Source organism: Pinus tabuliformis, chromosome 8, assembly GCF_031772625.1.
Source record: "Pinus tabuliformis cultivar Carrire ecotype Pingquan chromosome 8, CPIR1, whole genome shotgun sequence".
Classification (NCBI taxonomy): domain Eukaryota; kingdom Viridiplantae; phylum Streptophyta; class Pinopsida; order Pinales; family Pinaceae; genus Pinus; species Pinus tabuliformis.
In genome coordinates this window covers 1261543254-1261831611 of record NC_142294.1, presented here as the reverse complement: position 1 = coordinate 1261831611, position 288358 = coordinate 1261543254, and the positions used below count along the sequence as shown (strand labels likewise).

The 288358-nt window shown below is 37.0% G+C and overlaps 1 protein-coding gene across 1 annotated transcript; it reads left to right on the top strand.

Annotated features, from left to right (window-relative positions):
- Positions 1 to 263456: 263456 nt before the first annotated feature.
- On the top strand, positions 263457 to 269812 carry LOC149239973 (asparagine--tRNA ligase, cytoplasmic 1-like). Its single transcript, XM_089373595.1, has 8 exons — positions 263457 to 264192; positions 265541 to 265777; positions 266231 to 266827; positions 267681 to 267866; positions 267989 to 268053; positions 268176 to 268305; positions 268495 to 268553; positions 269354 to 269812. Exons 1-8 carry the CDS (start codon positions 263593 to 263595, stop codon positions 269535 to 269537), a joined length of 2058 nt encoding a protein of 685 aa, XP_089229721.1. The 5' UTR covers positions 263457 to 263592; the 3' UTR covers positions 269538 to 269812.
- Positions 269813 to 288358: the final 18546 nt, after the last annotated feature.

The window sequence follows — 288358 nt, the reverse complement described above, 5'->3', positions numbered from 1 at the left end:
AGCATGTCTGGGTGCATTTTGGGTTACCCACTTCTATAGTATCTGATCGAGACTCCCGATCTGTTGGGAAGTTTTGGTCAAGTCTATGGGAATTAATGGACACCAGACTGAAGAAAAGCACAACCTTTCATCCACAGACAGATGGCCAAATAGAGGTAGTCAATCGGACAGTTATCCAGTTGCTCAAGGGTTATTGCAGCAAGCATCCCAAGCTTTGGGATGAACATTTATGTTATGTGCAACATGCTTACAACCGTGCTGAACATTCATCTACACAGAGATCTCCTTTTGAGACCTGTTTTGGTTTTATACCAAGGTCTCCCTTGGATTTTGTTTTTGAAAAAGATATAGCAGTTGCTGGACACAGTGATGTGAATAAAGCAACCAGATTCATTGAACAAAGCCAAGAGATTCACCAGGCAGTGCAAGAACAGTTGGAAAAGAGCCAAGCCAAATACAAGGCAAGGTATGATAAACATCGGGTGGAGCACAGCGTCCAGGTTGGCGATCAAGTCTGGCTGTATATCAGCAAGGACATAATGCAAGGTGAAGGAAAGAAGCTGAAGCCAATAAGGTATGGGCCTTTTAAGGTACTTGAGAAAATTGGTGAGAATGATTTCTGCCTTGATTTTCCAGCATACATGCATATCTATTCAGTGGTAAATGCATAAAATTTAAGATTGTTTGAACCTTCATTAATTGAAGATCTTGAAGAGCAAAGTCAATTGCCTTCCATTAATGATCTATTGCCTGAATACCTCAATGAGCTGCAGGAAGATACAGTTCTGGACAGGAAGGTGAGGACAACGTGCAGAGGAGATGTTGAGTACCTAAGGATTGGACTCAAAGGTTCAAAACCCAACAATGCAAAATGGATAGAGATTGGGCAAGTGAGGCAGCTGTATCTTCACTTAAACAATGCTTGAAACCCAACTTTTGGTGGTCCAAAAGCCTTTTTCAGTGGGGAGGCGTGATCTAAATGGATCCGAGAGAACTCTCTAAGTCTTCATGAATCTATTAAAAATCATGCCAAAGCCAAAATTCCCTTAAAAGATCGAAAACAACGAAAGAGGGACACCCTTAGCAGGGTGGAGAAACACTATCGAGAGGCCCAAAACCCGTGAAATCAATAAAAAGACAGGCAGAATAAGTGAGGCACAATAACCGTTCGATCTGGCCGATCAATGGTCCAGATTGGATCGGTAATCGCAATCGGCGGTGACCTTCAACAGAGATCGGCGGGATCCACATGAGTCTTGCGACTGTGATCAGCAGAGACTATCGGTGGGGATCGACGCTTTATATATATAAATTGCGATGAGCGAATGGCAGAGTGAATCTGGACCGTCGATCAAGCGCGTAGATCAACGACCCATATTAAATCGGTGGATCGTTGTCAGAGTATGCAGAGGAGCGCTTTATAATGGCTCGAGGGTTATTGCGATGAGCGATTGCGATATATCGCATCGCCACATTGCATCGGAACTATGCAGTGGAGCGGGGCCGATACCCATAAGGGCAGCGATATTACGGACCCGATAATCCGATAGGTGGAATTGCATATATATTGAAGTTTGGAAAACTATGTTTTCCTTTGTAAATCGCATTTTCGTGAACAAATGAAAAACCAAAGGGAAAGGCGCTGATGCGATGTTGCGAACCCGAGAGGGTTCATTAACAATATTAGACAAAATTTCAAGTCCGGAATGCAGGGACTTACAACGTTTTAGTGTATTTTCGTATTAAACGAAATACATAAAGACAGAGCCATCTCTATATGTGATATGCGACCAGTGGGCGGACTCGATAGGGGATTGAACCATATTTAAAGGTCTTTGAAGTCCGACATATCATGTTTTGGCGATTTTTCCTGTTTTAGGCATATTTCTCTGTGTTGATGAAAAATGACCATGTTTGGGAATCCGATGGAGTTCAAGGGACTCGGGCATTATTACGTTACGGAATCGGTGGCCACCTCCCCTTCAGGTGTTATGCCATACCTGGGAAACGCTGGAAGAGGGATTCGAACAGACAGAGGCCCGAGAGACTGAAGGACAAGGAGATGAAACGAACAGGCAATTTATAATGGCTTTAAAAGCCACAGACATAGCGCAAATAGGCAGGCAGTGTTGCAAGCAAATGCGAGACAGAGATTGAGAGCTGTGAGGGAGTCTGTGTACTCAGAGGAAGCTTGAGGGATTCAAGTGAAGCTCTTGTAATTGCATCTGTTGTGTGTGAGGCTCAAACTGAGCTCATTATTGTAAAAACTCTGTTTGAAGACTTAATAGAGAGGCCACACTGAAGGCTGGACTAGGAGATGTAGCCCAGGAGTATTGGGTGAACTCCTTATTAAATCTGTTGTGTTTTTATGTGTTTATCTATTATAGTCTTTAACTGCTTCAAAGTCTATGTATTTCACAATCTGATCGATCCATTGCATATAATGACATAGACTAATCCAAGTACATAAGTCTGTAATACCTTATTAATTATCTTAGATCTCATTTACAGAGCAAATGTGCTACATGTGACATTCATGAGATGTGCATGTAAGAAAAGCTAAATTTATGAATTGTACTTGAGTTAAAATAGAGAAAGCTAAATATAGTATAGTTAACTAAAGTAAAATCACTTATTTGCAGTTAATTTGGCGAGCTGATTTTGGCTTTCAATCTTAGCTTAGGAAAATAATAAATTGAGCCTAAAGTAAGGAGTTAAGACACAAAAACAACACAAGATTGAGAGAGGCTTCTTAGTGAACGTGTGTTGGGTCCAAGAGTGCAGAGAGGTTGACGATCAGTTTTGTAATTTATATTTTCTTAGTTGGACCATTATGTCAGGATGGGAGTAAGTTTTGTGATTAATTTATTAATTAAGCACTGTTGATTGCACAAAAATTTGTATATGTGTGTGATTCAGATTGAGTAATTTTGCTTTTGCTAAATATTTTGTGTAGGAATCTGACCGTGTATTCGTTCAGTAATTAATTGTTGTGAACCGAATATTAGGTGTTGGGCTCGAGAAAGTCTAACAATTTTAGGGATTTGTCAAATGCAACAAATTGTTTTATACTTTGTATTTGTACTATGTAAAAGCAACTACATCTTTGAAATAGACAAAGAAAATTTGGATTTGCAAAATGTTGGACAAAATCAATGATTCAATAATATATGTATATCTAAAAAAATCATGTACAAAATTTTACTTTGGTGACAATAGAGCAGATGGTTCCAACCAGTTGGGTTTGGTTATCCTTCCAACAATTTATGGAATATGGAAACTTGTCATTTACTATACAAGAATCTTGCTATATATGATGTAATGAACAAAGTAAGACGTAAACATCCATTCTAGGATAAGTAATGTATATTGAATAATGTATAAGAATTGATGTGACGATTACAAATGAGGGTGAGGGTCTACTTATATACCCTAGGCAGGTGCCCCTTCACTAACAGACATGTCCTTAGACATGTCTCTTCAATGCTAACTATTAGTTAGTGAGTTAATCATTAATTATGATTATTATTATTTACATTATTTTTATTATATTTATATAAATTTTATTCATAACATATGATAAATTGTTTGAATGAATTCAACAAATCTTATGAAGTCTTTAATTTTTAATTTTGAAAACATGGTAAGTAAATTTTAAATGAAAGGATTTCATACATCAATTTAATATTTGTAAGTGATTTCAAAATTAAATTATTATTATTATTTTGTAATTGAAGGAAATGGCAACTGGGCCAGGTTCATATTCGCGTGACACAGGGTCGATTTCGACTGCTACCACTATATTTCTAGGGCCTATTATCTGCCCTCCTCTCCATAGGCCATGTTATTTTTGGGGATTTGAACCTTGGATCTTTGCGTTACACATGGTTGATTCTGGCTGCTACCACTATATTTCTGGGGTCTATGATCTGCCCTCCTCTCCACAGGCTAGGTTATTTCCTGAGGATTTGAACCCGGGATCTCTTAATTTATACAATATTTCATATCATGGCGATCACCAGCTAAACTGCACTCTAGGAACAAAATTAATGTAAATAATCTATTTTAATATTTCGATGTTATAGATTTACAATATAAAAGTACAATATATTTCAATCTTAATAAGTTTTCCAAATATCTGATATAATAAAATCATCAGTTGAGAATTCTTTAAATTTGGAAGGTCATGTACCTTTGGATATGGCACTCTGAACAACGAGTCAATGCGTTTATGAATTGAAGCTCATCGTGGACATAGGTAGGTAAGTTTATCAACGCATTAGGGGTGTGCATCAACTATTGGAAGATACATTGTAGAAGAATGAACTTTACAATGGAAAATACTAAATCAATTACGTAATTGAAGTTTTTGAATATGGTTTCTTAAATTAATATAAGAAATTATTTAGTATAAGAAGGGGTTATATATATATATATTTTGGGTTGTAATGGTTGAAATTTGGTTAGGGAAATTTTATCAAAATTGTAATTTTGGAGTAATAAAATTATTATTTTTATGTAAAAATGGATTCAACATTCTCGAATATTCTTATTAGAACCAAATGTGCAATGTTAATTTTGACATTTTGATTAATCTAAAATGATTCTTATTGAATTTCAAGTGAAAGATATTGATTTGCCTATCCATTATTTTGAATAGCTAAAATAGAATGAATTCATAGAACTTTAAGATTGTGGAATTATTATATTAGTAAATAACTTATTTACAATTGTGTCTATATGGTAGAATGAGGAAAACCTCAAGATAAAGTGAAGACCAAAATTTTGATTTATTTTAAAGATTTTGATATTTTTATATGGTTGTTAGAGTTCAAAAAATTGCAATTTTCATAAGTATTATTGAATTTTTATTTCAATTTTATTTATACACTTTTTTCTAAGGAAAATATTGTGGGAAAAATTAAGGGATTCTCTCTTACATTTGTGAATGACATTCTTAGTAAAGTTGTCCACATAGACTAGCATGCCTAACCTAGGTTGGTTTAAACCACAAAATTACTTGTAAGGAGGCATTAGCATGTCAACCTTCCCTTCAAATTAGTGGGATGCTTACACTACAATATAATGACATGGTTTGTTCACCCTTTTTTCAAGGAAAACCTTGTGAGGAAACCCAAGGGATGCTTCTCCATATTTGTGGATGACATTCTTAGTGAGCACATCTATGTAGACTAGTGTAGCTAACACAAGGAGATTCAAATCTGATACTTGTTGGCATAGAAATAGTAAAATGTTTTGCAACATTCGTGATGATCATTTGAGCTAATCCCTTGTGTTATCTTTTCAAGGAAAATCTCATGATGAAACTCGACAAAGGCTTGCCCACATATTCATGGTTGACATTCCTAGAGAACTCATCAATGTATAATACAATGCCTTACCTAAGGGGATTTGAACCATATCCATTTTGGCATAGAACTAGTGATATTCCTAATGCCATTGGACACAATTGGTTGGCCCAACCCCTTGGGATTTATAATTTTATACCATTCATTATATAGAATTTCAACATTTTTAAACAAAAATTTAACTACATTGAAAAGGTTCAAAATAAAATTTGTTTTACATTTGGAAAGAAATTGCAAATCCAAGGAAAATTTCATGGGGAGACCCTAGGTTGCTTCCTTGCATTTGTGGATTACGACCATGAGACTTGTCAACATAAACTTTTTGCGCATAATTTAGGGGAATATAGACTGGACATTTGTAGGCATGAAACTAGCTAAATACCTAACAAGATTCACCATAACCAATTGGGCTAGCCCGCTTCTAATATTTTTTTTTGAATTTGTATTTTCACTTTTTTATTTTATTTTATTTATTATTATTATTAGTATTTTTGTGATGAAAGAAATCACCATCTCTCTCATGTCAAGGGCTAGAGTGAGGTTGCTGGTACTAAACCAACCCATAAGTACACTCACTTGAGTTCACAAGGATCAAATCCAATACAACAATATTCATAAGCATGAAGCCATTACAACAATATTTATCAAGGCATTATAACTCATCATGTCACTCACAGGGATTTGAACCTGGGTGTGGAAGACAACAACCATTCTGTCCAACCGCCTGAGATAACTCCAATTGACAAACATATTCACATTCTTATAATTATTACTTTTATATTTTTAAAATCTCTTCATTTTTTTTCTTCATATTTTGCATTATTTTAATAAATTTTCCTTTTATTTTAAAAATATTTTATAATTAATTTTCATATTTAGAAAAATATAGGAAGTTTTTGGCCTTAAAAAAATCAATCTCTCACTGGTTAAGAGATGCCGCCCACAATAAAATATGAGCTCCAATGTACTATCATCCTTCTGCCAATGGGAACAACCCTAAGGTATTGGTGCCTCATATTAACATAATGGTTGGTTGATTACATCATGAATATTCCTGTTGCTTGACCTCCCTCCCTCCCTTTTTGCAAAAATACCAAAAACATATCACTTAAAATATTCCATGATACCCTTTTCACATGTTATATTTAGAAATGCCCCTTACTAAATCATATAAGCCTAAAATTTGTGTATTTTGGAATTGTTTGTATGAGACAAACATATGTATGCAGAAAATTAATTCCACAGTAATTGAGAAATGTGGCCCGCAACAACATATAATCTCTAGTATAACATACATAATGGTTGATTCGTTGCATTGTGAATATGTTGTTGCTTGGACTCCCCTCCTATGTAAAAATACCAAAAAATCTCGTTGGTATTACTCCACAATACTTCTTTCACATGCCTTATTTAAAAATTCCCTTATTAACTCAGGTATACCTAAATTTGAGCATGATTTGGAATTGTTTCTACAACGTAAATGCCTCTCTTTACAAAAAGTTAATTGCAGATTGGTTGAAAGATGTGGCCTACAACAATATGTAAGCTCCAATTTACCATTTTTCTTATGCCAATGGGGACAATTACAAGAGAGTGGTGCCCCCTACTAACATAATGGTTGATTAGTTATAGTGTGAATGTGCTTTTTTTGGTCATGTTAGGCATATATTTATATTAATTGATATAAAATATTACTTTTGCGAATACTAGCTTGCCATTAGGGAAGCCATATTAGTAGCACTGAAAGGTTTCTTTTGGCAATATAAATGGAGCATATGATGTCATACTTTCATATACACAAAAAAGTGTGATATAGTCTGGAAGTTTACTATAAAATTGGGTTTTATCATTCCTATGGTTGGTAGCCTTGCTACCTCTAATATAATAAACAAAAATTATCAGAGTAAACATTTAACTCGATGAAGAAACCATTTGCATAGTATGAGGTACCCCCATATCCTCCTAAGCGCTAGGAAATTCCAAGTTAGCCACTTTCTTTGCCAAAAGAGACTTTGTCATTGAGTTTCCTCAGTTGCAATTGCACATCATCAATACTAGGTAAGATTTCCTATTGAGCTTTTGATCGTTTCACAAGCACCTTACCCATGATGTTTATTTTTTTAATTTCACAATACAAGTCTATGGTCCTAATGCATTTAGTTTGTTTAGTGCATGTGTTCCCTGTTTCAGGGATCCAACTGTTAACCTCTTCCTCAACATTAGTTTCTAAGAGAAATCTACATTCCACCCTTGTTTCCAACTCTATTCGATTGATTTCTCTATGAATCAAGTGGGATGTTTTTCACAAATATTGTTGCAAATTGCTTCACAACTAATTGAAATCTCAAAGAGGGGGGCAATTGAGAGCCTTGTTGGCCCCTGTGACAAAAATGGATACTTACCTGGGGTATCAAGGAATAAGGGAGGTGAAGTGATGCAGAGAAAACAATTAAGGGAACAACTTGGAACAACGACACCTACGAGTTAAGGTGGACTTGATTAATAATGAGGGCCACAGAAGAGGTTCAGAGATGAGCCAAGAGTCCATAGTTGAAAGACCAAGTCCAAAAAAAATATAGAGACATAGAGACCTCCCAAAGTGAGCAAAGAGTGAATTGAAGGAGTCCCTACCCACTGAGGAGGAGGCTATGAACATGCACTAGAGGGGCAGTGATAATGCCATAGAGCATGATAACATTGTTGCATAATGTGGCAGTGCCACAAAACATGGCAATGCTACATAATGGGATAGTGAATATTGTGTAAGAAAAAAATGTAATGGTCAAGAGGAAATTTCTCTGTATGTGTAGAAGGAGATTGGAGTGTTGAAGGAGTACATTGTTGAGTGGCAATGGGAAGGTCATGTTGTAGGAAGTGAATCGCTATAGAAGATGGTGAATCTTAAGATACAAATGAAAAGACAATAGTTAAAAAAAAGATTGTGATTAAGACCTTTTGAAAGTTGAAGGTGAATAGTTTTCCGAAGAAAACACATAATGAATAAGTTGAGAAGGGAGTTAGTAGAAAGAATATAAGTTTGCTCGAAGAAGAAGAGATGATATCTTACAAGTGATATGAGGTAATGATTGAGGTTGCCATGGCATTTAGCATGAAAACGCAATGAACTTTGTAAGTTGATATGTTAATGTCAAGCCATTGCAACTATTATGCACATAAATGAGAGAGAGAGGGGGGGCGGGGGGTGGGAGGTGCAATGTAATAGCCCAAACTTAAAAAGATAATTAAGTACAAACTATATACATAAATTCAAACCATAAGTTAATAAACATAAAGAAGATTTAATCAATAATTACATAATCCATCGTTATAGTGGGTGATGAGAACATACATGTGAGATGAATGATTCAGTTACAACTTTGTAGAGATTGAATTGTCGTGCACTGTCCTCTGATCCGACAAACCACAACAAATGTGTTGGGAAAAATCTCCAACCAACCATAAGCATAATTGCAATTTGGTCTTTATATTGTTAGCCATCCTGAAGTCCTTAGTCGACTATTGTTGCCAATGAATCCCTCTTATTCCATAATTATCCATTGGAAAAAATGCCTCACATCCTCATTCTCATTCAATAAATAAAACAATTTGTAGCAAAAACCGAATGAAAATCTTTATGCACATAATCCATGTGTCATCATGCAATATATTTATATATATATATATATGATTTTGTAGATCGAAAATTTCTATTAATTCTGAAAATAGTTACATCTTGAGGAGCTTATCTTCAAAATTTCATCGACTGCATTCCTACCGAACTTGTTGGCCAAGTGGTAATGACAAAAGGCTACTGATAAAACATAAGAAAATTGGAGGGCCGTACGCAAATTGCCCAAAGTAACCAAAAGCACCCAAATATCAAAATGCAATCAATTGTCATCCTCAATAAACTATATTCTGTGGTTCCAGGTCACCTAGACCATTGCCATGCTGTTGATGAAATGCCTCATGGACATGTTCTTCTATGTGTTCCATCTTGCCTTCAAGGCGATCCAACCTATCTTGAAGCCTCTTTTGACCTCAATGAAGGGAAACTAAGCGATCCAACGTATGGAACTGATTGTGTTGGAGTTCATTCATAAAAGCTATGAACTCATTTCGATCATCATGGCGATCTCGGGCCAACTGCTCCACCAATGTTATAATCTAGTTTAGCTGTGCTTCTAAGGAATCAAAAGGTGGAGGTAAGACCACTCTCCCTAGCGAGAGGGCACGCTGCTATTCCACCTCTTCTCCATAATTCTGCTGCTCCACTCGATGAGCTATACCTTGGCCGTGAGGAATATCTCCTCTCCTAGCTCCTTCATGTTAATGTAGCATGATCCTCCTATAGGCCCCCTCACATAACCCACTCCACAGACACGACCCAAATACCCCACAATCAAAAGGACAAAACTTCCAGAATACCCAAGACTCCTTGACGACTATCAAGCCAACTTCAACAAAGCACTGCCAATCTTTGAACTTACACTTGGAAAGAGGGCAACCACATCCTGACCACCCAACTGAGTTGGGCTTGCAACCCCTCTCACCAAAGCCAACCCACCACCCACAACACCACAAGCCCAAACTACTGTAGACACCCCATTAAGAACAAGATTCCCTGGCCAAACCCCTGGGAATGAAGACCCAAGACCTCCAAACACTACTAACCTGCAATCCTTTCAGACTACTAAAAGCAAAGGACTATAGAAAGCGAGGGCACAAGCTGGAATTGGGAGGAAACCAACCACAAAAGCCACCCCCGCCAACCCCAACCAAACACCATTCACCGCTACAGAGACATAAGCAGGCCAATGTGGACTAGAAAAATGAAAAAAACAAGAAAGCAATACTTGAACCCAGAGAAGAGAGAAAGCCTCACTAGCCAACGTAGAAGCGGCATGACCCACAAGGTGTTTCCCGTCCCCTCACTCTAGAAGTTCGCCCATGACTAGGATTACCCAACACAGACCAGGGTCCCAAATGATTATGCCCAAAATCAATTCTTTGGCCAAATTGAACAAATTATCGCCTGCATTAATGTTTGTTGTTGCACTCTCAGAGTGGATGGAAGGATTTCGCTGTGAAAAATAGCCACCCTACACACCAAGGAAGGAAATCCCCACCAATGATGCTCTACCCATTCCCTGAAACCCATTGTCACAGCCTAGAGTAGACTAAACTATCCAAATAACCATCGTTTGTTCACGAACCTACTCATTCCTTGCGCCTCGACTAGCTTCTTCAACACACATCCGCATTCAATCGCCGGGTGGGAGGGGATTTAATACCCCTTTGAGAACCCTTGTCTTGTCTTTCATCACCCCCATTGGGGACACACTTTTTATTTTTGTCTTAAGTTTTCCCTTGACTTTTTCCATATTTTTTTCGTATTTTAATCTTTTATTTTTTATGAACTTGTTGTTTTCCATAAATTTACTCTTATTTTTTAACAAAATAGTTTCTTTTATTTATTTATTATGAATTTCAATTTATTTATTATTATTTTCAATTTTCAATCTATTATTATTATTATTTTTTCACTTTTGTTATCATTTATTGATTAATTATTATTATTAATTTATTATATGGACATTACACACTCTCCCTCATCAATGAACTTTGTTTCAGAGTTAAGTTTAATCATATAACATAAGTTTTATTTATTTTTTTCTCTTCTACACAACATTCTCTATTGTAACTAGTATAAGGGCCATCAAGTGGCCACAACATGCATTGAAATTTACATCATAGCATCAGGGTAAAGCACAAGTACTCTCAAGATCTTCTTTCCCAATTTTCAAAATCATGCTTAAAGCTCCATCAGTGTATACTAGAGCTCCAAGGCTCAAACCTTATTTGCACCAAGGCACACATCTAGTTTGGTACGCACGTACACCATATGTCTCAAAAGGCTAACCCAAACTCCCTCCACAACTTCTATTAGGTATAGCCCTTGGCATCGAAGTCCCACACACAACTCCATCCACTTTTGGACTTCAACATCACAACTAAATAACAAGCACTTGGCCTTCTCAAGATGGTCCCATATCCCATCGAGAATTATAAAACACAACAGAAACAATGGCATAAGTCGTCGATTGAGTTTGTCCACAACCCATAAGGTGTTACCCATTCTCCCTTGTAGGTATGGGCTCCCACAAGATCATCAAACAAACTAACCCTTTGATCTTACTGGTAGATTTTCTATCAATCACCAACTCATAACATGTAATCGGTGCATTAGTTATAATCATAACATCACCATCTCATAGAAAATAATCCACATGCTAACTCTTGCATGTCATAATGCAAATATGGCATCATTGTTATCACAATATTCTAAATAGTAAGGCACTACATGCTCATGCATGACATCATTTTACATCTCATCGTAAAATTTGCATGCAATTACCACATGCTTCACATCATGAAATACCATTATAAATTATAACATCAACATATCTATATCAAAGATATATCATTACATCACATCATAAATGGAACCACATGCCAATCTAATAACATAGTTTAACATCATAAATATGATAATATATCTCAATGCATATCACACCACAAGCATCATTGGTGTTTTTATCAACAAAATCAAATTCATTATCCTGTATAACCAACAAATACCAACTATCATATTTAATGCAATAATATCATTGAACATCCCTTCGGAATCTATATTTGTTAGTGTGGGCGATCATCATACTATGAGTGCCAAAATCTCATCAAGATACTAAATATTTTCCAGTTATCATTTCTACTTATATTAGAAGAGGTAGAAAACTTATGAATTCGGTATAATCACAATATGAATATGCTCAATTTTCATATATTTTCACCATTAAACATTCAAGTAAGCCTCATCATCTTGAGCATTACTCTCTAGTCATGTATTTTTTCCTACCTATGGAAATTTAGTGAAATTCACACTAAGCTGTTATTGGCATTATTATCATTCCTGAAATCATCAATATCAAACCTAAATTCCATGATTTTTTTTCATTAGTTAACATCCCTTATTTACCCTTTCCAAGGCTATTACATCCAATAACATGTAATCATTAGGTCGTCATTGTTTATTATCTTTTGTCATTCTCAATCTGCTCATACAAGGGGATGTTTAAGCCCCAATGATTTATCTATCATTTAGTAATTATCACTAATATTGACTCATCTCATCATGTTTACAATTCACTACCACTTTATCTCTTTTATGTTAGATGCACCCTTCTTCAAGTTGTACTAGGGATTTTTCCCTTTCACTTTTGGCTTCAAACACTATCTTTGGTTTGGAATTTGAAGGACTTTGGAATTACTATTACCATTATCATCACAAAAAGATTTTATATTCTTGTTGTGTTTTAGCAATAACTTCTTTCAGTGCCAATGGCACAAACTTGATAAGTTGCTCTATATGAAGTCTCATTATATCATCCAAACACTCATGAAAAATGAGCGCTTACTAGTCATGTACACCATCTATTAGTCAATTCTTACTTTTTTTTTTTAAAGTCAATTTGTGCATAAACTTTCTCAAGGCCTCATTATAGAATTTATACTAACATTCCTTCTTACATTGTAGTTGTCATCTCTGACCATTTAAACCTTTAAACATTGCTTTGTCTATCACTTATCATCATATACCAATTATGAGTGTTTTGGTTCATAATTGTATATCTTGACATCTTAAAATTATACGAGTCATAACCATGACCATTCGAGTGATTCTTAATCATCATTCATGGTGCCTCAATCCCCTTAAACCATATTCTTAAGAGATCTTTCCATTAAGAGAGAGATACTCCACCATCATCACATAAGTTGGTCATAAGCTTTATTACATTTTCATAGTTCAACCTAGCACTTCAATGTTATTCACAAGGTGTACATCTCAAGAAAGTTGTTTGAGGGTGAATGCATTAAGATGACTTACATTTTTGGGCCAAAAGTGGCGATGAAATTTCAAGTTTTACCTCTTTTATCGAATTGAAGCTCTCAAAATTCATATAAGCACTGTGAATTTTGATTCAGAAAGAAGTTTTGGAATAAGTGATTGTTACAACATAGAACATCAAAATTTTAACATAAGTTGTTATTGGAAATATTGTTTCCATATACCCAAGATAATCGCAATTGTTGATAACATTTATGGTTCAAGTGTTCTTTGGTTCCCTTTGGACCGTTGTCCATTTTGTTCATCTTGGCTTTAGATTAGTATATCATCAAAAAATACTAACACAAATTAAGGAAGAGTTTGAAAATGGAATTCATCAAACCTTGAAATGTATAAGGTGCATTGGTAAGGCCAAAAGACATGACCAAAAATTCATAATGACCCTCGTGAGTTCTGAACGCTGTTTTCGGAGAGTAAAAAGACAAATTGTGGAGAATTATGTTGTTCTCCTAATGATATGTTTTGCAATTTTATTTTATTTTATTTTTTATTTATTTTTTTATCAATGTCGTATAATATGTCAATTTTATATCAAATGAAATGTTTGTCCTTGCAATTTTTCACACATCTTAAGTGGTATGTATATGTTCACATAGCATAACTTAGTCTAAAATGTGTAATTTAATATATATATATATATATATATATATATATATATATATATGAACATGATCTACACGGAGAGAGCTAAGTTTTTCATATTAATTTTTTTTTTTTTTTTATGCAAAATTATATATTTTATTATTTTTCAAAGTTGGGAAAGTAATCTTTGAATTGCATTTTGCAGACACATGTTCACGTAAGGTTTTTTTCAACTAGTTAAATAAATTGAAAAACCAAGAGTACCATTTTGAAGAGGACTCGTAAACAAAGTTAGTGGTATTTTTTGAAATTTTCTATAGTGTATATCTTATGAAATTGATTTTTTATTCAACTTCTTTAAAACCGTTCAAAAAAATTTCAAACATTATGTTTAAAAGAATTTAGATGAAAAATATCATATGAATTTGAAAATGTCAAACTCATTTGCCATTGGATAGAGGATTCCTTCATGAATCCAACATGATTAACTCTGACATCTAAGGACAATTTTTTCCCTAAGTCCTTTAGGGTGCAAAATGGTGTTGCAGGAAATTTTGCAGAAGGGGGGCTGAAATTGTGGATTTTAGGACTTTAGAGGTTTAATTGAGTGTTTAAATTTCAAATTCAAATAGCTCGATCGAGGGTTTTGTAAAGCCTCGATTAAGCCATTTACATGGTTAATAGGGGTTCGATCAAGTGCTATGGGTCGATCAAGCCTCTATAATTTTTTTTTCAATCTCATAATTTAGATTTTAGAATTAATAAAGATCTAAAATTTAGGTTTTTACCACATTTTAAAATTCCAAATTTTATTATAATTTTTGTTGTCATGTAGAAACCTTATTAAGTTGAATATTAATGTTAAAAATATATTATTATTATTATTATTATTAAATTAAATTATGAAATTTGATATTAATATATTTTAATGTTAATATTAAATTTATTAATTTTGTATTAATATAATATTATTTACTTTAATATAACATAAATTTTTTTATATTGTAATATATATTAGCACAACCACATTAATAAATGTGGTTGATATACGTAGTAGGTGTAAAATAAAGAATCATTAACACAAAAAAAGTCATATAAGTTGACTCAATATGTTAATTTTATTTAACCTATTTTTTATAATAAATTTAACATAATAAATATATAATATTTTTAAAATTATGAAGTAATCATAACCTAAAGCTACCTAAAGAAATAAAACTTAAACAGTTTCAATTGGAAGACATAAACCACTATATGTATCTCTGATGGAGGTAGTTGGAACATTAATATTTTGGAAAATTTTAGATAATATTTATCTGGAAAATTATCATTTTCCCTCGAGGTGAATGTACAACACACATTTGAAATCTTGCATTTTAAATATGTATTATATAAAAAATTAAATTGTTGTACGATATAAAATAAAAATAAAAATTTGGACATAATATTTTAATTGTCAACGTATTTAAAATTTTTGAAATATAGAGGAGAGAGTGGGAGAGAAGGGTAAGAGAGAGGGGGACACAAAGATGGAGAGAGGGAGAGGAGGAGAGAGTCTCTGAGAAAGAGAGGGAGCTCGAGAGATGGAGTTGGAGGAAAAGATAGGGAAGGAAGAAGTACAAGACGTATAGAGGGAGAAAGGTGGAAAGAGAGGGAGAGAGATAAAGAGAGTGAGTGACTAGGGGGAGAGACAAAGGGAGGTGGGAGAGAAAGGAAGAGAGAGAGGAATTGAAAGGGAGGGAGAGAGAGAGATGGAGTTGGAGGGGAAGATAAAGGGATATAAGAAGAAAGACAAAGAGAGAAAGGTGGAGAGAGAGAGAGGGAGTGACAAGGGAGATGGAGAGAGAGGGAGAGAGGAGAGTAGGAGGGAAGAGAGATAGAAGGGGAGACATGGGAGAGAAGGGGAAAAGAGGGAGAGAGGGAGAGAGGAGAGTAGGAGGGAAGAGAGCTAGAAGGGGAGACAGAGGGAGAGAAGGGGAAAAGAGGGAGAGAGGAGAGTAGGAGGGAAGAGAGATAGAAGGGGAGACAAAGGGAGAGAAGGGGAAAAGAGAGGGAGAGGGAGAGAGAGATATAGATAGATATGGAGAAACAATGTGTCTGTTTGCGAGGTGATATAGAGAGATAAAGAAGGAGAGATAGGGGAGATATAGATATATATGGATGGAAAGGGGAGAGAGGAAAGAAGAGGGAGATAGAGGGAGGGAGGGAGAGATAGATAAAGATGGAGAGAGAGAGAGAGTGTGTGTTTGGGGGGGTGAGATAGAGAGACAAAGAAGGCGAGACAGAGGGAGATATCAATATAGATGGAGGGGCGAGAGAAGGGACAAAAATTTCTTACACTAGATGCATTGATTTCCATGTACATATGCTGCTTTCTAATCATATTTGATTTCTTGCATTAGATGCGTTGATTTCTGTGTAGATGTTGATTTTTAATTCTATTTCATTGCTTGCATTTGATGCATTGATTTCAGTAAAGATGTTAATTTCTAATTTCTTTTGATTGAGCTTGCATTAGATGCATTGATTTAAATAACATAGTTATCGATCAAACTATTACCTCAAAATGGGTAATCGAGCCAAAAAATCCCAAAAAAACATGAAAAAACACCTTGAAATCGAAAAGTGTTGATGTCAGAATAAGGTTTTTTTTTGTTTGTTTGCAGAGTAAATTTTCAATATTTTTTAAAAATAACAATGAAAAACAATAAAATCCACTTTGTTTGGTGCAAAAAACACCTTGAAATCAAAAAATGTTGATGCCAGAATAACGCTTTTCTTTTTCTTTTCAAGGTACATTTTCAACATTTTTTAGTAATGATGTTAAAAGCAAAATATCGTGACTTTGAGAAACTTTAAGTTTCCAATGATTTTCAAGCATGACATTAACAATAAAATATCACGTCTTTGAAAACTCTTAAAATTCCAACGATTTTTAAGCATGACATTAAATTTAAAATATCACTTCTTTGAAAAACCTTAAAATTCCAACAATTTTCAAGCATGGTGCTAAGAAAATATATTTATAATTGGTTTCAACCATAACATTAAAGATAAAATATCACAAATTAGAGAAACATTAAAAATCTTGACAATTTTTCAACTATGGAATTAAAACCAAAGATTATGACTACAAAACAATCTTAAATTTTCAAATATTTTAAGCATGACATTATGGAAAAAAATTTCTGACTAAAAAAACTTAAAAAATAAATACCTAAATGAAAGAGTTATTATACCAAGAGTAATTCTTTTTAAATGCTAAATGTATAGTGATTTTGAAATCTTAGCCTAAGACAACTTGATATATTGCGGACAAAATTTAAAAATCAACTATCAAATTGACACGCAGTGTAGGTGAGTTCAACCCATTGTAATGAAAACTTAAAGACCAACCATGAAATTAACACATTGTGGGGTAGACTCGATTCATTGTAATGAAAAAGTTAAAATCAACTATCAAATTGCACATAATGAGATCGGGTTGTTAGACAAGCATCCACACATACCCTACAAATATATATATATATATATATATATATATAGAAATAAAAAATTTAAATATTGAAAAAAAAATAAAAAATAAAAGTAATAAAACATTAAAAAAATGACAAAAAAATCAAATATAAAAAAATATATAGAAATGCAAAAATGAAAATATTGTAAAAAAAAGAAAAGAAGAAAAAAAAGGAAAAAAAAGAGAGTAAAATAAAATAAAAACCAAATAAAAAAAAAGAAAAAAAAAAAAAAAATACAACATTAAAAAAAATAAAAAACAAAAAAAAAATCCGCGGCGACACCAAGGTCCAACTGCTAGGGGTGAGAAGGGGACGATTCATGACAAAAAGTAAAGTAAATTTTATGATAAAAATGAAAAAAAAGAAAAAAGAAAAAAGAAAAAAAGAGTTTGTAAAAATGAAAAATTTAAATAAGAAAGAACGAAATAAATAATATATAAAAAAATAAACAGAATAAAAATAAATAAATATATATAATATAAGAAAAATGAATAAAAATTAAAAGAAAAACCATTTTTTAAGTTAAAGAAAAAATTTAAAAATAAAAACATCATTTAAAAAAATGAAAAATAATTATAAAAAAATAAAAATAAAAATAAAAATAAAAATAAAAACAAAAAAATTCAAAAGGGAGTTGTCTTTAGTGTGACTGTTTGGAAGATTTTACGTTGGGTTTTTCCAGTGAAATTTCTCTAAAATCTGGCAGGAATTTATTGAAATCACAAGCTTGATGGGTAATCTTGTGCAATCTAAGTGCCCTAGGGGATTTTCAGGGTGCTGAATCCATATATACAGTTAAAAAACTAGTTTAAATAACACAAATCAAGATTTCGTCTCAAATTTTTCCACTGGATTCCAACACTGGAAAGTCCAAAAAGTCGCATTAAGACAACTCCATTCAAAACAATTAAAAAATAAATTTAAAAATATTTTAATTATTATTATTATTATTTTTTAAATATTTTTAAATTTAAATTATAAAAAATTTAAAATATAAAATATTTAAATTTAAAAATTAAAATAAAAAATATTTAAATTTAAAAATTAAAATAAAACATATTTAAATTAAAAAATTAAAAAAAAGGTTTATTAAAAAAAAAAACGAAATTAAAAAATTTAAAATTTAAAATAAAAATTAAAAAATTAAAAAAAACAATTAAAAATAAAAATAAACCATTAAAAAAAATAAAAAATAAAAACAATTTAAAACGCTATGGATGGAAAGGATCTGCCATATATGTGAGAATAGGAACATCGAGGATGAAAACAACTTCCTCTTAGAGTGCCCCGCGTACAACCACATTAGATCTCAGTTTCACAATCTTTGTTACAATACTGACCTTCCTAGCCTTTTACAATGTCAAAATTATAGTGAGCTTGGGAGGCTTCTCTCTAAGCTTTTTAAGCATAGGAATAAAATCTTAAATCAAAATAAATAATTTGTTTCTTTAGGTCCGATAGACCAATCTTTGATCTCAGCGGACGTTAACCATCATCATCATCATCAAAAATAATTAAATAAAAAAACAATTATATATATATATATATATATATATATATATATATATATATATATACATAAACAATGAAAAAACAAAAAAAAAAACAATTAAAACATAACCCCACTCACCCCCGTCTCTTCCCACCCATTCCCTACTCGAGCCAACCCCCTTCCCTCACCCCCATCCCCTCTCTCACCCTCGTCCCTCCTCTCTTCCCTCTTGCACCCGACCCACACTCCACCCCCGTCCCTCACCCGCCTGCCCCCCTTACCCCTCCGTCCCCTCTTTGCCCCTCCACCACCCGACACCAAACCCACTCCATCCATGTCCGCTCCCTCACCCGCCTCTTCGCCCCGTCCCCCCCTCTCCGCTCCCCCATCTGACCCACACCCCAACCCCTTCCCTCACCCGCATCGGCCTTCCCCCTCTCCCCCCTCACCTCTCCCTTACACCCCCCTTAACCCCCCTCGCCTCCCTACCCGGGCCCCCAGTGAGTGGCCAAGAGGCCGCAGGATGGGGGCCTCGGGCGGGCGGGGGAGAGCCCCTAGCTAGCGGCCAAGAGGCTGCAGGCCGATTCCTGAGCGGGGAGGGGAGGTGGGTAATGGTGGGAGAGAGAGGCCAGAGGGGGGTGAGGGAGGGTACGACGATGGGGTGCAGTAGGGATCAAGTGGCGGAGGGGCAGAGAGGGGATGGGGGTAAGGAGGGTAGGGGGGTGAGGAATAGGGGTTGGGTGTGGGTCGGGTGGAGGAGAGGAGAGGGGAGGGATGGGGGTGAGGGAGGAGACGACGATGAGGGAGGAGGGTTCGATCGGGTGGTGGAGGGGCAAGAGGGACTAGGGGTGAGGGGGGTTATGTTTTAATTGTAGTTTTTTTTCATGTCTTTATATATATATATATAATTGTTTTTATTTTTTATTTTTTTAATTGTTTTTATTTTTTAATTTGGGTTTTTTTAATTGTTTTTATTTTTATTTTTTAATTGTTTTTTTTTTTTTTATATTATTTTTTTAATTGTTTTTTGTTATTTCTTTATTTTTATAATTTTGATTTAAAAGAATTATTCTTAAATTTTTATTTTATTATATTTTGTTTATATATATATATATATATATATATATTAATTTTAATTAATTAATTTATTATTATTATTATTTTTTAATTATTTTAAGTTTTTTTGTTTTTTGTTTTTGTTTTTTTTTTTTGTTTTTTTTTTTTGTTTTTTTTTTTTTCTTCGTAATGAGGTTTTTATTATTAGTATTATTATTTTTTAACTTGAAAAAAATGTTTTTAGATTTTTTTTGGTGGATCCATTTGTTTTTCTTTAAATTTTATATATATTTTTTTTGAAAAAAAATCATTTATTATTTGATTTATTTTTCATTAATTTTTTATTCAAATTAATTTTTTATTTTTTAATTTTATTTTGTTATTATTATTATTATTATTATTTCACATTTTTATAGGTTTTTTTATTTTATTTTTTTATATAGATTTTTTTGTATTTGATTGTTTTTGTCATGCTTTTTTATTTTTATGTTTTATGTTTATTACTAACATGTTTTATGTTTTTATTTTTGTTATGTTTTTTTTAATTTTTTTATATATATATATATTTTTTATGTTTTATTGCTAACATGCTTATTATTTAAATTTAGGCTTCTGTGATCCATGTTAAGATTAAGATAATTCTTCGGCTAAAATCACATGATAGAATATTTGTCGACGCGTTTCAAACCACCACACTGGTTGGTTCGAAATGCGTCGATAAATATTCTATCATGTGATTTTAGCCGAAAAATTATCTTAATACTAACATGGTTTTATTATTTTTACTTTTATTTATTTTTATGTTTATGTTTATTTTTACATTTTTATAGGTTTTTTGTTTTTTGTTTTTATATATTTTTTGTATTTAATATTTTTTGTCATGTTTTTATTATTATTTTTTTATTGTTTATTACTAACATGAAAATCACCAATTTATAAAAAAATTATCCACACTTAATTCATTAGAAAATTTAAAGTGTAAAAACTAAGCCTTCTAAACAAAAAGAATTGATGCTCATTAACCATTTTCAAAATTAAGATGAAAATCACTAACAAAAAAAATGTTCACACTTGATACATAAAAAAATTTAAAGTGTAAAAAACAAGCCCTCTAAAAAAATGTGTTGATGCTGCATCAACACTTTTCAAAATCAGCATGAAAATCACTAACATCGAAAAAAAATGTTCATACTTGATATATTACAAAATTTGAAGTGCCAAAAATATGCTAAAAATAAGTGTATTTTGGCATCACCACTTTTCAAAATCGGGTGATTTTTTGCTACGTCAAAAAAACGGGTATCAGTTTGCTTTCTCGTTTGATCAGTAACTATGTTAAGTGTAGATATTGATTCCTAATTCTGTTTGATTGTTTGCACTACATGCATTGATTTCAATGTAGATGTTGATTTCTAATCCTATTTGATTGCTTGCAGCGTTAGGTGCATTGATTTCAGTGTAGATGTTGATTTATAATCCTATTTGATTGTTTGCATTAGATGCTTTGATTTTAATGTAGATGTTAATTTCTCATCCTATTTGAATGTTTGCATTAGATGCATTGATTTAAGTGAAGATGTTGATTTCTGATTTGATGTAACTAGATATATGGTGTACATTAATTTCAAGGTAATTAGTTTAACATTGTGCATTGATTTCAGTGTGAGCACAATAAAATTATTGACAGCGTGCATTATGACTAAGCTTTTGTAGATAACCTCAAACAAAATAAATCGAATAAAACTTGTATTTGTAACTTTTACATCCCCACATCTTTTAAAATTGAATATAACTTATTTCAATCATATTTGATTTTTTAAAAACTGAATAAAACTTATTTCAATCATAAAGAATTAATTGAAATACTTGGATAATTACTTCTAAATTTAGGAAAGTCGATAACATTATAAAATTATAGAAATGTTGCCATATATTGTTTTTTGACCTATATATTAAATTTCAATACAATTAACTTATATCATGTTATGGCAAAGCTATTGTAGATAATCTCAAAACAAATAACGCTGAATAAAACCTATTTGTTGTTTACATGCCATCTTTTAAAATTGAATAAAACTTATTTCAATCCTATTTGTGTTTTTTAATTGAACTTTGAGATAAGAAATTGATTGAAATACTTAAAAAAGTTGTCCATGCAATGGTATATGGGCGGGTCACAATTTATTCACACACACACACATATAGAATTGTAATAACATACATGTTGATTGCACTAAAAGACATTTTCTATAAGCCATTATGAAGCATCATTTTAATTATTTCCATGTTCAATATTAAATTGATTCATGATATATTTTAGTTCATTTTAAGTATCAAAGTGACTTGCATCATAACTTCAAATTGTACTTATTTTCTTAGTCTATGAAATTGGAAATCAAAATTGTTATATTTTACTAATAAAAGTTAATATATATATATATATATATATATATATATATATATATATATATATATATTAAATTAACGAAATAATTTTAACAGATCCATAAAATTCAAAAATTAATGAGCATCCATAAACAAGATTAATACAAATCCTTAAACTAAAATAGTGAATACATGTATCAATAAACTATCCATGTGAAAATATATATACAAATTACAAATATTACATGAACATTCGTAAATTGAAATAATAATTACCCATAAATTAAAATAATGTCCATGTATAGCCATAAACTGTCCATGTATAAAAATACACAAAGTTTGTATCACATGTCAATGTGCCCTATGAATAAAAATATACAAACTATCCACTCTAAGTACCACCAAAACTCTTCTATGAGTTCTGTCGCACAAAGTAATTGTCCATAAGCTAGTACTGCAATATAACACATTCAAATTCAAACTAATTAGATCATTATTTGTACAAAATAAATAAGATGGAAATAAATGATTTTGAAACATAGAGTCATGTAAGTTGGAAAGTCATGGAAGTCAAACGGTCATGAGGGTAGTCGAACAACTACAAGGGTCAGTTTCACCCTTGGCTATAAATACCCCCCTCATTTGTACATGAAAGGACTTTTCACCTCAGCGCCTCCCACATAGCCAAGAGAGTCTGTAATCTTTTCTTTGAGGAGTAAGTAGTGGCTCCAACACCCCACTAACGAGGTTAGTGATGTATGGTGTAACGATGTGTCATGGAACTTTCACTTAATTCAAAAGCCTATTAACAGGCCAACACTTTTTCATACATGTATTGTATTTGTTGTAAGACTGATCTTTAACACTTGTAATGCATGTTTCTTTAACCATGTGTTCTACATCTGAACTGATTCATTTGTTGTAATGCATCATCTATTAATGGAAATGTGTTGTATATGTTGTCCCATTCGTGTCGACTTCTCTGCCGGACATCAGATAGACCTTTCACATGAACCTTACTGCAACAACTGCCACACTCGTCTTAGATTGATATGTGAGTGTTGTACTTGTTATCTTACCTTATATGTTGTGATAGCCACATCCAAGTGGACTTCTCTACCAGAAGCTGTGCATGTCCTTTGTGTTGTGTGTTCCTAGCCAAGTTGGAACAAATCCCTTTCAACTTGGAACTCACCTTCACCTTTTCCCCCTCACAGTTAAAGAACCATTGACACAAGTACACTTACACTCATCAGGTATGTGAACCTCACTTCTCGAAGACAAAGTGAACCACTCTCTTATGCTGACAAGCAAGAGTTGAGGAATATCCTTAAGACAATGGCAACCAGGCCATCATACCGGATGGGACTCCCACACCAAACGATGTGAGGTCTAGTTGGGACTTCATACCGGGGTGATCCCCTGAATATTGGTGGGTCCAGCATTGTCAACAAGTTCTTAGGAGGGTTAACACCCATTTGTGCCTTAGCAAACCCCTGCGGGCTAGGAAATGTGTTGGCACATATTCAGACGTCAGCACAACCACCGCTACAGAGCTATGGTGGAATGGATCGATGGAAGGATGTAAATGCAGAAAGGAGGTGAGTTCATTGGGTGACCATTGAGACTAAGGCCAAGTAGAAAGCACAAGTTCCGAAGAGGTCTCTCTCATATATCCATGGCAGAAATCGAATGTAGGCAAGTGTTGCAGAGATGGAGGCGAAGTTTTATACTTATAGAGGGAGATGATCAACCTTATCTTTCATCCAGGTAGAACTTTAGTCATGGAAGCTTGTGATTGGCACACTGAGATTTCCCTTCAAGTGATTGGATGAAGGACGATGATGTGGCTTGAAGCCTTTAGCCTATAAGAGTTAGATTGCATCACAAAATGATTCATGGGATGATGTTATCCAGAATGAGTGGGTTGAAATATCATCCCAGTAGTTATGCCATTAGCCGAGGTGGTGCCCAACGAATCATGCATCCTGAAAATCCTTGTTTGGAATTTCTAATGACAAGCAGGATGACATTAGATGTCATGTGAGCCTGATGAATATGTTATTGGCTAAGAGGAGGCCTTACTCGTTAGTTCCGCCCAACGATCCCCACACGGGGGTGATAGAGGGGCACCTAAGGAAAGTGTCATTATGAAATGGGTGGGGTGACATAGGTGCAGCCTTGTGGTAGGCATGCCAGCTCGACTTCTCCACCATTGGTCGGAGGTGACCCCATTATCCATGTAAGCCTGATGGAGGAGCCCAACAAATAACAAAGCTTAATTGTAGTAATCTTTGGATGGTGTGACAACTTAGGTCTTGGACCGATCCCTCAGTTTAGTGTGGTAGTGAATTATTTGCCTTTTTGTTATAGTTTGGATTTCACTTCCTTTTATGTGTGTAGATTGATTGAGTTATGGTTTTTAGGGGTGCTGTGAGAGTGGTTGAATGAAAGATTGCATAAATATTTCTCAGTTATGTGACTGCTGTTATTGTTGTTGTTATTTTCAGCTGTGGTTCACATTCACTAAGTGGCTGCTACATCCACAGGTAATAATCCAGGTAGATCCACTCAAAGGGATCTACCCGTTGGCTTATCTGGTCGGGACTAACCCAAGGGTGTCAAGGAAAGGTACTTAGCAACGAGAACTCGACCAATTGAGTTATCCCTTGGGGATTTTTTGTGATTGTTGTTCTTACAATTAATTTTGTGTGTAATTTAATTAGTTGCAATGAGATTTGAATGGTGTGAAAACTTAAGTCCTGAACTAGTCCCTCAGTTTAGTGTGGTAGTGAATTATTTGCTTTAATGTTACAATTTGGATTGCACTTCATTTTATGTGTGCAAATTGAATGAGTGATGGTTTTCAGTAGTGTTATGAGAGTGATTGAATGACATTGCATAAATATTTTTCATTTATGTGATTGTTGTTATTGTTGCTATTATAGTTAATTCTGTGTGTAATTTAATTGATTGCAGTAAAATTTGGATGGTGTGACAACTAAAGTCCTAGATCGGTCCCTCAATTTTGTGTGGAAGTGAATTATTTTCTTTGTTGTTATAGTTTGGATTTCTCTTCCTTTTATGTGTGTATATTGAATGAGTGATGGTTTTCAGGAGTGCTGTGAGAGTAGCTGAATGATATAGTAGCTTATTCTGCAATATTTCTTCTCATTTAATATGTGTGGAGTGTGTAACAACTTTTTTGAATTAAGAGAGTGTGTGTGCAACAAATTTGGGTTGAGATTATTTTATATTAGTCATCGTGTGCCTTAGCATAGACTTTGCGTGATAGTCTTGTAAAAATTAAAGCCTACTTGGCTCAATAATTAAATGTAAGAGCGGGTTGACCAACATTAAAATGCAAACAATATAAAAATAATGAAGTTAACAAAGTTTCTTATTCAAATCATTGTGAGATACATACATTAATATTTTATTAACTTTTATGTCTTCATGAACATATGTTGATACAAATCAATGGAAGAAGCATTCAAGTAATCCTAATTTTTTATGCCAACAATTCATACCATATCTTGAAAACTTTAATGATATTGCAATAGGTAATTTGTATTGACACAAATAACGTTGAAGCATTTCAAATTTTAGGCTATAAGAATCATCATTTTTTAAACATGGATTACAAATAATTCTAAAAATTTAGAAGTCTTGTTCATTAACATCATTGCCTGAAACAATGCCATCCATTGTATCATTGTCAATTTTCATATGACATTTCAAGTAGTTGATATTATCATCATCCTCATCTTTAATTGTATCATCTTCATCATAATTGCAATCTGATTGTAGACCATCCATATTGTTGTCTTCCATAACATCATGTAACTCTGTATTGTTTTCTTCTTGTGCCCGAACATAACCATCTTCAACATCATCATGGATGTCAATATCTTCAATGTTCTCTAATCCCTCTCTCATTTTGTTGGCCATCATTGTTTTTCTTAGTATCCACTAATGCATGATCAAATACATGCCTTAATATTGGATCATAATGTATGGAAAATATCCATTTCGGTTCCAGAATATCTTCATAGAAAAATACTTGCACATGAACGAGTATATACATATATTATATGTATGTTATAATGATTTTATTGATTAATAAACACATGTATATATTCACAATAAAAAATGCATTAATATATTATTGATCACTACGACTTCTAATTCTTTGAGCTAAAGAAGTACCTGCTCACAATGAATTGGTAGAACATAAGGCTCCTTATCCTCCAGTAGGAACTTTGAGGAATGTCTAGAAATAAATCCACTATGGGTATCATGTCTTTGTGTCCTCTCAAATGCTTCATACCATCTACACATAAAAATACAACATTTAAAAGAACAATAATCCAACTTAATAATTTCTTGTATTTTCCCAACATATTGTAGATTCCCTTCAATAATATTCTTATCTTTTGAGCTTGATCGAATAGATTTCTTGAAGTCAACCATGATGCCACAATCGAAGGATTGTATCTTTACATCTACACATTCTACACAATAATGTCGACCATATGCCCACATTGTTGGATATTTTCTTACCTGTGAAAGACCATTTATTTCGATTAAAACAAATAATAATAATGACGAATATTAAAATAGTTAATACTGTCAAAACTGTAAGGAAACAAAATTTTGTATCATTCCAACTGTACCTTTCTTTCACATCCTCTAGACATGTTGATTTCCTCTTCTATTATATTTGAATCTATACTTGCATCTTCTATTTGATTTTTAATTTGTTCAATAACCAATTCTAGTGTGCAATCTTTGCCCCATTCCCCTTCCAAATCAATAGGAAATGGGGTATTCCTTGGGTTCGATCTCTTAAATTGTCTCCTTGCTTCTAACACTTCTTCTCTCTTTTTATCGTACAATCAATTCATTTGTTCATAAAGGTCATGTGGTACACGATGAACTTGTCAAGTATAGAACTTTCGTATACACATATTACATGTCAACATGCTTTCAAATTCCAAAGGACATGTTGTTAATTTGAAAAATAAATTATAGTGTAAATTAATGATCACAATAAAAACAAGCATAATGATCATGAGTTTACTTACTAATTTCTACTTGAACACAATTATATTGTGGGTTTTCTCCATCAATAATATCTACTGCTCATTCTTCATCCTAGAAGAGTGGCCCATATTCAAAATCCTTACCAAGGAATACATATAGGAAGAAAAATACTTCATTCAAAACATACCATTTAGCCATGCAACCCTCTGGATGTGCCTTTTATCGAACATATCTTTTTATAGTTTTCATATACATGTCAAGGAAAAACATCCACCTCGTCGATACGACACCCACCAATTCAATGTCATCAAATAGGTGTATAATTAAATGGACTTGTAGGTCCACAAAACTTGTAAGGAGCTCCTTCTCAAATACACATACATTTTTTACAATTTTCTTCTTCCATTTTGGCACTTCACATTTGTGGATCTCCTTGGATGTCACCCACCTAATATAATAATATTAAATTAGTATGAACCTTTAGGAAAAGTTAAAACGCAATACAATATATCTAAGCCTCTCACACATGAAAATTCCATACCACGTACCTTGCTAATGCTAACAAATGACTTATGGCGTTCCTCAAGTCAACAGTAAGACATGGATCCCCCCTAATTTCCAATGGCATGACATATTGTCAAACACATTTATCAAATATCATCATTACTTATTTTTGTCACAAAATAGAATATCAAAATATATTTAGTACCTAATAAATTTTACCAATAAATGTTAAATATTGATCATATATAATACCTTCATAAAATTATGAAAATGATGTGTTTTAAATCTTGTGATATGTACATCAATTGTAAAAGCTTTATTTAATGATGACCCATAGCCAATATGTGTCCTTATTGAACATATGACATTTTTTTAGTTGGACTATTCTTTTTCAAAATCCATGGAGCTTCTGCATATTTTAATTTTCCATGTTTGGCCACAAAGAGTTTCTATCAAATTTGGTTCACAAAGGAGCAATTCTCTCCTCGAAGACAAGGTGTCCTTCTCTTTGCTTGTTATAAGTATAAAAATTGAATCTGGGAAATTTTTGAAGATGTGCATGGGATCTAATAGGTGAGATATAAATAGATCCTTCTAATATGGGATCTCATAAAATATGGATTTCCTTTTCATCCCTTCTGGCATCTTAATTACAACTTGTTCTAGCTCTTCAATAGAATCACTCCCATCAAAAAATCTTGCCAAGCTTTCAATTCAGCATCTTCATACTTCTTAAGCCCATCAACTGGACCCATAATCATGGGAGGGCCTCTATTTTAAACTTTTCCATCAATTTGATTCTTGTGGAGGTTTCTAAACCTATGATTTGTTGGTAAAAAAACCTTGTTGTTTGCATAAATAAATTTATGAAGATCTTTAGAGTATTTCCCTTTAAATTGTTCTACACATCTTGGACATGAAAATATCCCCTTCGTTTGAAGCCCTAAAATTCAATAAGGTTAATAACATCGAAGTAATAATATAAAACTAAGTATGAAAGTTGGGATGACAATAAACTATGAGTGTAAATAGGCAAAATTACTTTATCTTATTGGAACAAAAATCAAGTCCTGGGAAATCATGAATAGTCCAACATAGCACGCCATACAACATGAAGGACCTATTTGATGAAGGAAGTGATATATCATACATTCTTATGCCTTTCCATAGCTGTTTCATCTCATCAATAAAAGGCGCAAGATAAACATCCATGTTTTTAACTTGATGTTTTCTTGGAACAATCAGAGTTAGCATAAGGTGCTCCTTTCTAACACTCATCCATGGGGGAATATTGTATACTATCAGTCCGATTGGCCAAAAAGTATAATTTGAGCTCATGAAAGAGAATGGGTACACTCCATCAATTGTAAGACCAAACCTAATACTACAGGGTTCATCTTTGAATTTTTTTGGCCATTTTTCCTCTATGTATTTCAATTCTGTAGAGTCATCTAGAATTCACATGAATTCGTCTTTACTCCCATTCTTTGCATGATAGTCCTAAATTTTGCAAGTGACTTGCAATGAAACATTCGTTTAAGTCTATGTATAATTAGCATGTGTCGTAAAAATTTCTTTGGAATTGTAGGACCTTTTACATTTGTATGATATCTCTTCTCTTTGCATACAGGGCATTCTACCTTGTCTTGATATTCATCTCTGTGTAAAATTAAATCATTTTTACATGAATTAATTTTCTTATATTCAATCCCCAACTCAACCAACAACTGGCGCTCCTCTTCACAAGTTGATGGCTACACATTCTCTTCAGGAAATATTTTAGTTTTTAATGCCTTGTAAGACTTCCAAAGGTTAGATCAATTGAATGGTTGACTTATGATGAACATGGTTTATATGTCACTCTATATTATGACTATTCATATACAATATATGGTTTTAAAATCTCCTTAAAGAAATATAAAAAAAGTTGATGAATGCTTACTAATTACGTACACCAATTGACAATGTATTGTAAGAAATAGATTTCAACTCACTTCAGAAGGGTGGTGAATCATTTTTCTTACCAACCAAATAATGAATTGATTTATAATAACATTAATGTGCATGTCATTTTTAAGGTTCTACTTTCACCCGATTTGAACGTGGGTGTCTTTGTTGCTTGCTTGATGGAGTCTTTGAGTAAGTTTTTATCATCAACATTACATTGGTGGTAATTACCCCTGTTGTTATTGTTACTATAAACCATATGATCATTATTGTCATCATTATTTCCATCCCCCAAAAAACCTGTAATCATTTCATTCAATTGTTCTTCATGCACTACATTTTCACTGTTATGATCATCATCATTAACGTCGCTAAATAGCATGTCATGAGTGTATGTGAATCTCACCAGCTGTTCAAATTTCTCAGGTGGTAGAGTCCTCATTAAATATGCTCTTTTCACCTTATAATGGTTTATAGTATGGTTTAGATCATCCCGTCCAAATCTGAATAGCCCAGTTGGATCAACTTGGGTATTAGTAGTCATTCTTTCATAATCATCTTCTACCTATTGACAAATGAAACCATTATTTAATGTTTTGAAAGAATTGGATAATCATAATTACTGTATCAATTTCAAAGAAATATAATCAAATATCGCTTAACAAATCATGTTATCACTTAGAAAAAGCCCCGAATGTAGAGGGAAAAAATAAGTTAACCTCTAACCGCTTTAGATTGAAGGTTGGCCCTTCAATCTGTAGAGGGATCTCTCCTTAAAACTTTACTACACACTGTCACTTTAGTAGTAGGAAATTTAGCTCATTGGCCAGATTTAGTTGGTAACACATGAAATTTGTTTGGAAGGAAGATGGACAGGGACCATTGGGCATGGAGTCTTTGACATAAAATTTCTAGCTACATGTTATATGAATAAGTTTAATAGAGGCAATATAGCTTTAGGTTTCTTAGACAAATCATCATCAAGTTATGGTAGAAGACAATAGGGAGTAAACATCAAAAATAGAGAAACCATATGATTTTTGTGAGTGACATTTAAGTTGAAAAACATATGAGCAATTTGGAAAATGTAAATATGGGCTTACAAAAAGAGTTCGAATTTAACTTATTTCCAAATGCAAAAAAACTTATGAATCATATTTATGGCTTAGAAGAAAACGAATACACTAGAAACACAAACAAGTAACTTATCACACAAAAATCTTTGCAAATTGTACAAGTATCATTGTTCACAACAAATTATATTAATATCAGAGGTATACACAATACACACGGTTTGTGCAAAAATTTCCAACCCCCACTTATTACACACTATTGGAATTTAAAGGCAAATTATAAGGCCTTTTTTCTAGGTGTAAAATGTTTTTTTGAAGTAAACAAAAATAATAATAAAAAGTTTTCAAACGGATAACAAAATAAAAAATCATAAAAAATAAAACTAAATCTATGATTGGTTGCAAATATATTTTGAATTCTTGATGTTGTTAAAGTCAAATAATTCCTTCATAATCTAGAATAAATCTTCAATGTGCCATTTGTCTCCAACTAGCCCTTGATATACCTGTTTTCATGTTTGAAACACCTTGCCACTTATGTCTACCATCGATGTTCCATTAACGGCCTGCTTGTCATGAAATATTTTTCCATTTGGTCGAATCTCCATAGCTTTGATGAATCAGGGTTTGGGCATTTTCCTACAATTCTTTCTCAACATTATTCACATAAAGCACCTTTAATTTTATCATTCTTTGTAAGGTGTGTTTAGAGACCTCTAGCTATGCCTTTATGAATTTCAAAGATCTCTTTAACTGATAGATACACTCTACATATTTTCTTAGTAGATTTCGATATTAGTTTATGTGTGCTGGGCTTAGTGTCAAAGCTTGACTGTTGAGTCAACAAAATATGCAATACACCTCAATTTTTGACCATAAATTTCCCATCTTGAAATTCTATGTATCCACGATTAATGTCAACGGAAAATAAAATTTATCTAGTGATCTTTAACAACTTGATTCAACACTTCGCACCATCCATTTCACAACTGATTTAATAATTTGAGCCTTAATAGATTGCACATGGCGTAGAGCGTTTGGACTCGTTCAACACTGGAATGGAATTCGATACTTGGATTTCGTTTGGAAATTTCAATATTGGATAGATGTAAACATTGTTGTGCACAAACTTTATACTCCTTAATGGCCTGGCACTTGGTCTTTGGGCGTTGGTATTTGACTTGGCATGTGGGTTGGTTGTTTCGACTTGGTGGACTTCTCGGTGGCATATGGAAATCAGGCTTGTGGGGCCCTTAACATACCTTTTTCTTGAATAAACAATAAACTGTCAAATAGTCACATAAACCAAATACATGTCTATTTTTTTTGAAATAAAACCCCATATATATATATATATATATATATATATATATATATATATATATATATTAATGTTGTAACCATTTGAACCAACAAGCCTTCATTTTGTGACCATTTGAACCAATAATTTGAATTTTGAAACTCAATCAAAGCTATAGAGGTGAGTGTTTCCATATGAAATGGCAGTTCTCACTACTATATGCTAAATTACATGTTTTAGTTGTGCCGTTGTTCGATTGGTTAGTGCCTCTCTTTCAAATTTTCAAGAAAAACACTGACAATTTAACTGTCAACGCGTCAGGAATTTTTAATAAAAATTAAAACCACTGGCTCTTTAACTTTGAAACTAGACTATGATAACAACTGGCTCCAGTGGGGATGATGTCCTTTGTGTGAGTCAACAATTAACTCGTAGACCAAGTGGATGGACCATTGGGATGATCCCAACTCAACAACTACAACCTGCACACTGTGACATGCTCTTTAACTAAGTTCAATTCTTATTGAAAAGGTTGATTGAACACTGAAAACCAAAATTGCTGAAAGGATTCTCTAATTATGAGCCTATTTAAAAACATCCTACTCTAATCTCAATAACTGTATTGTCAGGTGAACTCAAAACTCTAATGTAACCAATTATCATGCAAATGACTTTTCTTGCCTTTTTCTTTTACTTTCCTCAAAGAAAAAGTAAAGTATTTATAATGACAACTCATCATTGAGCTAAAAATGATGTGCATAATCAATAAACAACACAAATTTCACCTCCATTGTTGATTCCAACAGGTTTGCCAATAGATCTTGAAAAACATGGAGGATCTGCTTTTGTTGTTGAGAAAAAGTTAAAAGACCACCTTCATCCTTTAATGCTCTTCGTTTAATGTCTTTAAACTTTAAATAAGAAACCTCATGATCATTTTCAAAAGGAAAAACAACATTTTGCTTGTTCTCCCTCTTATCGACACCAGACACAAAATTCATGTCTTTTTGATAATCCTCAAATAGAATAGGTAAAACTTATATATTCAGTTTTTCATGTAGCTCAGGTTTACCTAAAAATGAACTTTCATATGCTTCAATAGGAACAATGTCATTCTGACTTTCAAAAGAATCAAGGAAAACAACTTCTTGCTCATCATTTCATTGCAAAAATAGATGAGCATCATCATGAATAGTTCACTGCCTAGTGTAATTTCAAAATTCTATTTTTGACAAGTTTCTTCATGATACAAAATCTCAGAAACTGAATGAGATGAAAAACAATTTGAATGTTTCTCCTCATACTTTTAACTGCATAATGATCGACATGGTTGTAAACCTTCATTAATCTCATGGGGTGTGACCTGACTATCAAGATGCAGGTATGTTTCATCTTCAAGCAAATAAGAATATATTGTGTGTTGGGAATGATCTTGTGTACCAAGGCATCTAGTCTCTACTAGTTATTCCTAATAATAAAGTTCATAAAAACCTTCTTCAATTTTATCATACATTAAGTCTTCGTCATCAATATCAATTCCCATGTGTTGAATAAGATTGTCAAAATTCCCATAAAAAATTTCAACCAACACTAAAGATGGGTAACTTTCCTTATAACTCACACAAAATACTCAATATAAATCTTGAAGGGAATATAGACTAGTAGATGACAATCCTTCATACGAGGATCGTGCCTCTTTTTCTAAAGTTACCATAAACATCTTCATCAAGTAGTCTTCATGCAATTTAACCCCTATCCTATGTATGTGCATGTGAAATTTGACCAAATGAAAGGAATTATCATCTACTCCTTGATGATTGAAGTTTGGCAGATGAGTTTGCAAATATGTAGGAGGAATGTGGGTTGGAAAACCAAGAATATGTGCTCTATTCATAGGAGCATACCTTGTCATCTTGGTTGATTTGGAAACTGGATAAGAATTTTAATCTATGAGTTCTTTATTTGATGGAATCACCATGAATGTTCTTCTTTCTGGATTCTTGAACATGGAGTTGCCAATGGTAAATTGAATTATGGATCCTGCTGACAATGGAGTTGCCAGGTGAATGATGCAAAACTACTATGTGTCTATACTATGTTCACCATCAGAAGTCAGATATGATCTTTGTCATTCTCCTAGGTATGATTTGACATGAAATTTCACCTCCCCGACAACAGTAGAAAAATGTTATCACTTAGAAAAAAACCCCGGTTGTAGAGGGAAAAAACTAAGGTAACCTCTGACTGCTTTAAATTGAAAGTTGGTCCTTCAATCTGGAGAGGGATATCTCCTTAAAACCCTACTACACACTGACACTTTAGTAGTTGGTATTTTAGCTCACTGGCTAGATTTAGGGACCATTGGGCATGGAGTCTATGACATAAAATTGCTAGCTATAGGATATATGAACAAGTTTAACAAAGGCAATATAGATTTAGGTTTATTAGACAAATCATCATCAAGTTATGGTAGAAGATAGTAGGGAGTAAACATAAAAACCAGAGCAGCCATATGACTTTTGTGAGTAAAATTTAAGTTAAAAAGCATATGAGAAGTTTGGAAAATGTAAATATGATATTACAGAAAGAGTTCAAATTTAATCACTTATTTCCAAATGCAGAAGACTTATGAAACTTATCACACAGGAATATTTTCAAATTGTACAAGTAACATTGTTTACAACAAATTATATTAATATCAAAGGTATGCACAATACACATGGTTTCTAGCCCCAAGGGATATCTTAGTTGGTCAAGTTCTTGTTCCTAAGGACCTTGCTTATCGGGAGGTCACGGGTCAAATCTCCTCGACACCCTTGGGATTAGGCCTTGCTAGTTTGGCCGATAGGTAGATCCCTTCAGGTTGATCTACTTGGATTTTCCCATGGATGTAGTAGCCACTCAGTGTCCATGAACCACTCTTAAAAAAAATCCCACGGTTTCTGCAAAAATTTCCAACCCCTGCTTATTACACACTGTTGGAATTTAAAGGAAAATTACAAGGCCTTTTTTCCAAGTGTAAAATGTTTTTTTCCATAAATAAAAATAAAAATAAGTTTTCAAATTGATAGCAAAATAAAAAATCATAAATAGTAAAACTAAATCTATGATTGGTTGCAAAAAGATCTTGAATTCTTGACGTTGTTAGAGTCAAATAATTCCTTCATAATTTGGAATAAATATTCAATGTGCCATTTGTCTCCAACTAGCCCTTGATATGTTGATTTTCATGTTTGAAACACCTTGCCACTTACATTTGCCATCAGTGTTCCATTAATGGTTTGCTTGTCATGAAATCTTCAGCCAATAGATGATTTATCACCAAATCTGGAACTAGTCTTTATCCAATTGACTCTAGCTCAAAACACTGAAAGCAATACCTGAAATTCTAGATCTAATTGCTAGTTGTATCCCTTTGAATTTGATATTGAGCTTATGTCCTTAAAATCCACAATTGCCAATTAGAATGCCAAGTGTCGATTATTGGTTGCCTTCATATCTTAAAGTGTTCAAAATCTTTAATTGCAAGATAATTTATCACCCAAGTGATGATCTTTTGAAAGAGGTTCCATTTTAGACTGCAACCAAACTAATGAAAATTGAGGTTAATATATCACTATTCATCTTCAAATCTTTCAGAAAATGTAGAAACTTTCAACTAGCCACAACTCAAGACAAATTCATCCCCAATGTCAAAACTCACATACAAGATAGAACCAAGAAACAACCCCATTGCAATTATTCAATCTTAAATCTTCCAAAATATTGTTCCAAAACAAAACACAAACACTATCAAAAGAACAACTAGTTAACAAAACACTTTGACTTTCATCTTACATATACAAAACTTTGCCATATATTTTTGGGGTTGGGTGTTTTCTCAATGGCTTTGATGAATTAGGGGTTGGGCGTTTTCCTAAAAATCTTCCTCAACAATCTTCACGTAAAAGCACCTTTAATTGTATCTTTCTTTGTAAGGCGTGTTTAGAGACCTCTAGCTCTTCCTTTATGAATTCTTCAACAGATTTCAAAGATCTCTTTAACTAATAGACACACTATGCATATTTTCTTGGTAGATTGGGATATTAGTTTGTGTGTTGGGCGTAGTGTCAAAGATTCACTGTTGAGTCAACAAAATATGCAATGCCCCTCAATTTTTTACCATAAATTTCTCGTCTTGAAATGCTTTGTATCCACCATTAATGTCGAGGAGAGATATAACATTTATCTAGTGATCTTTGACAACTTGATTCAGCACTTTGCACCATCCATTTTACTACTAGTTTAATAATTGGAACCTTTACAGATCAACACATGGCTTAGAGGGTTTGGACTCGTTGAAAGCTGAAATGGAATTCGATACTTGGATTTGCTTTGGGAATTTCAATTTTGGATAGATGTCAACCTTCTTGTTCACAAACTTTATACTCCTTGATGGCCTGGCGCTTGCTCTTTGGGCACTGGTCATTGACTTTGGCATTTGGATTGATGGTTTCGACTTGGTGGAATTCTCGGTGGCATATGGAAATCAGGCCTGTGGGGCCCTTAACATACCTTTTATTTGAATAAACAATAAATTCTCAAATAGTGACATAAACCAAATATATGTATTTTAATTTTAGTTTTTTGTTTTTGTTTGTTTGTTTTTTTTTAACCATTTGAACCCATGGTCATAGGCCTTCATTTTACCAAACCTGTACCAATAATTCGAATTTTGAAACTCAACCAAGGTTATAATGGTGAGTGTTTCTAGATGAAATGGTGGTGCTCACTACTATATGCTAAATTCTATGTTTTAGTTGTGTTGGCATTTTATTGGTTAGTGCCTATGTTTCAAATTCTCTGGAACAACGCTGACAATTTAATTATCAGCATGCCTGAAATTTTTAATAAAAAATAAAACCACTCACCCTTTTAATTTGAAACTAGATTGTGATAACAACTCCCATCCCATTTATTATAGCCTTGACCAACCTCTTCTTTAGTGTAATTATTTGTTGTGTCTGAAGTATCCATTTCCATATCCGTCAATGCCCATGTACATATGTTTTTTTTCTTTTGCTAGTTGAATGCTTACGTTGTGCACTCGTTCCAATATCCATCTGAAATATCAATAACATGCATTAATTTATTTCAAGGTTGAATAATTCACTATAAATATATCGTGAAAAAGGATGGGTGTATCACAAAATGCTTCCTAAGTTAAATCAAATTTTGATTAATTGATGTCTTGCAACATCCGTTGTGTCCTTATTTGATATGACACAATATGTTTCTATGGCCTCGTCTTTCCCCTATAATACAAAACATAGTAAATGATGTTTATTAAATCAATTATATCATTTCAACCAATATGCTATCCAACGCAAAACCTCACTTTACTCATATTTTGGATTTGAAAAAAAACAACAACATATTTCATATAACTTTATCTCATTAATGTTGTAGCATTTGTGAATTCATAAACACCATCCTCCTTTGGTTGAGTTTTCTTTGTCTTCTTACCTTTATTGTATCTGCAATTTCCATATATGATTCTATTGTTAGCCTCACTCTCATGTGTTTAAAACAATTATAAGTCTAAAATAATTAAATTAATTAAAATAAAGAAAATTGGATTTAATCCTACCTTTCTATATTGAGTTTGTTCCTCATGGTTAGGAGTCAATTTAGGCCTAGTTAGTTGAGAGATTCTCTCCAACTAGTTAGGTTCCTAGATTAGTGTTTGGTTGAGAGATTTTCTCAACCATAGTGTCCAAGATAGAAGTACTATATTGAGACAAACTTCCTCATGTATTTATTTGTACTATTATCATTATTTGTATATTGCATTATGAGAGGGATACAGTAAGGCGGAGGCCTTTTCTGCGATTTCTATGTCTCTGGTATTTTTTCATGTGTATTAATTTTGTTTAATATTCTACATGTGGAATGAGAGCATACGGGCCTGAGACTTGGCCCCTACCAAGCTGAGGGAAAAGAAGAATATATGTATTTTTTTGAGTTATGCATGGCGGATTGTGTGGAGCTGAGGGCTTGGTTCCCATGAATGAAGTTATATTATGCTAATATGATTGGTTCCCATGAATGAAGTTATATTATGCTAATATGATTTCCGAGGATGGTGGCATTCTATAGGAGCTTGAAAAAGGAGCATTGTTTAATTAACCGAGAGCGTTTTTTGTTTTCTTATCGAGCTGGAACATTAAACAAGCCATCGGAGGCCGAGTTAAATCTGAAGAGCCATGGCATGAGATCGTATAGTGGTGGTGTTTGACGCTGACCTTTTGTATGTGGCATTGGCAACATCGAGTATTTGTTCCCTCGACGGCTGCAAGCTTCCCATGTCGGCCCATTTGCTCCGAGCATAATCAGAAATTCTTGAATTGAATTCTTGGACGAATTTTGCGACTTCGAAGTTGGCCGCTGTGTGGAGACATCTGTGTGTGAAGTTGTTGAACGAGCTACATAAAATAGAGTTTCACAATGAAATGATTGTCAACTTCTGAGTTATCAACCAATGAAATTTCCAGCATCATGTTACAAGGAGTAACGAAGCAGAAAACCCCTCTTCTAGAAATTTGATTAAAAGGAGTGTCATCAGCTTTAGTATCATGAAATCGTATCAAGTCTCTAGCATACGGGGTAGCTGATTTTCTTTAACACTATATTGTTGAAGAATTCTTCTCTGCCAACGTGAGAATTTGATGTGCAGTAGATTTTACACAGCAATTATTGCTCGATTCGCGTCATGAATACTCATGGGGTGGACATATCCTTTGAGTTCATTTATTTTGATTTTCTCACCAACAAAAAAAATACATAAAGCTCGTGTCTTTTGATTTGGTTCGGCTTTTGGTAGAAAATTTGAGCTGATCAGATCCTCGAGGTAGAAACCAAGAAAATCGAGTTGCAAATGAAATCAAGATGTCGAGTGCTCTTTCTTGGTGTCAAAGGAGAAAAACGTATATTGAGGCCGAATATCTAGCTTCTTCTCAGTCCTGAAGAATGAATCTAGCAGTCGTGACATCCTCAACAGTGGATTTAGAGCCAAAGCTGTTAGGCCCTGTTGGCCAATCAGTTTCTGGTGCATAGGCGAAATAGTGAATATCTGTTGTGTTTGTTGTGTGGTATGTGTTGCTGCATTCTAGAATTGATGTGTGTGAATAAAAGATCTGCATGGTTAATATTGATATTCTTGGCAACCAAGCGACTGCAAAAAAATCCAAGCCAATATTATCAGATGCAGAGGTCACTCAATTCTGCCCTTGAGGTCTCAAAACCAGATTTTTCAATATTTATGTAGATCTCCCTTTTCGCTGATAGTGGATCACACAAATCGTGGGCCTGCTTTGCTGATTTTTATGAACAACACATCCAGTATCATTATTGTTTGGATTGTTGAATCCTGTCTTTAAATACCTTACATTTGTGTAGTATTGTTAGCTGCAAATACTATGCTTCTCTTATAACTTTTGCAGTGTTGATTTTAAATTTTGGAGTCTGATTTGGACTCATTCCACCTGGCGAAGACATGGATTTCTGCTGTGGTGAAAATATCCAGTGTGGAAAAGCTGCTAAAGGTATGCGCCCAGAAAAATACAAACTTTTTGATACATATGGTGAATATTATTCAAATGCATTTCCCCATTACGTATGGTGAATGTTTAAAAGCAAAAAACTTAATTCACTTTTTTCAAAGTGATTTAAAAAATCAAGGAGAGATAAGTAGTGTTTGTAATTTTTTATGTAACTTATATTTTGAAGTGATGGAGAGATAAGGTGTAATAGTTTTAAACTAAAGTTTTTTGGAGGTGTAATAAGGTGTAGTATTTTGTATGAGATGACTCCTAAGTTTAGGGAATGGAGTTGAAATTTATGAAAGTGAAAATTATTATTTTTTATTTTGGAGAGATAAGGTGTGATTTTGTGGAGTGATAAGGTGAAATTATTTTTTGTAATTTTGGAGCGATAAGTGTTTTGTATTTGGAGTGATAAGTGATTTTTTTTTAGAGAAAGTCATTGTTGTAATCCAAAGTAATATTTTACTTTGAGAGAGATTGAGTTAGTGAACATCTAGTTTTTGAAGACAATTTGCCTCCAAGGAGTTCTCAAACTTTGTGCTTGAGAAGTTTCAATAAAGATGTTGTAAAGATGAAAGATTGATGTACTCAAATACTTAATAAAGACATATTTTTTGTGGTGTTGAAGTGTCCTAGATCCGCCCGAAATTGAATAAGGGGATCTTAGGAACACCTTGTGTAGTGCATGATTCTTGATGTTGCTTATTTTTTGTGTCTAGTTTTGACACTACAATTATCTTATCTAACACACACAAGGAGTCTAAAGAAAGTGAATGAAACAAGCACATTAATCAAAGCACTTGAAATTAAGAAGCTGAAACCAACATTCAATCAAGCATAAACAATCACATGCATTTGCGCAACTACAACACATAATCAAAGTTGGCAACATTAGCATTCTATATCAATAAGAAATTTCATGCAAGGCAATCAAGTTAATGCAACTACAAACTCATGCATTTCAAAAGAGTACATCAACATTTGGTCATTGTGTAACTTGCAAAATCATAATTTGTAAGTTAACTTGTAAACAAATTCAAATAAAATTGAGTTGAATTGTAAAGGTGCATTCTCGGGAGAAACCGACACCCAAATTGTGAATTTATAGGAGGTAAAGTGGGTCAGTTCTCCTCAACTCAGTTAATTAGTCAATTCTCTTCAAGTGAGTCAATATCATTTTAACTTGTCATTGTAAACATTGGGTGCATTTTCAATGGTATTTGACACCCTCATCCTATTGAAGCAAAAAGAAAGCGAGCATGAAATCAAGAGAGCGTGATGATCAAACGAGCAAGTACAAGCGAGCGTGTTAAAAACCAAAATGGGTAAAGGAGGATAACGTCTTCAAAGTACAGAACTGGAGATTAAAGATTTGCAAGATTGCAATCATGAGTTACATAACAAAGTTGAAATACTGGAATGGAAATTGAAGCAGAATCAAACCTTAATCAATCAAATGACCAACACATTAGAAGCAGCCAAAGACTTTCAACTTGAGCTCAAAATGAAAGAAAAATTCATTCATGCACTCCAAATTAAGTTAAGTGAAAAACAAGATTTACTTTATACACAATGTGTAGAGAAGACAAATGCAAGTTGTGACACAGAAGACCTCATCACAACAACAAATGAAAGTTATGATATAAGTGATCTTATTCAGCATATTAATGAAGGTTGCAACATATATGATCTAAGCAAACAGGTTGATATAAGTTGTGACACAAGTGATCTCATCCAATCAGTTGTACTACTAAATGATGCAACAAGTAGTACCAAAGATCAAATTGATCAGTTTGATGCAACATGTCAAACCGATGAATTGTTAATGATTGATGCCCAGTGTGACACAAAGGGCTTAATAAATCAAGGACAGAGTGTTAGCAGCAGCAACAAGTATGAAGAACAACTACAGGATAGTCTTTCAAAGAAAGTGAACAGACCTTGGGAAGAAATCTCTTTCAACAAATATCGACATGGCCTAGGATACAACAAAGAAAACACTTTGTTTGTTCCAGATTTCTCAAAACCAGTTCAGTTTGTAAGTGTTGGTTTTCTCGACAATGCTCAGAATATGGTTAAGTGTAACCATTGTAAACGGCCATATGGAGAGTAAATGCTTTGACCTCCATCCTTGTCACCATTGTGGCAAGAAAAACCATTCATTTGAAAGATGCTGCAAGTGAAATCAACCACCCAGAGTGAAGATCAATTATGCATGGATTGATCCTTGGAAGTGGTCATCTATAGTCAAACAATTGTCTATGTGTTATCAAAGGATTCAGTCTCACATGAAGACCAATTCTACAGTAAAATGAAGAAACTCTCCTACACCTGAATGGGGGGAATTCAGAAATCAAGTGCAAATGATTGTCTCTCCTTTTAGCTGAAAAAGGGGGGAAATGATAATGGAATTGAAGGTGGTTGTGAGACTGAAAGTCTCGACAACATTAGAAAAATTAGCTAGTGGGAAATCTTCATCAAATCAGCCAGTGGGCCATCAACAATTTTTTCCATCATCAATATCAAGTAGCAAGTGGGCAGTTTTGTATCAACAAATTCGCCAGTGGGCTTTCAACAACAAAAGAAATAGTGAGTAGTTTTCAACAAACAACAGTGAGTAGTTTTGAAATTAGCAAATTCTCTAGTGGGCGTTCTCAATATTTTGTCAATGGACAAAGAAAATCAACTAGTGGGCATCATCAACATTTTGTCAGTGGACAAAGGATTTTGATTGAAAGAAAAGGACAAATGGATCCTTTTGCAGCTTGGCACATGATGGAGTCATCAAGAAAAATTCAGAGATGAAAGAGACTTGCATTTGATTCATGTTCTCTTCAAATTGGAGTTTTTTTCATCATCCAGCTTTGGCGGTTTTTCAGGCAGCATTTTTGAGGATCAACTGTTTCAGCATGAGAACTTGGAAGATGGTTCCTAGTTCTTATTTTGGACTTATCATTGAGGGGAGAATGTTAAGCTCACTCTCATGTGTTTAAAACAATTATAAGTCCAAAATAATTAAATTAATTAAAATAAAGAAAGTTGGATTTAATCCTACCTTTCTAGATTGAGTTTGTTCCTCATGGTTAGGAGTCAATTTAGGCCTAGTTCTTTGAGAGATTCTCTCCAACTAGTTAGGCTCCTAGATTAATGTTTGGTTGAGAGATTTGTTCAACCATAGTGTCCAAGATAGAAGTACTATATTCAGACAAAATTCCTCATGTATTTATTTGTATTATTGTCATTATTTGTATATTGCATTATGAGAGGAATACAGTAAGGTTGAGGCCTTTTCCGCCATTTCTATGTCTCTGGTATTTTTTCATGTGTGTTAATTTTGTTTAATATTATACATCTATGGCCACCCACTTTTCTCTCGTTTATTTTGTAGGTCTACATCGTCCATATCATTTGTCCATGGCCTCCTCTAGATCCTGTAATACACAACAATGACATTAGTCACATAACATCTATGCACTTTGTTGTTGCTCCATCAAATTTTCTAAACACACAATCGATTTAAGCTCAGTTGGTTTTCGCTACACCTTTCTAACTAGAATGCCCCTATTTTCAATATATACCCTTTTTGTTAATTTCTACTCCCACTATGGTGACATGACAAGACTCTTATAAATCTTAGATGAAGATTATGAAAACTAATGGACCACTTTTTCTTTTTTAAATATTTTCATTTAACTTAATTCAAACCATTCATCCATAATTTTAAACTGCCAAATATCTATATTTTTATATATTTAAAAAAAATCCTTTGACCCTATAAGTTAGAAAATATACTATTTTCAAATTTTGTTTTTTAAGTCTTCTAAATTAACTCAATATATAATGTAACAATTAGTATAACTTAACTTGTGGATGAGATATATTTTCAGTGCCACCATCCACCCTATAAAGGAGTAAAGAGTGAGTGGCCGGATCAAATTTTTTTGTGTCACGTGTATACATAATCATTAAGCAACACAATATTTAAAAGTGAAAATGTGTGTATGTGACTATAAATAGTGGAATGTTACATTATTAGTCATTGATTATTAAAATAAAATTAAAAATTTTGAAATCACACCAAATTCATTAGTGGGTTAGGAAAATATGACATAAAACACTCTTCATTGTAGGGTCAAAATACCATTTATAAGGCTTTACCTCAACCAACATTGCAACTTATCCCATGTGCCTATTCACATTGCACATCCAATATTGGTATTCACTTAAACCTCATAAAAAATGACAATAACATGGAATCCTCCCTCATCGACATTGCAAAGTGAAAAGATGAAAATGAATATAAATTAGACCAAATCGAAAGAAAAAAAAACCCGCCAATCTATAATTGGCGTGCAAAATGGATAAACCTATTGTGTATCTCGACTATTCAACCAAAACAATGTAATACATTCACCATAGTTCCATTCTCATGCTCACCAATTTCAAACCGAGGGAGGTTTGAAGTTATGTGTTGAGTTGGAGAAAACCATGGTTGGAGAAATGCGTTGAGGCTATGAAAGAAAATAATTAATCAATTGGGTCTATGTTGATGGTGGGTAGAGATATTGAGAAACCTGTCCTCCCCTATTATGGATTTCAATAAAAAAAAATGATTTGTGGATGTGATTTAGCCTCTAGCAGTCACGAAATGAATTTGTGCATCTCATTCACCCCCTACCAAAGATGAAAATCAAACCCCTATCCATCCCTTTTACACTACTATTGTTTAAAACAGTTAGATGGAAGGGAGCAAAGCATATGGATAAAAGAGAAGGGATTTTCCACAGTGTGGAGGAAAACAAATCCCCCCCAGGATGTAAAAAATGTGAAGTGGTAGTAGAGGGAAGCGAGCAAAGGGATTTGATTTTTGAGAGGATGAGGTATTTCATACTCAATTTATATATTTTCACATGTTTCATTGCTTGTTTGAATTTTATTTTTTAGTTTTTAGTTTCAAAACTACAAAAGAAGACATTAGGGTTTATTTATTAATTTCTAATTTTAAAATAAAAAGTTTATTGTACATATATAGGGACATGAAAGTGAGAAACTGAAAGAGGAAATGACTCTATATCGGGGGTAGAAGCAGTGAATAAACTAGGACTTTTCCATGCTTTCCAAATATGTGGACGCACATAATAAAGGCACTGAAATAAACCAACCAAAGCAACCTTGTCAAATGGAATCAATTGATTCCCCATCAACTCCTAGATCTAGCAAAAGATCTAGGAAAAATCAACCAAAATAACATCTAAGAATGTGAAACAAGGAACCAATATGTCCAATGTCCCACCCTCTCTTGAGACATAGATTTCTTCCACCATAAGTATAGGTACTTGTGCATATTTCATTGTACATACCAAATCGAGGTAGAATATGATGTTGTCTTTGGGGAAATCAGAATGACAGATGTCATGAAAGTGTTGAATCATAGGTTGAAGGAATCATTGTTGAAAAGTGTGAAACAAGAAATGCTTGTTGAGAATAGAACAAGATGATGGAGCTTAGTGAAAAGAGTCGCCTTCACTAAGTGGGCCCACAGGCTATTTTTTGGCGCAAGTCTATTTTTAGACTATGTCTATTTTTAGACTATGTCTATTTTTAGACATATGGATCATGTCTATGGATTGTAGGTTGCTGTTTATGGATGATTGGTCAACTTGGGAAAAATAGATGGACTTCTATTTTTTATCAAAATGTGAATGATCACAGTGTGAGTGATCAAAGTCTATTTTTAGACTGGCTGTCAAAAATAGAAAAGTCAAATATTATTGTCTCATAATAATATTTGGACTATAAACTTGATCTTATTCTCTTGGAGCACTTCAGAATGAGCTACGGATGTGGTACATGCAGATCCCACAAGGAAATACGTGGTTACCTATGGGATGACTAATATTTGCATGCAGGACTTCAGTTAGAACTCAAGTGAGTTGAGTTTAGTGGACTGGAGGTGCAGTTGATGGAGTTGTGTTCAGTTTAGCTTTGTTAAACTGGTTGTATTTAGTCTAACTGATCAATAGACTAGAGATGAGTTGGGTGAATTAGTTATTAATTAATTCACAAGTTATTAACTCATAATACAACTATAGAATACATCAGTTAACTCAGTTGCATGTCAGTGCATGTTCAGTTCAACAGGGACAAGTGGTAGAGAATCAGATTGCTATCAGTTGTGACTATAGTTGTGCATCAGATCTTTCACAATCAAGGGATTGAGTATTCCAATGAGTTTGCTCACGTATTTGGCCCACATTTTAGCCTTTGCTCACGTCCACAAAGAGTGAGTGACTATTTTGCAGGTGAAAAACGAGTTTGGGAAGCTATTCTCATCAGTTCTCGAGCAGGTTTGAGCAGTGGAGGCAGGCAAGCAGTGGAAGAGATTTGGAGATCAGATCTGAGCTGTATTGTGTGTAACAGAGGTGGAGATACTTGTGAGAAGTATTATGCTTTGTATTGTTACATGATTCAATCAATATAATATACAGATAGTGTGGGGTTTTTAGCGAGATGCTTTCCCTGGGATACATACTGTGTTTATGAGTTTGATTGATGCTTCTATGTGCGCCTGTGAATGTTTCTGCTTCTGTAAATTGATGATCAACGTAGAGGAGATTATGTATTATACATGTTCCGCTTATAATTGTATGATCAGGATAATCTCTGTGAATATGTGTCATATTATTCAAAATTTCTACAATCATGCCTTCAACACTTCAAAGATACATCTTCCACTATCGACGATACCCATGCACCTTCAAAAGGCAATCATATATGACATGAAAACTAAATTTAGGACAGGTTAGATATCATTTTTTGGGATTCAACAACGTTAAGTAAAGCAAGTAAAAAAACAAATGACTCAAAACTGCAAGAGATTACGTTGCAACCAAACTATAAAGATAAAACAAATTCCTCCTGAGCTAAGCACCAAAAGAAGGCCAATTGACATAAGCGTGAAAGTATGGAAAGATCTCGTGAAAGCATATGATAGAGCATATGCATGGAGGAAGTCCGACGAGGAGAGCATACAAATATTTAAATTTGGTCATAATATTATTTCAAAATTATTAAATTATTTTTATATTTTGCTAGTGCATAATTAAATTGAATTAGTCTATGTTTTAGGACAAGGATTCGAAGGCCAGGCTTGCCAAATATCATTCCACACATCACAGTGGCCAAACAGGTTTAGAAGCCTTAGCATGTAAATTTGTAAGTATATTTAATATCTAATTTTATTTTATTTTCAATTTTGTACAAAAAAAGTAAATGATTGGATATTAATTACTTTAACTTGTCCATTTTCCATGTTTTGACAGATGGATATGGCCATTATCAATCAAAATTGAATTCGATATGATACAATACAAAAAGTGGTATGATTTTGTTACCTGGATGGAGAATAAGGTATCATTAGTTGACTTTCAATAACTTAGCTGGATATTGTTATGTTAAAATTTCAATTTGCATTTTTTGTGTTGAGTTGTTTATTTATGTGTAGCCTCAGTTATTTTTTGCTCCCATCAGTCATAACACCCTTATAGATTACCAAAATTTCACTATGATCAAGTCCCCAGGAATCAATATCCAATCATGGATTTATCAAGTCCTTTTCCAAAAAACCTAGGCCAAAGGAGGGATGCAAGACCATGTAATACATGGCTCATAGATAAAACATTACATGGGATTGATTATATATGCTTGGGTTGAGAGCACATTATATGGGATTGATTATGGACCCAAGATACATGTGTTGAGGAGTGTGGGATGATATTCTTGGAAAGAAAGAAAACTTGTGATCAAGAGCACTTCACACTTGCAACCCATGCTTATAGAGTGCACCACCTGAGGATTGGTCTCTTAACGTGTATACCTTGTACAGATAGCACTTCACTTGGAGACCTTATCTTGTGCATTAAATTAAATTTCTTGTGTAATTAGTCCAATTTTCCAATGTTGGCCTCCCCCGCCTACTTTGTATAGAGGGAACAAAATGTCTTTGTCTATAATATACTCATTATTCAAGCTATATAATTGTCATGGAGAGTTCTTAATGCATGTGTGCTGCAATAGAGGAGGATGTAGAGTTTGTGACGTAAACCCTAGAGAATAAATGAAGATGGTTTCTAGCACTAGGGATGATCTTAAGTCTTAGCACTTGTTTTAGAAATTATTATCCATATGGTAGGATGAAGGGTGTATTGAGGTCTAAAACATTTAATTTATAGTGATATATATATATATATAGAATGAATTAATCATATATGTAGGGACATGGCTATTAGAATAGGAACATTTATGATGTAGGCCTGTGTTGGAGCTTGTTTGAACTTTGAAGGCTTGGTTTGAAAGAAAGGACCTAAAACTCTACAAGGCACTTCCCTTTCTAGTCCTATGGGGAGTATGGTTAACACACAACTTGGTGATTTTTCAAAAGAAAATTTGTCCTACATTCTAGACTACAACACAAGTCTTCTCACTATTCTAGCTCTATTAGACACTTATTAATCCTAAAATAATCAGACGAGTGGGGAAGGTGACAATAGAATTTTAGATGCAATGTTAACTTTTTTTTGGAGAAATTAATGAATAGATTTAGTTGGCCTACTTATCTATGATCATAGCCTTTAAAATTGACGTTGTAGTATGGAGAGAATAACAAAAAGAAATTTTAGGTGTAAAGAATAGGGCTAAACAAAATCCTATGCATTAGATCTACAATAGAGAGCATGAAATGAAAGAAAATAAGACGCAGAGACTGCAGAGTGATTCATTAAGGATTCTTAGATAAAATTCATAGGTATCTCAACTATTCACACAACATTGATAAATTTGTTAGTGAAAGAAACCAATTGCTTTATTAGACAGGTCTCAGAAGAAGAATAACACAAATGCAAAGTTACTAAGAAACACCTCTTTAGCCGCCCACTTTCAAGCTTTGAAAATTAAGATGGAATGGCTTGCTATTACAACATCCGTTGTTAGAACATATTTTATGGCATCTGTTTTTACAACAACTATTTCTCAATCCGTTGTTACCTATGTTTGTGCTTCTCAATTTTTTTTCTTGATCCCCCAAGTGTCGGTGTAGTGTTGGGTGGCAAAAACACCTCTTTGGATGCCCACTTTCAAGCTCTGACAAGCAAGATGAAATGGCTTTCTGCCCCCTCAATTACTACGACATATGTCGTTACAACATCTATTGTTACATCATCTGTTGTTACAACGTCCGTTGTAATGGTCATTCTTACAGTAGTTTCAATAGTAGAAGTTGTTATAGCATCAACTTTTATAGCAGTTTCAACATTTTCAATAGTAATGAGAGTTACAACACCAACTATTACAACATTTTCAGCAGATTTAACACTGACATACTATTATGGAATCTGTTGTTACAAAATTTGCTTCTGAATCCATTATTACCTATGTATGTGCTTCTTAATTTGTTTTCTTGATTCCCCATGTATATATTTGTATACAGTCCTTGGCTAAAGCACTGAGCCAAAGCATCAATGTGAGGAATTGAGAGGAATTGAAAGAGGGATTGAGAGGAATTATGAAGGCTAAACATCCTCCCTAAACATTTAATAGTTTAATGACAACAAAGATGTATAGATGTGTTATACATAATTTATTATTGCAGAAAAAAAAGTATCTTCCTTAGACCTAGTGGACTGGTCTAGAATAACAAAAAGAAAAGAATATAAAGTTTCCCTTAAAGAAATTGAAAAATGGGAAAGGGACTTATTTGGAATCCATCGCAAGCTTTACTTTTCTCCTAACTTGTAAGCTCTAATCGGAGCTCCAAATGCTATAATAAGAACCTTCTTATACAACCAAAACAAGCCTAGGATCCACAACATCTATGTAGCATAATTCAATTACTCTACTCAATGAATCAATGAGGCATTGAAATACATGAATGTAAATGTAACATAACACATATAAGAAAACATGATACTTTTGTATTAATACAAATAGGAGAGATTTTACAACCAATAATAATAGCTGATCTTGTATAGATTACCCCAAATTGACTTGTCCTTCCTTGTCACAAAACACACCTCAATGTCGCCCTAATGTATGAAGCTGATGACCCTCTTAGATTCAAGGCAACAACATGAGGGCATGACCAGTCTCCAAAAGCCAACCCTGATGTTATGGATGGAAGTAAATTTATAGGAGAGGGATGGTAGTTTAGGATTTACCATAACAAGCTTGAGATCCACTTATGATGGGAGGATGAGCTGAATGGATAAGAGTTGAAGTATTCAAGGTAGGATCATATAGGACTCAAGCTTCTTATCCATAGTAAATGGTTAAAACAACCCCTGGAAGCTTCGGAAATATTTTTAATTTTCCAAAATTTCTAGAATTAATGCACCCCCAACAAGGAGCAACCAATGCCGAGTAGCACTGGTGTATAAAGGAGCAATCAACGCTGAACACAGATGGCTAAAAGGATAGGGTGCACTAGGGCATAAAATATTGACTTTGAGTAGTGAGACCCAGAAACTATACTTTTTGGAAAGTTCATGCTTAGGGTTGTCTATAGGGATGATGACAACATGTTCACAGATGTGGATTGATCCAGTTTACAGGCCTATTGACCAGATGATGAGCCTTGGTATTGCAATAAGAATGCTGCAACTCAGAAGGCTACCAACTTTAATTATCAACCCAGGGTTCATACAAACTTAAGAGGTATTGGCACTATATGTGCAGCATACAATGTGTCCTTCCTTTGATGTCATGATGTAATGGAGTGCATGTACTGAATTCAAATCCTAAACTAATTTCAGAAAATGAAATGTTTGAAATGGAACCTTAACCTATTGCAAGAAAGAAAGTACAAGGAAAGAGATTGAAATCAAATGCTGAAAAACACCATTTTCTAACTAACTGCTAAGAGGCCTTGCTTCAAAATAATTCTAAGTTAACATGTATGAAATCCTATTGTCCTAAGCATGCAGATTCAAACCATCAAACCTTCTACTACTGTGCATGTAAATGAATAAAATAAATATGTTTTTCTTTTTGTCTTTTTTCATGTGAGAGTGTGAAAGCTAATCTCTTTTGGTGATGTGGCAGGTGGCTTGGAGATGATGGTGAATGGTTAGAAGGGTTGGGCTACCAATAGGGACCCTATGATAGCTTCCTAGAGGCCTTTTCCTCAATTCGGCCTCAAAACAGGCCACTACAGGAAAACCTATAGGATCCCCTAAAAACCTACAGGATATAGTCGAGGGAAAAATGATGGATGTTGAAGGTGATGGAAAGCTTAGGGAAGGTGGTTGGTGGATGGAATGAGGCAAGGGAGTGCCTAGTACCACTTCAGAATTGAAAACCAAAGTTGGGAGATGGATGGATTTGCTAAAAAGCTTGGAGAAGTTTCCTTGTGAAATGATGAAATTGGTGAGGGTTTAATGACCAATAAAATCAAATCCAAAATGAATGGGAAAAATTTTGTTATTAACTAGGATGTCTTAGGTCCCTATTCCAATTGGAATCACTCAAAAATATCTCTGTTAACCCATGCAAAAAAAATAAAAAACATTACTAGTTGAAAATCTAGAAATTCGAGAACTAGTGAGCTAGTAAATCTAAAAAATGCCTAACCAAATCAAGTGAAAATGCAATGGGGTAATTTTTGTTATGAACTAGAATGTTTTTTTGATCTAATGCAAGTGGAACCAACTCAATTGAAGCTTGTTAGCATGATCTAAAAAATAGCAGAAATTTACTGTTCTTTGCTAAAAAGGAGGTCCAACAATCTAGATTTGGGAAGAAGAAGACTAATCCAAGCAGCTCAATGATTACTATGAACTTCAAAATATTTTCGAAGGATGAAGTAGTGCTTGTGATCTTGCAAAAGAACTTACATCAACCATTTAACTCAATCTTACAACAAGAAATAATTAATACTAAATGTAGACATAGAAAGAAATAAAATCTAGAGATGCATGTGAATAAGAAGTGAAAAGAAGGAAATAAAATGATACAAAAGGGCTCTGAGGCTCCTGGGATGTCCAAGCTCAAGGAAAATCAGAGACCTATGGAGGAGAACAAGATTTAGAAGCTGAACATGACACCAATCTTCGTTATTTTCATCAATAGAATTACATTCCTACAAGAAAATACAATGGAGATGCAAAAATACAAGTTCTCTCCACAATAACACTAATGAAAATCTATATCTAGAGGCAAATTCGGATTAGGAATCATTCCTCATGAATGGAGGAAGCTTTTCCCACCAAAATCCGTTGATTAGTGGATCTTGTCCCTTGATTAGTGGAACACATTCCTAGATTTTCTCAATCATTGGAGTTCCATAATCTGTGCCATAATTCCATAATATCTTGTTGATTTATTATTCATTATTGATCCTCCTATAGTAAGGAACAAGTCCATAAATTATATCCTCCTCCAAATCTTCATAATCTGCCTAGTATTCTCATAATATTCCACAAAAATAAATAATATTATGCACAAATATCCAATTATTCATAAACCTTCCTAATGAATATATTAAAGTTAAAAATAAATGATCTAATGTAGAAAGAGAGGATTAATGTGTTGACAGATAATCATAGGCCTTAATTTATGTTTTAATTTAGAGGCATGGGCCTTAATTTATGTCTAATTTAGAAGCCCATCATACCCCCCTGCTGAAAGTGTTTCTCATCCTCTGAGCAACTTAGTGACCTCATTGTGCCTCACCTATGACCCTGGTGGCCTCTCTCTTGTGCATTAAGAAAATTGGTTGCAAGTTCTGCAAAGACAAGCCCAAAAACATATTTGTGCAAAGAAAAATCATTGTTTCTTAAGACCATTAGCTTACCTTCTTCTCCTCTCTTATGGCCTAGATGACTGCGTAATGGCCTTGGAGTTCTCTGAAAAGGCTCTGCCATCTTGGGGTTTATCATAATTTGTTCATTTCTTCCTTCTTGTAGCAACATTCTACCTTCCTGTAGTAGTCATTCCTCCTCTTTTAGGGGCTTCTAACTGTATGGGAGTGATGAGAAATGATGAAGAGGGATTGGATGATTATGCTAGGGCTCAAAGGAAGTAGTGTAGGTTTGTGAAAATGGAGAAGATGCTTTGTTTGTTTTTTTTAATAATGAAATGGGATGGATGAATGATGAATAGATAGTGAATATGAAGTGGATGGAGGGTTTAGAGTGTTGTGGTGACTTGGCATTTGCAAAAATTTCTTCTTTTAACTGCTGCCCTCATTCCTTGAAATCATCACCCTTCATAATTTGACTTTTCAACATCGCAGGAGTGAAGGAGTGAGTTGAAATTAACTAGTTCAAGGCGGCTGAGATTGCTGACCCATCCTTAGCTTATAAAACCTCATCTCATATGCATTGACAAAAAATTCTAACTATAATATGCTTAATAGAAGAGGTCAAGAATATTGCATACCTCTACCTACTTGATGGTTGTTGGAGAGACCTGCATGTTGCTGCTGAGTTGATGTTGATGTGTAGGTGTTGGATGGTGATGGTGATAATATTGATGTTGTTGCTAAGATCTGGAGGAGCTTCTTTGACTTCTAGATCTCCATGCTGAAGCTGACTGTAATCTTTGGCTACTTCATCATCATATCCCCTCAATTTTTCAAAGAAACCCATCCAATTGTACCTTATGAATATCTCTAGTATAGGAGGGTGCTGATGAATCCTCACTGTGTTGATGGGTTCCCCCTATCATTTTTCTATGATGGATGGTCTGATACCAAATTTAAAAATTTTGTATATACAATTCCCTTATGCTGCAATCACTTTCAACAAACTATAAGGGTTTTTTATGTTCTTTTCACTTGGAAAAATGTGGGGAAATGTAGAGCCTACCTCCTTAACACTACTTGATGAAGCCAACCTCTGTTTTTCCCTTTTAAAACTGTTCACTGCCAATCCTGTAGGTGTTGTTTTGTATCCTATAGGATCTCAAGGAATCTTATAGGTTTTTAGGACATCGACTCGTTTTGTCCATATCTCTCAAATGGTAGAATGGATTGACCTGAAACTTTCTGATCATGTTTCCATCATCATTATGCACCTCCCCATAAAACAAATTTGGTTAATGGATGCACGGATCTTGAGAAAAAACTAAAAATGGTTGAAGGTGATGGAGGCCAATTTCTTGGAAAATGTGCACTGGAATTTTTTGAAATTGCTTGGGCATTTTACTATCATCCATATGCATCTCCCTATGAAACATATTTTTGAATGGATGCATGGATATCGAGAAAATGAAAAAATGGTTGTAGGTGATGGAGGCTGATTTCTCGAAAACTGTGCACTAGAATTTGCTAAAATTGCTTGAGCATGTTACCATCATCCATATGCATCTCCCCTTGAAACAACTTGGCAAATGGATGCATGGTTTTCAAGTTATGGAAAAAACAAATTTATGCTCTATATATTTTTCTATCTTGTAGTAAAACAGTGCATCCTGTAGTTTTTTAGGAAAACAATAAAATTGAATGGTAGAAGCTTGAGAATGATGGGTGGATGGTGGAAATAGATGAGGGTGATGGATTGGCATGGCCTTGGCCTTGTTGGAACATTTGAGCAAAGGAGGAGAAAGTCAAAATTTGACTTCTTTTGACTAGGATTGACCAATTTTCCTTTTGGTACCAACTTGTTCTTGTTGCTTGTAGATGTTGGAGAGTACATGCATTCATCAAAGAGATGCATGGAGCAAGGATTTCTTTTATTTTTTATTTTTTATTTTTTCTTCTAGGCCTACTAGCTGCCTCAATGAGGTTTTCAACTAGTAGGTCTGCCTAGGCACCTCAAAGGAGGTTTTCACCTAGGAACTTTTCCTTTTTCCTATTTTTTTATTTTTTCCAAGCCATTGACCACCTCATGGAGGTTTTCAATCAATGAGACAATCTGAGGCGCCTCCAAGGAGGTTTTCACCTGAGATTTTTTATTTCATTTTATTTTTATTTTTCAAATTATTTATTTATTTTTTTCTTCTACCCTACTCTACTTGAAAAACAAAATCATTTTCAAGTATAAGAATACTTCCAATGGAGCCATGTGCATATCAAGAAGTGAGACAAAATGATGTGTAGGCTTGAAATGTATGCTTTGACATGTACCTGGATTTCAGAGACCAAATGATTTGACTTTGAAAGGGTCAAGCATAGTTGAAGAAGAGAGTGATGCTCCATCTTGTTGATTTTATGGAACCAAACCTCAATATAACTTTGATGCCCTTGGTTTTCTTGCTGATCTAGATCATTATTCATGTCTTCTTCTACCATGACCTTTAAATATTCCTCTTTTTGCTGATTTTTTCTTGAATACATGGAGGATTTGATGGTAACCATAAGAGAGCTCTCTTGATCTTTGACTTTATTGTCTGCTCTTCATCAAGTGCAGCGCATGATTATTTGATCTTCTCTTTCAAATCTTCTTTCTCCGCATGTTGTCCCTCAATGACATCAAGAGAATAATTTTTTTTTAGTAATCTTCTTGAGCTATGGTGAATACCATTGAGCTCAAGAGGAGATGTTTGGAAGTGTTGTACCTCAGCATTGTAAGTGGGCTGAGCTACTTCAATGTGTGGGTTTGGAAATGGCGGTACAGGTAGTTGAGTGGGAGTGGATATTTGATATGGATGTGGTTGGGGTTGTGGTTGAGGTGGAGATGAATGGTAAGGATAACATGGAGTTTGGTATGGAGGATATTGAGGAAAATACTGGGGATATTGTGGATGGCCCCCATAAGTTCCTTGCCAACCTTGTTGCCAAGATTGGGGTTCAGATGGCCAATGTTGCAAAGGAAAAGGTGTGTTCCAATTACTTTGAGGTGGATATGCATAACCTTGAAATTGTGAATTAGGGTCTTGCCTCATATCAGGATGAATAGGCTTCCATGGTCCTCTCGGAGCTACATAACACAGCTGCTATGGTGATAGACTTTGTCCATTGTCCTCTTGGTAAACTTCCTTCAACTTTGGTAATGATCGACCATGTTTAACATCATGTGATTTTGCAACACAAATATCAACATTTTCTTTTCCTTCATCTTGCATTCTTAAGATTTCTACTTGTTTTTTTAGATTGCTAATAATTTCTATTTTAAAATCATCAAACAAATTTCCAAGTTTAGCTTGACTTACCGATCTTGATGCTGATTTACCTACTCTTGCTTTTCCTCTTGATATGTGTTTGCATGTTTCACAAATTTCCTCAAATGATAATTGATATACATCACCTCTACACATGAGTTTAAGGAGATCAATCCACTCATCCCTAATTTCTCTAAGTAAGAGGGTTTTTAGTGTGTCGTATCCTAAATGATGTAGTTTTGTCCTCTTAACATTATACATGAACCTCTCTATTAGATCTTCTAGACTCTCATCTTCTCTTTGATTCATTCTAAATATTTCTTTTTTAAGATCCCGATCTTTATATTTTTCTAGAAATATCTTTTTCATATCATTCCATGATCTTATTGAATTAGTCCCTAAACTCATGAACCATTTAAGAGCTCTATCCTTCAATGTTGTCGGAAACAATCTCAGTTTTTAAGTTTTTAATATGTAACCATAAGATATACAAACAATTTCAAATTCAAAGAGAAAGGTTTCCAGATCCTTTTACCTTGGACCATGGAATTTTGGAAGAAAATATGGAGGGATGTTCTTCATGTGCACACTACCATCAATATCTTGAATGGGAAATCCAAGAGGATCTTCCTCATTGTCATCATTTCCATCAATTTCTTCTACATTCTTTGCCACCTTCTTCTTTTACCTGCAAAAGTGAATGGTTATGTGGCTCTTATTGCACCACATGATCAAATGGTGGGGGGGGGTTGGTGTTGGAGAAATTTTGTTTTTGTTTTTATGATTGAATGAAAACTATAATGCAATGCAATTCTATACTTTTGAAATGAAATATTCCGAATGCAATTATTTTTTGTTTTTTCAAAAAGTAGAAAGAAATGAATCAACTAGGGAAGAAAACAATTCATACTTTGACACCTCCCTGGAAACGGTGCCAAAAAGTGATGAGCCTCGGTATTGCAACAAGAATGCTGCAACTCCCAAGGCTATCAACTTTAATTATAAACCCAGGGTTCGTACAAACTTAAGAGGTATAGACACTATATGTGCAACATACAATGTGTCATTCCTTTGCTGTCATGATGTAATGGAGTGCATGTACTGAAGTCAAATCCTAAACTAATTGCAAAAAACGAAATGTTCGAAATAGAACCTTAACCTATTGCAAGAAAGAAAGTACAAGGAAAGAGACTGAAATCAAATGCTAAAAAACACCATTTTCTAACTAACTTCTAAGAGGCTTTGCTTCAAAAGAATTCTAAGTTAACATGTATGAAATCCTATTGTCCTAAGCATGCAGATTCAAACCATCAAACCTTCTTCTGTTGTGCATGTAAATGAATAAAATAAATATGTTTTTCTTTTTGTCTTTTTTCATGTTAGAGTGTGAAATCTAATCTTTTTTGGTGATGTGGCAGGTGGCTTGAAGATGTTGGTGAATGGTCAAAATGCTTGGGAGACTAGTAGGGACCCTTTTCTAGCTTCCTAGAGGCTTTTTCCTCAATTCGGCGTCAAAACAGGCCACTACAGGAAAACCTACAAGATCCCCTAAAAACCTACAGGAAACAGCCAAGAGAAAAAGGATGGATTTTGAAGGTGATGGAAGATTAGGGAAGGTTGTTTTTGGATGGAATTAATCAAGAGAGTGCCTAGGACCACTTCAAAACTCAAAACCAAAGTTGGGAGATGGATGGATTTTCTAAAAAAGCTTGGAGAAGTTTCCTTGTGAAATGATGAAATTGGTGAGGGTTTAATGACCAAGAAAATCAAATCCAAATTGGATGGAAATTTTTTTTTATTAACTAGGATGTCTTAGGTCCCTATTCCAAGTGGAATCACTCAAAAAGACCTCTGTTAACCCATGCAAAAAAAAAAAAGAATTACTAGTCGAAAATCTAGAAATTCGAGAACTAGTGAGTTACTAAATCTAAAAAATGTCTAACCAAATCAAGTGAAAATGAAATGGGGTAATTTTTGTTATGAACTAGAATGTTTTTTTGATCTAATGCAAGTGAAACCAACTTGATTGAATCTTGTTAGCATGATCTAAAAAATAGCAGAAATTTATTGTTCTTTGCTAAAAAGGAGGTCCAACAATCTAGATTTGGAAATAAGAAGACTAATCCAAGCAGCTCAATGATTACTATGAACTTACAAAACTTTTCGAAAGATGAAATAGTGCTTGTGATCCTACAAAAGCACTTACATCAACCATTTAACTCAATCCTACAACAAGAAATCATTAATACTAATTGTAGAAATAAAAACTAGAGATGCATGTGAATAAGAAATGAAAAGAAGCAAAAAACATGAGACAAAAGGGCTCTGAGGCTCCTGGGATGGCCAAGCCCAAGGAAAATTAGATACCTATAGAGGAGAACAAGATTTAGAAGCTGAACATGACACCAATCTTCATTATTTTCATCAATAGAATTATATCCCTGCAAGAAAATACAATGGAGATGCAAAAATACAAGCTCGCTCCACAATAACACTAATGAAAATCTATATCTAGAGGCAAATTCAACTTGGTACTTATACAAAATGATTAGGAATCATTCCCTATGAATTGAGGAAGCTTTCCCCACCAAAATCCCTTGATTAGTGGATCTAGTCCCTTGATTAGTGGAACACATTCCTAGATTTTCTCAATCATTGGAGTTCCATAATCTGTGCCATAATTCTATAATATATTATTGATTTATTATTTATTATTGATCGTCTTGTAGTAGGGAACAAGTCCCTAAATTATCTCCTCCTCCAAGTCTTCATAATCTGCCTAATATTCTCATAATATTCCACAAAAATAAATAATATTATGCATAAATATCCAATTATTCATAAACCTTTCTAATGAATATATTAAAGTTAAAAATAAATTATCTAATGTAGAAAGAGAGGTTTAATGTGCTGAAGGATGGTCATAGGCCTTAATTTATGTTTTAATTTAGAGGCATGGGCCTTAATTTATGTCTAATTTAGAGGCCCATCGCCAGATGCAATAAAATGTCCTATAACAAGACGAACCTCTATAGTCAACACAAATATATCCAAGTACAACATAGAAGCAACAATCTAAATATTTATGGGTAGTAAATTAAATAGATTGTTCAATGTCTAACTCAATTGTGAACTTAAACTTGCAGAGGGATGTCAATTAGATTGAGATTTAATCTAGACATTCCCAATGTCCTATACTATTCTCAAATATACACAAAAACAAACTATGAAATTATAAGAAGAACTCACAAGTACACAATTTCTATCATGAATGAAACCCATAAGCCTTTGATCATATCCAAGATGAAAGTATTATGGCAATTTTACAAAAACTTGCTCAAGGTATCAACCTTTTCTTATTAAAAAATAAGGTGTATATAGATTTTTTTTAACAAAATATCCTATCTCTTAAAATATTCACATTCAAAGTATTCTTTATCCAAATCTTTGGATAATGTTTAAACAACGTTTAAGTTCTAATGTTGTGAACATTGGCATCAGGATAAAATTGGAAAGGGTCCAAAAAACCAAAAAATCGGGAAAATCGGGAAAATATCGGTAAAAATTGGAAAACATTGACAAAATAAAGATACCATCAAAATATTGGTAAAAATAACAAACATCGGCTAGGCCAAAAAATCGTGGTTTTGAGATAAAATAGAAATGTTCGTAACATTGTTTTTAACTAAAAATAGAAATCTGCTTAGAAAATTGATCAGAAATTGCTCCAAAAATGTCTACAACTGTGCTTGATTTCTGCATTTAGGTTCAAAGTATTTGAAACTGCTAAGTTCTTGGTCGAAATGCTTAATAATTTTGATTCGTTGCTAATATACTGCATTGATAAGCTAAATTTATTGAAAAACTTTATCCAAATGCTTCCATTCTTCATCTGTTGGGTAACTGAGATCCATTATCTATCTATAATTCATTTGCATCAGTATACTTCTCAAAAGCAGGTTTTACTATGAACACATGTTTTATTTCATGGAAGACGAAAATGTCATCATATAACATTTGAAGTAGATTATGACCACTATATCTCCCTTGATTCCAACGAACTTTGTCATATTCCCTGCCTCTATGTTCAATGATCTTTCATATTGGTCTTCTGATACCATCTGGTCATATGAATTCTTAAAAGATGGAAGAACTCTCTCTTGCAGAATATAATTTTTTTTGTATAATTTATTGATTTGCACTTGAATATTTTTCACACTTTTCCTTTGTCTTCAGCATCAAAGTTTTCTTCATGAGAGATTTTATAGTTTGAATATCTTATTATGTTTTGTGTACAATTCCTAATTCTTCAAATTATTATATGGACCTTGTGTTTAGAGATTTTATTATCTGACTTGCTTGTCCAAGTTTATTTCCCAATTGTATTTTGATGTCATTTATAACTTCTTTGTCTCTTTCAATCAACTCCTCTTGTTCTACAATAATCTCCATATATTGCTAAATATCAGACATAGATGACATCATTTCTATCCAAATTTGTTCTTTGGCTTATGATAAACATTTAATATTGTTAGAACTCCTCAAATATTGTTCTAATTGCTTTTGTAAATTTGCATTTTTTTTTATTTCCCCAACTAAGGTATAGTTTGATTCATTTTTGTTCATATAATCTCTGTCTAATTTTTCTTTCAATCTACCAACCTCAACATCTGTTTTTTAAGAGAAAATAATTCCCATGATAGACTTTTTGTAGTAATATCTTCTATGGAACCTATTTCTATTGCTAGAATTACTACACTATTATTTTGGGCCTTCTATTTTAACAACTCTTCCAACCTTTCTTGCATTTTCTGAATTTGCAGGTTCTATTCAATTAGATAGGATCATAGAGTTTCCTTCTCCTTCTCTAATTCCCCAATTTCTTGTGTTTGGATATGCTCTATTTTGGGCAACTTCAACTGTCTTCTAAGTGCTTGAATATCTTCATTTTTCTTCTCAAAAATTTCTTGAGTTGCATCCACATTTTTGGGTTCCAACGTAATTTAATTACAATGTCTTCTAGTGATATGATCCCAACATCCTTCGCCAGAGAAGAAGTATTTTCCATTTTAAGTTTTGCAATAGTATTATTCAAAGAATTCTGCAATTTTGATACATTTGAAGTAGAACTAGTGAGAGAGGAATAGATCATCTCACCAGTTTGTTTATGCAGATCAATTTGATCTATAGGATGGATATGTTTAGTATTGAAAGATAAAACATAAGTCTTATAATCTCCAACAAATTTAGGAGCAGAAACATTAGGTTCAAGAAATGCTAACTTAAATTCACTTTCTTCAGTATCAAGAGCTGAAAGCAACCTATTTTTAGTGGAATAAGTTTGTTTACAGAACCTGGTATAAGTTACTCCCTTCAAATCCTCATTCTTTTTCTTCATTTCCAAAAACTCAGATTTTTTTTGGTTAGAATAAGAAGAAGGAAAAGATTGTTCTGTCCCTGTATCCAATTCTTGCATTCATAAAACAAGCTCACCTGAAACACCAATAGTAGTTGGTGAAGAAATGTTGGATTAGATAGTTTCTGATACTTCTCCCCCCATGTTGTTTGTTTTCTCTCTTGTATACCATGAACTCTTCCATTTATAACTTTGATATGCTTTGATCTGTCCTCTTAAGTTATTTTTCCTTCATTGGAGGTGAAACCAAAATTTGTTGTCCTACTAATTGTTCCACAGTTTGTTCTTCTGTCACTTCCTCCAACATGTTTTCCTCCCAGGTGTCCTTATTAGCAAACTTCTATATCTCAGGTTTGGACACATGAAAATAAGGTCGGGATTTTTGCTGAACTTTCATGGATGAAATTCTCCCAATGGGGTCATGTGGCCAAGTAAACCCCAATTTAAACTTCATTTGTTCCAATAATTGTTCCACCTCTTTGTCTGTTGACTATGATTCACTATAAATGGCCCTGCATGTGCCTTTAGTTTAAACAAGGTCTATTTCCTTCTAGGTAATAAATGTGTTTGATCTATATTGAGGCTTTGTCTCATGAATTCAAGTGCAAAAATATGCATATGCAAAAAAACTGGCAACTAGTAGGGTGGAAGTTCACACCCATACAATCTAATTTCTGTAAAATTTTTGGTACAAATAACAATCACCAAGCCTTTTTTTTTTCACTAAGCTACTTAATCCTTTTAATTTCAGGTGAAATTCTGGGAGGAATATCACTAATCAATAAACTGTAGCATACGTGAAGAAATTTTTTCACAAAATTAGTGAAGGAAAATTCCTCATATTCCTTTTGACCAAGCATGTCTAATGAATCACGGACCATTGATTTCCTTGAAGATACTTCTTGTGCACTTGTATTGGGAATCTGTCTGATTGATAATGCAAAAACAAATACACCAGGATTGATTGATATTTAAAAGCTTTTTCAACTCCAAATTTAAGAAATTGGTCATGAATGGCCTCAGATAAAAATTGGCTGAAATTAAATAAGATTTGTGGTTTCTTATCTAGACAAAAAGTTGATAGAAAATCTAGAACTACTTCATCCACTTTCTCATCACTCTGGTACCTCAAAATACAACATAAAATGGATATGATTTGTCTTGAAATTTCTGGAAACATTAATGAAGGGTAAGGCAAACTGTGAGTGGGAATACTAGTCCCTTCAGGCATGAATAATTAAAAAATAGTTTTTTGTTTCAAAAGTTAACTTCTGATATATTTCCAGGAGAATTTCACTAGATAACGGGTGCAAAGAGTTGGGAAAAGATATGCACGGGGATTTTAAAATGGACTCAGAAGTTACAATAAATGGGGTTTCACCATTTTGAGCAATTATGGTTTTCTCATTGGGTAAGTACTTGTCTGCATACCATACTACAAATTCCGGAAAAGGATGAGTTTGAGGAAATATAAAATGGGGTAAAAAGGAATCCCATAGCGAAAAATCATCACTATTATCTTGAAACCTTTGGGAAGCCCAATTATGCAACTCATATAGGTTAAAATTTGAGTTTGTATCTTCTATTTTGCTTTCCCTATCAAATAAGCGAAATTCATCAATTTTTAGAGGGTTTCAGACTGAACCTATGACTTTGTTCCTTAAGTTGAACTCATTTTGAACTATCAACTTGTAGCAAGGAGCATAATTACTTATAAAATGTAATGCACGCTGTATTTATGAGTTGTTGTTGAGGGCTTTATGTAATTCTACATTTTGATTCTCCGTTTGGCGATTGAAGGAAATGCGAGAGGGGCAAAACAAAGGTTGGAGTGATTAAATTATGAAAAGGAGTGAGAACGTAGTGGAATGAATGTTTGGATAAGGGGCATATTTAGAATTAAATGGAAAACGATATTCAGAATTAAATGACAAACAATTAATAAAATGGTGGTGGGAGATATTTATTTCCAAAAACCGGGAATGGGTTTTTCCACATGGGGGTAGGTGGTAAGTGGTAATGAGTGGGGGGCGGGGTGCAGTTCATATGTCATTGCCACATTACCAATTTTTTTTTTGAAAAACAACTTTTTGTGCCCCCCTCTATTCGTTAAATTTCAATAAAGCAGGGGGAATGCACAATATAACAAGAGTCGTCGATCACCAAAGCGTCAATCACCTCCAATAGAAAATGCACGATAGTTAGTGTGCGGCGATTTGACATTTTATTTATTAAAAGAAAACAAAATAACAGATTTTCGTGTTATATATCTACATGCAAACTATTACAAAGTGAAATAATATATATATATATATATATATATATACTTTTTAAATTTAATCAAAATTTTGAAATTTTCAATATAACAATAAAATGTTACAACGTTCCAAGTGTTGGTGTAGTTTTGGTTGGAAGAAACACCTCTTTTCCTTCCAAGTTTCAAGCTTTAACAAACAAGATGAAATGGGTTTCTACCCCCTCAATTGTTACAACATATGTTGTTACAACATTCTCTATAATGGTAAATATTTTAACAGTTTCAATAGTAGAAGTTGTTATAACATTCGTTTTTACAGCGATTTCAACATTTTCGACAGTAATAGGTGTTACAACATCAGCTGCTATAGAATTTTCATCATATTTAAAATTGGCATGTTGTTATTGTATCTGTTGTTACAAGATCCATTATTACATCATATGTTTTTCAATCCACTGTTAACTATGTTTGTGCTTCTCAATTTGTTTCCTTGATCCCCTAAGTGTTAATGTAGTGTTTGGTGGTAGAAACACCTCTTTGGTTTCCCACTTTTAAGCTCTTACAAACAATATGAAATGACTTGTTGTTACAACATCTGATATCACAACATTTGCTTCTCAATCCACTATTGATTATGTTTGTGCTTCTCAATTCTTTTTATTGATCCCCCGAGTGCTAGTGTAGTGTTGGGTAGTAGAAACACCTTTTTGGTTGCCCACTTTCAAGCTTTGACAAACAATTTGAAATGGATTTCTACCCCCTCAAGTTTCTCCTCATGGTGCTACATCTCCTTCAACGCTACAAATTCAACTACTTTGATAACGCATGATCCATAAACAATAGGCCTATGGTTCGTTTATCTCATCAACATGAATCATTATCAAAATAAATATAAAATAAAACAATGATGTCTCTAAAACTCAATGATTGTTTCCATTGCAATTCATTTATCAGTTGTCAATGCAATTTGATGGGCCTCTAAATTAGACATAAAGTAAGACCCATCTCACCATCCTTCAGCACATTAAACCTCTCTTTTTGCATTAGATAATGTATTTTTAATTTTAGTATGTTCATTAGGAATATTTATGGATAATTACATATTTGTGCATAATATTATTTATTTTTGTGGAATATTGTGATAATATTGGGCAGATTATGAAGATTTGGAGGAGGAGATAATTTAGGGACTTTCTCCATACTACAAGAGGATCAATATTAAATAATAAATCAACAAGATATTTTGGAATTATGGCATAGATTGTGGAACTCAAATGATTGAGAAAATCTAGGAATGTGTTCTCTGCCATTTAATGCAGATTCCTAGTATTGGGAACCAGAACCACTAATCATGGGATTTTGATGGGAAAGCTTCCTCCTTTCACGGAGAATGATTCCTAATCATTTTTTATAAGTACCAAGTCGAATTTTCCTATAGCGGTTGATTTTTATTAGTCTTCTTGTGGAGAGAACTGATATTTTTGCAGCTCCACTTTCATTTTCTACAGGGATGTAATTGTATTGATTGAAATAATAAATATTGGTGACATGTTCAACATATAATCCTTGGTCTCCTCCATAGGAATCTGATTTTCCTTGGGCATGGTCATCCCAGCAGCCTCAGAACCCTTTTGTATGATTCACTTTTCTTCTTTTCACTTCTTATTCACATGCATCTCTTGTTCTCGTCTTTTTTCTATTTCTGCATTTAGTATTAATGATTGCTTGTTGTAAGATTGGGTTAAATAGTTGAATTAAGTTATTTTATAGGATCACAACCATCATTTCATCATTGGAACAACTTTGGAAGGTCACAGTAATAATTGAGCTACTTGGATTAGCTTGCTTATTCCCAAATCTAGATCTCTGGAAGTCCATTGTGGCAAATAACAATAAATTTCTTTTATTTTTTAGAGCATGCTAACGAGCTTCAATAAAGTTTATTTCACTTGCATTAGATCAAAAAAAATATTCTAGTTAATAACAAAAATTACTCCATTGCATTTTCACTTTATTAGGTTAGGCATTTGATAGATTTATTAGCTCACTAGTTCTTGAATTTGTAGATTTTAGACTAGTAATTTTCTGTTATTTTTTATCATGGGTTAATAGAGGCCTTTTTGAGTGGTTCCATTTGGAATGGAGACCTAAGATATCCTAGTCAATAAAAAAATTTGTCCCATCCAATTTGGATTTGATTTTCCTGGTCATTCAGTTAATTGTAGTTTCCTGTAGTACTCTTCAAGCATGTATATACTTGCCCAAATTTTCTCAAAAGGATTGGTTTTGGTCCCTTAGGATTGAATCATGACCCCAAGCAGGCCTGGAATTTCGAATCCCCTTTTCACGTCAAATGAAAATTTAATGACGTTTTTATATTTTTCATGCCTTTCATTATACGTTCTATGGAAACTCTCTTTCAACTACTCTTGCATCTTAACTTTCTCTAATATCTCGTAAAGTTCCTTGTTTTTTCTTAAGTTAGCATATGTGTTTCGAAATAGCATACAACCACACTTTTAAGGTTTTATAAGGCTTTTCAGCTTTTTGGGTTAATAGTTTTGATTATATACTTAAATTTTAATATGTGAAAGGCACTAAAGAAGGTCACATAGTTAGGATGATGAGGATCCTCAACCATCATTGGATGAGATGGTGTTATGCATCCCTCTAAGCATATTAGACGTGGAAAACCTGCATCAAGAGAAAAATACTAAATGGAAGTAATTAGTTGTCGAAGAACCATTGCCCATCACAAATGATTTGTTGGCTAAGCCCAATCATGACACCTTTGATCTTTTAGCTAAAATCTATGATAACTTGTATTTAAAATAACAATAATTATGTATATTGTTAATGCAACCATCAAGACATAAACTAATACTTTTAATGGTTTTCGTATTAAACTTTGTGCATGTGATCTCTCTCAAATTTGGTAAGTTCCATCTACAACATGGGACGAATAAATAGTTTGTTACAACAATGAAGTGGACAGAAGTATCATCCTCATTGTGAAATGTTTGAACTAACATTGCTAACTTTTGATAAGCATGATTCTAGGCAGTGTGGGTTATTTATTTTGACGACAAGGGCAAAATTATGATAATTTTTACAACTAATTGAGGAGCCTTTTATTAAAGATATGAACAATAGTGTGAAGAAATGCTAAGTCAATTTTTTTCTAAGAACATGCGCATGGATTGTGGTGAACTTTTGCAATTTGAGACCTCCTGAGGAATACATTTTCATGCTTCAAAGGTAGGCGGGCTTCAGAGAAAACTCTTTCCGATATGAAAGACGAAAATTGTCATACTTTGTGCAGATATGAAAGTAGATTGAAAATATACGGGAAAGATTCAGCAAATTATTTTTTTTCCAAAAGTCAAAAGCATATTGTTACATGAGCCACTGCTTGTCAAGGTTGAACATTTAAGGTTCCAGAAAATACCGTTGGATAAAAAAAATCTTGCTCGAAGTTCATTCAATAGAGCCTAGTTGTGTCCTATGTGAGTCTGTGACTGTGTCAATATTGGAGGCCATGAGTGTAATACCTCTTTGAGTCTCGACCCGGCCTAGAATTAGGGGTAATGTAGAAAAGAACTTCAATATGTGAGGAGTAAAGAAAGAAGAGAATGCTAAGTTTATGGACTAAAGCATTTGTTGGACTTGGGAAGTTGGAATGTATGTTGTGTCTAGAGTCCAATCCCTTCTTTTCAACAAGACTGAAAGTTGATAGATGAAACCAACTCTGAATTGTGAATTGTATTGTTACAAGAGAGCAGAAGGCCACACAAGAGAGTTTATAAAACCTGCCCATCCTTAGACAAGGAGTCCAGTGTTGTCAGTTTATAACAGAGTCATACTACTTTAGAGGTCGAGATTTGCTTCCTCCCTCTAAGCATTAGTTAGTATATGATATATCTCTAATTTCATAAAGTAATATACAATATTTTAACCCAAAAAACTATTTAAAATATTATTTTAATAAGAAATATTAAAATAAAAAATTATATAATCATGCTTAACTACAAAAAATCATACAAAAATTTCAACTTAAATACCACATGAAATAGTATAATTCAAAACAAAAAAACTATAACCATATATTTCACAAAAAAAAAACTACTCTATACATACCACTCTCAATAATTAGAATTTTTTTCTTGTCATCAATACAACAATCCATGTGAAATGAAAAACAATGTTTTAAGTTTTTACGGTTTCCTTTTCAAATTTAATGAAATTATATTTAAAAAATCAAATTATAAATTTGACCATGAACTTAGCATAATTTAAATATTTAAGTTAAAAAAAAAGACAAATTAATTTATATGTTTAAAATTAAATTTTAAACTATAAATATTTTAAAATTTTGTAATAAAATTAGAAAATATGAATCAAAATTGTTTGTACAAATTCATACCAATAAAAAAACTCGGAAAGTTATAGTAATTAATTAACGTTCAACTCTAAATCTCCTTATACCACAAATAGGATGGTGAGTCAATATCATTGACCAGATCTCAGTGGCAAGGGCACACTTAATTTCTATTTCTTCTTCACTATGTTGAGATGGCACAATAATGGGATGGGCCGAAGGGACAGTATTAAGGATTGTCCTATAACGAAGCCACAATTTTGGCTGGAAAACAACAGGAATCAAAATCTTAGACTACAGTGGAAATCAATTTATGCAGAAACGCAAGCTTCAAACCAGAGACAATGCATATCATCCGACTCGTGAAATCAAGTTCCTCCCATAAATAACTCCCACATGAAGCTGAACACGGCCATTGTACATCTCTAAAAACATGAAAGTGACCAATGTAAACACATTTAAAGGTAGAAAGTTTGTGTACTGTATCATTTGAAAACTAAAAGACAACAAATGTTTCAATTCAAATACATTACCAAAAAGACTCAAAAATACAATGAAAATCTAAATTTAAATGCAAGTGTTCCTACTTAAATGTCACGGTAGGTAGACATGAAACAAAATCTAGCCTATGAAACTTTAAATTAAATTTAAATCCAGAATTCACCAAATTATAAAATTAATTTAAATCCACACTTTGCTAACCTTTAAATTAAATCTTAATCCACACATTTCAAAGGGTTGCAGATTAAATTCATACCAGACTTCGCAAAGATTCAAAAGTAAAACTAACGATAAGAACAACAAAAACAATAGAAAAACTCACCTCTACTATTTTTGAAAATCAGAGGAGGAGATTGAGTAGTCCTATGCTTTGGCGGTTCTTCCTCTGCTAAAAGATATGTATCGCCATAGAAAATAAGAAATCTGTGCCTTCAGCCCTTAAAATTGAATTACCGACCTTTATTTAATTTTACAAAAGAAATCATTTAACATTTACACCAAAGCCGTCCTTTCTTCTGCGAGTATTCAATGGTCTAGATCGGATATGGAATAATCTACGGCTGAGCCGCTGAGGTGAGGTTGACTGAGCCTGTACTCCCTCATTCCCCCCTAAAATTTATGACGGGCAACCTAGATACCTGAACGTCAAATTTACGGTTTGAGATTTTTTTTAACTGTCATTTTATACGTTTGAAAAAAAAAATGTGCCGTCAAATACGTTTAAAAATCGAAAAAACGTTCTGTGGAACGTCAAATTCCAGGCCTGACCCGTAGGATCTAAATCCATGGTTGAGGAAGAATAAACACCAATTAGGACATGCCTTTTTACAATGTAGATTAGGCCTATTTATTTGAATTCATGCTCTTAGGATTTCAATTACAATTTGTTGTTCTTGCTTAGGATTAATTTCTTTTCCAAAGTAAAATTTCCATTTATGAAATTAGTTTAGGATTTGATTTCCTTACATTCACTCCAGTACATCATGACATCAAAGGAAGGACACATTGTATGCTGCACATATAGTGTTGATACCTCTTAATTTTGTATGAACCCCAAGTTGATAATTAAAGTTGGTAGCCTTGGGAGTTGCAGCATTCTTGTTGCAATACCGAGGCTCATCACAATTCATTTACAAAACCAAAGCTTTGTCAAGTTGAGTTCAAGGATCCTTTGTTAGTCCAAGTGAGTTAAAGGATCCTACCCATGATGCATTGTTTTAATTGACGTAACCAATGCTCAACCTTCAACTTGTTGCGCCGAGAAGCTCATTTTACAACCCATACAAGAGAGATGTGTAAGTATGTATGTGTTCAACTTAGAGTTGACACGTGTCCCTTTTAAAATTAAAACAAAATTATTAAAAAAACTTTCGATATAATAAAAAACAAAATGAATATACATTAATTAAAGTATCAGTAAATGTGCTTTATATAAGTTGAAGGCATCATTTTGAATCATTTGTAAATGAGTCCAATCAACATAATTTAATATTATTTATATTAAAAGCGTTAATGTCATTAATAATATTAATTTTATTCATTAAATATTGTTAATAAAAATAAAACATGAAACCTAAAATAAAATGTTTTATAAATACATTGAAGTGTGAAAGCAATGTTTGATAAATATTTTTTTAATAAATTAAAATGTGAGCATTTCATGAATTATTTTTTAATAAATTAAGCTTAGGAGGAGACCAAAGAAACTGAAAAATGATTCACATATTTTCTATATTATCCGTTGGACCATGTATCAAACAAAGAGTATTATGAGATTATCAAATATTGGTCATTCATAATTTAAAAATTGGAAACTCCTCAAGCCCAATTCCAATATTCTCATTCTCAGTGACCATGCTAAAGAGAAGTGGTAAAAATATTTTACTCACTCTCAACCATAAATAAAATATTTCAATGTCCATATGAAACAACATAATCTTATATCAACTTTATAGAGAAATAAAGTAGTTAAAAAGTTAAAAAGGAACTATACATACATTATATAAAGCAATTGAAAAAAAATAAAAATTAATAGTTAAAACATTTTAAACAGTCTCACTATTTTATGCCCAAGTAAATTTGATTCATTTTATACATTCAAAATGCAACATAAACAATGAAAAATTACAAGTGGTCTCTCTCTCTCTCTTGATGATCAAATTTGTCTAAGTTCAAACATTTTATTCAAAATTTTCACTCTAAAAGAAGTTTTCACCTCAAAAGATTTGATCCCTCTCAGCTCTTGCTAGATCTGTGGTTAAGATGGATCTATACTGGTATACAATTGACCAAAAGAAACATTTGTTGGGATCAATGCTCTTGATCAACAAAGGGCATAATCAACTATGTTTGCATTAGGTTTCAAGCCTAATTCCAAATGGATTCCAACATTATAATTCATCAATAAGAGGTTATTTCATAAGGAAGTTCGATTTAATTAGTTGAAAATTGTTGCAACATCTAAAATCCACAAATTCACCAGTGAATAGAGGTTCATCATGCCTAATCTGTGAAGTGATCGATGATAATTCATTGATTCAATGGATTATCTTGATTTTAACTTTGACTCCTAATTACTAGTCCTAGAAAACTATATCTTAAATATGTTCTCAAACTATTAGGCATGCACAAATAATTTGCAACAATTATCTATATGGAAAGTGTTTACCTTGTAGAAGTTTCAATGAACAATCAACTTATAGTTTTTGTGCAGATCTGTAGAAGCCCTTTAGGACAACCCTAAGTTACCTCTAAGTCACCTTCCTTGCCTTCATTCTTAGACTAAAGTCAAGTTCTTTCATCATCGTCACAAGTCGTTGACTTGTTTTGACCTCTAAGCCTAAGCCAAGGGTGGAACGATCCCCACTTCTTGCAACTCGAGAATTAGCGCTACCAGTTGCAATTGCACTTGTTCAATTCTTGTTGATCCTTCTGCTCCACTTAGAGTTGACTCTAGTATCCTTCTCCATAACCATTTCATCTTCAACACCTTTACTACATCTAGCTACTCAAAATTGAAAGGAAGTATTGGCCATCCCTTCACTTGAGTGTGGAAATGTAGTGTATATATAACACAACATTTTACAAAATCTTGGCTCAAAGAGTCCCTATATCTCCCTTTTATTTTTGTGTGTGTGTGTGTATATATATATATAATTTTTTATTTTTATTTTAAATATGATGATAAAATAGCTACAACACCATTTTTAAGAAAGACTTCTTCAAATTACTAAAAATTGGTGATACTATTAGGTCAAAGGAACCTGAATGGGTGTTACAACATCAACTGCTACAACATTTTTAGCAGATTTAACATTGATAATTGTTATGGCATCTATTGTTACAACATCTGCTATAATGGTCATTATACTAGTAGTTTCAATAGTATCAGTTATCATACCATCAAATTTTACAACAATTTCAACAGTTTCAATAGTAATGGGTGTTAAAACATCAATTGTTATAACATTTTGAGCAGATTTCACATTGACAGTTGTTATGGCATTTATTGTTACAACATCTTGTGACAACCCGGCCATAGTTCTAACATAAAATGCATTGTAAATATTTTTTACAAGTATGTGGAATTAATAAAAAGGGATTGAGATAAATTGACATGGATTCCAGAGATGGGGATGAGGATTGCTTGCTTGGGAGGTTGAGGTTTTCTTGTGGAGAAAATATGAAATGTTTGGGACAACCATTAAAATCTAGTCGGTGCATGAATTAATGAACTGGTTCTTAATATTGAATGAATTGCAAGGAAGGTACATAGGCCCATGCACTTAGGAACCGTCACAAGGAAAAGGGACAAGAAATGAAGATGGGAACTACACAGTGTAAGAAAGCAAGGACAAAGCAGTAAATGTGAGCCAAGAAAAGGAGGCAAGGTAAGGTATTCAAACTCATGATGAAGGAGAGAGGAGACACAATTCGAGCAATAGAAAAATAGAAAATATGGTTCGATCAATAGGCAACGCGGAATAGGAGAGAAGAGAAGGGGATTGGGTCTTAGTTTCCCTGGAGGTTGTGGGTTGAGATATGATCCCTGGAGCCCTGTAACAGCTTTGGTCCCTGGAGGTTGTGGGTTAGGATATAATCTATGGAGCCCTGTAACAGCTGGGGTCCCCTGGAGGTTGTGGGCTGAGATAGTAGGCTCTGGAGCATTGGAAATCTTGGGAAGGGGTTAATTTTACACCAAAATAAAAATAAGACTTGATTAAAGACCTTGGTTATTGCATTACTATTATAATGGATCTTGGAGTCCATGGAAGGGAGTGAATCACTGTGTATGCACTTGGGGTGAGGCAAGAACCTCTAGACTCCCTGTGTTGAGAAGATGGCAGTGTCAACTGGTGGGATTGAGGAAGAGGCCCTCTGGATTCCCTGTTTCCATTGACAGTTGGTGTTCTAATCCCTTAAGAAAGCACCCCCCTCAGCATCTGGAACCTAGCACGGGGGTGATAGTTGCAAGTAAGTGTGGTTGCAATCGTCTATGATTGGGTGGAGATTCCTTGTCCCATACTCAATTTCCATGCAACCTGAAAAGTATATGTTTGTGTTGCTTAAATATTAATGAATTTATGATGCATTTATGGTTGAAATGGTTTGGATTATTTTTGGATTGTAACAACATTGTTAATGTGATGAGCATGTGGATGTCTCTCTATGTAGAGATATCTTTATAGTTATGATAAATAAATTCATATCATATGCCACACCTTCAAAATGAATAATGTTGATAAACAAGTTGAACTATGTATGCATTTGTAATGGAATAAAGTGTTGTGTTGAATGCTCATTACCACAATTCATAACATATACTCTGCAAAAAAATGTGCAATGTTATATACAATAAACTAGCTTGAGTCATGATCCTAAACCATAATCCTATCTTGGGGTAAATTTTCATTCATACTAATTAACAATGCATATGTAAGTAATATGAATATGTCATGAAATGCCACAGGCAGCAGAATGATCCATAAGGATCTAGAATAAAAACTTGGAAAATTGGGCACACAGACCTTTTTTATTAACATAAAATAAGTACATAAGAGACCAACCATTTGGCAGGGTCTGTACATATACATGGATGTTCCTTCACTGGGCTATAAACCCTTGAACCTATGCAAAAGGCATTGATTCAATGTTGGAAGGGTTATCCTCCCTTTAAGTGTACAAATAGTTGAAACCCATGCAGGAAGGCTTCACCATCCTTGCATTATATGTAGTCTGGAAATATTATGCTTGTGTCAAGGTGTAGCTATCCCAGCCTTGAAAGTACTTGCATATCGCCATGGAGCCTCTTACAAGCCTACTTTGAACCTTGAAACCTTTGGCGTGTGGTAGGTAAGGTTGAGACCTTTCATGAGTTCACACATAGTCAGTGATAGGTAAGGGATGCAGGAACACTTATGACAACATGAGTGGAATTTACTATCCGAGAAGGAGGAATACAGAAGGGCCAAGAAATCCTTGGAGTTGGATTAGCTCAATATTAGGAAGGGTAGAACAATATGGAACCTTAATAAGCCACCAACATCAACACCAAGTATTGGCATTAATCCAAAGATCTGCAGGACCACTGAGATAAATCCATGGTCGAAATAACCAGCTCTAGGGAAATTATGGCCAGGTTGAGACTTTCTCTTACAATGGTCATAAAGATCCCCGTCTGATGCATTTCTTAAGGTAGGGTAAATATCCCTTATTCGATCCATGGCAAATATTGAAGGCAAGCTCGATGCAACGAAGGAGGGAAAGCCTTAAAAGTATACCAAAAATTCTGTAAAACCTTGCACCAATCCAAACCCTAGACATGGAGACTCTTCATTGGCACAACCTAATTTTTCCTTTAATGCGAGTGGATGAGGAAGTGATGACGTGGCTCGAAGGTACAAACTCGGAATATTACCCCAGAGGATTGTGTGGTGCAGTTATGGGATTGATTGAGATGATATCAGTCGGGATGAGTTGGTTGACATTCCAGCATGAGAGCCCTATGATTGGTTAGAGGTCGACCCTCTTGACAGGTTGACGATGGGCTGATGCAATGAGTAGAGGTTGTTTCATTTGGTAGGGCCTGATATATATATATATATATATATATATATATATATATATAGTAACAACTATAGTTGTGAGGCCCTTATGATGAGTTGGGAAGTCAAGTAGAGTTCAGAGGAAATAAATAAATAAATATGTTTTACCCCTTCCTCTAATAGTATAAGGGGTTGGGTGATGTTACACATCCATTATTACAACATCTGTCTCTCACCCTATTGTTACCTACATTTGTGCTTCTCAATTTTTTTTCTTGATCCCCCAAGTGTTGGTGTAGTGTTGGGTGGTAGAAACACCTCTTTGGCTACCCACTTTCAAGCTTTGACAAGCAAGATGAAATGGATTTCTACCCCCTCAATTGTTACAACATCTGTTGTTACAACATCCATTGTTACAATATCTGTTGTAATGGTCATTGTTTCAATAGTTTCAATAGTAGCAGTTGTTATAGCATCAACTTTTACAACAATTTCAACATTTTCAACAGTAATGGGTGTTACAACATCAACTGCTACAACATTTTCAACATATTTAACATTGACATGTTGTTATGGCATCTGTTGTTACAAAATATCTTGTTACAACATCCTTGTTACATCTACTTCTCAATCTGCAGTTACCTATGTTTGTGCTTCTCAGTTTATTTTATTCATACCCCAAGTGTTGGTGTAGTGTTGGGTGGTTGAAACACCTATTTGTCTGCCCACTTTCAAGCTTTGACAAGCAATATCAAATGGATTTCTATAACAACATCTGATGTTATAGTATATGTTATGGCATCTATTGTTACAACATTTACTTCTCAATCTATTGTTACCTATTTTTTTCTTCTCATTTTGTTTTCTTGATCCCCCAAGTGCTAGTGTAGTGTTGGGTGGCAGAAACACCTCTTTGGTTTCTCACTTTCAAGCTTTGAAAAGCAAGATGAAATTGATTTCTACCCCCTGATCTATTGTGACAACATCTACTGTTACAACATCCTTTGTTACAACATCTATTGTAATGGTCATTGTTTTAGTAGTTTCAATAATAGTAGTTGTTATAGCATCAACTTTTACAGTAGTTTCAACATTTTCAACAGTAATGGGTGTTACAACATCAATTGTTACAAAATTTTCAGAAGATTTAACATTCATTCGTTGTTATAACATTTTTTGTTATAACATCTACTGTTACAACATCTGTTTCTCAATCCGTTGTTACCTATGTTTGTGTGTCTCAAATTGTTTTCTTGATTGCCCAAGTGTTGGTGTAGTGTTTGGTGGGAGAAACACTTCTTTGGTTAAGCACTTTCAAGCTCTGACAAGTAAGAGAAATGACTCGTTGTTACAACATTCATTCTTATAGCATCTTTTGTTACAACATCTTAGTTGAAACTTATTTGAAATTCTATTATCGTATGTTCAATTTGATATGATGTAATATGATTATTGTTTCATTTCATATGTTGTAATATTAGATATATTACAAAAAAATCAATTATTTCATGAAATAAATAAAAAAAATTCATTATAAATGTTTTTTTTTTTTTTTGTAGAACAAGGATCTTCCAAAATATTTGAATGATCCTCATCACATAGATTGATATCACATTGGGTCTGATGCTGAGATGGCATATAATGATCATGATGACACTAATAGAGATGACAATAAGGTCGATATCAATATAGAAGATGATGATGATGATCATCATCATCACTATGGTGATGATGATCATGATGCAGTTGTTGGTAGCAGCTAGTGACATTCATGATCATATAGATTGCATCATGGATCATTTTTGATCTATTGTTATTGATCCGGATTTAAGCAGGAACACAATAGATTACAGAGATAACCATAAATACAGAGATGCGATAACCATAAAAACAAAGATGCAGCGGAAATAATACTTCATTCCATTAATGGAGAATACTGAAATATGCTTACAAATAGAAATAACCCAGCTAGGGCGATGGTAGCTTATCTCTGAGAAGAGATGTGTCAGCTACATGCCTCTGAACTGTTTCGAAGTGTCTTTACAATGAGGCTCGAAGGCCTATTTATTATTGAGAAACAATGGAAAACCCTTCACATTCCAAAACCTAACCCTAGAAGATGAAACACCAAATTGTGGGCCCCGTTTTGGGTTGAGTTGGACAGCCAACTTCCCAGGGTCACGAATTGGTCGTATTATCTCCGTTTGACGCGCATGATAGCCCATTGGAAAGATCTCTCCGAGGACTACGACGGAAAAGACGATTTTTATCAAAAAAATCGCTGCCGGTGGATTTCCCAAAAAACGTCGTTTAGGGCCTCAAAACAGCTCCGGAAGTTTAGGACCCGAAAAACTGCTAAAAATAGTAAACTGTGCTATAATTAAGGGAACTGAAAAACTGAAAGAGATAGTTGTGGGGGTCCAAATGGGATAGGTGGGTGGCCACCAACGTCCACCTGGATCAGTTATGATGTTGATTTTCATGGTTACTATCATATGTATCCTTTTCATGGCCTCATATGCCATATTATTGAGTTGTATATTTTTGACATGTATCATTTTGACTTATATCATTTGGACATAATGTATCATATTGACTTGTATCATTTTGTCTTACATAATTCATCAATTTTATTTATATCATTTGTACATCATGTATCATTTTGACTTATGTTGATTAATGTTTTCACGTGTTAATTTTTTTTGAAGGAACGAGTATATTTCTATTAATTAGAATATAATATGGTCAGTGCCATCACATTCAAAAGCATCAAAATTTCCAGAGTCCTCCAAAATTTCTCTAACTAGTATCTTTGGGTATGCAGTAATGTTTTTTCCAGATTTAATACATTATTCTTCTTGTAATTTATCCAAAATACCCTATTAATTCTTACATACCTACATAACATAATCTACCTATTACTACAAAATTAACTACTCGGTTCCCTCCACATTGTTATGGTTGAGTTACTCCATAGAAACCTTGTCTTCTTCTTCCTGATGGAATGGTTCTACTACTCCTTATTGCCCCTACTCTTGCTGCAACTCCTGTTGATAGGGAAACACCAAAGGGAGAGCCCCTCCCTCACCAATCACCATATCCTATTCATCACTGTCATTGAGGAAAAATATTTATTTTAGCACTGAAAGAACTACAGTGTCCACCTTGACCTTAGAGTTCTCCACATTGTAATCAATATTTTCTATCTTTGATATGATTACCTCCACTGCCTCTTGCACAATTTCAACATCTTTTTTTAGACCTTCTAACTGACTTGTTACTAGGGTGAAATTAAAATGAGCCTCATAAATTATTTTCCCACCTATCCTAGAGATCATCTCCATGATTTCCTACTTGAACGCCCAATCAATCTAATCTGGGGAGCCACTAGCACCATTGCAAGATTAGTAGGTCATCTCTTTGGCTCAAAAAGAATGTATGGAGAGCCACTTTGCATGAATTTTGTACAACCATACTCTTATAGCCAAACTTAACTCCAAAATGACAGTGGGGGGAGTCCCTTCAAGTTTAATGTTGTTCACATTCATTGCATACCTTGCAATCAATTGTGAATTCATTGCTTCTTGGTCTAGACCATAAACACACACGTTCGAACTGGGACGTTCTTCCTCGGCCACAAAAATATGAAATCCTTCGCTACTAACCTACCTTAATTCTTTGTTGAAGACATATGCCTAGTACACATGCTTAACATTAATCCTCTTGTTTAACCATATGTTGGATGAGTGGATATCATTATGTTGGAGTGATCACCAACGAGATTTTGTATTATGAAATGACCACCAAATTTATGCAACTTGTCAGTCAGATTATCCTCCTTAATTAGCCTTAAGCATCTCGAGATCCCCAGGTTATGAGAAATCATGGTATGTGTGATTCGGATTTAAACAGGAACGCAACAAATTACAGAGATAACCATAAACACAGAGATGCAATGGAAATAGTACTTCATTTCATTAATGTAAAATGCTGAAATATGCTTACAAATAGAAATGGAAATAAACCAGCTAGGGCAATGGTAGCTTATCTCTGAGAAGAGATGTGGCTGCTACATGCCTCTGAACTGTGTTATAATGAGGTTCGAAGACCTATTTATTGTTGAGAAACAATGGAGAACCCTTAACATCCCAAAAACTAACCCTAGAAGATGAAATGCCAAATTGTGAGCCTCGTTTGGGTAAATTGGTACATCAACTTCCCGGGGTCGTAACTTTGGCACCCGATCTCCATTTTAGCATACAATAGCTTGTTAGAAAGATCTGTCCGAGAAATATAACTTTGGGAAGAGAAACGTCAGTCCATGGACTTGTGTTTCTCCCAGATTTCCCAAAAAATGTCGTTTAGGGCCTCAAAACGGCTCCGGAAGTTCAGGACCCGAAAAACTGCTAAAAATAGTAAATTGTGCTACAATTACGGAAACTGAAAAACTGAAAGAGATAGTTGTGGGGGTCCATGTGGAATAGGTGGGTGGCCACCAACATCCACCTGGATCATTCCTCCTCCCTTAGGAAGCAATGGTCCCCATTGCGTTGAGTTCCTCCCTGAGATGAGGAAGCTTTTGTTGAGCTGAGTCCCTGGTAAGCTATTCTGCAATATCTGATGTGTCCAGTATTGGTGGGAAGCATGGTCGAGGGCGTTCCACATTGAACACTCAGTGCAAGTGAAGGAATGGAGGAATGTTGTGCTCCAAATCATTGTTTCCCACGGCCTTGGTAATGCTGTAAGGACCATGTCGGAGTGGTCTGAGCTTCTGATGGGTTCTGGTAAGGCATTCTTTCTGCCGATGCAACCAAAATTTGTTTCCCACCTAAAGCTTGTGTGGTACCCCTATGGGTGAGGAGAAGTTATTCCTGTGTTCTTTCATGACTGTATCCCTCTGCTATTATTGCTGTCTGGAGGAACCCTTCGTGGGGGTCATGGATGTGGTGACGATCTTCCCCTTACTTTGGGAGCGAACCAGACAAAATGAATTTCCTAGTCTAGGAGATGAGCTTGCTGCCTTTCTTGGCAATGATCAAAGAGCTGGTGGTCGGTGGGGCTACCTCCAGTATCCTGTATAATGAGTTATTCAAAGAAATAATGACAGCGTGAGGCCTTGACTCATACACAGCATGTCGCCTCCACAAGTATGGCTAGCCTAATAATACATCACAAACATCCAGAGGTGTAACATCAAACAATACCTCGTCTGTGAAGGGTTTGATGCTGTAGGGAAGGTGACACTGCTGGCGGACTCGGAGATATCGTCCTTGGTGAAGCCACCCGATAATGTACGACTGCAGGTGTGGTGTAGTTGGTAGGCCCAACCGCTTCAGGACCTCTACTGAAATGAGGTTCTTTTGGTTGCCACTGTCAATAATGAATTGCAACGACGAACCCTTCACCCACATCTATGAGTGGAAAAGACGCTCCCCCTCCTCTAGATCTTCGGGCTCATTCTTCTGGATCTTGGCGGTGGCAACAGTGGCGCTAGGCTCCGCATCAATGATCTGCTTCCCTTTTCCATTCCCCTTGTCGGGTTCTGACTCAGGGTCGGAACATGCATCTGATTCAGAAGCCTTCAGTTCGGCCACCAGCGACTGCTTGGCCTGACACTCACTTGTGTTTTGAGTGGGGCTTTTATGGAACTCGCACCACTTTCCTATGTCCTTCTTCAACTTTGTGGTGTTTTTCTTTTCTTGTGGCTTCAACGGGTTGTCTTGTGTCACCCCACCTTGGCTTTGTCCTTTGGTCTTCAGATTCGCAGATCCAAAGTCTCGCTTCTTCTGTTTGAAATTTTGCTCAATTTTGACAGTGTATCGGTACGACATGCCGAGTGAGCCCGTGCTTTCATCATTTTTCTCGCAGTATGTTTCCCACCAGTCCTTGATGTGGGGGGCTGCTTTGAGAAGAGCGAAAACAATCTTTTCCTAACTCAAAAATTCATGAACAGAAAAATACCCTTCTAGTAGATTTAACCATCTATCTATGGCATCTGAATCTATCTAACCCTCGAAGATGGGGATTTAAAAATTAACTTGTACCTTAAAGGGTGTGGCATTTACAGAGTAGCTGTTGGAAGCTGATGCGTCACCTCTGGGTAGTCGCTGAAGGATCTGCACAAAGTTTTCCATCATCACGTTCCTTTGTTGTTCGAGGGCTTCTTCAAGCAAGATTTTGATAGGATCTCCTGCCCCCTCGTCTTTCTTGTCTTCCGCCATGGGAGGCTATCGGGATTTGCGAGGCTGGTCTTACAAAGGTTCGACCAGCTCAAGCCCTAACTCCTTATATCCCAACCTCATTGGGGACATGCAAAGAAAAACAGAGAAAAAGCAGATTGCTTTGATACCACTGATCTGGATTTAAACAGGAATGCAAAAAATTATAGAGATAACCATAAACACAGAGATGCAGTGGAATTAATACTTCATTTCATTAATGTAAAATGTTGAAATATGCTTACAAATAGAAATGGAAATAAACCAGCTAGGGCGATGGTAGCTTATCTCTGAGAAGAGAGGTGGCGGCTACATGCCTCTGAACTGTGTTACAATGAGGCTCGAAGGCCTATTTATTGTTGAGAAACAATGGAAAACCCTTAACATCCCAAAACCTAACCCTAGAAGATGAAACGCCAAATTGTGGGCCCTGTTTGGGTAAATTGGTACATCAACTTCCAGGGGTCATAACTTTGGCACCCGATCTCCATTTGACGCGTACAATAGCTCGTTAGAAAGATCTGTCTGATGACTATAACTTTGGGAAGAGAAATATCAGTCCATGGACCCATGTTGCTCCCAGATTTCCCAAAAACGTTGTTTAGGGCCTTAAAACGGCTCCAGAAGTTCAGGACCCAAAAAACTGCTAAAAATAGTAAATTGTGCTACAATTACGGAAACTAAAAAACTAAAAGAGATAGTTGTGGGGGTCTAAGTGGGATAGGTGGGTGGCTACCAACATCCACCTGGATCAATGTGGCATATAGTTGTTTTCCCACCCTCTTCCATTAACTCGCCTTGAACCAAATTGAAGCATTTGTTGGCTTGATCATCTTCCAAAGTGTTGTTTTCTCTCTTGATATGATATAACTCCAAAATTTCAAATCTATCCATGATCAATTGGATTTTTTGTTGAGTTGGTCTTGTATTTGGGTCCTTGCAATGATTCAATTTGATACATTTTTTAATTGTAATGAGAGTCTCTCCAAAGAGACTTAATTGGAGGATTCCTTCAACTTCTCCTAGTTTGAGCCCTTGCCATAGCTCTAATTCTTCTACTTGATTATTTGAGGCAAATTCTAGACCCTATGCAAACTTTTTTCAACTTTTCCATCGGGGCAAAAGATAACCCCTCGTGCTCTTGCCTGCCCCCATATATCATTTTCACATGTTATTGATCTACTAGTATATTTGAATTTCACTGGTTTTAGTTATATATGATGATGATCTTGTCAGTATTGGCTTGTCCATTTTTATATGTTGAAAGTGGTTGATGATTTCGATGCATATTTATTATGTATGATGCTTTTGATTTACTTCTCATGATGGATGTTTTCAAATTCACTTAAATTATAGATATTTGACTCACTTTTTTTAATTATAGATGATGATCACGTTACAATAATTATCTTATTATTTTATATATACTAGATGTTTTATAATCTAGTTTGAGGGAGATTTAATAAGTATAATGATGTTATTAATTTGTATGGATGTTTGTTTCCTTAAAAAATATTTATAAATGTTATCCTATAAAATATTTCAAATGCATTCATATGATGTATAATCATATAACTTATTTAAAATACATGATATATTTAACTAATTAAATTAAAATAAAACATATATTAATTTAACTGTATGCTAAACAATAATCATTTTTTGGAAGAAAAAAAATAAGCAACAATGGAAGAAAAATTGGAAACAAAATTATAAGCCACACTAGAAGCAAAACTGGAAGCCAAATCAAAAGCCAAACTGGACGTATCTCGTGGCGCTAAACCTGGCACTATTTCTGACGCTTAGAAGCCAAAAAGGAAGCAACAATGGAAGCCGCACTAGAAGCAAAAATGGAAGCTACACTAGAAGCAAAAATTGGAAGCCACACTAGAAGCAAAAATGGAAGCCACAATAGAAGAAAAATTGGAAGCTGCACTAGAAGAAAATCTGGAAGAAAAATTGGAAGGCACACTAGAAGCAAAATTGGAAGACACCAAAACTAGAATCAAAATTGGAAGCCACACTAGAAGCCAAATTGGAAGCAAAACAAGAAGAAAAACTAGACGTTAAACTAGAAGCCAAACCCGGATCCAAATTGGAAGCAAATCGTGGTATTATTTCCATCGTTAAAATGGCACTATTCATAACTCTATTCCTAGTTCTCTTTACGATGCCATTCCAGGAATTATTTACGGCGTTATTTGTGGTACTACTTATGGCGTTATTCCTCACACAACTCCAGGCAATATTTTGGGCGTTATTTCAGGCCTTATTTATGGCATGATTTATGGCGCTATTTTTCTGGTGCTAATCCAAGCGTTATTTACAATGTTATTTATGGAGAAATTTACGGTGCAAAATATGGTGCTATGATAAACATACATGGTCACACCCATTTTTGCATCGGGAAAGGTGTCTAATTCATGAACTGAAAAAAACTAAATTTCGATGTTATTTTAGGAATTATTTTCCTGTTTTGTTGTAGTGTTCTAAGTGAGAGAGAGATTTATGAGAGATTAATAGAAGAAATAAAAACTAGAAGCTTAAGAACCAAGAAGAAGAACCCCTTGATTTCTCCTCCCTCTTATTTTTTTTAATCACACCTTGACCCTTCAGCTTCCCAACCTTTTATCTTCTTGGGAAGACTAACCATCACATCACAAAGAAATATTCATCCAAGATATATTTTTCATCTTAAGTCGAGTTTTCTCCCTCCCCAAGGCATCATTATTTGTTGGTTGTGCCCTTTCTTCAATTATAGCCTTTTTATTAATAAAAATAAACATTATATATCATATAATAAAGTTTGACATCATATAATTAGCATTGGCACCCCAAAATTATATTTTCTTAATTACATTACAGAATTTGGGGTAGTGAAAATTGTTTTCACAATCCTATCTCTCTTTAAGGAACATCATCCTCGACGCTTTTCTATCTCTAGAACCAATATATGCAAAATAAGGAATATTACACTTTCATATTAGTAACATTTTCCATGTCCTTAGTTGCCACTTCGAGCAATGCCATTCATTTTTCATGATCTAGTTACCTCTAGACCTCTTGGCATTCCAACAAATTCCTAGATGGTTGTTAGTTGCTTCACAAGACTTTCATTAGGAACAAGTTCAACTCCTTTTTTTCTTGGACACACCTAACGCATTCCTAATCCCAATGAGTATGAATATTTGAAAACCAATTCATTCAAGTCCCCCATTCCTTGTAGTCACACACCTTCCAAGTTGAGGCATCCCCTTCTCTTCTTCCCTAACCCCTTGAGGAGTCCATTCCTTGGAAAGGATTCCTTTCACAGGAAGAATCTCAAGACTTATGGATTCTTACAACAAAGGCATCCCTCTAGTTGGCTCTAAATAGAAAAATCCATTTGTCATAACACAACTCATGGTGATAAATACATGCCATAGGGTTCTAGTGTCATCGCAATGACCTTGTCCCTAGTATTTTCAACTTCACATCCATCATTTATCCTTATTGGATAGATCATCATCTCACCTGTGTCACAATCATACAATTTCCATGAGATTAATCATAATAATTTATATCAAACATTCTCCCTTTTTTTTTTCCAAACTTGCTTCATATAGGAATCACATTTCATAAATATGGGAATCTTCTCATGATGTTTGACTCTTGCATATGGTGATACTTGGCCTTAATTATCATAACCAAATCTATTTCATTTTCAATATATAATTTCAACTAACCAAATAGTGGTAGGTGTGCATACCTAAAATATTTTCATTGCAAGATTTATAACATCCTCTAAAGTGATCTCAAAATTATTATACAACATAAAAATTCAATCACTTCCAATTGATTTAAAAATAAATTGAAATTAAGATATCATTGCATTATTTATTTTCATGACAATCATTCCAAGAATTTCATAATGCATTCAAGCATTTATTCCAACAACCAAAGGGTCAAAAATAAAAGATACATATCTCTAAATTCATGAGTAAGTAGCTTCCACTTTGCTTTACAGGATGAGAGATTCATGCCGCTCATTCCACTACTCAACAATTACTCAAATTATTAGAAGCTATTTCTTTTCAAGACTTTCAATCATGCAATTTATTGTCCCATACAATCATGCATGCACTTAATGCACCAAGCATATGTAACATCATGGTTCATAATGGAGTGTCATGGCTAAATCATGCGATAGTAACTCATGGATGCATCACAAATATTCTAGAAATATTTACACATTGAAGGCTTCTTTCCTTTTTCATAACCCACTAGGTATTAATGACAAACTTGATTTCATATATGAACAATTCCATACAATTTTCACATTAACTAGAAAAAACCAATGCTTCAATTACATGTTCCTTAACAAAATACTCAACATTATATGATAGAATCACTTATTTCAAGCTTAGAAACTATTCGCCAATACTCATGGACTCATGAATACAATTGCAATCCCAACATTTGCTTCATACATAACCAGTTTTTATGCATTCTCTCAATGTATTACCAAACATATTTTATCTCATGAGTGCATTTATTTATTCATTTATCTTTTTTCAACATGGCAAGTCAGTGCATGCACACATTATTAAGATTTTACTAAATATGTTGTGTTGACAAATTTCTTCCTTAACCATACCCCTTCTTGGGCATCCATAAAAGATATCAAATTTAGCTAAAATCAATTCTTACCCAATTCCTTTACCATTTTACCTTTGCTTGCTACTTGCCCTAGTTACTTGGCTACCATCACATGCATTCTTAACTAAGATATTTTCAAGGAGTTCAATTAGATTCTTAGCATAATTGATGTTGCAACATTCAACAACCCCTGAAATGATCTCAACCACACATATTAGTCACAACTCTATAATTTCACTGCTACACACAAGTTGTAATGAATACTCATAAAAGACATTTGCACTATTTATCTAATTTACACATTCAAATAATTCCTTCAAACATGCACCCAAACATGCAGATATACATCTTGTCATGCATGTGCCATACTTGCACATATTCCATGCTATTCATACATATTTATTTTTAAATTTAATTTGCAATCTCTCTTGTTTTCAATTATTCATATGACAAGTCTCATAAGCTTAAGCATAAACACACTACTTTCTTTCATGTGGTGGTTAACAAGAAGTTATAACTCTTGCACACTTTCCATATGAACATTCCAAGTGACATGGAATTCATTAGGTAAGATTATTGTATTTTCAAAAACATAACAAATACCAATTTCTATTTACTTACCATTACACATTCATATTATTTTCATAAATAAAATATATCAACCAAGCACAAATTTTAGTTAAGGGAAACTCCCTTCTTAAGCCATTTTCGTAGTTGTGACTTCACTATCCATCTTGTTCATATTGACCTATTCAAGGACTTCTTTGCATATCCTTTATCCAAATATTCCCTCAAATGCAATTTTGTAAGGCAAGCTTCCAAACTCATTAGGAATTTTATCACGTGAATAAAAATAGCAATTTTATTAAACAAAAAAATACATTGTCTTACAATTTTAGTAGGCTCAAAGGACAAATTTCTTCTTTGTAACAACTATGGGGTTCTTACCCCTTGCACTCATGTGCATATTATTTGTCTCAAAACATATTATATTAGTACAATTGTCTTAGAACATGATCATTCATTCATGCAATCTCACAAACATATACTCATATCTTGCACTTAATCAGGCATTCAAACAATGCTTTAAATTGATCCGGATTTAAACAGGAACGCAACAAATTACAGAGATAACCATAAACAAAAAGATGTAGCGGAAATAATACTTCATTTCATTAATGTAAAATACTCAAATATGCTTACAAACAGAAATGGAAATAAACCAGCTAGGACGATGGTAGCTTAACTTTGAATTGCCTTCCAATGAGGCTCAAGGGCCTTTTTATTATTGAACAATAAGATCAAACCCTAAACAACCAAAACCTTAACCCGAGGAGATGTAACACCAAGAGTTTATGAGCCCTGTTGGGGTGAGTTGGACAACCAACTTCCGGGGGTCGCAACTTGGTCATATTATCTCTGTTTGACGCGCATGATAGCCCATTGGAAAGATTTCTCTAAGGACTACAACGGAAAAGATGATTTTAGATAGAAAATCATTGGGTAGATTTCCAAAAAAACGTTGTTTAGGGCCTCAAAACGGCTCCAGAAGTTTAGGAGCCGAAAAACTACTAAAAATAGTAAACTATGCTACAATTAAGGAAACTAAAAAACTGAAAGAAGCAATGGTGGGGGTCCAAGTGGAATTGGCGGGTGGCCACCAATATCCACCGAGATAATAAGTGTGCATAAAATTCAAGAGTCATAATCAATCATTCTTAGAACACTTATTTGGAAAAAAACATTAACTGGAAGCAAACCTCTTATTTTATCTTAGGCATGGGCTCTATTTCTCATGTTATGTTCAACAATGAGTCATTCTTAGGTTGGGCCATGACACCACAATGAAATTAGTTTACCAAGAGAAAAGTATGATACATAACCAATATTGAATACAAACAAGGTAAAGGTACCATCCCCTACAACCTCCAACCAATAATCTCACATCTCCCTATCATCCCACTCGACTCAAGGTAGTGCACCACTACTCTAATCACAACAGTCCCTTAGGCCATGCCGCTATCCTTTTATGGTATCCAACTTGGGTTGGCCAAGGATGTCTCAAAGCCCTGTGGCTAATATGATTTTCATTTTCCTTCGGGGCTCCAAGTACTCTCTAGACCCCACACATAAGCATTTGTCCTTACACTCCTCCTTCTAGGGCTCTAGCCTTCCACAAGGAAACCCAAGGCGAAGTGCACTCACACCACTATCACAACATGAATATCAACATGCATACCTAACACTTGCATTGTTCTCTCATAAGAACCTTATCTGCCATAGCCTTGATTCTAGAAGACTACACTTGTCACCTTCCTTGGCTTCCCAATCATGTTGTCAACATGTTCCTGGTTACATGTTCACCATTAACCACTATTAGTCATCTGGATCATGCTATCACATTAGAATACTCCGATTATTTATTCATGCACATCCAATATTGTATGCACCTAGCATATCTTCATGCATCTAACGTATCATTATTTAATATCTATTCGATGGACATGCGTCTTTGAACTATTTCATCTCTTGCGCTTTTAGCATGCTTATACTTTTATCATGCTTATACTTTTATTCATTAACATATGAAAAATTCTTAAAAGATCAAAAAATGTATTAAAACTAACAAGAAATAATTTCAGATATTCCCCCTCATAGTTATGGTTGCATCACTCTTCCATCAACCTTTTCAATTCTATTGAATCTAGGGAATCTATTCAACACCTTGTATGTTTATATTGTTGCATAAAAATCAAGTCAGTCTTCTAGTAACATCAGTGTATTCATATATACAGAAAAATAATTTCACATAAGTACACTTTCATGCATAGATATTAATTTGAAACTTAAATTATTTCCTATACTTGAGCCCATCTAGGTTCAGTGTTGAACCTTAGCTATGTTGTCGCTTTGTCACATACCCAATTTCCTCAATGACTTGCAGAGATTTTGTGACATCCAATTTCTTTTGTAATTTTTAATTGCTTGAAAATAATCTATGATACCACTTTGTCACATACCCCTACTAAATTTATCCTAGCCGCTCTTGCAAAAACTTGGTTTTCATCTCTCATACATGTTGTCAAACACTTTAGATGTAAAACATTCTTCAAATAATTTGTATACAAACAATTAAGTATGGTTTTTCTTATAGACATTGTGTTAAAAATTTTGTATGGAATCAAATAAAAAACATTTCTCTAATTTCACTTGTAACCTATTAACTGAAGTATACCACTCAATCATGCAACTTTTGATTTATGTATTTGAGGTAAATTATCAAATAGTTTGTATGAAAATAGTAATAAAACATATTTAACACATTTATTCCAATGATTGACATTAAAATAGGCATATATCAACTATAAAAGTACTATCATACAAAAATTCTAACATACACTAATACTATCCCCATCCACAAAACAACATTTTTGTTGGGCATTTCATTAAATAGTTCGTATGCAATGAATCATTAAACCATTTAAGCATTTCTTTGAACACTTTGCATGCAAACTAATATAGAAACTTCCTCAGGGAATATCCCCTAAATTATTATTGTCCAAGTTTTGAAAAATGAACCAAATTATCATGGGGGTTCCCCTCACTATGGTCCAAGTTTTAGCCTCTAGAACCTCCGAGATTAAAATTTATAGTAAAAATTCCAACATGAATTGTTTGATGCATGATTTTATGAGAATTCAGGAAGCTCGAATTCCTCTTATGATATCCCCTATAATATTGCAGCATAATATATGAAATTTGGACCAAATGATTAGTGATATTTCCCCTCACTTTGGTCCATGTTTAAGCTTTTGGAACCTCCTAGAAGAAAATTTATAAAAGAAATTCCAACATGGCCTATTTAAATCATGATTTTAGGAGCATCCAGGAAGATCGAATTCATTTGATTGCATCTCCTAAAATATTGCAACCCAAGATCTGAAAGTTGGAAAATATTATCAACAAAACATTTCCTCACAGTGGTCCAAGTTTCAACTTCTAGAACCTTTCAGAAGAGAAGTTATAACAGAATACCAACATGACCTGTTTGATGTGTGATTTTAGGAGCATTTAGGAAACTCAACTTCCTCTAATCATATCTCCTAAAATATCGTGACCAAACATATGAAATTTGGATCAATGATCAATGAGATTTCTCCTCACTATGGTCCAAGTTTCTTCTTCTAGAACATTCTAGAAGAAAATTTATAGCAAAACTGAAAACATGTCATTTTTAAAGAAGAATTTAGGAAGCCCAACTTCCTCTAATCATATTTCCCAAAATTTCATGATTGAAGATCTAAAAATTGGACCAAGGGTCAATGGCATTTCCCATCACTAGGATCCAAGTTTTATCTCGAACCTCCTAGAAGAAAAGTTATAGCAAGAATTCGAACATGACTTGTTTAATGAAGAATTTAGCAATCCTATATTCCTCAACTAGTGTTGTTACAAAAATTAATGCTTATAAAAGCTATAACCAAATAGTACAACAACTACAACAATGATAAATTTGTTGAAGGGTAAATGCATGTACATATAAACTTGCTAAAACGAGCATTAAATAATCATGCATAAGATATACTTATCTTTAGTCAAATATTTTGCAATCTAGAACTCAAGAAGGATGAGCCACTCTCCTCGCAACCATAGGCTCAACTATGATGAATTATTTATCATAGTTGGCTAACCCCACACTAAATTGATGCCTTGAGGAAAAAACTAAACTCATGGATTTAGCATAAAGTTTTCAAACTCTTTTTAACACAAAAAGTGAAGGCCACTATCCTCAACACAATGAAAATAATCTTAGTGTTCAAACTTTCCATTCCTTGACAAAGCAAATAGGCATTCACAAATGACAATGCAATCTATAAAAAACAAGGGAGACCTCCTTTGATCTTTACAGTCCCTCAACCCTCCCTTCATTAGTGTTCAATGTGCCACACACAAACATGAGAACTCTCAGTCCTCATAGCCATCTAGTAAAAGGAAAAAGATTTACAAAACATTCAATTCTTGTTACACAAGCTATCACCAATTCTCATGCCAATTTGAATTTTGCAACCCAATATATGAAAATTGGACTAGAGGATTAGCTGAATTTTCCCTCACTATGGTCCAAGTTTCATCTTATGGAACCTCCCAGAACAAAAGTTATAGCATAAATGTCAACATGACATGTTTAAAGAATAAGTTAGGAAGCCTATCTTCCTCAACTGGTGTTGTTACAAAATTTAATGCTTATAAAAAGATGCAACCAAATAATATAACAACTACAAATATGATAAATATATTGAAGGGTAAATGAATGTACATATAAAATTGCTTAAAAGAGAAATTAAATAATCATGCATAAGAGCTACTTATCTTGAGTCAAATATTTTGCAATATGGAACTGAAGAAGGATGAGCCACTCTTCACCCAACCATAGGCTCAACTATGTTGTAGTGTTTCTCATAGTTGTCCATCCCTGAGTTAGATCTTGATGCCTTGAGGGAAAAATTAAACTTATGGATTTAAAACACAATTTTTAGACCTAATTTAACTCAAAAAGTGAAGGCCGATTGTATAGTCTCCACTTTACACTTGGTTATCCATCATTTCCTACAGTTTTCCCTCACTCATCTCTCCCTTTTGTTCTATTTTGCTGCATAAACTCACCCAGATCATTACATATGATGGCATTAAGCATGATTTAGGGATTTTGCTAATGAGTGACTGTTTTGTTTAGATTTTGACATACTTACAGGCATTCCACAGCCATCTGCTGATTCCGCAGCCATCTGATGATCCCGCAGCCTTTTTGTTAATCTCAAGGTTCCACGTGTCATTTTGCCAAATGAGCCACATGGGCACTTAGGAATCAAGGTGCTCGAGGTTCCTGTGCTATCTGTTCAGCCATCCACGTCATCTGTACCTCCGGTCAACGAGGTTCAAGTTACGGTCAATAAAGGCAGCCTAACGGTGATACGTAAGCTGTTGGGTCACGTCAGTTCAAACGGTGACTTTTCCGTCTTATGCAGGCCGTGGGGGACATAATCCAACTCTGGATTCAATGCCCATAACGACCAGAACCTCCAGCTCATCCACGCAGACTTATGACGTGTTTTGATCCTTAATTACGCATGACAGTTAGTTAGTTTTCCAGTTTTAGCTGTACGCATTAGGCCGTCTTTCAGATGCCTATAAAACTAGCGTTTGCATACGCTTAAGGTTACTTTTTAGTTGCTGCATTTTATACACTTGTTGTTAATTTAGAGCATTCGAAAACTCTGTTTTTATAGTGCTGTTCTAGCACTCTGGACTGTATTTCTCTGCACATGGAGTAATAGAAACAGTGTTGTTTTGAAGTTTCCAATTCCTTGAGTCTCTTTTGGATGATATGAATGGAGGGCCCCTGTTCATGTTAGCCTTGTAAAGTATTTTATGTGCAGCATTTCCTTATTTCTATTCAGCATTTCTTTTAGTTGAAACATGTACAGCGTAATTTACTTTCTTGTTATTTCATTTCCAGCCTTTCTTTTTAGCTGATCAGCATTGTTCTTTTGCAGGTTTTTAAGCCCGGGATTGATTTTGTGTTTGTGTATTTGCTTAAATATCTAGTGGTAGTTTCAGTTGACAGATTCGAGTTGCTGCCTTTACTTTATTTTCATAGCTGATTTTTAGTTTTATTTCTCAAAGTGGTTTGCTAACATATGAATGATCTCTTTATCATAAATTGTCTATCTTTTAGAGATCAGAATATTAATAACTTGCAGCTGGCTTTGGGTGCTTTTTAGACTAATCCTTAACTACTTTCTAATCGTGTCTTACACAGTACTATGTGTTAGAGGCAGAGAGTTAGAGAGAGTTGAACATCATAACTAGTCTTTAAAGTAGATTTTTTTCATTTTTATCATTTCTTAGACTTATCTTTAGCTACTTCCTAATCGTGTCTTACACAGTACTATGTGTTAGAGGCAGAGAGTTAGGAAGAGATAAACTTTATCATTGGTCTTTTAAGTGATTTTCTTACCTTTTATTTGCAGCAGCATGAATGGTGTCTAATGCCATTAGAAAGTGGTTCTTTGCTTTCAAGATATTTCAAGTTACTTATTTCCTTCAAGCTTTTCCTTTTCAGCAAGTAGTTAGAAATCACTAATCACACACTCTCACTCATCTAGAATTCACTTTACACACACCATCACTCATCTGTTTATAAGTCACCACTCCATTTTAGAAAGATAAATTAACCACAAACAACACCCCCCAAACGACAAAAAGCTCTAAGAGGTTGCTTAAGTACATATAGTACACCTTCACTTCATCAGCTTAAGAGCCCCGGGTTGACAATTAATGACATCAATTTAGGAACACTAAATTGACTAAACACCGATCTCCTCCATAGATAGGAAAGAATTTCAATGTTCGGCCTTTCCATTCCTTGACTAGACCCATAGACATTAATAAATGACAATGCAGTCTACATAATGCAAGGGGGTCCTTCTCTGATCTTTGTAGTCCCTCAACCCTCCCTTCTTTAGTGTTCTCTGTGCCACACATAAACATGAAAAATCCAAGTCATCAGAGCCATCTAATCCAAGGAAAAATCACTAAAACACATTCTATTCCTATTATGCAAGGTGTCACTAATTCTCATGCCAATTCAAATTTTACGACCCAAGATCTAAAAATTGGACCAGGTGATCAACAACATTTCCCTTCACTATGGTCCAAGATTTAGCTTCTGGAACCTTCCATAGGAGTCTTTATAGTTGAAATTCCTACATGATATGTTTAAAGAAGAATTTAGGAAGCATATCTTCCTCAACCAATGTTGTTACAAAATTTAATGCTTATAAAAAGATACAACTGAATAGTCTAACAACTACAACCATGATAGATTTGTTGAAGGGTAAATGCGTGTAGATATATATTTGTTGAAAAGAGAAATTAAATAATCATGCATAAGAAATATGTATCCTGAGTTAAATCTTTTGCAATATGGAACTGAAGAAGGATGAGCCACTCTCCACCGAACCATAGGCTCAACTATGCTACAATATTTTTCATAACTAGCCAACCCCGAGCTAGATCTTCGTGCCTTGAGGGAAAAACTAAACTTAGATATTTAGCATACAATTTTCAGACCTAATTTAACACAAAAGGTGAAAGCCACTCTCCTCCACACATAGGAAAGAATCTAAATGTTTAGCCTTTATGTTCCTTGACCAAGCCCATAGACATTCAAAAACGACAATGTGGTCTACATAACACAAGGAATTTCTACTTTGATGTTTGTATTCCCTCATCCCTCCCTTCTTTAGTGCTCTCTGTTCTACACACAAACATGACAACTCCTAGTCCTTAGAGCCATATAGTCTAAGGAAAAATCACTACAACACATTCAATTCATATTACACAAGTGGCCACCAATTCTCATGCTAATTCGAATTTCGTGACCTAATATCTTAAAATTGGACCAAAGGATTAGTAGAATTCCCCTCCCTATGGTCCAAGTTTCAACTTATGGAACCTCCCAAAAGAAAATTTATAGAAAAAATTCCAACATTACATGTTTAAAGAAGAATTTAGGAAGCCTATCTTCCTCAGCCAATTTTGTTAGAAACTTTAATGCTTATAAAAACCTATAACCAATTAATATCAACACTACAACCATGATAAATTTGTTGAAGGGTAGATGCATGTGCAAATAAACTTGTTGAAAAGAGTAATTAAAAAGTAATGCATAAGGGATACTTATTTTGAGGAAACTCTTTTTCAATTTGGAATTGAAGAAGGATGAGTCACTCTCCACCCAACCGTAGTCTCAATTATGCTACAATATTTCTCATAGTTGGTCACCCCAGCCATATTTTTATGCCTTGAGGGAAAAATTAAACTCAGGGATTTAACACACAAATTTTCAGATCTGATCTAACACAAAAAGTGAAGGCCACTCTCTTCCACACATAAGAAACAATCTTAGTGTCTAACATTTCCATTCCTTGACCATGCCCATAGACTGTCACAAATGACAACGTAGTTTCCACAACACAAGGGAGTCCTTTTTTTATATATGCAGTCCATCAACCCTCCCTTCTGTTCTCTCTATGCCACACACAAACAAGATAACTCCCAGTCCTCAGAGCCATCCAATCCAAGGAAAAAACACTACAACACATTCAATTCTTATTACATAAGTAATCACCAATTCCCATGCCAATTCAAATTTCTAAGTGAGTGAGAGAGAGAGAGATGGATGTATGAGATAGTATTAGAAATGGAAAGACTAATAATTACATCAAAGAGAAATATTCACCAAAACCATATTTTTTCTCTTAAGTCAAGTTTACCCCTCCCCAAGGCATCACAATCTATTGGTTACCCCCTTTATTCAACTCTAGCATTTTTATTAATAAAAATAAACACTACATCATTTAATAGAATTTGATATGATAGCATCATGACGAAAATTGGTGTTACAGGTTGTGATGATTATGTGCATGTATAAAATTATAAAATGTATATTTATTGGTTATAAACATGGTATAAGTTGTTGCAACTTGAGAACCCAGTAACAAAGAAGATCATTGATAATGAGGATATGACATTTATAGAGGTTAAAACTATTCCCAAATAGGAACTCCAATCAAGGAAATAAAGCTAAATACAATAGAGTTTGATTTGGAAAGTGTAGAATGTTAATCAACAAAAGAAGATGAACTAGAAGAGAAAGAACCTTAGACACCAGTCTCGAGGGGATTGGTTTATGAAAGAAAGAAATTAGAAATATATACCTTGATTTTTTCGTTGCTTTTTTCTCTATCTATCCATCATTGTTGCTTTTGATTTATGAGTAAAGTACGGAAGACGTGAAGACAACATTCTTACAATGGGATATTAAAGCATAATTCTACACAAAATAAATACAAGGTTTTGTTACAAAGATAAATGAGTATGTTTGCAACTTGAATAAGTCCTTATATGGATTCAAACAATCTTCTAAAATGTGGCATCCAAGTTTGATACTTAAATATTGGGATTTGATTTCTTAAGAAGTAACACTAATCACTATGTGTATTCCAAGATGCTTGGCAATCATTTCATTTATGTGGTATTTATATGTTAACAACGTAAACTTTGAAATGGGAACTATAAACTCAAAATAGGAACTCTGACAAAAAAAACATCAAAACAGTGTTAAAAACGAAAAGTGTTGATACTGGAATAACACCTTTTTTTTTTCTTGGGTAAATTTTCAACATGTTTTAAAATGGCGGTAAAAACCAATTTATTGTGCAAAAATTGCTCAAAAAACACCCTCAAAACGAAAAGTGTTAACGCTGGGAAAACATTTTTCTTTTCAAAAGTAAAATTTCAACATTTCGAAATAATGGGGTAAAATATTTTATCATGACCCCGAAAGGCATTAAAATTTTAAAAAAAATAATGAAAACATAAAATAAAATTAAAAATTAAAACAATGAAAAAACATAAAACCAAAAAAAGGTAAAAAAAATAACAAAGCATAAATTAAAATATATACTAAAAACAAAACATAAAATAAAAAAATCAATCATTAAAAAAAATAAAAATTAATTATAAAAATTAAAAAACAAAAATAAAAATTATAAACAAATAGACAGTAAAAAAAATATTAAAAAAAAGGTGAATTTTTTTTTTTTTATCTTGTAAATCATAAAAAAAAATTGGCAAAAAAAAAAAAAACTAAAAATTAAGTAGGAAAAAAAAAAATATAACTAAAAAAAATAACAAAAACAAAAAATTCAAAACAAACTTGATTTAAAAAAAAAATAGAAAATTAACAAAAAAAAAATAAAAAACTACTAAAATTAAGATTAAAATGTTGTTTACTTAAAAAAAAATATAAAAATATATATAAAAAAGACAAAAAAAAATGTTAAAAAAAATTATCTTATAAACCATAAGAGAATTTGGAAAAAAAATAAAAATAAAATTAAGATATATATTTATATATATATATATATATATAAATATAAAAATTAGCAAAAAAGTAAAAAATAAAAAACATTAGCAAAAAAATAAAAAAAAAAAATAAAAAAAAACTAGTTTTAAAAAAAAAAAAAATTAACGAAAATAAAAAATAAAAAATATAGTATAAATTAATATTAAAAAAAAAAATAAAAAAAAATAAACTCAAAATATATATATATATGTTTTAAAAAAAAAAAAAAATATATGTCTTTTCAAATAAAATAAATAAAAAACAAACATTTACAATTTATAAAAAAATTTATATTTTTGATTTAAAAAAAAAAAAAATTTATTAAACTTACATTTTTTATTTAAAAATAAAAATAAAAAATAAAATTTATTTATTTATTTTTTTTAAAAAATTTATTTTTTCATTTAAAAAAAATTAAAATCATTAAAAAATTTTATTTTATTTTTAAAAAAATTTAATTTTTTAAAAAAACTATTATTTAATCATTTTTAGTTAATTTTTTTTTATAAAAATTGTGATTTTGACATGTCATTTCTAGCAAAAAAATTATCAAAACGTGTAGTTTTTTAGTTATATTTATGTTAAAAATGGTTATTTTTATGTCAATTGTTAAAAAATATTGCTTTTTAGAGACAATTATTTCATGTGGATTGAAAAATTAATTAACGATGTATAAATATGTAGAATATCGAAAATTCAAAATATCGACCTTCTTCTTTAAATATGCAAAACAATAAAAACCTCACTACAAAAAAAAATAAAAGTAAAATAAAAACAAGAAAATATGAAGATGAAGACCACTTCCAAAATTATTAAATTTACAAAATAATTATTTACATTTCATACATTATAAAATTAAAAGTAAAAAAAAAAAAAAAAAACTTTTAAAAAAAGGGCATGGTGTAGAATTACCACTTTTTAAAATCGACATCAAAATCACTACCATTCTAAAACACAATGTACATAAAAAAATTTATAGTGCCAAAAACTATGCTCTAAAAAAAACGTGTGTTCTGCATCATCCCTTTTCAAAATCAGGTCACTTTTTTGCTATCTCTACAAAACGGGTAACAGTATCAGTTCCCATTTCAAAGTTTATGTTGTTTGTTGATGATATGTTGTTGTTTGGAAACAACAAGGAAATCATCAAGAATTCCAACACTTAGTCATCTTCTGAGTTTCATAGGAAATATCTTAGTGTTAAAAAAATTATCTTAGGCATGGAAATTAATAGGGATCAAGAAAACATAAAACTCTAATTGAATCGAAAGAAATATGCTAGGACAATATTGCACAGGTTTAATATGCAAGAATTGAAACTAAGCAAGGTCCCTATTCATATAGGTGTAAATTTAAAAGTACATTAGTGTCCCAAGGCATAAGAAAACATAGAAGACATGTCTGATGTTCTATATGCATTGATATGAGAAATTTGATGTATGCTATGATTTGTAATAGACTATATATTTTCCATGCAATGGGATTTTTGTGTGTGGGTAAATGTCAAAACTATGGAAGGAACATTGGGCAATTGTAAATAGTGTCATAGATATTTGCATGATGTTTTAAACTATGAAATATGATACCAAGGGTGATCTAAACCCCATATAAAAATAGATATAATATCTTTGTTAATGGTGATTGGGATAGAGATATCAACTACAAAAGATCTACAAATGGTCATGCTTTTAACCTATTTGGTGGAGTACTTTATTAGATGATCAAGGGGAAGGTCATAATTACACTATTTACTACTTAGGTTGAGTACATGACATTCACTCATGGAAGTGAGGGAGTTATATGGTTGCAAAGATTGTGTTCAAGTATTGGTTTTGTTTAGAGAGAAATGAAGATAGGTTGTGATAGCTCAAATGTTTTTTTTTCTAGCAAAGAACCCTACTTATGATTTAAGAAAAATATTATTGGTGTGAAGTACTCTTTCGTTAGAGAGATTGTTAAACACAACAAAGTGTTGTGAGAGAAGGTTGATACATTTAAGAACATTGTAGGCTCATTAATGAATCTATTAGCATTGGAAATTTCTCTCAATTTATAGAATGAATGGTCATCGTTGTCATTAGTAGTTGATTATATGAATTTCTTCCCTTGGATACCACTTCTATAAAGTATTCAATAGATAGTATTATGTTAAATATGTGTTGTATCCTTTGCAGGAATATTTAGTCACATCTAGGCAAGTGTTTAATAGAAGGTCCATGAATGAAGGGGTCCAGGGGGACCCATCATTATAGTTGTGAGGGATGCCCCCTGTTGGCTTGATGGGCCCTGACCTAGGTTCAAAATTAGTTGCACCAACCAACAAAACCCTAAATTGCTATCCCTTTTGGCAACAACCCACGTAGCACAAGTTACAGTCTCACCCGAAGCAGTATTGGGGGATGATAGAACTACATTTCTACATCCATAGGTTTGTGTGATGGGTTCCTGCAACTTCTAGGGTTTAGTTTTGTCTTCGCGAACACTAACTCTTTCGACACAGATAATTACACTAATTCACATAAACAACATCAATACGTTCGTGAAGGTCTTTAAACATTCATAACATCAATAAATCATACTTATCTACTACTTTCGCACATAAGATAAGAATTCATTCATATAAATTCAGATATAGAGTGAAAATACAAAAGCTACAGATGTAGATATAAATACACAGATACACAATTTATGGATCAAAACTGTCTTTATTATATGTATTCTTTTAAGTATAGACTCTTCTTCCCTACACCCTCATCTACAGGGGTCGGCGTACTTCATCTGTGGACTTACCAAGGTCTCTGTGCACTTAGTTGCATGAACCTTCCCCTTCGCCTAAGTATAGGAAACAGGTTTTCCTGCGTTAGCTTACTTGCCCAAAAAGTGATCTTCTATCAATAAGTTTTTTTCTAGACTCACTATGACTCTTCTATATATAGCCTTTTCTTTTACAACACCATGGTCCGCAGACCATGGGTGGGTCTCAAAACTCCATATTTCCTAACAACCTAAGGGACTAAATCACCTTTTACTCTTATTACCTTCGTGCTCCGCTTCCTCAAATCGCGTAGACTTTACATTTGTACAAAACGTAAGTACCAAAATTTGACCCGAAGGGACCCTATCCCAACAATTCCCCAACACAATTTCGTGACTCGTCCTCGAGTCACTCGGTCGACACTTTGATGTTAACTTGGAGTTCACGGAACTCCAACTTCAAAACCTGTAGATCAGTTGTTCCTTGCGTAGGAGTCTATTGCACTTCCTCGACCAATTTTTCGGTAATTGGGCCTTCCACCGCGAGGGCCATGGTCCTCTGAGTCTGTTGCATGCCCTTAATTTTACTTTGTACTGTATGGTCTCCTCTGTCCGAGGTTGAGTTCGTGCCATGAGAATTACACCATTGGCCACCAAAGTCCTGCACACAGGATCTTCTGCATAGTCGCTTTTCTTGCATAATGTCCTCCGGCTACTCCTACATGCGCTTCTGCAAGAATGCTTGGTCATTCGTACTTTGGGACATATCTATGCAGTACCTCATCAGAGCCCATTTTGTATAAGTGTTCAACGATCACAAAGAATTAAGTCGCTCAGACCATCAATTCCTTCTTCTGTTGTGTCAATTATCCTTCTGGGGCTATCCCTGTAGACAAAAACTGAATTATATCTGCAAAGTGATTGTCTGTGATATGAATAATAAAGAGTTGCACATTAGGAAACCCTTCTTCCAAACTTGTACACTCATCGCTAGTATCAATCCTAGATAGGTGATTAGGACCAACTTTCAGGCGTCTGGGCTTCATGATCACCTCAAAATCATACTTATGGAATAGCAGCAACCATTTGCAAATCTTTCCCCCCAACATAGGCTTATTGACTAGATATTTTAGAGAAGAATGGTCTCTATACATTTTGAAGTGTGCGCCTAAAAGATAGAGCCAAAATTTATAGAGTGCGAACACCATTTCTAGTCCTTCACGGTCTGTAGTCAAGTAGTTCTTCTCTGCCTTTGATAATTTCCTAATCGAAAATGCTATAGGATGATCAATGTCTCCTTTGACTAGTTGGCTCAGGACCGCACCTAGTGCAATGCAATATGTGTCCACATGAACATGAAACTCCTTTTTCCAATCCGGGAACATCGAAATGGTCATGGTGACCATTTTTCCTTCAAAATGTCTAAACTGCTCTGGAAATCTTCATCCCAACAGAATATTGCATCCTTCTTCAACAGTCTTTCCATTGGCGCATTTATTTGTGCACACACCTTGATAAACTTTCTATAATATCTAGTATGACCCAACATTGCGTGCAACTATTTTACATTCTTTGAGGCCTCCAAATTAACAATGAAAACTATCTTGGTAGGGTCTACCATTAATGCCTGCTTGCAAACCACGTGACCCAACAATATTCCATAAGGTATGCAAAAGATGCACTTTTTCAGATTAAGGGCGATCTAATGTCTTCGGCAAGTATCAAACATGTGGTGCAGACTAGCAACATGGCACTTGACCAGTCGAAACACGGTTCAATCATCAAAGTATACTTCTAAAAACTTGTGGATGAATTCATTAAAAGCCGCAATTACCACTCTTGAAGATATTGCAGGCACATTCTTCAACCCAAAAGGCATTACCGTATATTGAAAACAACCCCATTTTGTCGCAAAGGTGGTCTTACTTCAATCCTCTAGTGCGATCTTGATCTGATGGTACCCCGAGAACCTATCAGTGAACGAGTAGGCTTCCTGCCCTCCAAGTTTCTCCAGTGCCTCATTTGTAAATGGCGTAGGCAATGGGTCATGGGTACATGCTTCATTCAACTTCCTCGAGTCTACACATATCCGAATTTCATCCTGCTAATATTTTCTTGGACTACCATGGGACTTACCTAGTCTGATTCCTCCATAGGTTTAATGATCCCAAATTCTAGCATCTTATCCAACTCCTTGCACGCCTTTTCCTTATATTTTGGATTTAATTGGTAGGGGCGCTACTTTATAGGCTTCACATATGGCTTCAAATTAATCTTCATGACACCCAAATCCCCTACTATCCCCTTTAGATCAGAAAAAATGGTGGGAAACAAGTCCTGATACTCGCACAACAGCTCTGCGACCGTATCAACTGTATCTTCATCCCAATAGTCACTTATCTTAGCAAACTTCAGTTGCGCGTTCGATCCAATATTTACCCGCTTCATCTTTAAAGGATTTGATATGTCAGGGATTGCTACTTTGGGTCCCTCGACCTCGCGCTATCCTTCGGACTCAGGAATATTGATGTTTCTAGGGTCGTCTTTGGCTTCTTTTGCAGTTACATTATAACATTCCATCACATGGTGTAGTTGGGTATTCCAATCTGGCTGAACCCATGCTACTGGTTCCTCAGGTATTTTGAAGATCGCTGCTTTGATTTCTTGGAGCGCCTCATCAATACATTCAAAGCCATCTTCAAAGTTGAAAGTTAATAGGAAGCTTTCCTTCAGGATATCCCATTCAACCATCCCATGTCACAACTCAGTTTCCAAGTACTAGTTCATTGGGATGGTATCCAAAGTGTGACAAAATATGTGAACCCATTTTGGCTGTGGTTCCTCTCCCCATGCTTGATTCCATTGCACTAGATGTTCGCGCGGATTGTCCTTCTAGGTGTATTTCTCCATCATATGGGTATTAGCATACCCAAACCTCAACTTCATCATTCACCTATATTCCTTCCAATCAGTGAAGTTGTCCTTATGCATACCCCACCAACGGGCAGGCGTAACTCCAGTGCTAGATTTAGCGCTCAGAACTTATGAACTTCTCGCACATCCCTTTCAAACTTATCCAAAAAAAATTAACATCTTCTAACCCATCATAATAAGGTAAATTTCATACCTCAATGGATATGCATCGAAGTGATTTTTTCAACATATTACAGCGTAGTGAGGGGACTTCATGTAATCGGTTCTGCCAATCCTCAAGCTCTTCATCAGAATCTAAAGTGCAGGAGCTATCCTTATCCCATGTGATTCGCCCATCCACTGTAGGATTATTCCAGTCTTCATCACGTTCATTGATCTTATATATTTGGTCAATATCGTCCTCTTCTTCATAATCGCGAACTGGTTCTGTATATCGTGCACCTTCAGTGGAATCCAATGGAATGATGACTTGGAGCTGCTTTCTTCCGAATGTCATTCTGCGCTTTTTGAGATTAATAATTACGTCCATATCAAAAAGCCAAATAAATTCCTAGTAGCACACGGTACGGGTTACTATCGTCAACTATCTCGATCACTTCAAAGTCAGCTAGGGCACTCGCTCCTTCAATATCTACCGTGGCCCCATACAAGCGCCCCATAGGAATGATATTTTGTTGATTTTCCATACGGAGATTGATAGGAGACCATTGCAGGCCTCCCCATTCTTTCCCATGTTTTATTTGGTAGAACATTTGCATCAGACCCTAGATCGATAATTACCTGATCCATTTCATACTCTCCAATTTGGGTGGTTAGTCTCATTTCGCCACCCGTTCGCTTCATGCTTTTTCCAACTTTACGCACTACACATTGTTGTGAAGGAGTTTTAATCTTACTTGTACAATTATCAATAAGCTCCTGTAGCCCTTCTACCACCCTTCTATCACGTAGAAGCTTCATACAATTCTTCAAAAATGTTGCTAACAATGAAGGGTCTACGTCTTGTGCACTATTGTTTCCTCCATGCTTCTCTTGACTTCCTGAGGTAGAATCTTCTGTGAAGCTCTTTTTAGCTTCCGTAAAAGTTTCTTTTCCATGGCTTAGGTCGAACCCAACTTCCTTCTCAATAGCCTTCCATACCCATCCTTCAACCTCTGGTTGCTTTCCCTTATCTTGTCTCGTGGCTATACTGCTTTGTGACATGATATTCACGCTATGTTCCTCTTCGTGAGGCTCTTCTCTCATCATTCAGATATTCTGCATAGGTGTTTGAGCTTTCTTTTCTTGCATCTTATTTACAAGTACCAGGAAATATTATATGACGTGGTCAAACTGTCGGCAATACTGACGGGAGGGGTGCGTCGGATTCTGGCAGTCGCGTGCAAAATGACCTACCTCTCCACAATTGTAACAAATAACCTATCTGTGATCCCTTCCAGCTCCTCCTCCTCGCCCTCTTCCTCGACCTTGGAATCCTCTGCGCGCTGCACCTAATCCTTGATCCCGAGGCCTATTTTCCCCCTGCATCTTATATGTAGGGGTATACTCCATCACCAGTTCATAGCTTCGATAGTTGTGCTCATCATGCCCAACTGATTTGTAGAAAGTGAAAAACAGTTGCTGTAGAGTTTGCACAAACTTTTGCAGGAGATGACAGTTATTAGTCACGTGCTTCCCAAATATTTGACAGATAGCACATCGTAAGGCTACTCCTGTGCTCGACCCAACAATGTTTTCTAGCTTCAGGGGGACAGGACCTCCCCCAATAAGGTAATTCTGATAGATTGAGAAATGGTCCTTATCATGACCATGGCCTTTACACTCAGGCACCAAACTTTCGCATGCACCTTGGGTTGGACTTCCTTTCCCTTCTTAAGGCTCTGTAATGCCATGTGCAGGCTGGCTAGTTGTGACTGAATTTGTTGTACCCCCAGATTTGTATCCGACACTAGTGAAGCTTCCAACCTCATGGCAATCTCCAAGGCTTCAACTTGCGTTCCTATTTTCTGTTGCGACAATGGTAATCTTAGATGAGGTAGGAGCAAAGTAATGTACCATCCTTTATGTTGATCATCTGTAATTCTCATGTTAGCCTACTAAATCAGACACTTCAATCGTTGATCAAAGTCCCACGTGGACTCATTTACCCTCTTTTGTATCTCTTTGAACTCTGTTACTAACTTGGCTTACGACTTAGGTTTCTTAAATTCATTGTTCAACGCTTGTTGTGTTTCCACCATAGTCAAGTTGGGTTTTCCTGAGAAAAACTTGATATACCAACTCAAAGCCCTGTCTTGTAGCACTGTGACTAGTTGCACTTTCTTCATATTGTCATTAGTGATCTATTGTCATCTGAAACAAACCAAAATTGCTTAGGGTCTTCAGTGCCCAGACCCTTAAATATAGGTATCTTCGTCGTGCTTTCCCTATCAAATGATGGAGGTGGAGGTGGTGCTGAGGGTGTAGGTGTGTGGGGTGGAGGTGGAGTGGACGGATGAGGTATGCCTTTGATACCCTGGCTTACAATTTGTGGCGCACTTCGTCGTGTCCTCAGAATACTACCTTTGTTGTCACTATCAGACGATCCTTACATCAGACTATATTCAGAGCCTGAATCTAGGTTCCTTCTAAATGATCTCCTACTTTGGATAGTCCCAAACATTAATTTAAAGGCATAACCCGCTTTTCGCATAGTGACATCTTAATCCAGGTCTTAAGGGATTTCAAGTACTTACCTCTTGGTCCCTTGAAAAACCTGCACTCTGCTTCACTATGAATGGTGGACGTATGATTGCGAACTCAGTAATGAATCCCCCCAGAATACTATCGATCTAGTGGTCGACAACCCATGCGATTTTGGTTCTTGAATCCTCCAAGCACTTTACTAGTTTTGCAGTCCACACAATAGGGCCATAAATCTTCCACATACCCTGACTGTTTGCCAATTTTGACAACCACTCGTGCAATTCGCACGGAAAAGAGCAGAAGAATATGTCGTGTTTGTCTGTGAATAGGTATCTATTCAGCCACTCTTCCTTTGATAGGCGCGAATCCCTGTTTTCCTGAGCTGCAAACGTGTGTAGTTTCTGATCTATCCACTTTTCAATTTCTTTCTTAGTGGGGAACCACTTATCACACATTCCTCATATAGATCTTGGTCCCGACAATGAAAACAATTGTTGGCTTGATGTGCCCTAACCCGGTTTTAAAGTTAGCTGCGCCAACCAACAAAACCCTAAACTGCTGGCCCTTTTGGCAACAATTCACATAGCACAGGTTGCAGTCTCACCCAAAGTAGTATTGGGGGATGAAAAAACCAAGTTTTTGCATCCAGAGGTCTGTGTGATGGGTACCTATGGCTTCTAGGGCTTAGTTCTGTCTTCTCGAACCCTAATCCTTCCAACACATATAATTATAGTAATTCACATAAACAACGTCTATACCTTCGTGAAGGTCTTTAAACATTCATAATTTCAATAAATCATACTGATCTACTACTTTCATGCATAAGATAAGCATTCATTTATATAAATTTAGATACAGAGCGAAAATATAAAAACTGCAGAAGTAAGTATAGATACACAAATACACAATTTATGGATCAAAATTATCTTTATTAGATGTATTCTTTTAAGTACATACTCTTCTTCCCTGCGCACTCAGCTACAGGGGCCTGTGCACTCAGCTTGTGGACTTACCAAGGTCTCTGCGTGCTCAGATGCAAGAGTCTTCCCCTTCTCCTAAGTATAGGAAACAAACTTTCTTGCCTTACCTTACTTGCCCAAACAATGATCTTCTATCAATAGGTTTTTTCTAGACTCGTTATGACTCTCAAAACTCCCTATTTCCTAACAACCTGAGGGACTAAATCCCCTTTGACTCTTATTACCTTCACGCTTCGCTTCCTCAAATCGCAAGACTTTACATTTGTACAAAAAGTAAGTACCAAAATTTGACCCTAGGGGACCCTATCCCAACACCCCCACTGCCCCCCATGGCCCCTAACATAAGTTTTTTTGGTGTTCATTTTGTGCTTTTTGGCCCACTGTAATCTAATCATGGTTAAGGGATTAATATTGTAATATAATCCATGTTAACATCTTAGGATTTTGGATGCTATGGAATGCCTAAATATTCTATTACAAATGGTAAATTTAATATAACGAATAAGAGGGAAGTGAGGCTCTATGTTTTGCTAGTTGTTTCAATGAAGAGTTTCTTAGGTAAATCTTTATGTATTATATGTGCCACTACTCACTTTCTATTTGTTTAAGAATTTGTATGCATTACTTCACTTGCAAAGGTTTAAGACTTACAAAATTGCTTTAATGGATCCCATATCCCACTTATAAGCTATAAATGTCCTTTAAAAGTCTAGCTGGTAGTTCAAAGCCTCATTGGTGGACCTTCAGCCTTAAAACCTTCATTTCATGCATAATAAAGCACAATGTCTTTATTTTCTTCCTCAAATCATGGTCAAGGCCCCAATTAGGTAACTTTCTAATGGTGCCCAAATCCTACTAATATATTTATGTGTTATATCAACTTTATGATAATTTTAATAACTCCAAATGCATACACCTCTTGAGTTCTATAAAATGCTTGAAAAAATTTAAATGACATGCATTGGGGCTCAATGCCTTACCAAGCAAAGAAAATAAAAAATGAGTGTGTTCTAGATTTTCACAATATATATTAATGGGTTTTATGAAACATAGCTTATTACTTTTTTGAAGCCATGAACTTTATACACCAGCCTATAAATAGTTATGATTGATACTCATAGTAATTATGGTCAATATCATTAATCATGTTAATTACTCATAGTAATCATGGTTAAGATGATCAAAATTATTTGTTGTTACAAATATTTATTTTATTCGAAATTTTTTTAATTTTGTGTTGAAAATATTATACTTAACATTATTACAAACAAAGTAATGAACGTTCAGATTGTAATGAAAATTTAATCATTTGCATCGATAAATACTAATGTTGCGATGATTTATTTCGTGATTACAATAAATGTGTTAATTTAAATTGCAGAAACACTGTAGTACTTCGAAGATTCAAGGGGAATTGCAACTGTCAGTCGCGTTCTCGCGTTGATATATATTTTTAAAACCCTTTGCGTTCAAGTTTGCAATGACCTTCGCTCAAGCCACTACTGCGCTGAATCATATTAAAATGATGAAATATATATATATATATATATATATATATATATTCGTATTCGCATTATATTACATTTTAAATCAAACAAAATATGTATGATACAATGCAAATACTATTTATAGGATTGTGCATTAATAAAATTTATTAATATTTATTTATGTCTTTTACATTTTACTTTTTAATCTTATTTTGTTTATATATATGTCAATTTGTTATGGATATGCTACGTGAGGTCAAGACTAAAATCAAGACTCATTAACTAATTTACAGGAGGAAGGAGGAATCACCAAATAAGGTGTCATACAAATAACAACAAGGTGTCATAAATATTTTTCAAACTCTGTGGCCCGGGCATGTATGGGCTTCTTGTTGTTTCCAAGAGAGTAGCCAAGATCAAGAGGAGGTCTCAATTTTCATTTAATTCTTACGAGCCTATGGTCCAATGCCATCAAGAAACATTGCATCTGATTCAGAGACAGAATAACCGTATTCTTGAGCTTTTTGTGTTCTACCAACACTCTGCCCAATAGGAATTTAAGTTGTCAATAGATATCCACTGTATACATGTTCTAATTGTGCTTACCCCTTATATGATTAGCATTAGGAACCTAATATGCCACCTCAACAAGCACCTCTAAGTTTGTGAGATTACATCTCTCGTTGGAGAGATCTCATTTGATCTGAGTGATCTCTTCTAGGATTAGCTAAGGGGTTAATTCCATGTAACGCGTTGTCTATTTCTCAACCTGTGTGTAAGCTCTAGAGTGGTCTCACTCCTAATAGTAGGAATATCCTCTCGAACCTTGGCATGTTTCCTCAACTTGGATACTAGTGAGAGGAGTGAGAGATGGCGAGTAAACATGCTAGAGCTAGCGCAAGTTACTAGAACTCAACAACATCCTGAATCCATATCTGGGCTTCCTAGTGACTGAGCAGAAGCACTAGGGGAGCCATTCAAAGAGGGATAACTGAAACCAAGCCATAAATTAGTGTTTAAATTGTAAACCAAATAAATCCAAACATACAGAAGCTCGTACCAATCATTGGGTTGCAGAGGGGGCTTACCTAGAGGGCATTGTTGCTCTGCTGGCACGACCTGACTAACAGAGTGAAAACTTGCATGACTTGTAAATTCTATAAGAATTAGAGTATCATGCAGACGAGTGTCTTCCTTGATCTGGGAAGAGAAAACAACATAACTATGCTAGCCTTTCCTTCCTACATGTAGGGTTGGCCATAAAACTAGGCTTGTATGGAAAAAGCCAATAAGCCCAACATGGAGAGTGACATTGATGATTGTTTACAACCTGTTAAGCTTGAGGGGAGACTCAATGGAAGAGTTAGGGAAAGGAACATCCAAGGCCACCAGAGATAATGAAATTTGCCTACATGTTTGCTAAGAAAAACCTTATGCGACAGGTAGATTCCCAATGAGGTAACTTTTGATGGCTCATCATTAAGTGCTAATGGATTGACATGATTGTAGTGGTCAGATTGGTGCATGGGAATTGTACTATTACCCATAGAATGCCTTTGTAAATCACTCGAAGTTCTTATTCACATAGGTTGTTGACTATGGTAATGAATGCAGAGCAGGTTCGTTGGGTGGTGCGCTGTGACAGTGGTTGGCATGTTGTACATCACTTAAATGATGTTTTGCAAGGGGGTGGGGTGGGGGGAGGGGGGTGTTGCCACATCTCACAGATGCATGGACTAGTGGGCTGATGGAAACATGCTCCCCTCCCTTGCCCCCACCATTTTTCCATCTTAGTCACCCCATCTGAGGGACATTTCTTTAAATACTATTAGAAACTATTTTTATAAAAAAATTGTTGTTATATGTGTGTGTGTGTGTGCATTTTAAATTATTGTAAATATTGTTTTCTAAACTTCAATATAAATTAGAATAGATTTCTTTACCATCTTTTTTATACATTTATATGACTTTAATGTAGACATAATGTTAAAATTATATTTAAGTTTATAATTTAATTAGATTTTTTTGAAAATTTATTTATTTATTTAATTAGGTTGAGCCTAGGTCGAGGCCAATGCATCTATTGGATGGAGGAATGATCTACCCATAGTGGAATGTTATCATTAGGATGATGTGAAACTCGATCAAACTTAGACACTCGTTGAAATAATTTAATTCCCCCAAAATTCTCTTTCATCCTCAACCCCTTCCCATAAAATTTTAATCCTAAAATCTAGTTCAATAATTATAAAAACACTATTAAAAAAAAAAATAATAATAATAATAAAATAAAATAAAATATTTTTCATTATAACTTTACTCCATTATGACTTATTGATATTAATTTTAACTACTCTGAAATCGAGGACACAATAAAATAATTATTGTGATTCTTCCACTAAAGATATGGATAGCAACCGTTAATCATGCCCAATTTAAAAAGGTAAATATAGCGTAGTTGGTTTGCAACTATATGAGTTCTCCAAGATGCTTTATGCAAAAATGTCTATGTAGATATTGCACTTTATTCCTTCATTGCTTTATTTCTGTCATCCTTTCCGTATTGAAACTTTGCTAAGATACTTTGCTTGTTATTTAGGAAATGGATTATTCATACTTTTGGCAATCTCTTTATTATACCTATTCAAAAAAGTTAATATTTAATGCTTTTATCCTTTTTCGCATGAGAAATTTTTTTTCCCTTAGTAATTATTATTATTATTATAATAAGTTTAAGATATCTCCTCTACTATTATTAAGCTTAAACTATATTTTATTATTATTATTATATTTTATATAAATAAAAAAAATAGCAATATATTTAATTTTAAGTAATCTTACTTTAGAATTTTTGATGAAAGTAGTTAAGGTAAGAGTTATATAGATATATATTTTATTATTTTACATTACTATTATTGATATACAACTTATATTATATAGCGATAATGTATAATATATATTTCTCTTACTATTATATAAGTGTAAGAGTCATAACTCCACATATAATCATGATATATTTTAAATTTGATAACTTATTGATTATTCACTTACATCTAATCATATTATAGGTATAATGTAAACTATCCGCTATTGAGGGGCTTCATTCTCGATGTATAGGCAAATTAAGTGTTGAGATTTGGATACTTTATTTTCCAAGATAGTTTTGTTTTGGTTCCTTTAATTATTTCTTCTCCACTTGGTAAAGCATTGGTTATCATCTGAAGAGTGGAGAGTTTGTGGATCTAATAACAAGTAATGTTGAACTAATGTTGGACTTTATGATAGAGTTTTCTTCAATTTAATCGAGCCAATGGATGTCTCCTTGTTAGCCAGGGAAATCGACATATTCCTACATTTTTATTTATTGATTCATGTAAAAAAATTATTATTATTTTTTTTATATGATTAATTTCTTCGTCCCTCACTAACAAAATTTTCTCAACTTGTTTTTTAGGAATCTCATTTTCATGTGATTCCTAGTTGCACTAGATTGCAACATATTGATGAGTTGAGACATGTTTCCTCCTAGATTCATGCAATATAGTGTATTCATTTTTGTTTTTGTTGGGGCCACCTTAATTGGAAAAGTTCTTTTCTATTTTTTTGTTAAAGGATGTTTCTTTAAGAAATGGACATGAAACACTATCATATGTAGAATATTGACTTGAATTACCAAGTCCACTTTTGTGTGCAAGCTTGGTAGATCCTTCTTTTTCATTATAAAATAAGTAAGCAAGTTACACACATATAGATCCTGGTTAGGTGGTCTCAACTTGCCTAGCGGGAAACCAAGTATGTTGACCACCTAACTGCATTATAAGTTGTCTAGTAGCAAAAAATAATTATTCTATCTATCCAAGCTAAATAAACTTGATTGTCATGTCCACAACCATATTCTAGTTGTCTATACATATATATGCTGCAAACTGTAAATAAAAAGTTATCCACATGAAAACAAATAAAAAAAAGGACTAAGAGTTAGCATTCTATTCCTCCTGTTTGGTGGAAGCTGAAGCCACAGGGGTCAGATCTTTCATGTTGGAGCCTAGCAACTCAGTCGGCACAAAAATGCATGGGAAATGTTTCTCTATACGATCCAGGCGGTCATCCTGCTTCTGCAATTGAAATTGCAATTTTTGAAAATCTTGTTTATAATTTGGAAAGTCCTGGACAATAGTCATCCAAATTTTCTCCATGGCCTTGCCCAGGAGGCATTTCATGAGCCAATACAGATAAATGGATTGTTTGTATTGTGTCTCTTGGCCTCTGGTGTGTCCTGGGTCCGGAATCAGGATCTTCCAATCCTCCCTGTTTGTTGCCTATACACTAGCTTCATGATTTATATTTTCCTCCCATTCCGTTATGAATTGTTTGATTTCCCCTTTGGTGCCCCCCGCATACGTAGATGCCGCTTCTTGGATCAGGTTGACCACGGTCTTCCTGCCCTGACATTTTCCCGCAGTGGTCGACTTAGCCATGGCCTTGCTCCCCCATGGTTTCTTCCCGCGGCCCTCAGTAGTCACTGCTCGACCTATAGCCTCAATACTCCTGTACCTTCTAGCCACCTTCAAAAGTTGTTCCGAAACAAGCCTTTGTGATTTTCTTAGACCAAGAAAGTTACCTCCCGACTGACTTGTTGTGGGAGCAAGAAACCATAATTTCCAAAATGCTAATTTCCGAATTACCTTCATCCCACTGTTCTAACAATGCAATAAATATGTCACCCATGATTTATGCGCATAACCCCCGAGCATAAGGGACATCCACTTGAGACTCCCGAGACGCCCTTGCATGACCCTTGCCTTGCTCGCGTTGTGACCGTGGCCTTGGAGGTGAGGTGCATGGCCACTCACCAAACTTGCAACCCAGAGGTCAAGCCCATAGGAACCACACCCCTCATCTTCTTTGGTCCCGGCTGACTGCCTCTGCCCTCATTCCCCTTGACTTAGCCTTTGCTTAGCGTGACTCGAATCCTCCCCGCAACCCGCCATCTGAACCCCAACACCCACAAAGCATCCTACCCATATCTTACTCACCAACCCCCTTCCCAGTAATTGGCTTAAGCTGCCCTGGCCAACAATCCCTGTGTGCCAATTACCCCATTTCAGAGGACCCCGAACTGCAACAATCTTCCCTCGCCTAAAGCTCCTTAGGGGATTGGCGTTAGAGAATTTTAGGAATCGAAGTGGTCTGACCGCAATGATAATTTCCACTTCCTTACCCTCGACTCCCGGGTTTTCTAGGCATATAATAAACAATAGTTCACTCGAGCAGACTCCCTCCCATCCCATCCCTATAATCCCCATGCGAGATAACAGAATTCCAAACTTAAGAGACACCCAAGAAGACCCCCTGGACCTGGGATTGTTCCTGCAAACCGCCTCCTCCAGGCTAATTCCCCCGCCCCAGTTACTCGCCCACACAAACCTCGTGCCCCCATGCAAGCCCCAGATACCAGACTAGACGTAGGGAAGCACAATGGAATGTAGGCTGAGCCAGTTAACATACCCGATTATCTGTGTTTGAAGAAGTTGTATCTCCTCGCCTTCCTGACGTTTTCGCTCCTCTTTTTCCGTCGTCACCTTTGTGCTTACACCCTCCAAAATGTTCTCTCTCTTTGTGGTCAGTAAACTCAACTGCATGCAAATGCCACCTTCCCTCCTCCTACTTGCCTTAGGCTTGCCGACGACCACCACACCTTGCGCGTCAAGTGTGTGGGAGGTAGTGGCACCATCCCTTCATGTCCTTTTCATTACGAAAACCTTAATGGCTATGTCTGCCAGCTCACACCCTGATCGGGGGTAATCCTAAATGAAAGTATTAAACCTTGCGAAAAGAGCTTCTTTGTATCCATGAACATATAATATTTTTAATGCATAAATATAATTTTGATTACCTTTATTCACAACACTTGTTGTTTTAGTAATATTTTGATTACATTTTTGTTTGTTTCATACCCATTATCATTGTATTTACCTTCCACTTCATTGTCATGGTGTTTTATGTCTTCCTCACATATCCCTAACGGAAAAAACATATCTTCACTCACGACAACATGGCATCATGGATATATATTTGTACATCATAAGTTGAGGCTTCTTGAGTCGTCATTGTTTATGATGTATAAATATAACCTCTTCAACACTCTTGACAAAAGTTCTTTAGTTCCCTCATGTATTGAATATTGTATTCATCAAACATATTACATGTAAGCAACTCCTCTTTTTCTTTGGTCTCATGTTTTATGTCATGCTGCAACACAAACCTCACAAATGTATGTTATTGAATTGTAGTTATATCAGTTCTATCTACATCATTGTATACAATGTTTTCTACCCATTTCATTAAGATTTTCCTTTCACTAATTACATGTTGTTTAAAAATATTTGCAACTAGTTCCAAGCCATTGGGTGTTTTAGATAACATATTGTACATCCTAGAAAGATAGTCTCTCTTTTGATCCCTTAGTAAGGCATGGCAATTGGGATCCTCATTTTCTAGAAGTTGCATTTGATAAAGGGAAATGATTTCATTTTGTACTTTCTATATTATCATGTTATAGTTTGTGTTAGAGTGTAAATAATGGGAAATTATTTCTTTGATAAGCAACTTGGAAATTGTTCCATGGAGATTTTGCATTAGTACTTATATCATTTGAAGTGATGGAACAAAAAATTCAACATGTTTTTCAATTAAAACGCATACCAAAAATCTTGGTACATTTGTTACTTGCAGTAGAGATTTTAACATTTCACTTGTACTAAAGTAAAATAAATTGCTAATACCTTTCACACATTTGTGTCTCGTGAGAAATTAACACTTAATCCATATACCTGAATCTATAATGGGAAGATATTTGACCCAAACTACAACAAAAGTTCAAGTTGATCACATAATAGTTTTTCATGATAAAAAATATCTGCCATAATTTCATTGATAACATCCACATTCTTTTTACTAGCTCTTGAGATCCACTTTCTTGTAGAATGAGTTGCACTGATACTATGAGTAATGGGAAGTGGTATTTTCTTATGAGTTAATAATGGAAGAATAATATTTACCAAGGACACAATTTCATACAACTAATCATGAGGCTTATTCAATGAAAAAGGAATAACAATATGTGAAACGAGGCCAATGCTAGCTAGAGTGTCTCTAAGGATTAGGATCTCCATTTCAACTAATAAATTTGTAGATAAGGTATAACTTCTTTCAAAATTCAAAATAAGCCTAGTTAAAATAATGTATGTTGAAGAACTAAGAGATGCTTAGGCATTGCGTAAGTTAGTGATAGATATCAGATTTACAACTTGTGAAATGAGTCTATAAACATAAATCTTGTTCATGTTTATTGGAGAGAATGTATAAGCTTTCATATTTCAAGCTAAGCAAATGATGCATTATCTACCACCTTGGTATCATTATCTGAGAGAAAGTGAATCAAGGTTGGAATTGTTTCCATTGTAGAATCATTGAACATTGAATGCTACTTGTTGCGAAATGTTTGTAGTTATTGACAAATATACTCTCTTTACACTAGTGGAGAAAACAATATAGGTAGGACAATATTTCCATAAAAGCACTACCATGAATATAAGTAGATGCATGGCTATGAGGAATCTCTTCCAAACTTTTGCAAGACTATTTATCCAAATCCATGTGCTATCCAGTGATTAAGCACACATAAAAAGCAATGATTATGCCATGATGTAGAGTGACTAAATAAGATGAAGAAATAGGATTTCATAAGTGAGTTAAAGCACTTGTTTCAGGAACCATCACTTTTGGAACACCTTTCCAGTTTTTTCAAAGCATAAACATAAAGGACTCAATTGCGAAGTCGATGGGACTATTCTCTGTTGCCATGGATGAAGCACTACACAATTCAGTAAGAACCTTCATTTAAATGAAATTATCACCATAATCTTGTAATCATTCCATAATTTTATTCATATCTAATACCTCTCCAATGTATTATATGATAAAATACCCACGGTTGAATATCCTCCAAAACTTGCAAACAAAACATTTTCTCCCCCACACTGGAACAACCCAATATTTATAAATGATCTCTTTCAAAAAATTGGTTAGAAAAATACTCTCTACACGGACGTGTACCACTAACACATTCAATATTCATAAATTATTCCATCATCTATCACCACAACTATGCCTACCATATTTAGGCTTTTTACATTGATAAACCATTACCTTATCAATAGTTTGAATAACTCTCGTGCTTATAAGCATTGTGAGAAATAATTGTCCATACATTTTCTTAACACCCTTCATGATATTCGCTATAAATATCCTTTGAATTTACTTGAACTTTTGCATTATCATCTGTATCATAGTTGGAAATATTAAAAATATTGATTTTTGCATTAATTTTCTCATTGGACCTTTCATCATTGGATATTTATTTGGAATTCTTCTCTTTAATGCGAGATAGAATTGTGTAATTCAATTCTAACTTCATCATTAGTAAAATCTTCTTCATAAAAAATTTCATCACATGCATTTGGATGCTTAAAACATTTCAAAATTCCTTTCAAACATTTTCCTAATCTCTCTAATCAAGTGCTTAATTTCTTCATAGTCTAGTTCCAAAGACATGTTGTAGTGGTAAAAAATGGCTCTAATTCCAATTTGGAGTGAACCCAATATATTAATATATACTTTATTATTTTATTCATTACTATTATATTGATGCACAACTTGCATTATATACAAAAGATTCTACGAGTGGTAACTCTTCATATGGCCATGCATTGGACTATAATAACTTATTTTATAATAATTAATCTTATTTTAGGTATACTACATATTTTATAAGTTTAATCTTAATATATCTTATATTTTCTTTGGTACATTTATAGTTATCTAAATATTATTAATTATTTTATTATTTTCATTTGTTAAGTACATTATAAGTGGCAGTAGAACTCTTTTTTTCTACGAAAACATGTTTAAATTTTAGAAAAATATTTTTAGGTTAGAGATGTGTTTTGACATATTTGGAAATAAACATTTGTGTAACAATATGTAAAACTATGGTTTAGGAAGAATACATGTAGTGAATACAAGTGACATCTCCTAGTTGGAAGCCTTTGTAACCACCATTAATACCTCTTTGAGTAGCACTACATTAAACATAATCTACCTACATATTCAATTTTCCATGTACTTAAGGTATATTTAAGGTCTTTTAGGTGTAACTAAACTAGCCTTATACATGTCCTTAGTTGTTTTATTGCAATAGTATGCATAGAACAACACTTGGGGAGATCACTCTTGGCATACTAGAGAATTGGGTCATATGGGTAATGGTATGGTCTATTCTCCATAATTGATTCTATGAAATATTAATCCAAGCGATATTATTGGAAACACTCAGGTATATCATAAAATTATAGCACTCAACACTGTTTCATCCTTAATACCTAGAGATCCATAACATTTATAGCACAAGCAATGAAATTCCTACATAATTGGGCATATGGGGAATTTTGGAATTTTGTGAGTACAATAATACTTAGAAATGAGTGATCCTAATAATATCGTTAGATAAATGAGTCTAGTTCTTGCAAACACCATTGTGGGAGACATATCTCAAAAGACTCCTTGTATGATGTTGATCGCACTGGTATATCTCCAATAACCATTTTTCTATGGACTTGACCATATTATAATTATCAATCTATCTTAATAGGTTCCTTGCAAGGAGTTAATCAAAATGGTATAATTCTAAACTAACCCTTTTGGTGAATCCCAAGCCTAGTGGTGTCCATAACTAAGAACTCGTCAATGAATATCAAGATTGACACTACTGACACTACTGCTGCACAACTTATTGTACATGTGAACAAAATTGAGGACTTGGCTTGGAAAACATGGTCACCAACCTCAACCACTAGGTTTACCACCTTGATGCCAAGCTCGAGGATAAGTTTTCCATGCTCATTAATTATCTTGCTATAGTTCTCAAAGACAAATGAATTCAACAATATCTGGAGGTGTCATTAGAAGTGGGTGACTCCTCCAATGGGGAAGAATATCACTTAGGGTCACACTTTTAGTATAACCAACAAATTATGTGCCATATTCATCTTAAACTAGATTTGAATAACTTTGATCCTTTTAATCTGATGGGATGGCTATCCAGATGGAAGACTACTCCCTCCATGGTATTACAAATGACATGATGACACATAGAGTGGAGGTATTACACTTGGATCAAGAATGATGGAAATGGCATAGAAAATTCTATGGGGGATACATTTTCTAAAGATAGTTCATGAAAGAAATCTATGCTTGTTCTGAAATATGCTATGCTACAAAATTACAACAATAAAACATTGAAATCCCTAGCTCACTTTAATCATTCACTACATTGTCATACAAACTTTCAAGGTGGTGTTTAATATATGTACAATATTATAGAGATCTAGTACACCAAGAAATTAAGTATACTAAAGTCTTAAATGTCCTAATTCATGATGTTGTAAAAAAGTAAAAAACCAACTATAAGCAATTTGAAAGAAACTACATTAGCTTCACTTAAAATATTAAAGGAATTGTTCATATTGTTATATCTTCGTATTATTTTCTAGAAGCTAGATGGTGTTGATACCATTACCCAATGAAATGAAGGATTTAGGTGAATATAGTTGGGTTGTTGTCTATACCTTCACTTGGTAAAATTGAACAGAGAAACATTGATATATCCATAAAGAATTAAAATAATTCACAACCATATGACTAATTTGTAATTAAAAACTAATGCAAACATAATAGGAAATAAATTTGTGAGCCTATATGTTAAATAAAAGTATGATAATGCTGAAATGAATAGAAATATAAACTAACTAAATGGAAGTGCAAGGAAAATCACTGAACATAAAATGAAAGTAAGCTAACTAAGCATAAACACAAGTAAAGTAATTGAAAATAAATGAAGGAAAACTATTGAATAGAAATGCAAGTAAACTTAAGAAGGTACATTTTAATCTCCCCTTAACTGCACCCTATCAAGGATAGGTCTATAACCCTATCAAGAAATATTAAATAAAATTTATTTGAAACCTTTATCAAAATATCTATAGAGATTACATGGATAATGAGAGTTAAAATGAAACTTTGTTCTAAGCTAAGCAAGTTGAACTATATTTATTACATTAAGAAAGGAAAAATGTCAGGGACCTTAGCTCTTTCATGTAGAGCCATATAAATAGTGAAATAATTTGGATTCCCTATTGGAAGAGCTATAAGCAAATTTATCGTTAAGACCCTTGATTCTTAGGAATCTAACTGCTTGCTTCCTCCTAAATTAGGTGTAGTTAAGCTTATGGGGTATATTTCTTATCTCCTTTATCTAGATTTGATGTAGAATGTAGTTGGGATTTAGGGTTCAATCTCCCTATGCATTTAGTGGTTGCCTCTTGAGCTAGAGCTTGCTTAGTAAGTATCATGAGTTGAGATGGCATGATCCCTTTGTTTTCTTATTATAATTCTCTTATAGATTTACAAATGCATTTACATAAGGGTTGGGTCTCTTAATGGTGCGAAACATATGGAACTAGTTCCAAGGTTGATAAATATAAATTTGTAGCAAAATTATGTTTCCAATAAATGTTACATGTTACTCTAACTAACATAATAAGCTTCAAATAACTAATACACCATGCATTCATCATGTTCTTCTAAAATTGGCCATTAAGTGGAGTTTTTAACAATGTCTTTAGTATCTAAGGCTACATAACCAATGGTTTTAGCAAAAATACCCATGAAATGGATGAGCAAGATATGTATGTCATGGTTCTTATCATAAACCCCAATCGGATGGTTGTAAACCTATGTGTAATATATCCCAAAATGAAATAAAAATTGAAAATGTGTTATATAATTAGTCTTCATCATTTGGATAGTCCTCCATGCTCACTACCTTAAGATCATATGCAATGAAATGTGTCATGGCATCCCTACTATGTTATCCTACATTTTTCTCAACTTCACTCCATGTTTATTTCTCTATGTTCATGCGAACCTCCCTTGAATACTTCCTTGATGGGTTTGGGTGTAAGAGTAGTGTGAAATTGAACCATAGGCCAAACCAACTTAAACCCATTCTTCTAAGAGTGTCAACATAAAGTTGTGACCTAGATAAGGAAGTTTTGAGTTTAGTAAGGAAGTGTGGTTTTTCTCTTTTTGATACGTGTGTGAGTTATCCCCACTTGGATTGGGACATCTTAAAAAAATTATCCGCTGAGATTTTCATGATCTTATGCTTTTGAGATATTTCTTCTAGTAGCCTTTCTCTCAAAATTGATATTAATTCCAATTTGAAGTAATCTGGAAATGGTTTCTCACCACTTATTTGATTTTATTAGTCTTATCCCTCACCCAAAGGTACATGGTAGTATCTTATTCTTTATATATTTTAACCTCTATGCCTTTGCTTTCCTCATTTTACATGCACAAGAAAAATGTTCTAAGATAGAAATATTCCGTAGATGGAATGGGAAGCCACTTGAAAGGGTGAGGGATTTGTGTAGATAGAATTCGCATCAACTTCTTTAATGGCATCCATATGTTGCTTTTTTAAAATTTGAACCTTTTATTATAAGGAAGAAACTACCTATTCATGTTGCTCCAGAGAGATAACCTCCTCTCTGTTAGATTCTATTCTAAAATTCCATTTAACAATCTCTACTTTTTCCTTCTTGAGTTGGTCCATCCATTTCTCTATTTCCCACATGCTAGTATTAGTAGGTTCCTAATTTTCTTCCATAATTGGAATATTTTGTTAAGCTCTTAGTGAATGGTTGTGTAATTCCTTAGCTACTTGTACCCTTGTCTTGGATCTAAGCTTCTTGCTCTTCAACTTTCATGTCCCAAGTATTGTATCCACTTAACTAATAAGTTTAGGGTTTTCATAAGTAGTTGAACCTATTATATTTAGAAATGTTGCAATAATCTCTTAGGTAATATCATCCATCCTTGAATAATTTGATATTTTCTCTTTTAATTCTTTCCTTTGAACTATTGTTCTCTTCATTTAAACTTTGAGCCCTTGAGGATTTAGGGTGTCCTAGCTAGGGGCCTTATGGATAACCTTATTTTCGCCCTTTTATGTGTTATAAAGGATTCATCCACATTTATGGTAGACTACAAAGTTCAAAATTCCCTATCACTTATATTCAAGAATTGATCCCAAGATATTTCATGCTGTTATCTTGTTAGCGCGTCATTGATAATTATCTTAACAAAACCATAATGGGAAAATGCTATTGGATTTCTTCCCTATAATTTAATATAAATTTATTTCATGGATTATAATAATAAATGGGGGAATATTAAGTCATCTTTAAGCTTTAGATGCAAAAAATACCTTGATTAATTAGTAACTAAAATGATATGGAAGGACTAGTATATTCTTGATAATGTGGATGGGACTCTTCTATAGCAAGGCAATTTGATATCTTAGTGAAAATAATAACCAAAAGTGTTGGAAAACATCATTATAACAATAAAATAATGGACTACTAATCTTATTTTAATCATTAACCAATGTATTGTACAAAATTCAAAGGTGCGATGTATTGATGTATAAAACTACATAGATCTAATGCACTGAGAATTGAGTATCCTAAAGTAATGAATGTTGTAATTCTTGATATTGTAGTAAAGCAATTAATTATGAGTTATTGGAAGAAATTGCCACTAGCTTCCTTTAACATCATGTTAAAGGAATGGTTCATATTGTCATCTCTTCCTATAATTTGTTGGAAAGTAGATCATATTGATACCATTACCCAATGATATGAAGAATGTAAGTGAAGACAATTGGATTTCCCTTTATACATTCACAACATGAAATTGAATAGGGAAACAATGATCATAGTCATGAATGTCACAAAACTAACAACCATATAACTAATTATTATAGTTAAAAAGTAATGTAAATAAGATAGTAAATTAGATTGCAAGTTATTACGCTAAATAGAGGTACAATAATGTTGAAATGAATAGGAATACAAATAAACTAAATAAATAAAAAATAAAGTAAATAGTTGAATAGAAAATGCAAGTAAACTAATAAAACATAAATGCAATTAATCTATATGAAGAGAAATGCAAGTAAATTAACGGAACATAAATGCGTAAATAATGGAAGGTTTGTTTTGAACTTGTTTTGATTGGGTCCTATGTTAGGGAGCTCTAGAACTCTACCTAGAAGTATCGAAACAAAACTAAAATGAAACCTTTATTAAAAAATCAGTAGAAATTACATAGATAATCATAATAATGAATCTATATTTTCAACTAAACAAGTTGAACTAAACTTATCACATTCAAAAAGGAAATTTTTTAGGTACCCTAGTTGTTCCATGTTGAGATACATAAAATTAATGAAGTACTTTGGATTCCCTATTGGAATATTTATAAACAACTCTTTTAGTAAAATATGTAATTTTTAGAAGGTTATCTACCTAGTTCCTCTAAACTAAGGAACAACTAAGCTTGGAAAATTATTTCTTACCTCTTCTATGTATATTTGGTCATTCCATTTAGTAGTTATATCTTGATATGGATAGCTTGCTTAGTCACCCTCATGAGTTGAGGTGACTTGATCCATGAATTTAATCCTTTTGTTTCCTTATTAGAATACTCGTGCAAATTTAGAGGTGGATTATTTACATTAGGTTTGATTCCCTTCATGATATGAAATACATGGAATTATTTGCAAGGTTCATAAATTAAAATTTACACCAAACTTATGTTTACCATCAATGGCAGTGCATATCAACCTAATCAACCTAATAAAATTTGAATAACTATACATGATGCATTCATTGTGTTCTTTTAAAATTAAGTGAAATACATCCATTTAAATAACATATATCAAGTAATAACTAGATTGGTCATTAAGTGGTGATCTGGGCAATGCCTTAGGTATATGGGGCTACTTTAACATTGGTTATAACAAGATTACACATGAAATGGTTTAGTAATATATGACAATAATAAGGCTCATCAAAAGATACACTCACTATTTGAGACATCTAACTAAGGTGTAACAAATAGGTATAACATAATATTTTATAGTGATCCTAAGAACAAGTCGCAAACTAGAGTGAGATGTAGTATACCTCAAAACCAAATTCAAGAGCAAAGATGTGCACACACAAAGAACTAATACATCTCTACCTCTCACTAGGATTCTCTATACCATTCACTGTGACTCTCTTCCCCTTCCTTTCCTTGTTGGATTCTCTCCCTTAGTTAATCTCATTCCCACAACTTGTTTCTTGCTTCCTAGAAAATGGCTATTTTCATGGAGCGTTTCACTAATTATTTTTTTAAATAATGTTTCACTAGTGGTCTCAAGGAGGATATTAGAGATTAAATCATGATTCAACAACCTATTACTTGGTTGGAGGCCTCTTATGGTCCATAGAGAAGCACATATGGTGGTCAATGCAAAGATTAGAAAAAAAAAAATTCACTCCCCATCATCACCATCCTATGGAATTTACAATCCTCTTAGCACTTGAGGGTCCACAAGTTGACTGTGGGGGAAGAAACATAATGCCAATGCCTCAAAGTATAATCTAATTATGATGAGAAGTATTTTAGAAGGCATAAATGTAAAGGGTAAAAAATATTTTAGATTGATGTGACTTCCTCTAACTGGCCTAAGAACCTTTCTAATGGAACCCCTCCTGAAGTTGGTTGGCTACATCAAACACTAAAGGGTGATTGTCTCAATTGAAAGTGGCATCTCCTATAATTTTACCCATCCATTGCTATATCCATGCAATGCACAATTTTCAAATTATGATAGCTAATGCAATATGATGAAATTTTGTGGCAAGTGTGAGAATGTTGAATTCAAATGGGAGACTATAAACTCAAATCCCACATGTTTTCCATTAAAATTAGTGAGTATGATGTAGTGCCAAGAGCATAATGGTTAAAAAAAATTGGCCTAGTTACCATGTATTTTAAGGAGTTATACATGAGATTCACTAAATATGGCCATAATCATACCCTAAAGGGCCTCTAATATGGGTACCTAGAAGTTGTCAACTCTCATGGTATGGAAAATATATTAAATAATTGAAACTCCAATATTATTGCACTATTCAATTCCATTCAAGTTATGGAAAATCTTTCATAGGACATTGACCTTGATTTGAATTGGTATTGATTAAGCATCAACAAGTATTTGAAACTCCTCATGGCTTGCCCTCATCTTGTAGTGACAATGATCATGGAAATTTTCCAATTCCGGGTAGTGAACCACCCATTCCACATCCTTATAGGTACTAAATTTATGAAAATAATGAAATTAAAATATTATTCATGAACAATTTGAGGTTGGAATCATCTATCCTATTAGTAGACTTTACTCATTGCTAATAGTGATGATAATGAAAAAATAAAGAAATTGACATGTGTCATAGTTTATATGCTCTCAATAATTTTACCATTGAAGATAATATAACAATCCTAGTTATTGATTATCTGTTTGAATGAGCTTGATTGTGCCATGTTGTTCACTAAATTGGACCTTTGTTTAGGGTACCAACAAATTAGGATGAAGGAGGTGGGCATTCCAAAGTTAACTTTCTACACACATGAAGGACATTATGGGTTCGTAGTGATTCCTTTTGGTCTTTGCATGCCCCGTACACCTTTTAGAGCATCATGAATAGGTTTTTGGTCCAACCTACATAAGTTTATGCTTGTATTCTTTGATAATATATTGTCTTATAATAAAACATGGGAAGCACATATAGAGCATGTAAATAAATTCCCCCATCTCACGTGAGATAACCAATTTCTCATCAAATGTTCCAAATGCATTGTTGGTGCTTCTAAAATGGAATACTTGTATCATATCATTGGTTTGGAAGGGGTGCAAGTGGATCCAAGAAAATTAAGGCTACACATGGAAAGCACATATAGAGCATGTTAATAAACTCCCTTGTCTCACATGAGATAACCAACTATTCCTCAAGTGTCCCAAATACATTTTTGGTGCTTCTAAATTGGAATACTTGGATCACATCATTGGTTAGGAAGGGGTACAAGTGGATCCAAGAAAATTAAGGCCACACATGGGAAGCACATATAGAGCATGTTAATAAACTCCCCTATCTCACATGAGATAACCAATTGTTCCTCAAATGTTCCAAATGAATTTTTTGTGCTTCTAAAATGGAATACTTGGATCATATCATTAGTTAGGAAGGGGTGAAAATGGATCCAAGAAAATTAAGGCTACATAGAATTAGCCATGCACTAAGACTTTAGAAAGCTTACGTCGTTTCTTAGGACTTATTGGATACTATATGAAATTCGTGAATAATTATGGAATAATTTTAGCCACCTTAGTCACACTAATCTAAAATAATTCCTTTGTTTGGAATGAGTCCACCAAGCAAGCCGTTTTCACTTTAAAAGGAAAATATTTACTACGACCATCTAAGATGTTCCCAAATTCACTAAGATTTTTGCTTTAGAATGCCACGCTTTAGATAAAGGTCCTAGAGCTACACCCCTTGGTATGCACTAGTAAGCAATTATGTGATAGAAATTTCTAAAAATGTACATATGCGAAAGATATTATGGTCATCCTTCATGCCATCAATACTTGATGCCCATATATCATTGGGTGACATTTATAGATAAACATAAACCATCATAGTTTGAAGTATTTTCTAGAATAGAGGTTTTCATTGGTAGATACATAAGTGGGTTATAAATATGCTTGGGTATGATTATGAGATCATATATAACAAGAGAAAATAGAAGGTGGTAGATGATTCTTTGTATAGGAAATATTAGGAGGAATGATACCTCTTTGTTTTAGCCTTACCTCTACCAAATTGTCTATAGAAGCTCGACAAGGATGGTTAGTGAATGACATAGTGATTTGGATCATCTAAAGGCTTAGGAGGACCCAAATCCCTATAAAGGTTCTAATTGGAAGTAGGACACCTTGCAAAATAAAGGGCATGTTTTTCTAGTGCCACATTATTTAAGAACAAAGGGTGTTAGAGGAGTTGCATTTATCCATTGTAGTGGGCCACTTTACCGTTCAAAATAAATATGAATGATATTAAGTTCTCTAAATTATTTTGGGAAGGTATGAAAATGGAAATCGTTAATTTTTAGTTGAATATAATGATTTTCAAAGGAACAAGGTCGAATAGGGAAGACCTTCCAAGCCTTCTATTAATTTTTACAACTAGGGTAAAATTCCACCTTGGAAAACTTAGATGACTAAGATGATGATTGCATTAAATTCCTCTTTTTGAGAGGACCAAAATCGACCTAAAGATCACCTTACTTGGATAAGCAAAAGTGTTTTTTTTGAATTTAGTTTATCCACTCATGTATAATGGCATAGGTCGGCCCTAAGCACATGTAAAATTGGACAGGTCGGCCTCAACACCAAGTGGACCCTCATGAAAATCTATAAATAGAAGAGACCTCAAGGTAATTTGTACACATTGATGCAGCCATCTTCTACTCTCTTCTATTGTCTTGGTTTGCACAGGTCTGACGAAGGAAGTTTGATCAAGGGTCTAAAATTACAGGGGTGAAGCTTGCACTGATCTAGGGTTTATGTTTGTTGGATGTACACACATAATTAAGCAGTTTGGTCTTCGGATGCATGCACACAATTACTAAGTTAGCATCCAGGAAGTCTCAGATGCTCGCACAGAAGCCTGAAGGGAGTGTTTAGGGTTTCTGGAGTAGATAAGGCAGTTTGGTCCCCAGACGCACGCACACAGTGGCTAAGGGAGCGTCCAAGAAGTATCAGATGCTCGCACATAAGCCTGAAGGGAGCATCCATGGTTTTTGAAGAAGGTTGTGTGGTGTTTGTCTGCGGACGTACGCATATAGTCTTCCTGAGAGTGTCCAGGTCAAACGAAAATACTTGCACACAGTAGCTAAGGGAGCGTCTAGGAAGTTTCAATCACTCATAGTCTGCCTTACTAGAAGCATCCAACGTTTTGATCTAGGGTTTGACAATCACCTTTAGTTGGCTTCAATGGTATGATGGATAAAGGGTTTCTCTCTATTTTTTTGTAGTTCTGCAGTTTGTTTCTATTCTTTAAATATTTGTTACAAGTTTATGTATTAGGCTCATTGTACTCTTTGTTGAAAACTTTTTATGACGATCTAATAAAGAAGAAGATTTGAAATGGTTTTCCCCCTTGCGAGGTTTTTCCTTGGTCTTGGAACAATCTTCTATCTCTTATGGTTGTGCTATTGTCTTCTTTTTTATTGCATATATTGTTTTATCTTCACTTACAGTTTATGATTGGTTACATTGCTAATAATTGGATGCCTTTCTAAATGAAGAAGTGAATTGGGCTAAAGTAATTGATTTAGCATAGAACAATCTGAAAAAAGTAACATGGTATCAGAGTTAAGGTGAAATACAATCCCAAGAGAATACAAGCATTGAAGCCATCTTTATTGGAAAGAAGATTGTCTAGTCAAAGTCAATATGTCTTCCTCTACCTTCAAGGAGCATGAAAAGTTGGGTGACGCATCAAAATTTTATGCATGGAGAGTCAGGTTGGAGATCATAACCAAAAACAAAGATGTGTTGGAATACATTCAAGGAAGGATTCCTGAACCTCCGGAAAATTCTTCCACTTCCCTAAAAAATGAGTACAAGAAAGGTGAGTCCAATAGTTGATGGTTTAAAAGATCATTTACTTGCATATGTTGGGAATTTAAGAAAGTCTAAATACATTTATGACAAGATAGCCGACATGTATGAAATCAAAAAATTGAATGAGATCATCACCTTGAAATATCAACTCAAAGAAACCAAGATGAAAAAAGGAGAAGTTGTTCAATCCTACATTATGAGGATATCTCGCCTTAGAGATCAATTGCAGACAGTTGGATAAAATGTGTCTCATAGGGAACTAGTAGTTGTGACTCTTAGAGGTCTCCCTCCTATGTGGGAAACCTCCATTACTATAATAAGAAACAACAATGTCCTCTCATCATTTGATGAAATTGTTGGGAATATTACTCAAGAAGAATCAAGGATGATAACTAGAGGAAGGATTCAAAAGCATGAGAAGGAGAGCCTACTGCATATATCACTCATGAAAAAAAGAAGTGGAAGGGAAAAGGAGTTCCATCAAGGAAGCTTCTTCTCAAAATGTAAAAGGAAGGAATCACATATATGTATCTCATATTGAATGCTATAATTGTGACAAGAAAGGTCATTATGCTCGAGATTGTCCCGAGAAGAGAAAAAGGCCACATTACAACACCAGAAGCAACAACAACAATAAAAAATGAAAAGAAAATCAAAGAAATAACCATGAAAGAATATATGAAAGAAGAAGAAGAGATTCCTCAAGCAATCATGAAGAAGATCATCCTCCTCAAAAGAAGTCTAGAGTTCCCAGGTATGAAAGTAATGTTGTAAATAAATTTGAATACATTCTTATTTATGCCCCTACTATTTCTTCTCCACCGTATTCATGGGATAGTTGGTTGGTTTATAGTGGGGCCACTCATCATTTATCTAGATACAAGGAAGTCCTATCTAATCTAGTAGAGAGGGAGACTAAGTTGAAGATCATTCTTGGAGACAACTCCACTCATCCTGTGAAAGGTTTTGGGTCCATCAAATTTCAGTTGAATTTTGGCGAATCAGTTCTGCTACATGATGTTATGTATGTGCAAGGATTAATGAATAATTTTGTATCTATATCTGCAATGGAAGATAAAGGGATCAGGGTTGCCTTCATCAAAGGAAAAGTTATGACTTGGTATGTTGGTTCACCTATGAGAGATGCATTCACTTTAGGATCAAGATTTGAAGGACTGTATAGAGTCACTGGAAAGCCACTTCTAGCATTAGTTCATAATACCAATCATGTTAGCAAGTTGTGGCACCATAGACTGGCTCATCTACACTATGATTCTCTTTTAAAATTGAAGAAATTTGTCTCAGGCATTGCCGATGTTCAATCTCGTCATGGTGGAGTTGGTCTAGGTTGCACAAGTGAAAAGAAAACAAGGGGACCATTCCCCTCTAGTGAGAACAAGACAAATGACATCCTCCATCTCATTCATTCTGATATATGTGGTTTGATTCCTTTGCATTCTATTAGTGGTCATCTCTACTTCATCACCTTCATTTACGACTTCTTAAGAAAGACATGGATATACTACCTAAAGCACAAGGATGAATCCTTTGAAATGTTCAAGTAATTCAAAGCCTTGTTTGAAAATCAAATAGGGAAGACAATCAAAGTATTCAAGTTTTATAATGGAGGGGAATACATGTCAAATAAATTCATATCATTTTACAAGAAAGAAGGAATCAAGAAGGAAACAATTGTGTCGTATACCCTCGAACATAATGGTTTAGCATAAAGGAAGAATGTGTATATATTATAAGCTGCTTGTGCCATGCTCCATGATCAAAAGGTGCCAAAATTCGTTTGGGTAGAAGCCACACATGTTGTTGTATATGTTCAAAACTAGTGCCTCATCAAGAATTAAAAAACAAGATGCCCGAAGAAATATTCACAGGTGTAGAACCCGATATTAGCCATCTTCGTGTATTTGAATGCCCCATATATTTTCATGTGTAGAAGGACAAAAGGAATAAGTTGGAAGCTACAGGAAGAAAAGGTACGTTTGTGGGTTATTTTGAAAATTATAAAGCATATAGAATATATATATTCCTAGTCAAAGGAAGGTTGAAATTAGCAAGGATGTAACATTCGATCTTCATCTGCCTCCTCCCAAGGAGGAGAATGATGACTGGGATATTCTAGATTCTCCTTCAATGCCCGAGTCCGAGACTGATATTGTTGATGATCCCATGGAACCTATGGATCCTTTAGATCCTCCTCCAAGTGATCCTCCTACTAGGAAGAGACCACTTTGGCTTCACGATACTCTACAGAATGTTGGAATAAATGTTCCTATTCCTAGATCATTTAGAGAAAGGAAACAACCATGCAGGTATCATGGATATGTTGTAGCCATGAGCATAATGATTCAATTCTAACCTTCCTCATTTGAAGAAGCTATAAAATATCAAGTTTGGAAATATGCTATGACCGAGGAATATGAATTGATTGTGAAAAATGATGTAAAGGAGAGGACCCCGCAGATATCTCGGAGGGGAAAAGTAGTGACCTGGCCATCGCGAAGGCCATGAAGAAGAAATATAAACTAGAGAAGAATAATATGGGATACACCATATCCAACATCAAAAACAAAGCAGTAAGAGTGGCGACCCAAATACTGGCAAGTAAGGTTATACACAAGTGTCGGGCGGACGAGGTACCCACTCCAGTGGTAGCACTTGCTGAGTAGTGCACGGAGGGGGTCCAATTTAACTGGTCTGAGTTCCTATACAAGGAGTTCATGGAAAATTGTCGCGAGGCCCACGAACAAGGAAAAACATTCCACTATGCATGGCTTCTGTTGTGCATAGTGCTCATGGCAGGGGAATTGCCGGAGGACAATTAGTTCCCCACAATTGATAGGGATCTGTTAGAGGCTGCAAAGTACACTTCCTTCTGGGCCACAAAGGATGTAAATCGGATCCATGATAGAAAGATATTATGGGTGTCCATCGAAATGAACCCTTAGAATGGGGATTAAATGCAAGTCGTGGTTATCACCCACTATCTATAACATCTTGCAAAGTTTTTCAGAGTTTTAATCAGACCTCCCCAGCATATACATTAGAGCGCACAAGGACCCAGCTAAGAAATGGAGTGAGCTACCCTTTGTAGCCATAGATGATGTAATTTTTGATGTACTAGAGACATGGCTGCTGGAGTGGCGTGCTTTAGACATCACGACAATGGAGAAGTCTGCGGCATAGAGGAAGAAAGAGGAGGCCAAACTACACATGGTGTAGTTAGCAGAGAAGAGAAGGAAGGAGGCAGTGGCAGTAGAAGCGTAGGAGGTGCGAGACGCTACATAGATAGCAGTGGAACAAAAAAAGGCCACAGCAGCAACAACAGCACAGGAGGCAGCCGAGAAGGTGCACGAGGGTCAAAAGTTGCCTTCACGTGGGCAAGGAGCAGAGGAAGAGGAGAGTGGTGCGTATCCACAAACCGTGTCAACAAAACTAAAGCGCTAGTGCCCGAGCGAGTGAATGGGGCTGTGCAAGAAGGTCAAGGCATCGATGTTGTCTATTGACCCGATCACCATTACTGAGGGTGATCTGCACGACATCGGCGAGGCAGTGCACGATGTCACCTCCGAGGCCCTCCAAAATTTTGCGCACGAGAACCAGATTGTGTTGGGGGCCCTCAGAGCATAGCAGCAAGAGTTGCAGGTGCGCACTCCTTAGGTTGGTACCCTTTCAACCAGCCTCGCAGTAGGGACAACTGCAGTAGAGAAAATGTTGCACACTCAGAAGAAAAAATACAATAGTACTGTGGGAAGGGGCACTGGTGACAACAAATGAGGCCGACGGGCCTATGATTATCACATTAAAGGGTATTGGGATCAACATGGTTGCTCTCCCGTGAGAGACATTATACATTCTACAGGATGGGGTTATTGCATAACTACGGGCTAGGGAGAGCTGCACGCTGCAAGTACTAAGCGAGAAAAAGATCAACATGGAGCAGTTGAGCTTGCAGCGCGACGAAGTGGTGTCGCAAAATCGGCAATTGATACAGGTACTGGACGAACCTTGTCAAAGCATCCCTGAGCTAGCCATCCCAGCAGATACACTAGGAGAGGTGCACATCCACAGGCTAGTAGCAAGGGTGCTCGAGGTGCAAGAAGAAATGACTAAGGTTCAGCTGGAGCTAAACCTTCAAATCGCAGAGCTACAGTTGAAGTTGCAGTCGTCCACCCCTCCTAAAGTAAGAGAACAGTGTGCCAATGCTATTACAGCAGGATTGGACGAGATTAGCAGTGCAGTGAGAGACTGCACCAGAATGTTGGAGGAGTCATTTAAGGTCCTCATGAATCTGCACGAGGACCCCAACATCCAGTACTTAGAGACAGAGGCGCGTGAACTCCAACAGCAGTATGACAACGTTAAAGGAACTGTGTAGATGGTGGCCCTCACCTAGAGGCTTGTGCGGATGCAACATGCCAAAGCGCTGAAGGAATAGGTGGACACAAAATGACACAAAGAAGTAGTCCTGAAAGTGTGTGTTCAACCTTGGATCAATGAGGCCTTTACCATCACAGCAACAATTGAAGGCAAGCTCACACAGATGCAGGGGATGCAGGAACAAATGAAAGGAAGCAGTTCCGACAACGCGGTCTCGGAACAACGCGTACAGGAAATCCAGCAGGTGGTCGCTCAGTGTGCTGGGGACCTTGTAGCAGTTCAAGCAAAGTTGGAGGGACTCCGCGCAAAGATCTCCTTGCCGACAAAGTGACTCAAGGGCGAGTCACGATGTTTGTGTTGGGGGTGTGTTGGGCATGGAATCCTCCCAAGGCATGTTTTGGGGGTTAAAGCCCAAGTTTTGACCAAGTCCTTTGTAAAAGCTCCGTGAATTATGGGCACGGAGCGCGAAGTCATAATAGAGTCACAGGGTTTTTTGCCCTTGTTTTTGTAATACAATGTCGACTTGATAGACCTACCCATGGTCCGTGGACCATGGGATTGTGTAAATAGAGCGAGGCTCTAAGTGTAGAAGATAATAGATATAGCTGGTAGAAACAAAAGAAGCATGAGGAGGCTAGGAGATTGAGTCGAAGTGTACAGTGTGTCTTTGGGTTGTAGAGTAGGAGAAGGCTTTGTAGCTGAGTGCACAGAGGCCTAGTAGTCTGCAGCTGAGTGTGCGGACCCTTGTAGCTGAGTGCGCAGGGTAGATCAGGTCTATAACCGCTGGAAGAATTAATAAAGAGAAGTTTATTATATTTTTGTGTATCTTTTCTTTTTTAATGCATTACTGGGTATAAATTTCAAATGTACTGTTTATTTGTTGCGCGAACTTATATGTGTGTGTTATATAAATAAATATAACACAAGGCTTCTATTTAAGCAAAGATAACTAACTGGTATGGGAAGATAAGTAAGATCTCAAGTGCGACTTAGGGTAATAGCGCAGAGCACTGCTCCAACAACGCGGAAGCCCCTCAGCCCCTAGCAAGGCTGCAAAGGCAAGTATATCAGGGAAGGGAAGGGTGTGAAGTAACCTACATGAAGGGACTAACAGTTGGACTGAATCAAACCCTCAGACATCTCAATGGTGCGGAAACCTGGTTCCAGCACCCTCCCATACTAATTCGGGTGAGACCTTAGTCTGTGCTCCGTGGACTATTGCTAAAAGGGCCAATAGTACAGGGATTTTCTTGGCTAATTAAATCCGAACTTGGGTTGTTGGGCATGAAATCCCCCCAAGGCATGTTTTGGGGCTTAAAGCCAAAGTTTTGACCAAGTCCTTTGTAAAAGCTCCACGAATTATGGGCACGGGGCGCGAAGTCATAATAGAGTCACAAGGTTGTCTGCCCTTGTTTTTGTAATATAATGTCGGTTTGATAGACCTACCCATGGTCTGTGGACCATGGGATTGTATGAATAGAGCGAGGCTCTAAGTGTAGAAGATAGAAGATATAGCTGGTAGAAAGAAAAGAAGCATGAGGAGGCTAGGAGATTGAGTCGAAGTGTAGAGTGTGTATTTGGGTCGTAGAGTAGGAGAAGGCTCTGTAGCTGAGTGCACAAAGGCCTAGTAGTTTGCAGATAAGTGAGCGGACCCCTGCAGCTGAGTGCGCAGGGCAAGTCGAGTCTGTAACCACTGGAAGAATTAATAAAGAGAAGTTTACTATATTTCTGTGTATCTTTTCATGTTTAATGCATTATTGGGTATAAATTGCAAATGTACTGTTTATTTTCTATGCGAACTTATACGTGTGTGATGTATAAATAAATATAACACAAGGCTTCTATTTACGCGAAGATAACTAACTGGTATAGGAAGATAAGTAAGATCTTAGGTGCGACTTAGGGGAATAGCGTAGAGCACTGCTCTAAGAGCGTGGAAGCCCCTCAGCCCTTAGCAGGGCTACGCAAAGGCAGGGAAGGGCACAAAGGGACTAACAGTTAGGCCAAATCAAACCCTCAGACATCTCAAGGGTGCAGAAACCTGGTTCCAACACCCCCTCGTACTACTTCGGGTGAGACCTCAGTCTGCGCTCCATGGATTGTTGTCAAAATGGCCATTAGTACAGGGATTTTCTTGGCTAATTAACTCCAAACCTGGGTCAATCCCCAACAAACCAACAAATGGTTCTATTTCTGGGACCGGGATCTGCATAGAGATGTCCGATGACATATCATTGGAATCCGACAAAGAAAGGAATTGAAGATTGGTGGGATAGGAAGATTCACGAGTTCACGGCACAGGAGAACAGGAACCCGTGACTATCAAAGGAAGAGTGGTTAGACTATTACTTATACATAGAGATCCATGAAATTGTCTTCGCATCTTTCCCTACTGAGCTATACGAGTGGATCGCGAAGCTAGCAGATAGCCAAGGAAGGTGTAAGCTCGATAGACCTATTGTGTGGACTCCATAATTGGTGCGCATATTAGAAGCGTCGGAGGATAAGATCTGTGTGTTGTTGATCATTGGCTCAATCAAATTATAGGAGGATTCATCACCGAGTTCGTGGTAGATACTTCAATCAACTATAGTGAGGCAGAACGCCACTTCCTCAAAGGGTTGTGAGGTAAGTACATTAAATCTTTGAACACTTGGATTAAAATGCTACTATGTGAAAAACAGATTATGTGAATAAATTGATGTTTAGGGCTATGCAGAGTGGGAGAATCTACAAAAACAAAGGTAGTACAGAACTAGAAACTAGCCTCTTGATTTCACCTTCACATGGGGGTGAAGAAGATCTCGCAAAGGTCTCACCGAGAAGTGCGATCAACTTGATAAGGCAAAGGATTCCGTGCATACCACCCCCACCCACACCGCTGCAAGTTTCACCGTTGTCACCCCCATCTTAACCCATACCACCTTTGCCACCACTGCGAATCAATATGGTGAGCGCGATAAAGTTGCCTACGTTCAAGGGAGTAGGGAATAGAGATTGGACCAGTTTTGGTTCATGATAAAAGTTGTATGGGAAGCGCAAGGAGTCACAGATGACAATATAAAGAAAGTGACGTTGGTTAGTACTCTGTAGGATCACGCGCTGACCTAGTACATTAAGAATTCCATCGACAGTCCGAATGCGGGGATCATAGATATTCAAACTGTGTTAAATAAAAAATTTAGCAGGTCGAAGTCAGAGGCACAGTCAATCATTGGATTCAAGGAAATCACAAGGCTACCAGGCAAGACCCCTTGGGAGTTGGATCAGAGACTAAAGTGCATAATTCATGAAGCTAACATGACGTTGACAGATGGACAACACCGTGAATGGTTTATGTCATTGATAACACCACATCTAAGGAATGCACTATCACAACAAAGGCTAACAACTCAAGCCGAGGCCCTGGAGGTCACGATGAGATTGCACGAGACTCTGATATAGGAACCGAACCTGGGAGTTTAGCAGATTCTCGCACAATTGAAAAACTTATGCCTTGAGATGCAAAGTTTGAAACAAGACAAGATAGCTTGCCCAGAGGTGCGCGATGAGGTATGATGCGTAAAGTGTAAGGGTTAGGGACATGACAAGGACCAATGCCCAATGTTCGTGAATTACCTTGTGAGAGGAGGACCAATGCCATTGAGACCGGAGGCACAAGAAGGACCGAGCGCAGCGCCTGCATTATGGTGTGCGATTTGTCAGATGGGAGGAAAGCATGCTACAAATAACTGCCATTTATTACAAAAGTACACACATAATTCACAGCAGTTGTTCTGTAACTTCTGTAGATCAGTGGGACATGATGAGCGCACTTGTAGAAGTTATGAGATGATGATGGATCAAACTCCTACCTACAAAGTTTAGGCTGAAACGCGGGCCCTTGACTAGAACGCAAGGATGGCATTAACCAGATTTCAGGGGCGTGGACGAGGCCGAGGTGGAGGAGGACCGGGAAGAGGTTCCGGATAGCTAATATGTTACAATTGCGGAGGGCTAGGACATTATGCCGGTGATTGTACAAATCCAACGTGGCCATCATGCTTGTATTGTATATTATTTGATCACGAGATAGAGGATTGTCCCACATTGATAGCAAGGTTGCGTGATAAAGGAGCACTCCAACCTCCGCCACTCAAAACCTACAAATGATGAGGTCTGGGCTGTTTGAGGAAGACCCTAATGTGAATATTGTGCTCTGAAGTGGAATTATGACAGGGGATTACAAAGGCAAGTAGCCTGAAGAAAGTACTTGGGTTCGCAAGGCTCCAACGAAGGAACCAGAGGCTGATTTGGAGCGCACTACGGAAACCTTCATGGAGGCCAAGAGGAGTTTTGCTGATGCCTCCACTTCAAGAAGTAAAGACAGATTGAAGCCAGAAATTGACCCATCGATGCTCACAACATTCCTGGAAACATGCATGAAGCTACTACACTATAGTAAAGCTATAAATGGGCTGTAGGAACTCATAAATAGATGTGATGGGACCACGCCAGGAGAACCGCGTGTAGTCCGGAAGCTCGGAAAGCACACAACGTGAACAGGAAGAGGGATGAGATTGACCACGCAGATTGGGGAATATGAGATGGACCAAGTGATTCTGGATCTAGGATCGGACGTGAACGTCGTGCCAAAGAAAACATAGGAGCGCATAGAAAGGCCTACACTGCAATGGTCTCTTGTCCAGCTGTGAATGGCGAACCAGCAAAAGATCCTACCTATGGGGAGATTGCAGGGAATCATAGTGGATATCGAAGGAGCAAGCGCATTAGCAGATTTCGAAGTAATAGAGATTGTTGATGGTAGAAATCCCTACCCCACGCTATTAGGAATAGATTGGGCTACTGACATGAATGAGGTGATCAATCTGAAGAAGCGCAAGATGATTTTTGAGAAAAAGGCTTTGTGCGTAATTGTACCTTTGGACCCTACAAAACGATCGTGCTACACAGAGCCAGTGCGTGACTACGATAGTGACAACAATTTGGATTGCATCTACAAGATAACCGCATGAGAACAAGACTGGGTGAATCCAACTGTGGATGGATGAATCTCATGGGAGCACGAAAGCTCCTGCATAACGGATTCTGATGAAGAGATAAAACGATGGCAGAAATGGTTACACGAGGTAACCACGCTGAACTATAACATGATGATGAGATCACCGCGTTGTGTATCAACTGAGGTAAGGGAGCTGCCTACGTATGATGGGTTAGGTGTGGTGGATGATTTCCTAAAAAAATTTGAAAGAGAAGTGTCAGAATAGCAACGTTTCGAAGCTTTGAAATGTGTACTGCACGCTATGCCCGCAAGGTGGTGGGGTATGCACCAAAGAAGTTTTGAGGACTAGCGTGAATGTAGGAGGAGGATGTGCATGCGGTTTGGGAAGCCTCAGATGTGATCAACAGACAAGACTACTGGACGAAACAGTCCACATGCCCACCTGTCCATATGGATACAGGTATATGGTACGAAACCTATGCATATGCACACAGTCTTCGCATTAGGAGAAACAGTCAGTAAGTAGGTACAGGTGACACAGTGGCACAGACAACCCCTCTGGTTCGAACCACGAACTATGGAAAGACCAAGTGCGCAGAAGGTTATCCACGCCGAAGCCTTTAATGAAGTATGCGAAGCATTGAACAAGGTCCAAAATGTGCAAAGGACTAATTGGGACCTGTGCGTACCAGCAGTTCTATGGGCTTATAGGACCACGTGCAAGAAATTGACGACGCAGGCACCTCTGAAGCTGAAGTATGAAGCGAATGTTGTAATCCTCATAGAGCATGAAATGACTAGTCCACGCATGATAGGACCTGCCGATACGATGATTTGTGGAGCCTTGAAAGAAGGGATCGCACAATCGAATGAAGTAGAGCGCTTGGGACCTAAGGAAGAAATCCAACAGGGTAATTTTGGGCTCCAAGAACTTAAGAAAGAAATGATGCGATTAAGAGAAAAAAGGGCTCTGGTGGAAGCGGAAGTCAAGAAGCTGGAGGACGAGATAGAGGAAGATTTTCTCGATCAGAAGACCAGGGTGATAAAACTGGGTGCGCACGATCACTCTAACAAGTTTGGGGACTATCGTCATGAATTGATTAGTCTGATGCCTTGGCTTGGACCACACATTACTAAATGAATCAACCATGATGGTGCACTACAGATAATAAAGTGCGCGACGCCACTAGTAACAATAAAAGATGGGTATTTTCTGGGAAAATTAATGGATGACCGGATGACACCTTATACAGGTGGCACGACCACCTGACTAGCCATGGGAAGTACAGTATTAGCGCTCCTGGTAGTTGAAAGGAGGTACGGGACTATAAACCACTCTGCCTGGGAGCTGCGCGATGGTGGAGCTGCGTGCAGAAGCAAAGAGTCACAAGGTCCGCAACTGCGCAATGGGGGTTGCGCTACCCCGTGGGTTGGCCAGAAAGTGATCATTGAAGTCACTATTCATGATGTGATGCTCGACTTGAGACTAAATGGAGTGGGCGGCAGGCATTTAAGACGTGATTTATGGGCAAGATTTGGGAAAATCTGTTGCCAAGAAAGAATTAATGAACCAGATTTGGGGGGATGGTCGATTCAAATTCAAAAGGCACTATAAATTACAAGGGTTTGCCCAGTAACAACACTTGGTCATTTGTGAATTGAGCTGTTGTATACCCTGTGTAACCTGAGCAGAGCCCTGTTTGACTTGTGCAGAACATTGATTGAGCCCCTGAGTACGCGAGTGATATATTTCTGGTCAGACACGATGGCAACATCTGAGGAAGTTATGGAAATTACATAGATGACCATCGAAGAGGCTGTGTAGGCCCTGACTGTGGGGGATGCCCCTGAAGGCACCGGGATTGTGGTAGAAATCCCTAAATCACCGCACACGCCAAGACCAAAGAAAGACAAACAGGCGATGGTTCTTGTACGTGTGTCCCCATGAAACCATTGCGCACCAGGCTAACAATGGTGGAGAAAGGGAAATCCATTAACATAGAAACCGACGAGGAGGAGGAAGACTTGGAGGACCTTATCATCAAAGAAGATGAGGACGAAGGCATGGAGGAAGAAACTGAGCCTGCACACCCTCCAACAAAGTTTCCCGCCTACATCCACCTACGGAAGGGGAAGGCTAAAGTGCCCAAGGATCTTGACAAGCGCAAGAATGCTCTCCAGACCCTACTCCTCCTAGACGACATCATTTTTGAGGGCGCGCACCTGGGGTGGGTGCCTAGCTTGAAATTTGAAGATTGGGATCTCGCTGACCACCAGAAGTTCCCTCACCTAGAGACCACGCAGCTCATGAAGCCTAAGCAAAACACCACGGTAGGGGTTATCGAATTAGAGCCATGAAAGTGGTTGCGCGGAGTGGAGGATCCAAAATGGATCCAAACAACCCTCTAAGTCTTCAAGAATAAAAAACTATCGCAAACGATGAACCTTTAATAATGGTGGATAACACTATCGGGAGAGAAAAACTTGAAGAAACAGTCAAAAACAGGCCTATCGGAGTCTATCGCAACAATACATAGGAGCCATCGGATCTAGTCAATCAATGGTCCAGATCTAATCAGGATATCGCAATCGGCGGTGGCAAGCAGAGGCAATCTGGCGCGACATTATGGAAATTGCAATGGCGGTCAAATGAGATTAGACAAGGACCATTGATCAAGCGCGCAGATCCGATGGTCTAGATCCATTCGCGCTATATCGCATCACCAACATACAAAGGAGTGCTTACCAAACAGCCTGGGGACTATGCGATATGCGATTATGATAATATCGCATCGCAATATCTCATCAGAGAAATATAAAGGGATGATGTCGAAAAGGCCAACAACCATGCGATATGCCAATAGCCGATAAGGCCGATCAAGGAAATCGATGATCGAAAGCCAATCCAATATGTGATATGCAATATAGCCAGACCCGATGGGGATTGTAAAGGAAAATACATATATTTTGAGTTTTGGAAAATAGGGTTTTTCTTTGTATTTCACGTTTTCATTAAATAAATGAAATACATAGGAAATGTGCACGATGTGATGAAACTAGACATGATAGGGTTTATAAATGCAGCAATATATTATTGAAGTCCGCCATAAAGCATTTGGCGGGATTTTCAGTGTTTAATGTATTTTGTAAATACAATGAAACCCGTGACTAAGAAACTTGTGATAGCAATTTAAAGGCAGACCCGATAAGAGTCTACGGTGGAGTTAATATTGTTTCAAGTCCAGAAAGAGGCGCTTTGGTAGATTTTCATAGTTTTATGTGTATTTCTCAGTGTAAATAGAGAACGACAGTTTTTGGACTTCTTATGCACCGATGGTCCCTTCCGTTGAAGAACAGGTGGCCACCTTCCCTGAAGGCGTTAACAAATGATTACTCAACACTCAAAGGGGGATTTGAGCGGACAGAGGCCAGGAGCTAGAGAGCCCAGAAGAGGAAACGAATAGATAGCACCGATTGGCTTAAAAGCCACAAAATGACAGAGACAGAGGCAAGTGGTGCTGAGACAGAGGAAAACAAAGACAGAGAGTTAATGGGGAGAGTCTGTGTACTCAAAAAGACTTGGGGGATTCAAGCAAACTCCTGTTGTTTTGTATCTGTTGTGTTGAGACTCAAATTGAGCTCAATTTGTAAAACTCTGCTCTTGAAGACATAACAGAGAGGTCACAATTGAAGGTTGGACCAGGAGACGTAGCCCAAGAGTTTTGGGTGAACTCCTTGATTATTTGTTGTGTTATGTGTGTATTTGTTATGTTTCTTTAACTGCTTCATTGTCTATATTTTTTGCAATCTTATCAATCCATTGCACTAAGTAATATAGTCAAATCCATGCACATGAGTCTATAATACCTTAATCTTAGTCTAAGATCTCATTTTCAGATCAAGTGGTATCATAGCTTTAGGTTTGCTAAGGTTAGAAAGCTTGTGCTGGATTTTTTTTGTATGCTAACTAGGTCAAAGCTCAAACTAGGAGAAGGAGAACTTGTTGAGGCTAATCCAGAAATTGGAAGAGTCTATCCTAGGAGGAGAATGGCAGAACAAACCCCATTGGAATCACAATCTTAGTTCATGGACAGTTTCATGAGCATGAGAGCCATGGTGGAAGAGATGTATCGAGAATTTAAGAAAGGTCAAGGTGAAAGTACTTCAACCTCTAAACAAGACAAAGGAGCAGAGGAACCTTCTCTAGATGCCCCAGAGGGAAAAGGGAAAATCTTCCTCCATCATCGCCTCCACCATCACCTCCATCATCCTCATCTCCTAGCCCTGAAAAGAAAAAGAAGAAAACATTTGTGATTAAATTAGATGTGAAGTTTGATTTGCCAATTTATGATGGGGAATTAAATGCAGAAAAGCTAGATAACTAGATTAGACAGATTGATGTATATTGCAGGGTGCAGAACATTGATTCAAAGAGGAAAAAGATTCAGCTGGCTAGCCTTCGCCTTGGAGGAACTGCACTAGTGTGGTGGGAAGGCAAGACAAAAGTTGATCTGAAGAGACATGGTAAAATTCTTTCTACCAGGAATGAATTTGTTTCTGCCATTAAAAAAACAATTCTATCCACTAGCTTATATGTAGCAAGCAATGATGAGTTTGCAAAATCTTCGCCAATTAAAGGGCCAAAGTGTACAAAGCTATACCTAGGAATTTAGAAAAAGAGCTTTAACTCTAGGCATATCTCTAGACTCACCTGAAACTTTGTTGAAGTATATAGGTGGTCTACATAGCTGTTTGAGGCACACCACTCTCATATTTAATCCCAATATCCTAGATGATGTATCAGTGTAGGCTACACATGTAGAGGCTAGAGGCAAGAATGTGAACCCAGAGATTGGGGGATCATCAAAACCCTCTGCAAGCAAGAACAGGGAAAAGAAGAAGCAGAAATGAAAGGAGAGGAAGGAAAACTCTGTACAGAAAGACAAATCTTCATGCACTCACTGCAAGAAGGATGGAAATGATGATGAACACTGTTGGTCTTTACATCCGGAGCTGAAACCCAAGAAGTTTGGTGGTAAGAATAAGAATACTGTTGCTGCTATTCAGAAATATTTGGGGTCAGAATTAGGTGATGAAGAAACAGTCACAACCGCAGGTATAAAAGGTAAAAATTCTGAAGCATCTACAAGTAATTATGCACAATCTATTGATAATGAAGATAATGAGAGGAAAAGACATGAGCTTTTTCATATTAGAGTTATTTCCAAGCACCAAAAGATTGATACTTTATTTTATAGTGGATCACAAGTAAACTTGATTTCTAAAACAATTGTAAAGAAGTTGGGCTTACTAACAACACCTCACAAGAAGACATATCCATTAGGTTGGGTATGTGATAAAGCAAAGCTACAAGTGACTAGACAATGTAAACTTAGGTTTGCTATTGGGTCCACTTTTGTAGATGAGGTTGAGTTGGCTATGGTTCCCTTGGATATATGTGGTATTGTTTTAGGAAGTCCTTACTTGTATGATAGAAAAGCCATTTTCTATAGAACTGAAAATAACTATCAACTCACAAAAGATGGAATAGAATATATTGTAAGAGCTCATAAACTCAAAAATAACTACTTTCTCATAAACTTAGGGCAAATGAAAAGAATTGTAAATTCATGCAAGCAATTTTTACTAATGGTTGTAAAGGAAAATACCCCTGATAAAACAAATGTATTTGAAGGTTGTGATGTTAAACAAAACTTAGCTGATTTAGATAAATTTGTTTCAGAATATGATATCCTATTTCAAGAACCTAAAGTTCTGCCATCCAAAAGGGAAATAGTACATGATATTCATTTGCAACAAGATGCTCCATTGCCTAACATCAGAATTTACAGGTTATCCTCTTTAGAGAATACAAAGATCAAGAATCAAGTACATGAGCTGCTTGATAAAGGGTTCATAAGACCAAGCACATCACCATGTGGCTCTCCAATTGTGTTGGTGAGAAAGAAATATGGTTCGTGGAGGATGTGCATTGATTACAAAGCACTGAATAAAATAACGATCAATAATCATTATCCTCTTCCTCGCATAGATGATCTATTAGATCAGTTGAAAGAAGCAATTTACTTTTCCAAGTTGGACTTGCGTAGTGGCTATCATCAGGTCAGAGTTGCAGAACAAGATGCATGGAAGACTGCTTTCAAAACAAAGCAAGGGTTGTATGAATGGTTGGTTATGCCTTTTGGCTTAACTAATGCTCCTGCCACTTTCATGAGAGTTATTAATGATGTACTCAGACCTTTTATTGATGATTTTGTAATTGTATATTTAGATGACATTCTTGTTTTGAAAAAAGGTGGGAAGAACATTTGAAGCATGTAAAGCAGACTTTAGATGTTTTGAAAAGAGAAAATCTCTATGTAAAGTTATCAAAATGTGAATTTGGCAAAACATCTTTAAATTATTTGGGTCATATTGTAGGGGGTGGTGAATTGAAGATAGATCCCTTTAAGGTCAAAGTCATTGTGAACTAGCCTAAACCCAAATCTGCTACAGAAGTTAAGAGTTTCCTAGGAGCAACACAATATTGGAGAAAGTTTATTGCTAACTTTTCCTTGATTGCAACTCCCTTACATGCTTTATCAGGATTGAACAAGGTGTTTAAGTGGGGAGGCAAACAACAGAAAGCCTTCGACACCTTGAAAGAAAAATTAGTATAGCACCAGTACTAGCACTGCCAGATCTTCAATGACCATTTGAGATTGAAACGGATGCCAGTGACTATGCCATGGGAGCAGTGTTGATGCAACACGGTAAACCCATATGTTATCATTCTGAGACATTTAATTCTGCAGTAGTTAATTATCCCACATATGATAAATAATTGTATGCATTAGTGCAGAGTGTGAAAAAGTGGAAACATTACCTATTGGGCAAAGAAACAATTATACATACAGATCATCAACCACTTCAATATTTGCACTCACAAACTAAATTGCAGTAATCAAGACACTATAGGTGGATGGGTTTTCTACAACAGTTTCATCTTGTCATCAGATATAAGAAAGGCATACACAATAAGGTTGCAGATATGTTATCAAGACCAATCATAAATGCATCTACTATACTTAAGCATAATTCAGTAATGTATGAAAGCTACATTGAACAATATGCTCAAGATGTAGATTTTAAATATGTATATGCAACCTTAAGTCATGGAAAACAAGTAGAAGAATTGGATTATTATGTTAAGGACCAACTCTTGTATCATTTGGGAAAGTTATGCATTCCACAAACTAAAAGAGTTAACATAATCTGAGAAGCACATACTTCTATAATATCATGTCATTTTGGTGTAAGTAAAACAGTTGCATAGTTGCAAAGGTTTTGTTATTGGCCAAGAATGCATGAAACAGTTTCTAGAGATATTAAAGGGTGTACTATGTGTGCTACAAGCAAGCCCAGAAATAGAAAATTAGGCTTGTACACTCCACTTTCAGTTCCTTCTCATCCTTGGGAAAGTGTTTCCATGGACTTTGTTGGGGGATTGCCAAAATCTAGAAAAGGTCATGATTGTTTATATGTTATTTTGGATAGGTTCAGTAAAATGTGTATTTTAATACCTTGTAACAAGAAGATTACAGCTGAACAAACAATGAAGTTGTTCTTTCAGCATGTATCGGTTCATTTTGGGTTACCCACTTCTATTGTATTTGATCGAGATTCCCGATTTGTTGGGAAATTTTGGTCAAGTCTGTGGTAATTAATGGACACCAGATTGAAGAAAAGCACAACATTTCATCCACAAACAAATGGCCAAATAGAGGTAGTCAATAGGATAGTGATCCAGTTGCTCAGAGGCTATTGCAGCAAGCATCCCAAGCTTTGGGATGAACATTTATGTTATGTGCAACATGCTTACAACCGTGCCAAGAACACTTCTACTCAGAGATCTCCTTTTGAGACTTGTTTTGGTTTTACACCAAGGTCTCCCTTGGATTTTGTCTTTGGTAAAGACATAGAAGTTGATGGACACAGTGATGTGGACAAAGCAACCAAGTTCATTGAACAAATCCAAGAAATTCACCAGGTAGTGCAGGAACAATTGGAAAGAATCCAGGCCAAGTACAAGGCAAGGCATGATAAGCATCGAATTGAGCATAGCTTCCAAGTTGGTGATCAAGTCTGGCTGTACATCAGCAAAGACAGAATGCAAGGTGAAGGTAAGAAGTTGAAGCCAATAAGGTATGGGCCTTTCAAGATACTTGAGAAAATTGGTGAAAATGCTTTTCACCTTGATTTTCCAGCTTATATGCATATCTATTCAGTCATTAATGCAGAGAACTTGAGACTATATGAACCTTCATTGATTGAAGATCCCGAAGAGCAAAGTCAGTTGCCTTCTATTAATGATATGTTGCCTGAATATCTCAATGAGTTGTAGGAAGACACAGTTCTGGACAGGAAGGTGAGAACTACGTGCAGAGGGGATGTTGAGTACCTTAGAATCGGACTCAAAGGTTCAAAACCAAGCAGTGCACGATGGATAGAGAATGGACAAGTGAGGAAGCTATATCTTCACTTGATCAATGCTTAAAAACCAACTTTTGTTGGTACAAAATATTTTTCAGTGGGAAGGCGTGATCCAAAATGGATCCAAACAACCTTTTAAGTCTTCAAGAATAAAAAGCTATCGCAAAGGATGAACCTTTAATAATGACAGATAAAACTAGCGGGAGAGAAAAACTTGAAGAAATAGTGAAAAATAGGCCTATCGGAGTCTATCGCGACAATACACAGGAGCCGTTGGATCTGGTCGATCAACGATCCAGATCTGATCAGCATATCACAATCGGCAGTGGCAAGTAGAGGCAATCAGGCGTAGCATTATGGAAATTGCGATGGCGATCAAGTGCGATTAGACGAGGACCATCGATCAAGCACACAGATCCAACGGTCTAGATCTATCTGTGCTATATCGCATCACCAACATACAAAGGAGAGCTTACCAAACGGCCCGGGGACTATGCGATATGCGATTACGATAATATCTCATCGCAATATCACACCGGAGAACTATAAAGGGATGATGCCGATAAGGCCAGCGACCATGCAATATACCGATAAGTCCAATCGGGCAATCGACAATTGGAAGCCAATCCAATATGCGATATGTGATATAGCTAGACCCGATGGGGTTTATAAAGGAAAATACATATATTTTGAGTTCCAAAAAATAGGGTTTTTCTTTGTATTTCGCGTTTTCGTTAAATAAACGAAATACATAGGAAATGCGTCCGATGCGATGAAACCAGACCTGATAGGGTTTATAAATGCAGCTGTATATTATTTGAAGTCCACCATAAAGCATTTGTCGGGATTTTCAGTGTTTAATGTATTTTGTAAATACAATGGAACCCGCGACTAAGCGAATTGCGATAGTGATTTAAAGGCGGACCCAATAAGAGTCTACGACTGAGTTAATAATGTTTCAAGTCTGGAAAGAGGCGTTTTGTGGATTTTCATAGTTTTACGTGTATTTCTTTGTGTAAATAGAGAATGACAGTTTTGGGACTTCTTATGCACCGATGGTCCCTTTTGTTGAAGAACAGGTGGCCACCTTCCTTGAAGGCGTTAACAAATGATTACTTAATGCTCAGAGGGGGATTTGAGTGGACAAAGGATGGGAGCCAGAGAGCTCAGAAGAGGAAATGAACAGATAGCGCCGATTGACTTAAAAGCCATAGAATGATAGAGACAGAGGCAAGCAGTGTTGAGACAGAGGAAAATAGAGACAGAGAGTTAGTGGGGAGAGTCTGTGTACTCAGAAATACTTGGGGGATTCAAGCAAACTCCTATTGTTTTGTATCTGTTGTGTTGAGACTCAAATTGAGCTCACTTTGTAAAACTATGCTCTTGAAGACATAATAGAGAGGTCACCACTAAAGGTTGGACCAAGAGACGTAGCCCAAGAGTTTTGGGTGAACTCCTTGGTTATTTGTTGTGTTATGTGTGTATCTATTATGTTTCTTTCACTGCTTCATTGTCTATATTATTTGCAATATTATCGATCTGTTGCACTAAGTAATATAGGCAAATCCATGCACATGAGTCTGTAATACCTTAATCTTAGTCTAAGATCTCATTTTCAAATCAGTGGAAAAGGCATGGCTACTAAACCTGCTCTGGGTGCCGCATTTCCATCGTGCCCCAATAACAATTTTCGTCATCAAGCAGTTGCTATGCCTGGACCTACATGGTGGGTGTTTGTGGCTGGAGGATCCCATCCCCATCATGGACCACTTGATTCACCACATTACCTGGCTTCTGTGTAAAGGAGAGGACCCTGCAAATATCTCAGAGGGGAAAAGTAGTGACCTGGCCATTGCGGAGGCCATGAAGAAGAAATATAAACTGGAGAAGAAGAAGAGGGGCTACGCCATATCCAACATCAAGAACAAAGTAGTAAGAGTGGCGACCCAAATACTGGCAAGTAAGGTTATGCGCAAGTGTCATGCGGACAAGGTACCCACATCAGTGGTAGCACTTGCTGAGTAGTGTGCGGAGGGGGTCCAGTTTAAATGGTCCAACTTCCTCTACAAGGAGTTCCTGGAAAATTATCGCGAGGCCTAGGAATAAGGCAAAACATTCCACTATGCATGGCTTCTGTTGTCCATAGTGCTCGTGGCAGGGTAACTGCTGGAGGATAGTCAGTTCCCCGCAATTGATAGGGATTTGCCGGAGGCCACAAAGTACACTTCGCTCTAGGCCACAAAGGATGCAAACCAAATCCACGACAACAAGATATTATGGGTGTTCATGGAAATGAACCTTAGAATGGGGATTAACCGTAAGCCGCAGTTATCACCCACTGTTTACAAAATCTTGCAAAGTTTTGTAGGGTTTAAAGAGGACCTCCACAGCATATACATCAAAGTGTGCAAGGACCCGACTAAGAAATGGAGCGAGCTACCCTTTATAGCCACAAACAATGTAATTTTTGATGTACTAGAGACATGGCCGCCGGAGTGGCGCACTCGAGACATTGCTGAAATGCAGAAGTCTGCAGCACATAGGAAGAAGGAGGAGGCCAAACTAAGCATGACATAGTTGGCAGAGAAGAGAAGAAAGGAAGTAGTGGTAGCAAAAGCACAGTAGGCGCAGTACGCTGTACAGACAGCAGCGGAACAAAAAAAGGCCGCAACAACAACATAGGGGGCAGCCGAGAAGGTGCGCGAGGGCCAAAAGTCACCTTCACATGGGCAGAGAGTAGAGGAATAGGAGGGGGGCGCAGACCCACAAACCGTGTCAACAAAACTGAAGTGCTAGCGCTCGAGCAAGCGGATGGGGCCGCGCAAGAAGGTCAAGGCATCAATTTTTGCTACCCGATCACCATTACTAAGGGTGATTTGTACGACATTGGCGAGACAATGCACGATGTCACCTTCGAGGCCTTCTAGAATTTTGTGCAGGAGAACCAAATTGTGTTGGGGGCCCTCAGAGCGCAGCTGCAGGAGTTGTAGGTGTGCACTCCTCACGCTGGTACCCTTTCAACCAACCTCGCAATAGGGACAACTGCAGCAGAGCAGACGCTGCGTGCTCGGCAGACAAATACAACAGTACTGTCGTAAGGGGCACTGGTGACAACAAATGAGGTCGATCGGCCTACGATTAGTGCATTAAAGGATATCGGGATCAACATGGCTGCTCTCCCATGAGAGACAGTATATGTTCTACAAGATGGGGTTACTGCAGAACTATGGGCTAGGGAGAGCCACGCACTGCAATTACTAAGTGAGAAAAAGATCAACATGGAGAAGTTGAGCTTGTAGCACGATGAAGTGGTGCCACAAAATCGGCAGTTGGTATAGGTGCTGGATGAAGCTTGTCAAAGCGTCCTTGAGCTAGCCATCCCAGCAAATACACCAGTAGAGGCGCTCATCCACAGGCTAGCAGCAAGGGTGCGTGAGGCGCAAGAAGAAATTACTAAGGTTCAGCTGGAGTTGAACCTTCAGATCGCATAGCTACAGTTGAAGGTGCAGTCGTCCACCCCTCCAGAAGTAAGAGAATAGTGTGCCAACACTATTAGAGCAGGATTGGACAAGATCAGTAATGCAGTGGGGGACTGCACTAGAATGTTGGAGGAGTTATTTGAGGTCCTCACGAATATGCAGGAGGACCCCAACATCTAGTGCTAAGAAATAGAGGCGCATGAACTCAAGAATCAGTATGACAACGTCAAAGGAACTGCACAGATGATGGCCCTCACCCAGAGGCTTGCGTGGATGCAACAGGCCAAAGCGCTAAAAGAACAGGTGGACGCAGCATGGCACAAAGAAGCAGTCTTGAACGCACGTGTTCAGCCTTGGATCGATGAGGCCTTCACCATCACAGTAAAACTGAAGGCAAGCTCGCATAGATGCAGGGGACACAGGAAAAGATGCAAGGAAGCAATTCCGACACCACGGTCTCGGAACAACACGTATAGGAAATCTAACAGGTAGTCACTCAGTGCGCTGCCGACCTTGTAGCAGTTCAAGCAGAGTTGGAGGGACTCCGTGCGAAGATCTCCACGCTGATAGAGTGACACGAGGGTGAGTCAGGATGTTTGTGTTGGGGGCCTGTTGGGCATGGAATCCCCCCAAGGCATCTTTTAGGGCTTAAAGCCCAAGTTTTGACCAAATCCTTTGTAAAAGATCCATGAATTATGTGCGCGGAGCGTGAAGTCATAATAGAGTCACAGGGTTGTCTGCCCTTGTTTTTGTAATATAATGTCGGCTTGATAGACCTACCCATGGTCCATGGACCATGGAATTTTATAAATAGAGTGAGGCTCAAAGTGTAGAAGATAATATATATAACTAGTAGAAAGAAAAGAAGCATGAGGAGGATAGGAGATTGAGTCGAAGTGTAGAGTGTGTTTTTGGGTCGTAGAGTAGGAGAAGGCTCTACAACAGAGTGCATAGAGGCCTAGTATTCCGCAGCTGAATGCGTGGACCCCTATAGCTGAGTGTGAAGGGCAGGTCAGGTCTGTAACCGCTGGAAGAATTAATAAAGAAAAGTTTACTATATTTCTGTGTATCTTTTCCTGTTTAATGCATTATTGGGTATAAATTGCAAATGTACTGTTTATTTGATGCACGAACTTATATGTGTGTGTTGTATAAATAAATATGACACAAGGTTTCTATTTATGCAAAGATAACTAACCGGTATATGAAGATAAGTAAGATCTCAATTGCAACTTAGGGGAATAGTGCAAAGCGCTGCTCCAACAGCGCGGAAGCCCCTTAGCCCCTGGTAGGGTTGCATGAAGGCAAGTATATCAGAGTAGGGAAGGGTGCGAAGTAACCTGCGTGAAGGGACTAACAGTTGGACCAAATCAAACCCTCATACATCTCAAGGGTGCGGAAACTTGGTTCCAGCAGCCCCCCATACTAATTCGGGTGAGACCTCAGTCCGCGCTTTGCAAACTATTGCTAAAAGGGTTAGTAGTACAGGGATTTTCTTGCCTAATTAACTCCAAACCTAGGTCAGGCCCCAATAAGCCAACATAGCCATCTTTGTGTATTTGGATGCCCCATATATTTTCATGTGCAAAAGGACAAAAGGAATAAGTTGGAAGCTACAAGAAGAAAAGGTATGTTTGTGGGTTATTTTGAAAATTATAAAGCATATAGAATATATATATTCCTGGTCAAAGGAAGGTTGAAATTAGCATGGATGTAACATTTGATCTTCATCTGCCGCCTCCTCCCAAGGAGGAGAATTATCACTGGGATATTCTAGATTCTCCTTCAGTGCCTGAGTCTGAGACTAATATTGTTGATGATCCCATGGAGCCTATGGATCCTTTAGATCCTCCTCCAAGTGTTCCTCCTACTAGGAAGAGACCACTTTGGCTCCACGATACTCTATAGAATGCTGGAAGAAATGTTCCTATTACTAGATCATTTAGAGAAATGAAGCAACCATGCAGGTATCAGGGATATGTTGCAACCATGAGCACAATGATTGAATTCGAACCTTCCTCATTTGAAGAAGCTATAAAATATCAAGTTTGGAAATATGATATGACCGAGGAATATAAATCGATTGTGAGAAATGATGTATGGGATGTTGTGCCTAGACCGAATGGGAAGTCTGTCATGATTTCAACATGGACTTTTAAGATAAAGCATGGAATTGATGGTAGCATTAAGAAATACAAAGTGAGGTTCTTAGCTCGAGGATTCTCTCAGAAAGAGGGAGAAGATTATGATGACATATTTTCTCCTGTGGCTCGATATATAACCATATGTTCGATAGTTTCCCTTACTGCTACTCAAGGATGGACTCTTAATCAGATGGATGTAAAGACCACATTCCTTCATGACATGTTACCAAAAGAAGTATATGTTGAACAACCACAGGGATTTGAAGTGGAAGATCGAAGAACACGTGTTTTCAGATTGACGAAGGCATTGTATAGTTTGAAGCAAGCTTCTCAAGCTTGGTATGCATGTATTGATAGTTACATAATGAAGTTGGGATTCAAAATAAGCAATCTCAATCCCATCCTCTACTTCAAGGTAGTCCAAGGTATGCCATCGATTCTGGTTTTATATGTTGATGATCTATTCTTAATAGCTAGTGAACCTATGATGATCGAGTGTAAGAAGGAGTTAGCCTCTCAATTTGAGATCAAGGACCTTGGTCACGTTCACTACTTTCTAGGACTTGAGGTGTGGCAAAGGCCTGCTGAGTTATCCTTTCACAAGGAAAATACGTTGTGAAGATACCAAAAAGATTTGGAATTATTAAATACAAATCCATGACTACACCAATGGAAATGAACTTTAAGAAGTTACGTGGAGAATATGCAGGACCCGATTTGTCAAATCCATCTGACTATAGAATACTGATTAGGGCTCTGATGTTCCTTGTGAACACCCATCTAGACGTATACTATGCAGTAAATGCATTGAGCCAATTCATGATCGATCCCCTCCATGCAGATTAGATTGTTGCCAAACATGTATTGAGATATTTGCATGAGTCGATCACACTTGGTCTGAGATATTCTTCCAGAGATGTTCGAAATCATGCATACACTTATGTTGACTGGGCAGGAAATGTTATCGATAGGAAGAGTACATCTGGATGTTTCTTTAGCCTTGGATCTGCCATGATATCCTGGATGAGAAGGAAAAAAAGGGTTGTAGCTTTGAGCACCGTTGAAGCAGAATACATTGCCGCTAGCATGGCTAGCTGCGAAGTTGTTTGGTTGAGGAAGCTCTTTGGAAAGCTATTTGAGCAGGTCCTAGACATTACAGTGATATATTGCGAAAACAAGAGTTGGATCTATTTGGCAGAGAATCTTGTGTTTCATGACAAGTCCAACCACATTGAGATTCAATTTCACTTTATTCAAGGCATGGAGAGAAGAGGATATGTTAGACCCCATCATATATCGACAAATGAGCAGATTGCAGATATTGTCACCAAGGCATTATCGAAAGGAAAGTTCTTAATCTTCAGAGAGAATCTTGGACTGATGGATGTGTCCCCTTTGGATAAGGGGCGACACTAATCGAGGACACTAAGCCAACTCTTATCACCCTGTTTGAGCTCCCAAGGTGAGGAATTGAGATAGAGGGGTCCTGGGGTTGAGGGATCTATGGACAATAAATTACTCCCCTATCTATTACCCATAGGGTTGGAGATTCTTTTCCCCTATCTTCATAGGGTCAAAGATGTTTCTCCCCTAGTTGGTCTATGCAGAGTATACCCCATTTGGAATCCTACCCTCAAGCAAGTATTGTTTGGAATATCGCTCCTCATTTTGCCAACAGATTGAGAGTGTACTTGGGGTGTACAACCCAAGTTGATTATGATGTAGGTGTTCTACCACATGAATATTGAGGGTCATTGATGGGAAGATCGGTAGGCAATAGGATTGGGTTGAGACTTGCTCTCCTTTTGAGACTTCGGGTTAAGAATGAGCTCCCCGATGAGATTCCAAGGTCGAAGATGTGCCCCCCTGTATGATTAGTTATCATATTTCTCAGTATGGGTGGAAATTATTGCTCCCCGATTCTTCTTCTTTTAGATTTGAGAAAGTTTCAACAGATAGAGTTGAGTAGAGATAGCCAAAGCATGATGAAAACATGACAGGATGATGTGATGATCAACAGACATATATTGGCAGGTGGAATTCTTCCTATATGAGGAGTGTTAAATTTTGCAACTAGGGTCAAATTCCACCTTGGACAACTCAGATAACTGAGATGATGATTTCATTAAATTCCTCTTTTCAAGAGGAACAAGATTGACCTAAATATCACCCTATTTGGGTTAGAAGAAGTTGGTTTTTGAATATATTTTATCCACTCATGTATAATGGAATAGGTCATCCCTAAGCACATGTAAAATTGGACAAGTCGGCCTCAACACCAAGTGGACCCTCATGAAAGCCTATAACTAGAAGAGACCTCAATCTATTTTGTACACATTGATCAAGCCATCTTCTACTCTCTTTTATTGTCTTGGTTCACACAGGTCTATAGAAGGAAGTTCGCTCAAGGGTATAAAATTACAGGGGTGAAGCTCACACTGATCTAGGGTTTTTGTTTCTTGGATGCACACACGTAACTGAGCATTTTGGTCCTCGGAATCATAGACACAGTGGCTAAGGGAGCATCCAGGAAGTCTCAAATGTTTGCATGGAAGCCTGAACAGAGCGTCCATGGTTTCTGAAGCAGATCAGGAAGTTTGGTCCCTCGACGAATGCACACAGTGGCTAAGGGAGCATCCAAGAAGTCTCAGATGCTCACATAAAAACTTGAAGGGAGCATCCAGGGTTTCTGAAGCATATCAGATGATGCTTTCCCTGGATGCACAAATAGAGTCTTCCTCAGAGCATCCGGGTTAGACACATATGCTCGAGCACAATAGCTAAGGGAGTGTTCAGGAAGTTTCAGTCACTTGCAATTTGCCTTATTGGGAGCATCCAGGGTTTTGATAGTCACCTTCAATTGGCTTCAGTGGTTTGATGGATAAAGATTTTCTATCTGTTGTTTTGTAGTTATGTAGTTTGTTTCCGTTCTATAAATATATGCTACAAGTTTATGTATTGGGCTCATTGTACTCTCTACTAATAACCTTTTATGATGATCTTGTTAACACTCCAAGAAACTCTCCTAGGTTGTGTCTCAGAGATGCTCGGTAACATATAATCTTCAATATTGTTCTCTAAACTATTGGAATAAATGAGGGTTTGTATCAAGTTAGATAAACATTTCAGCTCTGTTTTCACTCAAGGCATGCATGAATGCTCTCACCAATACAAGGCTTTAGAGCACTAATGCTCAATAATTTACAAATTCAATGGATAGATGGAGAATATTGACTATACCAGCATATTGCATATATAAACATAAATGAATGGCTAGCTACAGGCAGGAAAAGAGAATACTGACTGTACTGGAAGATGCATATATGACCACATATGGATGGCTAGCAAATCTAATTTATCAAAGCAGATATAAGATGACATTTATCTGGCCTTAGACACAAAGAAAACATGAACAAACTATTCAAGTGCAAGCATAGAACAACAAAGAGAATGGATATTGAACATATAATGGCAAAAAAAGCTTATATTGCTAGAATGAAGATGAGAAGCTTGAAGGAACAGAGGAGGAATAATCTCCAGAAGTTGAACCCCTATTACATTTTTCTTTCAAATATTTATAGCTCTTTACAATGATTCTGAGCCTTTTGAGGCTTGATAGGTCTTAATTTATCCCTCTGCCTCTTCAACTGATTAATTCCCTCGATAGGAAGCATGGTTCTTAAGTTTCTTCCTCTGACGGAATAATAACCGCATTCAGATATTTTGGGTAGCTTGTTGTGATGTCTGGGAGCTCTCTTGTGCCAGAGATGGCCCATAATGTTTGTTGGTGTGGTTGTTACACTATCTGTGCTCCCTGATCTTTCTATTTCGGGCTGCAGTGTGTTGTGGCCCTTCTCTTTCCCTTTTCGGGCTCCTGTCTTTGTCTCTCGGCCTTTTTTAGGTGATGGAAAGGGTCTTTGGGCCTGTGTAATCCCCTGAACATTACTAAATCACTTTTTTTCTATTATATACAGAAAACACAATATTATTGCAAAAATATCACCTTCTTTGTGTATTTTGGACTTCAAAAGTCCCCAAATATGGTTTAATTATGCATCGGGTCCGCCCTTGTCACCATCGCAAGTCACAAAAGGCATGTCCCTGTGTTTTTCCTTGTATTTCTAAAATACGTGAAAAACATAGAGAAACATTAAAAATGGCTTTCTTCGGATTTGAAAATGTATACAATTTCATTCTGAAACCTTTTAGGTCCAGGCTTTATCACCGTTGCAAGTCGCATTCAGCTCGTTCCCTACTTCCCTTTGTATTTCATTAAAACAACGAAAATACATTAAAAATGGGCTTTTGCGGACTTCAATATATATATATTTTTATTTCAAAACACTTTTGGGTCCGGGTTTTATTGCATCGGTGCTGTCCTCCGTTCCCTTCGTATTTCGTTAAAATAACGAAAAATTGTGAAAAGTTGAAAAATGGCTTTCTTCGGACTTGAAAATCTATGCAATATGGTGTATATAACTATCGAGTCCGGTTATCGCATCGCCCTTATACTTGTGCATAGGCCCCGCCCCATGGTATAGTGCTGATGTGATTGTAGCGATGCGATAATCGCAATCGCTAATCGCTCAATGTATGGGTCTTCATATAACATGGTATATGCTCCCCGCCAATAGCAATATTTTTGGTATCAGTGACCGGCATATTGCTCGACCTGATCTCATCGCGACTCTACTCCGACTACTTCCGATGGCCACTGCTGATGCGATTAGACACTTAGATCTGGGCCGTTGATAGGCCAAATCTAACCGCAACTATTCTTTCATTGTTTAAGCCTGCGTTTGTGGGTTTTTCATGGTTTTTAAAGCATTTTAGCCTCCCGATAGTGCATTTCTACTCTTCCAAGGGCTCTCCTCTTGCACTGATTTTGATCATTGGATGATCTTTAGGCAAATCTTGAAGATTTCAAGAGCATTAATGGATCCATTGGCATGTTTTTAACCAAATTTGGAGACTTTTAAGAGCCTATATGGATCCATTTGTGGGCCTTTTTCCAACAAGGCTAACACTGGTTCAACTTCTGGAGATTATTCCTCCTCTGTTCCTTCAAGATTCTAATCTTCATTCTAGCAATATAAGCTTCTTTTGCCATTATATGTTCAATTTCCATTCTCTTTGTTGTTTTATGCTTGCACTTGAACAGTTTGTTCATGTTTTGTTTATGTCTAAGGCCAGATAACTGTCATCTTATCTCTGCTTTGATAAATTAGATTTGCAAGCTTCTTTGCTACCTGTAGCTAGCCATCCATATGTGGTCATGTATGCATCTTCCAGTACAGTCAGTATTCTCTTTTGTTGCCTGTAGCTAGCCATTCATTTATGTTTATGTATGCAATCTTTTGATATAGTCAGTATTCTCCATCAATCCATTGAATTTATAAATTATTGAGCATTAGTGGTCTAAAGCCTTGTATTGGTGAGAGTGTTCATGCATGGCTTGAGTGAAAACAAAGTTGAAATGGTTATCTAACTTGATCCAAACCCTCATTTATTCCAATAGTTTAGAGAACAATATTGAAGATTATATGTTACCGGGCATCTCCAAGATACAACCTAGGAGAGTTTCTTGGAGTGTTAACAGATCTAATAAAGAAGAAGATTTGAAAGGGTTTCCCCCTTGTGGGGTTTTCCCCTAGTCTTGGTCCAATCTTTTGTCTCTTGTGGTTGTGTTGTTGTCTTCTTTGTCATTTCATATAATATTCTATCATCAATTACAGTTTATAATTGGTTAATAATTGGATGCATTATTAAATGAAGAAGTGAATTGGGCTAAAGTAATTGATTTAGCATATAACAATTTGAAACATTAACACCTTCCAACCATTGCCAATATTATTGACTATCTAGATTGATATTTCCATGGAATATATCGCAGACATCCCAAAAGTATGAAACAAACCATTCATCATTGTAGTAGTCAAATGTATTTCCAAATCTGGTCAGTATTTTTCCTTAGCAAACCAATTTATGCCCTCCATTAGCACTCAAGTCTTCATGGATTTCACACACACACACACATGTGTATGTATATGTGCATGTGTGTGTGTGTGTGTGTGTGTGTGTGTATACATATATAATACTAAAACTATGGAAATTATATTATAATAAAAGTCATATCTAAGCTAACACCATTATTACATATGCTATATGTCCCAACTGTTAGTTATAGATCACAATTTACTACATTCCTTATACAATATTTTCATATGTGTTTCAAATAGAACTTTGAATTTATTAACTTCCTTATAGCCTCAATCAAGGATAGACATCAAGAAATAGTCATGTGGAAGGGTTCTTGAGCTCACTAACCTAATTATTATACCTGAATCTCCTATCTCATTCAAAGATTAAATATGACATTCAAAAATAATACACAAACCTTATAACAAGGAATATGATTTTACTTGGTTACTTGAAGAGATCATGTATCCTTATTCATTGTTTACTTCCATGTTTCATTTGGTATCAAGTATGATCCCCCACACATACCACCCCTTTCATATACAATATTTTTTCAATTACATGGCATGCCCATTTCCATTATATCAAATAATGACTCTACTTTCACTAGAAAATTCTAATATTAGTTGTTTAAATTATAAGATAAATAGTTGAAAGTGAGCACAACTTAGCATCCCCAAATTGGTGATAAAAAATAAATGGTCTAGAGGTGCTTGGAACATATTTGAGATGTTTTCCTCCAATTGACATCACTAATGGGCATAATGTTTTTCCCCTATAGAATGGTGGTACATTTCCACTTATCATGGCACTACAAAAATGTCCCCATATCTATCTATAGCCAAGATCCCCCTTTGGTAGCTTCATGTTTACCTGAAAAATCCACTATTCAGAAAGTGGATGGAACACATCACAACAAAGTGATTGTTCTCCACGCACTTAAGGGAACCCTCTCTTTTGCATAAAATCAGATGACATAGAAATCATACTGGAATCACTCTAATCATTCATTTGTAAAATTGGTTATGTGTTTCTTTGTGTTAAACCCTGTAAGCATACCTTTCTCAAAGTCATGTGAAACCCAATGCTAGTCCCAAGTTTTATGGCCCTTATCAGATCCTTTAGTGCACTACATAAGTTTCATATATATGGGCTCTTCTTATCCACTCCAAGATCAATCTAGTCTTCCATATGTGTTGTTTGAAGGAGGTCATAGGGAAGAAGGATAAAATTAAAGCTAGCTTTCTAAAACTTGATGAAGAATGGCCCATTTGGATATAGTAGTATGAACCACAAGAGAGCATTACATATGTCAATGCATTGTTTGGGAATTATTAATATAGTGGAAGTATATGAAACTTGGACAAGCCACTCATGAACAAACAATGATTTTAGTAGTTTCCGCACCTCTATCCTTGAGGATCATGTTTCTTTTGAAGAGGGTGTAATATTAGGCTTCTACCCTAACCTCGTTACTTCAAGGTACTTATTAGTTAGTAAATCAATGTATGATACCATATTACTTGAATAAGGGTCATTAGATAGTTATTGGGTAGTTACTTAATGTACAATGGTCATTCTTATTAGGTGATTGGTACTCATTAATGATGGAACCATAAGTAGTTTGGGTTTTACTAACAAGCAACTATTTATAGATATAGAGGTTATGTCATGTTGGGTGAAGAATTGTTATTGTATTGGAGATTTAAACATCAAATATACATATGAACACTGTTCTCTCTTTTGGAAATCATTCATACACGCGTTATTTTCTATAAGTTTAATCTCATTGTATCTTAATTTTATTTGTTGCATTTATATTATTTTAATATTGTTCATAAATTTATTATTTCTACATGTGGTGGTTTTAGGTCATTTTTATGCACCATAAACCTTATAAGCTAGATTTAGATCTCAAATGCCCTAGATTTTATCCTTTGACCATGATTGAGTTCTTGAGACCCATACTTAGTGCACAAAACATCCTAATGGAATCCATACCCCACTTACAGGTCAATTATTCCCTTTAGAGAGTCAATGTGAGAGTCATATGCCTTATTCATGACCCTTGAGCCTTAGAAGCTTCATTTAGGTACTAATTCCCTTATTTCCCTCCCTTATCATGGTTATGGAATTAAGGACCATGCATGCTACACCAAACATTGTAATGATGTCCATATCCCATTCATATGCTAAAGGTTTTCTCTAGAGGGTTTGTGGTGTTCTAAGGCCTTGTTCATGGTATTTGATCCCCAAAAAGCCCATTTAAGAAATAATACCCTTGATTTCCTTATTGGACCATGGTTAAGGGAGTGAGACCCATCCTTATTTGTAAATCCTCATAATGATAACCGTATACCATATGTTTTAGGCGAAGGATCTCCAAAAATAGCTTATGTGTTGGTTCAAAGCCTAGTTCGTGATCCTTGAGCCCCAAAATCTCCATTTACGCAATAATTCCCTTATTTCCCTCCTCCTACAATGACTAATGACCCAAGGCCCATCCATGATAAGATAAATATTATAATGGGACCCATGTATTTAGGCCAAAGATTCCATTTAGAGGGCATGTATGGCGTTTTAAGGCCTTGCTCATGGCCCTTGAGTCGTAGAAGCTTTATTTAGTGACTAATTCCCTTATGTTTTTCCCAACACTAAGGCAACAAAAACCATCCTTCTTTCACAAATATTGTTAATGGTGGCATCCTACTTGTAGGTTAAATATTCCCTCTAAAAGGTCTATGTAGTGGTGAGAGGTTTCATTCATGGCCCTTGAACCTTGTAAGCTTCAGTTATCACCTAGTGCCCTTGTTTTATGCATAACATAATCAAGGTCCTAATATCTATATTTTGTATGCAAAACCTCCCAATGGTTCCTATATCCCATATGTAGGTTGTACATTCTCTTTAGAGGGTTTACGTGGAAATCCAATGCATCATTCATGGCCCTTTGGATTCCCTATTGGAAGACTTGTAATTAAATCTATCAGTAAGATCCCTAATTCCTAACAATTTTTCTACATACTTTCTCTCGAATTAGGCATGATTGAGCTTGGGGGATTATTGCTTGCCTCCTCTATCTATATTTCATAAAAAGAATATAGTTGGCTTTTTGGATTTGAACTCCCTACGTAGTTAAAATATATCTCTTGAGAAGGATGTCCTACTTAGTCAACCCCATCAATGGAGGTGACATAATCCTGTATTTTCCTTGCTATAATTCCCCTACAAATTTAAATGTGGAGTTGTTACATAAGGTTCAAGTATATTCCTGGTGTGAAACACACATAACTAGTTCAAAGATTTTTAAAAATCAAAATCTATAGTAAACTTATGTTTCCATCAATGCCAATGCATATTAATCTAATAAATATAATAAGATTTAATAAATAAGACAACCTTTAATCATTAAGCTTTAATAAATTATTTCAGATTGATGTGACCTCCCTTGACCATCCCAAGGACCTTTCTAGTGAAGTCCCTGCTAAACCAAAATTAGAGGAAAATTCTCAAAAGAATATTGTCCTAGAGTATTCTAGGGAGGAATATCCAATTTCTATCCATGATTTATCGAGGATTTCCAATCCACAAACCCTAAAGTTGGTTGGCTACATCAAGCACTAAAGGTGATTGTCTCATTTGAAATTGGTAGCACCCATAATTTTATCCATCACATAGTGGTAGAATAAATCCATTTTTATGTTCATGTAGTGCATAAATTTCAAATTTTAATAACCACAACATATATGATGAAATGTGGTGGAAAGTGTGAAAATGTTTAGCTTCATATAAGAGACTAGAACTCAAATCCCACATTTTTTTCCATTGAAATAGGTAGCTACGATGTAGTGCTAAGAGCATAATGGTTAAGAACATTTTGCTTAGTTATCATGGCTTCAATGAGTTATACGTGAGCTTCACAAAAGAGGCCCATAAACATACCATCAAGTTTGGTTTCCTAGAAGTTATCAATTCTCACGGTATGGAAAATATTTTGAAGAAGAACCAATTTGATATAATTTCCCAATTTAATTCCATTCAAGTTATAGAAATCCATTAATAGAATGTGCATATTGATTTATAGTTTTTCCTAACTAAGCATCAATAAGTATTTGAAACTCCTTATGAGAATGGCCGTGGGATTTAATAAATTCTAAGTAGTCAACCACCCAATGTACATCTTGATAGGAACTATTGTTCACAAAAGAATGGAATTGAAAAAACTATTCATGAACAATTTGAGGTTGACATCATTCATCCTAGTACTAGCCCTTACTCATTTCCAATAGTTATAGTATTGAAGAAACAAGGAAATTGCTACATATGTCCTAATTTATATGTGTTGAAAATCGACAACTATAGTTTGAATTTCATCATTAAAATTTATGGAGAAAATTTAATTTTTTACTATTGACCAAGGCATCCCAAAGAAGTCAATTTGAACTCAAGTGGAAATTGACCCTCCTCAACCACATATAAAAAAGGCATGTGTTGACCCTCATTTGACACACATTACACATCAAAACAAGTTTGATCTACTATGAGAATTGCAAGAAGACGTCCACATGTGCGAAGGAGAAGAGAGAAACTTTTGTTTGACTGAGTTGACTTTTCTTATATGTTTTTACTAGTGTTGAATCTCTTTGACTTGGGCTAATTCAAATCTACTTTGATCGAATTCTTGAGTGTCTTGGAAGGTTGAATTGCAGGAGACTTTGATCGAATTTCTAGGCACACTTTATGAGGTTGACCGCACCATTTGACTAGGGTTTGACCATAGGGTTGACTAGCATATTTGACTAAGAATTGAAGGACTATTTTGACTTAATTTTGACTATTGAAGTAGGTCGAAATTACATATTTACTTTGACTTGGGCTAACTAAATTTCTATCCTCATTTCTTATTCGTTAACCTACATTGACTACAGGGTTTGGCTATAACAATTGACCAAGATTTAAAGGAGGTTGACTGAATTTCTACAGGTCGAAAGTTGTAGACTAGTATCTTTGACCATATTTAACTATCTCTCTCTCATTGGATTGGTTTTTGTCTTGGTCAAATTTAGAAAGTCAAGGTTTGAGTTGGACTAGTTTATGGATGTACAATTAGATTATGTATCTTATGTTGAGCATTGATTGACTAATAGAAGAAGAAGAATTGATTATGGGTTTTACCCCTTGTGGGGTTTTTCCTTGGTATTTGACCAAAATATTTGTGTCTCATTGTGCTTGCCTATCTTCTATTTTGCACTTATTTCTTATTGTTCTATCAATAAAAGAGTAACTATTACTGGGGTGAATGAAATTGTTTTAAGTGATTATTACAACATAGAACACTATGAAAATTAACATGGCACCAAAGTTTAGGTGAAGATTAGCCTTCAGAGACCAAAGAAAACCCCCTTGAGACAATTTTTTGTTGATTGGTGATCAACTCTCTCTTGGACAAGATGACTACCTCCTACTTCAAGATTGAAGAGAAGTTGAATGATGCATCCAACTTTGTGGCATGGATGACTAGATTGGATCTTACTCTTGAAGAGAATGATATGATTTAATATGTGTAGGGCCAAACAGTTGAACCTCCTAAGAATGTCAATGCCAGTGTCAAATCCAAGTATAAGAAGGGTGAGATCAAGGTGAAAAAGATCATCATTGATTTTCTCTGGGATCATCTCATCACTTATGTGTCCAAGTTTAATAAGTCAAAGGAGACATATGACAAATTTATTGGGATGTATGAGGTCAAAAATCTTATCTAGGTCATCTCTTTGAAGAATCAACTTTGTGACATCAAGATGTCTAAATTTGAATCTACAAAAACCTACTTCATGAGGATCTCTCAAATAAGAGATAAACTTCTTTCCATTGGAGAATCCATACCTGATAGAGGGTTGGTGTAGATGATCCTTGGAGGACTCCCCATGTCTTGGGAAACATTCATTACAAGCATTAGTGGCAGAAAATAGCTCCCTAGATTCAATGAGGTTTTGGGCAACTGCACTCAAGAAGAATCTAGGCTCATTTCGAGAGGAAGAATCCATAGACAAGAACAATGATAACCTACAACCTTGCAGCCAATGTCAAGAAAGGAAAGGAGAAAGGAAGATCTTCAAAATGGAATTCAAAGAAGACAACACCAACTTTTAACAACAATAGAAGGGATTTGTCTAAATTAAAATATTATATATGTGATATATTTGGTCACATTGCATGGGATTGTCCTGATAGAAGAATTGCTTAAAGGCCCAACAACAACAACAAAAACAATGGAAACAAAAACTTCAACAATAAAAGGATAAGAGTAAGTCTTGATTCCCATGCAAGTGTTGAAGAGCCCCAACACCCTCAAAATAGGTCCAATAACACAAGGTATGACAATAATGTTGCTAATACTCAATCTAAATATTATCTTGTTGTTTCTCTATCTAACTCATCTTTAGATAGCATCAATAGTTGGTTGGTTGATAGTCGAGAGTCTAAAAATTTCACTAGGTATCATGAAGTCCTCTCAAATTTGGTTGAGAGGGAGACCAATTTGAAAATTATACTTGGGGATAATTCTACTCATCCTGTCAAAGGGTCTGGTTCTATTTCTTTTCATTTCGAATTTGGTCAAACCATTCATCTATAAGATGTGTTGTATGTGTCAAGCTTGAAGATGAATCTTGTCTCTATTTTTTAAAGGGTTTAGAGTTGCATTCGTTAATGGAAAATTCCTTGCTTAGCCAAGAATATCTAAGTTGAGAGAAACCTTCACACTTGGTGTCTAAAATGAAATCCTATATAGAGTTTGTGGACAACCAATCCAAGAATTGGCCCATGATACCACTAATCATTGTGAGATTTAGCACCAAATATTTTCAAACCTTAATTATAAATATTTGCTTCACTTGAGTAGGATGGTTACATGATTCCCAGGATTTAGGTGGATCAATAAGATGTATGTCATGGATGTGCTAGTGGAAATAATATCAAGGGAACATTCCCTTCTAGCAGCAATATATCTAAATAGATTCTTCAACTCATTCATTATGACCTTTGTGGGCCCATGTTGGTTACGTATCTTAGAGGATACTTATAATTTGTTATCTTTATTGATGACTTCTGGTGAGCACCAGTATTGCAGCAATAATGTTGCAACTCCCGGGCTGCCTACTTTACTCTTATCAACCCGGTAGTTCATAACAAACTTGGAAGCGACAGTGCTATATGCACAAGTACTAGTTCTTACTGCAGGTTGTCACTTGGTCAGCCGGCACAAGATCACTAGCAGCTCAAGCCAACTTCTATGGATTCCAGAAGAAGCTCTATATGTGATGAAAGGAAAAAGAGAGATTACTCTATTGATGTTATTCTACTTGCAGAAAGGAAGACTAAAATGTAAAGCAAACCAAGGAAATCCTAGTTAATCACTAATCCTACTTTTGCAGAAAGCACTATGAAAACCATGAAAATAATGCCATTACTTACTCAAGGAAGTAAGCAACATCTACCTAAGCTATTTCTGGAAGTAAATGAGCAAAAAGCATCTTTTTGGATTTTTATGTATTTTCATGTGAATGTGTCATGCATGTAATTTATTTGTTTGTGAATGTGGCAGCCAATAGGTGGCGATGGAGGGCGGTTTTGGGACTTGAGAGGATTTAGGATGGTGTGGATGGGTCCTAGGAGGTCACAGGTGGCCTTCTGGAGGCTTTTCCCACACTTGGCCTTCAAAAGAAATCCTACAGGAAAATCTATAGGAGGACACAGGAAATCTACAGGAGGAAAAACAGTGTTCTACAGGAGGCCTATAGGAGGAGGCCGAGAGCAGTTTTGGCTATTTTGAGGGTGTGAGAGTGGGTGGAAAAGGAGAGTGAAGGTTGGAATGAGGTGTTAGGGCACCTAGGGTCTACCAAGAATCATTAGGAGAGAGAAAGATGATAGGATCTACTCAAGGAGAGAGGAAGGAATTCTATGGAAAATGCAGGAAACTAAGGCAGAATTGAGGGGAGGCTTGGGCGACCTGTAGGGCATGGGCCAGATGGAGAATGGAATGGCTGATAGTAGGTTGGCTTACTGCTAGAAGATATCTACTGCATAAACAACTGACATGCAACCAATGAGATTAAGCAAGCAAGGAAATAAGTGTATCTAAAAAACAGAGTTTTGCATCAAGTAAACTATGATCTATGAAAGGAAATGCTGGTAACCATTGCATGAAAATAAAGCATGAATGAAGAATGTTGAAAATAAGGAAATGATCATGATGAAGAAGTTTTGAAGCAAAGCCAAACTAGACTATGAACCAACTAAGAAGTTGCAAATACAAGAGATCCTATGAATGAGGAAAATATGTGTTTTTGGGGCAACAAGAGGTTCTTTGCCTCAATCATGGTCCCAAAGGGAGGAAGAGAGGCCAAGGCACTGTTGCTAGCCTTTTGAATCTTCTTTTTATCACTGCTTAACCTACTATAGAAAGCACAAATGGAAGCAAACTACTGAATCATCAAAAGCAACCTATTCGTAACCATAAAAGAAATACATCTAACAGCAACCTATTCTACAAATTGAAATGAAACATAAAAATACAAATAAAGAGGAGCTTGGCTACTTGGATTGGGCCCTAACCCAAGAGCTTCAGCCCTCCGAGGTAACTCAATGTTAACTCAAAAAGGATTCCATCTTTATTCTCAAAACAATAACAAGATTACATGAATTGTCAAGATAATAAGCTCGAAGTTGAGCAGAGTTTACATAAGCAATAACGCAACAAAAATCCAACAAAAATCTGACCCTAGTGAGGCCCTATGCCTCTCTACTTATAAAAATGAAGCTACCAATAGCTTCCTTAAAAGCAGGGAGGCTTGGCTCCCAAAACTTGAGATAATCATCAGTTATCCTCCACTTGCTCAGTTCCCTCCTAATGCATGACTTGGTTGTTTGTACTCTGAGTTGAATGAAGGGGAATTCAAAGTGAGGAGTAATAAATGAGGGGGATTCCCTCCTATAAGTCCTCTCAGTTTTCCACTTCGAGATATTGCTACCATTTGTCCATTGGATCCTTGACTTTGACCACAAAATTCATCAATAATCTACATTAAACACATATTAGACCACATGGCATCATAACTAACTCAACTCACTCTATAAGCTAAAATATAATTAGAAAATCATACAATAAGCTAAGAGAATGGTTGATTTGACTAGGTTAGGAGGTAAAATGAGCCCATATAATTACCCATTTATGAGGCTCATCATCATGCCCTACTGAAAGTGTTGCTCATCCTCTGAGAAACTTAGTCCATCTCCTCATCTTTTATGGCCCTGGTGTCCTCCCTAGCATCCCATGATTCTGATGTGGTCTTCTCTTCCTTGTCATAGAATCCTTCCTTTCTGTCTACCTCTTCCCACTGTTGTTGCTCTTCTTCTTCTTTTCTGCGTTCTAGCATGCCTAACAGCAGTGGGGGACTCAATTTGAGGCCAATCCAATTGACCTTCAGCCTCTGCATGGAGCGCTTGTACATTGGCACTCTCCTTAATGCCTCTTTCATCCTCATTGGGTAATGATACTCCCTGATCTGTAGACTGTGCGGTAAGTTGTTCCATCTTCTCATACATGCATGCACACAGTCATCCCCAAGTAACCTTTCCATATCCTCAAAATGTGCAATGGCTTGTGCCTGATCACTACTATATCTAGGGGCAATCTGAGGATTATGTGCAAGCAGGTTATGTGGGCTGATGAGTGCCATGGGGTTTGATGGCTTATCTCTGATCATTAAGGGCTCATTCTGTTCCTTTATCATCAACCTTCTTATTTCTGCTACCCTTAACTCTTCATGGTTCATCCATGAGGCCATGGCCATTAGTTGTAGGTCCCCTAGCCTAGCATTGGGGTCCCACACATTCATGTCTATGAGGGCCATGTTATGCAAATAGAATTTTGCCATCCTTGCCTTATCTTTTGATGTGCTTTGATCACATAGGTCCATCAACTACCTGTAATCTTGGAAAGGCAATGTGCCTCTTTATGCCAAAGTCTTTATTTGAAATTGCATCCATTAGTCCTTGAGATACATGCCATAGGATTTTTCTGGTGTCCTAGATTACAATGCCTCCATGGACCAGCTGGCCATGCATGCTAGTTGGGTCTCTTTCTCTTGCAGCTGCCTCCTTAGCAATTCATTTTCTGTTTCAAGTTGGCTTCTTGCAACTGCTTCTCTGTGTCTGACAGCACTTAACTCTCTGCCCATTTCTCTAAGTTTGTTCTCCATATGGCCAATATCCTCAACCCATTTGGATTGGGCTATTTGCATCCACCTATGGGTCCTTATCCTTTCTTTCTCTAATTCAAAGAATAGAGGAATTGCAATTTTTTGTGGAATTATTCTTCCCCCCTCAAGAAGATTGTATTAGGAGCCAAGACTAGGCTGTGGATCAAGTTCTTATGCCTCTGTTGCTTCCTCCTTTCCCTGTGGCTATCCTTTTACCCTTTTTTCTTGCTTTTGGGTCTCCTATAGTTTTAACAAGGTCTTCTGTAGAATAGTCTGTGCCTCCTGTAGGACTGTTTTTGAGTCCTGTAGTTCTACTTTTTCTTTCCATGTGGGAGATCTAGGAGTCCTCCTTTCATAAGTGACCGGTGCCTTGGAAGGGGATTCTTTTCCTTCGGTAGAGGGTGAATCTTCAATAATAATTGGCACTTTAGAAGAAGGTTGGGGTTTCCCTGCTTTGATTCTTGTGCTCTTCCTAGCCGTGAAATACATTGAGGTCTGCCTCTTCCTCTTATGCCTCTCTTTCTAGGGTCTCAGCAGACATTTCTGTCTTTTCTGCCCCTTTTTCTCCTCCTTAGGGGATGCTGAGCTTCTGAGGGGCTGGAGTGTCCATGCCATACCTTAATTCATGCATAATTCTAAAGTGGTAACCATAAACAATCCTATACCTCCCCTCATAGGAAAATATACTTGATTATTTGATAGCTAACCTCATCCCAAGGGTATGGTATGCTAGCTCTTCTTATGCCATTTTTATCTTCTACAGGGTTTCATTGTTTTGGAAGAAGTTTTTCTTGGTAGCCTAGCCAATTGGTTTTTCATCCTTACTCCAAGGCAACCCAAGAGGAAGGGTAGTGACCCTACTGATAAATTCAGGGGTTATCTCCATGGAAAGGCCTCTAAAGGTGACAGTGGCATGTGTTCTGGTGTGAGGGACCAAAGAGTGGGCAAATTCTTGAGCAATTTCCTCATCAAACCCTCGAAATTTCTCAAAAAAGTTCATCCAATTGGCTCTTGTGAATATATCCACTACTTGGGGATGTGCATGGAGCCTGGAGGAATTAGTGGGCTCCTTCCTCATAAAACCTCCTATCATTTTGTTTATGCTTCTTTGGGAATCCAAATGTGGAGAAGGAGACAACAATTTTTGAAGAAAAATAGAGAAACAGGGAGACTATGTTTTTTTTAAGAAATAAGCAGAAATTACGTTATGTATTTCCTCCACCTAAAGGCTTTATTTCATTCTGAAAATTAAACCACTGCTTGCATATTTTGATATTCAATGGGGGTATGCATAGAACCTACCTCCTCAGCCTGAGAATTGTGGTAAAACCCATGTTTTCTCCCTTCAAAACAACTCACCAGCCCTCCTATAGAATTCCTGTAGGTTCTCCTGTAGAACCTGTAAGTGCTCCTGTAAAAAACGCCGAGAGTAGGAATATGGGTGAGATCAATGGTTACGAGGCTGTGGGGGCACGAGGAGATTGCAGGAGTGGAGTTTCGAGGATAGAATGAAGGAAAAGGTGGTGACAGTGCTTGGGGAGGAGTACTTAATGCTTTTTATGGATATTTCCGGTGATGGAGAGTGAGCTGGCCAAGTGTACGTTGGCCATATTCGAACCGTTGGTCCCCACTTGCCTTGTCATCATGGCCCTTTCCTCGTAATCATCCCTTATGATTGCATCGAAGTTCACACCGCCTCCACTTCCTGTCCTTGACATCTCTCTTGAGTTGATTGTGCGCACGTGTGGGTGACATCTTCAGATGAGTGAAGTCAACTAGATGAAGGTGGCCAAGTTAACTGGCCACCTTTCCCTCATTCAACCTCAACCATCTCATTGTTGTTGCATGCCTTCTAATTATACAAATGCAAACAGAGGAGCGGGTTAGTTACTTACCTGAGATCCGAATGCATTTGTTGTGAGGTGTTATGGCTCTCTCCCTCTGCTGCATGCCTTTATTTCTTTTTGATGCATGCTTGTCTGCTTGCTGATGTGTGGTTGTGCTTTGTGCAAGTTCCTCTCTGGCTGGATCTGATCTTCAAGTGTCTACTTCAACCTTCATATTTGCACCCTCTTGCTGCTGATGCTAGATTTTAATGGGATCAGCTGCTACAGGAATTCCTACAGGAGCTCCTATAGCTGCTTCTCCCTTTGAAACCTCAGCTATTTTCTATGCTTGGAGCTGTGAGGATGATGCCAAAAATGCAGATAGATATGGAGAGGTAATAGGTAGGCTTCAGGTGAGGTGGATGGTGTTGTTTCCTTTCTTATTTTTTTCTTTTTTCTTTTTTTCTAAAAAACTATTTTTTCTGGGTTTTTTCTTGGGCAGGAAGAAGAATGATGCTTGGGATGTGATGCAGGTCTAGAAGTGATGGCAAGGAGGTTTGAAGAATGCAGGAGGATTTATAAATCTTTTATGAAGCTTCCCTGTCCCTCAAACTACCTTTTATATTCATTTTTGGCTCTCTATAATTCCTACAGGAGCCTCCTGTGGAAAACACAAAGCCTCCTGTAGAAAACACAGTTTCTGGAAAAGAAGCACACTGAGGTAAAAGGAATGCCAAGAATGATGGAGAAAGGTGTGGGAAGGTAGGATAGGTGCTGGTATTGATTTCAGAGCTCCCTTGGCACCTTCTGTTGTTTCATGTAGTCCTCCTGCAAACCTGCAATGCAACTGGAAATTTTTCTTTTTCTCTTTTTTTTTTTTTTTTGAAAATAACCAGGGCACCTCAAGGAGGTTTTCACCCTAGTTGCCTACCCTAGGCGCCTACAAGGGAGGTTTTCACCCAGGGATCTTATTTTCTTTCTTCTCTTTTTTTTTTTGACATCACTGGGCCGCCTCAGGAGAGGTTTTCAACCCAATGATGGGACTCAAGCACCTCATGGAGGTTTTCACTTGAGTCCTTATTTTTTATTTTTTCTTTTTCTTCAGAGAGTGGATGAAGTGGAGGCTAAGGCATGCTCCACTACCATCACTGTCTTGTTCAAATCTTCAACGGACTCTCGCTTGGAGAGGGGTTTCTTATAGACTTTCAACCGATGTCCATTGACAAGCATGGGGATGGCTTCATTATCAATGGTTCTAATCAGAACTGAACCATTGTCATTGCATTTCTCCACAGTGTAGGGTCCCAGCCATCTTGTCCTTAGCTTACCCTTGAAATCTTTGTATCTTGAATCATGGCGTAGTGCCCGATATTCCTCTTGGAATTGTTTCTCCTTGAAGTTTTTGTCGTGCCATATATTTCTATGAAGTTGAACTACCTCTGTATGGAGAAGGGCCTACATTCTGTGCTCATCCAATCCATTGCGCTGAAGTAATCTTTCTTCCTTGCATGGATGATGGCAAAGCATTCTTCCTATAGACCATCTCATAGGGTGTGAACCCTGTAGTGGTCTTCCATGTTGTGTTGTAGGCCCACGTGGCCTCAACTAATCTGTCTGCCTAGTATTTTCTACTGCTGCTCACTACCTTTATCAAGATCCCTTCCAATGCTCTGTTAGTGATCTCCACCTGCCCATTGGCTTGTGGATGGTAAGGGGTTGAAGTCTTGTGCTTGATTCTATGATGTGTGAGTAGGTCTTCAATCAAATTGGAAGTGAACTGGCTTCCTTGATATGTGACCAACTCTCTTGGATACCCGAACTTGTAGAATATGTTCTCCCTCAAAAATTCAGCTACTTTTTCCTCTGTCGCTGCTTTGATTACTTTTGTCTCTGCCCACTTTGTCAAGTAATCGGTGCACACAATGATGTATTTCTTCTGCTTTGAAGGAGCGCTGATAGGACCCACAAAGTCCATGCCCCACTTCTCAAATGGCTCAAAGGTCACTTGAGGTTGCATGGGCATTTCATCCTTTGGAGTAGGTTTCCCCATCCTCTGACATCGATCACACTGGCTAGTATATCTCCTCACATCGGGATGAAGAGTGGGCCAGTAGTAGCCTACTTTCAATATCTTGAAGGCAGTTCTTTTTGCTGCAAAATGACCTCCACAAGGCCCATCATGACAGGTCAGGAGGATGTCAAAGACTTCCTCCTCCCTGACACATATTCTCAAGAATGAGAGGATACCCAGTGAGCTTTGCCTTGGGCTGGAGAATTAAGAAATCAGCAAGGTACCCTCAAGAATCAATGGAGACCATCACATCTTCCACAATCCCCTTAGGGGTCACAGTGGAGCAGTCTACTAACTGTAGCACGGTTTTGGTCTTCCTCAAGGAGCCTTAAAGGTGGAGTTTGAGCATTGTGCCCTTTGTCATCACATTAATGTTAGCTCCTAGATCAATCAAGGTGTGTGGGATCATGGTGCCATTGATGTGGACATCAACTACTGGGCTTCCAGGGTCTAGATATTTTGGACAGATTACCTGCCCCAACATCAGGTCGGACAGCTGCCCTATGACATTGATGGTTGGGGCATCTCTCTTACGCCTTCCTGGATGCCTAAAACACTTATCTTTGATCAACCTATTGTACATAGGCACATCTTTTATGGCTTGAGAAGTGGTATCTTCACACATAAATGTTTCAATTCTCCCAGGAGTTCAGTTTCTTTTGGGGTAGGCTGGACTGTTGCGGATAGTCTCTCAGGAAAGGGTGGAATTGCTTTAGGTTCACTTTCCTCTTTATATTCCTCAACCTCCCTGGGTGGAGGCTGGCTATCTGGAAGAACTTTCCCAGATCACAAGTTAATTTCCTGAATCTCCACAGCATAAGTCGGGCATGATGGTTCCCCACTATACACTCGCTGAGCATGTCTGTTTTTCGGGTTCGAATTTGGCTAAGCAGGCATTTGGGGTTTCTTTGGTGGAGCAGCAGGTAACAGTTGTGGTTGGGCAGGTGGTGGAGGCAAAAGAGCAGGAGAAGAGTTGTATTGGGGCCTCCACCCCTGATGATATGCATTCCACTGAGGCTGTAGCTGAGCATAGGATTGGAATGAATGGGTGGCTGGTTGGGCATGATATGGAGATGTGAAGGACCAAGGAGGAGGTGTGGACCTAGAAGGATGAGTAGGGGGGCCCAAGAAGGTATGGAAGTGACTTGGTTGGAGTTGTAGTATGCCTGAGATGTCCCTTGCATCCCCTACTGGTATGGTCTAGGTCCATGCAGCCTCCTTTGGTTTATGTAATAGAGCTGTTCAGTGACTCCCTCAGCCCCTTGATATACAGCTTTAAGTCCAGGTAAGGAAGGGCACTTATCTGTAAAATTATTTTCTTCACAGACTGAACAAACCTCTATAGAGTTCAATGGGAATTCATTCCTAGGATGCCTCCTGGTGCATCTAGGACAAAAAATGGCCAAAGCCCTCTCTGCTTCCTCTTGTTTCCTTTTGATATGCACGGTATCCATTTGCATGGCAAGAGTCCGCAGCATCTCACTCTTGACGTCTTCCAACATGTTTACAATTTCTCCTCCAATGGATGAGCTAGAGGAAGAGGTACTGGCTATGGGTTGACTCCCCCTACCTTTCCTAGCTGCTCTAGAGTGGTTTCTAAAAATATTCTTTATGTCCTCATAGGACAGTTAGTAGATGTCTCCCCCAGCCAGTAGATGGAGGGTGTCTAAAAGATCTTCCTGAATTCCCTGAGCAGGACCAGCTTCAGAGACTTAGGATCAAGTGTACACCCGACCCTTTTGTGACTGAGCTGGAACCTCTCTTCATAGTCGTCTAGGGACTCATCACTTCCTATGGTCATTTGGAAAATTTCTTCTTTAGTATCTTTTTACCTACAATAGTCTTGATACTTGTTGTTAAAGGCTTGTTGCATCTGAGCCCAAGTTGTGATGCTATTGCCAAGTAATCCCATGAATCAGCGCAAGGCTGCATCCTTGAGAGTAGAAGGAAACAGTTTCAACTTTTGCTCATCTTCTGCATAGTCATAGGTTTGACAGATAACAACAAACTCAAACAAGAAGGTGTCAAGATCTTCTGTAGTCAGACCATGGAAATGAGGTAGGGCGGAAGGGCTTATATTCTTCATTTTGGTATCCCCATTGGTCTCCAGAATGGGAAAGGTACCCTTTATTCTTTCTCCAATCCCCATAGCATTTATGTGTTCAACCATTGGCTCCAAAGGAATGTTTTCTTCTTCTTCTTCCCCTATAAGTTCTTCAAATATGTCAGGTTGTTCACTTAAGGGTTTTTCTTGATCGCAACCACCAAAGAAGAGAGAAGGTTGGCTATGTGTAGTAGTGGGGGTGTTGGGAAATTTTTTTTTCTGAATTATCTCTATTTCTGCGAGGCATGAAAGGAAATATTTTTCGTTGGTTTTTGTTTCTTTTTCCCCACACTGATAGTACCTACAAAAACTGAAATTGATTGAACAAAACAATTTGAAACTAATTGAAATGAACTTGCTAAAATGAAATTTGCAGAATTGAAGAGGAAAGCAAGGAAATTCATAATTGAAAGAAAGGAAATGACTAATCTACTTTTTCTAAAATGGAAATTGTAGAATTGAAAAGGAAAGCAAAAGAAATGCAGAACTGAAAGAAATGAAATGACTATTCTACTTTTCCGAAATAAACTATTAACAGAATGTTGCAAGAAGAAAGTAGTAATCACATAATACTTTGACACTTCCCCAGCAACGGCGCCAAAAAGTGGTGAGCACTAGTATTGCAGCAATAATGCTGCAACTCCTGGGCTACCTACTTTACTCTTATCAATGCGGTAGTTCGTAACAAACTTGGAAGCGACAATTATATATGCACAAGTACTAGTTCTTACTGCAGGTTGTCACTTGGTCAGCTAGTGCAAGATCACTAGGAGCTCAAGCCAACTTATATGGATTCCAGAAGAAGCTCTATATGTGATGAAAGGAAAAAGAGATATTACTCTATTGATGCTATTCTACTTGCAGAAAGGAAGACTGAAATGTGAAGCAAACCAAGGAAATCCTAGTTAACCACTAATCCTACTTTTGTAGAAAGCACTATGAAAACCATGAAAAGAATGCCATTACCTACTCAAGGAAGTAAACAACATCTACCTAAGCTATTTCTGGAAGTAAATAAGCAAAAAGCATCTTTTTGGATTTTTATGTATTTTCATGTGAATGTGTCATGCATGTAATTTATTTGTTTGTGAATGTGGCAGTGAATAGGTGGCAATGGAGGGTAGTTTTGGGACTTGAGAGGATTTAGGATGGTGTGGATGGGTCCTAGGAGGTCTCAGGTGGCCTTCTGGAGGCTTTTCCCACATTCGGCCTTCAAAAGAAAGCCTACAAGAAAATCTACAGGAGGACACAGGAAATCTATAGGGGGAAAAACAGTGTTCTACAAGAGGCCTATAGGAGGAGGCCGAGAGCAGTTTTGGCTATTTTGAGGGTGTGAGACTAGGTGGAAAATGTGAGTGAAGGTTGGAATGAGGTGTTAGGACACCTAGGGTATACCAAGAATCATTAGGAGAGAGAAAGATTATAGGATCTGCTCAAGGAGAGAGGATGGAATTCTATGGAAAATGCAGGAAACTAAGGTAGAATTGAGGGGAGACTTGGGTGACATGTAGGGCATGGGCCAGATGGAGAATGGAATGAATGATAGGTTGGCCTGCTGCTAGAATATATCTTCCGCATAAACAACTGACAAGAAACCAATGAGATTAAGCAAGCAAGGAAATAAGTGTATCTAAAAAACAGAGTTTTTTCATCAAGTAAACTATGATCTATGAAAGTAAATGTTGGTAACCATTGCATGAAAATAAAGCATGAAAGAAGATTGTTGAAAATAAGGAAATGAGCATGATGAAGAAGTTCTAAAGCAAAGCCAAACTAGACTATGAACCAACTAAGAAGCTACAAACACTAGAGATCCTATGAATGAGGAAAATCTATGTTTTGGGGGCAGCAAGAGGATCCTTGCCTCAAATCATGGTCCCAAAGGGAGGAAGAGAGGCCAAGAAACTATTGCTAGCCTTTTGAATCTTCTTTTTATCACTGCTTAACCTACTATAGAAAGCACAAATGGAAGCAAACTATTGAATCATCAAAAGCAACCTATTCTTAAACATAAAAGAAATACATCTAACAATAACCTATTCTACAAACTGAAATGAAACATACAAATAAAAATAAAGAGGAGCTTGGCTGCTTGGATTAGGCCCTAACCCAAGAGCTTTATCCCTCTGAGGTAACTTAGTGCTAACTCAAAAATGATTCCATCTTTATTCTCAAAACAATAACAAGATTACATGAACTGTCAAGATAATAAGCTCGAAGTTGAGCAGAGTTTACATAAGCAATACTGCAGCAAAAATCCAACAAAAATCCAACCCTAGTGAGGCCCTAGGCCTATCTACTTATACAAATGAAGCTACCAACATCTTCCTTAAAATTAGGGAGGCTTGGCTCCCAAAACTCGAGATAGTCATCAGTTATCCTCCACTTGCTCGACTGCCTGCTAATGCATGACTTGGTTGTTTGTACTCTGAGTTGAATGAAGGGGAATTTGAAGTGAGGAGTAATAAATGAGGGGGATTACCTCCTATAAGTCCTCTCCTTTTTCCACTTTGAGTTATTGCTGCCATTTTTCCACTGGATCCTTGACTTTGACCACAAAATTCATAAATAATCTGCATTAAACACATATTAGACCACATGGCATCATAACTAACTCAACTCACTCTATAAGCATAAACATAATTAGAAAATCATACAATAAGCTAAGAGAATGGTTTATTTGACTAGGTTAGGAGGTAAAATGAGCCCATATAATTACCCATTTATGAGGCTCATCAACTTCTCCCGTAAAACTTGGATCTTATATTTGAATGCAAAGGATCAAACTTTTAGCATGTTTAGGGACTTCAAATCTCTAGTGGAAAATCAAATTGGAAAGAATATCAAGCTCCCAATGAGTAATAATGGAGGTGAATATGCTTCAAATGATTTCAAATACTTTTGTAGAGATCTCAGGATTAAGAACGAGGTGTTTATTCCATACAACCCACAACAAAATGGAGTTGTTGAGAGGAAGAACAAGTCCATCATGGAAGCAACCAAAGCCATGATTCGTGATCAAAAAATTCTGATGTTTTTGTGGGTAGAAGCTACAAATACTATTGTATATGTCTAAAATAGGATTCCTCATCAAGCCATGGGCGAGAAGACTCCTAAATCATTCTTTATAGGTGTGAAGCCCAAAGCTGGACACTTGTGAATATTTGGTTGCCTTATCCACTTTCATGTACCGAAGGAGAAGAGGTCCAAGCTAGATGTGTTGGGAAAGAAAGGTAGGTTTGTTAGTTATTGTGAAAATTATAGAGGTTACAGGATGTATATTCCAGGTTAGAGGAACAATGAGTTTAGCCAGGATGTGAATTTTGATGAAGATGTTTCCCTTGGAAAAGCAAGGGACTCTCTTGTCCCTTCCAACACTAAGAGAAGAGATGATTTTATGGATGTAGATGCAGATCTATTCATGCCAAAGCCTAACCTTTTAGATGAGCCTATGGTACCTTTGGATCCTTTGGATCCTCCTCCTTGTTATCCTCCCTCAATGAAGAGACCATTGTGTTACATGATACTTTAAAAGATGCAGAGAGACATTCAACCCCAAGAGGCACCTTTAGGGAGAGAAAGAAAACCCACATATATTAAAGATATGTTTCATTTATGAGTGACATCATACAATCTGAACTATGCATCTATGAAGAAGCAATCAAGGAACGGGTTTGGAGAGATGCCATGGCCAAATAATATGAGCCCATCATGAAAAATGATGTATGGGAGGTTGTTTTGAGACTTGAGGGGAAGTATATTGTGATTTACAAGTGGATATACAAAATCAAACATGTAGCTGATGGTAGCATTGAGAAGTTCAAAGAAAATTTCGTGGCTAGAGGATTCTTCCATAAAGAGGGAGAAGATTATGATGAGATATTTGCACCTTGTAGAATTTCTTGCAAATTCTCTATAAATCTACCTCTGAGATCTATGTAGAAAATCTAACTGTAGATTAACCCAATAATGCAATATACCAAAGCAAAATACTATGCTCTACTTCTACTATCAAACTTGTGGAAGCTTAAAGATAGAGCAAGATTGAGTTGAACACATATAACCATAAGAAGAAGAATAAATTACACATGAAACACAGAAAATACTCAGGGGAAAGCCTCAGCTAAAAACCCCACTATCTATATTATCATACAAGGTGGAAATACATTAGAATTACACAAATCCTTAGCTCTCACAGCTAGCCAGCTCTTAGTACAATCCTCCTGGATGCTCATAGGAATTCAAAGCTTCTCACAAGCCTTCTCCTCTGCCCTCCAAGCTCCTATTTCCTTGCACAATTTCTCTGGGTGATCCTCCTATTACCAAGTGAAAGACTGATCACTCACATTGATCCTACACCCAGTCAGAACTACGCAATCCTCAAGGAACCTTAACTTGACTGCATGGATGAGTTTCCTTTATATAAAAACACATGCAACTGATAGTAACTTGCCCTTGACATTTAGCTCAACTGGGTCTTTCTCTAAATAGACATGCATGAGTTTCTGATGAGGGAATCTTCAGTTATCTAGAGTACACTAGTTGAGTGCATGCATGCATCAACTAACTGATAACTCACAATTAGTTCCTCAAATAGTTTGGAACTAATTTAACTGGACTTAACTCAGTAAACTGAGCTAACTAATTACAACTCAAATATAACTCATCTTATCTCCTTAATTTAAGGGATAACTGTTCCATGACTTCAGAAAGACTTCTAACTTGAATTGTTAATCTAGGTGGATGTTGGTGGCCACCCACCTATCCCATTTGGACCCCCACAACTGTCTCTTTCAGTTTTTCAATTTCCTTAATTGTAGCACAATTTAATAATTTTAGCAGTTTTTCGGGTCCCGAACTTCAAACTTCAAATTCTCTTCTCCATATACTGTTCACTGATCCGATAAAATTAGCTCCGATACCATGTAGAATTTCCTAAAATTCTCTACAAATCTACCTCTAAGATCTATGTAGAAAATCTAACTGTAGATTAACCCGATAATGAAATATACCAAAGCAAAATACTATAATCTACTTCTATTATCAAACTTGCGGAAGCTTAAAGATAGAGCAAGATCGAGTTGAACACATATAACCATAAGAAGAAGAATCAATACACATGGAACACAGAAAATACTCAAGGGAAAGCCTCAGCTAAAAACCCCATTATTTGTATTATCATACAAGGTGGAAATACATCAGAATTACACAAAGCCTTAGCTCTCACAGCTAGCCAACTCTCAATACAATCCTCCTGGATGCTCACAGGCAATCAAAGCTTCTCACAAGCCTTCTCCTCTACACTCCAAGCTCCTATTTCCTTACACAATTTCTCTGGGTGATCCTCCTATTACCAAGTGGAAGAATGATCACTCACACTGATCCTACACCCTGTTAGAACTGCACAATCCTCAAGGAACCTTACCTTGATTTCATGGATGAGTTTCCTTTATAGAAAAACACATGCAACTGATAGTAACCTATCCTTGAAATTTAGCTCAACTGGGTATTTCTCTAAATAGACATGCATGAGTTTCTGATGACGGAATCTTCAGTTATCTGGAGTACACTGGTTGAGTGCATGCATGCATCAACTAACTAATAAATCACAATTAGTTCCTCAAATAGTTTGGAACTAATTTAACTGGACTTGACTTAGTAACCTGAGCTAACTAATTACAACTCAATCTTATCTCCTTAATTAAGGGATAATCTCCTTAATTTAAGGGATAACTCTTGCATGACTTCAGAAAGACCTCTAACTTGAATTTCTCCAACTAATTAATCCATAATGAATTAATTAATTATTTTTCAAGGAGCTAGTGAGACTAAATTCGAATTTAATTCACAATTTTAATTCAAGGACAAATTAAAATTAGAATATTTTGGATTCTATTTTTATCATTTCATGTTTCTTTTTTCAACACACCTGTTTCTCGATACACTACCATCTGATCCATTATTTCTCTTTCTTCTAATCAGGGTTGGAGTCTTCATCAGTTGGATGTGAAGACCACTTTTCTTCATCGAATTCTCAAGGAAGAGGTGTACTTTGAACAACTGCAGGGCTTCAAGGAACATGATAGGGAAAACCATGTTTTTATATTAAATAAATCCCTTTAAGGATTGAAGCAAGCCCCCAGGGCTTAGTATGCTCGGATCGAAGGGTACCTAATGAAGCTGGGATCCAACAGAAGCAATCTCAATCCAAACCTCTACTTTAAGGTTTTCCAAGGTATGCCTTGATTTTGGTTTTAGATGTTGATGACTTATTCTTAACAGGAGTAGATCCTCTGATCCTCCAATGTAAGAGGGAGCTTGCCCCAAAATTTGAGATGAAATATTCTAGCTTGATGCACTATTTACTGGTATCAGAAGTGTGGTAGAGACCTGGGTATATTTTCCTTGTCCAAGGAAAATATATTGTCAAACTCTTGGAGATATTTGGGATGGAATATTGCAAATCCATGACCACACTAACAGAGGAAAAATTTAGGAAGTTATGTGGTGAAGCTACGGGACTAGATCTACCAGATCCTTCCATTTACCGATAACCGATTGGGGTTATGATGTTTCTAGTGAACGCAAAACCTAATATATTATTTTCTATCAACACTTTGATTTAGTTCATGGTGGAATCTTTGCATGGTCATTGGGTGGATGCAAAACATGTCCTGAGATATCTACATGGAATGATTAACTATGGACCGAGATATGCCTCTTGTGATGAGTTGAGACCGAATGGATATACATATCAGATTGGGCTGGGAGCGTTACTTACAGGAATAGCACATCAAGATGTTGTTTTAGCTTGGTATTTCCATGATTTATTCTATGACCAAGAAGCATAAATTTGCCACTCTCTGTACAACTGAGGCAGAGTATATTGCAGCTAGTATGGCTAGCTATGAGGCAGTGTGGCTATCGAATCTCTTTGCAAATTTTTTTGAGCAGGTGTTTGATATGATCCTGATATATTGTGACAATCAAAGCGGGATTAGACTTTCATAGGATCCAGTATTACATGACAGGTTGAAGCACATTGATATCAAATACCACTTTATCAAAGATATGGTACAACTAGGAGCAATGAGGCTCCAACACATCTTGACTAATGAGCAGGTTGAAAATATTCTCACAAGGCTTTTTCCAGAAGAGAATTTCTTATTCTTTAGAGATAATCTTGGAGTGCAAGAGAATGTATCCCCTCTTGAGAGGGAAAACTACTAATCAATAACATTGAGCATATGCTCTCCCCTAGTCTTTAGACTAGCCATGGAATTGGTGAGGGGGGATGAGTAGTGTGGATCCTAGGTGTGAGGGTGCTCCTTACAGCCATGGGCTTGGTTGAGTACATTCCCTGGTATGCATCCTACCTACAAGTCACCTTATGTCTTTATTGACAAAGGTCGTGGACTTGGTTAAGCTTACCAGAATTTCCACCCATCTAGCCAGTGGGTGAGGAAACTTAGGTGTGTGTGATCTTTACCAAAGTCAGACGCGACTTACATGGACTTGGTTATGCTAAATTGACCTTCATAAGTATTGGATGTATGTGTTCTACTACTTGATTACTGAGGATCAAGTCGGGTGAGGGTTATTCAATGGACATAGGGTGTATGTGATCTTTACCAAGGTCATTTATGACTTCCATGGACTTGGTTGTGGTAAATTCATCTCCCCTATTATCGTGTAGATCATTCTTATTCTTCTATGGATCGAGACATCATTGTTTAGCTGAGACGAGATGAGATGGGTTTCTCTTATGTTGAGGCATGTACATCTAAGACAAGACTTATGGTGTAGTCGGAAATTCTTCCCTAGTGTTAGTGTTAGTCTTTGAAACCTTCCTCCAGTGATCAAAAATGCTCTTACAAAGTGATTTTAAAGTGTCAAGGTCAAATTTTGTCATTTTAGTGAGTCTTCAAATAAAATTTGGTCACTAGGTATTAGGTCTAGGGTTTGCTTTTACTCCTTTCAAAGTTGTCCAAATGTCAGTCCATGTCACCACTCAACTGAGTGTACCATCATTCAGAGGGTTGTCATCATCATGTCAGGTTCCAATGGGTCATTTTACACCTTGTTCATGCTTCAGTTGTGCCTAGGTAAGGTTCATTTCCCTCTCCTAGGGTTTTGAAGGTAATTTCTCTTGGATGGTCAAATCATCAGCAAAACTTGTATCCTGATGTTCATACACATTCCCCTATCCTTAATGTATCTTATTAAATACTTCCCATCACTTATATCCCTCAAATTCCTCATTTTCACACAAACCCTAGTTTCTTGCTACAATTTGACAATTTTCTAGGCTAGGCATGTGTTTTGCCCTTTTGAACCCCTTCCCCTCACTCAATATTTGAAATTCCACTTTCCCCTGCTTCCTAACATCCCTCCCTACTTCCCAAAATTTTCTCAAGAATTTAGAAGCCCCTTATCCCCTTCATTTCGCTTCATTTCGACAAATCCCCTGTTCCACACATTGGGATAGGTTTTACTCCAATGATGTTTCTGAGCCAGAAAAAATGAATTTGGGAAAACTGAGAGAGGTTTTTGTCCAAAATAGGTCAAGGAAGAAAAATATTCTTCACGTTTTACACAGGTGTCGTGGCTTATAGAAATGTCAAAAATACAGTTGCCTCAGGAGAATTGATGGACCTCTGAAGTGACATTAGGAAAATCAAGATTTATCCTAGCTTGGTTGACCTAATGACTTGCTCGATGAGTAAAATGATAAATAGACACAAATATATTTCCAATGAGCTATAATGAGCTCAATTTTGGGTGGAGGAATACCTTCAAAAGTTGACTGCAACAGCACTCTGCCTTTAGGCAACCTCATTTTGCACATTTTGACCAGTCTTGGGAGATTTGATTTTTGACAGGGAAAATGAACTCCAAATTGAAAAATTCAAGTTGTGTTAGAAATTATACTCAATAATCTTTCCAAAGAGCCATCTCGCACCCAATTTGGACACTAGGAAGGCCTCCAAAACTAGTCTGCAAAAAGGCGCGGCGCACCTGCCTGCTTAGCCCAAATTTCACTCAAATCATCTTGCAAAGCCTCCAAATATTTCAAACTTCTTCCTTCCAAGTAAGTGAAACATCCTAAAGTGCCTTTTCAAGATTTTTCATCCTCCTTGATGGTGTTTAGATAGGTGCAAATTCAAACACTAGTTTGTTGCACAGTCACATTCAAAAAATTGTCTAGGGTTTCAAAGTTGTCATTGTTGTTGTTTGCTCCCCTTGCATCAGTTACATTCCCCTTCACTACATTTCACTCATTTCATTTCCCCCTTACCTATTTCGTTCACATTCATCTATTCCCCTATCCCCAAAACTAAAAACCCTAATACCTAATCCCACTACTCCCAAACCCTAATTGGCATCTCTAAACCCTAATACCTAATTCCTACTATCCCCAAACCCTACAAGCCCTACTCACATCACCAAACCCTACACACTCTCCCTAAAACCCTACACACTTATCCTACTCACTCCCTAAACCCTACTCACATCCCTAAACCCTGTTCATACATACATTTCCACACTCCCTTCCCCATACACTCTGCCCATTCCATTCCTCCATCCTATTCCATACTATTATCCACAAACCATTCATATATAATCACATTTTTCAAAATCAAGGGAAAACAATGGAAAGAGACAGTGAATATGACTATGATAAGCAGCAAAGCAAAGGCAAAGAGAAGATGCACGAGGATGATATAGATGACAAACAAGAAAGAAAACAAACAGTTATAGGACCAGCAAACTATCATGGAGCTCCAAAACATAAGAGAAAACCGCAAGCTGCCAAGAGGAGGAAAGTCAAGTTGACACCACTTGAGCAAGAAATTGAAGCTGATCGTGAATCTTGGCTTGAGAGGGAAAAATGCACTTGGAAAAGATGCTGGAGAAGACCAACAAAGAGAAAAATATGTTGAGGCACATGCCCTATCACTATTTGGCAAGAAACAAAGTTTGCAAAGCGAGAATTAGGACTTTGAAGGCCAAGTTGAGGAAAGCTTTGAGGAAGAGGAAAAAGAAAGACAAGCTCAAGAATTTGGCTGAGGCTTCCTTAGCCCAACATAGCACTTGATGCAAGACACTCAGCCCAAATTTCAAGAAATTTGGGATACTTTTTGTCAATTTTGAATTTGTGGAGCAAAACACAAATTGTTTTGCCTGGTGTGTTGCGCCACTTGGCGCGCGCTTTTGCTAGGGACCTCCTTTGCAGTAAAACTCGGTATTTTTGGATTCCTCATGCAAAAATATGAATGCCCACAAATTTCCAAGAAATTTTGTCAAATTTTGAGCTTCCAAAAGGGTCAAAAACACCTCAAAAATGCCCTTTCTGCCCCTTTTTGGCCACACAGGAAGCAGTGTTGGGAGAACTCATTTTTGGAGGGGAAAATGGACACAAAATTTAGAAATTCCACCTGTTCTGGAAAGTATACAGACAGGCCTTTCCAAAAAGCCCATTTGGATAAAATTTAGTGCACGGGAAGGCCTCCAAAATTAGCTGCAAAAAGGCGTGACGCACAAGAACATAGGCATGGCGCACAGGATGGAAAATTGACCCTTTTTTGCCAAAAGACTCTATTTTTTCGCCTAGTTTTTCCTCAGTTTGACTTTTATCTCTCTCATAGTCAAACTCATGATGTAATTTGATGTAAATTAATGGAATTTGATCTAAATATGCTAAAATTTCACTCATGGAGGTAGATACATCATGAAAAGGTAGTTTTGAAACTGAATGAATCAGTTTCCTAGGTTTTAGAGGCAAGCTATTCCACTGCCTACTTTTCAGTTCTTAGTTTAGATCTTGTTGAAACAGCTCCTAAACTCATGAATTCGACCCCTAAAGCCTAGCATGATTTGTTTGTTGCCTATATCTAGTAGTTTTTCAGTCATTGGTAAAGGTTGGACTCTTGTGAATGTTTTGAGCTTGTACATTCATCTCTGCAATTTGGCAAAGGAATAGACCAGGGTTTGCACCATTTTGTGGGATTCTTGTGGCAACTTGATTTGGTATTGTTTTTCTTCTGTAATGCAAGGCTACATGTGTTTATGTATGCCATCATCTCTTTATGTTTAGCTTAACTAAATGAATCAAGGATAAAGGTAGAAATCATTGATGTTGTCGTGCTCTACCTAGGGTTTGTTTAGTTTTTCATGTTTTCAACTGTTTGAAGAGGATTCCTTAGATGCTCATGCCCTCTCCAAATCCTCACCAGTCTTAAGATTCTCCATCTCACTTATTTCAAAGTACTAAACCATTTTCCTACCTCGCCCCACAGAAACCTCTGCAAGACTGTGTCCATTCCCTGGACCCAAATCTGCCTTTCACATTTGAGCCAACAAACCAACATTAAATTCAATCAAACTCCTCTGAGCATATACCTAGCCTAAAATTAGTCTTTACATCAGTCATCTCAAGCTTTATTGACCATATTTTCCTGAGATTGACAAGGAGAGAGCCCTCTCCCGACCTGGCAAGGCTAGCTACCAGGTTAAGCATGGTTTGATGTTACCCTAGACCTGCCTTTCTTAGTCTGAGGCAGAATTAGGCCCTAACACCTAGCTGAGAGGGAGTGTTGAAAATTAGAAGCTATTCTGAATTTCATCATTAAAATAGATGGATATTTTACTTTTTTCACCCTTGACCAAGTCATCCCAAAGAAGTAAAGTCAGCCTCAAGTGGAAATTGGCCCTCCTCAACCACATATAAATAAGGCATTTGTTGACCCGCATTTGACACACATCACATATCAAAACAAGTTCGATCTGATATAAAAATCATAAGAAGACATCCACACGTGTGAAGGAGGAGATAGAGACTTATGTTTGACTAAGTTTAATTTTCTATTCTATTTTTACTAGCGTTGACTCTCTTTGACGTAGGCTAATTTAGTTCTTCTTTAACAGAATTATTGTTTGTTTTGGAAGGTCGAATTGCAGGAGACTTCAACCAAATTTATGAGCAAACGTTTTCAGGTTTACTGCACCATTTACGAGGGTTTGACTGCAGGGTTGAATTTCATATTTGACCAAGAATTGTAGGACTGTTTTGACTGAATTTTGACTATTGAAGGATGCCAAAATTGCAGATTAACTTTGAATTGGGTTGATCGAAGTTATGTCCTCATTTATGATTCATTTACCTACGTCATCCATTGAGTTCAACTGTAGTAGTTAACCGAGAGTTGTAGGAGGTTTAATGAATTTCCACAAGCTGAAAGCTGCAAACTGATTTGACTATTTCACTCTCATTGGATTGGTTTTTATCTTGGTTTACTTTGGAAAGTCAAATTTTGACTTTGACTAGTTTATAGATGTACAATTGGATTATGTATCTCGTGTTGGACATTGATTGACTAATAGAAGAAGAAGAAATGATTTTGGATTTACCCTCTTGTGGGGCTTTCCCCTGGTCTTTGACCAAAATCTTTGTGTCTCATTTTGCTTGGCTATCTTTTATTGTGCATTTAATGTTTACCATTCTATTAATAATTTCTTAATTATTATTGGGCTGAATGAAAGTGAATGAGATTGTTTTAAGTGATTATTACATTATAGAATATTGTGAAAATTAAAATTATGCTCTTAATAGGTTAACCATCAAAGACAAATTTCCCGCCCTATTTAATGATTTATTGGAATGAGCTTCATGGTGAAAAATTATTTACTAAATTGGACCTTCACTCAGTGTACCACCAAATTCGAATGAACGAGGTGGGCATTCCTGAGGCAAATTTCTACACACATGAAGGACAATATGAGCTTTTACTAAGTATTTTGGTCTTTGAAATGACACATCCACCTTTCATAGCATAATGAGCAATTTTTTTGGCCATTCCTACATAATTTTGTGCTTGTATTCCTTGATGATATTTTTATTTATAAGAAAACATGGAAAGCATATATATAGAGCATATTCAAAACCTCTAAAACTCCTATAGGATAAGAAGTTATTCCTCAAATGTTTTTAATACATGTTTGGTTCATATAAAGTGTAGTAATTGGGTTACATCATCGATTAAAATTGATTTAGAGTGGATCTCAAGAAAATTGAGAGTATGCAGGGTTGGCCACACTCCAATAATTTGAAAATATTACATGGTTTCTTGGGATATATGGGATACTACATGAAGTTTGTACAAAAGTATAGAAGAATTATAGCTCCCTTAACCACCTCACTAAAAAAAAGTCCTTTGTGTAGAATGATGACACAGATGAGGCCTTTGTATCATTAAAGGAAACTATCTATACTACATCCATCTTATCAATGTTTAATTTAACTAAAACATTTTATTGAAATGTGATGCTTTAGACAAAATTTTGGGAGTTGTGCTCAAGTGAGAGGGACACCCCGTGCTATTTGCTAATAAGCAATTCTGTGATCAAAACTTCGGAAAATCCACCTATGAGATGGAGATTATTGTTATTCTTCATGCCATAGATACTTGGTGCCCATACTAATTGGTGGATGCTCCTAGAAAAAGATAAAACTTCTTAGTTTGAAGTATTGTTTGGAACATATTTTTCCATCATTGAAGCAACACAAGTGAGTCACTAAGATTATTTGGTATGATTATAATATCTATAATAAAGGAAAAGAGAATTTTTTTCTTGATTCTTTCTTTAGGAAATATGTAGAAATTATGTTGTATATTTGCAATTGTTCACGAAGTTTTAATAAAAATCACAATACATAGATCTATACTACTACTCTATGGACATTATTTCACAATTTAAAACTAAAATTTCAGACATGCAAGAAGGAATAAAACACATGCAACAAGTATTTTTATCTAGGGAAATAAATTTTCTAAAAACCCCAATGCCTCTTGCATTAATCAAATGAAATATAGATGTATTACAATTGATTTACTCAACTGAGCTCACCCTACAAATGCACAACCTATCTCTTTGCTCACAGAAGACCTCTAACCCAGACTTAGTCAAATTTTCCCTCGGCTTGAGCTCCTATTTCCTTGCACTATTCCTTGAGGAATTAGCACCTATTATTTAGGAAAAATTCCCTCAATTTATTTGTGCAATTCCTTTAGGTTGATCATCTGACTGCCTGCAACACCTGTACACTCAAGACTAGTCTACAACTGATGCTACACTGTCTTGGAATCTCCAGCTTAAGTGAGTAACTTGAATTCTCTGCATGCACTAGATATTTTGGGTTGATTTACGAATTAACTGGATGATCACTGAGTTTGACTAAAGTCCCATTGCTTAATTGGCCTTCCACTAGTTCCTCCAAAGGTTGGAACTAGTTTAACTGAAAACAACTTGAGATAACTAAACTTGATTGCTACAAATTAGCAATCACACATGCAGAACTAAACTCTAAGTCCTCCAACTTTATTTTACTAAGTAAAATGGGTGACACAATCCATGTCACACAAGTTAAAATCATCCAAGTTGTCTGTTGATGTGGAAATTCAAATTTTCTCAATTTAATCAAGGAAAAATCAAATTGAGAATTTATTGCTTCATTTTTCAACGCTCCCTCTTAGTAAGAAATTTATTATCAACCACCCCTATATTGCACCTGTGGAACTCTAACTTCCCTCTTGACAAGGCCTTTGTCAAAATATCAAGATCTTTTTCCTCTGTCGGAATGTACTACAACAACATTATCTGCCTTTGCACACTATCCCATTAATGGTGATATTTGATATCTATATGCTTGGATCGATCATGAAAAGTAGGATTTTCATAGAGCTTGATGAAACTCGGATTATCAGAGTAGATCACAATTGGATCCATCATCTTACCAAACAATCCAACAAGTATCTTTCTAGTCCAGATTTAAACAAGAATGCAACAAATTATAGAGATAACCATAAACACAGATATGCAGTGGAAATAATACTTCATTTCATTACTGTAAAACACTGAAATATGCTTAGAAATAGAAATGGAAATAAACTAGCTAAGGCGATGGTGGCTTATCTCTGAGAAGAGATGTGGCGGCTACATGCCTCTGAACTGTGTTACAATGAGGCTCGAAGGCCTATTTATTGTTGAGAAACAATGGAAAACCCTAAAAATCCAAAAATTTAACCCTAGAAGATGAACCACCAAACTGTGGGCCCCGTTAGGGTAAATTGGTACATCAACTTCCCGGGGTCGTAACTTTGGCATACAATCTTCGTTTGTCACGCACAATATCTCATTAGAAATATCTATCCGAGAACTACAACTTTGGGAAGGGCAACATCAGTCCATGGAACCATGTTTCTCCCAATATTCCCAAAAAATATCATTTAGGGCCTCAAAACGGATACAAAAGTTCAGGACCTAAAAAACTACTAAAAATAGTAAATTGTGGTACAATTAAAGAAACTGAAAAGCTAAAAGAAACAATGGTGGGGTCCAAGTGGACTTGGCGGGTGGCCACCAATATTCACCTAGATCATTCCTCCCCCCTTAGGAAACAATGGTCCCCATTGCGTTGAGTTCCTTCATGAGATGAGGAAACTTCTACTGAACTTGGTCCCTGGTGAGCCACTTGCACTTTTGAAGGAGTTGGCTTGCTTTGACAACTCAATACAGTTGGATATTCTGCTAGCGATGGTGCTTAATTTGTTTGTCCATGATCTGATCAGTTGCATCTTGTTCCATGCAATTTGGATTTAACTCTATGGGTGTGAGTTGTTCTGTAATGTCGAATGTGTCTAGTAATAGTGGAAAGTATGGTTGAAGGCGGTCACATTGAACACTGGGTGCCAGCCAAGGAATTGGGGAATGTTGAGCTCAAATGCATTGTCTCCCACAGCCCTTGTAATGGTGCAAGGACCATATCAGAGTGGTCTGAGTTTCCGATAGGCTCCAATAAGGTCTTCCTTTCGCAAATGCAACCAGACTTTGTCGCCCACCTAAAATTTGTGTGGCACCCGATATTGATCATGTCGCTGCTTGTACTTGGCATTTGATTTCTCCAAAATGTCATGGACCTATTGGCAAATATGTTGGATGTGCTTAATGAAGTTGTTTGCATTATCTATTTCGAACTGGACATGAGCCAAATCTATGTGAGTAGCTGCAAATGGCATGGCCACATCAATGGGACATAGTGGATGGAATCCCAAGCCCACCTAAAAGGGCTATGGCCAGTCAAGATGTGGAGAGACCAATTGTAGCTATGTTGAACATAGGGGAGGCTCTCATCCCATGTGTGTGGATGCTTTGAGTTGTACATGTGCAGAATGTGTACAATAATCATGTTGACAACCTTTGTCTGGCCATAAATTTGAGGATGGAAGGTTGTGGAAATAGTGAGTTTGGTGTCCAGCATCGACCAGAGACTAGACCAAAATGTGTTGAGGAACCTGTTGTCCCAATCTAAGATGATAGAATGTGGGATCCCAAAGTGTACCCAAACTCATTTAAAGAAGAGTTTAGTAGTGGCTTCTGCTGTGATATTCTTCTTGCAGGCCGCCATAATGGCCATCTTTGAGAACCTGTCGATGACCACAAAATCACAGTCGTTTCCATTCTTAGTAGAAGGAAGGCCTGACATGTAATCCATGGAGATGGATTCCCAAGGTTGACTAGGGGTAGGCAGAGGGATATACAAGCCTTTCTTATTAATGGTTAGTTTGGCAATGCCGCAGGTAGTGCATGATCTGATGTACTTCCCGACATCTTGTCAAAGATTCGGCCAATAGAAATACTTATGCAGTACTGCCACCATTTTCTCAACCCTGAAATGCCTAGCAGCCCGACTGCAGTGTGATTCCCAAATCATATTGGCACGCTCGCTTGAAGGAACACAAAGGTGACCCAGGTGGCATAACAGGGCATCCTGGAGGTGAAAATCTAGAACATGTTGACCCTCCAAGGGTTTCTGGTATGTGTGGCCAAATTCTAGGTTGCTTTTGTAGAGAAGTGGCCAATCAAAAGTCTCGTAACCACAAGAGTTGAGCACGGTGGTTAATGCCATGATCGGTGGTCGACTGAGGCAATCTGCGACATTATTGGTGTTTCCATTCTTATACTTGATATTCAAATGGAACTGTTGCACATATGTGGACCATTTCTGATGGCGATCATTCTGCAATTTCCCTTGGGTCTGTATGAACTGCAGGGGTTAGTGGTCTATGTGGATGGTCATTTCCTTCCCCAAAATTTAATGCTTCCATTGTTGGTAGGCCTCCACAATGGAATACATCTCTTTGTCATAAGTGGGATATTTCCGGACTATGTCTGAAAGTGTCTCACTATGATATGTCATTGGATGCCCGTGTTGTGTAAGGACTGCCCCAATAGCATAGTCAGAGGCATCTATCTCGACCTCAAATGGTTGTTGAAAGTTTGGTAATGCGAGCACTGGTGCCAAGCAGAGGCGATCTTTCAACTTTGTGAATGCCTTCTGTTGATATTCAGACCAAAGGAATTTTGCTTTCTCTCTTCCCTTGGTGACTTGACTCAAGGGCCAAGCGATATGAGAAAATACCAACACGAACTTGCAGTAGAAGTTGGTAAGACCTAGAAAGTTGTGGAGCTCTATCGGAGTGGTTGGAGATGGCCAATCCCGAATGACTTGGATCTTGGTTGGATCCACATGCACCCCCCATTCATCAATAATGTATCCCAGATACTGAACCTGGGTCATGCCAAAAGTGCATTTCTCCGAACTGGCACATAACTTGCGTTGCCGCAGTTTTTGGAGAACCCGTCGGATGTGGTGGAGGTACTCTTCCTAACTTTGGCTGAAGATCAGGATGTCATCCAAGTATACCACTAAAAATGAGTGGGTGAATGCCTGCAATATGTCATCCATTAGCCTCATGAAGGTTGCAGGAGCATTTGTCAATCTGAAAGGCATAATCAACCATTCAAAAAGGCCCTCCTTGGCTTTGAAGGCAGTCTTCCACACATCGGAGGGTTCGATTTGTACCTGGTGATATCCTGACTTCAAATCGATCTTGCTAAAATATTTTTCCCCCTTCAGTTGGTCCAGGAGGTCATCAATCCATGGGATCGAGTACCTATTATGGATAGTGATCTTTTTCAACGCCCGATAGTCAATACAGAGTCTCCAAGTCCCATCTTTCTTTTGTACCAACACGATCAGGCTCCCATAGGGCGATGAACTCGGACAGATGTGACATTTCTGCATCAGCGCCTAAATCTGCCTCTTGATTTCATCGTTCTCCAGAATGGAATGCTGATAGATTGGTCCATTAGGCAGCAGCACACCTGGGGTTAGATTGATGGAGTGCTTGACCTGACAGTGCAAAGGAACCCCTGCGGGGGAGGTGAAGATGTCCTCGTACTCCTCCACGACCTTGTCCATCTATAGTTGTTGTGCGGAGGGGCCCTGTATGGAGGTCGTGGCCACCGTCTTCTTCTTTCCTTGAGGGCGTATCATCAGGAAAACAAATTCCCTAGTTTTTTAAATGAGCTTACTACATTTCTTTGTAGTAACCAAAGAGATGGTGATGACCGGTGCTATCTCCAGTATTCTGTACAACTTATTTCCTAAAGTAACAATAACAGAACAGGGCCTTGATTCATACACAACATGTCATTTCCACAAGTATGGTTGTCTCAATAATACATCACAAACATCAAGGGGAGCAACATCACACAATACCTCATCCGTGAAGGGCTTGATGTTGTATGGAAAGCGACACTGCTGGCTCATGCAAAGATCTTATCCTTGGTGAAGCCACCCGATGGTGTATGGTTGTGGATGTGTTGTGGTTGGTAAGCCCAGCCACTTCACGACCTCTGCTGAAATGAGGTTCTTTTGGATCCCACTGTTGATAATGAACTGTAGCGGGGAGCCCTTTACCCACATCTGGGAGTGGAAGAGACGCTCCTCCTCCTCTAGATCTTTGGGTTCCTCCTTTTGGATCTTCATGGTGGCAATAGTGGCGTTGGGCTCCGCATTGATAATTTTCTTTCCTTTGTCATTCCCCTTGTTAGGTTCTGACTGAGAGTCGAAACATGCATATGATTCTGAAACCTTTAGCTCGGCCACCAGTGACTGCTTGGCCCAACACTCACTTGTGTTGTGAGTGGAGCTCTTATGGAACTTACACCACTTTCCCGTGTCCTTTTTCGGCTTCGCGGCATTGTTCTTTACTTGCAGCTTTGGTGGGTTGTCTTGGGCTACCCCACCTTGGCTTTGTCCTTTGTTCTGTGGTTTGGGGGAACCTTTCCCTTGCTTCAGATTCATAGATCCAATGTCTCGCTTCTTCTATTTAAACTTTTGCTCTATCTTGACGACATGTCGGTATGTCGTGCCGAGAGAGGAGATGTTCAGGAATTCTATTTCTTCCTAGATGCACCTGTGCAAGCAACTGAGGTATTTGAGTACCAAATGCTACTCCAAATCTTTGATACCCAACTTTGTGCGAAGGGTATGGAAAATATTGGTAAACTCTGGCACGTCTTGGTCCCTTCCCTGCCGCAACGTGGTCCACTTAATGTATTGATCCTCATAGCTTTCGACAGGGTAGTACTGCTCCTTGATGGCAGTCCGGAATGAATTCCAAGTGGGTGTGATTGAAAAATAGTTAGGCCATACTTTCATCCTTCTGCTCGCAGTAGGTTTCCCACCAATCCTTGACATGGGGGGCGGCTTTGAGAAGTGCAAAAGTAATCTTTTCCCGACCGGAAAAATCATGAGCAGAAAAATACCCTTCTAACAGATTTAACCATTTATCTACGAAGTCTACATCTATCTAACCCTCAAATATGGGAATTTCAAAGTTAACTTGTACCTTAAAGGGTGTGGCACTTCCAGAGTGGCTACTGGAAGTAGATGTGTCACCCCTGGGTAGCCGCTGAAGGATCTGGGCAAAGTTGTCCATCATCGTGTTCCTTTGTCACTTGAGGACCTCTTCGAGAAATATTTTGATAGGATCTCCTACCCCCTCGTCTTTCTTTTCCTCCGCCATGGGAGGCCATCGGGATTTGCAAGGTTGGTCTTGCAAAGGTTAGACTAGTTCAAGCCCTAACTCCTTATATCCCGAACTCATTGGGGACATGCAAAGAAAAACAAATAAAATGCAGACTGCTCTGATACCACTTGATCCGTATTTAAACAGGAATGCAAAAAATTATAGAGATAACCATAAACACAGAGATGCAATGGAAATAATACTTCATTTCATTACTGCAAAATACTGAAATATGCTTACAAACATAAATCGAAATAAACTAGCTAGGGCGATGGTATCTTATCTCTGAGAAGAGATGTGGTGGCTACATGCCTTTGAATTGTGTTACAATGAGGCTCAAAGGTATATTTATTATTGAGAAACAATAGAAAACCCTAAACATCCAAAAACCTAACCCTAGAAGATGAACCGCCAAACTGTGGGCCCCGTTTGTGTAAATTAGTACATCAACTTCCCAGGGTCGTAACTTTGGCATACGATCTCCGTTTGATGCACACAATATCTTGTTAGAAATATCTATCTGAGAAATACAACTTTGGGAAGAGAAACATTAGTCCATGGATTCATGTTGCTCCTAGTTTTCCCAAAAAACATCATTTAGGGCCTCAAAACGGCTTGGGAAGTTCAGGACCCGAAATTGCTAAAAATAGTAAATTGTGCTACAATTAAGGAAATTGAAAATCTAGAAGAAACAATGGTGGGGGTCAAAGTGGACTTGGTGGGTGGCCACCAATATCCACCTGGATCACTTTCTCATCCAGATCACCTCACATGTTGCTTGACTGGAAGCCATGCATTATGCTTTGGTCGAAATGAGTGCCATTGATCTTTGCTTCTTTTTGTACCAAGAAACCATTGTGGACCCAACACTGAAAATTCCACCTAGTGTACTCTTTCGATTTGATGGACTCCCCACCCAATTTGCATCTATGAAGTTACATATCTTCACTCCCTCTGTCCATTTGTACCATAGTCCAAACTGGGTAGTGCCTCTGAGGTACCATAGAACATGCTTAGTTGCCCTCCAAAATAATTTGGCTAGCCTAACCATAGCTTGGCTTAGTTGGTTGACTGCATATCACATATTTGGTTGTGTGTTCACAAGATACATTAGTGAACCCACCAACTGTGGGTAAACAGTAGCATCCACTTCCTCACTTGAAGTGGCATATTCCTTCCTCCATTTGATCACTAAAGGTGTCTCCATGGGTTTGCAACTCTCCATGTGTAACCTCTGAAGTATCTCGTCGCCATACTTGCCTTCAGAGACAAACAGTTCCCCATCACCATGCCATACTTCCTAAACTATTTTTGTATGATTAGTTTTGTTGTGCTAATAACAATTACAGATTTTTGAACATGTGTTTGCTTATTGCTTCTTGTACTGGGGTTTCCTTAGTTGTTCGTGCATACAATCAGGTAAATTTCCTTAAGTTTAAAATGAAATTCATGAGAAAAATAACTTCAAACACAAATATTGAACATCATACATTTAAAGTATATCAAACCATCAAAGAGACACTTTAATACAATGTTTTGATGAAGGAGTTCACCCGTCCTGGGCTACATCTCTTTGGTCCAACTTCCATGGCTTGGGCCTCTGTTTTATCTCAATGTGGAAAAATTATGTTTTAAAAAGCTCTATGGCTCCTGATATCTACACCAATGTGGTTAGAATGTCCAAATCAGCCAAGAACACCTCTTTCTGAGCTCAATTTGGGCGAAAATTGACTTCTCTATGACTCAGACAATTTTTTTCCTACAATTTCTCCTCTAATTCTGGAATATCTCTAGTTAGCCCTGCTAAATTTGGAGGTAGACCTGAATTTGGGGGCACTACAAAATTCTCTACCAGACTAACCTCAGATTTAATTAAGGTTAACTGCACTTAATTAATTTTTAATCCCAGATTAGCGTGAACTAAAACCTTAACTTACGACGGTTTTTGTGGTTGTTGTCACATGCAATGGTTAACATCACATTAACCATTGGATCTGAAACCATCAGAGTGGTTAACCATTAGGGGTTTTTGGTGGTCTGTTCACATGTGGAGTTAACATTACCGTCGCAATTTTGTGAACTATCCATCATGCTAATCGTTTTATGTTACAGCCCTTGCGTTCACATGTGGTAATCATTTGGAGTATGGTGAATTGTCCGCCGAGGTAGACTGAAACTGTTTGCAGTTTGTAACAATGCATTCACATGGGGGAGGGTTGTCCCTCCCCTAACTGCCAAACCCATAACCATTACACATTAAATTCATGCGAAGAACTTTTATGGTAAGAAACATGGTGTAAAGGAGTTGGTAAAGTCACGCAAATGGTAGGCCAGAGGTCGCAGGTTCAACCCAACTTCCAACCATAATATTTTTCTCCACTATGTAGACTGCCAAGGCCTTTGGGAGTTGCCACATCTTGAACTTCGAGCTTGCCACGTGGTATTCTTCTATTGGTCCAAAAATAAACCAATAATAATGAGCCAACACACCACCTGTACAACCCAACCAAACGATGCCACTTGTCCATCCCTGATTTTCTGTTGACCAGCATTGACCATGCCTAGTCACCTACCACGTCAGCAGTACAGACTGTTGACTTTGTAGTGACTGAGCATTTTTTTTGCAAATTTCACCTGTTTAGCAAAGTGATCAGAACACAATAACTTTCTCATACGAACTCTGTTTTAAATGAAATGAGTTGTGTTAGGATCGCTTTTCTGAGACAGACACAGTCGTTTAGGTTTCAAGACATTCTGAGAACTTTTATTTTTGAGCTAAATACTGAGCACTTGATCATTCATCCCCACTAGAATCCTTTTGGACCCCAAAAGATACTATCAATTATTCAACAGGTGAGGGTACAACTCCCTCACCTTCTTGGTTTGCAACCATTTGGCCTAAGAAGGCATTTTCCCCTTGAGTCCCACTCTAAGGTATTTGACATCCCCTCTTTTTGAAGTCCTAGTCCTTTTGTCAAGTATGAGATCTTGTTGAAGCTCATCTAGATATTCTGGCGAGAAATAATCTATTGATGGAAGCTAAACATGATCTCCTTGATCATCAATCAAAGGAGGCTCAAACAATCTCATATTCTCAACATTAACAGCAGAGTATATTTGCATATAAGGAGGAAAATCAAGCTTAAATGCATTGTTACCAATCTTTTCTAGAATTTTAAAAGGACCATAATGGATTGGATTAAGATTTTTACCTTCCCCTTAAAGTCTCTCTTTGCTAATATATAAACAAACTTTGTCGCCAACTTGAAATTTGTGATGAACTTGGTGTTTTTCATGCCTTGCTTTGTAGTTGCTTTGACTTTTCTCAAGTTGTTCTTACACTGTATGATGTATCAACTAAATTTGCTTTATGAACCTATTTGCATTATCAATGTCACTATGACCATCGATGTTGACATATTTCTCAAAGATGAAGTCCAATGGTGATCTTGGCAAGTACCCATAACATGCTGCAAATGGTGATGTGTTTGTGGAAGAATGTTTTTCCCTGTTGTACGCATGATGTATGTAATGCAATTTTTCATCCCACAACTTGGGATGTTTGTTGCAATATCCTCTAAGAAGATGAATAATTGTTCTATTGACCACCTTGGTTTGTCCATCTGTTTGTGGATGAAAGGTTGTACTCTTCTTTAACTTTGTGTCCATCATGTCCCACAAATTTGACCAAAAATTCCCAATAAATCGAGAATCTTGATCACTTACAATAGAAGTAGGAAGATCAAAATGAACCCAAATGTTTTCGAAGAAAAGATGAGTTGTTTGTTCAGCTGTAATTTGATTTTTACATGGTGTTAATATGCACATCTTGTTGAACCTGTCTACAACTACATACAAGTAATCATGACCTTTCCTTGATAATGGAAGACCTCCTACAAAATCCATTGAGATACTCCCCCATGGACGTGAAGGTACCAGAAGTGGAGTGTATAAATCAAGTTTCCTATTGCTAGACTTACTTGTATCACATAAATAACATCCTCTTATGAAACGAGAAACAATATCCACCATGTGTGGCCAATAATAATACCCTTGAAGATTTTCTATTGTCTTGCCTACACCAAAGTCTCCAACAATCAATGAAGTGTGCGCCTCCCTTATGATATTGTTTCTTTCTCCCTGTGGAATACACAACTTGCCCAAGTGATACAACAAATTGTTATGTACATGATAATCCAACTCTTCAATTTGGTTTCCTTGACTCAAGCTTGCATATACTTCTTGAAAGTCACTATCATTTTCATATTGTTCTATGTAACTTTCATGCAAAACATAATTATGATTGAGTATAACAGATGAATTTAAAATAGGCCTTGAAAGCATATAAGCTACCTTATTGTAGATTCCCTTTTTATACCTGATAACCAAATGAAATTGTTGTAGAAAACCCATCCATATGAAATGTCGTGACTGCTGCAACTTTGACTGTGACTGTAAATACTGCAATGGTTGATGGTCGGTATGGATGATGGTCTCCTTCCCCATCAAATAGTGCTTCCATTTCTTAACAATTTGTACCAATGCATAAAGTTCTTTGTCATTGGTGGGATAGTTAGTTACAAATCCATTAAAGATTTCATAATGAAATGAAATGGTCTTACCATGCTACAACGGAACTGCTCCCATGGCATAATTGCTTGCATCCGTTTGAATCTCGAATGGCTATCTAAGATCTAGAAGTGCCAATACCGATGTTGAACTTATCTTTTGCTTCAAAGCATCAAATTATTTCTATTGTACATGTCCCCAATGGAAGACTTTCTTGACACTTGTCAATGCATGTAATGGAGCTGCAATGGAAGAAACATTAGCAACAAACTTTCTCCAATATTGTGTTGCCCCTAAAAAGCTTATTACCTTTGTAACTGTATTGGGCTTGGGCCAATTCAAAATGACCTCAAACTTAGAGGGTTTGATCTTTAGCTCACCTCCTCCAACAGTGTGTCCCAAATACACTAAAGAAGTCTTTCCAAATTCACATTTCGACATCTTTAAAAAGAAATGTTCTTTTCTCAAGACATCTAGGACTTTGTTTACATGCATGACATGTTCATCTCTTAACTTGCTGAATATGAGAATATCATCTAAGTACACAATAACAAAGTCATCTAGAAATTGTTAGGTCCCTATAATACTAGTGATCCCCCCATTATTATTGGCATTGTAGCCCTTATTGTTATTGTTGTGCCCCTATTGTCCCCATATTGTTATTATTATGCCCCATAGAAGCCCATTATTGTTATTGTTCTGCACTTATATTATTATTGTTATGTCAGCTTTGATTATATTGTGACCCCTTAGACTCCTATATATAGAAAGGAGGTTTTTTCATGTGTATCAGCCAAGAATTTTTCATTTATGTAATGTAAAGGAGGTTTCCCCCTCGAAGAGGTTGATTTTTAAGGCACTGATCTTTCCTTTCTATCTTTTTGTGAACTAGTTTCATTACATTTGGTATCAAAACTTTGGATTCTAGGGTTTCGCTGCTCCAAACAGGTCATCATGGCATTTTCGCTATAACGTTTTTTATGTGAAGTTTCAGAAGCTAAAAAAAAACCCATTTGAGCTGAAATTGTTCATAATGTCAAGTCCAAATTTTAGATCTTGTATCGCTATAGTTTTTGGAGATATGATCTAAGGAAGTTAGGGTTTTTGCAGACTCCCGAATTACATTCCAAACAGGTGACCTAGGGACAATCGTCATAAATTTCTCGCTGAGCATCAGATTGAAATTTCATAAGAAGTTACAGAAAGAGGACAAATTGTAGTTTTCTATGCAGCTTTTTCAGATCCGAAGGTTGAAACAATGACACGTGGCACATCGTACAAGTTTTCTCTACTGAAAAATTATATAATCAGGTTATCCTGGGACATTGGGCATAAGTCTTTCTTGGAGAATCCAATTTTGATTAGACTGGTGGAATTAGAAAGAGGACACAGAGGGCTACTATGGGAAGAAATTTTAGACCTTGGCAATCTGCAATTACAGCGATACAACAGATTCAATATCGAGCTTCTACAAAGCGAAAAAAGGTGTGTAGTATTTTTAAAATTTTGCATAAGTTTGGTTGAAAAATTAGTTTGAAGTTAAAAGGGCATAGTGAAGCATAATTATCATTAATTTATGCCCCGAAGAAATAAAATGGAAACACCTAGTAAGAAACCTAAAATATCTAGCATGACTCATGAAGAAGAGGAAGAAATGCAACATGATATATCAAAATTACGAGACCAAGTGCAACAAATTTCACTCTCACAAAAGATAATAGAAGCTAAGATTGATGGTTTAAAGAAAGGTATGGAAGCTAATATTAATGGTGTGGAAGCTAATATGAATGGCGTGCAAGTTAAGATGGATGGCGTGGAAGCTAGTATGGATGGAATGGAAGCTAAGATGAATGGCATCGACGCTAAGATGGATGGTATAGAAGAAAAACTGAAAGGTGACATGGAAGATTTGAAGATAGATTTGACTAAAACGATTACTAATGGTGAAAGGGTAGTAAAGGAAATTCATGATGAGAACAAAAGAAATGTTAATCATGATTTTATAGGCTCTAACATTGGATTGAAGACACACCATGTTCCAAAGATCGATATGAGGAAGTTTGATGACAAGGATCACATAACATGGATACTATAGATGGACCAATATTTCGATCTGCATAATGTGAAAAACACACAAAAGGTACACATTTCAACTTTATATTTGGAACCAAATCAATTTGTATGGTATCGATGGTTTTTCTCTTGTAAACAAATTGTCACTTGGGCAATTTTTACGGGAGAAATGATAGCACATTATGAGGATACAAAAAGAAACACTTTTTTAGTCAATTGATAAACCTCAAACAAAAGCATTCAATGATGGAGCACATTGAGGACTTCCAAAAATTGAATATAAGGGTAAAAGATATTCCAAAGGAGCATAGGATTGATGTTTTCATAGGGACTTTAAAGGATAACATCCAACATGAGGTTCGCCTTTGGGAACTTGACTCATTGGAGAAGGCATTCAGGTTAGCAAGACAAATGGAAAGAAAAATTATGGCAACAAGGAAGCCTACCACTCACAGCTATAAGGATGGAAGTGTTGTTTCCCCTAGCCTTCCACAACCTACAAGTTTGACACCGCAACAATTGGAAGAAAAAAGAGAAAATGGTCTTTGTTACAATTGTGGTAGCAAATACACTAAAGGTCATAAGTGTTCTAAGAAGAAATTATTTTACATAGATTGTGAAGAGGAGGAAGAAAAGGAACAAGAAACGTTAAAAGAAGAGGATATACACCAGGAACAAACCCTAGAGAAAAAGAAATGAATCTGACCATATCTTGTAATGCATTGGCTGGAATTACCACTCCTTAAACTATCAAGATAGAAGGACATATCAAAAAGAAAAAGGTGATAGTGTTGATTGATTCAAACAATAACCATAATTTTATTCATTGTAAGATAGCCAAGGAATTGAATTGCTTCCTATATCCAACACCAGAGTGTCAAGTGATGACTGCAAGTGGAGGAACCATAAATTACTCTAGAAAGTGCCATAATATCAAGCTATCCATGGTAGAATATGTATTGAAGAGCACAATGCTTTCTATTCCAATGAGTGGTGCTAATGTTGTACTAGGGGTCCAATGGCTATAATCCTTGGGTATGATAGCTTTTAATTTTCAAGAAATTTTCATGAAATTTTCTTCGAAAGGAAAGGAAGTTGAATTAAGAGGTATTGCAAGGAAACCAGGAAAGATAATGAGATCTAATGGAATGAAAAAGCTTCTAAAGAAATAACAACGAGGCGTAATTGCACAATTATGTTCGCTAGAGGTTCCCACATCGAAATCATCTATTTCTCTAGATCTCCAACAAAGTCTTGGAAAATCATTCCAAGGTATTTGATACTCCCAAATGTCTCCCACCTATTCGTGATCATGATCATGTTATTCATTTGATTCCAGGAAGTGTTCCTCCAAACATCAGGCCTTACAGATATTCCTATGCCTAAAAGAGTGAAATTGAACGTATGGTTGCAGAAATGCTAGAGGCTGGTATAAATCAACCTAGTCAAAGTTCTTTCTCTACTCTAGTAGCATTGGTGCACAAGAAGGATGGAACATGGCGCATGTGTATGGATTATAGGGAGCTAAACAAGCTCACTATTAAAGGTAAACTTCTCATTCTTGTCATTGATGAACTGCTGGATGAATTGCAAGGATCAATTTACTTCACCAAGGTGGATCTTCGTTCAAGATATCATCAAATCAAAATGAAGACTGAAGACATTCTGAAAACAATATTTAGAACTCATGAGGGTCGTTATGAATTTTTGTTCATGCCTTTTGGCCTTACCAATGCACCTTCTATATTTCAAGGTTTTATGAATTCCATTTTCAAACCCTTCCTTAGAAAAATTTTGTTAGTATTTTTTGATGATATACTAGTAATCTATAGCAAGTCTTGGAAGCATCATGTTCAACATGTTGATGGGGTGCTCAAACTATTGGAGGACAAACAATTATATGCAAAAAGCTCCAAATGTTTCCTTGGAGTACAAGAGGTGGAATATCTCGGTCATATTGTATCTCATGAAGGTGTTAAGGTAGGCCCTAGAAAAATTAAAGCCATTATGGAATGGAAAATCTCCACATCCATAAAGAATTTGCGAGGATTTCTCGGGTTGACATGGTATTATCGCAAGTTTGTTAATAATTATAGGAGGATAGAAGCACCTCTAACAACATTATTGAAGAAAGATGCATTTTTAGGGGCTCCACAAGAAACAAAGGCCTTTGAACATCTTAAAGAGGAAATGTGCCAAGCATCGGTCTTAGCTACGTCAGACTTTATAAAAACCTTTATTGTGGAATTTGATGCCTCAGGAAATGGAATTGGTGTTGTTTAAATGCAAGAAGAAAGACCCATTTCTTTCGAAAGTCATCCAATCAAAGGAAAGTATTTTCACAAAGCTATTTATGAGAAGGAAATGTTGGCAATACTACATGCACTTAAGAAATGGCGACCCTACTGTTGTGGCCACCAACAACCCCCCTCCTTATTTAGTATTAGAAATAACACTATGTAAGTGGGGACTCTTAGTCAAAAAATTTTAAAAAATTAATTAGTGCTTATATGTCACTCCTTAAGAAATATCGCATCACGCCAAGAATGATAGGGAATTTTCTTATGAGTCAAAATGATAAAATGCGATATTGCGACGCAAACTCCATCGCATCGCATGCATTAATAAACACTCACGTTGGAAAACCTTAAAATCCCTGATATGCAATATGGCATATCGCATGTCGCAAAATCGCATAAAATGCACGTAACAATTAAACGATTAAGCGATCCGCGATCTTGCGATATTGCGATCTGCGATCTTTGCGATGTTGCAATCAAACAACCTTGCGATAGAACAGCACGATGAAATTGCGATAATGCGACATAGAGAAATGTGATACTGCAATGCAAATTGCAGAAACATTCCATCGCAGATTTTCCTGGCTCAATATTCAAGAAAAAGTTTTTCATGAACCAAGAACTGGTTACGCGCTTTAATGATAATTAATGAATTACACGCCAGTTGTTAATAAAATATGGTTTTGTGTTTTTCAAAGAGCCAGTTCACGTCAGATGGCATGTTTTTGCATCTCTGTGGCATTTAAAGCTTTCATATCATTATTTATTATCATTACTCTCTCCTCACTTGTGAACTGCAGAAACGAAGAACAAAAGTTACACAAAGTAATGTGCAGGAAGCTATGGGGAAAAAGGGGAAGGCTTCAATGTTCAAAGGTAGAGAAAAGACGCCCTTATAAACAAATACCGCATGTGACAGAGCCTCAGATTCACAAAATGCTATTGAGCCATCCATTACAGATCTTTCATATACAGCCAAGGTTAAATGGGTATTGAGCGATGCTGATATCAACAGACAGTTTAATGCTCAGGGTCAAGAGCTCACAAGGTCATTATTTTTACAAATTTTGAGCTTTATACCCGATAAAGAGGAAGAGGTGCAAAAGGCGAAAAAATGCATCAAAGAAGCCCGATCAAAGAACAGAGGCAGTTTCCGATGCGCGATTAGCGCCTAATCGCGCATCGCTGAGAAAATTGCTCGAGAAGGAAAGCCTCTAACTGCTCTGTCACCTGTAAGCCCGAAAATTGCAAGAAAGCAATGATAAAAACAAACTGGAAACATAAAGCTAAAGAAAAGGCAGAAGCAATCCAAAGGGTTAACCAAGTTGAACTGAGATTATTACTGGACATACACGGTAAAGCCACATAGTCAGTGGATGACTCTCGAGCATATCATCAATTTTGCTGAGAAGATGGTGCTAGCTCTTGCCAATTTTGTTTGCTTAGCTCAACCAAAAGCAGAAGACAGTCAGCCGACTCTACTCAAGCAAATACTGAATGCTTGCAACGTTAAGGAGCAAATGTAGAAATAGTTAGATATTAGATTTAATTTTTAGAAATAGTTTTGATTTATTTTTGCTTAGAAAAAGGGCGGTCATTTAAACCGCATCCTGAATCTTTGTAATTTAGTTATTTAGTTAGTAGCATTTAAACCCTTCTCATGCATTTAGAGAAGGGTCCAGAAATTTAGCAAAAACTTGTCCTCAGAACATGCATTTTTGCACCCTCCGAGGAGGTTTTGATGAATGAATGGAACAGGATTTGTTGATGTTTGCATTTGATATCTGCTACTAATGTTGCACTTCTGTACTCTAAGTGGATGTTAGAGCAAAGAGAGATAAATCATTATCGCTTGAAGCTCATGAGTAGGACTAGTCATAAATGGTACTTTTATCTCTTGACCATTTCTGCTTATGTGTTAAAGTGATATACAGTTTTTAGTTGTTTATGTATTATTGCATGAATGCCTGAGTTATCATTTGGCACTTTTGTACGGTGATAGCTATTTATTTATGCGTAATGTATGAATAGTTCATTATGCGATATGTTTTCACAACTGTTTCGTCTAAATTTTTATGCGAAGTGGTTCATCCTTATTGATTTCTTTTCTCATAATAGTTGAATGATATTTATTACCAGTTGTTATTTGAAATCTTTTTAGATCGCATAATAGAAGAATTACATCCCGGGTTAGTATAGACTTAGATGTTGCTGCTTATTAGATTACAATAGCATAGCATTATATTAAAGTTAGAATTAGAATATCTCAATTAGGAACTGTTAGATCAGGAACATCAAATTATACACACACACACTCATAGATTGGGAAACTGGTCCAATATCCCCAGTCAAACCCGCTATACCAAACGGATAAGGAGCTGCCAACCAAGGTCCGGACCGGCGGGTATCCCCCTTGTTGTAGACCCGATTTTTGGGGCTTCAACATATTTGGCGCTAGAAGGAGGGCCTGAACTATGAATGGCAAGTAAATCTAAATCTGAATACCATTCTGAGAGTAAATCGCCCTCACCACCTCCCTCGACTTCTCCATTACACTTAAATCCAGAGTTAGAAGTCGTTGGAGTATCAACTGCTGCTACAAACCCTGACATTTCAGAACAATCTACCATTGAACCTCTTAAAGTCGAATCTGTGATTCACAAACTTCAGCGATTTTCTATTTCTCCTCAAAGGTCTAATAAATCTCAAGGCAACGTGACTTCGCAATATAACCCTGCTCATCCCCTGACCAGATTAAAGAGTGAAAAGTTTGGTGTTCAACCAACCGAATTACCTCTTCCCACAAGGAAAAGAGCAAGGAAATCATTTAAGGAGTCCAATAGCGAGACTCTATCATCATCATCATCCATCTCAACTTCTTTGCCGCGAAATCAACCATCCACTCTGCCACTTCAGATCATTGTCCATCCGTCCACTGGAACCCCCACAACTCCTCCTCAATCATCTGCAATCGTAGTATCCTCATCTTCCCAACCGCAGGGATCAACTTCTGCACTTTCATCTGTTAGTAGTTCAGCAATGGCCCAGTCTCCATGGAATAACCCTGGGGCAGTCTTAATGCATGCACCCTTGAGTCAAATATCGACCCATCCTGAGAAATGGCTGCCTAAGTTCAATCCCGAGGTAGGCATGCTAACAGAAGAGCATATAAACAACTTTATGCTATCCATTAATCTCAATGGGGTCACTAATGAAGATGTTGTTGTTTGACTTTTTCCTTATACTCTGCAAGGAACAATCGGATCATGGTATTTCTCATTACCCTCCGGATCTATCACTAGTTGGGACATCTTCCAACAGCAATTCCTGACCAAGTTTGGTGATGATAGGTCTACGGCAATGCTAATCAATGACCTATCTAACCTTAGGGCCAAATCTAGAGAGCCTATTAAAGATTTCAATTTACGTTTCAATAAAATCCTAGACAAAATTCCTACTGCTTCCCAGCCCAGCGAAGAAGTATGAAGTGAATGGTATATCACTGCTCTACCATCAAACATAGAAATCTTTGTGGACAGGGCTAATAAAACAACCTTAGCCGAAAACATGAAAGAAGTAATAGCAATAGAGAAACGTATAATAGCCCTGGAAAAGAAATCCGCAATAGAGGAACGGAAATCCAAGAAAGTCACCTTCAAGGAAGACTCCAAGAAGAAACAAACAAAAGATCCATTCTATTTCGAAGGATTGCAAAAAGTTCTAAAGACCATGTCTGTTATGAAACCAGCTCAAGAAAAGATAGAAAAGATAGATCAACGCCTTAGAATTCAGCCTCTTCGAGGGGGCAACCTCCTTTACATTACATAAATGAACAATTCTTGGATGATACAAATGACAAAACCTCCTTTCTATATATAGGAGTCTAAGGAGTCACAATATAATCCAGCCGACCTAACAATAATAATATAAAGCCACAAAAATAACAATAGAGGGATTCTATGGGGCACAGAAATAACAATATGGGGGTAATAGGGGCACAACAATATAAATAAGGGGTATAACTACAATAGTAATGGGGTAATCACTAGTATTATAGGGACCCAACATGCCCCTCTCCTTCAAAAAAGTGTTGTCCTCAACGCTTGAGTAGTTCTGGATACTTCTGCATAAAATTTTCATCCTCCCATGTGGAATCTTCAGCGGATAAGTTCTTCCACTTGATAAGATACTCTGAAATTGATCGATTTCGTAGCTGTCGAGTTCTTGTTTCTGTGACTGCTTCCGGTTCCAATATAATTTTTCCTTCCTCATCAAGTTTTGGCAATATTGTTTGAATTGGGAGCTTGTCACCTATAACCTTCTTTAAACATGAAACATGGAAAACTGGGTGCAATCGAGAAGCTGCAGGAAGCTCCAATTTGTATGCCATAGTACCAATCTTTTGCAACACCTTGTATGGACCATAATACTTTGGTGATAATTTATTATCCTTCTTAGCTTGCTTTAGGGACATTTGCTTATATGGTTGTAGCCGTAGGAATACCCAATCACCTACATCAAAACTTCTTTCACTGCGATGTTGATCTGCCTGTTGTTTCATTCTATTTTGTGCCAACACGAGGTTATCCTTTAAGAGTTGGAGGACTTGTTGTTGATGTTCGATGTGATGTTCCACTGCCTGAACCTTAGAATTTTCTCTTAAATATGATGTGATGGATGGTGGTTGATACCCATAAAGTGCCATAAATGGGGTCATTTTTGTTGCTGTATGGAAGGAAGTGTTATACCACCATTCAGCCAGAGGCAACCATTTGACCCATTGTGTCTGTTTATCAGATACAAAGCAACGAAGATATCCTTCCAAACATTTGTTTACTATCTCAGTTTGCCCATCAGATTGAGGATGATAAGATGAGCTATGAGCTAACTGAGTACCAAGACAAGAAAATAATTTTGTCCAAAAATTTCCAGTGAAAATGGGATCTCTGTCACTTACAATAATCTTTGGGTTTCCATGTAGCTTTTGAACTGTTTCCATAAATGCAGTAGAAACTGTACTGGCTTTAAATGGATGTGATAATGCACAAAAGTGTGCATACTTGGTAAGTCTGTCAACTACCACCATGATGACACTCTTTCCCTCAGACTTGGGTAAACCTGTGATAAAATCCATTGAAACCTCCTCCCAACGTTGGCTTGGAATGGATAAAGGTTGTAATAGACCCGGTGTCTTAATTGTTTCAACTTTATTTTGCTGGCAAACCAAACATTCTGCCACAAACTTTTGAATATCTGATTTAAGGCCATCCCAAAAAAATTCCTTCTTAACCCTGTGGTAAGTTTTTAAAAATCCTGAGTGCCCTCCTAAGGGAGAAGTGTGCAATTCCATAAGAATCTTTTGTTTTAGCTGGGAATTCTTACAGAGGTATAAGCGATCTTTGTACCATAACGAATCATTTTTCCAGCTAAATGTATCAGAAGTACTGGAATCTTGTTGTAGCTTTCGAATAAGTGCCCACACTTCTTCGTCATTCTTCCATTCCTCCCTTGCTTCGTTTATCCAATCTGGTTGGATAATAGAAATGGCACACAACAATGCTTCCACATCCTCATCCTTTCTTGAGAGTGCATCTGCCACCACATTTTGCTTCCCTTTTTTGTAGATGATTTCAAAGTCATAACCCAACATCTTTGTGACCCACTTTTGTTGCTCTTCAGAGGATAATCTTTGTTCTAAAAAGTATTTAAGGCTATCATGATCCGTTTTTACCTTGAAGTGTCTTCCCATTAGGTAGGGTCGCCATTTCTTAAGTGCATGGAGTATTGCCAACATTTCCTTCTCATAAATAGCTTTGCTTAAAAACTTTCCCTTGATTGGACGACTTTCAAAAGCAATGGGTCTTTCATCTTGCATTAGAACAGCACCAATTCCATTTCCTGAAGCATCACATTCCACAATAAAGGTTTTTGTGAAGTCCGGTGTAGCTAAGACCGGTGCTTGGCACATTGCCTCTTTAAGATGTTCAAAGGCCTTTGTTGCTTCCGAAGTCCATGAAAATGAATCTTTCTTCAATAATGTTGTTAGAGGTGCTGCTATTCTCCCATAATTCTTAACAAACTTGCGATAATACCCTGTCAACCCAAGAAATCCTCGCAGATGCTTTATGGATGTGGGGATTTTCCATTCCTTAATGGCTTTAATTTTGCTAGGGTCTACCTTAACTCCTTCATGAGATACAATATGACCCAAATATTCCACCTCCTGGACTCCAAAGAAACATTTGGATCTTTTTGCATATAATTGTTTCTCCTCCAATAGTTGTAGCACCCTGTCAACATGTTCAACATGATCCTTCCAAGACTTGCTGTAGATTAGTATATCATCAAAAAATACTAACACAAATTTTCTAAGGAATGGTTTGAAAATTGAATTCATCAAACCTTGAAATGTTGAAGGTGCATTGGTAAGGCCAAAAGGCATGACCAAAAATTCATAATGACCCTCATGAGTTCTAAATGTCGTTTTTGGAATGTCTTCAATCTTCATTCTGATTTGATGATATCCCGAACGAAGATCCAACTTGGTGAAGTAAATTGATCCATGCAATTCATCCAGTAATTCATCAATAACAGGAATGGGGAACTTATCTTTAATAGTGAGCTTGTTGAGCTCCCTATAATCTGGACACATGCGCCATGATCCATCCTTCTTGTGCACCAATACTACTGGAGCTGAGAAAGAACTTTGACTCGGTTGAATTATACCAGCCTCTAGCATTTCTGCAACCATACGTTCAATTTCACTTTTTTGGACATAGGGATATCTGTACGGCCTGATGTTTGGAGGAACACTTCCTGGAATCAGATGAATAGCATGATCATGATCACGCATAGGTGGGAGACCCTTGGGAGTCTCAAATACCTTGGAATGATTGTCCAAGACTTTTTGGAGATCTGGAGAAATAGATGATTCCAATGTGGAAACATCTAGCGAACATAATTGTGCAATTACACCTCTTTGCTCCTTTTTTAGAAGCTTTGTCATACCATTAGAGCTGATTATCTTTCCTGGTTTCCCTGCAATACCCCTTAATTCAACTTCCTTTCCTTCCGAAGAAAATTTGATGAAAAGTTCTTGAAAATTAAAAGCTATTGTACCCAAGGATTGTAGCCATTGGACTCCTAGTACAACATCAGCACCTCCCATTGGAATGGAAAGCATTGGGCTAGTCAATACATATTCTCCCATGGATAGCTTGATATTATGGCACTTTCCAGAGCAATTTATTGTTCCTCCATTTGCAATCATCACTTGACACTCTGGTGCTGGATATAGGAAGCAATTCAATTCTTTTGCTACCCTACAATGAATAAAATTGTGGGTGCTTCCTGAATCAATCAACACTATTACCTTTTTCTTCTTGATTTGTCCTTCTATCTTGATGGTTTGAGGAGTGGTAATTCCCGCCAATGCATTACAAGATATGGTCGGATTTATTTGTTCTTCATCTAGGCTTTGTTCCTGGAATATATCCTCTTCTTTTGACCTTTCTTGCTCCTTTTCTTCTTCCTCTTCACAATCTATGTAGAATAATTTCTTCTCAGCACACTTATGACCTTTTGTGTATTTGCTATCACAATTGTAACAAAGCCCTTTTGCTCTTTTTTCTTCCAATTGTTGTGGTGTCAACCTTGTAGGTTGTGGAAGACTATGGGCAACAACACTTCCATCTTTATAGTTGTGAATGGTATGCTTCCTAGTTGCCATAATTTTGCTTTCCATTTTTCTTGCTAACCTGAATGCCTTCTCTAATGAATCAGGTTCCCAAAGGCGCACATCATGTTGGATATTATCCTTTAAAGACCCTATGAACACATCAATCCTATGCTCCTCTGGAATATCTTTTACCCTTATGTTCAATTTTTGGAACTCCTCAATGTGCTCCATTATTGAACCCTTTTGTTTGAGACTTATCAATTGGCTAAAAAAAGTGTTGCTTTTTGTATCCTCATAATGTGCTATCAATTCTTCCGTAAAAATTGCCCAAGTGATAAATTGTTTACGAGAACAAAGCCATTGATACCATACAAACTGATTTGGTTCCAAATATAAAGTTGCCATACGTACCTTTTGTGTGTTTTGCACATTATTGAGATCGAAGAATTGCTCCATCTGTAATATCCATGTGGCGGGATCCTTGCCATCAAACTTCCTCATATCGATTTTTGGAACATGGTGAGTCTTCGATCCAACATTAGAGTCTATGGAATCATGATTAACATTTCTTTTGTTCTCATCATGAGTTTCCTTTACTACCTTTTCACCATTAGTGACCCTTTCTTGTAGCAAGTTCTTCAATTCTTCCATGTCTGTCTTCAAATCTATCTTCAAATTTACCATCGAATCCTCCATCTTAGCTTCCATGCCCTTTATCTTAGATTCCACGCCATTTATCTTAGATTCCACGCCACTTATCTTAGCTTCTGTTAGCTTTTGTGAGCGTGACATTTGTTGCACTTGTTCTTGTAATTTTGATATATCATGTAGCATTTCTTCCTCTTCTTCATGAGTCATGCTAGAGCTTTCAGGTTCCTTACTAGGTGTTTTCATTTTCTTTCCTCGGGGCATCAGTTACCGATAATAATGCTTTACTATGCCCTTTGAATTCCGTTAAACCAAGCTTAGATAAAAAATTAAAAAAAAACTACACACCTTTTTTCACTTTATAGAAGCCTGATATTGAATCTGATGTATCTCTGTAATTTCGGATCATCCAGTTCTGAAATTGCTACCTATAGTAGCCTTCTGTGTCCTCTTCCCAATGCCACAAGTCTGAGCCAAATTGGATTCTCCAAGTAAGAGTTATGTGAAATCTCCCACAGTGACTTGCTTTTAGACTAGTTCAGTAGAGCGAACTTGTACGACGTGCCACGAGTCACTGTTTCAACCTTTGAATCTGAAACAAACATACAAGAAACTACAGTCCGTTCTCTTTCTATACCTTTTTACGAAATTTCAATCCGATCCTCAGAGAGAGAGTTATGACGATTTTCCCCAGGTCACCTGTTTTGAATGTAATTCAGGAGTCTGCAAAAAGGCCAACTTCCTCAGATCATATCTCCGAAAATATCACGCGAAAAGATCTGAAATTTGGACCCAAGGTTCAGCGCCAATTCTTCTCAAATGGGTTTTTTTTGCGACTTCTGAAACATCACAAAAAAAAAGTTATAGCGAAAATGCCACGATGACCTGTTTGGAGCAGCGAAACCCTAGAATCCAAAGCTCTGATACCAAATGTTATGAAACCAGCTCAAGAAAAGATAGATCAACGCCTTAGAATTCAGCCTCTTCGAGGGGGAAACCTCCTTTACATTACATAAATGAAAAATTCTTGGATGATACAAATGACACAACCTCCTTTCTATATATAGGAGTCTAAGGAGCCACAATATAATCCAGCCAACCTAACAATAATAATATAAAACCACAAAAATAACAATAGAGGGATTCTATGGGGCACAGAAATAACAATATGGGGGTAATAGGGGCACAACAATATAAATAAGGGGTATAACTACAATAGTAATGGGGTAATCACTAGTATTATAGGGACCCAACAATGTCCAATGAAATGGTCGACATCAAGAAGCAAGTAGCAGAAACTTCTTCAAAAAAGCCCTACAGAGCTTTTAAAAGAGGCCCTTCAACAAATTCAAAGCCACCCAATACTATTTCAAATGCTGAATCCGAAGAAGAGGAAGAGGAAATTTCCACTGAAGGGCAAACTGATGAAGAAGAAGTTATAGAATTACAAGGAATGTGGGACTTCATCCTCCCACAAGAAGAAGATCAAGAAGTATTCCCAGTTAGCACATGAAGTAAAAATCAGCTTGATCCTCCCCAAACTATCCCTAAGCCAAAGAGCACAAGCTCTGCAATAAAGGATAAAGTCGCAACAAAGAAAAAGAAATCTAAAGCGACTCAAACCAACCCGATCCAAACAGATGCATCAACTCCATATAAAACACTGATCGTGTCGGATGAAATGGAGTACAATATTATAGAAGACATGAAAAAGACCAGGGCCAACATTACTCTTTACGAATTGAGCAAGTTAAAGCATCAACAGAAGATAATGTTGAAAGAATTACATGTTGTGCCAGTTGCACCTTTGCCTGCCGCTGTACTTTCTGAAACTTCTCATAACATGGGAAGACCTCCAACTAATGCGATCAATAAGGTTGATCCAAATGACATTGCTCTAATTGGAGGAAGATCAAGATCTCATACTCCCCCATTTCTCCTTACTTATGAAATTATCAATAAAAATGTGCACAATTGTTTGGTGGATTCTGGTGCTTCATCGAATATTTTACCAAAGTCCATATGTGCCAAGTTAAATGTTCAACCACAGAAATCTGCTATGCGCATAGTTCAGCTAGATTGATCTCAAGTCGAAGTGATTGGCGAACTAAATCAAGTAACCATAAGGCTGTCATCCAACCCAAAGGTATGTCAAGTTATTGACATTTTAGTTGCTGATATCCCAGAATTTTATGGCTTAATTCTTAGCAGGGATTGGTCAGAAAAACTTCATGGATACTTCGCAACTGATTGGTCGCACATGTGGCTGCCCTACAATGGTAAACCAAATCAAATAAAAGTTGAACGAGAACTACATCAGAAATACATAGTAACGGAGCTAGAGGGGGAAAATGAACCAGTAGCATATAACAGTAGCATTATTGGCAATTACTCGGTAGATTCTTTCCTCGGCAATTTCAATGCTCATACGTCACCCTATTTAGAACACTTTGTTTTGTCCCAAGTCGAAAATTTTTCTCGAACTGATAGTTCAAAATGTATCAATTTTTTAGATAGTCCTGTAAATAAATCTTTGTTTTGGAAATTATTTTTTGATGGTTCTAAATCTAACGAAGGAGCAGGAGCAGGATGCATTCTAATTAGTCCAAAAGGAGATAAAATTATGCTAACATGCAGACTCGAATTTGATTGCACCAACAATACATCAGAATATGAGGCTTTGGTCCAAGGGTTGTACAAAGCAATCGAGTTAGACGTCAAGTACCTTCAAGTTTTCGGAGACTCTAAGATTGTGGTCAGACAGGTACGTAATATTATACATTGCTTATCAGGTCATTTAAAACATTATCAATCCTTAGTTCAAGATCTGATTGAGCATTTTATAGCATTTAATATTTCTTCAATTCCTAGACTCCAAAATGCAAGTGCAGACCTTTTGGCTAACGTAGCTTCTAAGCTTATTCCTTTAGAAGATTTTAGTCCAGATAGATTCTCAATAGAATTAATCTTTAGACCATCCATTCCTAATAACATCACAAATTGGAGAGTATTCAACGACGATCCTGATATTGTAAATTTCCTCACATCTGAAGGATCCTACTCCAATCAAATAATTGACGAAGACCAACATGATTGACAATTGCAACAAGATAGCACTAACAATGCTATACCTAAGTCGGTAGTCAAGTTAGAAGACTTGTACGATTTGAAAGATCGGTTTAAAAGGTCTACCAATTCAAAACTCCAAAGTTCAACTCTGAACTACGAATTAGTAAACATAGGAACCAATGCCAAACCACAAAAAATTAATCTAGGTCTCGGCCTAGCCCCTGAAGAAAAATTAGCGTATATTCGTCTTTTGAGACAATATAAAAATGTTTTTGCCTGGAATTATGATGAACTCAAAACATATGACACTTCCATCATCCAACATACTATTCCCATGATCAATAATGAAAAACCTGTCCAACAAAAGCTGAGAAAGATCCATCCCAATTTAGAAAATCAGATAAAAACTGAACTCAATAAGTTATTGAAAGCCAGAATAATCTTTCCCGTCAGACATTCTAAATGGATCTCCAATATGGTACCTGTTAGAAAGAAAAATGGAGATATTAGGATTTGCATTGACTTTCGAAACCTTAACAAGGCCTACCAAAAAGATAATTTTCCTTTACCACCTATGGAACAAATATTGCAGGCAGTGGCGGGCTCAGAATTAATGTCTTTCTTGGATGGACTTTCAGGATACAATCAAGTGTTGGTACATCCTGATGATCAATTAAAAACCACATTCAGAACTAAATGGGGCACATACGCATATCCAAAGATGCCATTTGGTTTGATTAATGCCAGTGCCACATTTCAGAGAGCCATGGACATCGCATTCAAAGGTTTAGTCAATAAATCTGTAGTAATTTATTTGGATGATATAACAGTGTATTCCAAGAAACGAAGTGACCATCTTAGAGATTTAAAACAAATCTTCCAACGGTGTTTAAGGTATGGAATTTCACTTAACCCGAAGAAATATTTTTTCGCATTAAGTGAAGGGAAAATTCTAGGATTCATAGTGTCCAAATCCAGAATTCACATCGATTCCGACATAATCAAAGAGATTTCTGAAATATCCTTGCCTCACAACAAAAAATCCATGCAATCTTTCCTTGGTCAGATCAACTTTGTAAAGAGATTCATTCCAGATTTTTCACGAATCATGTCTCCTTTGCAAGCCATGATTAAAAAGAACTCAAATTTTAAATGGGGCCAAGATGAACACGAAGCATTCAACCTGATCAAACAAGCTATTATTAATGCTCCATCTTTAGCAACTCCGAATTTTTCAGAGCCTTTTATTTTATATACATTTGCCTCAGATAGGTCATATGCTGCGATACTCACTCAAGCAAATCAAGAAAAAGCGGAAGCCCCAATTGCGTTTTTCAGTTCAAATTTACAGGGCGCTAAATTAAATTATTCAGACATGGAGAAACAGGCTTATGCTGTTTTCAAAGCGGTCAAATACTTCAGACCTTTTTTTCTCAAAACCCATACTAAAATTATAGTACCGTTTCTAGCGGTAAGGAATCTTCTAGTACAGAAGGATGTGGGTGAGAAAAGGGCCAATTGGGTTACTGCCTTACAGGAATATGACATTGAGATCAAACCAGAAAACATTGTAAGAGGCCAAGGCTTTTGCAAAATGCTGGCTGGAGCATCGCACATTTCTGATATTCCATCTGCAGAGGTACAAATGTGTGAGGTAAGCCTAAACGATGCAGAGTCATTATACGCTGATATCATTTATTATCTTAAGAACAGGTATGCTCCTTCACACCTCGATCATACTAAGAAAATAGCTTTAAGGTTGAAAGCCAAACAATATCAGCTCATAAATGATATTCTTTTTAGAATAAATTATGATTCTGTTCTTCTTAGGTGTCTTGAGAAATCTGAAGCTGAAAATTTTTTGCAGGAACTCCACGATGGGCCAGCAGGCGGAGACTATGCTGGAGATGCTACTGCACATAAAATCTTGCGCGTTGGCTATTACTGGCCCACGTTATTTAAAGACTCGCATAGGTACGTGAGGAAATGTCAAGTCTGCCAAACTACTGCTAGAAGACAAAAGAAGCCATCCTTGCCACTACAGCCGGTTAACATCGAGCAACCTTTCAATCGGTGGGGATTGGACATAATAGGTGAGATCGTTCCTCACTCTTCTAAGCAGCATAGATATATCCTTACAGCTACAAATTATTTTACTAAGTGGGTAGAAGCAGTTCCACTCAAGACGACTAATGCTGAAAATATCATTGAGTTTATAGATCAATTTATAATCACTAGGTTTGGATTGCCTTCCGCTTTAATCTTTGATAATGCATCATACTTTTCTGGAAATGCAATGACTGAATTTGCACTTAAAAGAGGATTCAAACTTAAATATTCGGCCAATTATTACCCGCAAGGCAATGGGCTAGCTGAGTCCACAAATAAAAACGTAATCAGGATTATCAAAAGAACAGTTGACCAAAATCATAAAAACTGGCATAAGGCTTTGATATATGCTTTATGGGCAAACCGAATAACGCAAAAAGCTTCTATCGGCACTTTTCCCTTTAATTTAGTTTATGGGAAAGAAGTGTTTCTTCCGACTCATTTGGCAATTCCCTCTTTGTCTCTAGTTCAATACATTGATGAAGTACCGACTTCCTCCTTACAGCTAAGAAAAATGGAAATAATCAAATTAGAAGAACAACGAGAACAAGCTAAGAAAACTCATGCTCATCATCAAGCAATAGTAAAATCCTCTTTTGATTCAAACATAATGACCAGAAAAGATTTTCAGATGGGAGAATTAGTTTTAAAATGGGACAAGGCTCATGAAGAGAAAGGCAAACATACAAAATTTCAAAGAATGTGGCTTGGTCCTTTTCAAATTGTAGAAGTCGTAGGTCCATCAACGTCTATGTTACAGGATTTAGCAGGTAAGAGAGACTCTTTGCCTATTAACAGAAAAATTCTCAAGAAATATTTTCCATAGAAGATTATTCTTCTATTTTTGTAGAGTAGTTGTTTTTCTTTTCATAATAAAACCAGTTGTGAGTGGTTACTTTAGGAATTTATGAACAAGACACCTATTCTCTTTCAGATTTTGATTTTTCGCTTGTATAAATAGCAAATCTTTTGGAAAATTGATCTTTATTATTGATAGATACAGTTAAAGACTATAGCCTAGATATGATAGTAATTTCAACTTCATAAAGTTTGAGGAAAACAACCTTTAGTGAAGAAATTGTTTTATCTCAGTACAATGAAAGGTATCAATAACAAAATAAAGATTCTTTGTAGAACAGCTGTTTCCAAAAACTCTACTATTGTCGTCCAGAGCTATCTTAAGGAAACAATGACTTCCTCCCTGCTAAAGAGATCACAACTTTCAGAGGAACAACCCAAGGATACACTTCATCTTGAAGAATAAGAGGTCTCATCACGAGCCGGCTTATCATAATCATAGATATTATAAACTTGCTGACTTTGCCAAATACTGTACACCACAACAGGGCAATGACTCAAGATTGTTGCAATCAAAAGACAAGGGGTCTCATCACAAGCCAGCTTGTTCAGCAAAGTTATAAATCAAGTGAATGACTGTGTCATAAATTGGCTACCAAACCAAGACATTTTTCTTTAAGAGTAAAAAGAAAATCAAAGCAATAAGTGTGAATGTGGATTCCTCTTTGAGAGTTGTAGGTTGCTTTAAGTAGGATACAGGATCATTGTTGGGTAACAGGTAACCCTGTCGAGGCTATAAATGCCTGCTAGCAGCAAAGGCTCTACCTACGACAAATGAGCATATTTAAAACTAGTTTACAGGGAAGACTTTGTTTTATCTTTAAAAGACCAAGTAATTACTAATGTAAATACAAGGGCTAGCATGAGGAAGCAAATAATCAAAGTTGAAAATAGTTGAAACAAAATTTCATTGACAGGTTAGAGCATAATGTACTTTATCTTTCCATAATAAAGTTTAACTTTCTGAAAAAATTTCTGTTTTGGAAGTTTAGAAAATTCAATAGAAAAAACAGAGATAACTGGTTCTTCCAAGTGAATCGCCAATTGTTGTGGCCACCAACAACCCCCCTCCTTATTTAGTATTAGCAATAACACTATGTAAGTGGGGACCCTTAGTCAAAAAATTTTAAAAAATTAATTAGTGCTTATATGTCACTCCTTAAGAAATATTGCATCACGCCAAGAATGATAGGGCATTTTCTTATGAGTCAAAATGATAAAATGCGATATTGCGACGCGAACTCCATCGCATCACATGCATTAATAAACACTCACATTGGAAAAACCTTAAAATCGCCGATATGCAATATCGCATATCGCATGTCGAAAAATCGCATAAAATGCACGTAACAATTAAACGATTAAGCGATCCGCGATCTGCGATCTTTGTGATGTTGCGACCAAACAACCTTGCAGTAGAACAGCACGATGAAATTGCGATAATGCGACACAGCGAAATGCGATACTGCGATGCAAATCGCAGAAACATTCCATCGCAGATTTTCCTGGCTCAATATTCAAGAAAAAGTTTTTCATGAACCAAGAACTGGTTACGCGCTTTAATGATAATTAATGAATTACATGCCAGTTGTTAATAAAATATGGTTTTGTGTTTTTCAAAGAGCCAGTTCACGTCAGATGGCATGTTTTTGCATATCCGTGGCATTTAAAGCTTTCCTGTCATTATTTATTATCATTACTCTCTCCTCACTTGTGAACTGCAGAAACGAAGAACAAAAGTTACACAAAGCAATGTGCAGGAAGCTATGGGGAAAAATGGGAAGGCTTCAATGTTCAAAGACAGAGAAAAGACGCCCTTATAAACAGATACCACATGCGACAGGGCCTTAGATTCACAAAATGCTGCTGAGCCATCCATTACAGACTTTTCATATATAGCCATGGTTAAATGGGCACTGAGCGATGCTGATATCAACAGACAGTTTAATGCTCAGGGTCAAGAGCTCACAAGGTCATTATTTTTACAAATTTTGAGCTTTATACCCGATAAAGAGGAAGAGGCATAAAAGGCAAAAAAACGCATCAGAGAAGCCCGGATCAAAGAACGGAGGCAGTTTCTGATGCTGAGAAAATTGCTCGAGAAGGAAAGCCTCTAACTGCTCTATCACCTGTAAGCCTGAAAATTGCAAGAAAGTAATGATAAAAACAAATTGGAAACATAAAGCTAAAGAAAAGGCAGAAGCAATCCAAAGGGTTAACCAAGTTGAACTGAGATTATTACTGGGCATACATGGTAAAGCCACATAGTCAGTGGATGACTCTCGAGCATATCATCGATTTTGCTGAGAAGATGGTGCCAACTCTTGCCAATTCTGTTTGCTTAGCTCAACCAAAAGCGGAAGACAGTCAGCCGACTCTACTCAAACAAATACTGAATGCTTGCAACGTTAAGGAGCAAATGCAGAAATAGTTAGATATTAGATTTAATTTTTAGAAATAGTTTTGATTTATTTTTGCTTAGAAAAAGGGCAGTCATTTAAACCGCATCCTGAATCTTTGGAATTTAGTTATTTAGTTAGAAGTATTTAAACCCTTCTCATGCATTTAGAGAAGGGTCTAGAAATTTATCAAAAACTTGTCCTCAGAACATGCACTTTTGCACCCTCCGAGGAGGTTTTGATGAATGAACAGAACAGGATTTGTTGATGTTTGCATTTGGTATCTGCTACTGATGTTGCACTTCTGTACTTTTAGTGGATGTTAGAGCAAAGAGAGATAAATCGTTGTCGCTTGAAGCTCATGAGTAAAACTAGTCATAAATGGTACTTTTATCTCTTGACCATTTCTGCTTATGTGTTAAAGTGATATACAATTTTTAGTTGTTTATGTATTATTGCATGAATGCCTGAGTTATCATTTGACACTTTTGTACGGTGATAGCTATTTATTTATGCTTAATGTATGAATAGCTCATTATGCGATATGTTTTCACAACTGTTTCGTCTAACTTTTTATGCGAAGTGGTTCATCCTTATTGATTTCTTTTCTCATAATAGCTTAATGATCTTTATTACCAGTTTTTATTTGAAATATTTTTAGATCGCATAATAGAAGAATTACATCCCGGGTTAGTATAGACTTAGATGTTGCTGCTTATTAGATTACAATATCATAGCATTAGATTAAAGTTAGAATTAGAATATCTCAATTAGGAACTGTTAGATCAGGAACATCAAATTCTACACACACACACACACTCATAGATTGGGAAACTGGTCCCATATCCCCAGTCGGACCCACTATACCAAACGAATAAGAAGCTGCCAACCAAGGTCCGGACCGGGCAAGTATCCCCCTTGTTGTAGACCCGATTTTCGGGGCTTCAACACCTACCTAATGGGAAGACACTTCAAGGTAAAAATAGATCATGATAGTATTAAATATTTTTTAGAACAATGATTATCTTTAAAAGAGCAGCAAAAATGGGTCACAAAGATGTTGGGTTATGACTTTGAAATCATATACAAAAAAGGGAAGCAAAATGTTGTGGCAGATGCACTCTCAAGAAAGGATGAGGATGTGGAAGAATTGCTTTGTGCCATTTCTATTATCCAACCAGATTGGATAAACGAAGCAAGGGATGAATGGAAGAATGACAAAGAAGTGTGGGCACTCATTCAAAATTTACAACAAGATCCCAGTACATCTGATACACTTAGCTAAAAAAATGATTCGTTATGGTACAAAGATCGCTCATACCTATGTCAGAATTCTCAACTCAAACAAAATATTCTTATGGAAATGCACGTCTCTCCCTTAGGAGGGCACATGATTTTTAAAAACTTACCACAGGGTTAAGAAGGAATTTTTTTGGGATGACCTTAAATATGATATTCAAAAGTTTGTGGTGGAATGTTTGGTTTTCCAAAGAAATAAAATTGAAACAATTAAGACCCCAGGTCTATTACAACCTTTATCCATTCCAATTCAATGTTGGGAGGAGGTTTCAATGGATTCTACCACTGGTTTACCCAAGTCTGAAAGAAAGAGTGTCATCATGGTGGTAGTTGACAGACTTACCATGTATGCACACTTTTGTGCATTATCTCATCCATTTAAAGCCAACCCAGTTTCTACTGCATCTATGGAAACAATTCAAAAGCTACATGGAAACCCAAAGATTATTGTAAGCGACAAAGACCCAATTTTCACTTGAAATTTTTGGACAAAATTATTTTCTTGTCTTGGTACTCATTTAGCCAATAGCCCATCTTATCATCCTTAATATGATGGGCAAACTGAGATAGTAAACAAATGTTTGGAAGGATATATTCGTTGCTTTGTATCTGATAAACAAACATAATGGGTCAAATGGTTGCCTTTGGCTAAATGGTGGTATAACACTTCCTTCCATACTGCAGCAAAAATGACCCTATTTATGGAACTTTATGTATATCACCCACCATCCATCACATCATATTTAAGAGAAAATTCTAAGGTTCAAGTAGTGGAAGATCACATCGAGCATCAACAACAAGTTCTCCAACTCTTAAAGGATAACCTAACTTTGGCACAGAATAGAATGAAACAACGGGCATATCAACATCGAAACGAAATAAGTTTTGATATAGGTGACTGGGTATTTCTACGGTTACAACCATATAAACAAATTTCCCTCAAGCAAGCTAAGAAGGATAATAAATTATCACCAAAGTATTATGGTCCGTACAAGGTGTTGCAAAAGATTGGTATTATGGCATACAAATTGGAGCTTCCTGCAACTTCCCGAGTTCACCCAGTTTTCCATGTTTCATGCTTAAAGAAGGTTATTGGTGACAAGCTCCCATTTCAAACAATATTGTCAGAACTTGATGAGGAAGGAAAAACCATATTGGAACCTGAAGCAGCCACAGAAACAAGAACTTGACAGCTACGAAATCGATCAATTTCAGAGTATCTTGTCAAGTGGAAGAACTTACTCGTTGAAGATTCCACATGGGGGGATGAGAAATTTATACAGAATCATCCAGAACTACTCAAGCATTGAGGACAACACTTTTTTCAAGGAGACGGGCATGTTAGGTCCCTATAATACTAGTGATTCCCCCATTACTATTGTCATCGTAGCCCTTACTGTTATTGTTGTGCCCTTATATTATTATTGTTATGTTAGCTTTGATTATATTGTGACCCCTTAGAATCCTATATATATAAAGGAGGTTTTGTCATTTGTATTAGCCAAGAATTGTTCATTTATGTAATGTAAAGGAGGTTTCCCCCTTAAAGAGGCTAATTTCTAAGGCGTTGATCTTTCTTTTTATCTTTTTGTGAGTTGGTTTCATAACAGAAATGGTCTCAATACATCATTCATTACCCTCATGAAAGTAGCTAGGGAATTTGTAAGACCAAAAGTCATAACAAGCCACTCAAACAATCCTTGTTTAGTTTTAAATGCAGTTTTCCTAATGTCTTATTCAACTATCCTAACTTGATGATAACCACTTCGTAATTCTAACTTAGTGAAATACTTTGCATACCTCAACTGACCAAGAAAATCATCAATTCTAGGGAGTGGATAGCGATTCTTTATCATGATTTTGTTTAGTGCACGGAAATCCACACACATGCACCAAGTTCCATCCTTCTTTGGCACTAAGACAATGGGCGATCTGCATGGCGAAGTGGATGGGCGTATGCTACCTTTTCTCAGAAATTCTTGAATTTGCTTTTTGATTTCCAAACTCTCCATAATAGACATGCGATGCATGCCAATGTTCGGAAGTGGAACATCCTGTTGCAACTGAATCTCATGCTAAATTCCCCTCTTGGGAGGTAACCCCTTTGGTTCCTGAAACATCTCTCCATTCTTTCTCACCACATCAAAAAAATCAGATTTCAATTTATGATCACAATCTTCAAAAGATTCATAATCAATATCATTATTTTTCTTGATCATGAGAAGCACAAAATTTTTACTTACATTTACTAGTCTCTTCATCTGCCCTGCATTAACCAAAGAAATGTTCAAATTTTTGCGATGGGCTCTCACTATGTACTCCACCCCATTCTTGAGAAACATGTATTTATTGTCATGGAAATAAAATACTTATTTCCTATCGTACAATAAGGACTACCCAAAATGATTCCTGAGATGTCAAGTGGAACTACATCTAACTCAAATTCATCAATGAACTTTTCAGTAATGGCGAACTTGGATAAACACTTCCTTGTAACCTATAAGTTTACATGGTTAACTATCCAACCCAATGGATATGGATTATGATGAGGTGCAGTTTCAAGGTTTAGTTTTTTAACCAAGTCTTCTGAAATCAAGTTTGATTGTGACCCACTATCAAATAATGCATCAATCTTTTTATGATTTGAAATCACTCTTACATGAAACAACTCTATTATTGACTCTTCATTTGGAGTGTTGTTTTGGCTATGTGATGAACTAGTGCTTGCAACAATTTCTTTTCCTTTTGTAACCATGGCTGAAATCTTGGTCTCATCACCAAAATCTGAACCATGGTCATGTTGTGTGGTAACAATCGTCTTTTGTTTTCCCTTATTGTTTTGTTTCTTAGGCCTTAATTCAGGAAGCAATTTTCAACATTAGGCTTCATCATGCCCCTCTTTGGAACAATGTTTGCATGTGATTTTCTCCCCTTCTTTCTTCACACTTTCATTCTTATTTCCCTTCCATTTTCCACCCATCTCTTTCTCCTTTCCCTTGAATGGATTCCTCTTACTACCCTCTTCTTGAATGTTCTTTCCTTTAGATTCAAGGTGTGTGGCTTGCACACATACCTCATCTAAATTGTTTGGATTAAACATAAGGATAGTATGTTTCAAATAGGAATGTAAACCCCCAATATATTTCAACAGTGTATCTTGGGAATTAAAATTCACTCCTAACAACAAAGCCCTTTTCCTAAACTCCTGCGTATAATCTTGAACTGTTTTTCCTTTACGCTACCTAAAATTCTGCCAACTCATAATGGATTTTTGCATATAGGCTAAAGGATAAAACTATCTTTTCATTGAAGAAACAAATTCAACCCAATTGATGGATATCTTACCATGAATTCACATTTCCTCTTGGGTCTTTGCTTCCCACCAAACTAGTGCAGCTCCTTCTAGCCTCAGTGAAGCCAACTAGATCTTTATGTCGTCTTCTTTAAGGTTCTAAATTCTACAGTATACCTCCAACTGTCGAATCCATTTGTCCAACTTTTCTACATTCACCTCTCCATTATACATGGGAAGTTCGAATTTTATGTCCAATTTAAGTAATGGAGTCTTTCCTTTTGGGGTTTTTGAATGAATATGGGCGGTTTCAATGGTGGTAATGGAAGATGATGTTGTGTGAGATGATGATGATGATGAGGAAGATGATGAAGATGGTGGAGATGGAGACGGCTTTCCACCATTCCCTTTGGAATCCTTCTTCTCATCTTTTTTATCCTCTGAGTTTCCTTCTCCATGTGGAGGGTTAGAACTCTCTCCAACCATTCTAGTGTTCCTCTCTTCATATATGATTTTAACCATCTCAGTTAAAGTGAAAAAATATTTCTTGAATTCCTCTCTCTTCTGAAGAGGGAACTTCAGGCTCTCTTTCTCCAGACATAATGGTTATGGATTCAAGCTTAGAAATTGGTACTACTTGTACCTCTTCAATCTCAGTTGAAGGAAAATTTTGAGGAGTTTCAAGTGCAGTTGGAATTGGAACTTTGGATGGTGGAGATTGTGGCCTTGTGGCTCTCCTTATTCTGGGAATTACCTCAGGAGTTGTAACCAATAGCTTCCCTTCTCCTTTCTGCAACTTTAACCTTATAAACATCACAATTTTGCAACCATTAAAACCCTAATTGCACAAACTCAAGCAATCAAGCAATTCAACCTTGTCCTCTGATACCAACTTGAATTGTTTTTGTATGATTAGTTTTGTTGTGTTAATAACAATTACATATTTTTAAACATGTGATTGCTTATTGCTTCTTGTACTGGGGTTTCCATAGTTGTTTGTGCATACAATCAGGTAAATTTCCTTAAGTTTAAAATGACATTCATGAGAAAAATAGCTTCAAACACAAATAATAAACAACAAACATTCAAAGTACAAAAAACCATCAAAGAGACACTTTAACACAATGTTTTGATGAAGGAGTTCACCCCTCTTGGGCTACATCTCTTTGGTCTAGCTTCCATGGCTTGGGCCTCTGTATTAGCTCAATGTGGAAATTCTTATTTTAAAAAGCTCTATGGATCCTGATACCTGCACCAATGTGTTCATAATGTCCAAATTAGCCAAGAACACCTCTTTCTGAGCTCAATTTGGTCGAAAATTGACTTCTCTATGACTCAGACAGTGTTTTTCCTACAATTTCTCCTCTAATTCTGGAATATCCCCAGTTAGCCCTACTAAATCTGTAGGCATGCCTAAATTTTGGGGCACCACCAAATTCTCCACCAGACTAAACTCGGAGTTAATTAAGGTTAACTGCACTTAATTAATTTTTAATCTCGGATTAGCACAAACTGAAACCTTAACTTCCGGTGGTTTTGGTGGGGTTGTCACGTGCGATGGTTAACATCGCATTAACTTTGGAGCTGGAGCCATCAAAGTGGTTAACCGTTAGGGGGTTGTGGTGGCAAGTTCACATGTAGAGTTAACATTACCATTGCAGGTTTGTGAACTATCCGTCGTGCTAACCGTTTTATGTTACAACCCTTGCTTTCACATGTGGTAACTGTTTGGAGTATGGTGAACTTTCCACCAGGGTATACTGCAACCGTTTGCAATTTGTAACAACATGTTCACATGGGGGAGGGCTATCCTGCAGGATGGCCCTCCCCTAACAGCCAACCCCATAACCATTACACGTTAAATTGATGCAGAGAACTGTTATGGTAAGAAACACGGTGTAGAGGAGTTGGTAAAGTCGCGTGGACGTAGGCCAGAGGCTACAAGTTCGACCCAACCTCCAACCATAATATTTTGCTCCACTATGTAGACTGCCAAGGCCTTTGGGAGGTGCCACGTGGTGGCCTCCGGGCTTGCCATGTGGCATTCTTCCATTGGTCCAAAAATAAACCAATAATAATGCGCCAACACACCACCTGTACAACCTAACCAAACGATGCCACTTGTCCATCCCTGATTTGCCGTTGACCATGCCTAGTCACCTACCACGTCAATGGTACGGACTGCTGACTTTGTAGTGACTGGGCTTTTTTTTTGCAAATTTCGTCTATTTAGCAAAGCAATCAGAACACAATAACTTTCTCATACGAACTCGATTTTTGACAAAACGAGTTGCGTTAGGATCGTTTTTCTGAGACAAACGTGGTCATTCAGGTTTTGAGACATTCTGAGAACTTTGATTTTTGAGCTAAATACTGACCACCTGATCATTTCTAATCCAATGAAGTAGTGCATGAGACCCATGTTCTTCATTTCAAACTCTCTTGCAAGGTGGTGGGCCCCAGTATTGCAGCAATAATGCTGCAACTCCTGGGACTCCCTTCTTTACTTTTATCAACCCAGTAGTTCGTAACAAACTTGGAAGTGACGGTGCTGTATGCACAAGTACTAGCTCTTGCCGCGGCTGTCACTTGGTCAGCTGGCACAAGTCTACTAGGAGCTTAAGCCAACTTCTATGAGCTCTTAGAAGAAGCTTTTTAACTGATGGATGAAATCTAACTCAAAGAAGGCTAATCTACTTGCAGAAAGAAACTGGAAAGCTGAAAGGAAATGTAAACCCTAGCAAACCCTAATTTTACCATCTAGCCCTACTGATGCAAGAAAGAGGATGCAAGCTACTGAAAGAGATGCCATTGACTTCTAGGAAGGTAAAATACATGTGTCTAAGCTACTTCTACGTTAACATCTGAAAAAAAAAAAAAAAAAAAAAAAAAAAAAAAAAAAAAAAAAAAAACATCTTTTTGTATTTTTGAATAAGTTGTTAGAATTATCATGCATGTGCTTTTAACTGGTTTTGACTGTGCAGAGGTGGATTGGTGAGAGGAAATGCTTGGAGGAGGTCGGGAAGGTTCAAAGAGGGCCTAAGGGGTCCCTAACACCCTTCTAGAGAGTTTCACAGAGTTTGGCTATCAAGAAACCTCATTCGTGAGCTTCTACAGGAAGTCTACAGGGGTTCTACAGGATGTTCTGGGATTTTTACAAGATGTTTTGTAATTTTCTACAGGATGTTCAGAAATGGGATTTTGGAGGATGGATGGAGAGATAAAGGTGAAGGAGTGAGTATGGAGGTAGGACAGGGGTGTGAGGAGGTCCGGGACTTGGTGGATGGAGTTGAGGAAAGATGTAGATGGCTGGATTTGTTCAAGGAGTACTGAAGCAATGTTGCACAAAAATTAGGGTTATGTGAGCAAATGGCAAACGTAAGGCAAGAATCTGAGTTGAGGGATGGAGCAGATGGGTTCGATGGAGTATGGACAGATAGAGAAGTGGTACAGGTGCTCTGCAAGTTTTTTTTTCCAACTGAACCAACGAAGACTTGTAAAATCAAAGACCTAGTTACGTTGACCTAATCTAATCTAGCTAACAGTAAAGAGAATGAACAGAAGTTTGAACTGCAATGAAACCATTTATACTAACTATGCAACTAAGCAAGCAAGAATCTGAACATGTAACCAACTTCTGCAAATGAAAATAAAACACTAGTGATTGCATGGCAAAGCAAAGTCATTGTTTTTGTGGGCAGCAAGGTCACCTTGACCCCAGCTCCTGATCCCACTGAGGGAGAGGTGAAATCAGAGGTGTTTGATGGCCCTATTTGGAGATTTTCCCTGTTAACAACCTATCAACTCAATTTGAACATCAAAAGTCTTTATAATCATCAACAGTGACCTAGTTAATCAGTAAGATTTAATCTACTTAACAGAAATGATTTTGCAAATACATAAAGAACAAATAACAATACATAAAGGAGGCCTTAGCACTCGGGTTGGGTCCAACCCCAAGAGCTATAGGCTCCTATAAAGAACTCAGATCTGATGCCAAGTAAAGTTGCTTCTCATTACTCAAAAATAATCATCACAAGAAAGTTATACAGTAGTAGCAAAGAAAACAAGTTGAGCAAAGAACAACACTATAGTGAAAATACCAACAGTTCCAAAAGTAAACTAGGAAGGCTGAGGCCTTCCTATTTGTAAACTACGAGGGGCCTATCAGCCCTCCTAAATTCAAGGGGCTCGACTATTCCAACTGCAAGTAAACAGTCACTCTTCCCAAAGCTGCTCGGCTGCCTTTAGAATTCGTTTTGGTGGCCTGTTGAGCTCGGAGTTGAGGGTGGAGATTTCGAGGAAGGGCCATTTAATGCCAAATAGAACCTTCCTACGAATCCTCACCTCAAGCTTGGCTGTCACCTGGGCCATAATTGCTTGGTTTTGCTCCAAAATTTGTCCAAAAAACCTGAAATGACCACGTATTAGCCTCCTTGGTAGAGTGACCACCTTATTCGTTCAAATAACATAAACATACTAAAAAAACATGCATAATCTATGAAAAATGGAGGGTTGAACAAGGACAATTAGGCAAAATGAGCCCAACAAGTTACCTAATTCGGGGCTCATCATCACCCCCCTGCTAAATGGGTTGCTCATCCTCTGAGCAACTAGTCCAGCTCATTATCCTTTATGGCTTTGATCACCTCCCTCATGTCCCAAGCCTCTGCGGTGATATCCTCTTCCTGGTCGTGGAATCCTGCTTTCCTTTCCACTTCCTCCCATTGTCTACCTTCCTCCTCTTCCTTAACTCCTTCTAGCAATCACAAAAGTAAAGGAGGACTGAATTTCAGGCCAATCCAATTGGCCTGCAAATTCTCCATCAACTGTTTGTAGAGAGGTACCCTTGCCAAGGCTTCCCTCATCCTGGTGGGAGAGTGGTATTCCTTTATCTTCAAGCTGTGAAACAGTGTGTTCCATCGCCTTATGCAGGCATGTAGGCAGTTTTCTCCAACAGTCTCTCCATGTCCTCAAAGTAGGCGATAGCTTGAGCCTGTTGCTCAATGTATTCTGGTAGATCCTGAGGGCTGTTGGCCAAGTGCTGGTGGGCGCTTATCACTGCCGAGGGGTCATTCGGCTCTGCTCTGATCATGAGTGGCTCACTGAGCTCTCTGCCTATGATATTGCGGACCTCTGTTGCTCTCTTCTCCTCATGACTCATCCAAGAGGCCATGGCCATAAGATGGACATCTCCTATCACCGTGTTGGGATCCCATGCGTTCATGTTCGGAAGGGCGAAGTTATGCAAGTAGAACTCTAATAGTTTGGCCCTATCCTCTGATGAACTACTGCCACATAGAGCTGCAAACTGTTGATAATTTTGGAATGGGGTGATGCCCCTTTAGGCCAAGGTATTGATCTGAAACTGTAACCACTGATCCTTGAGGTATAGGGCATAGGATTTGGCACTCTGCCTACACTGCAGAGCTTCCATTGCCCAGCTGGCCATGCAAGCCAGTTGGGCCTCCTTTTCTTGTACCTGTTGTTTCAGAGACTGTATCTCCAAGCCTGCTTGCAATTCTTTTTCCTGTAGTTGTTGATTCAGTGTCTTAATTTCAGCCTGCATCCCTTCCTTTCTCTGCTATTCATCAGGGGTATCTTTGGCTGTTGTGGCCTCCTATTGCTGTTGTTCTCCCAAGATATGAGGCATGTCTTCCTTCCTCTCCTTGTAACTGTAGCTACTGTCTAAGCAGCTCATTTTCTTCCTGTAGCTTGACCCATTGGCTGCTCTCCACATGTCGTACCATAGCCAATTCCCTTCTTGCCTCTTTGAGTTGTTCCTCCAGAGGACCTATATCTGTCACACCCTTGGACTTAGCGTTTTTCATCCAAGTGTGGGTACTCACTCTCTCTTCTTCTAGTGCAAGGAAAAGTGGCACCGTAAATTTTTGAGGAAAGATATTTTCGGCCTCTAAGAAGTTATAGTAGGAGCCCAAGCTGGGCTGGGGGCTAGGTTCCACAATGTTCTCCACCTTTTCTTCCTCCTGTGGTGATTTAGCTGCCTCACTTTCCATTGCTTCGGCCTCCTTTAGCCTAGCCAGTGTTTCCTGTAGAATAGTCTCAGCATTCTGTAGAGAGGCTTTTATGTCCAACATTTTCATTCTTTCTCTCCAGGTGCATGTCTTCGCGCTTCCCCGTTCATAAGTGATGGATGCCTTGGAGGGGGACCTCTCCTTTTGTGTGGCAGGGGTGTCTACAATTGTGATTGGTTCTTTTGACGGTGGCTGGGGTCTGCCAGTCTTAATCTCACGCTCCTTCTTGCCTTAAAATACAGGGAAGACTCCCTCTTTCGCTTCCCCTTCTGCTTGGGAGATGTGCTTAGGGTGTCCAGCACAGCTGCTGCCTCCATGGCTAAAATCTCCGGCGATTTTTCCTTCTATTGCCCTTTTTACAGACTTCCTGTAGAAAGTCCTGTGCTGACTGCTTTTTGTCTTCCTGTAGAAACGGTTTTCTGGCTTCCTGTAGAAATGGTCTTCACTGTTTTGGCCTGCTTGGCTGGGGGTGCCTTCTCTTTTAATTTTGCTGAGGTTGGCTTGGGTGTGCCCTCACTTGCTTGGACTTTTTCAGTCCTTTCCGCCCTGATTTATAACTGTTTCTCCCTTGGCGTTTGTGCCTTTATTTCACCCACAATTCTGGGCTCAGCAGCTTGGCCTTTCTCTTGTGTCTCTTCTTTCTCTTTCTGTGGTGGTCTGTCTTGGGTTTCCTTACCCTTGGATTTCTCTTCTGCCTCAATGTGCTCCTTTTCCTCACTGCTGGATGAAGTGAGTTCCTCGGCCAGAATATGGATATCATCATCCTTGGACATATTGCGGAAAATCTCCTAGGAGAGAGGGACAGTATAGGTATGGAGGGCATCTTCTACTAGAAGCTTGATAAGCCCATGATGGGCCAGCTGGTCCGGTGTCCCTTCCTTCAATTTTGTGCCACACTCCATTAATGATTGTAGGAGGAAACATGGGATGCTTAACTTTTGTTCTATGGGTAAATCCATCTTATGCCTGAGTTCAGTTAGCAATCGGAAGTGATAACCATATACAATATTGAACGCCCCTCACAGGTAATGTATTTCATGATCTGAAGGCTGACCTCGCTCCAAAATGGATGTAGGCTAGCTCTTCGGGCCCTATTTTTATCCTCTGAAAATTGTTCCTCTGGTAGGGAGAATTCCTTTTTGGCTTTTTGGCCCAATGCCCTCTCCTCTTTGCTCCAGGGTATCCCCAATGGCAGATCAGTGACTCGACTAATGAGTTGTGGGGTAAGCTTTAAGGTCAACCCTCTGAAATTTACAGTGGCCAGTATCTTGGATTTAGGCTGCAGAGACATCAAGAACTCTTATGTTACTTCATCATCATGACCTTGAATTCTATCACAGAAGGTCATCCAATTGGCACGGGTAAATAGGTCTACCACCTCGGGAGTTTCTCGCAATTTCCTAGAATCCGAGGGTTCCTTTCTGATAAACCCTCCTAGCATGGTGAGAATGCTCTGTTTTGGCTTGTGTTCTGATCAGAAGGGGAATTCTGTGTATGGTTTCCTCCTTTGATTCTCAGGACAGGGTTTCTCAGATGTTTGTATCTCACTTTGCACCAATTCCCTGGTTATAATGCTGTTGCTGCCCAAAACTCGACTGTCAAAAGGGAATTAGGCTCTCACAGATAGAGTGCAGAGCTTAATTTTCACACCAACCACATACAAGTCACATTCTTCATGCACAGGTTAGCCCTTACAGTGGTTTATCGTTTCTACAGGAGGAATTTGTTAACAAGAACCGTGGAGGAGAATGTGACGCAGAACCAACTGAAAAAAATTCCATGTATCACACAGGCAAACTACCATTCTTGACCCACAGGCAGACTTGTTTTTAATTCTCTTACTCCGGACAGTTTAATTCACCACCTTTTGAAATATCATGCATGGGAATGGTGTTTTCGAGCCTACCTCTCTTCGAAACTCCAACTTCGACGCAAAAAGTCCAGGTTTTTCCGCTCCGAGAGGCTATGCCGCATTTCCTGTAGAGCTCCTTCCTGTAGAGAGCTTTGCCAGCTTCTGGAGGGCGTCACGGCGCTTCTGAATGAGCCTGGGACGCGGGAGGATTTTGAAACGGGCCAAGAAGCTCGAGATAACGAACTGCAGAGGAGGAGGACACGTATTTTGCTGAAAAACGGTTGCAAGTGTAAATGACAATGGTTAATGTGAGTTCTCTGGCCGAACGATTTTGAATTACGACGCAAATCATGGCGAGGGGGTGAGGTGTCCAGGCTGATCTGTTAGCCAACATCACGGCCATCATTCTTCGGCGTGTCTCTGATCGCCATTTCCTTTCTCTGCCATTACCCACTGTCATCACTGCCAATCTGTCGATTTTCCCCAACTGGACACTTCCCACATGTCGGCTCTTCGTCCCTTTGGCGGATTCGAGCGTAACCGAGCTCGTTTGGATCCCACGAGGCCATTCGACTAACTGTGGGTGGCCAGTTGACTAGCCATCGAATTCGTTCAATCCGCACCATTTCACAGACATGTAGTTTTCAGAGTATTTTCTATGCAATTTGACGAATAAGGTTAGACACTTACCTGTGTGGTCGTGGACGTGTTCTGCAGGCTTCAGGACGTGGAATGATGGCTTTGCTCACTGCTGCTTCATGCACAGGCGCTAGAACTCCTTCGTTCATTGGCTGATGCTGCATGCAAGGCTTTGGGACCCGATTCTCTGGTGGTGAACGTTGCATGCACGTCTCTGTCTTTTCTCAGCTGTCGAGGAGGTGTTCACGTTCAAGCGGAGCTGGTTACATGCCTCCTGTGTCAATTTCAACTGCTATTGACTCCATAGTGTGTGCTCCAGACGGATCAGCTGCTACAGGATGCCTGTAGGACATCCTGTAGCTGCTTCTCCTCCTGGGATGCATGCTGAAACGAGTAAGGTTGTATTCATGGATAAAGGGTCCTGATGGAGATTTGACAGGTAGAGTGTGCGAGCCTTTGTGTACTTGATTTGTCACTTGGGAAAAGAAATTTCAATCTGAGGAAAACAGGACTCTTTGCATGACTGCGCAGGAATACAGGAACAGATTGTTGTAATGGCAGTGGAAAGAGATGAAACCGATGATGGATGGAAGAGAGGGGTGGTTGCAGGCCTCATCAACAGACTTCAAGCTTTAAATCCCTTTCTAGAATCGATTTTGGCCTGCCCGAAGGCTCTACAGGATGTTTCCTATAGAAATGCGGAACTTCCTGTAGAAAGCCCCAAAACTTCCTGTAGAAAGCTCAGAACTTCCTGTAGGAGGTTGAATCTTGACCCGAATGTGTTCAAATCCTGGAAAAAGTGAGTGGCCATGGAGGGGGTGTTTGTGAGGATGTCTGATATCTTGGTACGAACCCCTGTCCTCATTTTTCACGACCTTCTTTATCTGCACTGTATTCCATGCAACCTGCAATAATTCCAGAGATTAGACCTGTTTCTTTTTCTTCTTCTCTTTTTTATTTTTATTTTTTCTTTTTTCTTTTTGAGAGACAGTAGGGGCACCTCCATGAGGTTTTCACCCCCACTATCTGCCCTGGGCGCCTCAAAGAGGTTTTCGCCCAAGGATCTTTTATATTCCATTTCTTTATTTTCTGAGAGACAGCTAGGACGCCTCCATGAGGTTTTCACCCTCACTGTCTGCCCTAGGCGCCTAAGAGAGGTTTTCACCCAGGGATCTTTTTATTCCCTTTTTTTTCTTTTTTCTTTTTTTTTTTGATGATCAAGGTGTGGCCGGAATAGAGGCAGAACCCTGCTCTACTACTAGCACTAATTTTTCCACAGTTTCAATGAACTCCTGCCTTGAAAGGGGTTTCTTGTAGATTTTCAATCGATGCCCATTGACAAGCATGGGGATGGCTTCTTCATCAATGGTCCTAATAAGGACTGAACCATTGTCATTACATTTCTCCACTGTATATGGTCCTAACCATCTTGTCCTCGGCTTTCCTTTTAAATCCTTGTATCTTGAGTCATACAGCAGCGCCCAATCTCCCAGCTGGAATTGCTTTTCATTAAGGTGTCGGTCATGCCATATATTCCTCTGGAGTTGAACTACTTCTGAGTGGAGGAGGGCTTGTATTCTGTGTTCATCTAATCCATTCAGCTGCAATAATCTTTCACGTTGAGCATGGTTGAGATCTAGGTCCAGCTGAGCTGCCACCCTCAATGTATTGTACTCGAACTCTATGGACAGCAAAGCTTTCTTCCCGTAGACCAGCTCATAAGGTGTGAAACCTGTTGTAGTCTTCCAAGTAGCCTCAACCAGCCGATCTGCCCAATCCTTTCTGTTTTTGCTCACCACCTTAGTCAAAATCCCTTCCAATGCTCTATTAGTGAGTTCCACCTACCCATTTGCTTGACGATGATATGGGGTGGAAGTCTTGTGCTTGATCTTGTGATGCGCAAGAAAGTATTCAATCAGGTTGGAGGTGAATTGGCTTCCTTGATCTATGACTAACTCTCTTGGGTAGCCAAACTTGTAGAAAGTATTTTCCCTCAAAAACTCAGCCACCTTTTCTTCTGTTGCTGCTTTGATTGCCTTCGTTTCTGCCCACTTGGTCAGATAGTCGGTGCACAAAATGATGTAAGATTGTTGCTTTGAAGGAGGGTTGATAGGACCCACAAAATTCATGCCCCACTTCTCAAATGGCTCGAAGGTCACTTGAGGTTGGAGAGGCATTTCATTCCTTGTAGTTGGTTTCCCCATCCTCTGACATCGGTCACACTGGCTGATGTATCTTCTGACATCTTGATGAAGAGTAGGCCAATAGTAGCCTGCCTGTAGAATTTTGAAGGCAGTCCTTTTTGCTGCAAAGTGGCCCCCACAAGGTCCATCATGACAGGTTAGGAGGATGTCAAAGACTTCCTCCTCCCTAACACAATGCCTCAAGATCTGATCTGGGCCAAGTTTGAACAGGTTGCCCCCGATCCAAGTGAACGGGGCACTCTTCCTTACAATTCTGCTCTTCTCCTTTGAGGATAGATGCGGAGGGAACTGTGCTGAGACCAAGTAATTTGCTATATTAGCAAACCATGGAGAGAGTACTGAGATAGCAAACAGATGTTCATCTGGCATCTGGTCATCCACTGTTCCTTCTTCACCTGTAGGCAAGTCCAATCTAGACAAGAAGTCAACAACAACATTTTCCTTACCTGGCTTGTCGAAAATAGCCAAATCAAATTGCTGCAACAAAAGTAACCATCTAATGATACAAGCATTGACATCAGGCTTATTCATTAAATATCTAATCGCAACATGATCAGTGTGTACAAATGTTCGATAACCAGTGATGTAGTGTCTGAACTTGTTTAGGGAATGGACTACAGCTAGGAACCCTTTCTCGGTTACAGTATAGTTCATTTTAGCCTTGGACAGGTTTTTGCTGACAAAGTATATGGCATATGGGAGCTTCTCCTCAACTTGTCCTAAGGCTGCCCCTATGGCTTTGTTTGAGGCATCAGTGTGGATGTGGAAAGGTAGGGCCCAGTTTGGACCTCTCAAGATTGGGGCGGACACCAGCTTATCTTTCAACTCATCCAGTGCCCCTTGACAATTGTCAGTCCATTTAAACTCAACATCTTTCCCTAAGAGGCCAAACAATGGTGAGGATAGCTTGCTGAAGTCTTTAATGAATCTTCGATAATATCCTGCTAAGCCTAGGAAACTCCGAACATCTCTTACCTTTTGAGGAGGTGGGACCTTTTCGATGATAGCAATCTTATTAGGATCCACTTGTAATCCTTGCTGAGAAATGGTATGACCTAGCACGGTCCCTTCAGTCATCAGAATTCACATTTTTCGGGACTGAGGGACAGGTTCATCTCAATGCACTTGGTTAGAACTTTTCCCAAATTAGTCAATGCTTCTTGGAAGTTGGACCCATAAGGAGTAAAGTCATTCATATAGATTTCTACCGAATCATGGACCAACTCAGAAAAGATGCTCAATACTGCTCTCTGGAAAGTGGCAGGAGTGTTGCATAGCCCAAAGGGAAGGACTCGGTAGGCAAAGGTACCCCATGGACAAGTGAAGGTGGTTTTATCTTGGTCTTCCGGGCTTATTTGGATCTGGTTATACCCGTTGAACCCATCTAGGAAAGAGAAGAACTTCTTCCCTGCCAGTCCATCCAACACTTGATCTATGAAAGGCAAAGGGAAATGGTCTTTCTTCGTGGCTTTGTTAAGTTATCAGTAATCTACACAGATTCTCCACTTCTTGTTCTTCTTGGGCATAAGCACTAGAGGTGAGACCCACTCACTATCAGAGATAGGGTAGATGAATCCTGCATCCAACAATTTTTGCAATTCTTCTTTGACAATGTCTTTAAGGGCTAGATTCATTCTCCTCTGATGCTGCCTAACTGGTTTACAATCTTCTTTAATGTAGATGTGATGGATACAGACTGAAGGATGGACTCCTTTCATTTCCTTATAACTCCAAGCGAAAGAATCTAAATGATTGTTCAGTAAGCTGCACAGCTCCTTCTCCTGAGAGGGAGATAGGGAGGAGCTGATCTTTAAAGTTCTTTCGGGACCAAACTCCACGTTCTTAACTCTGGGAGAGGTCGGATCAATCACACAGAGGTCCACTAAGGTGCTGGCTTGGGTATCTTCCACCAATTCCTCTAAGGACAATGCACTGGGAGGTGGATTTTGAATCAAAGTCTCAATCAAATCATCCTCGGTTTGAGGGCCTCCTCTAATGGTTTCTACAGTGCACAATGGTGCAGAGTAGACCTCATCCTCATCTTCTTCTTCCAACCAGAGTGGTAAGTCATGTTCTAGCAGAGGTTGGGCAGGAGGATATAGGACTAGCTGCTTAGACATAGGCCCATTCTTGATGGTCATGCTTCCAGCTCGGCAACTGATGTAAGCATCCGCAGTGGCTAACCAAGGCCTTGCCAAAATGAGGGGTATCCAGTGAGCTTTGCCTTTGGCTGAAGGACCAAGAAGTCCACAGGGTACTCCCAAGAGTCAACAGAGACCAAGAAATCTTCCACAATCCCTTCGGGAGTCACAGTGGAGCGATCTGCCAACTGCAGGACTCTCGAGGTCTTCCTTAAGGAACTTTGAAGGTTGAGTTTAAGCATGGTGTCCCTGGTCATCACATTAATGGCAACCCCTAGATCAATCAAGGTATGGGGGATTATGGTGCCATTGATGTGGACATCAACTACAGGACTCCCAGGGTCCAAATACTTTGGACAGATTACTTGCCCCAACATTAGATCGGACAGTTGTCCGATGACATTGATAGTCGAGGCATCTCTCTTTCACCTGCCTGGGTGCCTGAAACACTTATCCTTAATCAATTTTTTGTATATTGGTACATCTTTGATGGCCTGGAGAAGTGGTATTTTCACACGCAACTGTTTTAGTTCTCCTAGAAGTTCAGTCTCCTCTGGGTTTGGTTGCGTGGTTACTGTTAGTCGCTCAGGAAAGGGTGGAATGGCTTTGGGTTCACTTTCCTGTTTCTCTTCCTCGTCCTCTGGGGGAGGAGGTTGGTGATCTGGAAGGGTCTTCCCGGATCGTAGGGTGATCTCCTGGATCTCCACAGCATAGGTAGGACATGTTGTCTCCCCAGTATATACTTGATGGGCCTGTCGGTTGTTGGGGTTCGGGTTCGATTGAGCAAGCATTTGGGGTTGTCTTGGAGGAGCAGGAGGTAATGGTTGTGGCTGAGCCGGTGGTGGAGGCAGAATGGCGGGAGGAGAGTTGTATTGGGGCCTCCACCCCAGTTGAGGTGCATTCCACTGAGGCTGTGGCTGGACATGTGAGTGAAACGAATGAGCAGTGGGTTGAGTATGGTATTGAGGTGGATAAGACCACGGAGGAGGTGCAGACCAGGAAGGATGAGCAGGGGGACCCCAAGAAGGCATGTGAGCAGATTGGTTGGGGCTATAATAAGCTTGGGATGTCCCTTGCATCCCCTGCTAGTAAGGTCTGGGCCCATGTGGCCTCCTTTGGTTGAGGAAGTGAAGAGGTTCAGTGGTTGCCTCAGTCCCTTGGTACATGGCTTTAAATCCAGGCAAGGTTGGGCATTGGTTCGTGGGGTGGTTCTCCTCACAAACGAAACATACCTCTACTGAGTGCAATGGACACTTGTTCTTAGGGTGCTTCCTTGTACATCCGGGACAAAAAATGGCCAAAGCCCTCTCAGCTTCCTCTTTCTTTTGTTGGATTTGGAAAGTATCAAGTTGCATGGAAATGGTCTGTCTCATCTCACTTTTGAGTTCTTCCATCTGATTAGCAAACTCATGCTTGGAGAAGGTCGTACTAGCTGAAAGTGGATTCCCCCTACCTCTTTTCCGGGCTGCCCTAGAGTGGTTTCTAAACACAGTATTTATGTCCTCATAAGGTAGTTGGTAGATGTCTCCTCCAGCTAGCATGTGAAGGGTATCTAGAAGGTCTTCAGGGACTCCTCGGAGTAGAACCGGCTTTAGAGATTCAGGGTCAAGTGTGCACCTGGCCCGTTTATAGCTAAGTTGTAACCTTTCCTCGTAGTCTTCTAAAGACTCATCATTTCCCATGGTCATCTGAAAGATTTCTCCCTTAGTTTCCTTTGACCTACAGTAATCCCGGTATTTGTTGTTAAAGGCTTGCTGCATCTGAGCCCAAGAAGTGATATTGTTTCCAGGTAGCCCATGAACCAGTGTAATGCTACATCCTTAAGGGTAGAGGGAAAGAGTTCCAACTTTTGCTCGTCTTCTGCATAGTCATAAGTTCGACAAAGGACAACAAACTCAAACAGGAAGGTATCAGGGTCTTCAGTAGTCAATCCATGGAAATGAGGTAAGGCTGAGGGACTTATGTTCTTCATTTTCATGTCCCTGTTGGTCTCTCGGATGGGGAAGGTACCTTCTATTCTCTCATCATCGTCTCTACCATTTCTATTTTCAGCCATGGTCTCAAAAGGAATTTTTTCTTGCTCTTCTTCTGTTATAGGATCTTCGTATATCTCAAGAGGTTCACCTATAGGTTCTTCTGGGTCACTGCCACCAAAGAAGAGAGAAGGGTGACTCAGAGAAGTGGTGGGGGTGTTGGGTAGGAATTTTCGGTATTATCTTTGTTCCTACGAGGCATGAAAAGATTTTTGGTTGCTTTTGCTTCTTTTTTTTCTTGTACCTACAAAATTGAAACAGATGGAATTGCAACTAACTAAAATCTATCTTGCAGAAATGAAAATGTGGAATTGAAATGAAAGCAGGAAAGGACTAATCTATTTTGCTAAAACCAAATTGCGAGAATGAAATGCTAGACTACGCTTGCAGAATTGAAATTCTATTCTACGCTTGCAGAATTGAAATTCTATTCTACGCTTGCAGAATTAAAATTGCGGAATTGAAAGGCCAATCTATGAAAGTAGGAAATGTCTATTTTACTTTTGCAGAAATGAAATTGCAGAATGGAACTGAAATAAACTACTTAGCAGAAGATTAGAGTAGGAAAATAGAAGAAAAGCAGCAATCACAAATACTATGACACTTCCCCGACAATGGCACCAAAAAGAATGGTGGGCCCCAATATTGCAGCAATAATGCTGCAACTCCTGGGACTCCCTTCTTTACTTTTCTCAACCCGGTAGTCCGTAACAAACTTGGAAGCGACGATGCTGTATGCACAAGTACTAGCTCTTGTCGCGGCTGTCACTTGGTCAGCTGGCACAAGTCCGCTAGGAGCTTAAGCCAACTTCTATGAGCTCTTAGAAGAAGCTTTTTAACTGATGGACGAAAGCTAACTCAAAGAAGGCTAATCTACTTGCAGAAAGAAACTGGAAAGCTGAAAGGAAATGTAAACCCTAGCAAACCCTAATTTTACCAGCTAGCCCTACTGATGCAAGAAAGAGGATGCAAGCTACTGAAAGAGATGCCATTGACTTCTAGGAAGGTAAAATGCATGTGTCTAAGCTACTTCTACATTAACATCTGAAAAAAACATCTTTTTGTATTTTTGAATAAGTTGTTAGAATTATCATGCATGTGCTTTTAACTAGTTTTGACTGTGCAGAGGTGGATTGGCGAGAGGAAATGCTTGGAGGAGGTCGGGAAGGTTCGGAGAGGGCCTAAGGGGTCCCTAACACCCTTCCAGAGAGTTTCACAGAGTTTGGCTATCAATAAACCTCATTCGTGAGCTTCTACAGGAAGTCTGCAGGGTTTCTAAGGATGTTCTGGGATTTCTACAAGATGTTCTGTAATTTTCTACAGGATGTTCAGAAATGGGATTTTGGAGAATGGATGGAGAGAGAAAGGTGAAGGAGTGAGTATGGAGGTAGGACAGGGGTGTGAGGAGGTCCAAGACTTGGTGGATGGAGTTGAGGAAAGATGTAGATGGCTGGATTTGTTCAAGGAGGACTGAAGCACTGTTGCACAAAAATTAGGGTTATGTGAGCAAATGGAAAATGTAAGGCAAGAATCTGAGTTGAGGGATGGAGCAGATGGGTTTGATGGAGTATGGACAGATAGAGAAGTGGTACAGGTGCTCTGCAAGTTGTTTTTCCAACTGAACCAACGAAGACTTGTAAAATCAGAGACCTAGTTACGTTGACCTAATCTGATCTAGCTGAAAGTAAAGAGAATGAACAGAAGTTTCAACTGCAATGAAACCATGTATACTAACTATGCAACTAAGCAAGCAAGAATCTGAACATGTAACCAACTTCTGCAAATGAAAATCAAACACTAGTGATTGCATGGCAAAGCAAAGTCAGTGTTTTTGTGGGCAGCAAGGTCACCTTGACCCCAGCTCCTGATCCCACTAAGGGAGAGATGAAATCAGAGGTGTTTGATGGTCCTTTTTTGAGCTTTTCCCTGTTAACAACCTATCAACTCAATCTGAACATCAAAAGTCTTTCTAATCATCAACATTTACCTAGTTAATCAGCAAGATTTAATCCACTTAACAGAAATGATTTTGCAAATACATAAAGAACAAATAACAATACATAAAGGAGGCCTTAGCACTCAGGTTGGGCCCAACCCCAAGAGCTGCAGGCTCCTATAAAGGACTCAGATCTGATGCCAAGTAAAGCTGCTTCTCATTACTCAAAAATAATCATCACAAGAAAGTTATACAGCAGTAGCTAAGAAAACGAGCTAAGAAAAGGACAGCACTATAGTGAACATACCAACAGTTCCAAAAGTAAACTACGAAGGCTGAGGCCTTCGTATTTGTACACTACGAGGGGCCTAGCAGCCCTCCTAAATTCAAGGGACTCGGCTATTCCAACTGCTAGTAAACAATCACTCTTCCCAAAGCTGCTCGGCTGCCTTTAGAATTAGTTTTGGTGGCCTGTTGAGCTCGTAGTTGAGGGTGGATATTTCGAGGAAGGGCCATTTAATGCCAAAGACAACCTTCCTATGAATCCTCACCTTAAGCTTGGCTGTCACCTGGGCCATAATTGCTTGGTTTTGCTCCAAAATTTGTCCAACAAACCTGAAATGACCACGTATTAGCCTCCTTGGTAGAGTGACCACCCTTATTCGTTCAAATAACATAAACATACTAAAAAAACATGCATAATCTATGAAAAATGGAGGATTAAACAAGGACAATTAGGCAAAATGAGCCCAATAAGTTACCCAATTCGGGGCTCATAACAAAGTCCTCCTCACAAGTTCTAATCAGTTTCTCATCACCATTTAAAATCAAGTCATCAACATATAAGACAATAATCAACAATTTACCTTCTGCCAAGATATGATAAAGGTTTTCATCTGCTTCACTTTTGCTGAAGCCCAAACCTATGAGATAGCTATCGATCCTGGTGTACCAAGCACGATGTGCTTGATTGAGACCATGCAACACTTGCTTGAGTCTACACACATGAGACTCCCAATCAAAAGCCTCGAAGCCTTATGTTTTCTTGATATACACCTCCTCCTCAATAACTCCATTAACGAATGTTGTTTTCACATCCATCTGGTGGATCTTCCACTCGATCTATGCAACCAAAGTAAGAATTGATCTAATGGATGAGTACCTTGCTATAAGAGCAAAGGTCTCCTCATATTCAATCCCCTCAACTTAAGAGTACCCCTTGGCCACAAATCAGGCCTTGTACTTTTCTATGCTTTTCTCTGTTACATGCTTTAGTTTGAAGATCCATCTCAAACCCACAACTGATTTATCTTCTGGTCTTAGGAACACTTCCCAAACACTATTCTTTACAATGAATTCATATTCCTCCACCATTGCATCAACCCATACATGTTTCTCCATTGCTTCATCGAAAGAGGATGGCCTAGTCTCTACAAGCTCAGTCATTAGATCCATGTAGCCAGTTTACCAATCTGGTGACCTTCTTTGCATGCATTGATTTGAAGGAGAACTCACATTATACTTCGCATCCTACACAAGTATCTCAACTTCCCTCGTCCTTTTCCTGCCTTCTCTAGATGGTTTTGCTTGAGTGGTTGCCTCCACTCTTTGCTCCTCAACTATTGGTTTCTCCACAACTTCCTAAGGCTCCCACTTTGGAGCTAAAAGCTCCTCTTCTAGTGGGATCTGAAGCTCCCTCTCAAGAGAGCATCACATCACTTTTCCCTCATCAAATTTTACATCCCTTCACACAACTATCATTCTAAGGGATGGAAAGTAGACACGGTAATTGTGGGGAGTTTCTGTGTAACCCACAAATACCCCCAATTTGTTTGTTGGATCTAGCTTCTTCCTTTATTCTTTGGAGACATGGCAGTAAACAGAGGCTCCAAAAATCCTGAAGCGCGACACATCCGTCTTTCTCCCTGAGAAAGCCTCCTCCAGTGTAATCATGCCAAGAATCCAATGAGGACTTTGATTCTACAAATAGATTGTTGTGTTGCATGCCTTAGCCCACAAATGTAGAGGTAGGCCTTGATCATGCAACATCGCCCTCGTTTCTCCCACAATGCTACGGTTCTTCCTCTCAGCCACCCCATTCTGTTGTGGGTTGTGGGGTGTTGTCAAATCTTATCGAATGCCTTCTCTTGCACAAAAAATTATAAATTCATTCAACACGTACTCACCTCCATTATCACTCCAGAGAGCCTTCACCTTCTTGCTTGTTTCTTTCTCAACCAATGCCTTGAATTCTACGAATTTGTAGAATGTCTCATCCTTCTTCCACATGAATAAAATCCAACACTTTCATGAGAATTCATTAATAAAAATGACAAAATATTTGTACCTGGTAGTGGATGCTGTCGAGAAAGGTCCACAGACATCCGAGTGGATCCTTTCAAGGATTTCATGTGCTTTATTGTCCTGATCATGGTATGTGGTTTTTGTGCATTTCCCCAAAGTACATCCTTTGCATACATCATGTTGCTCAAGTGCTCTTTTGGGGAGGCCTGTGGTTATCTGTTGCATTATATTCAAATCGCCTTCATGCAAATGTACAAGTCTTATATGCCAAATTTCACTAGCATCGTAGCTTTACACCTTCTCTTCCTTTATGCTCAATGCAGCACAATCCTCCACATCTAGCTTGTACAGGTTCTTCACATGGACCCCTATCTTCTTTACATGTCCTGTAGCTATGTGTCGTAGGAATTCCTTTCCTTTTCTGAAGATCACATCATAATAACAGTCTTCCAAAACTGCAACAGAGACGAGATTTTTCTTTAGGGCTAGTATGAACATGACATCCTTGAGCCTGAGGGGGGAGCGTAACTCCCTTTGAAAGGTGACTATACCAATCCCGGTCAGTCTATACGTTCTATCATCCCCCATCTCGATGTGCATCTACAAATATTTCTCCTCCAGGTCACTAAAAAAGTCTTTATTGCCCTTCATATGGAATGATGCACCTGATTCCAAGTACCACACGCTCCCCATCATTATGTTGGCTATGCATGCAATAATGGTAAAGTCAGGCTCAAACTGTGAAGCCAAAGCGTCACCTATTTCTCCTCCTGAGGCCTTCTTGTTTGCCTTCTTGTGTGGAAACTTCGTGGCATAGTGCCTAAATTCATGACAATGGAAACATTTAATTTTTTATAAATCTTTCTTCTTGCCCCCTTAACTAGATTCTAGTTTGGATTGGGATTTCTTCCCTTTTCACTTCTTTGGCTTTCCATCCAACGCAAATTTCTCTTCATCCTCACCCTTGGATGAAGTCACATCTCTGGTATTCCACCTTATTTCCTCTTGTACCAAGTCAGACCATAAGTGCTCCCAACTCGGTATTTTCTCCATCCCATTCATTGAATCTTGATAGTTGTGCCAGCTCTTGGGAAGGCCTAGGAGGGATAAGGTTACCAAATCTTATTCAGGGACATTAACATTAACCCCACCAATTTCATCATGACATTATGTAATCTTGCTCAGATACTATGGAATTGTGGCATTAGTTTTTCATCTTGGTACTTTGAATTTTATCCTTGAGCGCCAAACTCTTGTGGTCATTGCTATTCTCGAACAATTTTTTCAATGATTTCCTCATCGTAAATGAAGTTTCTTTTCCATGTAGATTCGAGACAATATGATCTTATACTCCCTCCAATATGATTCTCCTCACCTTGGCTACATCGTTCTTCCACTGAGCAAGGTTATGGGCATCAAATGCTTGAGGTTTTGCAATATCTGTCTTTATATCTTCTAGCAACCCATTGTCATCCAATACTACCTCCATGTGTTACTTCCATGCAAAAAAATTATAGGTTTCTTCCGAGGAATACTCTAGCCTTAGTCCATTGAAGTTCATCTTCTCAGCTTTGAAGAAATCCTATTACCTTGATCTTCAAATTCGAAACTCTAAGAATAACTTTAAATTTCCTGCTCTAATGTGAATCCATCTCTGATACCATGTAGAAATTAGGTTGTATATTTGCAACTTCTAATGAATTTCTAATCAAAATCAAAAGACACGGATCTACATTACTACTCTACATAAATTATTTCAAAATATAAAAAAAAAAAAATCAGACATGCAAGAAGGAATAACACGTGCAACTAGTATTTTTATCTGGGGAAAGAAATTTGCTAAAAAACCCATTGCCCCTTGCATTAATAAAATGAAATAGAGATTTATTACAATTTCTTTGCTCAACTAAGCTCACCCTACAAGTGCACAACCTATCTCTCGGCTCACTAAAGGCTTATGACCCAGACTTAGTCAATTTTACTTCGGTTTGAGCTCCAATTTCCTTGAATTGTTCCTTGAGGAATTAGCCCCTATTATTTAGGAAAATTTCCCTCAATTTAATTGCACAATTCCTTTAGGTTGATCATATGACTGCATGTAACACCTGTACACTCAAGACTAGTCTACAACTAATGTTACACTGCCTTGGAATCTCCACCTCAATTGGGTAACTTGAACTCTCTGCATGCACTAGCTATTTTGGCTTGATAGATCAATTAACTAGATGATCACTGAGTTTGACTAGAATCCCACCATTTAACTAGCCTTCCACTAGTTCCTCCAAAAGTTGGAACTAGTTTAACTGAAAATAGTTTGAGATAACTAACCTTGATTGCTATAAATTAACAATCACACATGCATAACTGAACTCTAACTCCTCCAACTCGAATTTACTGAGTAAACTAGGTGACACAAGCCATGTCACACAATTTAACATCATCCAAGTTGTATGTTGATGTGGAAATTCAAATTTTCTCAATTTAATCAAGGTAAAATCAAATTGAGAATTTATTGCTGCATTTTTCAACAAAATATTAGGAGGAAGGAAATCTATTTTTTTAATCTTTACCTATACTAGATTATATTTCAAAATCTTGAGAAGAAGGGTTGGGAAATGACATAGTGGTTCCACTCATCCAAAGTATTAAGGAGGACCCTGATTCCCTTAATCATTCTACCTGGCAGTAGGATACAATGTGATATAAAGAATTTTTTTTTTTGGTTTGGCTTTACTGTAAAAATAAAGGGTGTTAGGGGATTTGCATTCATCTTTTATAGTGGAACACTTTGGATTTCTAAAAATTTATGAACGAGCTTAAGTGATCATTCTTTTGGGAAGGTATGAAAATGGAAATCCTTATGTAGTTGAATGTGACACTTGTCAAAGGTACAAGGGTGAAACAATGAAGATTGTTAAGGCCTTGTAACTTCTACCAATATCAATGATGATATAGATTAGCATTGTTGGTCACATTAATTGCTTATTGAATTAAACAACAAAGTGCGACATTAATTGTCAACCCAGGGAAGTCTTGTTATTTCAAAGGCAATTGCGTACTATATGCACTCAATTTTAAAAGCAACAAAAGTTGTATTACAAACAAATCACGCCTCAAATTAACAAATTGAAGCTCCACTTTGCATTACAGCAATTACACTCTATTGCAGATAACTAAAGAATGCTTAATTCCATTCAAAGAATCATATAATGAAAAGGAATCAATCTACAAAGGAAAAAAATGGTTGTGCTGTAACAGAGAGTCAGGACCCTATCCCCAGAGCAGGAATCTCCAGCACCTGCCTCTGATTAAATAGCTTTCCAATTCACTCTGTAACTTAATCACCGGTGAAACACTCATGAATTAACTTTGAATAACACAACAATCAATTGAGAAAGAAACAAAGTTTCAGCAATAGGTAGTATAAACAATATTAAGGAAACAGTACTTGTTAACAAGGCATGAATAAAAAAAACACACTTGACACACTACAGAAATATAATGGGTGAATCTTGTGATGAAGGTGGGCCCTGTCCTTCTCACAAGATTCCCTAGGAAACAAGAACTAGAAAAAGATGTTCAAAACAAAATCTTATTCATCCATCAATATGTCATATTACAAAAAGAATTCCAGCTCTGTTCCTTCAGCTAAGCCTTTTCCACAGTTTGTTCATCCCTTCTAATGTAGATGTCTCCTCTTTATAAAGAGGAGACATATATTACAAAAGATTTACATTATTTTAACCCATTATACAAAAATAGGGAAATCAATTTCCCGTCAACAAAATGTTGTTACAGTAATTCTGTCTTTAGATTATAGGCGTTACATCCAGTGTAATGGCTTCCTCGGTGATCAATCTGGTTCCTTTGCTGCTGTCAAATTTATAATGCAAATCTCAACTATTTCAGCATCAAGATTCGCGTGCCGTTTTTACTGTTTCAGCAACTGTAAAAATAGTCTCGCAAACTCCAGGATGTTTCAACAACACAGACTACACATCATTCTTTAATTGTTCAGCACTTAATAATTCAAAGATTAACTATGAAGATGTCGTGATTATATGCTAAATAATTAAACGTATAGTGATGAGAAGAATCATTACATACCTTTGAGATAATTGGGTTAAAACACTAACAAGGACTTTTAAATGTAAGTTGAAAAGGATGATATCATGGCAAAATGTATGGTCAAAAAGGGACAATATGAGGTCCTAACAAGCATTTCTATGTAATTTATAATTTACCTCCCAAAAGTAGGTAAATAATTAGTCACCATGGTTTTAGTCAATTGAATATCTAAATATGTTCACTTTTGTTCCTTATCACACTCATTTAATCCCTCCATGGTCCCCAAGTCTTAATAGATCAAATTTTAAGTTATATGGAATGTCTACTTCCATCATATCAATTCATTAGCTCTAGAAAAATTTGATAATATTTGTTTAAGTTTTAGGAAACTAGCTGAAAATGAACTCAATTTTTCATGCTCAAACTAATGGTCAAATAGAAGTGGTCAACAACTACTTGCAAACCTATTTGTGATTCTTTTCCTCTAGCTAACATCACTAATGTAATTAGTGGCATCCCCACACAGAATGGTGGTACAATACCACTTATCATGGAACTATCAAAATATCACCATATGAATCTATATATGGCCAAAGTCCCCCCTTGGTGGCTTGATATTTACCAAGAACATGCAATGTTCAAGAATGGATCTCAAACTTGTGACTAGAGAAACTATTCTCTCCACATTTAAAGACGCTCTTGTTTGAGCTCAAATAGGATGAAATGACATGCATACCATAATCTCTCTAAGCATTATTTTATAGAAGGGGATTATGTTTTTCTTTGTCTTCATCCCAATAAGTAGACCTCTCTCATAACCATGTACCACAATAAGCTAGTGACAAAGTTCTATGGTTTTAATCAATTCCTTCAATGCACTAAACAAGTTGCTTATAGATTGACTCTTCTTTTCCACTCAAGGATCTATATATTCTTTTACATGTCCTATTTGATGAAGGTCAACAATAAAATTGACCAGATTAGACTTGATTTCTCGAATTTGATGCAAAAGGGTACATTTGGTTACAATTTTAAGTAGTATTGACCACAAGAGAGCATCATCAATGACAACACACTATTTGGGAAGCCTTAATATAGTGGAAGGATATCTGACATGAAAATTCCACGTGGGAACCAACAATGATTTTATAGTAGCTTCCACACCTTTGGCCTTGAATACAACATTGCTTTTGAAGAGGAAGGGCATGTAAGGCTTCTACCTAACCTATTTACTTTGAGATAGTTAGGAGTTAGTCAATGAATGTATGATACCATGTTCTTTGAATAATGCCAATTAGATACTTATTGGATACTTAAATAACGTAAAATGGTCATCCTTATTAGATAAGGCCCACTAAGTGGTTGGTACTCATTAATGATGGGACTGCAAGTAGTTTGGGTTTTTCTAGAAAAAAATGATCATAGAGCTAGAAGGCTATGTAATGTTGAGTGAAGGATTGTTATTGTACTTGAGCTTTGTTCAAATGAGTTTTCCACCTCAAAGAGACACATGAACATTTCTCTTTCTATTGGGAATCATAAATGTAAGAGTTATATTCTACAAGTGTAATCTCATATTCTCTTATATTTTCTTTGTTGCATTTATATTTCTTTGAATACTTTTTATAATTCTTCTATTTCTCTGTGTGGTGGTTTTAGGCCTTTGTTATGCCACATAGCCTAAATTTAGGTCTTATGGCCCTATATTTTAACCCTTGACCATTCCTAAGTCTTATGACCAATCTTTGGTGCACAAAACATCCTAATGGAATTTTTATCATACTTAGAGACATATTATTCCCTTTCGAGAGTTTGTGTGGTAGTTTAAGGCCTCATTCATGACGCTTGGGCCTTAGAAGCTTCATTTAGGTACAAATTCCCTTGTTTTACTTCCTAGAACATTGTTAAGGACTTAAGGACCATTCTTGCTACAAAAAATCTCATAATGGTGTCCTTATACCATTTGTAATCCAAAGGTTCTCTCTAGAGGGACTATTGTGGTATAAGGCCTTATTCATGGTCCTCGAGCCCCAAAAGATTCATTTATGGAATAATACTCATAGTTTCCTTATTGTACCATGGTCAAGGAAATTAGACCCATTCCTAATTTGTAAAACTTCATAATGGTTCCCATATATAAAATTTTATCGGCCAAAAAATCTTTGAAAGGGCTTATGCATTCGTTCATGGCTTAGTTCCTAGTCCTTAAGCCCCAAAAGATCCATTTCAGTAATAATTCCATTGTTTTCCTCCTCATATCACGATAAATTCCCTAAGGCATATCTCGAGTGCGTAAAGTTGTGTAATGGCACCTATAGCCTACTCTTAAGCCAAATATTCCCTCCAGAGAGTGTGTGATGGTTTAAGGCCTCATTCATGGCCCTTGAGATGTAGAAGCTTAATTTACGGACCAATTTATTTTGTTCCTTCCTACACTATAACTAAGGCTCCAAAACCCATCTTTAATTCACAAATGTTATTAATGGTTCCATCCAACTTGTAAGTTAAATGTTTCCTCTAAAGGGTCACTTTGTTCATGGACCTTAAACGTCGTAAGCTTCATTTAGGGCCTAACATCCTTTTTTTCCTTCCTATAACATGGTCAACGTCTTAATACTCATCCCTTCTATGGAAAACCTCCCAATGGTACCCATATCCCACATATAGGTTGTATATTCACTTTAGAGGGGATATGTGGTGATTAAAGGCCTCATTCTCGGCCTTTGATCCACAGGCACAATTCCCTTATTTTCCTCCATATACCATGGTAAAGCCCTCCTAGACCCAATTTTGTACACAAAATCTCATAATGGCACCTATATCCCACATGTAAACCAAAGCTTCCCTCTAGAGTGGTTGTGTGGTATTCTAATGCCACATTAGTTTCCCTTAAGCCATTTAAGCTTCATTTAGAGTATAATTCCATTGCTTTCCTAATCATACCATGATAAAATCCTTAAACCTATCCTTTGTGTCTAAAACCTCCTAATGGTTCACATGTTCCACTCAGAATCCATAGATTCCCTTAAAAGGGTTAGTGTGGTGGTTTGGAGCCTCATTCCTGATTAATTAGAAGAAAAATGAAAACAAAAAATAAAAATAAAAATTATGTCATTTAAAGCATTAATTCCTTGTTTCCCTCAATGTCTCATTTTCAAGAGCCCAAGCCTCATCCTAAGTGTACAAACCCTCATAATAGTACCCATATCACACTCTTATGCCAAATATCCCCCCTCTAGGGTGTTTGTGTGGTGATTTGACTCCTCATTCATAGCCCTTGAGCCCTAGAAGCTTCATTTAGGACCTAAGGTGCTCGTTCTTTCCCATTGAAGTGGACAAGGCCCTAAAACCCATCTATAGCACATAAATCATCTTAATGGCACCCATATCCCACTTGTTAGCCAACAATTCCCTTTGGAGGGTTAGTGTGGGGGTTCAAGACCTCATTCATTGACCTTAAGCCTTAGAAGTTTCATTTAGGGCATGTTGTTCATGCTTTCATCCATATACCATGTTTAAATTCCCAAGATCCATCTCTAGTGTGAAACATCTTAATGGCGCCCATAACCTACTCATAGGCTATAAATACCCTCTAAAGGGCCTATGTGGTGGCTGAAAACCTCATGCTTGAGCTTGAGCTCTAAAACCTTTATTTATGAGCTAAAAAGGCCTAATGCCCCTATTTTCCTCCTTAGATCACAGTGAAAACCTTGAGACCCCTCCTTAGAGTGGAAAACCTCCTAATGGTGCCCATATCCCATCAATATATTTATGTCTTATATCAACATTATGATCATTTTAATATATTTACAAAATAAGTTTGTTTTTCATGTTCACAATGTTAATGTGTTTTATAAAATTAAGAATGTTACTTTTGAGACCATCAACTTTATACACTATCCCTTAAGTAATAATGACCATAATTGACAATAATTAAAATTGTCAACCATTATCATTTTTTTTTTGTAAGCTGCGGTAGTGCCTTTCTTTTTCCATTCATATAAAAACAGGTTGAACCATATACATCGTTTTGGTGACCTTAACCCGCCCAGATGGGAAACCGGAACTATTGGCCACCTCAAATTATTATAGGCCATCTAGTAGCAAAAATTAATAATTCTACCAATCCACGCTAAATAAACTTTGCAACAACAAATGCTAAACATGTTCCAGACAGTCATGAAACTACTAAAAAGAAAAGGGAATATTGTCCTAAAAAACAAACATAATAAACAACTGCAAGAACTAAACTTTTCAGTCTTCCACGATCTCAGGTGTTGCTGCCGCGTCCCTCGTTGCTGGAGTTAACTTCTTCAGTTGTTGCTAGATTTCCTCCAGCTTGTTGTCCTGCATAATCATTATGATTTGAAGATTTTTCATCTCTTTCTTCATGTTAGGCATGCCCTGGGCCAGCTCTGCCATTTCACCTGCTACTTGTTCCAGCGCCTTGGCAAGTAAATGTTTCAGCACCCAGTAAACGTGCAAGGCTTGCTTGTATAGAGTCATTCGTCCCCTGGTGTTTCCCGGGTCAGGAATGAGATCTCCCCATTCCTCCATTTCGGGCTCCGAGTCTCCTTCCATTACATTTTCTTCCAATTCTTGAATGAGCTTGCGAATGTCCGCATCAGTTCCTTCTCTATATGCCCTTGTAGCCTCTTGCATTGTTTTCCTCATGGTTTTCTGACTACGCCTCTAAAGTGCAGGTGTAGAGGTTGTGGGGTCGTTATGACCTGGCTGGCTTTGCCGGCCTCTTCCCCCACGCCACCTTCCTTGACCGGGGCGCGCCATCTTGCTCTTTACAGCGGCCTGTTTACCATGACCAACAACAAAGGTTATATTATCCGCAGTTACTTTTGTTCCCATCTCTTGAGTATCCCTATCCCAGATTTTTCCCTGCCCACTCCAGGTTCTCCCGATGGTTGGCTACTCCTAGGCTTCCTCCCCTTGGGCAAGGCAAGTGTATGCTCTCTATATTCTTATCTACCTCCTAGACTGCTTGTTTGACCTCCTCGGGCCGCCTCTGTACCCAGCACTTGCAGAATCCTGGCAGGCCTTTATGCTGGTATTTGTGGTTCCTTACCATGCTAGACCCTTCCTCTGCATTCCTCATCTTGCCACCCTCCACCTCCTTACTGCGCGCTACAGGGAGGGTTGCAGACTCACGCAGACTTCTCCCTCTCTCAGCAATTCCTAACTCCCCCCCCCTCTCCTCCATCACACTACAAAAGGTTGAAAGGGATGCAAGAATTGGCTTTGAGAATACATACCCGGGCCTTCACTCAGTCAAAAAAGAAACCAGTTCTCGCGTAGATCCGACCTTCTCCTTCCTTCGTTGTGTAATGATCTCACTTCCGCTCTTCGCCACCCTTATTAACCATCTCCCACCTGTCCTGCATCCCATCACCCTTTTGCCGCCATTTCCTACTACCTCTTCCCCCACTCCCCTGTCACCTCTATGCCTCGGGATTCTATCAGGCCTGCATGATGCCCCCGCGTCCCATTGTGTTATGAGAGTGTTTAGTGGTTGGCCTTGCCAGCCTCTCCCCTTCATTGTCCTTTTAAACATCTTTTCCCATTCTCTCACCTTGATCGGGGGGTCAACCATTATTATTTTGATTAATATCATTTAATATAAATAACATTACCATTAACCATAATCACTATATTAAATAAGGTCAAAACAGTTAAAATTATAAACACTTTTATCATGTTTCTCATGAAAATAAATTCTAAATAAAAAGAAGATAACATTCATCATATAACTATTTAAACTAAACTTGATTAATAAAATTAAATCTACCCATCATAAAAGCATTCACTAAAATATTAACCATAAGTATTTATTGAATAATAATTCACACAAAATTTTATAATCTAAAAATAAAATTTCAATTTTCATTTAAATAAAAAAAATAAAAATAAAAAAATAAAATTTAAATCATAATATTTAAATAAATTTATTTAAAGCAACTTTTTACCTTAACTTTGAGATTTCTAAGATATTTCAAAGAATAAAGAATAAGGCAAATATTGTGATTCTCCGACTTGACATATGCATGAACATTACAACCATTAATTCAATATGACACATCTACATATTTTAAAAGTTAAATATGGCATATTTGGATTGCTCCTGTACGTAGATATTGCATTTTGCTAAGATGCTTTATTCTTACCCTATTAAACTATGCTTACTTAATGAAGATATAATGCCATTGTTCATAAGGATAAAGATGCTTTGTTTATCCTTGTCCCTCTTTTGGGACATGGTTCATGCTTTTTGCAATCTCTATATCAGGCTTATTCTAAGGTTTTAAGAGATCCTTTTTCTAAATATTTTTATTTGTGTAATAATTATTTAAATGGTTATTTAATATTTTTATTAAAAAATATTAATTTAATATATTTTAAGATAAATTATTTATATATAATATTATTAATATTAAAAAGATTATTATATAAAATATTAATATTAAAGATATTACTATATTTAAATTTAAAGAGAATTTGAAATATAATAAAGGCTTATGAAATAAAATAAAATAAAATAAATCAATTTTTATTAGGTTATATAAAGAAAATGGATATTGGACAACTCTCAAAATATTTTGAGATGGAAGAATTTGTCATATTTGTAACACCAAGAGAGTTAAAGATCACAAACATTTTATAGTAGAATGCCTTGATATACCCAAATTAGAACTTGATTAAAAAAAATTGCAATATTGATACTCTTCTCTCTCTATATATATATATAAATGAAAAAACATTTTATTTTGATTATTTCTATGTTATTATAATTAAAACTAATTAGAAAAAAATAATGTCATGTATATTAAATTTTTCAGAAATTGGTCAAAGAGTTTTTTAATCTCTTCAAAGGGACTGCAAGGTTGTTAGAATGTAACTCTTACTTATTGTGTGACATGAATACACGAGTGATTGTTGGTAGTGAGCATAACCATAAACATTTTGTCCCAAGTTTGAGTCCCTCTAAGGTGTGTTTAAGATAATGATTGAAGAAGAGAAAGAATTATGAATGTGAACTTGTAAATTTTAACAGAGATAATGCCTATAGAATGGAGGTTGTAAAGTAGTAGGTCAACCTTGGATTAGAATGGAGGTTGTAAGTAGTAGGTCAACTTTGGAGTAGAATGGAGGTTGTGAAGTAGTAGGTCAATTTTGGACTTAACGAGACTTTCGATGGTTGTGGTGGTGTTGGCCAATGAGGAGGATGCTATGATTTGTTTTCACAAAGTAGTGGAGAATTTCCCATTTCATGTTATGTTGTGGTTTGTGTTAGTGAGGCTTTTGATATATTAGTATGATACTTGGGTAGCAAAGTCTAGAGGATTGTTAATCAACATTGAGATTACTAGAGTAGTGTGAATAGATTGATGTTACATATGATAGTGAAAGATCAAATTCATGTATATGTGTTTGGATTAAGCATGGTAGCTAATTGTTATGCATTTTCAAAAAATTGGGAGAGTGGTGGACATGAAGTGTAAAGAGGTAATGTGAAATTCTCTATTATATAAATGACAATATGAGATGAATTCGTAGTGGTATAGGAGTCGTTTGGTCTTAAATGTTGCCAATATGACATTGGTGGTATAAAGTTGTTTGCATGGTGTTACAAAAGGTGATTTGTATATAAGATTTAAGATGAAGTACAATATATTTATCAAACTTATAAACATATATGTATTTTTATCTATGCAAGACTATGTTTAGAGTGATAAATAAAATATTTTTACATATTTATGATGTGTCATACATAATGCTTAAGTTGTATTCATGCAGGGCATCTCTATAAGTTCAATTAGACATGGGTGCATCTCTATTTGCATATTTAAATTTGGTTCTTTAATTTCCTTTGATTATGGGAGAGTATGTTGGATGACTTATTCTTTGAGCTCTAAATGAGTTGTTTTAGAGACTATATTGTTGCAACTTATATTAATAATGGAGTTGTTTTTTTTTTTTTTAATCAGAATAGATAACATTTATATTAAAACAATTTGATACATGGTCAGAACCATTTATATGTTTTAGAGATATCCAAGGTTTGCAAATTTGAGATTGAGTTCAATGATATTCCTTATGGTTTCTGAATGGTATCCTTATTCCATGAGCGGTTGTTGCTTTTCCTCTAACGTTACATCTGGGGAATCCTTACTAACAACTAAAGGATCCACATTGGCATGTGATTTTTCACGCTTAGATTATGATGGCACAGTTGTGTTTTCTTGAGTCGTATATGCTTCCTTTTGTCGTTTGGTTCTTTCTTATCGTGAAGTTCTTCCTCTTTGTATACCATGTAGTGATCACCTTGTGCTCCTTCCCACCATTTGGGGCTTCGGTATTTTTTTTCAGCCTTTGCTATTCTTAGAACATTTGGGGTAGTTTAGGTTAAGATCTCTAAGGTTTGCAAACAATTAAATCTAGGTTTTAGCACTAACATCAGTAAAAGTTTTGTCGGGTGGGGGGGGGGGGGGCTTGGATACCCACTACTTCAGCGTAAATGTTTACGGTTAAGAGTAAGGAATCGGAAGCCTATTTCTTCACCAAATTGATAGATCAAAGTGTGTTTAATAAATCCTCATCTACCCATCCGGGAGAGGGATGGGTAGGAAAGGGCAATAGCATGAGAAAGCAAGAAAAACAATGGGTAGAAGTGGGAAAAACTCAACTTAACCATCCACAACAAACTCTTACAAGAAAAAAATTGCGAAGATTCCAACTCTAGAGATAGAAGACACTAAGATGGCTACAGAGAATACATGTAGGAGCATGCCATCATTTGCAAGTTCATGGGTTTTTGGCCCGTGGAAAATTATTTGAAATGGTGGATACAACAAAAATAGTGCCCCAAGGACAGCATCAGGATCTAGCTCAGATCCAAGGGTTTCATTGATCTTTGATCTGCTAGAAGACCGTGATCACATATTTGAAGGAGGGCCTTACTTCTTTAACTCAGTAGGCATGTACATGTGGTACTAGAAGGAAAATTTCAGCCCGGAGGAGGAAAATTTCAAGAGAGTGTCAGTCTGGATCAGACTCTACTCCCTGCCAACATACTACTAGGCACCTTCAATCCTAAAAGGAATAGGCAACAAGATTGGGGAATATATCAGAATGTCAAATGAAACCAAGATAGGGAATTATGTTTCCTATGCAAGAATTTGCATTTTTATGGATGTCTTAGAGCCCTCCCATAGGAAATAAAGTGTGTTTTCCAAGATGAAGCATGGACACATAACATAGGTTACAGGCATATTCCATTTAGTTGTTGGAAATGCCACGATCACAGGTGTCTCTATCAATATTTCCCTCAGAACGCTCCGCCTTTTTCTAATACCCAACCACAACAAGGCACGGAGGATTAAGGGTTTACCAAGGTAACTTCCAGAAACAAACAAACTAAGAAGACTCAAGGTAAAAATAACTCTTCTGGCCAAGATAATAAGAAAAAATTCCATATACTGGGAGAAGGCTAGGAGGATCAAGAAAAGGAAAATCCTAAAGAGGAAATCATGAATGGAAGAGAAGCACAGATTCAACCCACCTCACAAGAGGGGGATTCAATCCTTACTGAAAACCCTAGATCCAATATGTTAGGATCAAAGGATGTTGAAATAGAGAAGGGGATGGAAAAGGATTAAATGAGGAGGAGGCCATTGAAGAGGTTTTGGGAGACATGGACCTAAACAATATAACTAAGGTGTGGTAGAAGAAAGGGATGGAGGATATTCTAGAGGAATATCTAAAAGAAATAGAGGTGGCATACATATGTCATGAGGAACTAAAGAAAGTCACAAAAAAGGGAGTATGGAGATCTCAATCAAATTGGAATTAAATCCAATATTCTCATAGACCAATACAATCCTAAGGGATTGGGACAGAAGCGTGGAAGAAAACCAACCAACTAGATACTACAAGAGCTTGGGTGTGATTGATAAATGAAGGTAAGGTAAGATCCCTAGTCCTAACTCACACAACTTCTCAATGAAGGTAATCTCATGGAATATAAGAGGTCTTAATGGACCCTAAAAAAAGAGTCCTAAAGCATAAAATAATGATCAACAAGCCATAAAAAATTTTCCTCCAAGAAACAAAATTGGGTTTAGATATAATTCCTTCCCTACAGAAACAATGTTGGAAGGGCTACGGGAATGTTTCCAATGTTTTCAAAGGAACAACAGGAGGTAAAATCATCCTCTGGGATGAAATGTTGATGAGTCTCAAAACAACAATCTTTGCACCCAATATTTTGTCTATTGGCTTTCAACTCATCGAGTTAGTTGAAACCATGTGTGTCACTAACATCTATGGACCTCATTGGGTAGATGAAAATCTTTGAATGTTGAAAACTCTAAGAAGCCATCCCAAGTACCTATAGGATCATAGGGGATGACTTCAATATGATCACCAACTTGAATGAAAAAAATGGGGGCCTAAAGAAATTGGACAGAGATGTGGAGGCCTTCAAAGAAACTATAAATAGTTTGGAAATGGTGGATGTGAAAACCCATAATGTCATCTTCACCTAGAACAACAAGAGAGGAGGAGAAAGGAAAATTGCCTCAATACTGAATCATTTTCTCATCTCAGAATCCATCCTCTTAGCTAACTATAAAATTGAAGAAATAATTCTCCCCTATGTAGGCTCATATCATTGGCCAATAGCTCTAGGGATTCAACTACTTGGAACCCCCAAGAACAAACATTTTCTCTTTGAGGCCTTTTGGCTTGACCACCCTGAATTCTAGAGAAAAATAAAGGAGTGTTGGGATGAATACCTTCATCTGAGAGGCTTGAAAATGTATTGCTTCCAACAAAATCTTAAGCACATCAAAAACAACATCAAGAGATGGAACAATGAAGTTTTTGTGGACATTCTCAAGGACAAAAAAGACCTTGAAAAACAAATGGAGGAGCTCCAAAAAGGCATCATTCTCAATGGTACGTCAGCTCAACAACAATAAAAAGAGAAAGAATTGTATCAGAAATGGGAAATGAGATCCAAGTAGGAAGAAAAGTTATGGCAGGAAAAGTCCCAAATTCAATGGCTCAAATGTGGTGAAATAAATACAATATTTTTCCATGAGTTAATGATACAACATAGAAAGGCCAATAGAATCTTGTCTCTAAAGAAATATAATGGCACCGTGATCACCTCCCATGAATATATCTCAGTAGAGCTCAATTCTTTTTTGGGGGAACTCCTACAGGAACCCAATGATAACATATGCCAATCAATTTAGGAGATCATTTAAAACATCTCCAAAGTTCTTAATGAAGACCACAACACTCTGTTGCTTCAAGAAATAATTGAGCAGGAGGTAGAGGAGGTTGTTATATCCATGCCCTCAGGCAAGGCACCTGAACCTGATGGTTTCACCACAGACTTCTTCGAAGCTTGCTAGCCCATGCTAAAGAAAGAGGTTCATGTTATTGTCAAGGACTCAAGACTATCCAAATTGATTCTTGGAGATCTTAATGTGACTTTCCTCACTTTGATTTCGAAAGGGGAATGGGTTGCTACTCTATGTTGAAAAATGCAACAATAAATTCTCAATTTGATTTTGCCTTGATTAAATTGAGAAAATTTGAATTTCCAGATCAGTAGACAACTTGGATGATGTTAACTTGTGTGACATGGCTTGTATCACCTAGTTTATTCAGTAATTTCGAGTTGGAGGAGATAGAGTTCAGTTCATCATGTGTAATTGTTCATTTGTAGCAATCAAGGTCAATTATCTCTAGTTGTTTTCAGTTAAACTAGTTCCAACTTTTGGAGGAACTAGTAGAAGGTCAGTTAAGTCGTGGGACTTCAGTCAAACTCAGTGATCATCCAGTTAACTAATCAATCAACCCAAAATAGTTAGTGCATGCAGAGAATTCAAGTTACCCATTTGAGGTTGAGATTCCAAGGTAGTGTAACATCAATTATATATTAGTCTTGAGTGTATAGGTGTTGCATGCAATCAGGGGGTAAACCTAAAGGAATTGTGCAATAAATTTGAGGAATTTTCTAAATAATATGGGCCTAATTTCTCAAGGAACAACGCAAGGAAATAGGAACTCAAGAAGAGGAAAAATTTGACTATGTTTGCATCAGATCGTTTCAGTGAGAAGAGAGAGATATGTGCTTAGTTGAGCAAAGCAATTGTAATACATCTCTATTCTTCTGATTTAATGCAAGAAAACATTGGGGTTTTTAGCAGTTTGCTTTCTCGAGGAAAAATACTTGTTGCATGTGTGTTATTTCTTATAGCATGTCTAAAATATTTTGTTCTAGATTGTGAATTAATGTCTGCAGAGCATTAGAGTAGGTTTGTATCTTGTGATTTTGATAATTCATGAGCAGTTGCAAATATACATTGTAATTTCTACACTCTAGAGAGGTACTGGCCAATAGCCATATGCAATGTCATATACAAAATTATCTCAAAGGTTATTGCAAATAGACTCAAACCTTTTCCTCCTCTTCTAGTCTCCCAAAGTCAATTAATTTATGTTGAAGGAAGACAAATTCTGGATAGTATAATCCTCTCACATGAAATTATTCACTCTCTCAATATCACTAAGAAACCAGGGATGTTGATGTAGCTTGACATATAAAAATCCTTTGACAAAATAAGCTAGAAATACATGAAAGAAATTCTAAAGGCCTTTGGTTTTCATCAGGAATAGATGGACTAAATAATTTTTTTGGTCAACGGAGCCCCTACTAATCCCTTCTCACCCTCTCGGGGAATTAGACAAGGGGATCCTCTTTCACCCTTCTTATTCATCCTCATGGTTTAAGGATTGGGAAGAACAGTAATTGCTTCCAAGTAAAGCAATCAACTCAATGGTCTTTAGCTTCACGAGCATTGACCAACCTCCATCCACCAAAAATTTGTGGATGATAACCTTCTTATGGGAATTCCCACTATTGCAGAGGCATGGAAATTCAAGAAGATCCTCAACCTTTTTCAGAATCTTCAGGAACCTCCATCAACTTATTGAAATCCAAGGTGTTCTTCTTTAACACCCCTCAGTCCATCTAGAGAAACATAGTCAAGATCCAAGGTTTTCAAATATGTTCCCTTCCATCCAAGTACCTAAGGGTTCCCCTCACTGACAAGGTTCTAAGAAAATTCACCTGGGAAGACTTGTTAATGAAACTACAAGCTAGACTCAACAATTGGACCTTTCAATCCCTTAACCTAGTAGGGAGGCTTGTCCTGGTCAAGTCAGTCTTATAGGTCATGCCTCTCTATCTTTTAATTGCATTAGTTACTCCCAAAAATGTTATGAATACCATCTGTAACCTCCAAATAAAATTTGTTTGAAGAGGTTTATAGGAAAAGAGAAAGTGGGCTCTGCTGGGCTGGGAGAAGCTATGCAAACCTAAATATGCTAGAGTTCTTAGTCTCTGAGACCCGAAAATCATTGAAAATTCTCTTGGTGCCAAAACTTGGTAGAAGTGGTTGGAATATTTGGACACCCCTTGGGTAGCCCTGTGGAAAGTGAAGTATGCTCCCAATTATTAGCAGAATGACCACATAAGATTAGAAGGATTAATATCAGGCTCAACCATTGGGAACCAAGCTTGGAGCAATAAACATGTCATCCAACAACACTGCTTCTCGCAAATCCTAAATGGTCAAAGGTCATTATTCTAGGAATATGCATGACAATAACTTCCCAAATTAAACAAAGTGACCCAAACAAAATTGCAGGACTAGTAGATGCATGCCAAAGGAAAAATCATGGTCTCATAGTACTGGAAAATCACCCCCAGGATAAAAAATGGTGAAACTATATTGACCGGGAAGAATGGAAACCCCTCCCAGAGAACCTTAATTGGGAAGCCTTCCGACATCTCCTTCAAGATCGCTAAATTTTCATATACCAGGACGAAGATAAGTTGATATGGGGAAGAAATCCTGGGGAATTATTACTCCTCAAAGAAGCCTATGGGTACCTTGTTGGCCAAAATAAGTTGGAACGTCACCCTAAGTTGAACTCTCTCTGGTCCAAAAGTCACTGGCCAAAGATCTCCTTGTTTATATGGATGGTCATGCAGGGGAAAATCCTCACATGGGATAACCTTCTGAAATGAGGTTTCACAGGCCCATCTCGGTGCATCATGCGTGGTGATCAGGAAGAGACCACCAACCATTTGTTAAACACTTGCAAAGTGGCCTCCTCTATTTGGTATTGGGGTGTGAAGATCTTCAAAACAACAGATAGGAAGAGAGCCTCCATACAAGACACCCTCAAGTCTTTGTGACCTCAAATATCCAACCATCTGATAGTTAACATAGCCTAGGAATTGCTTCCCGGAGCCATATGTATGTTCTTTGGAAATAATGTAATGCCTCACTTTTCAAAGAAATGCATGTCATAGAGGAAGTTCTCATTACCAGGGTGAAGGTGATTATTCAAGGCTATGTCTGAGTTACAAATATCCAGTTGCGACAAGGACTACCATGAGCTTCAGATGTCATAATCCTTTAGCTTTTACAACTTGAGCAAAGCCCAACATCTACCCCGTGAACCCCTTCAGCCACCACCAACATTCCAGAGAAATGGTCACCCCCTGACATAAATGTTTATAAGCTCAACTTCAACGGAGCCTTAAGGGGTAATCCTCGGCAAGCAGGATTTGGAGGTGTTTTCAAAAATCATGTCGAGGACATCTAATGGATGTATTCAAGGCTATGTCTGAGTTACAAATATCCAGTTGCGACAAGGACTACCATGAGCTTCAGATGTCATAATCCTTTAGCTTTTACAACTTGAGCAAAGCCCAACATCTACCCCGCGAACCCCTTCAGCCACCACCAGCATTCCAGAGAAATGGTCACCCCCTGACATAAATGTTTATAAGCTCAACTTCAACGGAGCCTTAAGGGGTAATCCTCGGCAAGCAGGATTTGGAGGTGTTTTCAGAAATCATGTCGAGGACATCTAATGGATCTATTTCGGCAAACTTGGGCATAAAACAAACAATGTTGTGGAACTGCAAGCACTGGAGTAGGGTCTCGAAATAGCCAAAACTTGTAACCTTTTCCCTTTGATGATGGAAACTGTGACAATACACACAACCTAAAAACTCCAGCATGGCACCTCGGTCAACAAAGTCACCATGAATAGGAGACTCTCTAAGCTCCTCCAGTGCATCAAAGGCCACATCAGTAACCTTGATGTGGTCCACTTTCAAGCGGTTAAGAGGAAAGCTAACTCTCTAGATGACAGGTTGGAAAATGCAGGAACATATGGACAAGAGGTACTATATTCCACTGTATGGCATGCTATACTAGCAAACACATTGCGCAATGATGGCGAGGACATCAATCATAAGGACTGATCAAATATTTCCAACCAGGAGCAAATCCAACAACACTCCCTCTAGCAAAATTTCTCATGATTTTCTAGGATAATGGAAATGATGGGGGGTATTTTCAAAACTCTCACAAACCCCCTCCCACTCAGGGATCTTGATGTGATCTCGGACAAAGGAAAGATGAGTCATTCAAGAAGATTCCAACATCACCACCATTCCTCTAGAGATGAACGTATCACGTAATGCTCTGATGCCTGTGAAAACTTCATCGTATGAGTGATGGGAAGGTGACAAGGTGTTTCCATAAGCGAATGTGGCTTATCAAAAGGAAAGGGTGCCCAACACAAGCCACAATATTAGATTGCGAGGCCAAAGTATCCCTTTCCTTCTATCTCTCTCAGGAGTTCCCCTTTCATTCTGTCTCACCACCTATTGTTCTCCTTCAACATGTGTTTGCAAGATGGCTTGCTTCGCTCATACCAGCAGAGATTCCAACTCTAGCCAAAGGGGAAGGGTCGTGGAAAAGGAAAATGGAGGCAAGGCCATGCGCAACCTACAACGAAAGAAGAAAGCAAAGCTCATCAAGTCACTCTCACCTACCATCGCACAATTCCACTTGAGAACATGGAAGAAATTGAGCAGCTTGAGGAAAAAGTTAGGGAAATTAGGCGGTGCACTGACGATGAAGAAGTGGATGCCCAAATTGCTTGAATTCTTGACCCTGGGCTTGCCAGACCTTAGGAAACCCTGTACAACCTTGTACCCTCAGGAAACTCGGGTCTTATAGCTAGCCAAAGGAACAAGGGCAACTCTGTTAAAGTTGAAACCAATGGACATGGTCAGAATGGAATATGTATCAATGGCCATCTACAAAATTTTAGCCTTGAAGCTTTTGAACAAAATGTTGCAGTATTTACAATATTCCACTTGTACATTCGTCAAAATTAGCTTAACAAAAACCAAAATTTACAAAGCATCAAAATGTTACATTAAACCATCAAGAATAATTGCTCCACTTTGATTTCTAAATATCATGATTAACAATTAAGGAAAGGGGGCATTTTCTCTTGCCACCAAAGTTCACCTTAATTTAGCCTTGACCACAAATTAGCCATGGAGTTGTTTAAGGTGAGAACATGGAGACATTTCTTCCTGGGGATATATTGATACAACTGATAAATTTGCTTGAAAATATGACTTAACTTTGTATATAAGAGGTAAAAGTGAATTATATTCAATGAATTATAAAAAACAATCACCCTCTGAATTCCCAAATTCACGTTTTGCCTCAAACCCTAATATAAGGCACAAGCTTCAACAAAGTTGTTCTTCTTGATTCTCAAGACAAACCCCACATTTATTTACATGTCTATGTTCTTCTTGATTCTCAAAACAAACCCCATATTTATTTATGAGACATTGAAATACAAAATTTGTGTGCTCTTAATGGTATAATATGTATATTCTAGTCATAAATTCAAATTATGTGATTGATTTGAAAGACATCTATTCCACATAAATTATATGTTTTTAATGCTGAAGAAATATTATATAATTTGTAGGTTTCAATCATAAATTAGTCTTACATGTCTCAGATACTTCTCACAATCAAATTACCTAGTCATGAATTTATTTTAGTGTGTTCATAATCAAATAGACTGTGAAGTCCTTAGCATTTGTGACGTTGTGAAGTTAAAAAGATCGGACACAATCAATGAAAACACCAACTCTGAGAAAACGTCCCTTGCATTTGAAACAAAGTATCAGAATAATTATAAGTGAGAAGATGAGTGGGAAAAGCCAGAGCCAGAGAACTTATTCCCCATGAGAGAGTCCTTAGTGATCGTGACCAAAGTGAAAATGCTCTCAATAACAATCAGAATCCGCCATTCCAACGGTACCCACTGGCGTCTTTCTCGGGCAAGAATCGACCAATGCTTTTTTGTGTGTTTTGGTTTATCAAGAATTTGCAGGCCAGAGAACAAATTAAGGAATCTGCACTTTGGTTTTTGGAGGGGCCTGAGACACATCCTGGATTGCAAACTATAAATTCCCCCAACTCACACAAACTCGAACAATGCCTGTAGTTTACTGGCTGTGACTCTGTGAGTGACATTGTTGTATTGGGTTTTGTCTGATCAAGAAGTTTGTTTTTATTTTATAGAGAAAATGAGCGAAGAAGTCGCAAGAGATTTGGAAAGAATGACAATAAACCCAACGGGGAACCCCATTACTGAGACTAATCCAGAAAAGCTGATGATAACACCCTCGGGCAACGTGGTGGAGAGCACTGGAGAGCAGCACCAGGAGCTCATGGCGGCCCCCACGCCCACCAAGGCCCAGCAGGCTCCCCGCGTGGACTGGGCAAACTATTCCAAGAGGGTGGTCATCAAGAAAATCGTTGGGCGGCCTGACGGTGGGGCTGGGCTGGTGGGAGCGGCAGTGACAGTGGGTGGTTGGGTGAAGAGCGGGCGGGAAGTGGGGAAGACCAGTTTTGCTTTCTTGGATATGAACGAAGGCTCCTGCCCACCCAATGTGCAGGCGCGCGTTCCGCTCTGCCTGCGTTCGCTCATGAGACTGGTGGTGGGAAATACCAATGGCAACCCCACTCCCGGTGCCACCAATGGAGGAGCTGAGCCCAAGCCCAATGGGAATGGGAATCATGGCAGTGCCGCTGCAGAAGCTGCACCCAACCCAACACCTGGAAGGACCATTGCTGGTCAAGCACATTTGCAGCTCAATGATGGTTCTTGCTCTACAAATCTCCATGTATGCAATGCCCTTTTATTTCAATATCAAGATTTAGAAATGATAGTACAGCTTTTTTGTCCTTTACTTTAAATTTAAGTACAAAAATGTTGGAGTTTAGGATTTGGCTTCACTTTTAGTGGGAGTGGTTTTTGGACTTTAAATTGAATGAGGAGTTTTTGATGGATGTGACTTGCTGATTGTTATGTATATGTGAAGAAGTCATTAGTTTTCGGAAACTCCTATTTCCACTTCTATAGGTTTATAAATGCCTTTCGACATGCGAGGGAAATACCGCTCGCCCTCTCTCTCCACGCTCCATTCATTGGTTCGCATGCTGTCATTCAGAGGGCTAGCGGTATTTCCCTCGTATGTCAGAGGGCATTTATAAACCTATAGAGGTGGAAATAGGAAAAGCCTTAGTTTTCTATCAGATTTTTAAGTTGAAATAAATAATTCATTTTTTAATAACTATGTCGTTTACTCAAAAGAGCCCCACCCCAATTGATTCATAGTGTAAAAACGTACAAGCAAGATGAATGCAAGTCTCATCACTAATTCAAGGCTCTAGAGTTTTGGTGTTTGGAATTGATTTGCAAATAATCTCACCGTACATATATGTATATATAAATATAACATTTTTTTATTATTATATATTATCATTCTTATTTCATAAATTTATTTATTTTCTTAATTAATTGATATAATTTTATTATTATGGTTGATGTGATTATTTAATTAATTGTAAATTAAAGATATTTTATAATAAATTTAATATAACTAATAATTATTTTTTATTAAAATAATAGGAATAATTTAATTTAAAATTATAGTGAAGTTATTTACTAAATTGTTGTATGATATTTTTTTATTTATAAGATAAGGGATTAGTTTCTTAATGATTTGATTGCTAAAAGATTTACGGAGAGATATGTTTGGCTCATTGTGATAAAGATAAAAGGGGAAATACCTTACTCATATGTTATTTTGGCTCTTGCTAAATTATTAGTATATCTAGCGTATTTTTACAAAGATGTACATACTCTACCCTCAAAATTTAAATGTGTAACTTTGAAAAAAATATATTATTAATCATTAAATCCACTTAATTTATATGATTAAATTCATTAATATATTATACAAACATTTTCAATTATATTTATACTTTAATAAAAAAATATTAAATTAAATATAATTTACATTTTTTTCTTAAAATAAATCATTTATAGTAAAGTGATAGGAAAACTCTAACATGACAGGATATGAAAAGAGTTTGTATTATGTGCGTTGATATTATGTAAAGTCATTTATTCAATTTCCAATTATAAAGAAAATAACAATTTACAATTTGATACGGATTGTGGTGCAGGTTGTAGTTGACGCTTCGGTTGCCACTCTCGGCCAGCTAACACCTACTGGAACGAGTATTCTAGTGGAAGGGGTCCTGAGAAAAGCAGCAGAAGGAACAAAGAATAAGGTGGAACTAAAAGTTGAGAAGGTTTTGCAAGTTGGAACGGTGGATCCTGCCAAGTATCCAATTTCAAGGACGCGGCTGCCACTGGAATTCCTCAGAAACTATGTTCACCTCCACCCTAGAACAAACACGGTAGGGTTTTGATTTATTGTGAACAAATTAATAGGATTAAGGAGTTATCTTTATCTTGCTTTTCGAAATTTTTAGAAATTAGATGGATAAGAGTGAGCTCAATTTACTCTGTAATCTGTCAGTTCGATTCATAAAAATTCCATACATTCCTTATTTTCAGAATCATCAATCTAGTTAAATTTAATATAATTAAGGACAGACCGATATTCCGGAAATTCTGATAATGTCCTTTTTCATAAACATTATTGTTTATACAAAGATATTACCATTCATTTTGGAATATTTCAGAAATCCAATAGAAATGAATAAAATTGTTTCATTTCATTCATACTCATTATATTTTCGAAATATTCCAAAACCTGAAATCAATTTAAAAATTGACAATGTGCATGAAGTATCTTGAACTATGACATATATATGTGCAGTGACTGTTTGTTGTAATTTAATTTGCAGTTTTCCTCTGTTGCCCGAATTCGTAATGCTCTTGCATATGCAACGCATACTTTCTTTCAAAACCACGGGTTTCTGTATGTTCACACACCTATCATCACGACCAGTAATTTCCCGGGTACAGGCGAGGCTTTTCAAGTCACAACACTGTTTAGTGAAGCAGACAGGGCAGAATGGGAGCTCAGGGCTCTTAGACAACCTACTGACGCGGATCTGCTAGAGACCAGGAATGCAGTAACACAGAAAACTAAAAAGGTATTGGATCTCAAGAAAACTAACAAGGAGTCTAAAGCTACCATAGATGCAGCCATTGAAGACCTTGAGAAGACCAAGGACTTGCTGTCCAAGTTGGAAGAAAAATTCAGATCGAAGCCAGTCAAGGTTCCGGAAAAGGATGGGAGGATTGATTACTCCCGAGATTTCTTTTCTCGTCAGGCCTATTTGACAGTATCAGGTCAGTTTCATGTGGAGAGCTATGCCTGTGCCCTCAGTAGCGTTTACACATTTGGACCAACCTTCCGACCTGAACTATCTCAGAGCACAAGGCATCTTGCTGAGTACTGGACAGTTGAGCCTGAAATTGCCTTTGCAGACTTAGAGGTATGTAAGATTGTTTTCTCTTTCATATTGTAGTTTGCCCACTATTTTTAATTCACTAATTGGTCCTGGTCCATCTCAGTAAGCATATCATTTTTTCCATGTTAATTTGATAGTAGGTATTTTTCCTGTTATAAATATTGTAAGATGTTTGAAAAAATTGTGAAATTGTTAATGAAGCTGATAGGAATGGTTTTTTTTCGAAATAGGGTTTTAGATTTATTTTTTTAAATAAAAATGTACCGATAATTTAGATTTAATAAGTTGTACTTTATTTATAGGAGGTTTTTTTTGTTTAATTTGTTGGAATTACAAAATTTGAGTTGTGAATTCTTCACAATCTAAGTGTTTTAGGTGTTTTCAGGGTGCTGAATTCATATATAGTTAAAACCCAAGTTTAAACCACACAAATCAAGATTTAACAAAAAAGAATCTACTGAATTCTGGCCAAAAACCCCAAAACATCTAATAAATAGACAATACAAATTTAATAATCTGAAAATATTCTTCATATTATGCACCATCTAACACCATCTAACAGATGAAATCAAAAGTTCCTAAACCATTTTTCAATTTCAAAACTTATACCCTGTGAGTTTGAGACATCCACTCTGTCCTGGCCTTAAAAATTTTCAACTTCACATAAATTCAATGGCACATAACTATCAACTTTTATCCATTAAAAAGTTTCATAGATTTTTTAGAAACATTTAACATTTTCAGTAGACACTTCATCCATGATCAGAATAATTATTTATATAATACTTCCAAATTCCTGTTTGATGTTAATTCTCAAATTTCTGAAATTTGATTCACCCATAATTATACCCATTTTTGGAAAATTTATTACTTGCAGGATGGCATGAACTGTGCTGAGGACTACCTGAAATTCACATGTCAATGGCTTCTGGAGAACTGCATCGATGATATGAAATTCATGTCAAAACAGTTTGACAAGAATGCAATTGATCGTCTTCGTCAGGTGGCCTCAACACCTTTTGCAAGGATTACCTACAACGAAGCAATTGAACTCCTCAAGAAGGTAGACAATGGTCTCTAAAACCTGGGGGTTTGGTACTTCAGGTTTTCATAGGAGTCTAGATCACCATGAATTTTACTATATTTCTAGTCATAGAAGATTTTGACTGTGTTGAACATGGACAGGTTCCAGAGAAAAAGTTTGAGATCAAAGTTGAGATGGGTATGGATTTAGCCCCAGAGCATGAGAGGTATAGTTATCAAATAAAAGTAGCACAAATTCCTAAAATTTTGAATTTTTCTGGAGTTTATTCCAATTTTTCCATATCTAAAGAATGACTTGAATTCTCATTATGTTCTAAATTTTTATCAGATATTTACCTGAGGAAATTTTCAAAAAACCAGTAATTGTCTATAATTATCCAAAAGAAAACAAGCCGTTCTACGTGCGTCTAAATGATGATGGTAAAACAGTTGCTTCCATGGAGGTGCTTGTACCAAAGGTATTCATTTATCCTTTTCTCAGTCATGGCTACTTGCTTGGAAATCACTAATGAATGCATCCACCCTGAAAATTATACATACCTCTGTCACAGTCTTACTCCGCAACTGTGAATTTCACTGATACTATTTTTAATTCCAATCTTTGGGTTTTGAATGAATTTTAATCTGTTCGACCTTTTTTCCAACAGATTGGAGGAATTATAAGTGGGAGTCAAAGAGAGGAGCGTTATGAAGTCATTGAAAAAAGGCATGTATTAAATTTTGTTTTCTATAAGATAGAAGGATGATTAGCATTAATTCTTTTTCAAATTTGATTGTAGATTTTAGAAATATTTTGGAATCTAATGAATAGTAGTAAGGTCAATTGTTTGCTAGATCTAGCAGCAAAGTTAATTGTTTGATCTAGCAGCCAGGTCAATTGTTTGATCTCGTTTCTGTCTATCGGGTTCTGAAATATTCTCAAAATTTACCATCAACATTTATGATGCCTTAAAATACTAGAGATTCGTACTCCACTCAGAATAAGAATGTGTAATTAGATTATTTTCATTTTCTGTTCTCAATAATACCAGCAAATTCTAAAATATTCCCAAAATCTACCATTAACATTTATACCCTAAAATACTAGAAATTCATACTCCAATCAAAATAAAAATGTTTAATTAAATTGCTTTCATTTTCTTGTGTAAATAATACAATGATCAAGATTTTGTTGTTATGATCTTTAGATTGTTTTTTTTTTTTTTTTTTCTGCTAATACATTGATTAAGAATTTGTTGTTATAATCTGTATTAAGTAAATTTTATTGGAAGGGAGATCAAACACCACCTTCCATATAAAAGGTTTTTTGTTAACTAAAAATTTCCTTAAAAAGCCCTACGTGCTTTATGTTCACTCAAATTTAAATGTTCTCTACTGCAATCATTAAACTACAAATTTAGTGAAACATATCTTAATACTGCAATCATTAAACTACAAATTTAGTGAAACATATCTTAATACTGTTAGAAATATGCTAATGTTGACGGGTTTTTTAAATTTACACAGGATTCAAGAGCTAGGATTGTCAAAAGAGCCATATGAATGGTATCTGGACCTACGCAGATTTGGGACTGTTAAACATACAGGATTTGGCCTCGGCTTTGAACGCACAGTGCTTTTCGCCACCGGTTTAGATAGCATAAAAGATGCCATTCCTTTCCCCAGAGCTCAAGGAAGAGCACATCCTTAAATAGTGTTTAGTTTCAGTGGTACTTGAATACATACTTAAATAAAGGCAGCTATTTAGTAATGATGGCCAATGAAATATTTATTGTAAACTTCACTATATTATTTGAAGTTCCTCTCTTTGATAAAGAAAAAACTGATTAAATTTGAAAAATAGAATAGTTTAATACTGCATTGTATCATGATTACTGATTATGAGGTTTCCTCTCTTTGATACAGAGAGGAAACTGATTGAATTTGGAAAATAAAGAATAGATTAATAGTGCATTGCATTACAATTACTGATTTGGTTTTGATGATGTTGCATTTGAATCCAGATAATTTTAATTTAAAATATTAAGACATATCTTATAATTCAGCATTCAATTTTTACTGGATGACTGTAGCATGGCTGCTTGTTTTCTGTAATAAATAATATATATATATGTTAGATCCAGTTATCTCATTTTAATTCTTTCACATGAAGAATTAATATCACATCAAATATCAATAACCTATGCATCCTTGTTAATAATCTGGTAACATCGCATAAAACCATGACACAGCTAAACGGACCATTGAAAACCTCTAAACATAGGCTTTTCTTAAAAGCATTATGTTAAAGTCACGGCGCTAAAATTCCTCTAATTTAGTTGTATAATTATCCTTGTAACATTCAAGTTCTAAAGTTCTTTAGAGTTACATGTACTATACTTGTAACAGTCTAAAATACAAAAAATAAACACACTTTCTTAAATTTGAAACTATAGTATTAGTGAGATGTTTTATTATGGCATTGTAATGGTTATATTTATGTGAATGCATATTATATTTATTCACATACAATACTTTAATATTTTTATTAATTTATATTAAAATAAGGAAAAATTATAATTATATTTGTTTTCATTAATATTGTAGATATTAAAGAAGAAGAATTATATAAAAAATTATTTTCAAAATAAATAATTTGAACATCCAAAGAAAATTTCTATAGAATTTTCTGGCACCTTAAATTCGTTGAGGCTAAGCTTTCTCTAAAGTATTTGCAACACTCAAACCCTCAAAGAGGCAATTTCTTTAGGTCAATATCATCTCATCCTTACCTTTGGGAGATCCACCCTCCCCTTCTTCAGTTACTTGCGTGGAAAATATATTTTCCTAATTCCATCAAAGTCATTCACATAACTTTTCACAATAAACATCATATGCACAATAATGCATAGAACACAATCTACTTATCTTATTAATACATAATAAATGTTGATGTGTATAGATCAATACCTTAATGCTCTTTTTAACTTCCATAACATATGGAAAACAACCTCTATAAAATATTTATTAAATCCACTCTCTCTTACACTATGTTATCCCTATTATAACTTGAGACCCTCTCATGGCTATTATGATGGTAGGAAATGGACGACAACCTCCCAATATTGCCTTAATCCTATGAGAAAACCATTAGCACATCCTGCCTTCTCACAAATTTGTCCTTCTTGGCTTCCTTATGCTATGAAATTTCAACCTTTCATTTCTAAGTGTTTTATGACCTATCATGTAAATGTCCATCGACCTTTAGTCACATGGCCTTCCCTAAGTATAATTGCAAAATGCCCCTTTTTATCTCTATACTTCATCTCATTGCTTCTTCTTCATGTATGCAATTAATCCAATGCATAATGTCTCTTCACATGGCTCTTCCATCTCTTATTTAAAAAGATCACAAGACCTTGATGTGCTACTATTTCCCTAGCACCAATCTCCTACTGGAGTCCTAGTCAAGAAATTTCCAATATCTAACCCATTATTAAATCAATGGTCCTTGTTATCCATGTCACCAATATTTTCATGTACATGTAGCTAATGATGCTCCTACATCAAATTCCTATCTTAGAAAATGAGCATGCTCAAGTGCCACATATGCCCCAGTCATCTTGCTAATCTTCCACATCCTTTTTTGTTGTTGCATCCTCTTTTGCAATATCTATTGTGCTCTTTTATGGCAATCCTCTTCTCTCCACTACATTCTCTCACTTTCTCACTTCAATTGGGCCTTGCAACCCTTTGCATTCAAATGACCATTATACATATCATCCTTCATCAACCTTCTCTAGCCTTTTGGAGATAATAATAGTGCCAATTCTCTATGCCACATCCTCTAAGCGAAAAACATAATGTCAATTCTCTATGTGACATTTCACATGCATAACCAAAATATAATATAGTATAATATAATATATGAGGTCTTATTATATATAATTGAGGTGCTCATAACAATATTTTCAATATAGTTAATTTATTCAACCATATCCATAAATATCTCTGTGAATATCTCCATAAATCTCTCAATTCTATGTGATCTCTATCCCTAACTTCTCTCGTTGTCCTCGTCTTTGATCTATACATGGACTTGTTACACAATTTACATTCATCAATATGTTAGGATGATTTCATTATATCATAAGTATGAATTATTCCTTCATATTCCCCCTTAATGAATACTTATGATTTAATTTGGATGTCTTGAGTTGTCTTCATCTTTAGTCTTCTACACTCTACACCATCTTCAATCTTCGTCATCTTCGTTTGTGTCTTTAGTTTTTATTGTATTTTTGTATCAATATTCGTTATAATTTTCTTGGATAATTATGGATCTTGAGTCAATTATCTAAATTGCATCATCTTCAATTCAAGGATTTCTTCAACTTATCATTGAGCTTCTCATGGGTTTTCTATGGCTTACCCTTCAACCATTACATCACAGGCAAGGTTTTCTTGGCTCACCCTTAACCAATACAATTTTGAAGTGGTTTCAGCTTATCGTAAACCTCCATCTATCCTTACAAAGTGGTTTTTGGTTTACCACAAACCATTACAAGAAAAATACTCATGATTCATTTGATTCAAGAAATGACTCGACAAATTGACAACTCTTTCCTAAACATGTTTAACTTACCTTAATGGCAACTAAATTTTGGAATACCAACTAACTTATGAACTTTGTATGGGAGATATTTTTGTACATTGGTAGACAATCCTATAAAATCCTTTCAACATAAAATAGACTTTATGCCATCCATTCACATCTATCCAACCATAATGTACCTATATGTGAGGCTCTAATATTTCTATATTCCAACACTTGTGATGACCATGATTTATAAGAACAAAAACATTGTAAGGATATAAATTCCAACATTTAGCTTATACATGTCCTTTTCTATGACAATGGTTGCAATTTTGATCTTGCTTGTTTACCTAATTTGTTGCACTACTACTTGGAGATGGCTCAAATATTTTCGCTTTCGTGAACTTGAGATTTGAATTTCTTGTTTGAACTTAATAACCAAGGCCTTTGTTGGCCTTACACATATTTGTATGAGCTTCTTAATACCTTGACCACCTTTTCCTAAACCCTTTCCATCAAAACTCATTTTCAAAATTTTGGAACTATTCCTTTTGTGTGCATCACAAAACAACCTAGTTCATCATCTTTAATAAGAAATTCATCTCTAGAAATATCATCAAGATCATCACTTGGAGCCTCAAAACAAGAGAGAGATATATGTACATCAATATTATTATCATCAACCAAATAACAAGTGGAACTATTAATATTCTAAATCAAGTCACTTGTATCACAAATTGCATTACACTTTATTTTCTCTTGATTTAATATTTTGTTTCATTTTCAAATGCTAACAACACATTTTAATTTGCTAATAGTTCTTACTACAATGACTATATCAATTTATCCTTTTGATCTAGATTTTTTAAAAGATCATCCACCAAATGATTTAGTGATTTCAATCTTTCCTTTAACATGTTGGTGCATTATGTAGTGAAACCAACAAATTCATGATAGAGTTCATTATCTTGTGATCTATATTTTACAACTTTTCCCATTATAGAATTATTTAGCTTCTATGATATATCTATTTCTTGTAAAGCATCATCAAGATCTTGTTGTAGTAGTTCGATTTCATGATTAATAGTTTGTAACTTTTTTCTCCTTTGCCGATTTTAAAAATGTTAATGATTCACACACTTGTCAAAGAATGAACACAATAAACACAAGGCGTTAAGTACAATTTATCATGTACTCATATCTCAAATACAAGGTAAAGTTGTTGGGTACCACCCAACATGCACTCAAAGGTATTTCACTTTAAAGTTTAATGAAAATTTATAAACATTGTAACTTCAACTATGACTCAACCCTCAAATTATTTATTTTGACTTTGAATCTTGATCATTTGTATTATAGTCTTCATTATCTTCACTAATATGAACCTCTTTGACCCTTTTGGCAATTTTGGACATCACTACAGAAATACTCTCTTCCTTACTTTCTTAAAAACATGGTAAGACAACAAATTCAAATGTTTCCAAAATTGCAACAATTTACCCAAGAAAATTATAGAGCATGACATTTTTTTAATCTTTTACACTTATCTCTTCTATACCTCCTTGATGTGCAATCTTACCTTTATCTCTGTTACTCTACAATTCATTTATGCTTATTTATTTTTCTAACCCCTTCTTTATGCATCTATTAGTATTATTTTCAAGCAAACAAAAAACAATTAATACAATTGGTGGTTTCCCTCACACCAACATCACTTTTACTAGTCACTCTCCTCCTTAGACCATCATCCTCGATATGGATATAAGTAGCAACATCAATGTCTAGTTTTTCTCATTGGAGATTTTTAAAATGAGCCTCCGACATATTTCTTCATAATATTCAAAAATATATCCTAAAGTGTAACCATTTGTGATATTCCCCACAACAATCTTAAATTGATAAACTTATAACTAATGATGAAGAATCTTGAGGGTAAGTTCAAGTTCCTCATGACCAAATCATGCCATTCCTAAAACATTTTCATATTCCATACTTTCCACCCCATGCTTCAAAATTTCCAACAAGAGAATCATCAAACCTTTTCTTCATTCAATAATATCATTTTTACTCTAGATCACCTTGAGTTCCAATCAATTGTTTGGTGAAAGTGGCTTCTAGGGTCCAATCTATATGAAAAACCAAGAATCTGATGGACAAGTTATAGGCTACTTGGTCTACTACAAGGCCATGATAGAAACCTCCTCTAAAACTTAAATTTGATAGCAACACTTAGAGTGTATCATTGTAATAGAGGCTGGACTCGAGATTGACCCTCACACTAGTAATTCTAGAAATATGTGTTTTTTCTAAGGAAACAAATTGTAGGCTCTATGCTAACCAAAGGTTTCTCTTTCTTTTGGTAACAAATCAAAAATTTGGATAGCAATTTCAATGACATTACAAATTCATACATCAATCATTTACCTCCATGTGATCTACACACTAAATACAACCTTGAAATTTACTTTCTTAACCTCAAACTCACCCTATGTCTTGTTTTAGATGGGTAAAAATATCCTTTATTTCACTTCAGAAATAAATCCCAACAATTATAGGATTTAATGACCAAGATTTTCTCTTTTCTCCATTTAAAGATAAGCTTCAACTCCTAAACAGTGTGATAGTTGAGTCCTTTAGTCTTCCCTCATAGTGATTCACATCAATTTACAATATAATTGTAGATTCATCTTTATCTCAGACCTCTTATATATCACAAAGGCTTTGGAAACCAAAACTTCAATGCTAAATGTTGGTATATGAACAACCATAGAGATACATTTACACAAAAACTTACACATAATAATGATAATATATCACATTTTATTAATTAAAATAATGATACATCATACCTTCACTTACATTAATACAATACATGAGGCCTTGTCATATAGCATTGAGGTGCTCATAACAAGATTTCCAATATAACTAATTGGTTCAACCATCTTCACAACTATCTCCACAATATCTCCATAAAAATTTCAGTTGATTTTATGTGATCTCTATCTCTAACTTCCCTCATTAATGTCCTCATCTTTGATCAATACATAGAATTTTATTACATAGTAAACTTTCAATAATATATTATAATGATTTTATTATATCATAAATATGATTTATTCCTTCATCTCTTTTGGAATTTTACATGGTACCTTAGTGCATCCATTTTTCTACTCAAAACCACATAACATAGAGGTATTGATTTCTCAAATGTTACACCATCCATATCTCTAATGCCCTGATGTATCTAGTAGTTAGATTAAACTTGATCAGTGTGATGAGACCTGGTATTGCATCAAGGATATTGCAACTTCTAAGGCTCTCAACTTAAATTATCAACTCGTGGTTTGTACAAGCTTAGAGGTGAAAGTGCTATATGCAAAGTAGGTTAAGTTCTACTCATGTTACCCTCTGTCATGTTGAGATTGCAACAAGATGATGGAGCTTAGTGAAAAGAGTCGCCTTCACTAAGTGGGCCCGCAGGCTATTTTTGGCGCAAGTCTATTTTTAGACTATGTCTATTTTTAGACATATGGATCATGTCTATGGATTGCAGGTTGTTGTTTATGGATGATTGATCAAGTTGGGAAAAAATAGATGGACTTCTATTTTTGATGAAAGTGTGAGTGATCACAGTGTGAATGATCAAAGTCTATTTTTAGACTGGCTGTCAAAAATAGAAAAGTCAAATATTATTATCTCACAATAATATTTGGACTATAAACTTAATCTTATTCTCTTGGAGCACTTCAGTTTGAGCTACAGAGGTGACACATGCAGCTGTCAGAAGGAAATACGCTTTTCTTATGAGTCAGTTGAGTTGTTGCATGCATGACTTCAGTTAGAACTCAATCAGTTGAGTTTGGTGGAGTTGATTGTGGAGTTGATGGAGTTGTGTTCAGTTTAGCTTTGTTAAACTAGTTGTATTTAGTCTAACTGGAAAATAGACTAGAGATGAGTTGGGTGAATTAGTTATTAATTAATTCACAAGTTATTAACTCATAATACAACTAATGAATACATCAGTTAACTCAGTTGCATGTCAGTGCATGTTCAGTTCAACAGGGACAGGTGGTAGAGAATCAGATTGCTATCAGTTGTGACTATAGTTGTGCACCAAATCTTGCACAATCAAGGGATTGAGTATGCCAATGAGTTTGCTCACGTATTTGCCCACATTATAGCTTGTGCTCACGTCCAACAATGTGTGAGTGACTATTTTGCAAGTGAAAAACGAGTTTGGTGCGCCATTCTCATCAGTTCTTGAGCAAGTATTGAGCAGTGGAGGCAGGCAAGCAGTGGAAGAGATTTGGAGATCAGATCTGAGCTGTATTGTGTGTAACAGAGGTGGAGGTACTTGTGAGAAGTATTATGCTGTGTAATGTTACATGACTCAATCATTAATATACAGATAGTGTGGGGTTTTTAGCGAGATGCTTTCCCCGGGATACATACTGTGTTAATGTGTGAATGCTCTTGATGTTTTATTGTTATTGATGTTGCTATATTGATGATCAACGTAGAGGAGCTTATGTATTGTGTATGTTTTCCGCAATAGTACATGATCAGGATAATCTCCATTGAATATGTGTTAAATTATTCAAAATTTCTACATGGTATCAGAGCAAGCTAGATAATTGTAGAAAAAGTTTCTACATGGTATCAGAGTTGTTGATCATCAGATCTACTATTCAGGAAGTGTTTACATTCTATTTCTTCAGGCAGAGTCTGTAATCGGGCCAGGTAGCCTTTGGATTCATCCTTCCTTTGGAAAGTGAGATATCCAGTGAATGCCCATACAGTCAATCTCTGTACGAGAAATATTGTGTTCTCACGAATCTTAGATTCGAGGCAGTTGAGTTGGAGCTGGTGGAATTCGAATTTGCAGCAGTGTTGTTGAAATGTCTTTCAACAGATTGCGAATGTTATTCCAAAGCAAGAGCGAACTAGCGCTCAAGGATAAACTCAGTAACAATAAAGGTGAGAATGGATCTTCATCAAAGGTATCTGATGAAGAGAATTGCGCTTTGGCTGCCAAAGCAAAGAAGGGGAAGAACAAGAAAGCTTCTCAGTCTGGTGCGAAAGGCAAGAAGCAGGATATGTCCAAGGTGAAGTGTTTTCACTGTCACCAGCACGGACACTATGCCACTAATTGTCCGCAGAAGAAGAAGAACAAGCAAGCTGTTGGATCTGCAGGGGGAGAGGCCTTAGCTTCTCAGTTTGAGCTTGATTTTTCATTGATCGCATGCTTGGTTTCAAGTGTGATGGGATCAGTGTGGTTCTTGGACAGTGGTGCGTCTTTTCACATGACGGGAGATAGAGATTTGTTCTCTGATCTGGAGGACAAAGATCTTGGAGTGCACATCGAGATGGGCGATGATGGTAGATACAGTGCGACCGGTATCGGTACCATTTCCTGTGAGAGGGAGTCTGGTAAACCCTTCGTATTGAAGGAAGTCATGCATGTTCCAGGATTGACGAAGAATCTCATCTCAGTGGCGATGTTAGAAGACAAGGGGTATGATGTTGTTTTCAGCGAGGGAAGGCTTTCCTGCGCAACAAGACAACTGGTGAGACCCGGAAGATAGGGGTTCGAGTGAGGAACCTTTATCAGTTGCATGTAGATGGATGCGCAGCAATGGCAGGCAAGGCAGAAGGATTGGTGAGTCGGGATGATGGCGAGTTGTGGCACAGGAGATTGGGTCACCTTCACCATGGAGCCTTGAAGATACTGCAGCAGATCACTACAGGGCTTCCTAAAGGTACACTTGCGTAGTCAGATCAGTGCAATGGGTGTACTTTGGGGAAGTTTGTGAAAGCCACCTTTCACGAGAAGGATAGTCGCGCCACGACGATCCTTGAGAGAATTCACACAGACGTGTGTGGACCTTTCTCAGTTGCTTCGACAGCAAAACACAGGTATTATGTGATTTTTGTTGATGATTTCTCTCGTAAGTGCTGGATCTTATTCATGCAGAAGAAGAGTGAGACATATTCAAAGTTCTGTGAATTCAAAGCACTGGTCGAGAAGGAGTCGGGGAAGAAGGTGAAGGCTCTTAGGAGCGATAATGGTGGTGAATACATCTCGGATTAGTTCAAGGATTTCTGCAAGGCAGAAGGGATTCGTAGAGAGCTCATAGCTCCCCATAACCCAAAGCAGAACGGGGTAGCTGAGCGGAAGAACAGAACGATTGTGGGTGCTGCACGGGCAATGTTGCATGATCAAGGCCTACCCCTTCACTTGTGGGCGGAAGCATGCAATATAGCAGTTTATGTGCAAAACCGTTGTCCTCACAGGATACTTGGCATGAGTACACCCGAGGAGGCTTATTCTGGTAAGAAGCCTGATCTTTCTCATTTGAGGATTTTTGGTGCTAACGTTTACATGCATGTGATGAAGTATGCCAAGAAGAAGTTGGAGCCGACCGCAGAGGTTGGGATATTTGTGGGGTACACTGATACACCCCACAACTATCGTGTGTATTTGCCAGACAGTGGTAAAACTGTTGTGCGACGGGATATAAAATTTCAGGAAGAGAAAGCCATGAAGTGTTCGCTTGAGAGGGAGCTACACTTGCATGCAGATGAAAAGCTATTAGTTCCTAAGGATGAGCTTCAGGATGTGGATCAGCCACAGGAAGAGGTTCATGGAGTGGAAGAGACCACTCATGCAGCGCCAACCATCAGAGGGCGAAAGCGCTTGACAGAAGCTGAGCGACTGGCTCAAGATGCAGAGAAAGTTGTAGGACCACCTACAGCCCAACGCAGACAGAGACAGTCACCTGATCGGTACACTGGATACATGGCTTTTATGAGCAAGTGTGTTGTGACTGAGCCATCCTCTTTCGAGGAAGCTATGGAGGATCCCGCATGGGTAGACGCCATGGTGGAAGAGTATGATTCTATTGTCAGAAACAGTGCATGGGAGATTGTTCCTAGACCGAAAGGAAAATCAGTGGTGGGTTCGAGATGGATCTACAAAGTTAAGCAGGCAGCGGACGGGAGTGTGGAGAAGTACAAGGCAAAATTTGTTGCCCGAGGCTTTTCACAGATTGAGGGGATCGATTATGAGGAGACCTTTGCACCTGTCGCAAGGTATTCTTCCATACGGACGATTCTTGCTCTCTCAGCGCAGATGGGATGGCACATTCATCATATGGATGTGAAGACTGCGTTCCTCAACGGAGTCATTGATGAGGAGGTGTACATTGAGCAACCCGAAGGCTTTGAAGTCTTCAGCAGCGAGTCGCATGTGTGCAGGCTCAAGAGAGCGATGTATGGGTTGAAGCAAGCACCACGTGCTTGGTACACACGGATAGACAGCTATTTCACAGGACTTGGATTCTCCAAGAGCGAGGTGGATCCAAACCTATACCAGATTGTGGTGGAGGGTAAGTTGCTTATCATTGTACTGTATGTTGATGATTTGATTCTAACGGGTGATGAGTTGTTGATACTGTCATGCAAGAAGGATCTTGCTACAGAGTTTGAGATGAAGGATTTGGGCCTCCTTCACTATTTCCTGGGATTGGAAATATGGCAGCGCAGTGGTGGACTGTTTGTTTCTCAGGGCAAGTATGCTCGGGAGATACTGGAGAAGTTCAACATGCATGGCTGCAAGCCTGTTGATACTCCTCTTCCTGGAGGTTGGAGGAAGGAGGATGCCACTTCGGGAGAAGAAGTGGATGCCACTGTTTATCGACAGTTGGTGAGGTCGCTGATGTATTTGGTCAATACACGACCTGATATATGCTATGCAGTTAACCAGCTTTCACAAGCTATGGTTAAGCCTACCAAGCTCTTCTAGAAGGCGGGCAAGCATGTATTGTGCTACTTGAGAGGCACATCGGGATATGGTTTGTGGTACACACAGGAGGATGAGGTGAAGCTATGTGGCTTCACGGATGCAGATTGGGCAGGGAGCCCAACAGACAGAAAGAGCACATCAGGAGGGGTCTTCAGTATTGGATCGACAACAGTTTCTTGGTACAGCAGGAAACAGAGATCCGTGGCACTCAATTCAGCGGAGGCCGAGTATATGGCAGCAAGTTTGGCTGCATGCGAGGCTATATGGATGAGGAAGATCCTAGTTGGTTTGTTCGGTTCTCATTTGGATCCTACTGTGATTTACTGCGATAACCAAAGTTGCATTAAACTCTCGGATAATCCTGTATTTCATGATAGATCTAAACATATTGACATCAGGTACCATCATATCAGAGATTGTGTGTAGCGGAGGATCATGTTACTTTCGTACATTCCAACGGAGGATCAGGATGTTGATATTCTGACGAAGGCTCTCACCAGGAGCAAATTCGAGTACCACAGAGGCAGGATAGGGGTTGTTGATGATCCATATCTTGTCGAGAGGGAGTGTTGAGATTGCAACAAGATGATGGAGCTTAGTGAAAAGAGTCGCCTTCACTAAGTGGGCCCGCAGGCTATTTTTGGCGCAAGTCTATTTTTAGACTATGTCTATTTTTAGACATATGGATCATGTCTATGGATTGCAGGTTGTTGTTTATGGATGATTGATCAAGTTGGGAAAAATAGATGGACTTCTATTTTTGATGAAAGTGTGAGTGATCACAGTGTGAGTGATCAAAGTCTATTTTTAGACTGGCTGTCAAAAATAGAAAAGTCAAATATTATTATCTCACAATAATATTTGGACTATAAACTTAATCTTATTCTCTTGGAGCACTTCAGTTTGAGCTACAGAGGTGGCACATGCAGCTGTCAGAAGGAAATATGCTTTTCTTATGAGTCAGTTGAGTTGTTGCATGCATGACTTCAGTTAGAACTCAATCAGTTGAGTTTGGTGGAGTTGATTGTGGAGTTAATGGAGTTGTGTTCAGTTTAGCTTTGTTAAACTAGTTGTATTTAGTCTAACTGGAAAATAGACTAGAGATGAATTGGGTGAATTAGTTATTAATTAATTCACAAGTTATTAACTCATAATACAACTAATGAATACATCAGTTAACTCAGTTGCATGTCAGTGCATGTTCAGTTCAACAGGGACAGGTGGTAGAGAATCAGATTGCTATCAGTTGTGACTATAGTTGTGCACCAGATCTTGCACAATCAAGGGATTGAGTATGCCAATGAGTTTGCTCACGTATTTGCCCACATTATAGCTTGTGCTCACGTCCAAAAAAGTGTGAGTGACTATTTTGCAGGAGAAAAATGAGTTTGGTGCGCCATTCTCATCAGTTCTTGAGCAGGTATTGAACAGTGGAGGCAGGCAAGCAGTGGAAGAGATTTGGAGATCAGATCTGAGTTGTATTGTGTGTAACAGAGGTGGAGATACTTGTGAGAAGTATTATGCTGTGTAATGTTACATGACTCAATCATTAATATACAGATAGTGTGGGGTTTTTAGCGAGATGCTTTCCCCGGGATACATACTGTGTTAATGTGTGAATGCTCTTGATGTTTTATTGTTATTGATGCTGCTATATTGATGATCAACGTAGAGGAGCTTATGTATTGTGTATGTTTTCCGCAATAGTACATGATCAGGATAATCTCCATTGAATATGTGTTAAATTATTCAAAATTTCTACATGTCATTAGATCAAATCAAGGTATTCAGAGACTACTCCTTCAGCTAACTACAAAGAGAATTTTGTAGAATTTTTCTACAAATCAGCTAGCTCTGATACCATGTAGAAATTCCGACTGTAGATCAACAGATTATGTAATATACTAAGGCAAAATACAAGATCTACTTCTACAACAAACTTGCTGAAGCTTAATCAAATATGAGCAAGATCAATTAGAACACATTTAACTGAGAATGAGAAATCAATCACACATGAATACAGAAGAATAACAAGGGAAAGCCTCAGCCTAAAACCCCAATCTCTATATTATCATACAAGTGGAAATATGTTCAAGTTACATAAAGAATCAACTCACAAGCTATCCTGCTCTCTCTGCAATCAAGCAATGTTGCTCATAGACAGTCAAAGGCTTCTCCAAACCTTCTCCTCTGCCCTCCAAGCCTCCTATTTCCTTGCGTAGTTTTCCTTGGGATCCAGTGTTGCCACCTGTGTGAATTGGCCTCTTCACACACTCACTAACCTCTGATCTAACTGTGCAATCCTGAAGGATATAATTCCTTCTGCATGGATGAGTTTCCTATATAGGAAAAATCCTCCAATTGATAGTACGTTGTCCCATCATCTGATCTCAACTGGGTCTCTGAATGAACTGACATGCATGAGTTATTTATGACAGAATATTCAGTTATCTGAAGTGCAACAGTTACATGCACGCATGCATTAACTAGCTGAACTCACAATTAATTCCACAAACCATTAGAACTCAGTTAACTGAGCTAACTAATTACAACTCAAATTACAACTCATCCTTATCTCTTTAACTAAGGGATAAATTCCTCAATTAATGGGATAATTGTTTCATGTCCCCACATAGACTTCATGTTTGATTTTCTACAACTAATTAACTCAAGATGAATTAATTAATTATTTTACAAACAACTGCTAAGATCAAATTCGAATTTTACTTCTCAATTTTAGTTCAGGGACTAACTAAAATTGGAATCTAATCCGAAATGCTATTTATAGCAATGCTATTTTTAGCACATATGTGTATCATAATAATGAAATGTATATACGGAGAAAGATGGACGCAGCAGCAGTGACGCAGGGTTTGAGTTCTTCGTTCTTGCCTTCGGCCGCTCAGGTTAGGGCCCATCTCGGTGCTCAAGATGGCCATGAAGGACAGAGGGCCCATGTGTTATCCCGTAATAAACTCTGTAATCAAACTGAATCAAAGCGGGATCTTGCAGAAAGCCGTCAAGAAACGTTCCGATCCAGCTTTTGGGGCAGCTGCGGCAAGCTCAACGCGGGTTCAGTATGCCCTCATAGCAGATCTGCACACGCCACTATGGCATCGACCGGTCAGTTAACCATGCGATGTGGCCACAAACCAGAGCAGGAGATTTCAAAGTCAGCTTGGTCTGTGTTTAGATCTGGGGAAAACACGCGCCCTCCGAAGCACAGTCTAGGCTTCAGATCTGACAAAGATCAGCCAGATCCGGTCACCCAGAAGGAGGAACTGCCCCCGCTCAGGCCAGATCCAAAGTTCTGTTCACATCATGGCCAAGATCTTGCAGATCTGCTCCCCTGGACGGGAAATGGCCATGGCAGATCTGCTCAAGGAAGCTCAAAGCCATCACCTGACACTTTTCAGATCCAGATCTCTCAGCCTTCAGGCAGCACTATCATGCAATGGGTTAGCCCTTCAGATCTGGTGCTGGATCTTAAACTGAAACTGGAGAGCAGAACGGGGATCCCTGCAGGCATTCAGCGACTCCTCTTTCAAGGTAAACAACTTGAAGACCCTGTTTCCCTCTCTGCCTACAGCATTTTAAGGAACAGTTCTGTAGTGGTAACCCTTCGTTTGAGAGGAGGGGCAGCGGGACAGCCTTCCTCCTCTCGGCCTTTTTCATACAAAGATGTTGTTCACTCTGAGCTCCCCAATCCCCCGGAAGCCCTTAAATCTAAGGCCTTCTTGGTTGACAAGGCTGAAGATATTCCCTTTATTGAACTCAGGCATGATGAACTGGCTTCCCAGCTTCAAAATTTTGCAGAAAGAGCCATCATTTGCAGATTCAATGGATTGTGGCCGCGATCTCAGGATCTTTATGCATGGATCCATGCAAACTGGACACATCATTGTAAGGTCTTTTTTTGCTCCAAAGGTTATTTCATTGTTTTATTTGACAATAGTAAGCACTATGAAAAGGCCTTAGAAGAAGGCCCTTGGTTCATGGGAACTGCAGGACTTTTCTTGACTCCTTGGTTCCCAGATTTTGATCCAGCTACCGCAGTCATTACTAAGACGCCTGTATGGATCCGGCTCCCAAACTTCCCTGCCCACCTGTGGAGCACTCGCGTCTTCAGAGTCATAGGAGACTCATTGGGTAGATTCATTCATGGTGATCTTTGGAGGGAATCCAAAGGTCTCTACTCATTTGCAAGAATATGTGCAGAATTAGATCTGAGCAAAGGACTTCCAGAACAGATCAATCTCAAGATCAACGACTTCGTATGGACCCAGACACTGGACTACGAGAATACTGCTTTCCGGTGCCGACATTGCCACCAATCTGGGCATTTGCAAGATACATGCCCATCTCGCCCAGCAAGAAAGAACAAGGCCAATGTCTCCAAGCCCAAGGCAAAACGATGGGCTCCTTGTTCTCCTCCTCCTGTCGAGAACTCTGATTCTTCCAGCTCTGAAGATGAAGATGAAAACAGTGATGAAGAGTTGCTTCAATCGCCTCATTTCGAGGCCCCTCCCACAGATGGTCTGGCGCCTTCCACTGACTCAGCCATTGCTCAGAAACGTGTCCATTTGTCCTCCTCCTCTGATTCAGAAAAGGAAGGTTCTCCTGGGGAGGTTCCCAATCTTCAAGTTATTGTTGCTCATCCACCCCAAAATGGGTGGGTTGAAGTCAAAAAAAGGAAGGGTAAAAAGATTCGTGTTGATCCCTCTACCCTTTCTGGGTAGGAATCACTGCTCCTTTAGCTCACCAGTGACTCGTTGTAGCTCCTTGCTTGCTGTTTTCCTTCTCCGGAACCGAGGTTGATAGTCCTATCATTTCCGGTGGCCGGTTTTTTGCATCTCTGGAATGTATCCTCTTGTACAATATTGTTTCCTTAATAGAATTAGTCTTAATCGAGAAAAAAAAAATGCTATTTTTAGCACTTCCATTTTTCATTCCTTGTTGTTATGTCCAACACTAGTACCCGAACTGCTATTTATAGCAGTGCTATTTTTAGCACTTCTATTTTTAACATTTCTTGTTGCTATTTTCAACACTCCCTCTCAACAAGAAAGGCATTCAACTCGAACCTGATCCTAAACCTTTGGAATGTTTTGCATGCAACAATTCTCCCAACTGGCCTCCCTGTTGGGCTAGAAATGTCCTCTAATGCTAACAAGTGCTTCCTATGTGACCTCTGAGATGTTGCAACATTCCATGCATCTCACACCGTTGCATACCTCTTTGTGTCATCCTGCATTGGTGCAACACTCATGTGCCTCTCACATTGTTGTAGCTTGTTATCTCTGCACTGTCTTGGGATTCTTGCACTACAGCTCTCTCTGCCGCTCCATCCGCATCTATCTCTACCCACTCAACCAGTCCTGCTACTCCTTGTCGGGGCTCTCATAGCAAGGTCTAATCAAATAGGTTGGGTACCTCAATGATCCTACTCCTATTCCAGCCTTCTTGGGACTGTCACTCCATATCGCCCCACCTCCTACCTGGAGGTATGGATGCATGTGATCCTTTTGCCCACTTGGCTTGAAATTTTGCCCCTACTGGAGGTCTCTGTATGAGTGGATGCCTCCACTCGGTCTCCTCTCCGCTTCTCCAGTTGTGGCTACTCCACAACCTCCTGAAGCTGCTTCACCAATTATGGCTCCTCCATAATTGTCTGAGACTTTTTCTGGCGCTACATGTTGAGAGGTAATTTACTCTCCCTCTCAACCACCAAGTCTCCATCAGTTGCCTTGCTCCTCAAGGCTTTGCATGCATCTTGAGCCTTAAGAGAATACAGGTTCTTGACTCATGAATCGATCTGCTTCACCTGTCTCGTGGTGATGTGTCGAAGGAAAACCTTTCCCTTACTGAAGACTACATCATAGCCTTTGTCTTCCAGCATTGCGGTTGACACCAAATTTCTCCTCAGTCTTGGTACATACTTTACATCAGTCAGGGTGAGGGGAGCTCCATGCTCCCTTTGAAACACAACCATACCTTCACCTGAAACACGGTAATTTCCATCATTGCCCATCTCGATTCGCATCTGGAGATCCTTCTCCTCCAAGGTACTGAAAAGATTCTTGTCACCTGACATTTGGAATGAAGCTCCACTGTCCAGGTATCACACACATCCCACCATGGATGAAACCATGCATGCGATAAGCGAGAAATCCAACTCAAACTATGAGGCCAGTGCCTCACCATCAGAGCCCTTCGAGGAACCCTTCTTGGATTTCTTCTATGGACAATTCGTAGCATAATGGCCCACTTCATGACAATGAAAGTGTCGCACTTTCGATTTGTCAAGCTTCTTCCCACCATGGGAAGAACCGGATTTGGGATGGGATGCCTTCCCTTTCCCTTTCCTCGCCTTACTTACTAAGGCTAGATTTTCCTCATCATCTTGCTTTGATGAGGATCCATCTTTGGTGCTTCTTCTTATCTCCTCCTGCATCAGATCCAACCAAAGTTGTTCCTAATCTGGCAATTTTTCTCTTCCATTAACCGAGTCTTGGTAGCTATGCCAGCTCTTAGGAAGACCGAGGAGTGCAAGGCTCACCATGTCATCATCAGAAGTCATGATCCCTACACTTCCAAGCTCATCCCTGCAGGTGGTGAGCTTATTCAGATATGTAGAGATCGTGTTTCCCTTTTCCCACTTGATTTTGTGAAGCTTGTCTTTCAGCGCTAGCTTCCTCTGATCGTTGTTGTTCTAATATAGATATTTCAATGTTTTCCACATTGAAAATGATGTCTCCTTCCCATGGAGGCTCGAGACAATGTGGTCTCAAACTCCCTCCAGGAGGATTCTCCTTGCTCTAGCCACACATTTCTTCCATTCTGCCAATTCTGTAGCATCAGATGTTGCTGGCTTGGGGACTTCTTGATCAGTGAAGTCCTTTAAACTATTATCCTCTAACATTGCTTCCATGCAATCCTTCCACGCTATATAATTTGAGCTGCCATCAAGGGCATACTTGAGTCTTAAACCGTTGAATGCCATTGGTGAAATTGAGATGTGATAAGAATTCGATTTCTATATTCAGGAACCTCAAACTTCGAACTTCTCCCTTCTTGTATATTGTTCTTCATTTTAATCACCTTTGATCTGATACCATGTAGAATTTTTCTACAAATCAGCTAGCTCTATACCATGTAGAAATTCCCACTATAGTTCGACAGATTATACAATATACTAAGGCAAAATACAAGATCTACTTCTACAACAAACTTTGCGGAAGCTTAATCGAATATGAGCAAGATCAATTAGAACACATATAACTGAGAATGAGAAATCAATCACACATGAACACAGAAGAATAACCCGGGGAAAGTCTTAGCCTAAAACCCTAATCTCTGTATTATCATACAAGTGGAAATATGTTCAAGGTACAAAATGAATCAGCTCATAAACTATCTTTCTCTCTCTGCAATCAAAGAATGTTGCTCATAGACAGTCAAAGGCTTCTCCAAACCTTCTCCTCTACCCTCCAAGCCTCCTATTTCCTTGCGCAATTTTCCTTGGGGTCCAGTGCTTCCACCTGTGTGAATTGGCCTCTTCACACACTGACTAACCTCTGATTTAACTGCGCAATCCTAAAGGAGATAATTCCTTCTGCATGGATGAGTTTCCTATATAGGAAAAATCCTCCAACTAATAGTACATTGTCCCATCATCTAATCTCAACTAGGTCTCTGACTGAACTGACATGCATGAATTATTTATGAGAGAATATTTAGTTATCTGAAGTGTAGTAATTACATGCATGCATGCATTAACTAACTGAACTCACAATTATTTCCACAAATTGTTGGAACTAATCTAACTGTACTTAACTCAGTTAACTGAGCTAACTAATTACAACTCAAATTACAAGTCATCCTTATCTCTTTAACTAAGGGATAAATTCCTCAATTAATGGGATATTTGTTGCATGTCCCCACATAGCCTTCATGTTTGATTTTCTACAACTAATTAACTCAAGATGAATTAATTATTTATTTTACAAACAACTGCTAAGATCAAATTCGAATTTTACTTCTCAATTTTAGTTCAGGGCTAAAATTGGAATCTAACGGGAAATTCTATTTATAGAAATGTTATTTTTAGCACTTCCATTTTTCATTCCTT

What these genes read in the sequence shown, in the direction of transcription:
- LOC149239973 (XM_089373595.1), top strand. Translation starts at nt 263,593, where the DNA reads ATGAGCGAAGAAGTCGCAAGAGATTTGGAAAGAATGACAATAAACCCA. An exon ending in CAATTGAACTCCTCAAGAAG is followed by an intron (nt 267,867 to 267,988) that starts GTAGACAATGGT and finishes GAACATGGACAG; the next exon opens with GTTCCAGAGAAAAAGTTTGA. An exon ending in TATGAAGTCATTGAAAAAAG is followed by an intron (nt 268,554 to 269,353) that starts GCATGTATTAAA and finishes AAATTTACACAG; the next exon opens with GATTCAAGAGCTAGGATTGT.